Source organism: Erinaceus europaeus, chromosome 13 (assembly GCF_950295315.1).
Source record: "Erinaceus europaeus chromosome 13, mEriEur2.1, whole genome shotgun sequence".
In the NCBI taxonomy this organism is placed as follows: domain Eukaryota; kingdom Metazoa; phylum Chordata; class Mammalia; order Eulipotyphla; family Erinaceidae; genus Erinaceus; species Erinaceus europaeus.
This window is the reverse complement of record NC_080174.1, coordinates 94,795,987-95,042,618: the sequence shown is the minus strand read 5'-3', so window position 1 is coordinate 95,042,618 and position 246,632 is coordinate 94,795,987. Positions and strand designations below refer to the sequence as shown.

The 246,632-nt window shown below is 42.2% G+C and overlaps 3 protein-coding genes, 1 long non-coding RNA gene and 2 pseudogenes across 4 annotated transcripts in view; 2 read left to right on the top strand and 4 right to left on the bottom strand.

The window, feature by feature from the left end:
* Nucleotides 1-22,942: 22,942 nt before the first annotated feature.
* On the bottom strand, nucleotides 22,943-26,514 carry LOC132542399 (heterogeneous nuclear ribonucleoprotein A1-like; annotated as a pseudogene).
* Nucleotides 26,515-26,655: 141 nt separating this feature from the next.
* On the top strand, nucleotides 26,656-140,972 carry LOC107523687 (zinc finger protein 709-like). Its single transcript, XM_060204972.1, has 5 exons — nucleotides 26,656-26,747; nucleotides 27,765-27,805; nucleotides 85,323-85,380; nucleotides 139,089-140,579; nucleotides 140,660-140,972. The coding sequence occupies exons 1-4, from the start codon at nucleotides 26,656-26,658 to the stop codon at nucleotides 140,245-140,247; spliced, it is 1,350 nt and encodes a 449-aa protein (XP_060060955.1). The 3' UTR covers nucleotides 140,248-140,579; nucleotides 140,660-140,972.
* Nucleotides 72,380-73,492, bottom strand: LOC103128266 (heterogeneous nuclear ribonucleoprotein A1-like; annotated as a pseudogene).
* Nucleotides 140,973-207,247: 66,275 nt separating the features above from the next.
* Nucleotides 207,248-209,730, bottom strand: LOC103128091 (zinc finger protein 709-like). Its single transcript, XM_060204971.1, has one exon. The coding sequence runs from the start codon at nucleotides 209,728-209,730 to the stop codon at nucleotides 208,123-208,125; it is 1,608 nt and encodes a 535-aa protein (XP_060060954.1). The 3' UTR covers nucleotides 207,248-208,122.
* Nucleotides 209,731-211,580: 1,850 nt separating this feature from the next.
* LOC132542438 (uncharacterized) lies at nucleotides 211,581-217,233 on the bottom strand. The gene is made up of 4 exons (XR_009553448.1): nucleotides 217,130-217,233; nucleotides 215,828-215,954; nucleotides 212,046-212,172; nucleotides 211,581-211,697 (listed from the first exon to the last, which is right to left on the bottom strand). It is a non-coding gene; the product is annotated as an uncharacterized LOC132542438 (long non-coding RNA).
* Nucleotides 217,234-240,718: 23,485 nt separating this feature from the next.
* Nucleotides 240,719-246,632, top strand: part of LOC132542419 (zinc finger protein 709-like) — a 14,300-nt gene continuing 8,386 nt past the window's right edge. Inside the window, exon 1 of the mRNA XM_060205015.1 lies at nucleotides 240,719-240,879. Coding sequence (XP_060060998.1) covers nucleotides 240,865-240,879 — 15 coding nt within the window. The 5' untranslated portion in view covers nucleotides 240,719-240,864. The remainder of the gene's footprint in view (nucleotides 240,880-246,632) is intronic.

Genomic DNA, 246,632 nt, shown 5'->3' with positions numbered 1-246,632 from the left:
GTAAACAGTGTAGTAAAAGATTCAGTGATTCCCGTAGTTTACGGGTACATGAAAATACACAGTGGAGAGAAACCCTATGAATGCAAACAGTGTAGTAAAAGATTCAGTGTTTACAGTAGTTTTTGGGTTCATGAAAGAATTCACAGTGGAGAGAAACCCTATGAATGCAGACAGTGTAGTAAAACATTCCGGCAATCTGGTAGTCTTCAGCAACATGAAAGAATTCACAGTGGAGAGAAACCCTATGAATGTAAACAGTGTAGTAAAACATTCTGGCAATCTCGTGGTCTTCAGCAACATGAAAGAATTCACAGTGGAGAGAAACCCTATGAATGTAAACAGTGTAGCAAAACATTCAGTTGTTCCAGTCATCTTCGGTCACATGAAAGGATTCACAGTGGTGAGAAACCCTATGAATGTTAACAGTGTAGTAAAACATTCAGTTGTTCCAGTCATCTTCAGTCACATGAAAGAGTTCACAGTGGAAGTGCAGAAGATAGATAGCATAATGGTTATGGACACAGACTCATGCCTGAGACTACAAAGTTCCAGGCTCAATCCCCCGCACCACCATAGGCCAGAGCTGAGCAGTGCTCTGGTTAAAAAAAAAAATGAATTTACAGTGGAGAGAAATACTATGAATGTAAAGAATGTAGTAAATCATTCATTTCATCCAGTTATCTTCAGACACATGAAAGAATTCACAGTGGAGAGAAACATTATGAATGTAAACTTTGTAGTAAAATATTCAGGCTTTCCAGTAATCTTCAGACACATGAAAGAATTCACAGTGCAGAGAAACCCTATGAATATAAACAATGAGGTAAAGCATTCATGGTTTCTAGGTTTCTTCATTACATGAAATTTGAAAGATCTCACAGTGGAAAGAAACCCAGTGGATGTAAACAGCAAAACATTGATTCAAGTCTGTCATCTTTGTCATCAAGAAATAACTCACAATGGAGAGAAATTTGATGAATATAAGCAGTGTTGAAAACATTCTATTATTCTGCTCTTTGTAAACATGAAAGAATTCACAGTGACACAAAACCCCATAAATGTAATAAAGTGTTAGATGTTCCACTAAATTCAAATACATGAAACTATTCACAATGGAAATCAATCTTGAGCATAAACTGTACTAAGAAAGAAAGATGCAACCTGAGATATGATGCAGAGGCTAGTGGTTCAATGTAATAGTTCTCGGGTTTGAGCTGCACTCCGTGGGTAGTTATGTTCTGTTTTATTGTGTCTGTCTCCATCTTGTGATAATATATAAGTAAATATACTTAAATGTAGGGATGACAGTTCCATGATACAAGTGAACGCATACCTCTGATTATTCTATAAATGTAAAGAATGAGTAAGTATTTTGATTCTTTGTCTTAAATTCTAATATATGAGAAATCCATTTGGTACTGAGAACTTACTGATGTCAACAATGCTTAGATGAATTCTAATCAGTAATGGTTTTTGCACATATAAGATCACTGGAATTAGAAAAATAATTCTTGCCCTGGGAGTCAAGTGGTAGCGCATTTGGTTAAGTGCACGTAGCACAAAGCGCAAGGAGAAACATGAGGATCCTGGTTCAAGCCCCCAGCTCCCCACCTGCAGGAGAGTTGCTTCACAAGCATTGAAGCAGGTCTCTCTTTCCCCCTCTCTGTCTTCCGCTCCTCTCTCCATTTCTCTGTCCTATCCAGCGACATCAAAACAACAGTTACAACAATAGAAAATGGGGGGAGAAAAGGGAATAAATGAATAATTTTAAAAAAGACAATTCTTGGGAGTCAGCCAGTTACACCACAGGTTAAGCACACGTGGCATCAAGCCAAGGAGTGGCATAAGCATCCCGGTTTAATCCCTGAGCTCACCACCTGAAATGGAGTTGCTTCACAGGTGTTGAATAAGATCTGCAGATGTCTATCACTCCACCTCTCTGTCTTCTACTCTCTCCATTTCTCTGTCCTAACAATGACAACATCAATAAGAACAGTAATAGTAATTACAACAACAATAAAAAATTTTATTTCCTTTTGTTGTGGTTATTACTGTCATTGGATGGGACAGAGAATTTGAGAGAGGAGAAGATGGGGAGAGAAAGACACCTGCAGACCAGCTTCACCACCTGTGAAGCAACTTAAGCCTATGCCATGTGCGCTTAACCTGATGCGCTACCTCCTAGTCCCCAATCAAAAAAAAATTTTAAAGACAACCCTTTATAAAAATAAATAAATAAACAATTCTTATCAGTGTAGATATTTTAGAATGACTTTACAGACCTAGTAAGTAACTTGTACTGGAGGGCCCAGTGAATGTAAAACAGTGGAATAAGAATGGATGCTACAATATGTGAATCTTAAAACTTTTTTTTATGTATTCTCCCTTTTTTGGTGACCTTGGTTTTTATTGTTGTCATTGTTGTTATTGATGTTAGATAGGACATAGATAACTGGAGAGAGGTGGGTTCCGCCATTAGTGCAGTGGGTTCAGCGCTCGTGGCGGGAAGCTCGAGGACCGCCATAAGGATCAAGGTTCCAGTCCCTGGCTTCCTCCTATAGGTGGTCGCTTCACAGGTGGTGAAGCAGGTCTGCAGGTGTCCATCTTTACTTCTCTCCATTTCTCTCTGTCCTATCCAGCAATTAGAGCAATGGCAATAATGACAACAACAAAAAAACAAATGGGGGAAAATTGAAAAAAGAAAAAGTGATGAATTGTTGGTATGCATGAGACCCCTTCTGTTTCATTTGGTTTAAATCCCCCCTGCTTAACACTATTCTATTTACATAACCACTTCATTCTATTTACATAACCACTGTTAACAAGTTCCACCCTCCCTCCAGGGCATTTGTGGTTCAGTGATAGGATTCTCGCCTGCTCTGCCCCCTCTTTGTCACACTCTGATTTTCACCAGTTACTTTTCTCTCCAACCTCTCTATGTCACATCATGTTTCCACCCTACTTGGCAAGTATATATAAAGACACCATTGTGAGTTTTACAGTACCTTTAGTTTAGCTCAGCTCTGCTTAGATTGCGCTGCGTCCTGTATGAATAAAGAGATACTCAACCATGAGTCCCTGGTCGTCTGTTACCCGCCCGTGAAGCCAGCCCATTGAAAACAACATAACCTGTCGAAAACAACAATGAATGGAACACCCGTGGTGGGACTTTAATTAGCTGTGGTCTATCACAGCTGATCCAGGGACTCAAAGAGGCCAGGTAAGAGGGTCAGAAAGCGGTGAGAACTCAGCGTGGCTCTAGGCTGAGGCGTGCTGACACCAACCTGGGACTCTGGAGCTGCAGAAATGAGAATCTGCAGAACCATTATGCTACCTACCCTCTGCATACAACAGTTTTGTAATTCAATACTCCCTTGATTAAAGGATTTTTTGTTTTGTCGTCCATTCACTTATTTATTCATGTATTTATTTTATTAGTGGTTTATTAATGATTAACAAAATCCTTGATTCCCACCACGAGAGGTCCGTGTCCACCAGAGTGCCCTCCACTGGAAGCTTCCATATTCTTTATCCCTCTGGGAGTGTGTATATTTAAAGTCTAATTTTTTAAAGATTTTTTTTATATTTGTTTATTCTCTTTCATTGCCCCTTGTTCTATTATTGTTGTTGTCATCATTGTTGGATAGGACGGAGAGAAATGGAGGGAGAGAGAAAGATAGACACCTCCAGATCTGCTTCACCCCTTGTGTAGCAACGCCCCTGTAGGTGAGAAGCTAGGTTCTTGAACCAGGATCCTTAAGCCACTCTTTGTGCTTTGCGCCACCAGGAGTGTGTATTTTTATTGTCACCAACGTTATGGTTGGGGCTTAGTTCGATAACTGTGAATCCATTGCTCCTGCTGGCCATTTTTTTTCTATTTAATTTGATAGGACAGAGAGAGAACTTGAGAGGGGAGAAGGAGAGAGAGGGACCAGGTGGTGGCATGCCTAATTTGTGTAGTAGTTGGGTGATCATTTTCTAAGGCTCCGGAATTGTGCTCACAGAAATAAAATGATTACTAGCTGATTTGTGAATAGAGGTAGAAACGCAAAGGGAGTGTCTGGGAGGTGCCTCAGTGATGGGGCTTTGGACTCTCAAGCATGAGGTCCTGTGTTCGATCTCCAGCAACACGTGCCACAGTGTTGTCTGGTTCTTTCTCCTCCTCCTGTCTTTCTCATTAATAAATAAGTTTTTTTTTTTTTTGCCTCCAGGGTTATCTGTGGCTCAGTGCCTGCACTATGAATCCACTGTTCCTGGAGGCCATTTTTTCCCACTTTGTTTCCCTTGTTTTCATTATTATTATTGTTGCCATTAATGTTGTTGTTGGATAGGACAGAGAGAAATGGAGAGAGGAGGGGAAGGCTGAGCGGAGAGAAAGACTGACACCTGCTGACCTGCTACACCGCCTGTGATGCGACTCCCCTGAAGGTGGGGAGCCGGGGGCTTGAAACGGGATCCTCACACAGGTCCTTGCGCCACCTGCTCTTAACCTGCTGTGCTACCACCTGCCATGCAATAAATAAAATATTAAAAATAAAAGGAAGGAAGGTCTACGGGGGGGAGGGGAGCAGGGGAGAGACACTGCAGCCTTGTCTTGGCCTGTGAAGCTTCGGCCTGTGTGCAGATGGGGATGGGGGATGGGAGAAGGAAGGACTGAGACCCAAGGCCCCAGCACTGTGCCATGTCGCTCTCTGCCTGGCCTCACCAATAAAGGATAATATAGCTGTCAGTCCCCGCATGAGTCTAAAGTTTGCTAATGCCCACAGGAAGGAAGTAAAAAAAATTGCTTGAATGAGTTTTAATTTTTTTAAGTATCTTTACTGGGGACTAGTGGTTACAGTCGACAGTAAAGTACAATAGTTTGTACATATGCAACATGCTCAGCTGTCCACATAGCAGTTCGACTCCCACTAAGTCCTCCTCTGTCTCATGTTCCAGGACCTGAGCCCTGCCCTCCACCCCAGAGTCATTTCCTTTGTTGCAAGACACCAATGAATTTTAACTATCGATTCAGCCCACTGTGCCCAGATCTTACCTTCTCAACCTTCAATTTGAGGCTATGGGGCCGATTTTACAGTTTTAGTCATTGAAAAAAATAGCTACATAATTATCAAAGTCTGGCATTTGGTTGACACTTCAGGCAGAAGCATTTGAGCTGATGAGGTTCTGAGAGCTCAGCAGCCACTGCAGTTAGTGACTTTTGTGTCAGACGCACAGAGGCGTGAACACACTGCTGGTGGCCTCATGTTGTCATATGTCATAGAGATGTGGTCGTTGCCATGACCCATTTCACAGACTGTCGCCTTCTTAGAAAGTCAGCTGTGTGCTCTGTCCTCTCAACTTGCTCTCTAGTCCTTTCATAGCTTTAGACATTTTGTACTGTCTCTGGAGGATTTCTTCTGATTAATTTTTCCATACCCCCCCCATCAGCTATGGTCATATTCCCTGACTTAGTGTTCATGTGAACATGGCCCTTTTCTGTGCTAATTTCTTTCTTGCTTGCTTGCTTGCTTGCTTGCTTGCTTTTTTATTACTAGAGCACTGCTCAGCTCTGGCTTATGGTGGTGTAAGGATTGAACCTGGGACTTCAGAGCCTCATGCATGACAGTCTCTTTGCATAACCATTGTGCTATCTACCCCCAGCCTTCTGTATAAGTTTCTATGAATTTTTACAAGCTGCTTTGAAAACAGGCACAACGAATTAGAGATATTTCTTTTTTTAATATTTTATTTATTCCCTTTTGTCACCGTTGTTTTTTTATTGTTGTTGTTATTATTGTTGTTGTCATTGTTGGATAGGACAGAGAGAAGTGGAGAGAGGAGGGAAGACAGAGAGGAGGAGAGAAAGACAGACACCTGCAGACCTGCTTCATCGCCTGTGAAGCGACTCCCCTGCAGGTGGGGAGAGGGGCTCGAACCGTGATCCTTATGCCGGTCCTTGTGCTTTGCGCCACCTGCGCTTAACCCGCTGCGCTACAGCCCGACTCCCCAGAAATATTTATAAGACAGTTTACTCTTGTGTAATACTAATACTAAATGTGGGAGGTCAGCACAGCTTTAGAAATTGTGAGCATAGGCGGAAAAATACCCTACTATTAATTACTTAAATGGGGTAAAGAATTCTGCTGCAGTACTCATTTATTGACTCTAAATGGTGATCTAACACCACGTTACACTCTAACATCACACTCTAACATTAAAATGTTATTGAAATGCAGTTTAGAAATCTTAATATCCTGACGTCAAATTCTTATAATTACAATTATGTATCCAAATACCTCCTCAGTATAAAACAGGTAGGTGCACAGGTAAGGCCAGGACAAATTATGTCCTCAGGTTAACAAAGCTGGTCCAGGCAGAGTTCTGGTCAGGATGGGTCCTGATTCTGGTCTGGATGGGTCCTGGGTCTGGTCCTGATCTTTTCTGGTTCAGCTCCAAGTAGCTGGTTCCTTTGTGGGTCTGGTGGGGAATCTGCAGACACCTCCCTTACCATTGGTGTGTTGATTGTCACAGATATGCCGGATGGGGGCTTCTGAATTTACAGACTAGCAGGCAGTTCAAAAGTTGCCATCCATGTCCGAATGTCCATGGCTTTTATTCCTGAGCTGGGATGGGGTGTGGATTAGGTCATTTCCAGCCAATGAGAATTGGGGTCTTCCTGACATGCAGGTCTAACTTTTATCAGGCGATTCAGATGTAGGGCTTGCCCTGCACAGGACTTTATCTTATTCTGGTGTAAGGGGCATTTTAGAGAACTCAGGGGCCGCATTGAGCTTGCCCTGCACAAGACTTTATCTTATGCTGGCCTGCAGGGGCATTTCAAAGAATTATGGGGGCCACATAAAGTTTGCTCTGCACTGGACTTTATCTTACGCCTGTTGCAGGGCCATTTCAGGGCGTTTATCTTGCATAGGACTTATCTCTGCAGGCCTGCAGGACTTGGGGGCCAAGGTTCTAAGTTTTATCTTTCACTTTCCTTTGTTGCTTAAAAGTCAAGAGTATTTTAGCACTTTACTTTTAACAATGTTTCATCACTCAAATAAGCATTTTAACATTTCAAACTCAAAATAATATTCTCATACTGGAATATTCACTTTAACTCTTACCAAACACTCTAAACTGAAACAGCTTATCCTCATATTTCCAGCTATTTAAACATTTCATACTCAGAGGAATACTTTCACACTTAATATTCTCACACTTCTTATATATGTCTTAAGTACACACTTATTATTTCATGTACATATTGTTTCAAGTACATATTGTTTCATGTACACACTATAGTATTATTCTAAGTTCATACGCTTTATAGATTAATATTATTCTAGTCTAAGTTTGGGCATAAGTCACAGCACTAGGTTCACACTCCTTATACATTAATATTATTCTATTCTAAGTTTGGGCATAAGTTACAACATATTTGTTCAGGAATCCGAGGTCTGAGCCCTTGTGTTGAAGGGGTCGTGTTTTCTTCATCTGGTATATGTAAGGGACACTTAACTGAATGCTTGAATATTCTTGTTGGTGACATTACATCCCCTTGGTCCCGAGGGCCTAGAAGGCCCAAAAGATCCAGTGGTCTAGGGGGAGCTTGAGAGAAAACTGGGCTGTCCCATATACCAGCTCACTGTAACCTGATGTGCAATGTTTTACATCCCCTCCAATAACTCTGAGCTATGTATTGCTGACTACATTCCTTGATACGAGGTTTTAAGATCATACGAGCTGCGTGTGGTTCTAAAGTTTTGGGCTGATAGGCCTTGTCTGGTGGGGGGGTGTCTAGAGTACCAGTCTCCTTCCAGGAATGTAAATGTGCCCTCTGGTTGCCTAATTAACATATATAAAATAAGAAATAATATGTATATGATCCTTTACCTGTGTAACAGGCTGACAATCCTGCCCAGGTAGCTGTCTGTAGTAGAGGGTCCCTGTGTACACGTTCTTAGGATTTAATAGGTTCATTCCCTATCAGATGGTGTGCTAGAGTGACCAACTGGTCTTCATCTTCTGGCCCTGGCTTTGAGTAAGTTTTCCAAAACATAATACTGTATTTATATGTACAAAATTAGCAACAAATTTCCTTAGGAAAAATGTTTCTACAGAGCCTAGATTGGACATTGTATATATGAAACAAAACAGTAAGCCTTCAAGATGCATTTTGTAACAATTATAGAAAATCCAAAATTGATTACTCCGTGTTCCCAAATCTCACTTCTGCCTGGAGTCCCACGGATGTTCCTTCCTGTCGTGTCTTCCCGACCTGATAGACATAGTCACAGCAACAGTGGCACATTGGAATGCAAACTCTGACTGTCAATGCAGAATAACAATTACACAGGTGATCCCAAACATCTCTTTTACTCAATACCACCAATCACAAATAGGTATACACAGAAAATCAAGTTGCACAGCTCAGGCCAGAATATCCGCAAGTGAGCATCTCTTAATAGCTGTACTAGTGGATCTGTGTATAAAGGTGTTGGGTTGTAATACTCCCACAGTTGCATGTGCATCATGGATCTTTGCCTTGAGCAACTCTTCCTGTTTCTCTATTTTCCACTTATGTATACTTTTTAACTGTTTCTCTTTCCTTGTGGCAATACCCCATAATGCATTAGCAGTTTTAATAAAATGGTTGTAATTTTCCCAGTCTAGTTCAAAGTCCAATAGTTTGGTCGTATCAAAATAATGCTTCTCTTCATAGTGTAGAGTGGTGATCAGGGTGGTATTATGCACTGTGAAGAATTGGTCAGTATATAACACCCCTTTGTCAAAGTATAAATAATGCTTGCTTCTTCCAAGGAGGTTTTATTCTAATAAGTGCACACTAGTTGAGTGGGCACAGCTATACATATTAAAAAGGTGCAATCACCCAATTTTGTAAGCATTTTTGGCACTAGTGCCTTTGCTAAATTTGTGGTTGCCAATTTTACCTCGGGGAGGCCTTTATGTGTAAATAAGTTTGGTGTTAATTGCAGGCAGTCCTCCACAGGTATATACATTGATGTGTTAGTAGTATTCAGATCTGTGCACAAGAAATGGTCCACAGGTATAACCCATTCATTACTCCAGGGTTGAGGAACAACCAGGGTGTGATCAGCTACATAAGTATTATTCAAGAATATTTGCAGCAAACTTGGTTTCCATATTCCATCTTCATACCAAGAGTCACCCTCGGAGTTCAGTCTAGTTTGAAATTCTCTAGTCCTTCTCCCAATTCCAGTGGTAAATAAAGTATTTAGTTATCTTTCTAGCTCCTGGAGTGTACAAGTGTACATCTGACACATCACTAGATTGTGATTCCACTATCAATGACAGTGTCCTATTCTTGTTGGTAAGTCTCCTCCAATGCCTACATCTCAGTCTGCATGGGATTGATAATTATATGCATAGAATCCAATGCTTTAGATAATGCATGGAGGCCTCTGACTGTGTCTTTATTCACTGTCTCCAAATTAGCTATGTCTGCTCTAAGGGGCTGCATTAGGGTGGCTGCAATACCACCTCCCAATATGCCTCCAACTATTATTCCAGCTGTAAATGCTCCTGCTGCTAGGAACAGTAAAGGTTTCCTTCCCATCCATTGCAGGAGGAGTGTTGTAAATTATGCCTAGGAATATTTTTGCAATATTTACAAAAATATTTATAATATATTTGTAATATTTATAATATTTTTGTAAAGGCTGTAGGAGGAAAGGAAATCTGTAACTGGCCTAACACGTGGTGTTAATATCATAGTTACAGGTAATTTCAGGTTGGGTATCACCATGAGGGCTCTGGTTATCTTTGGGTTTCCCTTTGCTGGAATTAACCATCCCCTAGGGCAATGAGCAGTCTTGAAATACATATATTCTGTGTCATTTCCTTTCTTTTTTAAAATTTTTTTTAATATTTATTTTATTTATTTATTCCCTTTTGTTGCCCTTGTTGTTTTATTGTTGTAGTTATTATTGTTGTTGTCGTTGTTGGATAGGACAGAGAGAAGTGGAGAGAGGAGGGGAAGATAGAGAGGAGGAGAGAAAGACAGACACCTGCAGACCTGCTTCACCGCCTGTTAAGCGACTGCCCTGCAGGTGGGGAGCCGGGGATCGAACCAGGATCCTTATGCTGGTCCTTGTGTTTTGCGCCACCTGCGCTTAACCCGCTGCGCTACAGCCCTACACCCGTCATTTCCTTTCTTATGGTTAAGAGCTCCTCTATCCATTATGGGTTAAGTTACATGTCTGGAAATTCATTTCTGTATAGTATAGTACATCCCATGGTTGAGTGAATAAATTGGTCATATCCTGTTTGGGTTTCAGTGCTGTCCAGTCAGACATATGCCATATTTGATGTTGCACATTCCGCCACCTCTCCTCTCCTCCATTGCTTGAAGCTGTGTTCTATTTACATAATCATTGTTTTGTCAGAGACCTGCCCTGCCTGCAGGGTATTGATTTAATCCCCACTGGTTAAATGGAAGCTTGCTACATTCATGCTCTTTTTTTCCTCTCCACCCCCTATCCTACACATTTCCTTTTCCAGCCTGGCAATTCCACTCTGGAAGGTATAAAGGCAGTTCTTTTCTGACCAATAATGGCAGAATTACAATGTGTTCCCTCTCAACCAAAAGTTCCTTGTTCCTCTCCCTCTTTGCTGAGTAAGCAGCAGCCTAGGTTGGTTCTGGCCCAGTCCTCTCCAACCCAGAGAGCATGTGCCTCGGAAGAAACACCCTCAGGCTGGTCTGGCAATTTTTCCAACCAAACTCTGCCACTTTAAGAGGTATTACATGTGATATTTGGCGTCCAAAGTCCATCTTAATGAGAGGTAGTATATAACAGAAATAATATAGTAGTCCTGTATGTTGTATCTCATGGACTCTTTTCCTGGTAAGTTTCCATTATTTACACTCTGTGGCCAGCAATTTAAAAGCTGTACCGGTTTCTCTCTCTTGCCTTTATGGTACCCTGGTACAGCATAACAAGTGTGGGAAGCCTCCTGTGGTGAACAATATGACTTAGCTTTCTTAGGGGCATTCGATCGCCATGGTTGTGGCCCAGTATCTGTTAAGACTAATGGCATCTGATAAGGATGTACACTTAGAATCATGATTTTCATCCACTGTTCCCATGAGGGCCAGTTCTCCAGGGAAGTATTCACAGAAGGCTATACCTCATTATTATAATACCATAAGTGTCCAAAAAATGGTAGGTTGGGAAATTCCACTACACACAGCCATAGAGTACTACCACTTGAATTCCTTAAGAACTCATCCTCAATCTGTATGTTGTCCTTTAAAGTCTTGGGGCATAAATTTCCCCATGGAATTGGTAGGGCTGTAACTCATCTTTTAACCAGTTTAGGCTTTACTTATTCCCCTTTATTATATGCAGTCCAACTCATTGGATTGCATGGATCTGCAGATTCAGTGGCAGTGACTGATACACTAAATTCATAATCCTTCCCTTGCATTGCTTCTGCAGACCCATTGTAAGTTATCCTATTGTCATCACCCCAAGCATTTTTGACAACCATGGAGAAGAATGCTCTTCATAGCGTCATGTTCATAGACATTGCCATCAAAAGGATGTAAAGTAAAAACTGCTTGAAACACATTCCCTGTTAGTAGCTTTAATGCCGTCTGATGCATGTAGCTAGGTGTCCTCCAGTGTGTGCAGTATATTACCATGGTATCTGTCTTATTGGTCCAAACTTCTGAGAAATGACATTTCAGTGGCTTTTTCTCAAACCTGTTAGTATTACCTCAGTCATCAGTTATCAGCATATATATCTTATTAGGATGATAAGGGGCTACCCTAACTCTGTACTGATCACATCCTGGATTCCAGACGTATGTGAGACTGTGAATATTTCTGCAAAAATGATTAGAAACAATATTAGTATATAGGGTCTTATCAGTCCAATAGAGAAGGAGATTCCTCTCAGGGTCCACTTCATTGGTGTCCATGCCTTCAGTGGCTCTGTAGTTGGCAGTTCTGGTATAGTGGGTTTGGGTTTTGCAGGAGTGCTGGTTGTACCAGAGACAGTACTGTCATCAATGATAGTAGTGCCATCTGCCTGAGTGCTAGTGATGATGCCAAGAATGTGGTCACTAACAATGCACCTAGTGTCATATTTGGGATGTGTGTCACACTGGGTGTAGTAAGCTCAGGCATTGTAGTGGTAGGGTGTGCGTGGGGGGGGTTAAGGTATCTCACTGGTCCACTAGAGATGACTTTAATTTTCCCAGTGGAATGAGGAGGAGAATCAATAATCCCCACATCAGTCCCTTCAGGCACTGTCTTTGCTCCTCGGAAAAGTGTGCCTCACTCCAGCAGATGGTGTAACTAGCTACCAAGACTCCTAGTCTCCTGTTCCCTGTGATATCACTCTGGTTGCAACTATAAATTGGCACAGGTGCCACCATGCAACCTGCTTGACGTGGTACCAGCTCCAGGCCAAACTGAAACCATCTCGCCTTTTGCCATGATTAAGCTGTGCGTGGTCTTAATAATATTTACCTATGGCCAGGCTCAGAGCCTGACCAAATGACAAAAATAATGACAAAACTTGCACTGCACTCTGTAATATTGATCATAATGGAACAAGCAATAGCAGTAATGCAGAATTTTTCAGGAGGCCCCAATAGGAAAAAATGTTTTCCCCTTTTTATCTACACCACTTCCTTTAGTGTTCCCCCTAAAATACAGAAAAAGATTAGTAGTTCCCACAGTGGAGGGGCCACCTTACATAACATAGTTAATGCAAGGTTATGGTACCTGCCTAGATACAATGGGCCTTTTTTTTAAGTTTTAATATTTAAAATATTCTTTTTTAATTTCTTTATTGGGGAATTAATGTTTTACATTCAACAGTCAATACAATAGTTTGTACATGCATAACATTCCCCAGTTTCCCATATAACAATACAACCCCCACCAGGTCCTCTGTCATCCTTCTTGGACCTGTATTCTCCCCACCCACCCACCCCAGTCTTTTACTTTTGTGTGATTAAAATAGTCTTTATTTAACTTAATTTTCAAAAATTCATTTATTGGCTAGAAACAGAGAGAAACTGAAACGGAAGATGGAGAGGGACAAACAGAGATATCTGCAATGTTTCACTACTTCTGAAGCTCCTCTCCACAGGTGGGGACCAGAGGCTTGAACCCAGGTCCTTGTGCATGGTGAAATACGTACTCAATGGAGTGTGCCTCCACCCAGCCCCAATATTTAAAACTCGCGTAACAGAAATGATTGGAGGATGCCTTTATAGTTCAGTTATCGTTAGGGTCTCTTTGAGTTCCTCAAACTATCGTGTGCTAGACTCAAAACCTCTAGACTTAAGGAAAGTTAGACTAATTAGGATTCATGAACAACTAACTGAAAGTCAGGTGAATCTTACTGCCTTGTTTCCTTCTTCCTGAATCTGCCACCATCAGTAGATTCTCTTTTGTGACCAGCAGACATTTGGCTTCCAAATGGCTGGGCGGACAATAGCCACGTGGGGTTCTGCAATCATAGACTTTGCTTCAAGAAAAGGTCTGACTTAAAGCAAACAAAGGAAAATAGCTCATTTGTGCTTCTTTGCCATGTATGCAGCCCAGGTTTGAGCCCAGTCTTCACTACCTTGAAAGGAAGCTCCTGTTGAAAAATAAAACTAAAAAAGATCAGTACTTTTAGCCACTATGGTGAATCCTTAAAGAAATACAGATAGGAATGTCATGTTATCCAGCAATTCCATTAGGAGGCATAGACCCAAAAGATAGAACAGCACTGATTCAGAGGGATATGCATAACCTCATGGTTACAGTGGTCATATTCATAATATCAAAAACCTAGAAACAAACAAAATGACCTTTCCCAGACAGATGACTGGGAAAAAATGTAATGTGGCACATACTCAATAGAGTATTATTCAACAATAAAACATGATATTGTGTCCACTGGGATGAAGTGGATAGAACTGGAGATTTTATTTAGCAAAGCAGGTAAGGTGAACAACTTCAGAATGGTTTCACTCATATGTGGAATAGAGAGACTTGAGAATACAAATGTGAATAAAAGTCAACCTATATTTGAGAATGGGAGAGCTGTAGTTGTTATCTATGGGTGTGGCAAAGGGGACACCAACCTTTGGTGATGAGAGTGGTGAAAAGAAGTACATAGAGGCCAGAAGGATGCTTATTGAACACACATGTTGCAATGTGCAAGCACCTGGGTTTGGATCCCCGGCCCCCACCTGTTGGGGGACTGTGGTGAAGCAGGGTTGCAGGTGTCTCCCTCTCTATCTCCCCCTCTCCTCTTGATTTCTGGCTGTCTCTAATAAATAATTAAATAAATACAATACAATTAAAATAACTAGGTACATGTAAAGATAATATCAAAAGTAATGTTCCATAATATAATCTTTTTAAAAATTTCTTTAATGGGGAATTAATGTTTTACATTTGACAGTAAGTACAATAGTTCATAAATGCAGAACCTTTCCCAGTTTTCCACATAATGATACAACCCACACTAGGTCCTCTTTCATCCCTTTTGGACTGGTATTCTCCTTTTCACCAAACCCAGAGTCTTACTTTGGTGCAATATGCCAAATATAATCTTTTGGTTTTGGTTGAACATAAAAACACTATAGGTGGGAGTCAGGCGGTAGCACAGTGGGTTAAGCACATGTGGTGCAAAGAGGCAAGGACCAGCATAAGGATCCCAGTTCAATTCCCTGGCCCCCCACCTGCAGGGGAGTTAGCTTTACAGGTGGTGAAGCAGGTCTGCAGGTGACTATCTTTCTCTTCCCCTCTCTGTCTTCCCCTCCTCTCTCCATATCTTTCTCTCCTATCCAACAACGATGACAACTAGAATAACTACAACAATAAAACAAGGGTAACAAAATGGAATGAATAAATAAATAAATATTAAAAAAAAGAAAATACCCTTAAAAAAAAACACTACTGTGCTAGATTAAGTTCCTTCACAATAGTTTATTTAAGGGTCCTATTTTAAATTCTCAATAGAATTTATGTGATTTTCATAAGTTTTTTCCTCATTAGATCATCTGTTATTATTATTTAATTAATTTTATTTATTTACTTAACCAGAGTAATGCCTATCTCTGGTTTATGGTAGGATGGGGGAAACCTAGGACTTTGGAGCCTCAGGCATGAATCTCTTTACATACTCATCATGCTATCTACCCCAGCCAAAAATATCTGGTTTTGATCTGCTGTTAGTTTGTGGGGCTGTTTCTGTGTTGGAGGGATCTGAGTATTATCCAATAAGGAGAGATGGTGTGTTGTTGACAAGTGCTTCATCTAGTCATATATTAAGCTATTGGAAGTGTAAACTCTCATCCCATCTATACTGGTGGTGGTGGTGAAAGAAAACAAGCCAGGAAGTAAAGCACACCAGTGACCCCACTCCTGTGGTCCTCACTTACTTCTCAGCTCACCCTCGCTTTACTGCCATTTGGACTTGGAGAGAGTCTTCAGGGAGCCCCGAGCCTGGACAGCCAATGGTGAGTGCAGTTCACCTGGACCAGATGGGGAGAGCTGTACCTGAGAGCTGCTGCTCTGCTGTGGGAAGCAGCCATGTGGCAGGGCGCTCCTCCCCCCGTCATTCCACCTGGGCTGCAGCCCCCCTGGACCTCAGCCTCCTGGTGCATCACAAGGGTCCTGGGTTCAGTGTACTCCTTGGGCAGGGAATGGGAAGCACCATTCATGTTCCAAAACTTTTCCCTGCTTGGCAGAAGCTGTGGAGTCCCACGTTCAGGTTGTAGTGGGGGACCAAGAGGAAGACGACAGAGGTCCCACCATAAAGTTCCACTGCTGTGGTTATAAGCTGATTTCTACATGAGGAATCACCATAGAATCAGTCATGTTTCAGGGAGGCAAGCACTTACTGAGACAAATCAGAGAGAAAAGACGCAAATAAATACACGATTCAGATATATCCTCCCAAGACAAAGAGAGAGGGGAGTATTGAATTGTCTGGTCTTCTTTCACTGTAGATTCAGTGGCATTCCAAGGGGATTAACTTCAGCCTTTGTCTCCTGGTGTGCACATCTGCATGTCTTTTATTTATTTAATTTCTTTTTTGTCAGAACACTGATCAGCTCTGGCTGATGGTGGTAGGGGAGATTGAACCTAGGACTTTGGAGCCTCAGGCATTAAGAATCTCTTTGCATAACCATTATGCTATCTACCCTCTGCACTTACCTGCACTATGGATCCACTGCTCCTGAAGGCCATTTTTTTTTTTTCATTTTTGTTGCCCTTGTTGTAGTTACCATTGTTATTGTTGTCATAGCTGTTGTTGTTGTTGGATAGGACAGAGAGAAGTCGAGAGAGGGAGGGAAGACAGAGGGGGAGAGAACAATAGACAAGACACCTGCAGACCTGCTTCACCCCCTGAGGAATTGAACTGGGATCCTTCTGTGTGTTCTTGTGCTTTGTGTCATGTGCTCTTAATCTGCTGCACTGCCTGCCAACCCCTCCCTCCCCCCAACTGCTTCCTATGGCTGTAGCAGTCAGGTGGAAAAAGAGATATGGGTTTGGTTATGCAAAAAGACTCTTGTGCCTGAGGATCAGAAATCCCAGGTTCCATCTCCAGCATCACCATAAGCCAGGTGAGAAGTGCTCTGGTCTCTTTCTCTGAGTATCTCTCTCTCTTGTTAATGTGAAAAAGATAGCATGACACAATGCAGGAGTTTCTACATAGCTGGCCTTCCTGCAGGTTTCCTACTAGGTGAGGAAGTAGTTGCTAGTGTCCTTGCAGGGTTTTCCCCTAAATAGCACCATAATACAGCCTCATCTATATTAGTTTGCCAGTAATTTGACAGTGTTTTGCAACATTATATTATTTCAGGGCTACTCTCACCTTCACAGGGTTTGTATGATGCCAGGAGCCAAGGCCTTAGCTAAGACTCTCATATAGCCAGTGAGGGAACATTCCGATCATTGGAACTGCGATTACCATCTAGCTGTTTGGAAAGTTGCTCACCCACCTCCCTCCCCCACTACCTTAGCAGAACTTCCTCATGGTGTGTGCTTAAAATGCGGCTGCAAAATAAAAATTTCAGAGCTTGATCAGATCTCATGACTTGCTCTCATTCTTCGTGTCTCTTGTCTCCTCCATTCTCTCGCCCCCTACCCTAGGTTTCCGTCGATAACCCAGCAGGCTGGGGCAGTATGAGACAAGACACCTACCAGCATCCATCCTGCAACACACAAACAGCATTGTTCTCACAAACTTCAAGAGGCAGCTTGGTTACATTTTTTTGTAAGTGCATTTGATTTGGTCACCTCTATTCTACATCCAACAGGAACCATCTGGTGCTGTCTTCACTGTACTTACTTCGCCTAGTACTCCAGGTAGTGCAAATAAGTACAAATTCTACAGATGAGGAAGTATTAGGAGAGTTAGTATTTAAGTGTAAGAACAATGACTGCAGGCACTGTAATTTTTTTAGATATTTTTATTAAATTGCATTGGTTTAAAACATATGCTTGTTTTTGTTTTTTTTTCCAGAGAAGTTTTTTTTTTTTCCACAGCTCTGGCTGTGGTCTTCTGAGGGACTGAACCTGGTCTTTGAAGCCTCAGGTAAGAAAGTTTATTTGCATAACCATTATGCTATCTACCCCACCCTCTTTTCTTTATTTTTCTTTAATTGCCACCAGAGTAAATGCCACCGATATTACCTATCCACTGCACCAGGCAGCTGTTTTTGTTTCTTTGTCCTCCTCCTGTGAGGACTATGGGGATTTTCAGGTGGAGGACAACAAAACTGGTGCAGAGTGTGGTGATTTATAAACATGTGTGTGCATGTGAAATTACACCCCTGAAATCTTTTTCTTTTTCTCTTAATAAGATAAGATTTTATCTCTTAATAATAAGATTTTATTTATTTATGAGAAAGACAGGAGGAGAGAGAAAGTAAAAAGAAACTACAAAGAGACAAGCTATTTGTGAACCTCATAAAATTATCTAAAAGGCATAATACGAGAGAGTAATGTGATTATGTCAATTATCAGAGATTGCCTTTTGCTAATGACTGCAAGTCAAAGGTTCTCCTTTCATTGGGTGTCTGCATTATATTCACTTTATCTCAGAAAGATTTGGAAAACAGAAGTTGCTCAGCTTCATAGTCTGTCTTAGGTCCATTATCTATCATTGGATTGAATAGACTGCACCCAGAACTAGCAGGGATCTGTCATGATGACTATGTTAATATAAATATACCCATAGTGAAGATAGCAAACAGCATGTAGGGGACTCTCAGGATATGAAATAGTTTCCTTGGCCATAGTCCCCAGTAGAACTTGCAACACCTGTAACCTGGCAATCACTACACAGATATAGTATGTGACATAAAATATGGTCTCCTGGGGCAAGATGTTGGTGAACTTGGTTAACTGCTCCCATTGCAGTGCATAAGGACACAGGTTCAAGCCCCTGGTCCCCACCTGCAGGGTAAAAAAGCTTCATGAGTAGTGAAGCAGGGCTGCAAGTGTCAGTCTGTCTCTCTCCCTCTCTATTTCTTCTTCCCCTCTCAATTTTTCTGTCTCTATCCAATAATAAATAAAAGAGTTTAAGACATAGTTAGAAAAATATGTTCTCCTGACATATCCCAATTTATAGAGTCTCTGTCCTGTCCTGTGGGAACCTCTGTGACAGAGGCTTTCAGATGCTGCACATGTCTGAATCTGGTCATTTGTCACCACATTCCTGGAAGTCTGCTATGATAAAGTGTCTGCAAGGTGAACCATTGTCTCAAGGAAGTTAGACCCTTCTAGGTTAGGCTGCCTTGTGCTCCACCCCCCCCCCCCCCAGCCTCTTCAATGTGAAGGTCCAAGAGAAATCATGGAAGGGATGTCCTGGGAAAGCTCAAATTTCTGGGCTGTTAATAACCTAATGATTCTGTCATCATTCCCCAAGACATCCCGAGGCCTGGCAATGGAGTCACTGATGTGCCCCTTATTTTTCCAGGTGGCTCATAGCCACCAGTGGCCTCTTCTCCATCTGTCATGGAGATCTGTGTAGACATGGTGTGCATGGATCTGCTAGGCCCTGTCTTTACAGATGTTTTACCAAAGATCAGACAGGAGCTCATCAACTAGGTCCCCTGCTCCATCTGCCAACAGAGGGGTCATGTGTCCTCCATCATCAGTGCAGTCAGATACTATTGCAAGTGGAGACTGAAAGTCCAACAGTAGTCAGACTCTGCAGGCCCTAACTTGATATCTACCATGTTTCCTGTCTCTCTAACTTGTTTAAGTTCCATGCTTAGTGTGTGAATAACATAAAGTTTCTTTGTTTTTGCTTTTTTACCAGCGCGCTGCTCCATTCTCAGTTATGGTGCTGAAGATTGAACTTGAGACCAGCATGCCTCTGGTGTGAACATCTCTTATATAAATCACTGTGCCAGGGCCAAGTTGAGCACATATGTTTCATTTTTGAAAACACTAATAATCTATTTTAAGTATATTCCAAGGGCCCATGACATTGCTAATTTTTGCCTGAGCCTGTCAGCTAACAGGCAGGTAGGCTAAAGGTATTGATTGCCTGGGGAGATGCTGTCAGAGTTGGAAAAAGAACTAGAACCATTTATTGAAGAGACCCTCCTTCCTCCATGTAATACTTCGAGTCCCCTTATCAAAAATTAGTATTTGGGGGTTTGTTTCTGGGATTTAAATTCTTTTTCTCTGGTCTTTGTAGGTCTTTTATTCCTTTACCAGTGTGTTTTCATAATGATGACCTTATAATTTAGTTTGAGATCTGGGAATGTTTCCTTTCCTCAAGATTGCTTTGGTGATTCTAGGTGTTTTCCGGTTCCAGATAAATGATTGTAATTTTTGCTCTATTCCCTTCAAGAAGCTTTGTGGAACTTTGATGGGTATCACATTAAATCTGTATATGACTCTGCAGAGAATATTCATTTTGATGGTATTAATTCTTTGAGTCCAAGAGCATGGGATATCTTTCCATTTATTTGGATCATTTTCTACTTCTTTGAATAGCAGCTTATAGTTTTCTGTATATTAGGCTTTAACTTCTTTGGTCCAGTTTATTCCTAGTTAACTGATTGATTTTGCTGTGATAGTGTATGGGAATGATTTTTGGATAGCTTCCTCTTCTCACTTAGTGTGTGTATAAGGAATGCCACTGGTTTTTGTAAAGTGATTGTATAACCTGAACCCTTGCGATATGCCTAGTGATTTCCAGAAGCTGTCTCATGGATTCTTTTTTGTTGTTGTTGTTCTCACGCACCCCAGAGTCTTTTACTTTGATGTGATACACCAATTCCATTTCAGGTTCTACTTCTGTTTTCTTTTCTGATCTTGTTTTTCAACTTCTGCCTGAGAGTGATAGCATCCCATATTCATCCTTCTGTTTCTGACTTATTTCACTCAACATGATTTTTTCAAGGTCCATCCAAGATCGGCTGAAAACGGTGAAGTCACCATTTTTAACAGCTGAGTAGTATTCCATTGTGTATATATACCACAACTTGCTCAGCCACTCATCTGTTGTTGGACACCTGGGTTGCTTCCAGGTTTTGGCTATTACAAATTGTGCTGCCAAGAACATATGTGTACACAGATCTATTTGGATGGATATGTTGTGTTCCTTAGGATATATCGCCAGGAGAGGAATTGCAGGATCATCGGGTAGGTCCATTTCTAGCTTTCTGAGAGTTCTCCAGACTGTTCTCCACAGAGGTTGGACCACTTGACATTCCCACCAGCAGTGAAGGAGGGTTCCTTTGACCCCACACCCTCTCCAGCATTTGCTGCTGCTACCCTTTCTGATGTATGACATTCTCACAGGAGTGAAGTGGTATCTCATTGCTGTCTTGATTTGCATTTCTCTGACAGTCATAGACTTCGAGCATTTTTCATGTGTTTCTCAGCCTTTTGGATCTCTTCTGTGGTGAATATTCTGTCCATGTCCTCCCTCCATTTTTGGATGAGGTTATTTGTTGTCTTGTTGTTGAGTTTGGCAAGCTCTCTATATATGTTGGTTATTAAACTCTCGTCTGATATATGGCATGTAAAGCTCTTCTCCCGTTCTGTGAGGGGTCTCTTGGTTTAGGTAGTGGTTTCTCTTGCTGTGAAAAAGCTTTTTAATTTGATGTAGCCTCATAGGTTTATACTTGCCTTAGTCATCTTTGTAATTGGATTTGTTTCACTGAAGATGTCTTTAAAATTTATGCGGGGTAGTCAGGCTGTATCCCAGCGGGTTAAGCGCAGGTGGTACAAAGCACAAGGACCAGCATAAGGATCCTGGTTCAGGACCCAGCTCCCCACCTGCAGGGGAGTTGCTTTACAGCGTTGAAGCAGGTCTGCAGGTGTCTATCTTTCTCTCCTCCTCTCTGTCTTCCCCTCCTCTCTCCATTTCTCTCTGTCCTATCCAACAACAACAACAACAATAATAACTACAACAATAAAACAGCAAGGGCAACAAAAGGGAATAAATAAAATAAAATAAATATTTAAAAAAGGAAGCTTACAAAATAAAAATTTATGCAGAAAAGAGTTCTGCCAATATTTTCTTCTACGCATCTGATATTTCTGGTCTAACATGCAAGTCCTTGATCCACTTGGAATTTACTTTTGTATTTGGTGAAATACAGTGGTTCAGTTTCATTCTTTTACCTGTTTCAACCCATTGTTTCCAACACCATTTGTTGAAGAGACTTTGTTTTCCCCATTTAATAGTCTGAGCCCCTTTGTCAAAGATTAGATGTCCCAAAAGTCCAGTATCGACACCTTGAGCTATTCCCACCACTTTGACATTTGGAGCGATGTTTGTGCAGTAGACGGCCCAGCAATATGCCATCGGAATCTGGGAGATATTCACGTGCAATACCTACTTCCACACAAGGACAGTGGAAGCCCAGAAAGGTCACGTGACTTCTTCAAGTTCTCTTAAATTGGTCCACACATGCCAGGATTATTATTTTAATTTTTTTATATATTTAACATTTTTCCTTTTGTTGCACTTGCAGTTTTTCACTGTTGTAGTTATTATTATTGATGTTGTCATTGCTAGATAGGACAGAAAGACCTATAGGGAAGAGGGGAGGACAGTGGGGGGGGGGCAGAGGAACCCATCAGTGTGACCTGGAGCCCCACTTCCCCAGATCCCTGCACCACTAGGGGAAGAGAGAGACAGGCTGGGAGTATGGATCCACCTGTCAACGCCCATATTCAGCAGGGAGCAATTCCAGAAACCAGACCTCCACTTTCTGCATCCCACAATGACCCTGGGTCCATACTCCCAGAGGGATAAAGACTAGGAAAGCTGTCAAGGGAGGGGATAGGATACAGAGTTCTGGGGGTGGGAATTGTGTGGAGTTGTTTTTCCTAGGTTTTTTTCAGTGTTTCTTTTTTATAAATAAAAATTTAAAAACAAGTTTCAGGGGGATGATGGTCTCCAGAAAATTGGGACTTGCCTGATCCCAGGACACATGTGTTGAGTTTTTCATTGTTTTTTTGTTTCTGAGAGTTTGAGAGAGGAGGAATTCCACCACACTGTTGCACCCCAAGTGGAACTTTTCCTCTCTCTGGTGCTCCCGTAGGGTGCTCAGACCTGAAATCTCATATACAGTACATAAAATGCTCTCCTGTATGAGCCAGCTCTGTATCCAGTGTTCATATTTATTTATATTCAGTAGCACAGTATTTTGTTTTTTTTAAAAGACATTTATTCAGCATCATGATCAGACCATTAGATTTAGCAATAAACAGCATGGGTTAAAAAAAAGACTACATTAAAACCCATTGTTGGAATGCTTTACACTTTCCACAAAACAGAAACTAAAATAACCTGTTAGACAATTAGTCACAAATAGAGTCCTCCAAAGTTTTTTTCCCCATACACAAGAGTGTTGTCTAACACAAGTCTTCTTTGTAGCAGCTAGGCCCTGCCACCACTGTGATTGGCTGAGTTCACAAATCTGTCGCTTCCCTGTCACTTCTCTGGCTCTGCTCTCCTGCTAACCTTTGTTTCCTGGAGATTAAAACCTCCTGCCACTGCCATAGCTACTGCTGCTCTTGCAGCCACCATATCCACCTTGGTTTTGTGATTTGGCACCATAGGGGCCAGAGCTTCGGCGTCCAAAGTTTTCTCCTTTCATAGGGCCAAAATTAGAGGACTGGTTACTGTGACTGCCAAAAACATTGTAGCTTCTGCCACCTCCAAAATTACTCCCATCCTTGCCAAATCCATTGTAGCCATCCATACTGCCCCCACCTTGGCCACCACCTCAGCTGCCAACAAAGCCACCTTGACCACTAAAGTCTCCTCCTTGGCCAAAGTTGTCACTGCCACCAAAGCCACCTCCACGGCCACCACCAAAGTTTCCAGAACCACTTTGTCCTCTGTGGCTGGACGAGGCTCTAGCCATGTCTTGCTGTGATAAGGATTTCCTTGCTTCACAGGTGTGGCCACTCACTGTATAGTATTTCTGAATGACAGGCTTGTCGACAGAATCATGGTCATCAAAGGTTACAGAAGCAAAGCCTCTCCTTTTGCCACTGCCCCGGTCAGTCATGATTTCAATAACTTCAATTTTCCCATAGTGTTCAAAATAGTCTCTTAGATGGTGTTCTTCAGTGTGTTCTTTTTGCTCCCCACAAAAATCTTTTTCACAGTTCTGTGGGCACCAGGTCATTGAGAATCTTCTCTAGAGACGGCTGTCTTTGGTTCCACAACTCTCCCATCCACTCTGTGTGACCTCACATTCATGGCAGCACCCACCTCCTCCATGGTGGCATATGCGATAAAACTGAAACCCCTGGAGCTCTTGGAGTTTGAGTCTCATAACCACACAGTCTGTGAGAGTTGCCCACTCCTCAGAATGGCTACTAAGACTCTCATCGGTTGTTTCGAAGCTCAAGCCTCCGATGAAGAGCTTCTGTAGCTGTTCTGGCTCCTGGGGAGACTTGTTTCAAAGCTCAAGCCCTGATGAAAAGCTTCCACAACTGTTATGGCTCCTTCAGAGACTCAGATTTCGAAATGATGGCAACAGACAGAGACAATCTCAGGATGCTCACTTGGTGACGTCCACGGACAGAAAGCAGTGATGTAGTTGATGTCTGTAGCTCAGTGTTTATAGGAGCACATCCCTTTGGATGCCAGCTTTCCTCTCTCCAGGAATGCAGACGTCAGCAATCTCAGGATGTCAAAATTTAGACAACTTCCTTCCTCCCCAAGCCTACATTATAGACAGAGGACCCTGCTTACCTGGGGCTTCCAGTGCAGAGCAGCTCACAGGCTCTCTTCAGAGCCTGTTAGAGATGGAAGTCCTGGAGAAGTGCTTCTGCTGATTCTGGGGACAGACCAGTGGCTCTCCACAGTGAGCAGTCATTGACACATCTCTAGATATGTGGGCCAGTGGAATCCACCCAGAAGGTGTGGAGCTGCCCCGAGGGGTGGGTGGGAAGGGTCAGCATAGACGATTGTCATCAAGATATTTCTGGTCCTAGGACCCAGGTTCAAGCCCCAGGTCCCCACCTGCATGGGGAAAACTTTCAAATGGTGAGGCTGTGCTGCAGGTGTCTCTCTGTCTCTCTCCCTCTTTCCCTCTCTATTTATGGCTGTCTCTAGCCAAGAAGTAAAGCTAATAATAATAATTTTTTAATAAAGGAGAAAAAAAAAACATTTCTGCTCCTCCACTGGTCCCTTCATGACACTTTATTCTATTTCCTCCTTTTTCTTCTTTTCATAGGAGCACTTATTGGCTTTCACTTCCAGTGGTGCCAGTGATTGACCTTCAACCCCTGATGTCTCTGGCTTACAGTTTTTTCTTTAACAAGTGTGTTACTTCCAAGTACCAGGCTCTGCATTTAACAAGATGGCTATTAGTTGGGGTTGGGGGGGGGGAGACAGATAGCATAATGGTTACACAAAGAGATTTTCATGCCTGAGGCTCCAAAGTGTGAGGTTCAATCCCAAGTATCACCAGAAGCCAAAGTTGAACAGTGTTCCAGTAAAACAAAGAAATATATAAATAAATACAATGGGAAGGAAAGAGTCCATGATTGTTATTTATGCAAAGAAACTCTAGTGACTTAAATCTCCAAATCTCAGGTTTAATCTTTGCACCAGCATCATTAGAGCTGAGCAGTGCCCTTGTTAAATTGTTTCTGACCATATGCATTACAAAGACAAATTGAGGCCAACCAACTGGAACCCACACAAACTGACATGACTCCAGTATATAAGTGAAGTATAAGGAATTTATTCTTAAGTTTGAAAGAGTGAAAATATGGACAGTCCACATACTTACAAAGAGACATCACCAAAGGACAAAAGACAAAGACAAACCTCAGCTGAGTGATCCCAGGCCGGTACCAAGTCTGGTCCAGTTGCTCTGAGACAAACAGGTTTGAAATTCACCCTCCTTTTTGGGGAAAAGTGAAGGGGCATCTGTATGATTGAGGTGGGTCTACATGTCCTTGCTAATTTATCTTTGGTGTCAAAGTTTCAAGGAGAACATTCCATTCTTATCTTCCAGGGAGGAAGCCAGCAGTGTTTGCAGAAGCCAAATGGACAAGTTAACATAGAGCTGAGAGACCAGGGTCACAGAGTGTGCAGTTTCAAGGCAAACATTTGAATCCACCAGATGTGGAGCTGAAGCAATCAGTGCATTAGTGTAATTTCATCACATCTAGTTTCTAAGACATCTTCTCTACTTCAAGGAACTAGTCCAAATTTGGGAAATTCTATTTTCTCACTCTGGTAAGAAAAAGGAAAAGTGGGGCTGAGTGGTGGTGCACCTAGGTGAGCACATGTCACAGTGGAAGGACCCAGGTTAGAGCTCCCGGGCCCCACCTGCAGGGAGAAAGCTTTGCAAGTGGAGAAGCAGGACTGCAGTTGTCTCTCTGTCTCTCTCCCTCCCTATCTCCCCATCCCTCTTGATTTCTGGATGTCTCTGTTCAATAAATAAATGAAGATAATTTAAGTCTCATGACTGTAACATGTGCTCTCAACCAGGTGCGCCATCACCACGCCCCAACTCTCAATTTCTCTTTCTCGACCGAAAATAAATACAAATCGAATCAATAAAAATGCAAACAACTTAGATTGTTCTCATTAAGTCACCATCGGGGCCAGAGCAGCTCACTCATTCATTATCTAGAGCTTCTGGCTCCTTAAAAACCACAAGAAACCGACCCTCAACCACCAGGCTAGAGAGGCAGCATTGGGCTTCAGGGCAGAGACCTCTGTTTCCGGGAGTGTCAGCTTAGGCCAGCCACACGGGCTGCTGGGACTTGTAGTTCGCACGGCTCTTCTTCTGCGGCTGATGGCGAGGAGGCGGACTACAACTCCCGTCAGGCCAAGTGGCGACAGCGGGGTCCTGCACACAGGCGGCTGGGCGGCAGGTTTGAGTTGTAGCTGCCAGTCGGCTGTTGCATGGCGGGTCAGGTCAGTCGCAGCTGCTGGGTGTCGGGTGGCGGCGTGACCCGGCCTTAAAGACCGGGGGCTCTGCATGTGTCGGGGAGGTGCGCCAGCGTCGCCTCTGGCCATTCTGCGCCGCCTCTCTGCTGGTCTGGGGCCCGCGGAGCTGCGGGGAGGTGCGGGGCCCGCGGGGGCGCAGCGTGAGCCGCTGGGCCTGGCGCAGGGTGTCCCGGGCAGGCTCCGGCCGGGCTCCGGCGGGCGACCGGGGGCATGGACCCGTGGCGGGGAGCGGCGCTGAGCGCGGCGGCCTCTGGCCTTGGCCGCAGGCGGACCAGCGCGTGTGCGAAGGCGCGGTGCTGCAGGTCCGTGTGCGCGCCAGCTGCGTGTCTGCTGCCTGGCGGGACTGGCCTGCTGGAGCTGGTCCCGCTGCAGGATCCTGTGCAGCGACTCTGCTTTCGCCTTACGTGCCACCACGAGGCCGGTCGGGGCAAACCTAGGCATTGGAGGCGCTCAGTCGCTATTATTATTTCAATACTTTATTCTCTCTCTCTCTCTCTTTTCTTGAACTGAGAACTGCTCAGCTCTGGTGATTTATGGTGGTGCAGGGGATTGAATCTGGGACTTTGGAGCCTCAGGCATGGGAGTCTGTTTGCATAACCATTATTTTATCTACCCCTGCCCTATTTATTCCCTTTTGCTTCCCTTGTTTTATTGTTGTAAGTGCTATAGTTTTTATTGATGTTGTTGGATAGGACAGAGAGAAATGGAGAGAGGAGGGGAAGACAGAGAGGGGGAGAGAAAGACAGACACCTGCAGACCTGCTTGGCCCCCTTGTGGATCCTTAGGCTGGTTCCTGAGCTTGGAGCCACTTACAGTTAACCCGCTGCGCTACCGCTTGACTTCCATTTACTAGATTTTTGTGGATGTTTTTGTTGAAGATAAGTTAAAAGGTTGAAAGATGTCAGAGTTTGTTTGCTTTGTCATGGTCCTAATATGCCGCGCCGCGGAGAAGAGAGAGAGGAGATCCGGAGCAAATGGGGTACACAAATCTTTCTTATTGGATCAGGAGGGGTGGCTCAGGCGTGACGTGTTGGGTAGGACTGGTTGAAAAGGGCAGTGTGAGAATATTGCAGGAAGTGGTAAAACCTGGGGGCATAGACTGCATCTGAATAATTCCTCAACATCACTAATAGACAGGATAACTCGCTAAATCTTTCAATAACCTCTTCTGTTTCCATTGCACAGCTAGGGTATTGTACCTTTTGTTCACTACAGTATCTTCCATCTAGGGCCCATACTGTCCAGTGAAGAGGCTGTGCTGCTAGATTTAAACAGAGTCTCAAGCTATTGCTATGATTGATCTTCCCTTTTCTGGCCTGAAAGACATTCAGGGAAAGAGGAAGAGATGGCAGTTTCTTGGGTAAGTGACTTGCCAACATGAATGTCTGTTTCTTTTTCCTCTTGAATAAGTTGAATTTTAATTGTTACATGTTTCATTTACTGTTTCTTTTTTCCCCGTCGTATTTCTTTTTGTATCTCTGTCTTTTTTTTTTTTTTTTTTCCTCCAGGGTTATTGCATGGTGCCTACACCATGAATCCACCGCTCCTGTAGGCCATTTTTTCCCCCTTTTCTGTTGCCCTAGTTGTTGCAGCCTCATTGCGGTTATTATTGCCATTGTTGACGTTGCTTTGTTGTTGGATAGGACAGAGAGAAATGTAGAGAGGAGGGGGAGAGAAAGATAGACACCTGCAGACCTGCTTCACCACCCGTGAAGCGACTCCCCTGCAGGTGGGGAGCCGGGGGCTCAAACCGGGATCCTTACACCGGTCCCTGTGCTTTGCGCCATGTTCCGCTTAACCCACTGTGCCACCGCCTGACCTCCCTCTGTCTCTTTCTACCAGGGCACTGCTCTTTTCTGGCTTATGCTGGGTCAGGGAATAGAGCCTGGAACCTGAGAGATCAGGGAGAAACTTTACATTATCTCACCTCCCTACTATTTATTTTCACATTTTTTATTATGTAATTTTTACGTATACAATTTTAATGCTGTGTTCCGGGAGATATCACAGTGGTTAAGGAACTAGACACTCAAGCATGAGGTCCTGAGTTCTGTCACCGGCAGCACACGTACCAGAGTGATGTCTGGCTCTTTCTCTTCTTCTATGTTTCTCATGAATAAAATAAATAAAATCTTTAAAAAAAAAAATGGAAATGCTGACCAGACCATAGGATATAGGGTTACAATTCCATACAGTTCCCACCACAAGAATGCCATATCCTATCCCCTCTCCTGATAACTTTCCTATTCTTTATCCCTCTGGTGGTATGGACCCAGGACCATTATGTGGTCCAAAAGGTGGAAGTCTGGCTTCTGTAATGGCTTCCCCACTGCACATGAGCATTAACAGGTCAATCCATACTCCCAGCCTGTCTGCCTCTTTTTGTAGTTGGGCAGAGCTCTGGGGAAGCAGGATACTCTTATTTTATTTTATTTATTTTTTTAAATTATTTCTATGAGAGAGACCAGCATAGTGCTCAGCTCTGGCTTACCTTGATGCTTGGGGTTGAGAGCCTCAAGTATGGAAGTGTTTTGCATAACCACTATGCTATTTCCCCAGCCACTTACTCTTACATCTCTAACTTTCCATTTAGTATTATCACTGAGACCCAGTGTCACCATTGTTGAATGTCATTATATATAGATACAGATATAAATAGATACAAGAAGAGGGGTGGGGGTGAAGACTTCTCTCTACAGCTGTTGGAGAGATGGGTCTTGAACACATCTGAGTTTTCACAGGTGATCATTTGTAGTCTCCACGTGGTATGCCACCATAAAGACCCTGTGAAATAATTGTTGAATACCAAGACATAACTCGTGTTGTAAAGTGCAACTTTGACACACCCAGATACTGAGTTTCAAGCCCTGACAACACAGATAGACATGAAAAGGGAACCTTCATGGGTGTTATTCTGGCGTGTTTTCTGTTTTGTTTTTTTTTTATTTGTTTGTTTTTGTCTAATCTATCTAGAGAAAATGAATAAATAAAATTGTTTGATGAGAAATATTGGAATCATGCACAAGTAAGCTGCAGTAGAATAAATACTTCCTAAGGTTGAGAGTCTTCACTTTTCTCTTTCTTTTTTAATTTAATTTTTTTATTTTATTTATAAAAGGAAACACTGACAAAACCATAGGATAAAAGGGGTACTACTCCACACAGTTCCCAAGCAAGGTCATTGTGAAATGCAGAAGTCTGCCTTCTGGAATTACTTCCCCACTGTACATAGGCATTGACAGGTTGATCCATACTGCCAGCCTGCCTCTCTCTTTCGGTAGTGGGTTGGGGTTCTGTGGAATCCGTGCTCCAGGACACATTGTTGAACTTGTTTATTTTCGTTCTATTTCATAGGGTTTGTGGCTATACTAGTTTTTGTTGTTGTTGTTGTTTTCCTCTGAGCCTGAAATCTGATATGCAGGTGGATCCAAGTTATTGTCTGGGGAGATGATGTCATGGCTGGAAAAAAGGATCATAAAGCTGGATCAGGACAGAGTAGCTCCGAAGTATGAAAAAGGTGTCAGGGAGTCGGGCGGTAGCACAGCAGGTTAAGCGCAGGTGACGCAAATTGCAAGGATGGGCATAAGGATCTCGGTTGGAGCCCCTGGCTCCCCACCTGCAGGGGAGTTGCTTCACAAGCAGTGAAGCAGGTCTGTAGGTATCTATCTTTCTCTCCCCCTCTCTGTCTTACTCTCCTCTATCCAACAACAATGACATCAATCATAACTACAACAGTAAAACAACAAGGGCAACAAAAGGGAATAAATGATAAATAAATATAAAAAAAAAAAAGAAAAAGGTGTCTAAGTATTGTTGACCATAAACCCTATCGATTTGACGTGATGTAGGGCCCACAGTCAGCTTAGGAGCCTATGTGACCTCTGCATGCCTGTAGATCTGAGCTCACATTCTGTGGTCATCAGTAGGAAGGTTCCAAGCTAGCCTAATATCAGGACCCATCTTCCTCAGGTGGTAGATAAGAGTATGTTGTCCAGCCTCCCTTCAGAGGATGAAATATTCTCTACCATCGTTGATCCAAGTTGTGGGTAAGGTCCTGTGGGGGCCCACAGAGGGGTCTCTTTTGTTGTTCCTGACAGAGATGACTGGTACTACTACTACTAGTGTTTGCCCTTCTTCCGTAGCCAGTCAACAGCATCAGGTTGAGCCTGATGTAAAGTTTCGAGACCTCCTTTGAATCTGGAGAGGTGGCAGTCATTGACTATATGGGTCATAATCTGTCTGTAGCTTCAGGGGCAGTGATGACTGGTTTCAGAAGTTCTCACCATAGCAATCAGGCAAGAGAAAGGAATCAAAGGAATACAGATTGGAAGGGAAGAAGTCAACCTTTCACTATTTGCAGTTGATAGGATAGTGTACATAGAAAAACATAAAAAGGAGTCTGGTGGTGGTGCACCTATTGAGCGCACATGTTACAGTGTGCAAGGATCCAGGTTCGAGCCCCCGGTCCCCACCTGCAAGGGGAGAGCTTCACAAGTGGCTTAGCAGAGCTGCAGGTGTCTTTCTGTCTCTCTTCCTTTCTATCAACCCCTTCCTTCTCCATTTCTGTCTCCAATAAACAAATAAAGACAATAAAAAATAATTTTAGTAGTGGTCTGGGAGGTGACGCAGTGGCTAAGGCACTCGACTCTGAAGCATGAGGTCCTGAGTTTGAACCCCAGTAGCACATGTACCAGAGTGATGGCTTGTTGGTATGCTTCTAAATTCTGCTTCTAAACCCCTTCTGTTACATTGCTTGAGACTGTAGTCTATTTATATAATCATTGTTCTCATTGGATTAATCTCCACTGATTAGCTTGCTATTCTCCCCACCACCTATCCTATGCACTTCCTGTTCCTGAAACTTCCACCTCAGGAGATAGATAGGACAGAATTGTGATTAGAGATTAGGTTGTTGAACTGCTTTCCCAGCTCAGCCATGAGTCCCTGGTCATCTGTCTCCTGCCCGGGAAGCTAGCCCGGCAATGGATGGTTCTTTCTCTACTCCTATTTTTCTCATGAATTCATGAATTAATCTTTAAAAAAATAAAAGTCTAAATAATCCAGGAGAAAGTTACTGGAAGTTATTAGGCAATATAGCAAGGAGTCCGGATACAAAATCAAGTGTACAAAAATCAGTGACATTGCTTTATGCAAACACTAAATCCAAAGGAGGATATCCAGAATTCACTCCCATGTAAAAAAATTTGTTTTATTTGTTATTGGATAGAGACAAAGAGAAATTGAGAGAGAATGGGGAGACAGAGAGGAAGAGATACAGAGAGACACCCGCAGACCTGCTTCACTGCTGAGTGACTCCCCTGCAGGTGGGGAGCCAGGACTCGAACCAGGATCCTTACGCAGGTCCTTGCGCTTTGCGCCACATGCGCTTAACCCACTGCACCACCGCCTGACTCCACACTCCCTTTTTCTGTTGCAGCAATATCAATAAAACATTTAGGAATAAATCTGACCAAAGACATGAAAGAGCTGTACACTGAACTGAGTCAGTATTCAAAGAAATAGAAAGTGATAGGGGCTTGGAGGTGGCACACCTGGTTGAGAGCACATGTTACAGTGTGCAAGGACCCAGGTTTGAGTCCCCAGTCCCCACCTTCAGGGGGAAAGCTTCACAAGTGGTGAAGCAGAGCTACAGGTGCCTCTCTATCTCTCTTCTTCTGTAGTCCCCCTTTCCATTCAATTTCTGGCTGTCTGTATCTAACAAATAAATAAAGAATTTTTCTTTAAAAAATAGAAGTAGAGGGGCCAGGCAGTGGCACACCTGGTTAAGAGCATACACTATAGTGCACAGGGATATGGGTTCAATTCCCTGGTCCCCACCTGCAGGGGGAAAGTTTCACGAGTGGTGAAGCAGGGCTGCAGGTTTCTCTCTGTCTCTCTCCATTTCTATCTTCCCTTCCCCTCAATTTCTGTCTTTATCTAATAATAAATATAAAGTTAAAAAAATTTTAAAGTTAGAAAAAAACCTCCAATCTTTAAAAAAAAAAAAAAAGAAGTAGAAAATGATAATAACAAACCAATGGGACTTCATCAAATTGAAAAACTACACAGCCAAAGAAACTATCCCACAAACAAAGGGATCCCTCAGAGAATGGGAGATCTTCAGATGCCATATATCAGACAAGTAATGAATAACCACATATACAAAGAGCTCAGCAAACTTAGCAACAAAAACCCAAATGTCCCCAACCAAAAATGGGCAGAGGATATGAACAGAATATTCACAACAGAAGAAATCCAAAAGGGTGACAAACACATGAAAAATTGCTCCAGGTCACTGATTGTCAAAGAAATGCAAATAAAGACAACTTTGAGCTAGCACCTCACCCCTGTGAGAATGGCAAACATCAAAAAGGACAACAGCAACAAATGCTGGAGAGGCTGTGGGGACAGAGGAACCCTGTGCACTACTGGTGGGAATGTAAATTGGTCCAACCTCTGTGGAGATCTGTCTGGAGAACTCTCACAAAACTAAACATGGACTTTCCATATGACCTAGTAATTCCTCTCCTGGGGATACTCACGGACACCATAACACCCAACCAGAAAGATATGTATACACCTATATTCATAGCAGCATGATTTGTGTTAGTTAAAACCTGGAAGCAACCCAGGTGCTCAACAACAGAGGAGTGGCTGAGAAAGCTGTGGTATATATACATAATGGAATACTACACAGCTATTAAGAACAGTGAACCCACCTTCTCTGACTCATCTTGGATAGAGCTGGAAGGAATTTTCTCTCTTTTTTAAAGTAGCTTTTTAAAATATTTGTGTATTTATTTAATAAAGGATAGAGAAATGGATGGAGCAGAGGAGATAGCAAGGGAGACACAGAAACCTGCAGCCCTGCTTCACATTTCATGAAGCTTTCCTCAAGTATATGGGGACAGGAGGCTTGAACTGGGTATTTGCACATTTTAAAGTGAACACTTAACCAAGTGTGCCACCACTTGACCGCCTAGCCTTCTTTTTCTCTCTACCCAGCATTGTATATGGGATGAACTATTCTTATGTTGATTAGTGACATAGAAGTGTTGAAAATGTTTTAATTTTTGCAGATAAAAGTAATGGCATTAATCTGGTATTCCCACTGAGAAAGATGTCTTTCCTGGGATATCAGAGACCTAACAAAATTCTGCTTAGTTTCTATGTATGCTTTTCTTAATCTTTGTGTAAGATATTATAAAATTCAGTAAGTTTACAAAAGGGTATTAAACCAGAATACTCTTTTAAAAAATGAAACATTATTGTTCTAATATGCAGGTATCTGATACTCAGGGACTGTGAGCGATTTTTAATTGCCCTGTGACTAAACATCTTCTTGGTTAAAGAGATTATAAATGTCTTTCTGTACATTTACTGTGGTTGTTCATGTTACTCTACTGAGTTGTGTGAGTACATATATTGCTGATTAGCGCTTTGATATATAGCATGTAAGTATGCTTTATTTTATTTTACTGCATTTCTTTGTCTTGGTGTTAGGTTTTGTGATTATACCAAATATTTTCAATGTGATGTAGTCTCAGGGGTACATTTTTCCATTAATTTTTTATCATTGATGTTGAGCTCACGTCTCTGAAGACATTTCCAAATCAGATATGTACTGTACTGAGGATGACTTCTATAGATTTTTGGTTACTGTTGTAACATCTATGTGCATCTTAAGGAACAAAATACCTTTTCACTGCTACAGACTTTCCACAATGGTTCCTTCCTACTGATAGCATCTTTTTCTATTTATAAATTATATTCTACTTCCTATGATAGACAGAAATTGAGGAAGATGTATATTACTGGATTACTGTTCTTCTTGGCCTCCCCTTTTTTTTCTGTCACCCGGTTTATTTCTTTTTTCACCCCCTTTTCTTGCCCTTATTGTTGAAACCTTGTTGTAGTTATTATTGTTATTGTTGATGTCGCTCGTTGTTGGATAGGACAGAGAGAAGTGGAGAGAGGAAGGGAAGACAGAGGGAGAGAGAAATTTAAGACTCCTGCAGACCTGCTCTGCCGGTTGTGAAGTGACTCCCCTGCAGCTGGGGAGCTGGGGGCTCGAACCGGGATCCCTACTCTGGTTCTTGTACTTTGCACTGCATGCACTTAATCTGCTGCACTATGGCCGAACCCTAAACCAGGGTTATTTCTTGAGCTCATTGTAAGAACTTTGAATCCACTCCTGCAGAACGCCACTTTTTTCTTTCCATTTTATTTGATAGGAGACACCAGCAGGCCTGTTCACTGCTCATGAATGTCCCCCACTGAAGAGGGAAGCAAGTGTCAAACCTAGGTCTTGTGTCATGGTGATATGTACCCTTAACCGGGTGCACCCTGCCCTGCACCTGTTAATAATAAAGAGCTATGTGGCTTGAGATGTTTCATTTCTTTTTTCTTTTTTAATATTTTATTTATTTATGAGAAAGATAGGAGGAGAGAGAAAGAACCAGATATCACTCTGGCACATGTTATACCAGGGATCAAACTCGGCACCTCATCCTTGAGAGTCTAATGCTTTACCACTGTGTCACCAACCAGACCTCTTCCTGTTTCTTTTCTACGAAATTTATCATAATCATCACATATTTTTTTTATTTATTCCCTTTTGTTGCCCTAGTTGTTTTATTGTTGTAGTTATTATTGTTGTTGTTGTTGTTGGATAGGACAGAGAGAAATGGAGAGAGGAGGGGAAGACAGAGAGGAGGAGAGAAAGATCGACATCTGCAAACCTGCTTCACCGCCTGTGAAGCGACTCCCCTGCAGGTGGGGAGCCGGGTTTCGAACCGGGATCCTTATGCCAGTCCTTGTGCTTTGCGCCACCTGTGCTTAACCCGCTGCGCTATAGCTCAACTCCCCACATGTGTTTTTTTATCCCATCTTTTATTTATTTTTTATCACTGTGGCTTCATTATGAATTCATTACACCCAGTGGCTATTTTATATTTTTGAATTTTATATATGTGAAGAGAATTTAATAAGGATAGTGTGTCGTATGCTTTACATTGGTTTGTTCTAGCCCTCCCCCGCCAAGAGAATTGGATGAGTCCTGTTAATTTCGCGGGCCTGCTTGGCCCCGCCCCAAGGAACCCCGGGAGAGGGTTCCTGAGTTCGAGAGTGAGAGAGTTCCTGAGTTCCTGAGTTCGAGAGTTTCAGAGTTACAGAGTAAGAGAGAGTTCCAGTGTGCCAGAGTTTCAGAGGGTTCCCCAGTACGAGAGTTCCAGAGTAAGAGAGAGTTCCTGAGTTCGAGAGTAAGAGAGAGTGCTTGCGCCGCCGCAAAGAGACAGCAGAGTTCTGTTTGGTGATTAGTTTGTCTTAGTTTATGAATCGTGGTTCCTGAATAAAGAAATACAGCTTCGCTGCCCAGCCGTTGTCTCCGCGTCTCTGTTACCCGCCAGTGAAGCTAGACCGGCCGGCAAGAGCCTTCCCGAAAATTGTAATAACAATAGTGAAGTAGAGATATATCTACCTGTGTGTGTGATGTGAAATTGTTATTCATATATAATAAATGAAATTAATGTTTATTGTCTTTTTATGAGAAGACCTGAAGATAGAAGAAGACACACCAGACTTTGAGCTCTAAGTCCCCAGGGGCTATAGGTTCAATTCCAGTTACCTTCTACTTCACTCTCCCTATCAAATTCTCTTTACCTATATAAACTTTACATTATAAATAAAGGAGAAAATGTCCAAAACTGCTCCACCACTTGTGAAGAGTGCAGTGTCCCTCCTCCCCCATGCATGTGAGAACTAGGATATATAGAATCTTCGTCCATTTATATGGAAATGTGAGCATCCTATCAGTTGTACTCCCACACAACTTTAAGGTTTTATCATTTACTAATTACAAAAGTATAGAGGGGAAGAGTGAGAATAGGGATATTTCTCTGTCACGTGAGATGCCAGGGATTGAACTCGGCCTTGTGAGAGGCCATTGTTATAATCAATGTACCAACTTCTAGACCATAATTAAGAGGTATTTGATTTTCAAGGCACCAAAGACATGTTTGCTGATGAGACAATCCTTCACAGGCTTTCTAAAGTAGAGACTGAATGGCTAATCTACTGTCACTCACATTTTCTCCCATGAACACATTGCACATATTTTAGGGCTCAGTGACCTATGAAGATGTAGCTGTGATATTCACTCAAGAGGAGTGGGCACTATTGAATCCTTCAGAGAAGAAACTCTACAGAGATGTGATGTGTGAAAACTTGAGGAACTTTCTTTCACTAGGTAACTCTGCCTTAATTTACCAACTAGACGACAAATCACTTTTTGTTCACCAGTGTAGAGACGGAGATACTGTTCAGTGAACAAGGGTTGATTGTGACTCATGATGGGTGAAAAGTTCAATCGATTTGTATAATTTCTTTTTGTATTAATTAATTTATTCTTTTTTTTTTTTTTTACCAGAGCACTGTTCAGCTCTGGATTATGGTGGTGCGGGGGATTGAACCTGAGATTTTATAGCCTCAGGCATGAGAGTCTGTTTGCATAACAATTATGCTATCTACCCTCTGCCGCGATTTTTATAATTTCTAATACGTTTTATATTTTGCAATTTTAGAAAAGATACAAGAACATTCCACCAAAGGGCAGCATATCTTGCATGGGAGTAAACAAAGGTGAGAGTCACATTTACAATAAAACGTGATGTACCACCTAAAAAATGACTGTTTTCAAAAGTGTTGTCACTGTAATTTACTGAGATCAGGTGCCTGCATGGTTTTCCTGTATAAGGACACTCATGGGTTCTTAATTGTGTGCTCTCTACTGACCTAACAATTGCATATGACCCCTTTTAATACAGTTAATTCAGAAAATGAAAGTTATAGTCACTGCCACAAATAGATCAATTTTTTAAATAAGAAAATCAAAAATACTTCATGACTAGGTTATAGAATCGTTGGACAAGTGACTCCAATGTGATGTATGTGATGTACAGGACTGAAGTTCCCATCTGAGGCACTGAGTACCATAATGATGTCCTACATTATCTGTTTTTTCTCCACATTACAGGAAAATCTTTCTCACATGTAACAAGTAAATGGAAAATTTTAAATAGGGGCAAAGATGTTAATTATTTATAAAATAGTACACTTGGAAGCAATAAGAATATCTTCAATGTATGAATATCAATCTATATATATATATTTAAATATTTTTTATTTATTTTCTTTTTTGTCCTTATTTTCATTGTTGTAGTTATTGTTATTGATGTTGTCATTGTTAGATAGGAGAGAGAAGGGAGACAGAGGAGGAGAGAAAGATAGATACCTGCAGACCTGCCTCACCACCTGTGAAGCAACCCCCCTGTGCGTGGGGATCTGGGGGCTGGAACCATGATCCTTGCAAATATCTATATTTTTATGATATTTAGATGTAGCCCTTCCAGAAAAGATCAATATTTCTAGTGGAAAATTTCAACACAGATCCAAAACTTGCTATTAACCAATAGAAGTTCAATTAATGCATGTAAAATACCTGTAATGATACCATTATATTTGGCATAATATATTTATGTGAAAGTATTTAGGTATTATGAGTTTTATATTTGGCATAATATATTCATATGAAAGTATTTAGGTATTATGAGTTTTTTTATTTATTTACTTATGTATTGGATAGGGACACACAGAAATCAATAGGAATGGGGACGTAGAGAGTGGAGAGACAAAGACTCCTGCATTCCTATTTGCCACTTGCAAAGATATCCTCCTGCAGGTGGGGACCAGGGCTTGAAGCCTGTTCTTTGCTCATTGTAGCATGTGCGCTCAGCCAGGTACACCACGGCCCAGCTCTTTTTACCATTTTTTTAACTTGAGATCTTTTTATTATTTTTCAATATCTGTGATTTTTTTCATTTTGTTTTCTTTTTTTTATAATTTATTTCTTTATTGAGGAATTAATGTTTTACATTCAACAGTAAATACAATAGTTTGTACATGCATAACATTCCCCAGTTTCCCATTTAACAATACAACCCCCACTATGTCATTAATCATCCTTCATGGACCTGTATTCTCCCCATCCACCCACCCAACCCAGAGTCTTTTACTTTGGTGCAATATACCAATTCCATTTCAGGTTCTACTTGTGTTTTCTTTTCTTTCTTTATTTTTTTTTTACAGTTTATGTACCTTCTATTTAATCTTGCCACATTTTATTTTGACATATGGATTTCCACTTTCCTTTTTTTCTTTTCCCTTTTTCTCTCTTCCTCTCTCTTTTTTTTTTAATTAAGAAAGGATTAATTAACAAAACCATAGGGTAGGAGGGGTACAACTCCACACAATTCCCACCGCCCAATCTCCATATCCCACCCCCTCCCCAGTAGCTTTCCCATTCTCTATCCCTCTGGGAGCATGGACCCAGGGTCATTGTGGGTTGCAGAAGGTAGAAGGTCTGGCTTCTGTAATTGCTTCCCCGCTGAACATGGGCGTTGACTGGTCAGTCCATACTCCCAGTCTGCCTCTCTCTTTCCCTAGTAGGGTGGGTCTCTGGGGAAGCTGAGCTCCAGGACACATTGGTGGGGTCTTCAATCCAGGGAAGCCTGGCTAGCATCCTGATGACACCTGGAACCTGGTGACTGAAAAGAGAGTTAGCATACAAAGCCAAACAAATTGTTGAGCAATCATGGACCCAAAGCTTGGAATAGTGGAGAGGAAGTGTTCGGGAGGTACTCACTGCAAACTCTAGTGCACTTCTGCTTTCTTACTTTGGTGCCATACTCCAAACTCAGTCAATTTCTGCTTTGCGTTTCTACTTCTTTTTTTTTTTTTTTTTTACATGCATAACATTCCCCAGATTCCCATTTAACAATACAACCCCCACTATTTCATTCATCATTTTTCATGGACCTGTATTCTCCCCACCCACCCACCCACCCCAGAGTCTTTTACTTTGGTGTAATACTCCAATTCCAGTTCAGGTTCGATTTGTGTTTTCTTTTCTAATCTTGTTTTTCAAATTCGGCCTGAGAGTGAGATCATCCCATATTCATCCTTCAGTTTCTTTTTTTTTTTTTTTTTAATTTTTTTTTATTAAAGAAAGGATTAATTAACAAAACCATAGGGTAGGAGGGGTACAACTCCACACAATTCCCACCGCCCAATCTCCATATCCCACCCCCTCCCCCGATAGCTTTCCCATTCTCTATCCCTCTGGGAGCATGGACCCAGGGTCATTGAGGGTTGCATTAGGTAGAAGGTCTGGCTTCTGTAATTGCTTCCTCGCTGAACATGGGCGTTGACTGGTCGGTCCATACTCCCAGTCTGCCTCTCTCTTTCCCTAGTAGGATGGGTCTCCGGGGAAGCTGAGCTCCAGGACACATTGGTGGGGTCTTCAATCCAGGGAAGTCTGGCCGGCATCCTGATGACATCTGGAACCTGGTGACTGAAAAGAGAGTTAACATACAAAGCCAAACAAATTGTTGAGCAATCATGGACCCAAAGCTTGGAAAAGTGGAGAGGAAGTATTAGGGAGGTACTCACTGCAAACTCTAATATACTTCTGCTTTCTTACTTTGGTGCCATTCTCCAAACTCAGTCAGTTTCTGCTTTGCGTTTCTACTTCTTTTTTTTTTTTTTTTTTTTACATGCATAACATTCCCCAGATTCCCATTTAGCAATACAACCCCCACTATTTCATTCATCATTTTTCATGGACCTGTATTCTCCCCACCCACCCACCCACCCCAGAGTCTTTTACTTTGGTATAATACTCCAATTCCATATCAGGTTCGACTTGTGTTTTCTTTTCTAATCTTGTTTTTCAACTTCGACCTGAGAGTGAGATCATCCCATATTCATCCTTCTGGTTCTGACTTATTTCACTCAACATGATTTTTTCAAGGCCCATCCAAGATGGTCTGAAAATGGTGAAGTCACCATTTTTTACAGCTGAGTGGTATTCCATTGTGTATATATATCCCAACTTGCTCAGCCACTCATCTGTTGTTGGACACCTGGGTTGCTTCCAGGTTTTGGCTATTACAAATTGTGCAGCCAAGAACATATGTGTACAAAGATCTTTTTGGATGGGTGTGTGGGTTCCTTAGGATATATCCCCAGGAGGGGAATTGCAGGGTCATAGGGTAGGTCCATTTCTAGCCTTCTGAGAGTTCTCCAGACTGTTCTCCACAGAGGTTGGACCAATTGACATTCCCACCAGCAGTGCAGGAGGGTTCCTTTGACCCCACACCCTCTCCAGCATTTGCTGCTGTTACCTTTTCTGATGTGTGACATTCTCACAGGAGTAAAGTGATATCTCATTGTTGTCTTGATTTGCATTTCTCTGACAATCAGAGACTTGGAGCATTTTTTCATGTGTTTCTCGGCCTTTTTGATCTCTTCTGTGGTGAATATTCTGTCCAAGTCCTCCCCCCATTTTTGGATAGGGTTATTTGTTGTTTTATTGTTGAGTCTGGCAAGCTCTTTATATATGTTGGTTATTAAACTCTTATCTGATGTATGGCATGTAAAGATCTTCTCCCATTCTGTGAGGGGTCTCTTGATTTGGGTAGTGGTTTCTTTTGCTGTGAAGAAGCTTTTTAATTTGATGTAGTCCCATAGGTTTATACTTGCCTTAGTCTTCTTTGTAACTGGATTCGTTTTATTGAAAATGCCTTTAAAATTTATGCAGAAAAGAATTCTGCCAATATTTTCCTCTAAGTATTTGATAGTCTGTGGTCTAACATCCAAGTCCTTGATCCACTTGGAATTTACTTTTGTATTTGGTGAAACACAGTGATTCAGTTTCATTCTTCTGCATGTTTCAACCCATTGTTTCCAGCATCATTTGTTGAAGAGACTCAGCTTTCCCCATGTAATAGTCTGGGCCCCTTTGGCAAAGATTAGATGTACATAGGTGTGGGGCCTTCATTTTGTTTTTTTAATATTTAATTATTATATCTTTTGTTCTTGTTTTTTATTATTGTAGTTACTATTTTTATTGTTCTTGATTTCGTTGTTGAATAGGACAGAGAGAAATGGAGAGAGGATGGGAACACAGGGGGAGAGAAAGATAGACACCAGCAGACCTGTTTCATAGCCTGTGAAGCACCTACACTGCAGGTGGGGAGTCAGGGGATCAAAAGACGATCCTTACACTTTGCATTACATGTGCTTAACCCACTGGACTATCACTCGACTCCCTCCCTCAGTATATGTTTTAGTCAAACCTATTTCTAAAGTATGATTTTTGTAGCTTATTAAGTAAAACAATGTCCTGCATTTTGATAATCAATTACAGTACAATGTTACTCACTAAAATGTCATTAATTAATTCTTTGTTATTTTACAGTAATACAACAGTAAAAATCTCTGAGGACCAAGATAGTCATAATGCTAGACTATCTCAAGAATGTGAAGTATATAGCAAATTATTCACTTATCCGATTCATATTCAAAAATATGAAAGAACTCACAGTGGAGAGAAACCCTATGAATGTAAACTATGTAGTAAAACATTCAGTTGTTCCAGTCATCTTTGGGAAGATGAAAGAACTCACAGTGGAGAGAAACCCTCTGAATGTAAACAGTGTAGTAAAACATTCAGTCTAGCTGGTCATCTTCGGAGACATGAAAGAATTCATAGTGGAGAGAAACCCTATGAATGTAAACAGTGTAGTGAAAGATTCAGTGATGCCAGTAGTTTTCAAGTACATGAAAGAATTCACCGTGGAGAGAAACCCTATGAATGTAAACAGTGTAGTAAAACATTCAGTCGTTCCAGTCATCTTCGGACACATGAAAGAATTCATAGTGGAGAGAAACCCTATGAATGTAAACAGTGTAGTAAAAGATTCAGTGATTCCAGTAGTTTTCGAGTACATGAAAGAATTCACAGTGGAGAGAAGCCCTATGAATGTAAACAGTGTAGTAAAACATTCAGTTGTTCCAGTAATCTTCGGATACATGAAAGAATTCATAATGGAAAGAAACCCTATGAATGTAAACAGTGTAGTAAAACATTCCGGCAATCTGGTGCTCTTCAGCAACATGAAAGAATTCACAGTGGAGAGAAACCCTATGAATGTAAACAGTGTAGTAAAACATTCCGGCAATCTGGTAGTCTTCAGCAACATGAAAGAATTCACAGTGGAGAGAAACCCTATGAATGTAAACATTGTAGTAAAACATTCACTTTATCCAGTCAACTTAAGAGACATGTAAGAATTCACAGTGGTGAGAAACCCTATGAATATAAATAGTGTAGTAAAACATTCCGTTGTTCCAGTCATCTTTGGTCACATGAAAGAGTTCACAGTGGAAGGGTAGAAGATAGATAGCATAATAGTTATTCACACAGAATCTCATGCCTGAGGCTACAAAGTCCCAGGGTCAATCCCCCGCACCACCATAAGCCATAGCTGAGCAGTGCTCTGGTTAAAAAAAAAAGCCAAATTCACTGAATTCACAGTGGAGAGAAGCACTATGAATGTAAAGAATGTAGTAAAGCATTCATTTCATGCAGTTATCTTCAGACACAGGAAAGAATTCACAATGGAGAGAAACCCTATCAATGTAAACAGTGTAGTAAAACATTCCGGCAATCTGGAACTCTTCAGCAACATAAAAGAATTCACAGTGGAGAGAAAACCTATGAATGCAAACCGTGTAGTAAAACATACAGTTATGACAATAATCTTAGGGAACATGAAAGAATTCACAGTGGAGAGAAACCCTATGAATGCAAACAGTGTAGTAAAACATTCAGTTGTTCCAGTCATCTTCGGACACATGAAAGAATTCACAGTGGAGAGAAACCCTATCAATGTAAACAGTGTAGTAAAACATCCTGGCAATCTGGAACTCTTCAGCAACATGAAAGAATTCACAATGGAGAGAAACCCTATGAATGTAAACAGTGTAGTAAAACATTCAGTTGTTCCAGTCTTCTTCAGTCACATGAAAGAATTCACAGTGGTGAGAAACCCTATGAATGTAAACAATGTAACAGAACATTCAGGAGATCCAGTCATCTTTGGGAACATGAAAGAATTCACAGTGGTGAGAAACCCTATGAATGTAAACAATCTAGTAAAACATTCACTTGTTCCAGTAGTCTTCGGATACATGTAAGTATTCACAGTGGTGAGAAACTCTATGAATGTAAACTATGCAGTAAAACATTCACTAATTCCAGTAGTCTTCAAACATGAAAGAATTCACAGTGGAAGGGCAGAAGATAGATAGCATAATGGTTATGCACACAGACTCTCATGCCCAAGACTACAAAGTCCCCGGTTCAATCCCCTGAACCACCATAGGCCAGACCTGAGCGGTACTCTGGTTAAAAAAAAAAAAGAATTCACAGTGAAGAGAAACACTATGAATGTAAAGAATGTAGTAAAGCATCTATTTCATCCAGTTATCTTCAGACACATGAAAGAATTCACAGTGGAGAGAAACATGAATGTAAACTTTGTTAAAACATTCAGGCAATCCAGTAATCTTCAGACACATGAAAGAATTCACAGTGCAGAGAAACCCTATGAATATAAACAATGAGGTAAAGGATTCATGGCTTCTAGGTTTCTTCAGTTACTTGAAAGAACTCACAGTGGAGAGAAAGAAACCTCATGAATGTAACCATGTAGTCTAACATTCATTTAAGCCAGTTTTCTTAGATTTGAAAGATCTCACAGTGAAAAGAAACCCAGTGGATGTAAACAGCAAAATAATGATTCAAGTCTGTCATCTTTGTCATCATGAAATAACTCACAATGGAGAGAAATTTGATGAATATAAGCAGTGTTGAAAACATTTTATTATTCTGCTCTTTGTAAACATGAAAGAATTCACAGTGACGCAAAACCCCATGAATGTAATAAAGTATTAGATGTTCCACTAAATTCAAATACATGAAACTATTCACAATGGAAATCAATCTTGAGCATAAACTGTACTAAGAAAGAAAGATGCAACCTGAGATATGATGCAGAGGCTAGTGGTTCAATGTAATAGTTCTCGGGTGTGAGCTTCTGCACTCCGTGGGTAGTTATGTTCTGTTTTATTGTGTCTCTATCTCTCCATCTTGTTACAATATATAAGTAAATATATTTAAATGTAGGGATGACAGTTCCATAATACAAGTGAACGCATACCTCTGATTATTCTATAAATGTAAAGAATGAGTATTTTGATTCTTTTGTCTTAAATTCTAATATATGAAAAATATACTTGGTACTAAGAACTTACTGATGTCAACAATGCTTAGATGTATTCTAATTGATAATGTTTTTTGCACATATAAGATCACTGGAATTAGAAAAACAATTCTTGCCCTGGGAGTCAAGTGGTAGCGCATTTGGTTAAGTGCACGTAGCGCAAAGCGCAAGGACCAACATGAGGATCCTGGTTCAAGCCCCCGGCTCCCCACCTGCAGGGGAGTTGCTTCACAAGCATTGAAGCAGGTCCCTCTTTCCCCCTGTCTTCCGCTCCTCTCTCCATTTCTCTGTCCTATCCAGCGACATCAACAGCAACAGTTACAACAATAGAAAATGGGGGGAGAAAAGGGAATAAATGAATAATTTTAAAAAAGACAATTCTTGGGAGTCAGCCAGTTACACAGCAGGTTAAGCACACGTGGCATCAAGCCAAGGAGTGGCATAAGGATCCTGGTTTAATCCCTGAGCTCACCACCTGAAATGGAGTTGCTTCACAGGTGTTGAATAAGATCTGCAGATGTCTCTATCACTCCACCTCTCTGTTTTCTACTCTCTCCATTTCTCTGTCCTAACAATGACAACATCAATAAGAACAGTAATAGTAATTACAACAACAATCAAAAAATTTTTTATTTCCTTTTGTTGTGGTTATTACTGTCATTGGATGGGACAGAGAATTTGAGAGAGGAGAAGATGGGGAGGGAAAGACACCTCCAGAACAGCTTCACCACCTGTGAAGCAACTTAAGCCTGCACTATGTGCGCTTAACCTGCTGTGCTACCACCTAACCCCCAATCAAAAAATTTTTTAAAAGACAGCCCTTTATAAAAAAAAAGATAATTCTTATCAGTGTAGATATTTTTGAATGACTTTACAGACCTAGTAAGTAACTTGTACTGGAGGGCCCAGTGAATGTAAAACAGTGGAATAAGAATGGATGCTACAATATGAGAATCTTAAAACTTTTTTTTATGTATTTTTTGTTGACCTTGGTATTTATTGTTGTCATTATTGTTGTTATTGATATTAGATAGGACAGAGATAACTGGAGAGAGGAGGGTTCCGCCATTAGCGCAGTGGGTTCAGCGCACGTGGCGGGAAGCTCAAGGACCACCATAAGGATCAAGGTTCCAGTCCCTGGCTCCGCACCTGTAGGGGGTCGCTTCACAAGTGGTGAAGCAGGTCTGCAGGTGTCCATCTTTCCTTCTCTCCATTTCTCTGTGTCCTAACCAGCAATTAGAGCAATGGCAATAATGACAACAACTAAAAAACAAATGGGGGAAAATTGAAAAAAAGAAAAAGTGATGAATGGAACGACCATGGTGGGACTTTAATTAGCTGTGGTCTATCACAGCTGATCGAGGGACTCAAAGGGGCCAGGTAAGAGGGTTGGAAAGCGGTGAGAACTCAGTGAGGCTGGAGGCTTATTCTAGCGTTTGCCCTTCTTTCGTAGCCAGTCAACAGCATCAGGTTGAGCCTGATGTAAAGTTTCGAGACCTCCTTTGAATCTGGAGAGGTGGCAGTCGTTGACTATGTGGGTCATAGTCTGTCTGTAGCCGCAGGGGCAGTTCGGGTCGTCTCTGGCTCCCCAGCGATGGAATATAGCGGCGCACCAGCCATGGCCTTTTCGATAGAGATTGAGGAGAGCCCAATCTAAACGTGCTAGGTCAAAGCCGGGTTGACGCTTGCAGGGGTCTGTGATGAGGTGTTTGATCTTTACCTCAGCTGACTGCCAACTCTGTTTCCAAGAGTCTGGAACAGAGAAGTTCAGTGTAGGCATAGGGGACCAGATTGGGTGACGAGACGTCAAGCGTTGGACAGGGTGGGCGAAGATAATCCGCGTATATTGGCAGGTCCGGTCCAGCGTAGACGCGGGAAATGAACTTAGATGATGCCGCATCCCGACGAATATCCAGCGGGGCGATGTTGCTAAGATCTGGCAGCCATGGAACCGGGGTGGAACGGATGGTTCCAGAAATTTATCCTCATGGAGGAATATAATTTGGAATCGACCAAGTGGACATGGGGGCTATGGAACCATACTGGGGCACAGTATTCTGCAGTGGAATAGCATAATGCCAGAGATGATGATCGTAGTGTGGAAGCGCTCGCGCCCCATGAGGAGCTGGCCAGTCTTGCAATGATGTTATTCCTCGCGCCCACCTTTGCTGCAGTTTTTATGAGATGTTTGTGAAATGACAGAGTACGATCGAGAGTAACGCCAAGATAGACTGGCTGGGCTTCATGCCGGATTTTCGTATCGCCAAGCTGCACATTAAGCTTAATGTGTGGCTGGAGGCTGAGGCATGCTGACACCAACCTGGGATTCTGGAGCTGCAGAAATGAGAATCTGGTTGTTGTATGCTACCTACCATCTGTAAACAACAGTTCTGTAATTCAATACTCCCTTGATTAAAGGATTTTTTGTTTTGTCCATTCACTTATTTACTCATGTATTTATTTTATTAGTGGTTTAATAATGATTAACAAGATCCTTGATTCCCACCACCAGAGTTCCATGTCCACCAGAGTGCCCTCTACTGGAAGCTTCCATATTCTTTATCCCTCTGGGAGTGTGTATATTTAAAGTCTAATTTTTTAAAAGATATTTTTACATTTGTTTATTCTCTTTCATTGCCCTTTGTTTTATTATTGTTTTTGTCATCATTGTTGGATAGGGCGGAGAGTAATGAAGGGGGAGAGAAAGACACCTCCAGATCTGCTTCACCCCTTGTGTAGCAACGCCCCTGTAGGTGAGAAGCTAGGTGCTCGAACCAGGATCCTTAAGCCACTCTTTGTGCTTTGCGCCACCAGGAGTGTGTATTTTTATTGTCACCAAGGTTATGGGTGGGGCTTAGTTCCATAACTGTGAATCCACTGCTCCTGCTGGCCATTTTTTTTCTATTTAAGTTGATAGGACAGAGAGAGAAATTGAGAGGGGAGAAGGAGAGAGAGGGACTAGGTGGTGGCATGCATAATTTGTGGAGTAGTTGTGATCATTTTCTAAGGCTCCGGAGTTGTGCTCGCAGAAATAAAATGATTAGTAGCTGATAGTAGTGAATAGAGGTAGAAACGCAAAGGGAGTGTCTGGGAGGTGCCTCAGTGATGGGGCTTTGGACTCAAGCATGAGGTCCTGTGTTTGATCCCCAGTAACAGATGTGCCACAGTTTTGTCTGGTTCTTTCTCCTCCTGTCTTTTCATTAATAAATAGGCTTTTTTTTTGCCCCCAGGGTTATCAGTGTGTCTCAGTGCCTGCACTACGAATCCACTGCTCCTGGAGGCCATTTTTTCCCACTTTGTTGCCCTAGTTTTCATTATTATTGTTGTCATTAACGTTGGATAGGACAGAGAGAAATGGGGAGAGAAAGACACCTGCTGACCTGCTTCACCGGCTGTGATGCGACTCCCCTGCAGGTGGGGAGCCAGGGGCTTGAACCGGAATCCACACGCTGGTCTTTGTGCCACCTGGTCTTAACCTGCTGTGCTACCGCCTGCCGTGCAATAAATAAAATATTAAAAATAAAAGGAAGGAAGATCTATGGAGGTGGCAGAGAGACACTGCAGCCTTGTCTCTGCCCGTGAAGCTTCTGCTGCAGACTGGGATGGGAGAAGGAAGGACTGAGACCCAAGGCCCCAGCAATGTGCCATGTCACTCAGCTTGGAGCGCCACTGCCCAGCCTCACCAATAAAGGATAATATAGCTGTCACTCCCCGCAGGAGTCTAAAGTTTGCTAATGCCCACAGGAAGGAAGTAAAAAAAATTGCTTGAATGAGTTTTAATTTTTTTAAGTATCTTTACTGGGGTACTAGTGGTTACAGTCGACAGTAAAGTACAATAGTTTGTACATATGCAACATGCTCAGCTGTCCACATAGCAGTTCGACTCCCACCAAGTCCTCTTCTACCTCATGTTCCAGGACCAGAGCCCTGCCCTCCACCCCAGAGTCATTTCCTTTGTTGCAAAACACCAATGAATTTTAACTATCGATTCAACCCACTGTGCCCAGATCTTGCCATCTCAACCTGTCAATTTGAAGGTATGGGGCCGATTTTACAGCTTTAGTCACTGAAAAAAATAGCTAGCATAATTGTCAAAGTCTGGCATTTGGTTGACACTTCAGGCAGAAGCATTTGAGCTGATGAGGTTCTGAGAGCTCAGCAGCCACTGCAGTTAGTGACTGTTGTGTCAGATGCACAGAGGCACAAACACACTGCTGGCGGCCTCACGTTGTCACAGAGATGTGGTTGTTGCCATGACCCATCTTGCAGACTGTCACATTCTTAGAAAAGTCAGCTGTAAGTAGAAAAAATCAGTAGCGAAAACACTGAACTGGAATTAGTGTATTGCACCAAAGTAAAAGACTCTGAGGTGGGTGGGAGAGTACAGGTCCTGGAAAAAGATGACAGAGGACCTAGTGGGGGTGGTATTATTACGTGGAAAACTGAGAAACGTTATGCATGTACAAACTATTGTATTTGCTGTTGAATGTAAAACAATCCCCCAATAAAGAAATTTTAAAAGTAAAAAAAAAAGTCAGCTGCGTGCTCTGTCCTCTCAACTTGCTCTCTAGTCCTTTCATAGCTTTGGACAGTTTGAACTGTCTCTGGACGTTATCTTCTGATTAATTTTTCCAGATTCCTCCCCCCCCCCTCCGTCAGCTATGGTCATATACTCTATTATACTTTTTTTTTTTTTCCAGAATCCACCCCATCAGCTATGGTCATATACTTAGTGTTCATGTGAACATGGCCCTTTTCTGTACTAATTTCTTTTTGCTTGCTTGCTTTTTTATTACTAGAGCACTGCTCAGCTCTGGCTTGTGGTGTAAAAATTGAACCTGGGACTTCAGAGCCCCAGGCATGAGAGTCTCTTTGCATAACCATTGTGCTACCTACCCCCACCCTTCTGTGCAAGTTGCTATGAATTTTTACAAACTGCTTTGAAAACAGGCACAAAGAACTAGAAATATTTCTAAGACAGTTTACTCTTGTGTAATACTAGTAGTACTAAATGTGGGAGGTCTGCACAGCTTTAGAAATTGTGAGCATAGGGAGATGACACAGTGGATAAAGCGTTGGATTCTCAAGCATGAGGTCCTGAGTTCAATCCCATGCAGCACATGTACCAGAGTGATGTCTGGTTCTTTCTCTCTCTCCTATCTTCAAGAATAAATAAATTAAATATTAAAAAAAAAGAAATTGTCAGCATAGATGGAAAAATGTCCTACTATTAATTACTTAAATGGGGTAAAGAATTCTGCTGCAGTACTCATCTATTGAATCTAGATGGTGATCTAACACCACGTTATACTCTAACATCACATTCTAACATTAAAATGTTATTGAAATGCAGTTTAGAAATCTTAATATCCTTACGTCAAATTCTTATAATTACAATTATGTATCCAAAAACCTCAGTATAAAACAGGTAGGTGCACAGGTCAGGTCAGGACAAATTATGTCCTCAGGTTAACAAAGCTGGTCCAGGCAGAGTTCTGGTCAGGATGGGTCCTGGGTCTGGTCCTGATATTTTCTGTTTCTGTTCCAAGTAGCTGGTTCCTTTCTGGGTCTGGTGGGGAATCTGCAGACACCTTCCTGACCTTTGGTTTGCTGATTGCCACAGGATATACCGGATGGGAGCTTCTGAATTTAGACAAGCAGGCAGTTCAAAAGCTGCCATCCATGTCTGAATGTCCGTGGCTTTGATCTCTGAGCTAGGCTGGAGCTAGCTGGAGCTAGCTAGGCTGGAGCTAGCTGGAGCTAGGTCCTTTCCAGCCAATGAGAATTGGGGTCTTCCTGACATGTGGGTCTAACTTTATCAGGTGATACAGATGTAGGGCCTGCCCTCCACAGGACTTTATCTTATGCTGGTGTAAGGGGCATTTCAGAGAACTCAGGGGCCGCATTGAGCTTGCCCTGCACAAGACTTTATCTTATGCTGGCCTGCAGGGGCATTTCAAAGAACTACGGGGGTTGCATAAAGCTTGCTCTGACCTGGACTTTATCTTATGCCTGTGCAGGGCCATTTCAGGGCGTTTATCCTGCATAGGACTTATCTCTGCAGGTGTTGTTAAAATTTCGCCTGGCTCTAGATGGCTTCACGGGTGGGTAACAGAGACGACCAGAGACATACGGCTGGGCAGGGAAGCTGTATTTCTTTATTCAGGAACAATGATTCATAAACTAAGACAAACTAATCACCAAACAGAACTCTGCTGTCTCTTTGCGGCGGCGCAAGCACTCTCTCTTACTCTGTACTTAGGAACCCTCTCCAACTCTGGAACTCTCGAACTCTCCAACTCTGGCACTCTCGAACTCAGGAACCCTCTCCCGGGGTTCCTTCGGGATGGGGCCAAGCGGGCCCGCAAAATTAGCAGGCCTGATCCAATTCTCTTGGCGGGGGGAGGGCTAGAACAAACCAATGTAAAGCATACGACATGCAGGACTTGGGGGCCAAGGTTCTAAGGTTTATCTTTTACTTTCCTTTGTCACTTATAACTCAAGAGTATTTTAGCACTTAATTTTAACAATGTTACATCACTCAAATAAGCATTTTAACATTTCAAACTCAAAATAATATTCTCACACTGGAATATTCACTTTAACTCTTACCAAACACTCTAAACTGAAACAACTTATCCTCATATTTCCAGCCTATTTAAACATTTCACACTCAGAGGAATACTTTCACACTTAATATTCTCACACTTCTTATATATGTCTTAAGTAAACACTTATTGTTTCATGTACATATTATTATTTCAAGTACATGTTGTTTCACGTACACACTTTAGTATTATTCTAAATTCATATACCTTATAATTTAATATTCTAGTCTTAACTTTGGGCATAAGTCACAACACTAGGTTCACACTACTTATACATTAATATTTTTCTATTCTAAGTTTGGGCATAAGTTACAACATATTTGTTCAGGAATCTGAGGTCTCAGCCCTTGTGTTGAAGGGGTCGTGTTTTCTTCATCTGGTATATGTAAGGGACACTTAACTGAATGCTTGAATATTCTTGTTTGTGACATTCCATCCCCTTGGTCCCGAATGCCTACTAGGCCTGAAAGGTCCAGTGGTCTAGGGGGAACTTGAGAGAAAACTGGGCCGTACCATATACCAGCTGACTGTGCCTGCACTTACGTGAGGTGGAACGTTTTACGTCCCCTCCAATAACTCTGAGCTATATATTGGTGAATACATTCTTCGATACGAGGTTATAAGATCATACGAGCTGCGTGTGGTTCTAAAGTTTTGGGCTGATAGGCCTTGTCTGGTGAGGGGTGTATAGAGTATCAGTCTCCTTCCAGGAATGTGAATGTGCACACTGGTTGCCTAATTAACATGTATAAAATAAGAAATACTGTGTATATCATCCTTTACCTGTGTAACAGGCTCCCAATCCTGCTGCCCAGGTTGCTGTCTGTAGTAGAGAGTCCCTGTACACATTTCTTAGGATTTAATGGGTCATGCCATATCAGATGGTGTGCTAGAGTGACAAACTGGTCTTCATCTTCTTGCCCTGGCTTTGAGTAAGTTTTCCAAAACATAATACTGTATATATATGTACAAAATTGGCAATGAATTTCCTTAGGAAAAATGTTTCTACAGTCTCGATTGGACATTGTATATATGAAACAAAACAGTAAGCCTTCAAGATGCATTTTGTAACAATTATAGAAAAACCAAAATTGATTACTCTGTGTTCCCAGATCACACTTCCACCCGGAGTCCCACGGATGTTCCTTCCTGCCGTGTCTTCAAGACCTAATAGGCATAGTCACAGCAACTGTGGCACACTGGAATGCAAACTCTGACTGTCAGTGCTAGAATATCAATTACACAAGTGATCCAAAACATCTCTTTCACCCAGTACCACCAATCACAAATATGTATACACAGAAAATCAAGTTGCAAAGCTTGGGCCAGAATATCCACAAGTGAGCATCTCTTAATAGCTGTACTAGTGGATCTGTGTATAAAGGTGTTGGGTTGTAATACTCGCACAGTTTCATGTGCATCATGGATCTTTGCCTTGAGCAACTGTTCCTGTTTCTCTATTTTCCATATATGTATACTTTTTAACTGTTTCTCTTTCCTTGTGGCAATACCCCATAATTCATTAGCAGTTTTAATAAAATGGTTGTAATTTTCCCAGTCTAGTTCAAAGTCAAATGGTTTGCTCGTATCAAAATAATGCTTCTCTTCATAGTGTAGAATGGTGATCAGGGTGGTATAATGCACTGTGGCCTCTGAAGAATTGGTCAGTATATAACACCCCTTTGTCAAAGTATAAATAATGCTTACTTCTTCCAAGGAGGTTTTATTCTAATAAGTGCACACTAGTTGAGTGGGCACAGCTGTACATATCAAAAAGGTGCAATCACCCAATTTTGTAAGCATTTTTGGCACTAGTGCCTTTGCTAAATTTGTGGTTGCCAATTTTACCTCGGGGAGGCCTTTATGTGTAAATAAGTTTGGTGTTAATTGCAGGCACTCCTCCACAGGTATATACATTGATGTGTTAGTAGTATTCAGATCTGTGCACAAGAAATGGTCCACAGGTATAACCCATTCATTACTCCAGGGTTGAGGAACAACCAGGGTGTGATCAGCTACATAATTATTATCCAAGAATATTTGCAGCAAACTTGGTTTCCATATTCCATCTTCACACCAAGATTCACCCTCAGAGTTCAGTCTAGTTTGAAATTCTCTAGTTCTCCCAATTCCAGTGGTAAAGAAAGTATTCAGTTGTCTTTCTAGCTCCTGGAGTGTAGAAGTGTACATCTGACACATCACTAGATTGTGATTCTCCACTATCAGTGACAATGTCCTATTGTATTCTTTTTGGTAAGTCTCCTCCAATGCCTTCATCTCAGTCTGCATGGAATTGATAATTATATGCATAGAATCCAATGCTTTAGATAATGCATGGATGCCTCTGACTGAGTCCTTATTCAGTCTCTCCAAATTAGCTATGTTCGCTCTAAGAGGCTGCATTAGGGTGGCTGCAATACCACTTCCCAATATGCCTCCAACTATTGTTACAGCCATAAATGCTCCTGCTGCTAGAACAGTAAATATTTCCTTCCCATCCATTGCGGGGAGGAGTATTGTAAGTTACGCCTAGGAATATATTTGCAACATTTACAAAAATATTTATAATGTATTTGTAATATTTATAATATTTTTGTAAAGGCTGTAAGAGGAAAGGAAATCTGTATTGGCCTGACACATAGTGTTAGTATCATAGTTACAGGTAATTTCAGGTTGGGTACTGCCATGGGGGCTCTGGTTATCTTTGGGTTTCCCTTTGGTGGAATTAACCATCCCCTAGCGTAATGAGCAGTCTTGAAATACATAAATTCTGTGTCATTTACTTTCTTATGGTTAAGAGCTCCTCTATCCACTGTACATGCTCTGTGGGTTAAGTTACAATTCAGGACATTCATTGGTGTATAGTATAGTACATCCCATGGTTGAGCGAAGAAATTGGTCATATCCTGTTTGGGTTTCAGTGCTGTCCAGGCAGACATATGCCATATTTGATGTTGCGCATTCCGCCACCTCCCCCCTGCTCCATTGCTTGAAGCTGTGGTCTATTTACATAATCATTGTTTTGTCTGAGAGCTGCCGGGCCTGCAGGGTATTGATTTAATCCCCACTGGTTAGATGGAAGCTTGCTACATTCATGCTCTTTTTTTCCTCTCCACCCCCTATCCTACACATTTCCTTTTCTGGCCTGGCAATTCCATTCTGGAAGGTATAAAGGCAGTTCTTTTCTGACCAATAATGGCAGAATTACATTGCATTCCCTCTCAACCAAAAGTTCCTGGTTCCTCTCCCTCTTTGCTGAGTAAGCAGCAGCCTAGGTTGGTTCTGGCCCAGTTCTCTCCAACCCAGAGAGCATGTGCCTGGCAATTTGAGGTCCAAACTCTGCCTTTTAAGAGGTATTACATGTGATATATGGTGTCCAAAGTCCATCTTAATGAGAGGTAGTATATGATAGAAATAATATGGTAGTCCTGTATGTTGTATCTCATGAACTCCTTTCATGGTAAGTTTCCATGATTTACACCTTGTGGCCACCAATTTAAGAGCTGTACGGGTTCCTCTCTCTTGCCTTTATGGTACCCTGGTACAACATAAGAAGTGTGGGTAGCTCCCTGTGGTGAACAATACAACTTAGCTTTCTTAGGGGCATTGGATTGCCATGGTTGTGGCCCAATATCTGTTAAGACCAATGGCATCTGATAAGGATGTACACCTAGAGTCATGATTTTCTTTTTTTTTTTTTTTAGTTGTTATTTTGTTTTTCCTCCAGGGTTATTGCTGGGCTCGGTCCCTGCGCCATGAATCCACTGCTCCTGGAGGACATTTTTTCCACCTTTTGTTGCCCTTGTTGTTGTAGCCTTGTTATGGTTATTATTATTACCATTGTTGATGTTGTCTGTTGTTGGATAGGATGGAGGGAAATGGAGAAAGGAGGGGAAGACATTGAGGGGAAGAGAAAGATAGACACCTGCAGACCTGCTTCACCGCCTGTGAAGCGACTCCCCTGCAGGTGGGGAGCCGGGGTCTCAAACCGGGATCCTTATGCCGGTCCTTGCGCTTTGCGCCACGTGCGCTTAACCCACTGCACCACCGCCCAACCCCCTAGAGTCATGATTTTTATCCACTGTTCCCATGAGGGCCAGTTGTCCAGGGAAGTACTCACAGAAAGCTATTCCTCATCATTATAACTCTCTATGTTGTCCTTTAAATCTTGGGGCATAAATTTCCCCATGGAATTGGTAGGGCTGTAACTCATCTTTTAACCAGTTAGGCTTTACTTGTTGTAGTGCCAGGTGTTGTAGTGCGCGGGCCGCAGAGAAGAGAGAGAGAGGGTCCAGAGCGAAGAGGAAACACAAATCTTTATTCACGCTGGCACCTCAGAGTTGGGTGTTAGAGAAGCAGGTTGGGCCACGTGGAGATAGAGAAAATGGCCGCCTCACACGGTAACCTTTCCTGCGTCTGAACACCAGAGTGGAGCTCCGGCAAGAGAACGAGGTGCGGTAAACGAAGGGTTTTTATAGGAGTAGCTTTCACGAGAATGGGAAGGGGGAGGAGTAACGATAGCACTCCAGGATAGGATGATAACTCTCGTGAGAATGGGAGGAGGGAGAAGTAACCAGAGCACTCCAGATATCGCGGGGATATAGACAATGTCCTGAGGGCACAACATGGCTGAACAGGCAATCCGAGAATGTCCCAACTCTCCAGGGAACTAGCAGTAGCCTGAGGGGACAACATGGCAGATGTGACTGCACTGGCACAATTTCCCAGCATTTACTTATTCCCCTTTATTACATGCAGTCCCACTCCTTGGATTGCATGGATCTGCAGATTCAGTGTCAATGACTGATTCACTAAATTCCTCATCCTTCCCTTGCATTGCTTCTGCAGACCCATTGTAAATTATCCTGTTGTCATCATCCCAAGCATTTTTGACAACCATGGAGAAGAATCCTCTTCATAGCATCATGTTCATAGACATATCAAAAGGATGTAAAGTAAAAACTGCTTGAACCACATCCCCTGTTAGTAGCTTTAATGCCATCTGATGTATGTAGCTAGGTGTCCTCCAGTGTGTGGAGTATATTACCATGGTATCTCTCTTATTGGTCCATACTTCTGAGAAATGATATTTCAGTGTATTTTTCTCAGACCTGTTAGTATTACCTGAGTCATTAGTTACCAGCATATATATCTTATTAGGATGATAAGGGGCTACCCTAGCTCTGTACTGATCACATCCTGGATTCCAGACATATGTGAGACTGTGAATATTTCTGCCAAAATGATTGTATAATAGGAACAACATTAGTACATAGGGTAAATGTTCCACAAAGCAGGAGGTGTTCCCTACCTGTGCTGTTGTTACTTGGTGATTTTTGTTTCAATAATCAAAGCCTTGGTGATTTTTGTTTTAATAATCAATAACTTGGTGGTTTTTATTTGAATGATCTAAGCCTTATGAGACTATAAAAATAAGGTTCTGCTTAAGTAAGACAGAGATGTCTTCTTGAGCTTGATTCAGCATCAACTCACTCTTCTCTCATTCTTCATTCTTCACCGATGCCCCTCCTCCTTCAGGCTAACCCTCATAACCTGTTCCCACCACCAGAGTTTTCCATTGGGATCTTCCCTATTCTTTACCCCCCTGAGAGTATGGACTAAAGATATTTCTGGAGTGCAGAAGGTGGAAGGTCTGGCTCCTGTAATTGCTTCTCCACTGGACATGGGTGTTGGTAGGTGCACCCACACCCCCAGCCTGTTTCTGTCTTTCCCTAGTGGGGCACCTTCCCTGTGGGGAGGTGAGACTTTGGGACACATTGTGAGGTCCTCTGCCCAGGGAAGTCAGGATGCTGTCATAGTAGCATCTGCATAGCAACTTGGTGACTGAAAGTTGTGAAGATAGAAAGCAGGACAAGTTGTTTAATAAACAGGATCCAAAAGTAGAAATAGAGCAGATGAAATTAGGGGTCTTCCTGTGGGAAGAAGCTAGAAAGTCTATTTTAGGTATGTTTTCAGTGGCCCATGACTTTAATAATTTTTACCTAAGACAGACAGCTAAGCTGCAGGTGGACAAAATCATAGTCTGCTGTGATGGTGTCAGACTTGAGAATAAGACCAGAAAGCTGGGTTAGAACAGAGAGTATTTCTCAAATATTTGAAAGGTATATAAATACCATTAGATTTAAACTTCTTCCACCTGTCTAGGACCCATATTAGCATTCGGTTTTTTAAAAATATTTATTTAGTTAGTTATTTATTCCCCTTTGTTGCCCTTGTTGTTTTATTGTTGATCTCGTTCTTGTTGGATAGGACAGAGAGAAATGGAGAGAGGAGGGGAAGACAAAGAAGGGGAGAGAAAGATAGACACCTGCAGTCCTGTTTCACCACTTGTGAAGCGATTCTCCTGCAGGTGGGGAGCCAGGGGCTCGAACCGGGATCCTTACACTGGTCCTTGTGCTTAGCGCCACCTACGCTTAACCCGCTGTGCTACCGCCCGACTCCCGCATTCTGTTTTTTTTTAATATCCTTACTAATTTATTATTTTTATTTTTTTATAATTCTTTTAAAAAATTATTCCCTTTTATTGCCCTTGTTGATTTTTATTGTTGTATTTGTTATTGTTGTTGATGTTGTTGTTGGATATGTCAGAGAGAACTGGAGAGAGGAGGGGAAGACAGAGAGGTGGAGAGAAAGATAGACACCTGCAGACCTGCTTCACCACATGTGAAGCGACTCCCCTGTAGGTGGGGAGCCAGGGGCTCAAACCAGGATCCTTACATCTGTCCTTGTGCTTTGTGCTACCTGCGCTTAACCCACTGCGCTACTGCCCGACTCCCACAAATTTATTTTTTGACAGAGATATTTGGAGAGAAGATAGAGTGGCAGAGAGACACCTGAAGCCCTGATTCACCATTCATGATGCTTTCCCTCTGCAGGTGTAGAGCAGGGTCTTGAGCCAAAGTCCTTAGCTCTGTAATTTGCTTAACTAGGTGTGCCACCACCTGGTCCCACATTCTGTTTTTAATGAGATGCCTGCACATTAAAAAGAGAGAGAGAAGTTAATTGATCCCAGCTTCTGTGTCTCAAAAAGAATTTTGGTCTATGTTTCTCAAAGGTCCATGATAGAGAGAAGATGACCAGAGGCCTTGGATTCCAACTCCATCAGGACCAAGAGAGATAAAAGCAATAAAGGAGGAGCATTTGGATATAGTCATAGGTGTAGGTGTGGCTTGGAGAGAAAGAGAAGGGCTGGGGAGACAGCATAATGGTTATGGAAAAATACCTTCACGCCTGAGGCACCAGAGGTCCCAGGTTCAATCCCCAGCCCAACTATAAGGCTAAGCTGAGCAGTGCTCTGGAGATAAAAAAAAAAAAAAAAAGAAAAGAAAAAGAGTGATTCAGGAGGTAGCATAGTGGATAAGCATTGACTCTCAAGTATGAGGTCCTGAGTTCAATCCCTGGCAGCATATGTACCAGAGTGATGTGTGTTTCTCTCTCCTGTCTTCTTCATGAATGAATTTTAAAAAAAGAAATAAGAAAAAAATAGGATTTCTTGTGGAATGGAAAATAAGATGAGACCATGAGGGAAAAAATGGACTAATATAGACAGTTAGTTGTAGAAATAATAATTAACTCATCTGTAACCCTGTGAGAACTGCTGTCAATTCCAGTGGAGGGAATGGGGGGACAACTCAGGGAACAACGAGAAATACCCTATTATAATTTTATAAATCAATATTAAAATTGAAAAAATACTAGATAAGTAATAAAATTGAAAAATATTTCAGGAGAAAAATGAAAAGAGAGGGAAGTTATAGATACATATCTTTGGAGTGGGAGGAGGGGTGATATAGAAATAAACATTTGTGGGAGTCATGTGGTAGCACACCGTGTTAAGTGCACCTGGCGCAAAGCGAATCATTGGAGTAAGGATCCTAGTTTGAGCCCCCAGCTCCACACCTGCAAGGAGGAGTCAAAAGAATTGAAGCAGTTCTATAGGTGTCTATCTTTCTCTCCCCTCTCTGCCTTCCACTCCTCGCCATTTCTCTCTGTCCTATCCAACAACAATGACATTCTTGTCACACATTTCTGTCTAAGTATCTGCCACATTATTGAGAAGCACACTCAAATCATATTTAAAATCAAAATCATATTTAAAACATTAAAATGATAGGGCAGAAGGTAGATAGCATAAAGGTTGTGCAAAGACACTCATGCCTGAGGGTCCAAAGCCTCAGGTTCAATCCCCCCCACCACCAGAAACCAGAGATAAACAGTGCACTTGTTGAAAAATAAAACAAAAAAGATCAGTACTTTTAGCCATTATGGTGAATCCTTAAAGAAATACAGATTGGAATGTCATGTTATCCAGCAATTCCACTAGGAGGCATAGACCCAATAGATGGAACAGCACTGATTCAGAGGGATATGCATAACCCCAGGGTCATAGTGGTCATATTCACAATATCAAAAACCTAGAAACAAACTAAATGCCCTTTGACAGATGACTGGGAAAAAATGTAATGGGGCACATACTCAATAAAGTATTATTCAGCAATAAAACATGATATTGTGTCCACTGGGATGAAGTGGATAGAACTGGAGGTTTTATTTAGCGAAGCAAGTAAGGTGAACAACTTCAGAATGGTTTCACTCATATGTGGAATAGAGAGACTAGAGAATACAAATGTAAATAAAAGTCAACCTATATTTAAGAATGGGAGAACTGTAGTTGTTATCTATGGGCGTGGCAATAGGGACACCAACCTTTGGTGATGAGAGTGGTGAAAAAGAAGTAAATAGAGGGGTTTGACTTACGGAGGTGGAGCTACGAGCAGCAGATCGCTTTCTATCCTCTCCTCTCCTCACCTCTCCTCTCCTCTCCCGGATCAACTAGAAATACCAAAGGAGACCATCCGGACCGAAACAAGACAGGACTAGAATGACCACAGGAACCCAGTAAATCACCCGTGAGTACAAACACGCATGGTTGGTGACAGAGAGGAGAGAGGGGCCTAAGGAGAGATTAAGTGACTGCTAACAGTTCAACACTTTATCAGTGGAGACACCACCTCCAGTCTGCTCCACAACAAGGGGACAGCTGAAGGGAGGAAAGGACTCCCCAGAGACTCACCAAGTGCAGCTCTGAGTCTCCATTGCTACTACTCTCAGAATCTGGAGCAGCAGCAGGGAGGGACACCAGGGGACAGAGATATAGCCAGTAAACTCAGGAGAAGACCTATACCTCCCTGGCATAGCTGAGGGGCTGTGAAAGTCTCTTTGCATAACCACTGGATTATCTCTGCCACACCCTGCTTTATCTCTTGGTCAGGAGTCAGTGATTAAGCTAAGAAGCCTATTGATAGTTTAAAAGCCCTCAGTCTCCCATAGCCTACAGGGAAGAAAAAAAAGAGGCTTTTACACCACTGAGCTCCAACTCAGGGATTGAAAAAACTGTTAACTTCCACCAAGGTAAAACCTTTAATTAAATTACTTAGACACAAGTCAATCCAGGAAATATTGATCAATAATTTGAAAAGTACTGATAAAGGGAACTCATAACATAATATATAAAATGGTTAAAACAACAAGAAAAAATATTGGAGACTCGAACCAGGACAAGAATCCAGCTAAAAGTCCTCCAGAGGGTGAAGCACAAAACAATGAGTTCAACATCCAAACATTACCTAAGGAAATAATAACAGGAGTGAGTAAAGAATTTGAAAAAATTGTAATCAGAAATGCAGGAACAACAAATGAGAATATGGAAGAAAATTCTAATAATCTCATGGTTATTAGAGAGCTGAAAGCTGAAATCGCTGAGCTAAGAAGGCAACTAGCTGAACAAGCTAAAACAGTATCAGAGCAGGGCAACAAAATAGATGAACTCCAGAAAGCAGTAGAGGGCAGAGAGAATAGAATCTATGAGGCTGAAGACAGAATGAGCAAGATTGAGGATGAATTAGAGACAACTAAAAAAGAAGTAAGAGATCTCAAAAAGAGATTAAGAGATGCTGAAAACAACAACAAAGTCCTATGGGATGACTTCAAAAGAAACAATATACGCATTATTGGCTTACCAGAGGAAGAAAGAGAAGGAGAGGAAGAAAGCATTCTCCAGGCCATAATAGCTGAAAATTTCTCCAGTCTAGACAACACCAAAGACATAAAGATTCAAGAAGCCCAGAGGGTCCCAAACAGAATTAACCCAGACCTAAAGACACCAAGACATGTCATACTTAGAATGGAAAGGAATAAGGATAAAGAAAGGATCCTCAAGGCTGCAAGAGAAAAACAAAGAGTCACCTACAAAGGAAAACCCATAAGATTAGCAGCAGACTTCTCCATACAAACACTACAGGCCAGAAGAGAATGGCAAGATATCTATCGAGTGCTCAATGAGAAAGGCTTTCAGCCAAGAATACTATATCCTGCTAGATTGTCATTCACACTAGATGGAAGCATCAAAACCTTCTCAGATAAGCAACAGTTGAAGGAAGCAACCATCACCAAGCCTGCCCTGAAAGAAGTTCTGAAAGGTCTCCTATAAACAACCAGACCACCACAAATAGGATATATATCAAAACACTCTAAAACTCTACAAGAATGGCATTAAATTATCTTCAATATTTGATATCAATAAATGTCAATGGCCTGAATTCACCTATTAAAAGACACAGAGTAGGAAGATGGATCAGAAAACACAACCCAACAATATGTTGTCTACAGGAAACTCACCTAACGCAACAAGACAAACACAGACTTAAAGTGAAAGGATGGAAAACTATCATTCAAGCCAATGGCCCACAAAAAAGGGCAGGAACAGCTATTCTCATATCTGACATGATAGACTTTAAAATAGATAAGATTAAAAAAGATAGGAATGGACACTACTTAATGCTCAGAGGATCAGTCAATCAAGAGGACTTAACAATTATTAATATCTATGCACCCAATGAGAAGCCATCTAAATACATCAAACTTCTACTGAAAGAGCTACAGCAATATATTAACAGTAACACAATCATAGTAGGGGACTTCAACACCCCACTCTCTCAACTTGACAGATCATCCAGGAAGAAAATCAGTAAAGACATAAGGGAGCTAAATGAACAGATAGATAAACTAGAACTATTGGACATTTTCAGAGTCATTCATCCCAAGAAACTGGAATACACATTTTACTCAAATCCCATGGATCATTCTCAAGGATAGACCATATGTTAGGCCACAAAGACAGCATCAGCCAATTCAAGAGCACTGAAATCATCCCAAGCATCTTCTCAGACCACAGTGGAATTAAACTAACACTTAACAATCAACAAAAGATTAGTAACAGTGCCAAAATGTGGAAGCTCAACAGTACACTTCTTAATAACTTCTGGGTCAAAGAGGAAATCAAGGAAGAAATCAAAATGTTTCGAGAGTTCAATGAAAATGAAGATGCAAGCTATCAAAATATTTGGGACACAGCTAAAGCAGTCCTAAGAGGGAAGTTCATAGCTATACAAGCACACATTAAGAAACAAGAAAAGGCACAAATAAACAGCCTGATTGCACATCTTAAAGACCTAGAAGAAGAACAACAAAGAAATCCTAAAGCAACCAGAAGGACAGAAATTACTAAATTTAGGGCAGAAATAAATAATATTGAGAATAGGAAAACCATACAAAAGATGAATGAAAGTAAATGTTGGTTCTTCGAAAGAGTAAACAAAATCGACAAACCTTTAGCCAGACTCACAAAACAAAAAAGGGAGAAGACCCAAATAAATCGGATAGTAAATGAAAGAGGAGAAATCACAACAGACACTGCAGAAATTCAACATATCATGCAAGGCTTCTATGAACAACTATATGCCACCAAGCATATAGAGAACCTGGAAGAAATGAATGATTTCCTAGATACCTACCAACTTCCAAAACTAAGTAAAGAGGAAGTGGATAACATGAACAGGCCCATCACAGCTAATGAAATTGAAACAGTTATCAAAAATCTTCCCAAAAATAAAAGTCCTGGACCAGATGGTTTTACAAATGAATTCTACAAAACCTTCAAAGAAGAACTAATACCTCTACTTTTAAAAGTCTTCCAGAAGATTGAAGACACTGGAATACTCCCTGCCAGCTTCTATGAAGCCAACATCACCCTGATACCAAAAGCAGAAAGGGACACAACCAAAAAAGAAAACTACAGACCAATATCTCTGATGAACATAGATGTGAAAATATTGAACAAAATTCTAGCCAACTGGATACAGCAGTATATCAAAAAGATTGTTCATCATGACCAAGTGGGGTTTATCCCAGGCATGCAAGGTTGGTTTAATATACGTAAATCAATCAATGTGATCCACCACATCAACAAAAGCAAGACCAAAAACCACATGGTCATATCAATAGATGCAGAGAAAGCCTTTGACAAAATACAACATCCCTTTATGATCAAAACACTACAAAAAATAGGAATAGATGGAAAATTCCTGAAGATAGTGGAGTCTATATATAGCAAACCTACAGCCAATATCATACTCAATGGTGAAAAACTGGAAGCATTTCCCCTCAGATCAGGTACTAGAAAGGGCTGCCCACTAACACCATTACTATTCAACATAGTGTTGGAAGTTCTTGCCATAGCAATCAGGCAGGAGCAAGGAATTCAAGGCATACAGATTGGAAGAGAAGAAGTCAAACTCTCCTTATTTGCAGATGACATGATAGTATACATGGAAAAACCTAAGGAATCCAGCAAGAAGCTTTTGGAAATCATCAGGCAATACAGTAATGTATCAGGCTATAAAATTAACATTCAAAAGTCAGTGGCATTCCTCTATGCAAACACTAAGTTAGAAGAAATTGAAATCCAGAAATCAATTCCTTTTTCTATAGCAACAAAAACAATAAAATATCTAGGAGTAAACCTAACCAAAGAAGTGAAAGACTTGTATACTGAAAATTATGAGTCACTACTCAAAGAAATTGAAAAAGACAAAAAGAAGTGGAAAGATATTCCATGTTCATGGGTTGGAAGAATTAACATCATCAAAATGAATATTACCCAGAGCCATCTACAAATTTAATGCTATCCCCATCAAGATCCCAAGCACATTTTTTAGGAGAATAGAAAAAATGCTACAAATGTTTAGCTGGAACCAGAAAAGACCTAGAATTGCCAAAATAATCTTGAGAAAAAAGAACAGAACCGCAGGCATCACACTGCCAGATCTCAAACTGTATTATAGGGCCATTGTCATCAAAACTGCTTGGTACTTGAACATGAACAGACACACTGACCAGTGGAATAGAATTGAGAGCCCAGAAATGAGGCCCCACACCTATGGACACCTATCTAATCTTTGACAAAGGGGCCCAGACTATTCAATGGGGAAAGCAGAGTCTCTTCAACAAATGGTGTTAGAAACAATGGGTTGAAACATGCAGAAGAATGAAACTGAATCACTGTATTTCACCAAATACAAAAGTAAATTCCAAGTGGATCAAGGACTTGGATGTTAGACCAGAAACTATCAGATACTTAGAGGAAAATATTGGAAGAACTTTTTTCCGCATAAATTTTAAAGACATTTTCAATGAAACGAATCCAATTACAAGGAAGACTAAGGCAAGTATAAACCTATGGGACTACATCAAATTAAAAAGCTTCACAACAAAAGAAACTACTACCCAAACCAAGAGACCCCTCACAGAATGGGAGAAGATCTTTACATGCCATACATCAGATAAGAGTTTAATAACCAACATATATAAAGAGCTTGCCAGACTCAACAACACGACAACAAATAACCCCATCCAAAAATGGGGGGAGGACTTGGACAGAATATTCACCACAGAAGAGATCCACAAGGCTGAGAAACACATGAAAAAATTCTCCAAGTCTCTGTCAGAGAAATGCAAATCATGACAACAATGAGATATCACTTCACTCCTGTGAGAATGTCATACATCAGAAAAGGGAACAGCAACAAATGCTGGAGAGGGTGTGGGGTCAAAGGAACCCTCCTGCACTGCTGGTGGGAATGTCAATTGGTCCAACCTCTGTGGAGAACTGTCTGGAGAACTCTCAGAAGGCTAGAAATGGACCTACCCTATGACCCTTCAATTCCCCTCCTGGGGATATATTCTAAGGAACCCAACACATCCATCCAAAAAGATCTGTGTACACATATGTTCTTGGCAGCACAATTTGTAATAGCCAAAACCTGGAAGCAACCCAGGTGTCCAACAACAGATGAGTGACTGAGCAAATTGTGGTATATATACACAACGGAATACTACTCAGCTGTCAAAAATGGTGACTTCACCGTTTTCAGCCGATCTTGGATGGACCTTGAAAAAATCATGTTGAGTGAAATAAGTCAGAAACAGAAGGATGAATATGGATGATCTCACTCTCAGGCAGAAGTTGAAAAACAAGATTAGAAAAGAAAACACAAGTGGAACCTGAAATGGAATTGGAGTATTACACCAAAGTAAAAGACTCTGGGGTGTGTGGGTGGGGAGAATACAGGTCCATTAAGGATGATAAATGACATAGTGGGGGTTGTATTGTTAAATGGGAATTTGGGGAATGTTATGCATGTACAAACTATTGTATTTACTGTTGAATGTAAAACATTAATTCCCCAATAAAGAAATAAATTATTTAAAAAAAAGAAGAAGAACTGAAGGACTGCATTTCTACAGCCAAAAAAAAAAAAAAAAAGTAAATAGAGGCCAGAAGGATGCTTATTGAACACACATGTTGCAATGTGCAAGCACCTGGGTTTGGATCCCTGGCCCCCACCTGTTGGGGGACTGTGGTGAAGCAGGTGCAGGTGTCTCTCTCTCTGTCTCCCCCTTTCCTCTTGATTTCTGGCTGTCTCTAATAAATAATTAAATAAATACAATACAATTAAAATAAGTAAATACATTTAAAGATATATCAAACGTAATGCTCCACAATATAATCTTTTTTAAATTTCTTTAGTGGGGAATTAATGTTTTACATTCGACAGTAAGTACAATAGTTCATAAATGCAGAACCTTTCCCAGTTTTCCACATAATGATACAACCCCCACTAGGTCCTCTTTCATCCCTTTTGGACTGGTATTCTCCTTTTCACCAAACCCAGAGTCTTTTACTTTGGTGCATTATGCCAAATATAATCTTTTGGTTTTGGTTGAACATAAAAACACTATAGTTGAGAGTCGGGCGGTAGCACAGTGGATTAAGCACATGTGGTGCAAAGAGTCAAGGACCAGCATAAGGATCCCGGTTCGATCCCCTGGCTCCCCACCTGCAGGGGAGTTAGCTTTAAAGGTAGGTGGTAAAGCAGGTCTGCAGGTGTCTATCTTTCTCTTCCCCTCTGTCTTCCCCTTCTCTCTCCATATCTCTCTCCCCTATCCAACAATGATGACAACTAGAATAACTACAACAATAAAACAACAAGGGTAACAAAAGGGAATAAATAAATAAATAAATATTAAAAAAAGAAAATGCCCTTAGAAAACACTACTGTGCTAGATTAAGTTCCTTCACAATAGTTTAAGGGTCCTATTTTTAATTCTCAATAGAATTTATGTGATTTTCATAAGTTTTTTCCTCATTAGATCATCTGTTATTATTATTTAGTTAATTTTATTTATTTACTTAACCAGAGTAATGCCTATCTCTGGCTTATGGTAGGGTGGGGGAAACCTAGGACTTCGGAGCCTCAGGAATGAATCTCTTTACATACTCATCATGCTATCTACCCCAGCCAAAAATATCTGGTTTTGATCTGCTGTTAGTTTGTGGGGCTGTTTCTGTGTTGGAGGGATCTGAGTATTATCCAATCAGGAGAGGAGGCGTGTTGTTGACAAGTGCTTCATCTACTCATATATTAAGCTATTGGAAATGTAAACTCCATTCCCATCTATACTGGTGGTGGTGGTGAAAGAAAACAAGCCAGGAAGTAAAGCACACCAGTGACCCCACTCCTGTGGTCCTCACTTACTTCTCAGCTCACCCTCGCTTTACTGCCATTTGGACTTGGAGAGAGTCTTCAGGGAGCCCCGAGCCTGGACAGCCAATGGTGAGTGCAGTTCACCTGGACCGAGATGGGGAGAACTGTACCTGAGAGCTGCTGCTCTGCTGTGGGAAGCAGCCACGTGGCAGGGCGCTCCTCCCCCAGCATTCCACCTGGGCTGCAGTCCCCCTGGACCTCAGCCTCCTGGTGCATCACAAGGGTCCTGGGTTCAGTGTACTCCTTGGGCAGGGAGTGGGAAGCACCATTCATGTTCCAAAACTTTTCCCTGCCTGGCAGAAGCTGTGGAGTCCCACGTTCAGGTTGTAGTGGGGGACCAAGAGGAAGACGACAGAGGTCCCACCATAAAGTTCCACTGCTGTGGTTATAAGCTGATTTCTACATGAGGAATCACCATAGAATCAGTCATGTTTCAGGGAGGCAAGCACTTACTGAGACAAATCAGAGAGAAAAGACGCAAATAAATACACGATTCAGATATATCCTCCCAAGACAAAGAGAGAGGGGAGTATTGAATTGTCTGGTCTTCTTTCACTGTAGATTCAGTGGCATTCCAAGGGGATTAACTTCAGCCTTTGTCTCCTGGTGTGCACATCTGCATGTCTTTTATTTATTTAATTTCTTTTTTGTCAGAACACTGATCACCTTTGGCTGACAGTGGTAGGGGAGATTGGAACCTAGGACTTTGGAGCCTCAGGCATTAAGAATCTCTTTGCATAACCATTATGCTATCTACCCTCTGCACTTACCTCCACTATGGATCCACTGCACCTGAAAGCCATTTTTTTCATTTTTGTTGCCCTTGTTGCAGTTACCATTGTTATTGTTGTCATAGCTGTTGTTGTTGTTGGATAGGACAGAGAGAAATTGAGAGAGGGAGGGAAGACAGAGTGGGAGAGAACAATAGACAAGACACCTTCAGACCTGCTTCACCCCCTGAGGAATCGAACTGGGATCCTTCTGTGTGTTCTTGTGCTTTGTGTCATGTGCTCTTAATCTGCTGCACTGCCTGCCAACCCCTCCCACCCCCCAACTGCTTCTTATGGCTGTAGCAGTCAGGTGGAAAAAGAGATATGGGTTTGGTTATGCAAAAAGACTCTTGTGCCTGAGGATCAAAAATCCCAGGTTCCATCTCCAGCATCACCATAAGCCACAGGTGAGAAGTGCTCTGGTCTCATTCTCTGAGTATCTCTCTCTTGTTAATGTGAAAAAGATAGCATGACACAATGCAGGAGTTTGTACATAGCTGGCCTTCCTGCAGACTTCCTACTAGGTGAGGTAGTAGTTGCTAGTGTTCTTGAAGGGTTTTTCCCTAAATAGCACCATAATACAGCCTCATCTATATTAGTTTGCCAGTAATTTGACAGTGTTTTGCATTATTATATTATTTCAGACTCTGCAGGCCCTAACTTCATACCTACCATGTTTCCTATCTCTCTAACTTGTTTAAATTCCATGCTTAGTGTGTGAATAACATAGTTTCTTTGCTTTTGCTTTTTTACCAGAGCACTGCTCCATTCTCAGTTATGGTGCTGAAGATTGAACTTGAGACCAGCATGCCTCTGGTGTGAACACCTCTTATATAAATCACTGTGCCAGGGTCAGGTTGAGCACATATGTTTCATTTTTGAAAATGCTAGTAATTTTTTTAAAGTATATTCCAAGGGACCATGACATTGCTAATTTTTGCCTGAGCCTGTCAGCTAATAGGCAGGTAGGCTAAAGGTATTGATTGTCTGGGGAGATGCTGTCAGAGTTGGAAAAAGAACTAGAACCATTTACTGAAGACACCCTCCTTCTTCCGTGGAATACTTTGAGTCCCCTTATCAAAAATTAGGATTTGGGGGTTTATTCCTGTGATTTCAATTTTTTTTCACTGGCCTTTGTACCTATTTTTATTCCTTTACCAGTGTGTTTTCATAATGATGGCCTTATAATTTAGTTTGAGATCTGGGAATGTTTCCTTTCCTCAAGATTGCTTTGGTGATTCTAGGTGTTTTCCGGTTCCAGATAAATGATTGTAATTTTTGCTCTATTCCCTTCAAGAAGCTTTGTGGAATTTTGATGGGTATCACATTAAATCTGTATATGACTCTGCAGAGAATATTCATTTTGATGGTATTAATTCTTTGAGTCCAAGAGCATGGGATATCTTTCCATTTATTTGGATCATTTTCTACTTCTTTGAATAACAGCTTATAGTTTTCTGTATATTAGTCTTTAACTTCTTTGGTCAGGTTTATTCCTAGTTAACTGATTGATTTTGCTGTGATAGTGTATGGGAGTGATTTTTGGATAGCTTCCTCTTCTCAGTGTGTGTATAAGGAATGCCACTGGTTTTTGTAAAGTGATTATGTAACCTGAACCCTTGCTATATTGCCTAGTGATTTCCTGAAGCTGTCTCATGGATTCCTTTTTTTTTTTTTTCTCACCCACCCACCCCAGAGTCTTTTACTTTGGTGTGATATGCCAATTCCATTTCAGGTTCTACTTGTGTTTTCTTTTCTGATCTTGTTTTTCAACTTCGGCCTGAAAGTGAGATCATCCCATATTCATCCTTCTGTTTATGACTTATTTCACTCAACATGATGTTTTCAAGGTCCATCCAAGATCAGCTGAAAATGGTGAAGTCACAGCTGAGTAGTATTCCATTGTGTATATATACCACAACTTGCTCAGCCACTCATCTGTTGTTGGACACCTGGGTTGCTTCCAGGTTTTGCCTATTACAAATTGTGCTGCCAAGAACATATGTGTACACAGATCTTTTTGGATGGATATGTTGGGTTCCTTAGGATATATCCCCAGGAGAGGAATTGAAGGATCATAGGGTAGGTCCATTTCTAGCCTTGTGAGAGTTCTCCAGACTGTTCTCCACAGAGGTTGGACCAATTCCCACCAGCAGTGCAGGAGGGTTCCTTTGACCCCACATCCTCTCCAGCATTTGCTGCAGTTACCTTTTCTGATGTGTGACATTCTCACAGGAGTGAAGTGATATCTCATTGTTGTCTTTATTTGCATTTCTCTGACAATCAGAGACTTGGAGCATTTTTTCATGTGTTTCTCAGCCTTTTGGATCTCTTCTATGGTGACTATTCTGTCCATGTCCTCCTCCCCCCATTTTTGGATGGGGTTATTTGTCTTGTTGTTGAGTTTGGCAAGCTCTCTATATATTGTTGGTTATTAAACTCTTGTCTGATATATGGCATGTAAAAATCTCCCGTTCTGTGAGGGGTCTCTTGATTTGGGTAGTGGTTTCTTTTGCTGTGAAGCAGCTTTTTAATTTGATGTAGTCCCATAGGTTTATATTTGCCTTAGTATTCTTTGCAATTGGATTTGTTTCACTGAAGATGTCTTTAAAATTTATGTGGAAAAGCGTTCTGCCAATATTTTCCTCTAAGTATCTGATATTTCTGGTCTAACATCCAAGTCCTTGATCCACTTGGAATTTACTTTTGTATTTGGTGAAATACACTGATTCAGTTTCATTCTTCTGCATGTTTCAACCCACTGTTTCCAACACCATTTGTTGAAGAGACTCTGCTTTCCCCTATAATAGTCTGAGGCCTTTTGTCAAAGATTAGATGTCCCAAAAGTCCAGTATCCACACCTTGAGCTGTTTCCACCACTTTGACACTTGGAGCGATGTTTGTGCAGTAGAGGGCCCAGCAATATGTCATCGGAATCTGGGAGAAATTCAGGTGCAATACCTACTTCCACACAAGGACAGTGGAAGCCCAGAAAGGTCACGTGACTTCAAGTTCTCCTAAATTGGTCCACACATGCCAGGATTGTTATTTTATTTTTTTATATATTTAACATTTTTCCTTTTGTTGCACTTGTAGTTTTTCACTATTGTAGTTATTATTATTGATGTTGTCATTGCTAGATAGGACAGAAAGACCTGAAGGGAAAAGGGGATGACAGTGGGGGGGCAGTGCAACCCATCAGTGTTTTCTGGAGTCCCTCCTTGCCAGATCCCTGCCCCACTAGGGAAAGAGATACAGGCTGGGAGTATGGATTCACCTGTCTGCTGGGAAATTGTGCAGACACAGTCACATCTGCCATGTTGTCCCCTCAGGCTATTGCTAGTTCCACGAGAGTTGGGATATTCTCGGAGCACCTGTTCCTCCATGTTGTGCCCTCAGGGCATTGTCTATTCCCCACAATTGTTGTGGTGCTCTGGTTGATCCTCCCCCTTCCCATTCTCAGGAGAGTTGTTATCCTACCTTGGAGTGCTGTGGTTACTCCTCCCCTTCCCATTCTCGGGAGAGCTACTCCCATAAAAGCCCTTCTTCTGCACCTCGCTCTCTTGCTGGCTTCTTCACTTCGGTGTTTAGACACAGGAAAGGCTACTGAGTGAGGCGGCCATTTTTGCTACCTCCACGTGGCCCAACCTGTTTCTCTCTGACCCAACTCTGAGGTGCCAGCACAAATAAAGATTTCTGTTTCCTCTTCGCTCTGGATCTCCTGTCTCTCTTCTCCGTGGTGCAGCCTGACACCTGTCAACGCCCATATTCAGCAGGGAGCAATTCCAGAAACCAGACCTCCACTTTCTGCATCCCACAATGACCCTGGGTCCATACTCCCAGAGGGATAAAGACTAGGAAAGCTGTCAAGGGAGGGGATAGGATATAAAGTTCTGGGGGTGGGAATTGTGTGGAGTTGTTTTTCCTATGCTTTTTTCAGTGTTTCTTTTTTGAAAATAAAAATTTAAAAACAAGTTTTAGGGGGATGATGGTCTCCAGAAAATTGGGGCTTGCCTGATCCCAGGACACATGTGTTGAGTTTTTCATTGTTTTTTGTTTCTGAGATTTTGAGAGAGGAGGGATTCCACCACACTGCTCCACTCCAAGTGGAACTTTTCCTCCCTGTGGTGCTCCCGTGGGGTGCTCAGACCTGAAATCTCATATACAGTACAGCAAATGCTCTCCTGTGTGAGCCAGCTCTGTGTCTAGTGTTCATATTTATTTATATTCAGACAGTGTTTTTTTTTTATAAAGACACATTTATTCAGCCTCATGATCAGACCATTAGATTTACCAATAAACAGCATGGGTGAAAAAAAAAACTAAATTAAAACCCGTTGTTGGAATGCTTTACACTTTCCACAAAACAGAAACCAAAAATAACCTGCTAGACAATTAGTCACAAATACAGTCCTCCAAAGTTTTTTTCCCCATACACAAGAGTGTTGTCTAACACAAGTCTTCTTTGTAGCAGCTAGGCCCCACAACCACTGTGCTTGGCTGAGTTCACAAATCTGTCGCTTCTCTGGCTCTGCTCTCCTGCTAACCTTTGTTTCCTGGAGATTAAAACCTTCTGCCACTGCCATAGCTATTGCTGCTCTTGCAGCCACCGTATCCACATTGGTTTCATGATTTGGCAAAATACTGGCCTCCACCACCATAGGGAACAGAGCTTCGGCCTCCAAAGTTTCCTCCTTTCATAGGGCCAGTTTGAGGACTGGTTATTGTAATTGCCAAAAACATTGTAGCTTCTGCCACCTCCAAAATTACTTCCATCATTGCCAAATCCATTGTAGCCATCCCCACTGCCCCCACCTCGGCCACCACCTCAGCTGCCAACAAAGCAACCTTGACCACTAAAGTCTCCTCCTTGGCCAAAGTTGTCACTGCCACCAAAGCCACCTCCACGGCCACCACCAATTTTCCAGAACCACTTTGTCCTCTGTGGCTGGACGAGGCTCTAGCCATGTCTTGCTGTGATAAGGCTTTCCTTGCTTCACAGGTGTGGCCACTCACTGTATGGTATTTCTGAATGACAGACTTGTTGAAAGAATCATGGTCATCAAAGGTTACAGAAGCAAAGCCTCTCCTTTTGCCACTGCCCCGGTCAGTCATGATTTCAGTAACTTCAATTTTCCCATAGTGTTCAAAATAGTCTCTTAGATGGTGTTCTTCAGTGTGTTCTTTTTCCTCCCCACAAAAATCTTTTTCACAGTTTTGTGGGCACCAGGTCATTGAGAATCTTCTCTGGAGATGGCTGTCTTTGCTTCCACGACTCTCCCATCCACCCTGTGTGTCCTCGCATTCATGGAAGCAACCATCTCCTCCATGGTGGCATATGTGACAAAACTAAAACCCCTGGAGTGCTTGGTGTTTGAGTCTCATAACCACACAGTCTGTGAGAGCTCCCCACTGCTCAGAATGGCCTCTCCGACTGTCATCGGTTGTTTCAAAGCTCAAGTCCCAATGAAGAGCTTCCACAGCTGTTCTGGCTCTTTGGGAGAATCAGATTTCGACATGGTGGCAACAGAGACAAGCTCAGGATGCTCACTCGGTAACATCCACAAGCAGAAAGCAGTGATGTAGCCGAAGTCTGTATCTCAGTGTTTATAGGAGCATATCCCTTTGGATGCCAGATTTCCTCTCTCTGGGAATGCAGATGTCAGCAATCTCAGGATGTCAAAATTTAGACAACCTCCTGCCTCCCCAAGCCCACATTATTGTCAGAGGGCCCTGCTTACCTGAGGCTTCCAGTGCAGAGCAGCTCACAGGCTCTCTTCAGAGCCTGTTAGAGATGGAAGTCCTGGAGAAGTGCTTCTGCTGATTCTGGGGACAGACCAGCGGCTCTCCACAGTGAGCAGCCATTGACACAGCTCTAGATATGTGGGCCAGTGGACTCCACCCAGAAGGCGTGGAGCTGCCCCAGGGGTGGGTGGGCAGGGTCAGCATAAATTATTGGCATCAAGAAATTTCTGGCGCAAGGACCCAGGTTCAAGCCCCTGGTTCCCACCTGCATGGGTAAAACTTTCAAGTGGTGAAGCTGTTCTGCAGGTGTCTCTCTGTCTCTCTCCCTCTCTCTCTCACCCTTTCCCTCTCTATTTCTGGCTGTCTCTAGCGAAGAAGTAAAGCTAATAATAATAATTTTTAAAAAAGGAAAACAAAACATTTCTGCTCCTCCACTGGTCCCTTTATGACACTTTATTCTATGTTGTTCTTTTTTTTTTTTATAGGAGCACTTATTGGCTTTCACTTGGAGTGGTACAAGTGATTGACCTTCAACCCGTGATGTCTCTGGCTTACAATTTTTTCTTTAACAAGTGTGTTACTTCCAAGCACCAGGCTCTGCATTTAACAAGAGGGCTATTAGCTGGGGTGGGGGGTGGTAAGACAGCATAATTGTTAAGCAAAAAGACTCTCATGCCTGAGGCTCCAAAGTGCCAGGTTCAGGGGGTTGGGCAGTGGTGGTGTTGTTTTCGACAGGCTTGCTTCACGGGCAGGTAACAAACAACCAGGGACTCATGGTTGAGCTGTACACAGTATCTCTTTATTCATGCAGGATGCAGCGCAATCTATACCAAGCTAAAACTAAAAACTACAATCTTGTCCTTATAAATATACTAGCCCAGTAGGGTGGGAACAGGATGCGATGCAGAAAGGGTGGAGAGAAAAGTGACTGGTGAAAATGAGGGTATGACAAGGAGAGGGGGCAGATCAGGCAAGAATTCTACCACTGAACCACCAATGCCCTGGAGGGAGGGTAGTGCTTGTTAACAGAGGTTATGTAAATAGAATACAGTGTTATGTAAATAGAATGCAGGGGGAATTAAACCAAATGAAACAGAAGGGTTTTTATTTTATTTTATTCCCTTTTGTTGCCCTTGTTGTTTTATTGTTGTAGTTATTATTGTTGTTGTCGTTGTTGGATAGGACAGAGAGAAATGGAGACAGGAGGGGAAGACAGAGAGGAGGAGAGAAAGATAGACACCTGCAGACCTGCTTGACCACCTGTGAAGTGACTGCCCTGCAGGTGGGGAGCCGGGGTTTGAACCAGGATCCTTATGTCGGTCCTTGTGCTTTGCGCCACCAGCGCTTAACCCGCTGCACTACAGCCCGACTCCCAGAAGGGGTTTTTAAAAGCAGAATTAGAAGCATACCAACACGGTGGTGCAGTGGGTTAAGCGCATGTGGTGCAAAGCGCAGGGACCAGCGTAAGGATCCCAGTTCGAGCCCCCGGCTCCCCACCTGCAGGGGGGGGTCGCTTCACAGGCGGTGAAGCAGGTCTGCAGGTGTCTATCTTTCTCTCCCCCTCTCTGTCTTCCCTTTCTCTCTCCATTTCTCTCTGTCCTATCCAACAACAAACGAAATCAACAATGGCAATGATAGCCACAGCTATCAAGGGCAACAAAAGGGGGAAAAAATGGCCTCCAGGAGCAGTGGATTCATGGTGCAGGCACCTAGCCCAGCAATAACCCTGGAGGAAGAGGAAAAAAAGTGCCAGGTTCAATCTCCTGTACCACCAGAAGCCAAAGATGAGCAGTGTTTTAGTAAAACAAAGAAATATATAAATACAATGGGAAGGGAAGAGACCATGATTGTTATTTATGCAAAGAAACTCTAATGACTTAATCTCCAAATCTCAGGTTTAATCCTTTGCTCCAGCATCATCAAGCTGAGCAGTGCTCTTGTTAAGTTTTTTTTCTGACTGTACCATTACAAAGACAAACTGAGGCCAACTAACTTGTACCCACACAGACTGACAGGACTCCTGTATATAAGTGAAGTATAAAGAATTTATTCATAAGTTTGAAAGAGTGAAAATATGGCCAGTCCACATACTTACAAAGAGACATCACCAAAAGACAAATACAAACCTCAGCTGATCCCAGGCGGGTACCAAATCTGGTCCAGTTGCTCTGAGACAAACAGGCTTGAAATTCACCCTCCTTTTTGGGGAAAAGTGACTGCATGACTAAGGGGGGTCTGCATGTCCTTGCTAATTTATCTTTGGGGTAAAAGTTTCAAGGAGAACATTCCATTCTTATCTTCCAGGAAGGAAGCCAGCAGTGTTTGCAGAAGCCCAATGGACAAGTTAACATAGAACTAAGAGAGCAGGGTCAAAGGGTGCGCAGTTTCAAGGCAAACATTCGTATCCACCAGGTGCAGCGCAGAAGCAATTAGTGCATTAGTGTAATTTCATCTTATCTGGTTTCTAAGACATCTTCTCTACTTCAATGAACTAGTCCAAATTTGGGGAATTCCATTTTCTCACTCTGGTAAGAAAAAGAAAAAGTGGGGCTGTGTGGTGGTGCACCTAGTTGAGCACATGTCATGTCACCGCGCAAGGACCCAGGTTTGAGCTCCAGGGCCCCACCTGCAAGGAGAAAGCTTTGCAAGTGGAGAAGCAGGGCTGCAGGTGCCTCTCTCCCTCCCTGCATCCCTTCCCTCCTGATTTCTGGCTGTCTCTGTTCAATAAATAGATCAAGATAAATTAAGTCCCATGCCTGTAACATGTGCTCTCAACCAGATGCGCCATCACCGGGCCCCCACTCTCAATTTCTCTTTTTCCACCGAAAATAAATACAAATAAAATCAATAAAAAAGGCACACAGCTTCGATTGTTCTCGTTAAGTCACCATCGGGCCCAGAGCAACTCATTCAGTCATTATCCAGAGCTTCCGGCTCCTTAAAAACCACAAGAAGCCGACCCTGAACCACCAGGCTAGAGAGGCAGCACTGGGCTCCAGGTCAGAGATCTCTTGTTTCCTGGAGCCTCAGTTTAGGCCAGCAGCTTAGACTGCTGGGACTTGTAGTTTGCACCGCTCTTCTCCCGAGGCTGACAGCGAGGAGTCGGACTACAGCTCCTGTCAGGCCAAGCGGCGCCAGCTGGGTCTTGCACACCCGCTGCCGGGCGGCAGGTTCGAGTTGCTGTAGCTGCCAGTCAGCTGTGCAGAGTCCGTTGAACGGTGTCAGGTCAGTCGCAGCTGGTGAGTCTTGGGTGGCGACGGGAGACGGGCGAGGCCTCGGCGTGACCCGTCCTTAAAGACCTGGGACTCTGCGTGTGTCAGGGAGGTGTGCCAGCCTCACCTAGACGGAAAAATGCCCTACTATTAATTACTTAAATGGGGTAAAGAATTCTGCTGCAGTACTCATTTATGGATTCTAGATGGCGATCTAACACCACGTTACACTCTAACATTAAAATGTTATTGAAATGCAGTTTAGAAATCTTAATATCCTGACGTCAAATTCTTATAATTACAATTATGTATCCAAATACCTCCTCAGTATAAAACAGGTAGGTACACAGGTAAGGTCAGGACAAATTATGTCCTCAGGTTAACAAAGCTGGTCCAGGCAGAGTTCTGGTCAGGATGGGTCCTGATTCTAATCTGGATGGGTCCTGGGTCTGGTCCTGATCTGTTCCAGTTCTGTTCCAAGTAGCTGGTTCCTTTCTGCGTCTGGTGGGGAATCTGCAGACACCTCCCTGACCGTTGGTGTGTTGACTGCCACGGGATATGCCGGATGGGGGCTTCTGAACTTACAGACTAGCAGGCACTTCAAAAGTTGCCATCCATGTCCGAATGTCTGGGGCTTTTATCCCTGAGCTAGGCTGGGGAAGACAGAGAGGGAGAGAGAAACTTAGATTCCTGCAGACTTGCTCCAGTGGTTGTGAAGTGACTCCCCTGCAGCTGGGGAGCTGGGGGCTCGAACCGGGATCCCTACTCTGGTTCTTGTACTTTGCACCACATGGACAGAACCCACTGCACTATGGCCCAACCCTAAACCAGGGTTATTTCCTGAGCTCATTGTGAGAACTTTGAATCCACTCCTGCAGAACGCCAGTTTTTTCTTTCCATTTTATTTGATAGGAGACACCAGCAGGCCTGTTCACTGCTCATGAAGTGTCCCCCACTCAAGAGGGAAGCAAGTCTCAAACCTAGGTCTTGTGTCATGGTGATATGTACCCTTAACCAGGTGCACCCTGCCCTGCACCTGTTAATAATAAAGAGCTGTGTGGCTTGAGATGATTAATTTCTTTTTTTCTTTTTTAATGTTTTATTTATTTATGAGAAAGATAGCAGGAGAGAGAAAGAACCAGACATCACTCTGGCACATGTGCTGCTAGGGATCAAACTCGGCACCTCATGATTGAGAGTCCAATGCTTTATCACTGTGTCACCTCCCGGACCTCTTCCTGTTTCATTTCTAACAAACTTATCATAATCATCACATGTGTTCTTTTTTATCCAAACTTTTATTTATTTATCACTGTGGCTTCATTATGAATTCATTTCACACAGTGGCTATTTTCTTATTTATATTTTTGAGTTTTATATAGGTGAAGAGAATTTAATAAGGAAAGTGAAGTAGAGATATATCTATCTGTGTGTGTGTGTGTGTGTGAGAGATGTGAAATTGTTATTCATATATAATAAATGAAATTAATGTTTATTTTCTTTTTATGAGAAGAACTGAAGATAGAAGAAGACACACTAACTTTGAGCTCTAAGTTCCCAGAGGCTAGAGGTTCAATTCCAGTTACCTTCTACTTCACTCTCCCTATCAAATTCTCTTTACCTATATAAACTTTACATTATAAATAATGAAGGAAATGTCCAAAACTGCTCCACAACTTGTAAAAAGTCCCATGCTACCCCTCCCCCCGTGCATGTGAGAATTAGGATATATAGAATCTTGGTCCCTTTATATGGCAGCGTGAGCATCCTGTAAGTTGTACTCACACACAGCCCTAAGGTTTTATTATTTACTAATTACAAAAGTATAGAGGGGAAGAGTAGGGATATTTCTTTTTTTTTAATTAATGTTTTACATTCAACAGTAAATACAATAGTTTGTACATGCATGACATTCCCCAGATTCCCATTTAACAATACAACCCCCACTATGTCATTCATCATCTTTCATGGACCTGTATTCTCCCCACCCACCCACCCACCGCAGAGTCTTTTACTTTGGTGTAATACTCCAATTTCATTTCAGGTTCGACTTGTGTTTTCTTTTCTAATCTTGTTTTTCAACTTCGGCCTGAGAGTGAGATCATCCCATATTCATCCTTCTGTTTCTGACTTATTTCACTCAACATGATTTTTTCAAGGTCCATCCAAGATCGGCTGAAAATGGTGAAGTCACCATTTTTGACAGCTGAGCAGTATTCCGTTGTGTATATATACCACAACTTGCTCAGCCACTCATCTGTTGTTGGACACCTGGGTTGCTTCCAGGTTTTGGCTATTACAAATTGTGCTGCCAAGAACATATGTGTACACAGATCTTTTTGGATGGATGTGTTGGGTTCCTTAGAATATATCCCCAGGAGAGGAATTGCAGGGTCATAGGGTAGGTCCATTTCTAGCATTCTGAGAATTCTCCAGACTGTTCTCCACAGAGGTTGGACCAATTGACATTGCCACCAGCAGTGAAGGAGGGTTCCTTTGACCCCACACCCTTTCCAGCATTTGCTGCTGTTACCTTTTCTGATGTATGACATTCTCACAGGAGTGAAGTGATATCTCATTGTTGTTTTGATTTGCATTTCTCTGACAATCAGAGACTTCCAGCATTTTTTCATGTGTTTCTCGGCCTTTTGGATCTCTTCTGTGGTGAATATTCTGTCCAAGTCCTCCCCCCATTTTTGGATGGGGTTATTTGTTGTCTTATTGTTGAGTCTGGAAAGCTCTTTATATATGTTGGTTATTAAACTCTTATCTGATGTATGGCATGTAAAGATCTTCTCCCATTCTGTGAGGGGTCTCTTGGTTTGGGTAGTGGTTTCTTTTGCTGTGAAGAAGCTTTTTAATTTGATGTAGTCCCATAGGTTTATACTTGCCTTAGTCTTCCTTGTAATTGGATTCGTTTCATTGAAAATGTCTTTAAAATTTATGCGGAAAAGAGTTCTGCAAATATTTTCCTCTAAGTATCTGATAGTTTCTGGTCTAACATCCAAGTCCTTGATCCACTTGGAATTTACTTTTGTATTTGGTGAAATACAGTGATTCAGTTTCATTCTTCTGCATGTTTCAACCCATTGTTTCCAACACCATTTGTTGAAGAGACTCTGCTTTCCCCATTGAATAGTCTGGGCCCCTTTGTCAAAGATTAGATGTCCATAGGTATGGGGCCTCATTTCTGGGCTCTCAATTCTATTCCACTGGTCAGTGTGTCTGTTCATGTTCCAGTACCAAGCAGTTTTGATGACAATGGCCCTATAATACAGTTTGAAATCTGGGAGTGTGATGCCTGCGGTTCTGTTCTTTTTTTCTCAAGATTGTTGGCAATTCTAGGTCTTTTCTGGTTCCAGATAAACATTTGTAGCATTTTTTCTATTCTCCTAAAAAATGTGCTTGGGATCTTGATGGGGATAGCATTAAATTTGTAGATGGCTCTGGGTAATATATTCATTTTGATGATGTTAATTCTTCCAACCCATGAACATGGAATATCTTTCCACTTCTTTTTGTCTTTTTCAATTTCTTTGAGTAGTGACTCATAATTTTCAGTATACAAGTCTTTCACTTCTTTGGTTAGGTTTACTACTAGATATTTTATTGTTTTTGTTGCTGTAGAAAAAGGAATTGATTTCTGGATTTCAATTTCTTCTAACTTAGTGTTTGCATAGAGGAATGCCACTGACTTTTGAATGTTAATTTTATAGCCTGACACCTTACTATATTGCCAGATGATTTCCAAAAGCTTCTTGCTGGATTCCTTAGGTTTTTCCATGTATACTATCATGTCATCTGCAAATAAGGAGAGTTTGACTTCTCTTCTAATCTGTATGCCTTTAATTCCTTGCTCCTGCCTGATTGCTATGGCAAGAACTTCCAACACTATGTTGAATAGTAATGGTGATAGTGGGCAGCCCTGTCTAGTACCTGATCTGAGGGGAAATGCTTCCAGTTTTTCACCATTGAGTATGATGTTGGCCGTAGGTCTGCTATATATAGACTCCACTATCTTCAGGAATTTTCCATCTATTCCCATTTTTTGTAGTGTTTTGATCATAAAGGGATGTTGTATTTTGTCAAAGGCTTTCTCTGCATCTATTGATATAACCATGTGGTTTTTGGTCTTGCTTTTGTTGATGTGGTGGATCACATTGATTGACTTACGTATATTAAACCAACCTTGCATGCCTGGGATAAACCCCACTTGGTCATGATGAACAATCTTTTTGATATACTGCTGTATCCGGTGGCTAGAATTTTGTTCAATATTTTTGCATCTATGTTAATCAGAGATATTGGTCTGTAGTTTTTTTTTTTTTTTGGTTGTGTCCCTGTCTGCTTTTGGTATCAGGGTGATATTGGCTTCATAGAAGCTGGCAGGGAGTATTCCAGTGTCTTCAATCTTCTGGAAGACTTTTAAAAGTAGAGGTATTAGTTCTTCTTTGAAGGTTTTGTAGAATTCATTTGTAAAACCATCTGGTCCAGGACTTTTATTTTTGGGAAGATTTTTGATAACTGTTTCAATTTCATTAGCTGTGATGGACCTGTTCATGTTATCCACTTCCTCTTGACTTAGTTTTGGAAGTTGGTAGGTATCTAGGAAATCATTCATTTCTTCCAGGTTCTCTAGCTTGGTGGCATATAGTTGTTCATAGAAGCCTCGCATGATATGTTGAATTTCTGTGGTGTCTGTTGTGATATCTCCTCTTTCATTTACTATCCGATTTATTTGGGTCTTCTCCCTTTTTTGTTTTGTGAGTCTGGCTAAAGGTTTGTCGATTTTGTTTACTCTTTCGAAGAACCAACATTTACTTTCATTCATCTTTTGTATGGTTTTCCTATTCTCAATGTTATTTATTTCTGCCCTAAATTTAGTAATTTCTGTCCTTCTGGTTGCTTTAGGATTTCTTTGTTGTTCTTCTTCTAGGTCTTTAAGATGTGCAATCAGGCTGTTTATTTGTGCCTTTTCTTGTTTCTTAATGTGTGCTTGTATAGCTATGAACTTCCCTCTTAGGACTGCTTTAGCTGTGTCCCAAATATTTTGATAGCTTGCATCTTCATTTTCATTGAACTCTCGAAACATTTTGATTTCTTCCTTGATTTCCTCTTTGACCCAGAAGTTGTTCAGAAGTGTGCTGTTGAGCTTCCACATTTTGGGACTGTTACTAATCTTTTGTTGATTGTTAAGTGTTAGTTTAATTCCACTGTGGTCTGAGAAGATGCTTGGGATGATTTCAGTGCTCTTGAATTGGCTGATGCTGTCTTTGTGGCCTAACATATGGTCTATCCTTGAGAATGATCCATGTGGATTTGAATAAAATGTGTATTCCAGTTTCTTGGGATGAATGACTCTGAAAATGTCCAATAGTTCTAGTTTATCTATCTGTTCATTTAGCTCCCTTATGTCTTTACTGATTTTCTTCCTGGATGATCTGTCAAGTTGAGAGAGTGGGGTGTTGAAGTCCCCTACTATGATTGTGTTACTGTTAATATATTGCTGTAGCTCTTTCAGTAGAAGTTTGATGTATTTAGATGGCTTCTCATTGGGTGCATAGATATTAATAATTGTTAAGTCCTCTTGATTGACTGATCCTCTGAGCATTAAGTAGTGTCCATTCCTATCTTTTATAATCTTATCTATTTTAAAGTCTATTGTGTCAGATATGAGAATAGCTGTTCCTGCCCTTTTTTGTGGGCCATTGGCTTGAATGATAGTTTTCCATCCTTTCACTTTAAGTCTGTGTTTGTCTTGTTGCGTTAGGTGAGTTTCCTGTAGACAACATATTGTTGGGTTGTGTTTTCTGATCCATCTTCCTACTCTGTGTCTTTTAATAGGTGAATTCAGGCCATTGACATTTATTGATATCAAAGATTGAAGACATTTCAACGCCATTTTTGAAGAGTTTTAGAGTGTTTTGATATATGTTCTATTTGTGGTGGTCTGGTTGTTTATAGGAGACCTTTCAGAACTTCTTTCAGGGCAGGCTTGGTGATGGTTGCTTCCTTCAACTGTTGCTTGTCTGAGAAGGTTTTGATGCTTCCATCTAGTCTGAATGACAGTCTAGCAGGATATAGTATTCTTGGCTGAAAGCCTTTCTCATTGAGCACTCGATAGATATCTAGCCATTCTCTTCTGGCCTGTAGTGTTTGTATGGAGAAGTCTGCTGCTAATCTTATGGGTTTTCCTTTGTAGGTGACTCTTTGTTTTTCTCTTGCAGCCTTGAGGATCCTTTCTTTATCCTTATTCCTTTCCATTCTAAGTATGACATGTCTTGGTGTCTTTAGGTCTGGGTTAATTCTGTTTGGGACCCTCTGGGCTTCTTGAATCTTTATGTCTTTGGTGTTGTCTAGACTAGAGAAATTTTCAGCTATTATGGCCTGGAGAATGCTTTCTTCCTCTCCTTCTCTTTCTTCCTCTGGTAAGCCAATAATGCGTATATTGTTTCTTTTGAAGTCATCCCATAGGACTCTGTTGTTGTTTTCAGCATCTCTTAATCTCTTTTTGAGATCTCTTACTTCTTTTTTAGTTGTCTCTAATTCATCCTCAATCTTGCTCATTCTGTCTTCAGCCTCATAGATTCTATTCTCTCTGCCCTCTACTGCTTTCTGGAGTTTATCTATTTTGTTGCCCTGCTCTGATACTGTTTTAGCTTGTTCAGCTAGTTGCCTTCTTAGCTCAGCGATTTCAGCTTTCAGCTCTCTAATAACCATGAGATTATTAGAATTTTCTTCCATATTCTCATTTGTTGTTCCTGCATTTCTGATTACAATTTTTTCAAATTCTTTACTCACTCCTGTTATTATTTCCTTAGCTAATGTTTGGATGTTGAACTCGTTGTTTTGTGCTTCACCTTCTGGAGGACTTTTAACTGGACTCTTGTCCTGGTTCACGTCTCCAATATTTTTTCTTGTTCTTTTAACCATTTTATATATTATGTTATGAGTTCCCTTTATCAGTACTTTTCAAATTATTGATCACTGTTGCCTGGATTGACTTGTGTCTAAGTAATTTAATTAAAGGTTTTACTGTGGTGGAAGTTAACAGTTTTTTCAATCCCTGAGTTGCAGCTCAGTGGTGTAAAAGCCTCTTTTTTTTCTTCCCTGTAGGCTATGGGAGCCTGAGGGCTTTTAAACTGTCAATAGGCTTCTTAGCTTAATAACTGACTCCTGACCAAGAGATAAAGCAGGGTGTGGCAGAGATAATCCAGTGGTTATGCAAAGAGACTTTCACAGCCCCTCAGCTATGCCATGGAGGTTTAGGTCTTCTCCTGAGTTTCCCGGTTATATCTCTGTCCCCTGGTGTCCCTCCCTGTTGCTGCTCCAGATTCTGAGGGTAGTAGCAATGGAGACTCAGAGTTGCACTTGGTGAGTCTCTGGGGAATCCTTTCCTCCCTTCAGATGTCCCCTTGTTGTGGAGCAGACTGGAGGTGGTGTCTGCACTGATAAACTGTTGAACTGTTAGCAGTCACTTAATCTCTCCTTAGGCCCCTCTCTCCTCTCTGTCACCAGCTACGCGTGTTTGTACTCACGGGTGATTTACTGGGTTCCTGTGGTCATTCTAGTCCTGTCTTGTTTCGGTCCGGTTGGTCTCCTTTGGTATTCCTAGTTGATCCGGGAGAGGAGAGGAGAGGAGAGGAGAGGAGAGGAGAGAAAGCGATCTGCTGCTTGTAGCTCCACCTCCGGACCAGAATAGGGATATTTCTCTGTCACGTGAGATGCCAGGGATTGAACTCGGTCTTGTGAGAGGCCATTGTTATAATCAATGTACCAACTTCTAGACCATAATTAAGAGGTATTTGATTTTCAAGTCACCAAAGACATGTTTGCTGATGAGACAGTCCTTCACAGGCTTCCTAAAGTAGAAACTGAATGGCTAATCTGCTGTCACTCACATTTTCTCCCATGAACACATTGCACATATTTTAGGGCTCAGAGACCTATGAAGATGTAACTGTGATATTCACTCAAGAGGAGTGGGCACTATTGAATCCTTCAGAGAAGAAACTCTACAGAGATGTGATGTGTGAAAACTTGAGGAACTTTCTTTCACTAGGTAACTCTAACTGCCTTAATTTTCAACTAGAGGAGAAATCACTTTTTGTTCACCAGTGTAGAGACAGAGATACTGTTCAGTGAACAGGGTTTGATTGTGACTCATGATGGATGAAAAGTTCAATCAATTTGTATAATTTATTTTGTATTAATTAATTAATATATATATTTTACCAGAGCACTCTTCAGCTCTGGCTTATGATGGTGTGGGGGGTTGAACCTGAGACTTTGTAGGCTCAGGCATGAGAGTCTGTTTGCATAACCATTATGCTATCTACCCTCTGCCTCGATTTTTATAATTTCTAATACGTTTTATATTTTGCAATTTTAGAAAAGATACAAGAACATTCCACCAAAGGGCAGCATATTTTGCATGGGAGTATACAAAGGTGAGAGTCACATTTGGGGTTACCCTTTCCCATGCTTGTGTTGCGCAGATGCGTACCTGTTCAAAATAACCATTTGGAAACCTGGCTTCTGCCTCCTGAGTTCCAGATTCAAACTCTCCTGCTCCAAACAAAGCATCAAAATTCCATTCTATCTGTTTGTTACTATTTTCCTGTGATTGTCTAGAGTATTCATCATGGAAGCATGCCTTCCATTGCAGGTAGAGGGGGTCTGGGAATGCAGCACAATCCAGGTCTTTCCAGTCCTGGGGGGTGTTAAGGTGCTGGTAAAAACTCCCTAAAATAGCCTTGGTCCTAGGAGCATGAATCACCGTCCTCCTTCACGGCTTGCCTGAGGTCTCTGAGCTCTTTAAAGGAGTATGGATGCCACACCTGAGGGTTTTGTCTATTGGGGGCCACATTTACCGGGAAGGTGTGGACTTGGTTTGATGATGCAGGGGAGAGAGTCACAGAGGTGGAAGCTGCTGTAGTGGCCGCAGGGGAAATTGAACACGTATCTACAGGGACAGAGCTATACGGGCGGACTGCAAATGGTTTAAGGACTCTAAATGCTGAAAAGATATCCTTTAACTCTCGTATCTCAGCCACAAGGCCTCTTAATGACGAGGGAGAGGAGCAAAGAAATGGAAGCCGAATCCGTGTCTGCAGGGGCAGTGGGAGGAGGAGTCAGAGAAGTGGCCAAACACGTGTCTGTGGGGACAGCTGGGGGAGGGGTCAAAGGAGTGGCCGAACACGTGTCTGCAGGGATGGAAGTTTTGAGGCTAACTGCAGATCACTTAGGGCATTTAATCCTTGAGCACATATGCTTTAACTCTCATATCTCTGCCTCAATGTGGCAGAACCTTGTGGCAGAACACCTTGTACATATCTTGTAAGTAGCAAATATAGCCATGAGAACCCACAGTATAGCGAAAATTAATGTGTTCTGAGATAGAGAACCTGTCCCAGGAGAGAAGGATATAATGTCTGGGACACCTCCTCATAAAATGGAAAAGAACCCATGGTGGGGGGAAATGCGGGGCCACAGAGGTGGGTGGATGCCACTTACCTGTGTCTGGGCCACTTTTGGGGACCTCAGGCTGGGCCACCCAGCGGGGCATGAGTGCAGGACAAGATGGGTGCCAGGTATCATTTTGCGCCATAGGGAAGAGAGAGAGGAGGTCTGGGGTGAAGAGGAAACACAAATCTTTATTTGCACTGGCACCTCAGAGTTGGGTGTGAGAGAAGCAGGTTGGGCCACGTGGAGATAGCAAAAAGGGCTGCCTCACACAGTAACCTTTCCTGCGTCTAAACACCGAAGGGAAGTGCCGGCAGAGAGCGAGGTGCGGAAGAAGAAGGGCGTTTATAGGAGCAGCTTTTGTGAGAATGGGAAGGGGGAGGAGTAACCATAGCACTCCAGGATAGGATAATAAGTCTCGTGAGAATGAGAGGGGGGTGGAGTAACCAAAGCACTCCAAATATCTCGGGGAAATAGACAATGCCCTGAGGGCACAACATGGCAAAACAGGCACCCCGAGAATGTCCCAACTCTTGTGGGAACTAGCAGTAGCCTGAGGGGACAACATGGCAGATGTGACTGCATCTGCAAAGTTTCCCAGCAATCTGTCTCCCAATATGGTGTAGTTCCTTCCATGCTTTCTTACTCCAAATGAACCTAGTCTCAAGAAACCCAAGAGTTAAGTAGGCAATTATAAGACAGGCCTGTCCCTGAGGAAGAAAGCAATTCTCAGGGGTTAAGGCTATAAACAGAGACAAGCCTGGGAATCTGCAAGGCAGGAGATAAATCCAAGGACAGACTCTGAGAAAACAGTCTGAGAGCCTTGGGTCAGGAAAAGGAAATAACCTCGAGGCCCAAAAAAACCCCCTCCCGTCCCCTGCACCTGGAGGCTATAGATAACTATTGTTGTGAAACTGTCATGTAACCATACTGTGCAGCTGAACCTTGTCATGTAGCCATGTAATGTAAAAGGTATATAAAACCTAATAAGACTTGGGTACGGGGTCGATTGCCAGAAGGCTGTTACACCAGCCCCTCGGTAATTCATCCCTAACCGGCTAGAATAAAGCTCTTTGTCTTTACATCAGCCTGGTCTCTTGGTGATTTTATTGTATTACCAAACCTAACATTTGGGGGCATCATCCTGGATCCTTGGAATTCATCAATAAGACTATGGTGCTGAGCTTTTAATATTAGGAACTCCAGAGTACTAGGGTACCCATGGGGTGTTGGATGTCCAGGGCATTGGGACGCCGGTATAGGCCTATGTTTTGGGGTTTGGTGTTGTTAAAATTCGTAGGCTCTTGCCGGGCGGGGCTAGCTTCACGGGCGGGTAACAGAGATGCGGAGACAACGGCTGGGCAGGGAAGCTGTATTTCTTTATTCAGGAACAACGATTCATAATCTAAACCAAACTAATCACCAAACAGAACTCCGCTGTCTCTTTGCGGCGGCACAAGCACTCTCTCTAACTCTGTAACTCGGGAACTCTGGAACTCTCTCCAACTCTCTCTTGGGAACTCAGGAACTCTTCAACTCTGGAACTCTGAAACTCTTCAACTGTCGAACTCTCTCTTACTCTGGAACTCTGGAACTCTCGTACTCGGGAACCCTCTGAAACTCTCCCACTCTCGAACTCAGGAACCCTCTCTTGGGGTTCCTTGGGGCGGGGCCAAGAGGGCCCGCAAAATTAACTGGACTGATCCAATTCTCTTGGCGGGGGAGGGCTAGAACAAACCAATGTAAAGCATACAATTCCCCCTTTTCTTTTTAACTAAATGACTATAGTATCAAGGGTGTGGAGTGAACAGAAACATATATAACAAGAACCAGCATGTTGCCAAGGGAAGGCCTGAGGGGGCCATATCTGCCTCTGTGGGCTAAACTTTATCAGCTTAAAAAAAACATTTTTTGCCTCTGGGGGGCGTACTTGCCTTGACGGGCATTTGCATGGGGGTGGAGAACAGCCTAGAGTCCCAAGGGCTGCTGGCTGCAATTTACTTACTATGAAACAAAACTTGTTATTAGCATATTTCTAAAAGAGATGGAATTTGAGACTTTTACATATCAACAACGTCTTTTAACCTTTTGTTACACCCATTCAAGATGGAGACACACCCTAGTTGTGGGCAGGAGAGGAAACCTCAGGCATGAGAATAATTAGCATAGCCATTGTGCGATCTACCATTTCTAATAGAGAAGGTAATGGAGAGTTTTACATATCAACAAGTCTATTTAACCTTTTGTTTAGACCAACTTAGTTAAAATATATTGATTGTTAACTAATTTTTACCTCAGACTTTAAATGTAAGTTAATTTTATCTTTATGAGAATTACGTTGAAAACCTTTTTCATTTAACTTTGACTACTAAGAATTTAGCCTTAAAGTTACTGTTTACCAAACTTTAAACATACACATAAACATGGTCATTAATACACAAGGAGAGAAACCTTTGTTACGAAGACATGTCATTTTAAACACGAATTTAAATCTGTACTCTCTTAGTTGTTGGGGGGGGGTTCACCATCCGAAGGTGGCTTCCCACGCAGCTTCACTTCTAGGAATTGCAGGTTGCGATCTCTGCACAAATCTCTGCGTACTCCAGCTTGTCTGTCTTCAGATCGGACCGGCGGCTGGAGATCTCGTGTGCCCAGTTTTGGCAGGGAGCCTGGGGGTCTGGGAGGCCCGGGATCGTTCCAGAATTTATAGCAAGAGGGCAGGCAGGCCAGTTTTGTAGAAGGCGTGGGCCTAGGTGCCCAGGGGTGGCGGCCATGATAGGCCGCCACGGCCCTGCCCCATGGCCCTGTCATGTCTGATGCCCTGCTCGCAGAGGCCGAGCAGCATGGAGGGATCACGCGTCCAGTGCCCTGTTCCACGCAGTGGAGAGCCAGCTCCTGTGGGTTGGCCTGTGTGTTGGCATCGGGCTCTTGCGCAGTGGCATCGGGCTCCAGCGTGTTGGCATCGGGCTCTTGTGTGGTGGCATCGGGCTCCTGTGGGCTGTGGGGCTGCGGGCGTGGTGCGCGGGGTTGTCTGGGCGCAGCCGGCTGGCTGGCTGTTTAACCAGGTGGAAACAGCAGCTCCGCGCCTCGCCTCCCGCCCGCTGGCTCTTCCCGCTGGCTGTTCTGAGTTCGCCCGAGCGAGTGGAAACCACAGAGTGGTCCAGAGATAAATGTTCCAGAAACAGCAAAACAGTCTCATGAAGAAAGAGCAGAGGCCTTTGGAGATCTCTTCACAAGCAGAAGAGAAGGCCATAGTGCATAGGTAGCCAAATTGTCTTTACTTATCTGAGAGATGCGCAGGTCAGCCCCGCGTTGGGCACCATTTGTTGTTAAAATTCGTAGGCTCTTGCCGGGCGGGGCTAGCTTCACGGGCAGGTAACAGAGACGAGGAGACAACAGCTGGGCAGGGAAGCTGTATTTCTTTATTCAGGAACAACGATTCATAAACTAAACCAAACTAATCACCAAACAGAACTCCGCTGTCTCTTTGCAGCGGCGCAAGCACTCTCTCTAACTCTGTAACTCGGGAACTCTGGAACTCTCTCCAACTCTCTCTCGGGAACTCAGGAACTCTTCAACTCTGGAACTCTGAAACTCTTCAACTGTCGAACTCTCTCTTACTCTGGAACTCTGGAACTCTCGTACTCGGGAACCCTCTGAAACTCTCCCACTCTCGAACTCAGGAACCCTCTCTCGGGGTTCCTTGGGGCGGGACCAAGCAGGCCCTCGAAATTAACTGGACTGATCCAATTCTCTTGGCGCAGGAGGGCTAGAACAAACCAATGTAAAGCATACAACAGTTCGGCAAAAGCCTAGGGGGACGCCCTGCATATGGCAGCTGACAGGAAGGTGAAGAAGTTCTCACCTTCCCACTGGCACCCCCAGTGCATTGTAGTTAATAGTCTGAGGTAGAATCCAGATAAGCTAAACTGAGGGCCAAAATGAGCCCATGAAATCAGGGCAACCCTGGACGTGGAATCCTGGGAGAGGTAATGTCTAGACATTTTTGGCAAGCCAGCCAGGAGAATTTGTCTAAGTGCGCTTGTCTGTTCATTAGCCCGTCTGTGTTTCTGTGATTTTTTTTGTGTCCCTGTGTCTTTTTGGTCAACATTAGAAAATTATCTCAGAGTGACAGGACCAGATTTGTTTCCGGCCTGAAGTTACCAGCTGAATTTTGCCTTTTCTTTGTCTCTCTATTAAGCCTGAGTAGCAGAAGCATGTCCTCAGGCCGGCCCAGGCAGGAGTCCAGTGGGCTGGTCACAGATGGGGATGGGAGCCGGGCCAGGCAGCAGCTCCTGTGCAGGGGTGACTCTCCACCCTCCCTCAGCGCGGCTGTCACCTGGGACAGGCCCTTGGTGCAGATGGGCACTTGTGCTAGCGTGCGTGTGACTTTATGCACTCCAGTGAAGGTGTGTAGAAGGGGGGTGGCCCCCTAGTCAAACCGGGCCCCGGCAACCTTCGGGCCATCTGTTTGTCAGTCTGTCCGGTTCCCTCCCCGCCCGCTGTTTGGGTCCCAGCCACAGGGGCACGCCTGGCCAGCTCACGAGCTCACCAACATTTAAAGCTTTCTGACCACTCATAGCAGCTGAGTTTCCCTGTTGTCTGTTATCCTAATCATTGTTGTACTAGATATTCTCGTTGCTCTCCTATTCCACTAGAGTTTGGTTTCTGATACTCCCAAGCCAGGAGAAGAGGCTCCTGGTAATTTTAGCTTTTATCTTTGGAGTACCTAATTCCTGGCCTTTTACTGTTTTGGTCTGGATCTAGCCTGATCTTCAGCACTGACTGACAAGCTATGTTTTGTGGGTGAGTATTTCGAATGATTGAATTCTTTGGTGTGTGACCCATTTTGGAGGGAACTTGGTCAAGGTAACTCTTAAGATGGGCACAGCAAGAGTTTTGTGAAGATGAGCTGACTGGAGATGTCCGGAAACAGTCCTTGAGCCTGTTGGGCTTCTTGTGGAGAGAATCTAAAGGAATTTGTTTCTTCCTCCTTGTTTTTGCTAGGGCTAGTTAAAGTTGTCCTAGGAGCTGTTAGTTAAAAGAAAAATCTTAGTGTATAAATGTGAGATGTTTCATCTTGAAAACAGTGTGAGTGCAGATCTGCATTTGTGTTCTACCAGATATGTTGCTAAAATGTGTCTGTACTGGTTAAAAGCTGTTCTTTTCCCCTAAGCAATCATCTCCAGATATCTAAATGATAAAAAAGGTGACTATGATATGTCTTGATAATAAAGGTTTTCTCCTCTTGTGTGTTATAGACTACACGTTTATATGCATGTTTTAGGTGTTTTTTTATGGCCTGAGAAACGTTAATCTTAAGGTTAAAAGTGTAAGTAACTTTAAAGCTGCATTCTCATCAAAGTTTTTTTTTAAGAAAGAAAGAGTTTTCAACACAGTTCTTATGTGGTAATATAAAGATAAAAATTAGTTTGCTAAGGCAGCTAAAGATTTAAAGTAAAAGTCTTAAGTATTTAACGTGGCAATTCTTCATCTCCAAATTGAATTGCAAATTATCTATATTTAACTGAAAGAGTTCTGGTGCATTTTGGAGGGCCCCCAAAATGCCCTGTGAACTGTTTTGTGGATATTGGTCCACTGCAAATTTGGCATTTGTCTGACACTGGAGATGTTTTAAGAAGCATTGTCACTAATGTGTGTTAACTCTCTAAGTAATTAGAGTTTGTTTAAAGTTTAAAAAATTTAGTTAAACTGAATTTGGTTTAGAGATCATAGTTATAGAAATTGCTACAGGAGGTTAAAAGGATAACTTATAAGTTTATGCTCTTTAAAATTCAAACAAAGCCTCTTTAAATTAGGTGTCTTCTGTGTGGCAAATGGCAGAAAGGCTATTGATATGTTAAAGTTTTCAAATACCTTCTCAACTAAAGAGGCGAAACCAGCTTGAGTGAGAGAAAGATAACACAATGGTTATGTTTATGCCTGAGGATGTTGCTCTGATAAATGAGGTATAATATAAATGAGATGTATAGAATTTTTAAATAAAACTTATCAAATATATATGGAGCTGTCTAGCTGTAGAGCCATATACCTAACCTTTTATTACATTTTATTCAAAAAGTGTGTCCCTGGTTTCCCTGAGAAAGAACTCTAGATATTGAAACATAAGAGAGACTAGGTAAAAAGTTGAGAGAGCTTTATGTCTGACATAGACAAAAATGTTCCAGTTGAAACTTTTTACTTTGTAACTTGTTAAGAGATTTTTTATCTTACTCATGAGTTAGTTACTGTTGCTTTCACAGTGACTTGCTCCTTCTGATAAAGTTGTTACTGAGATTTAGAAACACTACAAAAATTATCAAATAATTGGCTTTTGAGAGTATAGATTCTACTTGTCAAATTTGAATTAGTTCTTTTTTTTAAATAATTTATTTCTTTATTGGGGAATTAATGTTTTACATTCAACAGTAAATACAATACTTTGTACATGCATAACATTCCCCAGATTCCCATTTAACAATACAACCCCCACTATGTCATTCATCATCTTTCATGGACCTGTATTCTCCCCACCCAACCACCCCAGAGTCTTTTACTTTGGTACAACACTCCAATTCCATTTCAGGTTCGAATTGTGTTTTCTTTTCTAATCTTGTTTTTCAACTTCGGCCTGAGAGTGAGATCATCCCATATTCATCCTTCAGTTTCTGACTTATTTCACTCAACATGATTTTTTCAAGGTTCATCCAAGATCGGCTGAAAAAGGTGAAATCCCCATTTTTGACAGCTGAGTAGTATCCATTGTGTATATATACCACAACTTGCTCAGCCACTCATCTGTTGTTGGACACCTGGGTTGCTTCCAGGTTTTGGCTATTACAAATTGTGCTGCCAAGAACATATGTGTACACAGATCTTTTTGGATGGATGTGTTGGGTTCCTTAGAATATATCCCCAGGGAGGGAATTGCAGGGTAGGTCCATTTTTAGCCTTCTGAGAGTTCTCCAGACTGTTCTCCACAGAGGTTGGACAAATTGACATTCCCACCAGCAGTGTAGGAGGGTTCCTTTGACCCCACACCCTTTCCAGCATTTGCTGCTGTTACCTTTTCTGATGTATGACATTCTCACAGGAGTGAAGTGATATCTCATTGTTGTCTTTATTTGCATTTCTCTAACAATCAGAGACTTCCAGCATTTTTTCATGTGTTTCTCGGCCTTTTGGATCTCTTCTGTGGTGAATATTCTGTCCAAGTCTTCCCCCCCATTTTTGGATGGGGTTATTTGTTGTCTTATTGTTGAGTCTGGAAAGCTCTTTATATATGTTGGTTATTAAACTCTTATCTGATGTATGGCATGTAAAGATCTTCTCCCATTCTGTGAGGGGGTCTCTTGGTTTGGGTAGTGGTTTCTTTTGCTGTGAAAAAGCTTTTTAATTTGATGTAGTCCCGTAGGTTTATACTTGCCTTAGTCTTCCTTGTAATTGGATTCGTTACATTGAAAATGTCTTTAAAATTTATGCAGAAAAAAGTTCTGCCAATATTTTCCTCTAAGTATCTGATAGTTTGTGGTCTAACATCCAAGTTCTTGATCCACTTGGAATTTACTTTTGTATTTGGTGAAATACAGTGATTCATTTTCATTCTTCTGCATGTTTCAACCCATTGTTTCCAACACCATTTGTTGAAGAGACTGCTTTCCCCATGTAATAGTCTGGGCCCCTTTGTCAAAGATTAGATGTCCATACATGTGGGGCCTCATTTCTGGGCTCTCAGTTCTATTCCACTAGTCAGTGTGTCTGTTCATGTTCCAGTACCAAGCAGTTTTGATGACAATGGCCCTATAATACAGTTTGAGATCTGGCAATGTGATGCCTCTGGTTCTGTTCTTTTTTCTCAAGATTGTTTTGGCAATTCTAGGTCTTTTCTGGTTCCAGATAAACATTTGTAGCATTTTTTCTATTCTCTTAAAAAATGTTCTTGGGATCTTGATGGGGATAGCATTCAATTTGTAGATGGCTCTGGGTAATATATTCATTTTGATGATGTTAATTCTTCCAACTCATGAACATGGAATATCTTTCCACTTCTTTGTGTCTTTTTCAATTTCTTTGAGTAGTGACTCATAATTTTCAGTATACAAGTCTTTCACTTCTTTGGTTAGGTTTACTACTAGATATTTTATTGTTTTTGTTGCTGTAGAAAAAGGAACTGATTTCTGGATTTCAATTTCTTCTACCTTAGTGTTTGCATAGAGGAATGCCACTGACTTTTGAATGTTAATTTTATAGCCTGACACATTACTGTATTGCCTGATGATTTCCAAAAGCTTCTTGCTGGAGTCCTTAGGTTTTTCCATGTATACTATCATATCATCTGCAAATAAGGAGAGTTTGACTTCTTCTCTTCCAATCTGTATGCCTTGAATTCCTTGCTCCTGCCTGATTGCTATGGCAAGAACTTCCAACACTATGTTGAATAGTAATGGTGATAGTGGGCAGCCCTGTCTAGTACCTGATCTGAGGGGAAATGCTTCCAGTTTTTCACCATTGAGTATGATGTTGGCTGTAGGTTTGCTATATAAAGACTCCACTATCTTCAGGAATTTTCCATCTATTCCCATTTTTTGTAGTGTTTTGATCATAAAGGGATGTTGTATTTTGTCAAAGGCTTTCTCTGCATCTATTGATATAACCATGTGGTTTTTGGTCTTGCTTTTGTTGATGTGGTGGATCACATTGATTGATTTACGTATATTAAACCAACCTTGCATGCCTGGGATAAACCCCACTTGGTCATGATGAACAATCTTTTTGATATACTGCTGTATCCGGTTGGCTAGAATTTTGTTCAATATTATCGCATCTATGTTCATCAGAGATATTGGTCTGTAGTTTTCTTTTTTAGTTGTGTCCCTGTCTGCTTTTGGTATCAGGGTGATGTTGGCTTCATAGAAGCTGGCAGGGAGTATTCCAGTGTCTTCAATCTTCTGAAAGACTTTTAAAAGTAGAGGTATCAGTTCTTCTTTGAAAGTTTTGTAGAATTCATTTGTAAAACCATCTGGTCCAGGACTTTTATTTTTGGGGAGATTTTTGATAACTGTTTCAATTTCATTAGCTGTGATGGGCCTGTTCATGTTATCCACTTCCTCTTAGTTTTGGAAGTTGGTAGGTATCTAGGAAATCATTCATTTCTTCCAGGTTCTCTAGCTTGGTCGCATATAGTTGTTCATAGAAGCCTCGCATGATATGTTGAATTTCCGCAGTGTCTGTTGTGATATCTCCTCTTTCATTTACTATCTGATTTATTTGGGTCTTCTCCCTTTTTTGTTTTGTGAGTCTGGCTAAAGGCTTGTCGATTTTGTTTACTCTTTTGAAGAACCAACATTTACTTTCATTAATCTTTTGTATGGTTTTCCTATTCTCAATGTTATTTATTTCTGCCCTAACTTTAGTGATTTCTGTCCTTCTGGTTGCTTTAGGATTCCTTTTTTGTTCTTCTTCTAGGTCTTTAAGATGTGCAATCAGGCTGTTGGTTTGTGCCTTTTCTTGTTTCCTAATGTGTGCTTGTATAGCTATGAACATCCTCTCAGTACTGCCTTAGCTGTGTCCCAAATATTTTGATAGCTTGTATCTTCATTTTCTTTGAACTCTCGAAACATTTTGACTTCTTCCTTGATTTCCTCTTTGACCCAGAAGTTGTTAAGAAGTGTACTGTTGAGCTTCCACATTTTGGCACTGTTACTAATCTTTTGTTGATTGTTAAGTGTTAGTTTAATTCCACTGTGGTCTGAGAAGATGCTTGGGATGATTTCAGTGCTCTTGAATTGGCTGATGCTGTCTTTGTGGCCTAACATATGGTCTATCCTTAAGAATGACCCATGTGGATTTGAGTAAAATGTGTATTCCAGTTTCTTGGGATGAATGACTCTGAAAATGTCCAATAGTTCCAGTTTATCTATCTCTTCATTTAGCTCCCTTATGTCTTTACTGATTTTCTGCCTGGATGATCTGTCAAGTTGAGAGAGTGGGGTGTTGAAGTCCCCTACTATGATTTTGTTACTGTTAATATATTGCTGTAGCTCTTTCAGTAGAAGTTTGATGTATTTAGATGGCTTTTCATTGGGTGCATAGATATTAATAATTGTTAAGTCCTCTTGATTGACTGATCCTCTGAGCATTAAGTAGTGTCCATTCCTATCTTTTTTAATCTTATCTATTTTAAAGTCTATCATGTCAGATATGAGAATAGCTGTTCCTGCCCTTTTTTGTGGGCCATTGGCTTGTATGATAGTTTTCCATCCTTTCACTTTAAGTCTGTGTTTGTCTTGTTGAGTTAGGTGGGTTTCCTGTAGACAACATATTGTTGGGTTGTGTTTTCTGATCCATCTTCCTACTTTGTGTCTTCTAATAGGTGAATTCAGGCCATTGACATTTATTGATATCAAAGATTGAAGATATTTTAACGCCATTCTTGTAGAGTTTTAGAGTGTTTTGATATATGTCCTATTTGTGGTGTTCTGGTTGTTTATAGGAGACCTTTCAGAACTTCTTTCAGGTCAGGCTTGGTGATGGTTGCTTCCTTCAACTGTTGCTTGTCTGAGAAGGTTTTGATGCCTCCATCTAGTCTGAATGACAGTCTAGCAGGATGTAGTATTCTTGGCTGAAAGCCTTTCTCATTGAGCACTCGATAGATATCTTGCCATTCTCTTCTGGCCTGTAGTGTTTGTATGGAGAATCTCTTTTTGAGATCTCTTACTTCTCTTTTAGTTGTCTCTAATTCATCCTCAATATTGCTAATTCTGTCTTCAGCTTCATAGATTCTATTCTCTCTGCCCTCTACTGCTTTCTGGAGTTCATCTATTTTGTTGCCCTGCTCTGATACTGTTTTAGCTTGTTCAGCTAGTTGCCTTCTTAGCTCAGCGATTTCAGCTTTCAGCTCTCTAATAACCATGAGATTATTAGAATTTTCTTCCATATTCTCATCTGTTGTTCCTGCATTTCTGATTACAATTTTTTCAAATTCTTTACTCACTCCTATCATTATTTCCTTATCTAATGTTTGGATGTTGAACTCATTGTTTTGTGCTTCACCCTCTGGAGGACTTTTAGCTGGACTCTTGTCCTGTTTCGAGTCTCCAATATTTTTTCTTGTTGTTTTAACCATTTTATATATTATGTTATGAATTCCCTTTATCATTACTTTTCAAATTATTGATCACTATTGCCTGGATTGTCTTGTGTCTAAGTAATTTAATTAAAGGTTTTACCGTGGTGGAAGTTAACAGTTTTTTTCAATCCCTGAGTTGGAGCTCAGTGGTGTAAAAGCTCCTTTTTTTTTTTTCTTCCCTGTAGGCTATGGGAGCCTGAGGGCTTTTAAACTGTCAATAGGCTTCTTAGCTTAATCACTGACTCCTGACCAAGAGATAAAGCAGGGTGTGGCAGAGATAATCCCCTGGTTATGCAAAGAGACTTTCACAGCCCCTCAGCTATGCCACCGAGGTATAGGTCTTCTCCTGAGTTTCCCGATTAGCTCTCTGTCCCCTGGTGTCCCTCCCTGTTGCTGCTCCAGATTCTGAGGGTAGTAGCAATGGAGACTCAGAGCTGCACTTGGTGAGTCTCTGGGGAGTCCTTTCCTCCCTTCAGCTGTCCCCTTTTTTTGGAGCAATCTGGAGGTGGTGTCTCCACTGATAAACTTTTGAACTGTTAGCAGTCACTTAATCTCTCCTTAGGCTCCTCTCTCCTCTCTGTCACCAGCCATGCGTGTTTGTACTCATGGGTGATTTACTGGGTTCCTGTGGTCATTCCAGTCCTGTCTTGTTTCGGTCCGGGTGATCTCCTTTGGTATTCCTAGTTGATCCAGGAGAGGAGAGGAGAGAAAGCGATCTGCTGCTCATAGCTCTGCCTCCGGAAGTCGACAATTAGTTCTTTTAGATAGTAAAAAAATTATCTGGTTTATTTCAGGACATGACACTGTCAGAGATTTACTCTTGATAAATTAAGTTGATACATGGTCTTTCTGGTCTGATAGAAGTTTTGTTTTTGCAAATCCTGATTTAAAAAAATTATTATTTTGAATATTTAAGCTATGAGGTTTATTTTACCCCTTTTAAGTTGACATATTAGAGTTCTAAAGGGCAAAATCTATTGTTTTATATGTACACTTACTCATGATAGCTTTTAGAGGGGTAAAAATCTTAAAAAACTGAGTTATAATAGTGAACTTAAACTGTCTAAGTAGTTTAAAATAATGATAAAAAATTATAGTCATTTTATGATGTCAACACATTGGGTATTGACTTTATATACCATACTGGTATATCTGTTTGTTTAAAAGGACTTCTAAAATTATATAGAGATGTATAGGCCAATTCTGGTTACCAGACTGTCAATTGTGGTAAACTCCTAATTTGTTTTTGTGCATGTCTTACTGGTTACAAATGTATGAGTACAGCAGTGATACCCCTTCAATCATACTGCCAGTTCTCTTAGGGGGTTTCCAAGGGGCAGTAAAATGGCCCAAAAATCTCTCTAAGATAAACAGCATGGCACTAAATTTGGCCTTTTGTTGCTCAAATCTGCCCCAGATAGTAGAAGAAAGTTACAGAAGACAGAAAAAAAAAAAAAAAAAAGCTGAGAGATTGCTCAGAGTTTTTTTTTAAAAAAGTTGACAAATGTTTTGACATTACACTTTAAAAAGAAAGAAAGAGAAAGTTGGGGCAGTGTCCAGAGAGAAGAGAAAAGTAAAAAAGATGGGGCTAAGGGTAGAGAAAGATCAGTGGTGTTACTGAAAAGAGAAAGGACACTAGAAGAAAGGCTGTTTTATAAACAAGCCATTCAGACTGCTGGTGGATGAACTTAAAGGCATAAGCCAGGGAGTGTTGACCCAACAACTTGGGCCATGGCACAGACCCGTCACCTATTTGTCAAATATTGGACCCAGTGACTGCTGGATGAACAAAAATGCTTGAGGACAATAGCACCTGTGGCACAGCTGGTAAGGAAAGCAGACAAGCCATCACTGGGGCAAGTCCAGTGCCTACCTAACCTGTACCAAGCTCTGCTCTGTTCCTAGACCAGCCATGAGTGAAAGTCGGCACTGCCACCAGCCTGAACCCTGCCACCCTGATGTTGGAGATGGACCCTGAGGCTCCCGCCTAAAAAAAAAAAAAAAGCTGCAAAGAGGTATGCCTTTGCTACATGGTGTGTGCATGGAGCATGTGGGTAGAGAAGATTCCTGACTCCCACCAGGAAGATGATCCAGCACAAAGAACCTACTGGAGGATGCATAAACCCTGCAAGAAGTACCTGTGACCCATTGTTATGAACATCAGGAAAGAAACTGGAGGACAGATGAAGCCACTTATGCAGCTACACAGCAAGCAGGGCCAGCCTTGGCATTGATTCTACTAGACTCCCTGCTTCCAAAGGACCCTGGATACAGTAAAGAGAAAGATAAGATGGGCGAGAGATTAGGATTAGAGACTAAATAGATTTTACAGAAGTAAAATCAGAGACTTTTGGGTATAAGTACTTGCTGATATTTATAGACACATTTTCAGGTTGGGTAGAAGTTTACCAAATAAAGTCTGAGGGGGCATAGGTGGTGAGCAAGAAGATTTTTAGATAAAATATTGCCCAGGTGGAGAGTTTCCTCTCACCATTGATTCTGGGAATGAGCTGGCATTCACTGCTACATTGCCTCAATTGGTGGCCGGAGCAATGAGAGAAAATTGAAAATTCCATTGTGCTAATGGACCCCATAGCTCTGGGCAGGAAGAGAGGTAAATTAGACCCTGAAGGAGACTTTAACTAAATTAACCCTTAAAACTGGTGGGGGATGGGTACCACTGCTGCCCCTGGCCCTTCTGAGAGTGTGCTGCTCCCCATTTGTAAACAAACTGTCTCCCTTTGAAATTGCTTTTGGTAGACTGCTCTGTTGCCCTTGTCACTTATCCCACCAATGTTACCAAGTTCTTACAGAATCCCCAGCCAATATATATTGCAGGACAATTGAAATGTTCTTCAACAAGCCTGGGGAAGGACCAATCACAGGCTCTCAACAGATGTCACCAGTGGTTCCCCTTAAAGAGAAAATATGTTTTTCTTACAAAATCAGAGAGGGTTGGGCCTGTTATCTCTGAGACAAAATAAGAAGGTTGCTTCTATGCAGGACTACAGGGACAAAGCTGGTTTGAGTTATGGTTTAACTCCTGCCCCCTGGTTAACTACACTGATTAGTACCCTTGTAGAACCTCTAGCCATGCTATTACTGGTATTAACCTTTGGGCCTTATGTTCTAAATAAGTTCATGGCTATTGTTAAAAATCGACTAGATATGATGCAGCTGTTAGATTTAATGTTGCTTAGAGTCAATTTCCTGTTATTCCCTTTCCTCCTTGTACTAATTTTTTAAGAGACATAATCATACTTGAGAGTATATAAATAAAAAAATGTTACAGTAAAGTTGTGATAAAATAAGTGATTGTGTAGATAAGAATAAATAAACTTTCATTGGCTAGGGGTTGATATACTTTCATATGTGTGGGAGTTGGCCAGGGAAGAGTCCCCATGCTGTTTAGCAAAATATTTCTTTAGATGGGTTAACAAAAAAAGCTAAGATTAGCTATAAGAAACATAGTGAAGGGGGGGAATGTAAGAACTGAACAAAAAGAAATTAATGTAAGATGGTAAATAATGAGACAAATGAACCTAGTATCAAGAAACCCAAGGGTTAAGCAGGCAATTATAAGACAGGCCTGTCCCTGAGGAAGAAAGCAATTCTCAGGGGTTAAGGCTATAAACAGAGACAAGCCTGGGAATCTGCAAGGCAGGAGATAAATCCAAGGACAGACTCTGAGAAAACAGTCTGAGAGCCTTGGGTCAGGAAAAGGAAATAACCTCGAGGCCCAAAAAAACCCCCTCCCATCCCCTGCACCTGGAGGCTATAGATAACTATTGTTGTGAAACTGTCATGTAACCATACTGTGCAGCTGAACCTTGTCATGTAGCCATGTAATGTAAAAGGTATATAAAACCTAATAAGACTTGGGTACAGGGTCGATTGCCAGAAGGCTGTTACACCAGCCCCTCGGTAATTCAGCCCTAGCCGGCTAGAATAAAGCTCTTTGTCTTTACATCAGCCTGGTCTCTTGGTGATTTTCTTGGATTACGGAACCTAACACCAGGAGAAGCAGCACGGTGGTCAGGGAGGAGAGCTCGCAGGAGCAGCTACTGCAGCTGAGTTTGCAGGAACAGAGAGTGTGTTTCCAGCAGACACACACTAAGTCACTTCTGACACACCACACCCTTGTGGGTTCGCATGAGCCTTTGTATACTTCCAGTCTGACATCAGCCCTATGTGGATTATGTCCCAAAGTCCAGTATCCACACTGAGCTGTTCCCACCACTTTGACACTTGGAACGATGTGTGTACAGTAGACAGCCCAGCAATATACCATTGGAATCTGGGAGAAATTCAGGTGCAATACCTACTTCCACACAAGGACAGTGGAAGCCCAGAAAGGTCACGTGACTTCTTCAAGTTCTCCTAAATTGTTCCACACACGCCAGGATTATCATATATATATATATATATATATATATATATATATATATATATATATATATATTTAACATTGTTTTTCCTTTTGTTGCACTTGTTGCACAGAGCAGCTCACTAATTCATTCTCTAGAGCATCTGGCTCCCTAAAAACCACAAGAAGGTCTCCTCTCCCAGATCAACTAGGAATACCAAAGAAGACCACCTGGGACTGAAACATGACAGGACTAGAACGACTACAGGAACCCACCAAATCACCGGTGAGTGCAAACAAGTGGCTGGTGACAGAGAGGAGCCTAGGGAGAGACTAAGTGGCAGGTAACAGATGCTCTATCAGTTGAGACACCACCTCTAGTCTGTCCCACCAACAAGGGGACAGCTGAAGGGAGGAGAGGACTCCCCAGAGACTAAGTGTAACTCTGAATCTCCATTGCTACTGCCCTGAGAGTCTGGAGCAGCGACAGAGAGGGACACTAGGGGATAGAGATCTAATCAGCAAATTCAGGAGAAGACCTATATCTTGGTGGCATAGCTGGAGGGCTGTGAAAGTCTCTTTGCATAACCACCGAACTATCTCTGCCACACCCTGCCTTCACTCTAGGACAGGAGTCAGTGATTAAGTTAAGAAGCCTACTTATAGTTAGAAGCCCTCAGACTCCCATAGCCTACAGAGAAGAAAAAAAAAAAGAGCCTTTTAAATCACTGAGCTCCAACTCAGGGATTGAAATACTATTGAAACAACTGTTAACTTCCACCACTGTGAACACTTTAAGTACCTTACTTAGACACAAGTCAATCCAGAAAATAGTGATCAGTAATTTGAAAAGTACTAAGAGAGGGAACTCATAACGTAATATATAAAGTGGGTAAACCAAAAAGTAGAAATATTGGAGAAACTAACCAGGACAACAGTCCAGCTAAAAGCCCTCCAAAGGGTGAATCACAAAATAACGAGTTCAACATTCAAACATAAGCTAAGGAAATAATCACAGGAGCGAGTAAAGAGTTTGAAAGAATTGTAATCAGAAATACAGGAACAACAAATGAAACTCCGGAAGAAAACACTAACTATCTCAAAGTTATTAGAGAGCTGAAAGCTGAAATAGCTGAGCAACGAACACAACTAGCTGAACAAGCTATAATAGTATCAGAATAAGGAAACAAAATAGATGAACTCCAGAAAACAGTAGAAGGCAGAGAGAATAGAATCTATGAGGCGTAAGACAGAATTAGCAAGATTGAGGACAAATTAGAGACAACTAAAAAAGAAGTAAGAGATCTCAAAAAGAGATTAAGAGATGCTGAAAATAACAACAGAGACCTATGGGATGACTTCAAAAGAAACAATATACACATTATTGGCTTACCAGAGGAAGAAAGAGAGGGAGAAGAAGAAAGCCATCAAAATACACCAAACGTCTACTGAAAGAGTTACAGCAATATAAACAGCAACACAGTCATAGTAGGGGACTTCAACACCCCACTCTCTCAACTTGACAGATCATCCAGGAAGAAAATCAATAAAGACATAAGGGAGCTAAATGAAGAGATAGATAAACTAGAACTATTGGACGTTTTCAGAGTCATTCATCCCAAGAAACTGGAATACACATTTTACTCAAATCCACATGGGTCATTCTCAAGGATAGACCATATGTTAGGCCACAAAGACAGCATCAGCCAATTCAACAGCATTGAAATCATCCCAAGCATCTTCTCAGACCACAGTGGAATTAAACTAACACTTAACTATAAACAAAAGATTAGTAATAGTCACAAGTTGTGGAAGCTCAACAGTACACTTCATAACAACTTCTGGGTCAAAGAGGAAATCAAGGAAGAAATAAAAATGTTTCGAGACTTCAATGAAAATGAAGACACAAGCTATCAAAATATTTGGGACACAGCTAAAGCTGTCCTAATAGGGAAGTTCATAGCTATACAAGCACACATTAGGAAACAAGAAAAAGCACAAATAAACAGCCTGATTGCACATCTTAAAGACCTAGAAGAAGAACAACAAAGGAACCCTAAAGCAACCAGAAGGAAAGAAATCACTAAAGTTAGGGCATAAATAAATAACATTGAGAATAAGAAAACCATACAAAAGATCAATGAAAGTAAATGTTGGTTCTTCAAGAGTGAACAAAATCGACAAACCTTTAGCCAGACTCACAAAACAAAAAAGGGAGAAGACCCAAATAAATCGGATAGTAAATGAAAGAGGAGATATCACAACAGATACCACAGAAATTCAACATATCATGCGAGGTTTCTATGAACAACTATATGCCACCAAGCTAGAGAACCTGGAAGAAATGGACGATTTCCTAGACCCTACCAACTTCCTAAACTAAGTCAAGAGCAAGTGGATAACATGAACAGGCCATCACAGCCAATGAAATTAAAGCAGTTATCCAAAACCTCCCCCAAAATAAAAGTCCTGGGCCAGATGGTTTTACAAATGAATTCTACAAAACCTTCAAAGAAGAACTAATACCTCTACTTTTAAAAGTCTTTCAGAAGATTGAAGACACTGGAATACTCCCTGCCAGCTTCTATGAAGCTAACATGACTCTGATACCAAAAACAGACAGGGACACAACTAAAAAAGAAAACTACAGACCAATATCTCTGATGAACATAGATGCGATAATATTGAACAAAATTCTAGCCAACCGGATACAGCAGTATATTAAAAAGATTGTTCATCATGACCAAGTGAGGTTTATCCCAGGCATGCAAGGTTGGTTTAATATACGTAAATCAATCAATGTGATCCACCACATCAACAAAAGCAGAACCAAAAAACACATGGTTATATCAATAGATGCAGAGAAAACCTTTGACAAAATACAACATCCCTTTATGATCAAAACACTACAAAAAATGGGAATAGATGGAAAATTCCTGAAGACAGTGGAGTCTATATATAGCAAACCAACAGCCAACATCATACTCAATGGTGAAAATCTGGAAGCATTTCTACTCAGATCAAGTAATAGACTGGGCTGCCCACTATCACCATTACTATTCAACATAGTGTTGGAAGTTCTTGCCATAGCAATCAGGCAGGAGCAAGGAATTAAAGGCATACAGATTGGAAGAGAAGAAGTCAAACTCTCCTTATTTGCAGATGATATGATAGTATACATGGAAAAACCTAAGGACTCCAGCAAGAAGCTTTTGGAAATCATCAGGCAATACAGTAAGGTGTCAGGCTATAAAATTAACATTCAAAAGTCAGTGGCATTCCTCTATGCAAACACTAAGCTAGAAGAAATAGAAATCCAGACCCCAATTGTTTTTACTATAGCAACAAAAACAATAAAATATCTAGGAGTACACCTAACCAAAGAAGTGAAAGACTTGTATACTGAAAATTAGGAGTCACTACTCAAGGAAATTGAAAAAGACACAAAGAAGTGGAAAGATATTCCATGTTCATGGGTTGGAAGAATTAACATCATCAAAATGCATATATTACCCAGAGCCATCTACAAATTTAATGCTATCCCCATCAAGATCCCAAGCACATTTTTTAGGAGAATAGAAAAAATGCCACAAATGTTTATCTGGAACCAGAAAAGAGCTAGAATTGCCAAAACAATCTTGAGGAAAAAAGAACAGAATCGGTGGCATCACACTCCCAGATCTCAAACTGTATTATAGGGCGATTGTCATCAAAACTGCTTGGTACTGGAACATGAACAGACACACTGACCAGTGGAATAGAATTGAGAGCCCTGACGTGAGCCCCCACACCTACGGACATCTAATATTTGACAAAGGGGCTCAGACTATTACATAGGGAAAGCAGAGTCTCTTCAGCAAATGGTGTTGGAAACAATGGGTTGAAACATGCAGAAGAATGAAACTGAACCACTGTATTTCACCAAATACAAAATTAAATTCCAAGTAGATCAAGGTCTTGGATGTTTGACCACAAACTATCAAATACTTAGAAGAAAATATTGGCAGAAATCTTTTCTGCATCAATTTTAAAGACATCTTCAATGAAACAAATCCAATTACAAAGAAGACTAAGGCAAGTATAAACCTATGGGATTACATCAAATTAAAAAGCTTCTTCACAGCAAAAGAAACCACTACCCAAATCAAGAGACCCCTCACAGAATGGGAGAAGATCTTTACATGCCATACATCAGACAAGAGTTTAATAACCAACATATATTATTAGCTTGCCAAACTCAATAACAAGACAACAAATAACCGCATCTAAAAATGGGGGAGGACATGGATGGAATATTCACCACAGAAGAGATCCAAAATGCCGAGAAACACATGAAAAAATGCTCCAAGTCTCTGATTGTCAGAGAAATGCAAATAAAGACAACAATGAGATATCACTTCACTCCTGTGAGAATGTCATACATCAGAAAGGTAACCGCAGCAAATGCTGGAGAGGGTGTGGGGTCAAAGGAACCCTCCTGCATTGCTGGTGGGAATGTCAATTGGTCCAACCTCTATGGAGAACAGTCCGGAGAACTCTCACAAGGCTAAAAATGGACCTACCCTATGATCCTTCAATTCCTCTCCTGGGGATATATCCTAAGGAACCCAATATATCCTGCCAGGAGCCATTTCTCTGCTTTATAGATGATAAGCTTTGAGACAACAGAACCCCTCAAGACAAATGTTAATTCCCCCCTGGGCAGGCCATTTCTCCTTAGGTAAAGCATTTATCAGTAATCAAGTGAGTCAACACAAGTGAGTCAACACACAGTTTGGTTCCTGCCATTTGTTGCAAGGATCATTCCTCTTTGAAGTTTGCTCCCCCTTCCCCTCCTCCAGCATTCCCTCTCCTTCCCCAAAGCCTTATAATGCCTGTGTTCTCAATAAAATTTACAGCTTGATCAGAAACTTGACTTGCTGTCATTCTCTCGTGTCTCATGTCCCTCTCATTCAGGTTTCATTGGGTTCCTAGCCCCTGTTCACCGCCCTGCTGGTCGGGGCATTCTGGCTCCTGGAACGTGGGGCGAAGAAGCCTTCTGGACCTAGAAACTCCGCTGATCGAGAGGGTAGGCCTACCCAAATTCACTGAGTCACCGCGGCCCGAGGGGGTAACGCAAAGACTCGCAGAGATCGCCACGGAGATACCCGACCATGAGTCGCATCTGGAGGATTGTGTCACAGTGGCTGAGGTAAGCAATACCATGGGACATGAATTTAGCAAACAAGATTTATTTATTAAAGGACTCAAGGAGTCACTCAAGACACGAGGAACTAGGGTTAAAAAGAATTAAAGAAGTTTTTAGATTATATTGGAAATATTTGCCCCTGGTTCCCCCAGGAAGGCACTATAGATGAAAAGCGTTGGAGGAGAATTGGTGACTGTCTTAATGATCACTATCAGTCTTTTGGTCCTGAACGTGTACCTGTTTCTGCCTTTTGTTACTGGAATTTAATTAATGATATCTTAAAAATCTATAATTATCACCCTGATATTAAAAACCTTATTACAGAGGGTGAAAAGGTCCTACGGCAACTTTCTAGTCCGCCGTCCAGGACAAAGTCCCCATCCCCATGCCCTTCTGTGATTATTGATCTTGGTCCCCCAGTACCCAGTCAAAATAAAAGCCTCCCAGCACCCATTGAAAGTAAAAGCCCTGTTCCCCTCCCTACAGGTCCCTCCTCACTTACTAAAGTTCCCTTTATTGACCCTCCTATTGCTAATTCACATGAGAATGAAACCCAGCATTCTTTCCCCTGCCTCTATCCAGTTTTACAAAACCTCCCACACACACCCCCCCCCCCGAAGCACTTCCCGTGGAGAATGAGGCTTTGCTAGAAAAAGAGGCTGCCAGATACAATCCCGATTGGTGTCCTCCTCCCTTTAATTTCCCTCCCTATATCCATGCCCCTGCTCTCCAGCCTGACCCTCTCCTTGACAATCCTTCTGTCAGGTGGGCACGCTCAGGAGCCCTTACAGGAATTTCCACCCTCCGCAAGGTCCTTGCTGACCGGAGAGAGCAGCTTCAATTAATGAAAGAAATAGCTGCAGTTACAGAAGAGCTTACATTTTTAGCCTCACCAAAAAATCTAAGCCCAAAAACCCTAAACCCAATCCCTAAAACTAAAGCTAAAACTAAACCATCCAAATCAAAACCCGTCTTAGCTTTCCCTGTTACTCGGAGCCAGGCTCAAACTGATCCTGCACATGAGGACTCTACACAAATAGAAAATCCTGAAGACCCTCCAGACTCAGATGTTGATAATAATAATCTCCTAGAACCTCCCGCCCCCTCTAAAACTGAAGATGACAAAGCCCAATCAAGTTCAGACGATGATAATGATGATAACTGCTCTCAAAAGCATAAAAATCTAAATAATTATAATGATTCTCAAAAATATAAAAGTCTAAATCTTAAATACTTAGAAAAACTAAAAGCGACAGTTGCTAATTATGGTCCAACCGCTCCCTTTACCATAACCTTGTTAGAAGGATTTAGTGATAAATGGCTTACTCCCAATGACTGGAATCGGTTGGCTCGTGCTGCTCTTAGTGGAGGAGACTATGTCTCATGGAGAATTGAATTCATAGAAAATTGTAGAGACATGGCCCAGCGCAATGAGAAAAAAGACTCCTCAAAAACATGGACCCTTAAAAAACTTGTTGGTGAGAGCCCTTATAATTCCAATGAGGCTCAAGCCCATTTCCCACCCGGCTTGCTCACCCAGATACAGCAGGCTGGCCTAAAAGCATGGAAACGTCTTCCCCCTAAGGGATCGACCACCACTTCTCTGGACAAGGCCCAGAAGAGCCCTATAGTGATTTTATCAGCCGCTTAATTGAGGCAGCAGAAAGGCTTTTCGGAGGTGAGGAAACTGATAATCCTTTTGTTAAACATTTGGCTTTTGAAAATGCTAACCCCGCTTGTCAAGATGCCATCCGTCCTCACAGGCGTGGCACTCTTGCTGATTATATTAAACTTTGCTCCGGCATCGGCACTACACATGCTCTTGGGCTCGCCATCGGGGTCGCCCTCCGTAATAATAATTTTGCTGCAGGTGTCAGCCAACATAATAGGACTTGTTTTAACTGCAAACAGCCTGGCCATTTTATGAGAGAATGTACGGCTACTGCCCAAATTCAATCTCTTGTGTCAGAGCGCCCTCTACCGGCAACAGTTTGTCCGCGCTGCCAAAAGGGCAGACACTGGGCCTCTGAATGCAAATCGAAAACTAACATCCAGGGCCAATTCTTAAACCCCCCCCCCCCCCCCCCCCCCCCGACCATCGGGAAACTTCCTGCGGGGCCGGCCCCTGGCCCCCACACAAGGGACAAACCCTGGGGCTATCAGGTTTGTCTCTCGGGCTCCAGCCCAACCACTTCAGCAGCCATCCCAGCTGCTTCCCCCTCCCCAGCCAATTCCCAATGCCTCCGCAGATCGGTCCCTAGTCTCTGGAGAGCCACCGCTCGCAGTGCAGGACTGGACCTCTGTGCCACCTCCCGCGCAATATTAACCCCCGATACAGGCCCTCAGACCATAAATACTGGAGTTTTCGGGCCTCTCCCTCCAAATTTATTTGGCCTTATACTAGGAAGAGCTAGTTCCACCCTCCAAGGTCTGCATGTGGTCCCTGGAGTTGTTGATAATGACTTCACTGGAGAAATTAAAGTTATTGCCTCCACTCAAGGAGGCACACAGGTTATTCCACCTGGTGAGCATTTAGCACAGTTAATATTATTTCCCTTACAACATCTTAATAATAATTTCCATAAACAGTCCCGTCTCAATGACCCTCCTGGGTCTTCAGACGCATATTGGGTCCAACAGGTCTCCCTCGACCGCCCCTCCTTAAAATTATTTTTAAATGGCAAACCTTTTACTGGTATTATAGACACAGGGGCTGATGCCACAGTCATTTCTGAAAAAGACTGGCCACACACTTGGCCCTTAACGGCCTCTCACACCCATTTAAAAGGCATAGGCCAGTCCACTGACCCCAAAGTCAGCTCCCAGGCTCTTACTTGGTCAGATGAAGAAGGCAATACTGGCTCTGTTACTCCATTTGTTATCCCTGGGCTGCCAGTTAATCTCTGGGGCCGTGATATTCTCTCTCAAATGAATGTTATTATGTGCAGTCCCAATGAAAAAGTTACCCAGCAGATGTTAAATCAAGGTTTTCTCCCGGGAAGAGGACTAGAAAAAAACTCTCAAGGAATTAAAGATCCCCTTACCCAAAGAACAGATCGGTCGGGGCTGGGTATCCCTCTCCCTCCGCCTTTTTCCTAATGGCTGTTGACATACCTGCACCACATGCAGAAAAAATTGCCTGGAAAACAAATGTCCCCATATGGGTTGATCAATGGCCTTTAACACAAGAAAAAGCCAAAGCAGCACTGACGCTAGTGCAGGAGCAGCTTGCTACAGGTCACATAGAGCCAACCTCCTCTCCATGGAATACCCCAATTTTTGTCATCAAAAAGAAATCAGGAAAATGGCGATTATTACAAGATTTAAGAGCTATTAACAAAGTAATGTTCCCCATGGGGGCCCTTCAACCGGGTCTACCCTCCCCTGTAGCAATTCCCTCTGGCTATTTTAAAATAGTTATTGATCTCAAAGATTGTTTCTTCACTATTCCCTTACATCCTGATGATAGGCCTCATTTTGCCTTCAGCATACCCCAAATAAATTTTCAGGGCCCTATGCCCCGTTATCAATGGAAAGTATTACCACAAGGCATGGCCAATAGCCCCACCTTTTGTCAAAAATTTGTCGATCAAGCTGTTGCTCCAATTAGACAAAAATGGCCTTCCATATACATCCTACATTATACAGACGACATGCTTTTGGCTGCCCCCCAAAAAGACAGCCTGTTCCTATGCTTAGAAGACCTGACAGCCAGCCTTTCAAATAAAGGACTTCAAGTTGCCCCCGAAAAAGTACAAATAGCTGACCCTTATACTTACTTAGGATATGAATTGCTTCACCACCGTGTGCTAACCCCACGGATTCAACTACGCACCTCCCATTTACAGACCTTAAATGACTTCCAAAAACTTCTAGGTGACATTTAGGGGGTCGGGCGGTGGCGCAGTGGGTTAAGCACATGTGGCGCAAAGCGCAGGGACCGGTGTAAGGATCCCGGTTCGAGCCCCCGGCTCCCCACCTGCAGGGGAGTCGCTTCACAGGTGGTGAAGCAGGTCTGCAGGTGTCTATCTTTCTCTCCCCTTCTCTGTCTTCCCCTCCTCTCTCCATTTCTCTCTGTCCTATCCAACAACGAATTGCGTCAACAAGGGCAATAATAATAACCACAATGAAGCTACAACAAGGGCAACAAAAGGGGGGAAAAAATGGCCTCCAGGAGCGGTGGATTCATGGTGCAGGCACCGAGCCCAGCAATAACCCTGGAGGAGGAAGAAAAAAAAAAAACTTCTAGGTGACATTCAATGGCTTAGACCATATTTAAAATTGCCCACTCATGCCCTGCTCCCCCTAAATGAAATCCTCATCTCCCAGAAAACTTTCCCCTGAAGCCCAAGCTTCCTTAACCTTTATAAACCACTCCATACAAGAACAGACTGTTTTTCAAATTGACTATAATACACCCCTGTTGTTTGTTATCTGTTCCACTTCTCATATGCCCACCGGTGTTTTCTGGCAAAACTCACTTATGGCCAAAGATAAGGGGCACCCCCTACTATGGGTTCATCTGCCCGCTTCCCCTCAGAAGGTGCTTGCTACATATCCATTCCTGATTGCACAGCTGATTATAAAAGCACGTAAATTGAGCCGTCAATATTTTGGGAAAGACCCTGATTCTCTTATCTTACCCTACACTAAAGATCAGCTTGACTGGTTGCTCCAAGCCTCTGATGACTGGCCTATTGCATGTGCCTCCTTCTCAGGCACCATTGATAATCATTACCCCAACAGTCCCCTGCTACAATTTGCTGCTGTACATCCCTTTGTGTTCCCCAAAGTAACAGCCACCCAGCCTCTTGATAAGGCCTCCTTGGTATTTACTGACTCTGCTAATGGAATTGCAGCCTACGTGATTGATGGGAACCCCGCCTCTTGCCTCTCCCCTTACACTTCAGCCCAGCTTGTTGAACTTTATGCTATCATCAAAGTGTTTCAGGAATTGCATTCCCAGCCATTTAACCTCTATACAGTGCCTAAGCTGCTCATTTGGTGCCCTTGTTAGAGACTGTTCCTTTTATCAAATCTTCCACCAATGCTTCTCCCTTATTTCTGACATTGCGCTCCTTAATTGTTGCTCGAACCTGCCCTTTTTTCATAGGCCATTTATGTGCTCACACACTGTTACCTGGTCCCCTCTCTGAAGGAAATGCACTGGCAGATGCTGCCACTCAGTTAACTTTCCCTGTACTTATAGATCCCGTTTCCCTAGCACAACAGGCCCATTCCCTCCACCACCTTAACTCTCAGACCCTTCGCCTTGCGTACAAGGTTACCCGTGACCAAGCTCGTGAAATTGTTAAAAATTGCCCTGACTGTTCTATCTCACTACCAGTCCCTCATACTGGAGTTAATACACGTGGACTGGTCCCGAGCGAAATTTGGCAAATGGATGTTACTCATTTTAATGAATTTGGAAAACTTAAATACATTCATGTTACTGTTGATACTTTTAGTGGCTTTATCTTTGCCTCCCTCCATGTTGTTGCGGCGGTCTGGTGTCAGGCTGCACCGCGGAGAAGAGAGCGGACGTCCAGAGCAAAGGGGTACACAAATCTTTATAATAGGATGGGGGGGGAGGTTTGGTTCAGACCACGTGGAGCCAGCCGGCAATGGCCGACCACGGGGGGGAGAGCAGGGAGCGAGACCTCAGAGAGGGAGAGCCGAGAGCCCAGAGAGGGGGGGGGGTGAGGGGGCTTTTTATTGGGCGATAACCAGGGGTGACGTGTAGGGCCAGGATTGGTTGAAAGGGGGCACTCTAGGATTTAGCGGGGCATAGAAAAACCTGGGGGCGGAGACTGCATCAGACTAAGTCCTCAGCAACATCTCCTATCCCTTTATATCTAAATGGACACAGTAAAGAAAAATGGAATGGAGCAGGCTTAAATGTTTTAGAGGAATGCCATGCTCAGGTGGGAAGATGTAGGACTTTCTGTGGAGGAGGGAAGGCTTAAATGGCTGCCAGCCTTGTGAGATTTATGCGTCCTCCTGTGCTCAACCCCTCTTTAGAGAGAGAGACTTACCTGGAGAGACTCATCTCATAGGTTTAAGCACAGCCTGCTCAACCATCTCTTCACAATATCTCTACATCTTTTCTATCTTTCTACCTAGTAATAGCATAAGATGTACAAAGTCTATAAAAGACTATCATGGGGCAGAAACCTTTTGGGCATAAGCCTAAATGATATAACAAAATAGGAAGAGACAAGTAGGGGAGAAGTAAAAGCCAGTGTGGTGTGAAGGGAAGGATTGGTGTGTAAAGGAACATTCCCCGCTTGGGTGGGGAAAGGGGCAAGGGTACATAATGAGGGGGAGGCGGGAGGCATGACCCACCAGAGGGGCTATTTGGCATTGTATAGTCCTCAAGGCAACAGTCTGTAAAGTCTATAAATTACTCAGGATCAGTCTATGAAAAACCAGCAGCGTGAAGGGAAATAAGCTGCTTCAAAATTGTGTAAAATGTATATAGGGTATGTCAGAAAGTCCGATACAAGTCTCAGTCCGAAGTAGATGGCTAGGGGGAGAATTGGCAGGGGATGCAACGCTGCATGAGGGAGGTCAGCCGCTGTAATGTTGTTCTTTTGTAGATAGCTAGCTGGAACTGCCAACACGTAACAAGCAGGTCAGAAGCAGGAACGGTAACCAGGCATGAAGAAAGTTCTGTCCTTGGAGTTTGTGTATCAGGTTCTTCAGATCGCGTTGAGTGACATCTAGGATTTCAGGGGGTGTGCCACGGTAGTCGTGCCATCTAGTGAGTGACGTCAGGGTGTGCAGGGGTTCAGATGGTTTTTCTGGGATTCCTGTGAAAGAAACATAAACAATCTGCTTCTCGTGGTTAGCAGGGCATCTGATTTGAATGCTTTATAGAAAAAGAGGTTTGGTGCCTTGACCAACTGAGTATTGGGGGATGTATCTTTCCTATTCATTTATGATTATATTTTATATTATTTGTCATGGTAGTCAGCCGTTTATCTGGAAGATCCTGGGTGATTCATGGGGAAAAAGACCTTATCTTTTAACAAAGACTCTAAGGTGTAGGGAAGCGGGAACTATCTTATCCCTTTTTTTTTTTTTTGTATCTTGCCTTTTGTTGCCCTAGTTGTTCTTGTTGTAATTATATTGTTATTGTTGCTGATATTGTGGTTGTTGGATAGAACAGAGAGAAATGGAGAGAGGAGGGAAAGACAGAGGGAGAGAAAGATACCTGTAGACCTGCTTCACCGCCTGTGAAGTGATTCCCCTGCAGGTGAGGAGCCGGGGGCTCAAACTGGGATCCTCAAGCCAGTTCTTGCTAAACCCGCTGCACCACCACCCGATTCCCAGGAACTATCTTTTAACATAAACTCTATGGCCATGCCAATAGCAACCTTGAGGGCACATGTGGCTCCCCACATGTCCCCCTGTCTTATATCATGTTTTGATGTTTGGCGGACTTTGTTTTGTGGCAGGGTGGACTGTGCCTGTCTTAGGTTGGGGATCAGCCTTCCGTCTTACCCGTCATTGGAACACCTGGTCATTTTTGCCCAGTAGTACCAGATGCCCTGTCTTAGGTTGACTGGATAGCGCTAGTTTCCTCTTACCCGTCATTGGCTAGCCAGCCCTCTACATGGTGGACGTTCTGATGGAGGGGGGCAAATCCTCCACAGCAACTCAATATTCTGCCATGTCCAGCCTATGATAGTGACTTTGTATAGGTTGCATCTTTATGGCATCAATCTGTTGCCGCAAAAGGCCATGAGCTTGTTAAGAATTATAGGACTGTGGTCCGGGAGGTGATGCAGTGACTAAAGCCTTGGACTCTTAAGCATGAGGTCCTGAGTTCGATCCCTGGCAGCACATGTACCAGAGTGAGTCTGGTTCTTTCTCTCTTTCTCATTAATAAATAAATTTAAAATGTTGAAAAAAATAATTATAGGACCTATTGTGAGCAGAAGAAGTAAAACAAGCTAAGGTCCCACAACTAAGGGTATACAGGTAAGGAAGGGGGAATGTATCCATTGATATGAAGAGGTAGGATCATATCTCAAGTCTAAGGGAATCAGTCAGTGAATGTGATGTCCAGGGGAACAGCCATTTGTCTTTGGGGGTAGTAAAGGATGTCCGTGGCATGGGTGATGTTATAAAGAGAAACATCTTTAAATTGTTGGCTGACAAAGGCAGGCCTATGGTGGCAAGACAAGATACACCAGTTAAGTTTACAAGAATATGTGAATGTTGCTAATTCACATAGGTTGGATATGGAGGAACTTCTTACAGTTTAATACCTTACCGTATGAACAGATGATTCCTCATATGAAGGCTTGATAGCTGTAATCACTTACTTGTGAAAAACAATAAAACTTGTAACAAGTTAGAGGTTTACTATAATTGACTTTGGACTATAAGCAGACTCAGGTTACTTAGAGAGTTAATGCATGTTAGTAACAATGGTTTTAACATTTAGAGTACTTCTGAGCAGATAGGTCATACAAAAATTTTTGGTCATTCAGCACACTCACTCACAAAACACAACTGGCCATTCATAACATATGACATTCAGGGAAGGGGTAGGAGAGAGGGCTCTGTGAGCCAACTTTTGTAGGTTCTGCCATGCCATATTATGGATCCTGGGATGTATCCTGCATCTGGTCCTCTTGTGTTATTTCTTGTTCTTCAGGAATAACAGCGCCATCCTGCGGGTATTGTCGGACATGGCGGGCAGGAACCCAGACAGGTTTAGAGAAATTTTGAGGGAAAATGCATGCGAAACCCCTTCCCATGGTCAATAATGGGTCATGCCCTTTCCAAACTTTATCGAGTGGGTCTCTCTATTTGACCTTAATAGATGGGAGGATAGATGGTGTTTGCCAGTGAAGAATAATAGGGGGTAAGGCCGAGTTATTGTAAATATTAAAGAGATTTAATGTAGTTAAGGGTTTTGCTAGCTGGATATTTGGGGGATATGTTCTTTTTTTATCTTTATTTAGTTGAGCCTTCAGAGTTTGATGGGCCCTCTCGACAATGCCTTGTCCCTGTGGATTGTAGGGAATGCCCGCGGTATGAGTAATATTCCAGAGGGAACAAAAATCTTTAAATTGTTTGCTTGTAAACATAGGTGCATTGTCTGTTTTCAAAAATAATGGGACCCCCATAACGGCAAAACAAGAGAGCATATGGCTTACAAGCTTTTTAGCACTTTCTCCTGTCTGAGCTGTAGCCCACATAAATTGAGAAAAGGTATCAATTGAGACAAACACATATTTTTGTTTGCCAAAGTTTGGTATGTGGGTGACATCAATTTGCCAAATAGCATTAGCTTTTAAACCTCGGGGGTTAACCCCAAGGGTCTGGATAGCAGGTGTCTTTATGAGACTTGCACAAGAAGAGCATGTAGCGAGGATATGTTTTAACTGTGGTACAGGAACATCAGGGAATTGAGCTCGCAGGCCTTTAAGATTAACATGGGTTAGAGAATGAAAATTAGCAGGATCAGAGACAGAGACTGGGAAAGTTCCTGTGGAGGAAAGGCGGTCAACTGCGGCATTCCCTTCGGACAGGGAACCAGGAAGAGGGCTGTGGGAACAAAGGTGTTGAATATACAGTGGTTGGGTTCGAGAACAGAGCATAGAGGCAATTTGAATCAAGAGAGGCGAAAGTGGGTTGTCATCAATTTTCACATAAGAACGAGCAAGACATGGAAGTAAGTTAACAGTATACACACTGTCAGAAAAAAGGTTGAAGGATTCTGGTACAGCTTTTAGTGCAAGAAAAACAGCATAAAGTTCTTTGTACTGAGGGGAATTATCAGGAAGCTCAGTAAAGAGAGGTTTAGGAGATTGTTTGTCTGGGTAATATATAAGGGCAGTAGCTCCCCTTTTTCCGCCATCAGTAAAGATTGTAGGAGCAGAGGGAATGGGATCCCGAGAGAAAAGTTTAGGTGCAAGTAGAGGCAAAAGAGGTAAAGAAGCTATCAATTTATTAGAAGGAAAATGGTTATCTATTTGTCCTGGAAACCCCACGAAGCTTATGGCAAAGCGGGAATGATGGCGTATAAGCCACTCTGTATCTGTGAGAGAAAAGGGCAGAATGATTAAATCTGGTTCTTTCCCTAAGACCTGCACAGACCTATTTCTCCCTTGGCGAACCATGAATGCCAACGCGTCTATCTCAGTGAGGAGTCTTGGAGCTCCTCCTACTGGCGTGTGAAGCCATTCGAGAACCCCATGGTCTTGCCACAGTGCCCCTACTACTGTGGGGGTGGAGTTGAAGATTAGAAGGTTTACCAGAGAGGAGGGGGAGAATTGAACAAGGTGCATGTCCTGGAGGGCCTGGTTAACCCTTTCCAGTGCCAAGGAGGCCTCAGGAGTTAACTTACGTTTTGAAGAGGGCTGTTTGTTTCCTTTCAACAGGTCAAACAGTGGTTGGAGGCAGCTTGTGGGCAGATAGAGATACTGCCTAAGCCAATTTAAATTTCCTAGAAAACTTTGTAAAGAAGCAAGAGTAAGGTTAGAAGGGAAGGTAACATTAGATTTTAAGGGACTAATTTGTGTTAGAGAAATCTCTGAACCTAGGAAGGATATTGGAGGGATTAGCTGTATCTTCTCAGGGGCTACATTAAGGCCGCTTTTCTTTAATGCAGGAATGAGAAAATCACGTAACGCATAGAGATCTGTATCTGATTTTCCCCATATTAAAATATCATCTGTATAATGAAAAATATTAAGGCCCTCATGAATATATGGGACAAGGGCAGATTTAACAGCCTCCTGACAAATTGTAGGACTATTGGCCATACCCAGGGGCAGCACCACCCATTCAAATATATCAGCGGGGCTGGCATTATTAATAGACGGAACAGAGAAGGCAAAATGTTTACAATCTCGCGGATGCAAGGGGATAGAGAAAAAACAATCTTGTATATCAATAGCTATGATTGGAATTCCCGTGGGAATTGCAGAAGCAAGAGGCAAACCCCTTTGGGGGGAGCCCCAGATCTGCATGGTGTTATTTACTGCACGGAGATCTTGAAGGAGGCGCCATTTTCCCAAGCGCTTTTTAATCACAAAGACAGGAGTATTCCATGGGCTTCGAGAATGACGAATGTGTCCCAAGGACAACTGCTCTCGGACGAGCTCTTTTAAAATTTTTAGCTTATCCCTAGGTAAAGGCCACTGTTCCACCCAGACAGGCTCATTAGAAAGCCACCTTAAGCTGGGTGTTTGGCTACGAACAGTGGCATTTAGTATTGGGGGTGCTGAATAGACCTGGTATCGCGGGAATGAGTTTTACGCTCTGCAGAGGCATCTGTGGATATCCTAACATCAAGACATTCCAGAAGATCCCTGCCCAGTAAGTTGGTGCTAATATTAGCTACCAAAGGGCGGAAGTGTCTGGTAAAACCTTCTGGGTCTTCCCACATAAGCGAGTCTTGTGTGCAAAATGCTCTGGTCATCCCTCCTATTCCATGTAAACTGGGTCCAGGGATGAGTTCCCAATCTTGGGGAACCTCTTCTTGCCTTAAAATCGTCTTTGCTGCCCCCGTGTCAATCAAAAATTTAAAAGGAATATTGCCAATCTTTACTGTCATAGAAGGGTGACCTTGTTCTAAAACAGGAGTGGTCCACAAAATCTCAGGCCCCGAATTTGTACCATTCAGGGGCGAACCATCTTTATGAAATTGGGACCGACAATCTCTCTTCCAATGAAACCCCTTACGACATTTTGGACAAACAGTACATGGTCTCTGGCTCCCTGACTGAAAGCGGGGTTGCTCTGGCTGGAGGCGTGGTTTCCCTGACTGGAGGCGTGGTTGCAACTTATCAGGACATTGGTTACGCCAATGTCCTTGGCGACCGCACTGAAAGCAGGCCCCGTTTTGCTTACGTGGGGCAACTGCATAGACCTGCGTCATAGCGGGTGTCCCATAATTGCCTGATGTAAGTTCCTGTGTCACTAGAATCCAATTATCTGGGTATAGGTGTTTAAGATTAAGGCATACCTGACGGAATTGTGGTGTCATGCCTTCCCAGACAATAGAGCGCAGGAGTAGTTTGTGGACGTCAGGATTATAAACCTTTCTCTCTAAGCTTCTCTTCACCCTTGAGATGAAGCTCGCCAATGACTCATCAGAGCCTTGGTGAAAAGAGTTAATGGGAGCTGATGGATCTACATCAGGTGTGGTCACCCTTTCCCATGCTTGTGTTGCACAGATGCGTACCTGTTCAAAATAACCGGTTGGAAACCTGGCTTCTTCCTGCTGAGCTCCAGATTCATAAGCTCCTGCTCCAAACAAAGCACCAAAATTCCATTCTACCTGTTTGTTACTATTTTCCTGCGATTGCCTAGAGCACTCATCGCGGAAACATGCCTGCCACTGAAGATAGAGTGGGTCTGGGAGTGCAGCATGAGCCAGATCTTTCCAGTCTTGTGGTGTATTTAAATGCTGGTAAAAGCTTCTCAAGACGGACTTGGTCCATGGAGAGTGCATCCCGTCCTCCCTGACTGCTTGTCTGAGCGTTCCAAGTTCTTTCAAGGAATATGGCTGCCACGGCTGAGGGTTTTGTTTAGAAGGGGCCAAGTTTACCGGGAATGTGTGGATTTGGTCCGATGGCATGGGAGAGGGAGCTACAGAAGTGGAAAGTCCAGTAGAAACTGCTGTAGTGGCTGCAGGGGAGACTAAACGCATATCTACGGGGACGGAGCTCCCGGGGTGGACTGCACATGGTTTAAAATCCTTAAATGCTGAAAAAATATCCTTTAGCTCTCGTATCTCTGCCACTAGGTCCCTTAATGGTGACATATCAGCAGGGGGCGGGGTCAGGGACGAGGAAGCCTCAGGCAGAGCTGAAACCGCGGCAGCAGGGGCCGGGGTCAGGAAAACGGAAGCTGCAGTCGGAGCTGAAACCGGAATGGCAGGGGGAGTGGCTAGAGAACCGGAAGCCTCAGGGGAAGCAGGGGGCGGGGCCAGAGAACCAGAAGGAACTGAACACGTGTCTGCCACAGAAGGGACCGAACACTTGTCTGCAGAAGGAGCCGAACACGTGTCTGTGGGGACAGCTGGGGGAGGGGTCAAAGGAGCGGCCAAACACGTGTCTTCAGGGGCAGTGGGGGGAGGGGTCGTGGAAGCGGAAGCTGCCGCAGGAGAAACCGAACACGTGTCTCCGGAGGCAGCGGTTTGGGGGCTGACTGCAGATTCCTTAGGGTGTTTAAGTCCTAAGCAAATATCCTTTAACTCCTGTATCTCAGCCTCAAGGTCACTTAACCTTTTGGCAGGAGGCCTTGTACATATCCTGAAAATAGTAAATATAGCCATGAGAACCCATGGTATAGCAAAAATTAAAGCGTCTCTGAGATCGAAAGCCTGTCCCAGGAGAGAAGGATAGAATGTCTGGGACACCTCCTCATAAAACGGAAAAAATCCCATGGTGGAGGGAAACGCGGGGCCACAGAAGTGGGCGGATGCCACTTACCTGTGTCTGGGCGGTTTCGGAGACCTCAGGCCAGGCGTGGTGTGGGTACGGAACACGATGGGTGCCAGATGTTGTTAAAATTTCGGAGGGTCTTGCTGGCCTGGCTTGCTTCACGGCGGGTAACAGAGACTCGGCGACAACGGCTGGGCAGGGAAGTTGTATTTCTTTATTCAGGAACAACGATACATAAACAAAGACAAACTAATCACCAAACAGAACTCTGCTGTCTCTTTGCGGCGGCACAAGCACTCCCTCTTACTCTTGAACTCAGTAACTCTCCAACTCTAGAACTCTCCGAACTCAGGAACCCAGGAACTCTCCGACTCAGGAACCCTCTCTCGGGGTTCCTTGGGGCGGGGCCAAGCAGGCCCGCCGAATTAACTAGACTAATCCAATTCTCTTGGCAGGGGAGGGTTAGAACAAACCAATGTAAAGCATACGACAATTCCCCCTTTTCTTTTTAACTAAATGACTATAGTATCAAGGGTGTGGGGTGAACAGAAACATATATAACAAAAACCAGCATGTTGCCAAGGGAAGGCCTGAGGGGGCCATATCTGAAAAAAAAAAATTTCTTGCCTCTGGGGGGCTACTTGCCTCGACGGGCAATTGCATGGGGGCGGGGAACGGCCTAGAGTCCCACAGGCAGCTGGCTGCAACTTACTTACTATGAAACAAAACTTGTTATTAGCATATCTACTGCACGATCCAACGTTTCTAATAGAGAAGGAATTTGAGACTTTTACATATCAACAACGTCTTTTAACCTTTTGTTACACCCATTCAAGATGGAGACACACCCTAGGTGTGGGCTGGAGAGGAAACCTCAGGCATGAGAATAATTAGCATAGCCATTGTGCGATCTACCATTTCTAATAGAGAAGGTAGTGTTTTACATATCAACAAGTCTATTTAACCTTTTGTTTAGACCAACTTAGTTAAAATATATTGATTGTTAACTAATTTTTACCTCAGACTTTAAATGTAAGTTAATTTTTATCTTTATGAGAATTACGTTGAAAACCTTTTTCATTTAACTTTGACTACTAAGAATTTAGCCTTAAAGCTACTGTTTACCAAACTTTAAACATACACATAAACATGGTCATTAATACACAAGGAGAGAAACCTTTGTTACGAAGACATGTCATTTTAAACACGAATTTAAATCTGTACTGTCTTAGTTGTTGGGGGGGGTTCACCATCCGGAGTTGGCTTCCCGCGCAGCTTCACTTTTAGGAATTGCAGGTTGCGATCTCTGCACAAGTCTCTGCGTACTCCAGCTTGTCTGCCTTCAGACCGGACCGGCGGCTGGAGATCTCGTTTTCCCAGTTTCAGCAGGGAGCCCGGGGGTCCGGGAGTCCCGGGATGGTTCCAGAATTCATAGAAAGAGGGCAGGCAGGCCATCTTTGTAGAAGGCGTGAGCCTAGGTGCCAAGGGGTGGCGGCCATGATAGGCCGCGGCCCTGCCCCATGGCCCTGCCATGTCTGCTGCCCTGCTCGCAGTGGCCGAGCAGCGTGGAGGGATCACACGTCCAGTGCCCTGCTCCACGCGGTGGAGAGCCGGCTCCTGTGGGCTGGCCTGCGTGCTGGCATTGGGCTCCTGCGTGGTGGCATCGGGCTCCTGCGTGTTGGCATCGGGCTCCTGCGTGGTGGCATCGGGCTCCAGCGTGTTGGCATCGGGCTCCTGCGTGCTGGCGTCGGGCTCCTGCAGGCTGGCGTCAGTCTCCTGCAGGCTGCGGGGCTGCGGGGCTGCGGGCGTGGTGCGCGGGGTTGTCTGGGCACAGCCGGCTGGCTGGCTGTTTAACCAGGTGGAAACAGCAGCTCCGCGCCTCGCCTCCCGCCCGCTGGCTCTTCCCGCTGGCTCTTCCCGCTGGCTGTTCTGAGTTCGCCCGAGCGAGTGGAAACCACAGAGTGGTCCAGAGATAAATTGCTGTTTCCAGAAACAGCAAAACAGTCTCGTGAAGAAAGAGCAGAGGCCTTTGGAGATCTCTTCACAAGCAGAAGAGAAGGCCATAGTGCATAGGTAGCCAAATTGTCTTTACTTATCTGAGAGATGTGCAGGTCAGGTCCACGTGGGCACCATTTGTTGTTGCGGCGGTCTGGTGTCGGGCTGCACCACGGAGAAGAGAGCGGACGTCCAGAGCAAAGGGGTACACAAATCTTTATAGTAGGATGGGGGGGAGGTTTGGTTCAGACCACGTGGAGCCAGCCGGCAATGGCTGACCACGGGGGGAGAGCAGGGAGCGAGAGCTCAGAGAGGGAGAGCCGAGAGCCCAGAGAGAGCGAGGGGAGGGGTGAGGGGGCTTTTTATTGGGCGACAACCAGGGGTGACGTGTAGGGCCAGGATTGGTTGAAAGAGGGCACTCTAGGATTTAGCGGGGCATAGAAAAACCTGGGGGCGGAGCCAGGATTGGTTGAAAGGGGGCACTCTAGGATTTAGCGGGGCATAGAAAAACCTGGGGGCGGAGACTGCATCAGAATAAGTCCTCAGCAACACCTCCATACTGGAGAGGCATCAAAAAATGTTATTGCTCATGTCTTTCAATGCCTTTCAGTCATTGGTAAACCCAAGGTGGTCAAGACAGACAATGGTATGGGATACGTGGGGAAAATTTTTCAGGCCTTCTGCCAGAAACTCTGTATTAAACATATCACTGGCATCCCCTATAACCCTCAGGGCCAAGGCATTGTAGAGCGAGCTCACCAAACGCTTAAGGCAACCTTGCATAAACTCAAAAAGACTTCCCTGTATGAAACTCGTGGAGCGCCACGTAATATCCTTAACCATGCTCTTTTTGTTCTTAATTTTCTCAATCTCGATGCACAAGGAAAATCTGCTGCTGACTGTCTCTGGCACCCAGAGACCCATGATAGACAAGCAATGGTCAGGTGGCGTGATCCCCTGACCTCACGATGGAAGGGTCCTGACCCTGTCCTTATATGGGGACGTGGTTCAGCCTGCATATATGATCAAAATGAAGGAGCTCCTAGGTGGCTTCCTGAAAGATTTGTTAAACAAGCCAATGGAATCTCACCCTCAAGGGGAGATTGCCCTGATCTTCCTAAGAACAGTGTTGATATACTTCCCTAAAGCCCCAAGAGTTACTAATGCATTCCGTGCCCAAGAACGCAAGTTCCTGAGGCCTTTCTTTCCTCTTGTTTTTTTTTTCAGGAAAACAGCTCAACAATATGAAGATGGCTCCAAAGAAGTCCAGCCGCGTGATGCTTCCTTGTCTTCTCTACCTGCCCCTATTATTGGCTGTTCCCACCTGTGCAGCTCTTGTTTTTCAATGGGAATTCCAGGTTAGAGAGACACAAACTAAGGACTCACACACCATAGTCCAAAACATTGGCACGGCACGCTGTCCTCCTAAAGGTTGCCGGGAGACTGTTGTTATTAAGATTTCTCCCAAAACTATATCTAGCACCTATCGGCCTTATGCCTGCTTTCCCTTTGATAATAAAGACAGGAGCGGATGCCTCACTGATGTTTCCACTTATGGAGGCTGCCGCTATTGGTCCTGCATTATTCATGATGCCCACTTGCCAAAAACCCGCACCGGAAATCCCAGTATTCTCAGATTACAAGGGTCCCAGTTTACTATTCCGATTTCTGATCCTTGGGATACCCGCTGGCAAGAGGGAGTTATAGGTAAATTATATAATGATGGATATTCCAGATATCCTACTGGAACTATACATATCTCCCAACAATTGGCTTTGGCCGAGCACAGAGAGCAAGTAAATCAAGTCATTATAGAAACAGAAAATAAGCTCCATTCGACTTTCCAAATAAATTCGGCTATGGAAGTCACTAAAAAATGGGCTACCTGGCCCCTTTATCTCCAATACGCAATTGATCTTTTAAATCTTTCTCAGATTGCGCTCAACACTTCCCGTTGCTTGCTGTGTGCATCCCTTTCACAACCCATTCTTGCAGCAGCACCTTTAAACAACACACCTCCAGTTTCCCTGGAGGCCACCACAGAAAACCCCCCTATGGGGCCCCAGCCCTCCGTCCCCTCAGTCCCACTTTTTCTAGAACACATAGGCAGTTCATTCATACTAGTGTGCCTTTATACCAGCAACTCGGGCTCTGTTAATTTCACTTGCACCCGTAATGTCTCTGTAAGTGCTGTCCATACAGCCCCCCCATTAGCTTACTTCTGGTGCTGTGGGACACTTCTGACTAGCATAAATACCACTACCCCTGGACCCTGCCTTATAGTGGCTATAGTCCCCCAACTCACTTTATATGAACCTGATGAGTTTGCATGGCTCTTACACTCCACTCACAAAAGAGCTGTTTTCCTTCCATTGATAATTGGCATAGGCCTAGCTACCTCTACCGGCATAGCTGGTGGGGCACTAGGACATTCTATCTACTCCTCCCATGATTTTTCTAACAAATTACAGCAAGTCATAGATTCCACCACGAATAGCCTAGAGTCATTACAGAGACAGATCACGTCACTGGCAAAGGTCACTTTACAGAACAGGCGAGCTCTTGACCTTTTGACGGCAGAAAAGGGAGGAACCTGCCTAGCTTTACAAGAAGAATGTTGTTTTTACATTAATGAATCAGGAGTTATAGAAGAAAATGTCAGAAACCTACAAACACTTAGTCGAGATTTGAGAAATAGATATGACCCTTCATTTGCACAATCATGGATGAATTCCCCCTTTTTCACTTGGCTGCCCTCAATAGTAGGACCCTTGATTAGTCTTTTGTTAATGGTTACCTTAGGACCCTTTATTTTTAATAAGATTACTGATTTTATAAAATGGCAGATTGACTCCTTGGCATCAAAACCTTTGCAAATACATTATCACAGACTTGATTTGGCTGACAGAGGCCTGGCTGAACCTGAGGATGACAGACCCCCTTTTCGGATGGCATAAAACTCAGAATTATGCATCAAGACATCCAATCGTGGCAGGGCAAGGACACCAGTAAGGGGTGCAAGGCAAAGCACTGCAGGGGGAGGACCCTATAGTCCGCCTCTGAGTCCCCCGTGAAGCAAACCTGATTTGCATGGAGGTTGGTGTCAGCAACAAAAATTGTTTCCCTAGAAACTGTGGCTCTGCCTCCCCTCCCCAAAAAGACACTGAGAGCCTTATAAGATGCGGGAAGGTTGGTTTTGCACCCACCCCGCGGGAGGAATCAGGTCAATACTTCCCTCCTCTGGTTACGCCCACCAAACCTGCTGTTAGGGTCTCTGCTCCTCACCCACATTGCCTGCCTCAATTTTAAATTATAACAAAGGGAGGATATGCCAGGAGCCATTTCTCTGCTTTATAGATGATAAGCTTTGAGACAACGGAACCCCTCAAGACAAATGTTAATTCCCCCCTGGGCAGGCCATTTCCCCTTAGGTAAACCATTTATCAGTAATCAAGTGAGTCAACACAAGTGAGTCAACACACAGTTTGGTTCCTGCCATTTGTTGCAAGGAACATTCCTCTTTGAAGTTTGCTCCCCCTTCCCCTCCTCCAGCATTCCCTCTCCTTCCCCAAAGCCTTATAATGCCTGTGTTCTCAATAAAATTTACAGCTTGATCAGAAACTTGACTTGCTGTCATTCTCTCGTGTCTCGTGTCCCTATCATTTCAGGTTTCATTGGGTTCCTAGCCCCTGTTCACTGCCCTGCTGGTCGGGGCAATATCCATCCAAAAAGATCTGTGTACACATATGTTCTTGGCAGCACAATTTATAATAGGCAAAACCTGGAAGCAACCCAGGTGTCCAACAACAGATGAGTGGCTGAGCAAGTTGTGGTATATATACACAATGGAATACTACTCAGTTGTAAAAAATGGTGACTTCACCGTTTTCAGCCCATCTTGGATGAACCTTGAAAAAATCATTTTGAATGAAATAAGTCAGAAACAGAAGGATGAATATGGGATGATCTCACTCTCAGGCAGAAGTTGGAAAACAAGATCAGAAAAGAAAACACAAGTCGAACCTGAAATGGAATTGGCATATTTCACCAAAGTAAAAGACTCTGGGGTGGGTGGGTGGGGAGAATATAAGTCCAAGGATTCAGAGGACCAGAAGGGGTTGTAATGTTAAATGGGAAACTGGGGAATGTTATGCATGTACAAACTATTGTACTTACTGTTGAATGTAAAACATTAATTCCCCATTAAAAAAAAAAAAAAAAGAGCAGAAAAAAAAAAAAACACTAAAAGCCGACCCTGAACCACCAGGCTAGAGATGCAGCATTGGGCTCCAGGGCAGAGACATTTCTGTTTCCCGGTGCGTCAGCTTAGGCCAGCTGCAGGGGATTTTGGAACTTGTAGTTCGGACAGATCTACTCCCATGGCTGACTGCGAGGAGTCGGACTACAATTCCCATCAGGCCTTGCGGCATCACCTGGGTCCTGCACAAGCGGCTGGGCGGCAGGTTTGAGTTTCTGTAGCTGCGAGTCAGACATGCAGAGTCTATTGCATGCAGCCTCAGGTCGGTCAGTCACGGCTGGTGGGTCTTGGGTGGCGGCGGAAGCCGGGGAAAGGCCTCAGCGTGACTGGACTTAAAGACCTGGGGCTCTGCGTGTGTCGCGGAGGTGCGCCGGCCTCGCCTCTGGCCATTCTGCGCCGCCTCCCTGCTGGTCTGAGTCCCGCTTCCCCTCGCCCCGATTAGGGACCGGAGGTTTGGGGCCGGAGGAGCTGCGGGGCCTGCGGGGGCGCGGTGTGAGCCGCTGGGGCGGGCGCAGGGTGTCCAGGGCAGGCTCTGGCCGGGCTCCGGTGGGCGACCTGGGGCGCGGACCTGCAGCGGGGAGCTGCGCTGAGCGCTGAGGCCTCTAGCTTTGGCTGCGGGCTGATGGGGCGTCTGCACAGGCGCGGAGCTGCGGTTCCGGAGTGCACCTGGCGCTTGCGCGGTTGTGCGGCTGCATGTGGCCGCCAGCTGCGTGTCTGCAGCCGGGCAGGACTGGCCTGCTGGGCTGGTCCCGCTGCAGGATCTGTGCAGCGACTCTGCTGTTGAGTCACGTGCTGCCGCGAGGCAGGTCGGGGCAAACCTAGGCATTGGAGACACTCAGTCGCTATTATTATTTCGATACTTTATTCTCTCTTTTTTTGAACTGAGAACTGCTCAGCTCTGGTTTATGGTTGTGCAGGGGATTGAACCTGGGACTTTGGAGCCTCAGGCATGGAGTCTGTTTGCAAAACCATTATGTTATCTACCCCTGCCCTATTTATTCCTTTTGCTCCCCTTGTTGTTTTATTGTTGTAGTTGCTGTTGTTGCTATTGATGTTGTTGGATTGGACAGAGAGACATGGAGAGAGAGGGGAAGACAGAAAGGGGAAGAGAAAGACAGACACCTGCAGACCTGCTTCGCCCCCTTGAAGCAACTCCCCTGCAGGTGGGAGCTCAAACTGGACTCCTTAGGCTGGTTGCTGAGCTTTGCACCACTTGCAGTTAACCCGCTGCGCTACCGCTTGACTTCCATTTACTAGATTTTTGTGGATGTTTTTATTGTGAAAAGTTAAAATGTTGAAAGAGATATCAGTAGAATTTGTGGGCTTTGTAATGGTCCTAATAAACAGGATAACTGGCTAAATCTTTCCATAACCTCTTCTGTTTCCATTGCACAGCTAGGGTATTATACCTTTTATTCACTACAGTATCTTCCATCTAGGGCCCATACTGTCCAGTGAAGAGGCTGTGCTGCTAGATTTAAACAGAGTCTCAAGCTATTGCTGTGATTGATCTTCCCTTTTCTGGCCTGAAAGACATTCAGGGAAAGAGATGGCAGTGTCTTGGGTAAGTGACTTGCCAACATCAATGTCTGTTTCTTTTTCCTCTTGAATTTTATTTTATTTTTATTTATTTATTTTTTTATAATTTATTTCTTTATTGGAGAATTAATGTTTTACATTGAACAGTAAATACAATAGTTTGTACATGCATAACATTCCCCAGATTCCCATTAAAAATACAACCCCCACTATGTCATTCATCATCCTTCATGGACCTGTATTCTCCTCTCCCACCCACCCACCCAGGAGTCTTTTACTTTGGTGCAATACGCCAATTCCAGTTCAGGTTCTACTTGTGTTTTCTTTTCTAATCTTGTTTTTCAACTTCGGCCTGAGAGTGAAATCATCCCATATTCATCCTTCTGTTTCTGACTTATTTCACTCAACATGATTTTTTCAAGGTCCATCCAAGATCAGCTGAAAACGGTGAAGTCACCATTTTTGACAGCTGAGTAGTATTCCATTGTGTATATATACACCACAACTTGCTCAGCCACTCATCTATTGTTGGACACCTGGGTTGCTTCCAGGTTTTGGCTATTACAAATTGTGCTGCCAAGAACATATGTGTACACAGATCTTTTTGGATGGATGTGTTGGGTTTCTTAGGATATATCCCCAGGAGACGAATTGCAGGGTCATAGGGTAGGTCCATTTCTAGCCTTCTGAGAGTTCTCCAGACTGTTCTCCAAAGAGGTTGGATCAATTGACATTCCCACCAGCAATGTAGGAGGGTTCCTTTGACCCCACAACCTTTCCAGCATTTGCTGCTGTTACCTTTTCTGATGTATGACATTCTCACAGGTGTGAAGTAATATCTCATTGTTGTCTTTATTTGCATTTCTCTGAAAATCAGAGACTTCCAGCATTTTTTCATGTATTTCTCGGCCTTTTGGATCTCTTCTGTGGTGAATATTCTGTCCATGTCCTCCCCCCATTTTTGGATGGGGTTATTTGTTGTCTTGTTGTTGAGTCTGGCAAGCTCTTTATATATGTTGGTTATTAAACTCTTATCTGATATATGGCATTAAAGATCTTCTCCCATTCTGTGAGGGGTCTCTTGATTTGGGTAGTGGTTTCTTTTGCTGTGAAGAAGCTTTTTAATTTGATGTAGTCCCATAGGTTTATACTTGCCTTAGTCTTCTTTGTAATTGGATTTGTTTCATTGAATATGTATTTAAAATTTATGCGGATAAGAGTTCTGCCAATATTTTCCTCTAAGTATTTGATAGTTTGTGGTCTAACATCCAAGTCCTAGATCTACTTGGAATTTACTTTTGTATTTGGTGAAATACAGTGATTCAGTTTCATTCTTCTAAATGTTTCAACCCATTGTTTCCAACACCATTTATTGAAGAGACTCTGCTTTCCCCATGTAATAGTCTGAGCCCCTTTGTCAAAGATTAGATGTCCATAGGTGTGGGGCCTCATTTCTGGGCTCTCAATTCTATTCCACTGGTCAGTGTGTCTGTTCATGTTCCAGTACCAAGCAGTTTTGATGACAATGGTCCTATAATACAGTTTGAGATCTGGGAGTGTGATGCCACCGATTCTGTTCTTTTTTTCTCAAGATTGTTTTGGCAATTCTAGCTCTTTTCTGGTTCAGATAAACATTTGTGGCATTTTTTCTATTCTCCTAAAAAATGTGCTTGGGATCTTGATGGGGATAGCATTAAATTTGTAGATGGCTCTGGGTAATATATTAATTTTGATGATGTTAATTCTTCCAACCCATGAACATGGAATATCTTTCCACTTCTTTGTGTCTTTTTCAATTTCCTTGAGTAGTGACTCCTAATTTTCAGTATACAAGTCTTTCACTTCTTTGGTTAGGTTTACTCCTAGATATTTTATTGTTTTTGTTGCTATAGTAAAAACAATTGGGGTCTGGATTTCAATTTCTTCTAACTTAGTGTTTGCATAGAGGAATGCCACTGACTTTTGAATGTTAATTTTATAGCCTGACACCTTACTGTATTGCCTGATGATTTCCAAAAGCTTCTTGCTGGAGTCCTTAGGTTTTTCCATGTATACTATCATATCATCTGCAAATAAGGAGAGTTTGACTTCTTCTCTTCCAATCTGTATGCCTTGAATTCCTTGCTCCTGCCTGATTGCTATGGCAAGAACTTCCAACACTATGTTGAATAGTAATGGTGATAGTGGGCAGCCCAGTCTATTACTTGATCTGAGGGAAAATGCTTCCAGTTTTTCACCAAAAACTGTTGGCTGTAGGTTTGCTATATATAGACTCCACTATCTTCAGGAATTTTCCATCTATTCCCATTTTTTGTAGTGTTTTGATCATAAAGGGATGTTGTATTTTGTCAAAGGCTTTCTCTGCATCTATTGATATGACCATGTGGTTTTTGGTCTTGCTTTTGTTGATGTGGTGGATCACATTGATTGATTTACGTATATTAAACCAACCTTGCATGCCTGGGATAAACCCCACTTGGTCATGATGACAATCTTTTTGATACACTGCTGTATCCGGTTGGCTAGAATTTTGTTCAATATTTTCGCATCTGTGTTCATCAGAGATATTGGTCTGTAGTTTTCTTTTTTGGTTTTGTTCCTGTCTGCTTTTGGTATCAGGGTGATGTTGGCTTCATAGAAGCTGGCAGGGAGTATTCCAGTGTCTTCAATCTTCTGGAAGACTTTTAAAAGTAGAGGTATTAGTTCTTCTTTGAAGGTTTTGTAGAATTCATTTGTAAAACCATCTGGGACTTTTATTCTTGGGAAGGTTTTTGATAACTGTTTCAATTTCATTAGGTGTGATGGGCCTGTTCATGTTATCCACTTCCTCTTTACTTAGATTTGGAAGTTGGTAGGTATCTAGGAAATCGTCCATTTCTTCCAGGTTCTCTAACTTGGTGGCATATAGTTGTTCATAGACACCTCGCATGATATGTTGAATTTCTGTGGTGTCTGTTGTGATACCTCCTCTTTCATTTACTATCCGATTTATTTGGGTCTTCTTCCTTTTTTGTTTTGTGAGTCTGGCTAAAGGTTTGTCGATTTTGTTCACTCTTTTGAAGAACCAACATTTACTTTCATTGATCTTTTGTATGGTTTTCCTATTCTCAATGTTATTTATTTCTGCCCTAACTTTAGTGATTTCTGTCCTTCTGGTTGCTTTAGGATTCCTTTGTTCTTCTTCTCGGTCTTTAAGATGTGCAATCAAGCTGTTTATTTGTGCTTTTTCTTCTTTCCTAATGTGTGCTTGTATAGCTATGAACTTCCCTATTAAGACACCTTTAGCTGTGTCCCAAATATTTTGATAGCTTGTGTCTTCATTTTCATTGAACTCTCAAAATATTTTGATTTCTTCCTTGATTTCCTCTTTGACCCAGAAGTTGTTAAGAAATGTACTGTTGAGCTTCCACATTTTGGGACTGTTACTAGTCTTTTGTTGATTGTTAACTGTTAGTTTCATTGCACTGTGGTCTGAGAAGATGCTTGGGATGATTTCAATGCTCTTGAATTGGTTGATGCTGTCTTTGTGGCCTAACATACAGTCTATCCTTAAGAATGACCCATGTGGATTTGAGTAAAATGTGTATTCCAGTTTCTTGGGATGAATGACTCTGAAAATGTCCAATAGTTCCAGTTTATCTATCTCTTCATTTAGCTCCCTTATGTCTTTACTGATTTTCTGCCTGGATGATCTGTCAAATTGAGAGAGTGGGGTGTTGAAGTCCCCTACTATGATTGTGTTACTGTTAATATATTGCTGTAGCTCTTTCAGTAGAAGTTCGATGTACTTAGATGGCTTCTCATTGGGTGCATAGATGTTAATAATTGTTAAGTCCTCTTGATTGACTGATCCTCTGAGCATTAAGTAGTGTCCATTCCTGTCTTTTTTAATCTTATCTATTTTAAAGTCTATCATGTCAGATATGAGAATAGCTGTCCCTGACCTTTTTTGTGGGCCATTGGCTTATATGATAGTTTTCCATCCTTTCACTTTAAGTCTGTGTTTGTCTTGTTGAGTTAGGTGGGTTTCCTGTAGACAACATATTGTTGGGTTGTGTTTTCTGATCCATCTTCCTACTCTGTGTCTTTTAATAGGTGAATTTAGGCCATTGACATTTATTGATATCAAAGATTGAAGATATTTTAACGCCATTCTTATAGAGTTTTAGAGTGTTTTGATATATGTTCTATTTGTGGTGGTCTGGTTGTTTATAGGAGACCTTTCAGAACTTCTTTCAGGGCAGGCTTGGTGATGGTTGCTTCCTTCAACTGTTGCTTGTCTGAGGTTTTGATGCCTCCATCTAGTCTGAATGACAGTCTAGCAGGATGTAGTATTCTTGGCTGAAAGCCTTTCTCATTGAGTACTCGATAGATATCTTGCCATTCTCTTCTGGCCTGTAGTGTTTGTATGGAAAAGTCTGCTGCTAATCTTATGGGTTTTCCTTTGTAGGTGACTCTTTGTTTTTCTCTTGCAGCCTTGGGGATCCTTTCTTTATCCTTATTCCTTTCCATTCCAAGTATGACATGTCTTGGTGCCTTTAGGTCTGGGTTAATTCTGTTTGGGACCCTCTGGGATTCTTGAATCTTTATGTCTTTGATGTTGTCTAGACTAGAGAAATTTTCAGCTATTATGGCCTGGAGAATGCTTTCTTCCTCTCCTTCTCTTTCTTTCTCTGGTAAGTCAATAATGCGTATATTGTTTCTTTTGAAGTCATCCCATAGGACTCTGTTGTTGTTTTCAGCATCTCTTAATCTCTTTTTGAGATCTCTTACTTCTCTTTTAGTTGTCTCTAATTCATCCTCAATATTGCTAATTCTGTCTTCAGCCTCATAGATTCTATTCTCTCTGCCCTCTACTGTTTTCTGGAGTTCATCTATTTTGTTGCCCTGCTCTGATACTGTTTTAGCTTGTTCAGCTAGTTGCCTTCTTAGCTCAGCGATTTCAGCTTTCAGCTCTCTAATAACCATGATATAATTAGAATTTTCTTCCATATTCTCATTTGTTGTTCCTGCATTTCTGATTATAATTTTTTCAAATTCTTTACTCACTCCTATTATTATTTCCTTAGCTAATGTTTGGATGTTGAACTCGTTGTTTTGTGCTTCACCCTCTGGAGGACTTTTAGCTGGACACTTGTCCTGGTTCGAGTCTCCAATATTTTTTCTTTTTGTTTTATCCATTTTATTTATATATGTTAACAGTTTTTTCAATCCCTGAGTTGGAGCTCAGTGGTGTAAAAGCCTTTTTTTTTTCTTCCCTGTGGGCTATGGGAGCCTGAGAGCTTTTAAACTATCAATAGGCTTCTTAGCTTAATCACTGACTCCTGACCAAGAGATAAAGCAGGGTGTGGCAGAGATAATCCAGTGGTTATGCAAAGAGACTTTCACAGCCCCTCAGCTATGCCACCGAGGTATAGGTCTTCTCCTGAGTTTCCCGGTTAGATCTCTGTACCCTGGTGCCCTCCCTGTTGCTGCTCCAGATTCTGAGGGTAGTAGCAGTGGAGACTCAGAGTTGCACTTGATGAGTCTCTGGGGAGTCCTTTCCTCCCTTCAGCTGTCCCCTTGTTGGTGGAGCAGACTGAGTGGCTGAGAAAGCTGTGGTATATATACACAATGGAATACTACGCAGCTATTAAGAACAGTGAACACACCTTCTCTGACTCATCTTGGATGGAGCTGAAAGGAATTTTCTCTCTTTTTTAAAGTAGATTTTTAAAATATTTAATAAAGGATTGAGAAATGGATGGGGCAGAGGAGATAGCAAGGGAGACACAGAGAGAAACCTGCAGCCCTGCTTCAAATTTCATGAAGCTTTCCTTCTGTATATGGGGACAGGAGGCTTGAACTGGGTATTTGCACATTTTAAAATGAACACTTAACCAAGTGTGCCACCACTTGACCCCAAGCCTTCTTTTTCTCTCTACCCAGCATTGTATACGGGATGAACTATTCTTATGTTGATTAGTGACATAGAACTGTTGAAAATGTTTTAATTTTTGCAGATAAAAGTAATGGCATTAATCCGGTATTCCCACTGAGAAACATGTCTTTCTTGGGATATCAGAGACCTAACAAAATTTTGCTTAGTTTCTATGTATGCTTTTCTTAATCTTTGTGTAAGATATTATAAAATTCAGTAAATTTACAAAAGGGTATTAAACCAGAATTACTCTTTTTTTAAAAATGAAACATTATTGTTCTAATATGCAGGTATCTGACACTGAGGGACTGTGAGCGATTTTTAATTGCCCTGTGACTAAACATTTTCTTGGTTAAGGATATTATAAATGTCTTTCTGTACATTTACTGTGGTTGTTCATGTTACTCTACTGAGTCTTGTGAGTACATATATTGCTGATTAGCGCTGTGATGTATAGCATGTAAATATGCTTTATTTTATTTTACTGCATTTCTTGTCTTGGTGTTAGGTTTTGGGATTATACCAAATATTTTCAATGTGATGTAGTCTAAGGAGTACATTTTTCCATTAATTTTTTTATCATTGATGTTGAGCTCAGGTCTCTGAAGACATTTCCAAATCAGATATTATGTACTGTACTGAGGATGACTTCTATAGGTTTTTGGTTACTGTTGTAACATCCATGTGCATCTTAAGGACCATAATACCCTTTCACTGCTACAGACTTTCCACAATGGTTCCTTCCTCCTGATAGCATCTTTTTCTATTTATAAATTATATTTTACTTCCTATGAGAGACAGAAATTGAGGAGTATGTATATTACTGGATTACTGTTCTTCTTGGCCTCCCTTTTTTTCTGTCACCCGGTTTATTTCCTTTTTCCCCCCTTTTCTTGCCCTTGTGGTTATTATTGTTATTGTTGATGTTGCTCGTTGTTGGATAGGACAGAGAGAAATGGAGAGAGGAGGGGAAGACAGAGGGAGAGAGAAACTTAAGACTCCTGCAGACTTCCTCTGCTGATTGTGAATGACTCCCCTGCAGCTGGGGAGCTGGGGGCTCGAACCAGGATCCCCATTCTGGTTCTTGTACTTTGCACCGCATGCACTTAACCCGCTGCACTATGGCCCAACCCTAAACCAGAGTTATTTCCTGAGCTCATTGTGAGAACTTTGAATCCACTCCTGCAGAACGCCATTTTTTTCTTTCCATTTTATTTGATAGGAGACACTTGCAGGCCTGTTCACTGCTCATGAAGTGTCCTCCACTCAGGAGGGAAGGAAGTCTCAAACCTAGGTCTTGTGTCATGGTGATATGTTCCCTTAACCAGGTGTTAATAATAAAGTGCTGTGTGGCTTGAGATGTTTCATATCTTTTTTTCTTTTTTAATATTTTATTTATTTATGAGAAAGTTAGGAGGAGGGAGAAATAACCAGATATCACTCTGGCACATGTTATACCGGGGATCAAACTCGGCACCTCATGCTTGAGAGTCCAAAGCTTTACCACTGTGTCACCTTCCGGACCTCTTCCTGTTTCATTTCTAACAAACTTACCATAATCATCACATGTGTTCTTTTTTTATCCCATATTTTATTTATTTTATCACTGTGGTTTCATTATGAATTCATTACACCCAGTGGCTCTTTTCTTTTTTATATTTTTGAGTTTTATATAGGTGAAGAGAATTTTTTTTTAATATTTATTTTATTTATTCCCTTTTGTTACCCTTGTTGCTTTATTGTTGTAGTTATTATTGTTGTTGTCATTGTTGGATAGGACAGAGAGAGATGGAGAGAGGAGGGGAAGACAGACAGGAGGAGAGAAAGATAGACACCTGCAGACCTGCTTTACCGCTTGTGAAGCGACTCCCCTGCAGGTGGGGAGCCAGGGTTTGAACTGGGATCCTTATGCCGGTCCTTGTGCTTTGCGCCACCTGCGCTTAACCCGCTGCGCTACAGCCCGACTCCCAGGTGAAGAGAATTTAATAAGTAAAGTGAAGTAGATATATATCTATCTGTGTGTATGTGATGTGAAATTGTTATTCATATATAATAAATGAAATTAATGTTTATTTTCTTTTTATGAGAAGAACTGAAGGTAGAAGAAGACACACCAACTTTGAGCTCTAAGTCCCCAGGGGATATAGGTTCAATTCCAGTTATCTTCTACTTCACTCTCCCTATCAAATTCTCTTTACCTATATAAAGTTTACATTATAAATAAGGAAGGAAATGTCCACAACTTCTCCACCACTTGTGAAGAGTGCAGTGCCACTCCCTCCTCCGTGCATGTGAGAACTAGGATATATAGAATCTTGGTCCTTTTATATAGTAACATGAGCATTCTATCAGTTGTACTCCCACACAACTTTAAGGTTTTATCATTTACTAATTACAAAAGTATAGAGGGGAAGAGTGAGAATAGGGATATTTCTCTGTCACGTGAGATGCCAGGGATTGAACTCTGCCTTGTGAGAGGCCATTGTTATAATCAATGTACAAACTTCTAGACCATAATTAAGAGGTATCTGATTTTCAAGTCACCAAAGACATGTTTTCAATGAGACAATCCTTCACAGGCTTCCTAAAGTAGAGACTGAATGGCTAATCTGCTGTCACTCACATTTTCTCCCATGAACACATTGCACATATTTTAGGGCTCAGTGACCTATGAAGATGTAGCTGTGATATTCACTCAAGAGGAGTGGGCACTATTGAATTCTTCAGAGAAGAAACTCTACAGAGATGTGATGTGTGAAAACCTGAGGAACTTTCTTTCACTAGGTAACTAACTGCCTTAATTTTTCAACTAGAAGACAATTCACTTTTTGTTCACCAGTGTAGAGACAGAGATACTGTTCAGTGAACAAAGTTTGATTGTGACTCATGATTGATGAAAAGTTCAATCGATTTGTATAATTTCTTTTTGTATTAATTAATTTTTTCTTTTTTTTTTTACCAGAGCACTGTTCAGCTCTGGCTTATGGTGGTGTGGGGATTGAACCTGAGACTTTGTAACCTCAGGCATGAGAGTCTATTTGCATAACCATTATGCTATCTACCCTTTGCCTTGATTTTTATAATTTCTAATATGTTTTATATTTTGCAATTTTAGAAAAGATACAAGAACATTCCACCAAAGGGCAGCATATCTTGCATGGTAATAAACAAAGGTGAGAGTCACATTTACAATAAAACATGATGTACCACCTAATAAATGACTGTGTTTTCTAAAGTTTTCTCTGTAATTTACTGAGATCAGGTGCCTCCATGGTTTCCCTGTATAAGGAGACTCATGGGTTCTTAATTGTGTGCTCTCTACTGACCTAAGAATCGCATATGACCCCTTTTAATACAGTTCATTCAGAAAATGAAAGTTATAGTCACTGCCACAAATAGATCAATTTTTTAAATAAGCAAATCAAAAATACTTCATGACTAGGTTATAGAATTGTTGGACAAATTACTCCAATGTGATGTATGTGATGTACATGACTGAAGTTCCCATATGAGGCTCTGAGTACCATAAATATGTCCTACATTATCTGTCTTTTCTCTTCTTTTTACAGGAAAATCTTTCTCACATGTAACAAGTAAATGGAAAATTTTAAATAGGGGCAAACATGTTAAGTATTAATAAAATAGTACACTTGTAAGCAATAAGAATATCTTCAATGTATGAGTATCTATCTATATATATATTTAAATATTTTTTATTTATTTTCTTTTTTGTCCTTGTTTTTCATTGTTATTGTAGTTATTGTTATTGTCACTGATAGATAGGACAGAGAGAAATGGATAGAGAAGGGAGAGACAGAGGGGGAGAGAAAGATAGATACCTGCAGACCTGCCTCACTACCTGTGAAGCAACCCCCCGTGCCTGCGTAGCCGGTGGCTGGAACCATGATCCTTGCAAATATCTATATTTTTATGATACTTAGACGTAACCCTTCCAGAAGAGATCAATATTTCTAGTGGAAAATTTCAACACAGATCCAAAACTTAGCAGGGTTTCCGTAGTGTTGTGGTTATCACGTTCACCTCACACAGATCCAAAACTTGCTATTAACTAATAGAAGTTCAATTAATGCATGTAAAATACGTGTAATGATACCATTATATTTGTCATAATATATTTATGTGAAAGTATTTAGGTATTATGAGTTTTATATTTGTCATAATATATTTATATGAAAGTATTTAGGTATTATGAGTTTGCTTATTTACTTATTTATTGGATAGGGACACACAGAAATCAATAGGAATGGGGACGTAGAGAGGGGAGAGACAGACTCCTGCATTCCTATTTTGCTACTTGCAAAGCTATCCTCCTGCAGGTAGGGACCAGGGCTTGAAGCCTGCTCTTTGCTGATTGTAGCATGTGCGCTCAGCTAGGTACACCACTGCCCATCCGTTTTTACCATTTTTTAACTTTACTTTTGAGATCTTTTTATTATTTTTCAATATCAGTGATTTTTTTCATTTTGTTTTTTTTAATATTTAATTATTATCCCTTTTGCTCTTGTTTTCTATTGTTGTAGTTACTATTTTTATTATTCTTGATTTTGTTGTTGGATAGGATGGAGAGAGGATGGGAACACAGGGGGAGAGAAAGATAGACACCGGCAGACCAGTTTCATAGCCTGTGAAACACCTCCCCTGCAGGTGGGGAGTAGGGGGCTCAAAAGAGGATCCTTACGCTTTGCACCACAAGTGCTTAACCCACTGAACTATCACTTGACTCCCTCCCTCAGTATGTTTTAGTCAAATCTATTTCTAAAGTCTGATTTTTGTGGCTTATTAAGTAAAACAATGTCCTGCATTTTGATAATCAATTACAGTGTTATTCATTAAAATGTCATTAATTAATTCTTTGTTATTTTACAGTAATACAACAGTAAAAATCTCTGAGGGCAAAGATAGTCATAATGCTAGACTATCTCAAGAATGTGAAGTATACAACAAATTATTCACTTATCCTATTCATCTTCAAAAACATGAAAGAACTCACAGTGGAGAGAAACCCTATGAATGTAAACTATGTAGTAAAACATTCAGTTGTTCCAGTCATCTTTGGGCACATGAAAGAACTCACAGTGGAGAGAAACCCTATGAATGTAAACAATGTACTAAAACATTCAGTCAAGCTGGTCATCTTCGGGCACATGAAAGAACTCACAGTGGGGAGAAACGCTATGAATGTAAACTATGTATTAAAACATTCAGTTGTTCCAGTAGTCTTCTGGCACATGAAAGAATTCACAGTGGAGAGAAGCCCTATGAATGTAAACTATGTAGTAAAACATTCCGTTGTTCCAGTAATCTTCGGTCACATGAAAGAATTCACAGTGGAGAGAAGCCCTATGAATGTAAACAGTGTAGTAAAACATTCAGTTGTTCCAGTAATCTTCAGAGACATGAAAGAATTCACAGTGGAGAGAAACCCTATGAATGTAAACAGTGTAGTAAAACATTCAGTTGTTCCAGTCTTCTTCGGTCACATGAAAGACTTCATAGTGGAGAGAAACTATATGAATGTAAACAGTGTAGTAAAACATTCATGCAATCCAGTAGTCTTCGAACACATGAAAGAATTCACAGTGGAGAGAAACCCTATGAATGCAAACAGTGTAGTAAAAGATTCAGTGATTCCAGTAGTTTTCGGGTACATGAAAGAATTCACAGCGGAGAGAAACCCTATGAATGTAAACAGTGTAGTAAAACATTCCGGAAATCCGGTGGTCTTCAGCAACATGAAAGAATTCACAGTGGAGAGAAACCCTATGAATGTAAACAGTGTAGTAAAACATTCCGTTGTTCCAGTAATCTTCGGTCACATGAAAGAATTCACAGTGGAGAGAAGCCCTATGAATGTAAACTATGTAGTAAAATATTTAGGCGATCCAGTCATCTTCAGAGTCATGAACAAACTCACAGTGGAGGGAAACCCTATGAATGTAAACAATGTAGTAAAACATTCAATCATTCCAGTAGTCTTCAGAGACATGTAAGAATTCACAGTGGTGAGAAACCCTATGAATGTTAACAGTGTAGTAAAACATTCAGTTGTTTCAGTCATCTTCGGTCACATGAAAGAGTTCACAGTGGAAGTGCAGAAGATAGATAGCATAATGGTTATGCACACAGACTCTCATACCTGAGGCTACAAAGTCCCAGGTTCAATCCCCTGCACCACCATATGCCAGAGCTGAGCAGTGCTCTGGTTAAAAAAAAAAAACAAGTTCACAGAATTCATTCACAGTGGAGAGAAATACTGTGAATGTAAAGAATGTAGTAAAGCATTCATTTCATCCAGTTATCTTCAGACACATGAAAGAATTCACAGTGTATAGAAACAGTATGAATGTAAAGAATGTAGTAAAGCATTTCATCCAGTAATCTTCAGACACATGAAAGAATTCACATTGCAGAGAAACCCTATGAATATAAACAATGAGGTAAAGTATTCATGGTTTCTAGGTTTCTTCAGTTACATGAAAGAAATCAGTTGAGAGAAAGAAACCTCATGAATGTAACCATGTAGTCTTAACATTCATTTAAGCCAGTTTTCTTAGATTTGAAAGATCTCACAGTGGAAAGAAACCCAGTGGGTGTAAACAGCAAAATACTGGTTCAAGTCTGTCATCTTTGTCATTATGAAATAACTCACAATGGAGAGAAATTTGATGAATATAAGCAGTGTTGAAAACATTCTATTATTCTGCTCTTTGTAAACATGAAAGAATTCACAGTAACGCAAAACCCCATGAATGTAATAAAAGTGTTAGATGTTTTACTAAATTCAAATACATGAAAGTATTCACAATGGAAATCAATCTTGAGCATAAACTGTACTAAGATTAGAAAGAAAGATGCAACCTGAGATATGATGCAGAGGCTAGTGGTTCAATGTAATAGTTCTCGGGTGTGAGCTTCTGCACTCCGTGGGTAGTTATGTTCTGTTTTATTGTGTATCTCTCCATTTTGTGACAATATATAAGTTAATATATTTAAATGTAGGAATGACAGTTCCATTATACAAGTGAATGCATACCTCTGATTATTCTATAAATGTAAAGAATAAGTATTTTGATTCTTTGTCCTAAATTCTAATATATGAAAAATCCACTTGGTACTGAGAACTTACTGATGTCAACAATGCTTAGATGTATTCTAATTGATAATGATTTTTGCACATATAAGATCACTGGAGTTAGAAAAACAATTCTTGCCCTGGGAGTCGAGTAGTAGCGCATTGGGTTAAGTGCACGTAGCGCAAAGCACAAGGACCAACATGAGTATCCTGGTTCAAGCCCCTGGCTCCCCACCTGCAGGGGATTAGCTTCACAAGCATTGAAGCAGGTCTCTCCCCCTCTCTGTCTTCTGCTCCTCTCTCCATTTCTCTGTCCTATCCAGCGACATCAACAACAGTTACAACAATAGAAAAAGGGGACAAAAGGGAATATATAAATGAATAATTAAAAAAAGACAATTCTTGGGAGTCAGCCAGTTACACAGCAGGTGAAGCACACGTGGCATCAAGCCAAGGAGTGGCATAAGGATCCTGGTTTAATCCTTGAGCTCACCACCTGAAATGGAGTTGTTTCACCGGTGTTGAAGAAGATCTGCAGATGTCTCTATCACTCCACCTCTCTGTCTTCTACTCTCTCCATTTCTCTGTCCTAACAATGACAACATCAATAAGAACAGTAATAGTAATTACAACAATAAAAAAATTTATTTCCTTTTGTTGTGGTTATTACTGTCATTGGATGAGACAGAGAATTTGAGAGAAGACGGGGAGAGAAAGACACCTGCAGACCAGCTTCACCACCTGTGAAGCAACTTAAGCCTACGCCATGTGCGCTTAACCTGATGCGCTACCACCTAGTCTCCAATCAAAAAAATTTTTAAAAGACTACCCTTTATAAAAAAAAAAAAAAGAAACAATTCTTAACAGTGTAGATATTTTAGAATGACTTTACAGACCTAAAAGTAGCTTGTACTGGAGAGCCCAGTGAATGTAAAACAGTGGAATAAGAATGGATGCTACAATATGTGAATCTTAAAACTTTTTTTTACATACTTATTCTCCCCTTTTTGGTGACCTTGGCTTTTATTGTTGTCATTATTGTTGCTATTGATGTTAGATAGGACAGAGATAACTGGAGAGAGGAGGGTTTTGCCGTTAGCACAGTGGCTTCAGTGCACTTGGCGGGAAGCTCAAGGACCGCCATAAGGATCAAGGTTCCAGTCCCTGGCTCCGCACCTGTAGGGGGTCACTTCACAGGTGGTGAAGCAGGTCTGTAGGTGTCCATCTTTCCTTCTCTCCATTTCTCTCTGTCCTATCCAGCAATTAGAGCAGTGGCAATAATGACAACAACTAAAAAACAAATGGGGGGAAAATGAAAAAACAAAAAGTGATGAATGGAACACCCATGGTGGGACTTTTTTTTTTGTTATTTAATTTTTTATTGGGGAATTAATGGTTTACAGTCAACAATAAAATAAAATACAATAGTCAGTTTCCACATAACAACTCAACCCCCACTAAGTCCTCCTCAGAGAAGACTCTTTCTTACAGAAAAATTGCTATCGGTCATAGCACATGGTCAACTCTCAAATTTTTTTTTTTTTTTTTTTTTTTTTGCTTCCAGGGTTATTGCTGGAGCTCGGTGCCTGCACTATGAATGCACTGCTCCTGGAGGCTATTTTTTTCCTTTTGTTGCTTATCATTGTTGTAGTTATTATTATTGTTGTTGTTCCTGTTCTTGTTGTATAGAACAGAAAGAAATCGAGAGAAGATGGGAAGACAGAGGGGGAGAAAGACAGACACCTGCAGACCTGCTTCACTGCCTGTGAAGTGACTCCCCCTGAAGGTGGGGAGCCAGGGGCTTGAACCGGGATCCTTATTCAGTCCTTGCACTTTGCTCCATGTACGCTTAACCCACTGTGCTACCACCCAGTCCCCTTTCTAGAAGCCTTACCAGTTAATTGGGAGTCAAACTGCCAGGGTCAGGTCATTGGAACCTTGGTGGTCAGTTCTGCTAATCTGGAGGCTGGTATCTTAGTGTCCTGGGCAGACTGGATGAGCTCAGGATGTCTGTTTCCTGTTCTTCTCAGTTAACTGGCTCACTCAAGTTTCTATTTGTTTGTACTTACAGGTGGTTAACTCCAAGAGTAGGCATTTCATAAATGCAAATTGTGAAAAAGAAGGTGAGAGCAATCACTCTTTTTTATTTTTAAACATTTTTATTATTGGATAGGACAGAGAGAAATTGAGAGGGAGAGATAGAGAAGGAGACAGAAAAACACATGCAGCCTTGCTTCACCGCTTGTGAAGCGACCCCCTTGCAGGTGGGGAGCAATCACTCTTAACTTGTTAGGGAGTCGTGCAGCAGGTTAACCAGGTTAAGCACAGGTTGCGAAAAGCACAGGACTGCTCTCTAGTTCACAGTTTCCTCAGCTGTAGGTGTGTTTGTTATATTTGTTTTGTGCTTTTAAAAAAAATATTTATTGATTTCCCTTTGTTGCCCTTGTTGTTTTATTGCTGTGGTTATTATTGTTGTAGTTATTGATGTTGTTGTTGGATAGGACAGAGAGATGGAAAGAAGAGGGGAGACAGAGAGGGGGAGAGAAAGACAGACACCTGCAGACCTGCTTCACCACCTGTGAAGCGACTCCCCTGCAGGTAGGGAGCTGGAGGGGGGGGGGGCGGGGCTCGAACCGAGATCGTTTGTGTCATCTGCGCTTAACTTGCTGCGCTACCACTTGATTCCCCTGTTTGCTTGTTTTTATAACAAAATATTGCTCTAGCCTCTGGCCAGTCAGACATTGGGCCTGGGACCTCTGAGCCTCAGGCATGACGGCTTGTTGCATAAACCCTGGTGCTGTTTACTATGGCCTAGAATTGGATAATAATCGAGCCTTCCCACTGGCTCCTTAAGGGGATGAACAGGTGATCTGAGTCAGTGCTTCATACCTAGTAAGTGGTCAGCAAAAGGGAGATGTGGGACTGAGGAGTCATCCTAATGCTTTTAAGTGTGAGGTTTTGTTTAAAAATTATTTCAATGAGAAAGAGTATATACAGAGAGAGAGAGAGAGATAACACTGCTCAGTTCTGGTTTATGGTGGTGCTAGGGATTGAACCGGGAATCTCAGAGCCTTAGGCTTGAAAGGCTTTTTTTTTGCATAACCATTATGCAGTCTCTCCACCCACTAAACCTGAGTTTCTAAACTCACAAATTCAATCCCCAGCACCACCATAAATCAAAGTCGAACAATGCTTTGGGAGGAAAAAATGTCAATATGGCTCTCTCTCTATCTCTCTCTTTGTGAAATAGAGAGCTAAATAAGAAAGAGAAATAAAACTAACCTAGGCTCACCTGGACAGTGTACTTGACCCAGATTGAAGCCCATCCTCCGCTAAAGTGGGGAAAGCTTCAGTGCTGTGCTGTCTTTCTGTCTTTCTCTGTGTGTGTCTCTTTTTTTTTCATCATTTTTTTAATGTTTTACATTCAACAGTAAATACAATAGTTTGTACATGCATAACATTCCCCAGTTTCCCATTTAACAATACAACCCCCACTAAGTCATTTATCATCCTTCATGGACCTATATTCTCCCCACCCACCCCAGAGTCTTTTACTTTGGTGCAATACGCCAATTCCATTTCAGGTTCTACTTGTGTTTTCTTTTCTGATCTTGTTTTTCAACTTTTTTTTTAAATAATTTATTTCTTTATTGGGGAATTAATGCTTTACATTCAACAGTAAATACAATAGTTTGAACATGCATAACATTCCCCAGATTCCCATTTAACAATACAACCCCCCATTTCATTCATCATTTTTCATGGACCTGTATTCTCCCCACCTACCCACCCACCCCAGAGGCTTTTACTTTGGTGTAATACTCCAATTTCATTTCAGGTTTGACTTGTGTTTTCTTTTCTGGTCTTGTTTTTCAACTTCTGCCTGAGAGTGAGATCATCCCATATTCATCCTTCTGTTTCTGACTTATTTCACTCAACATGATTTTTTCAAGGTCCATCCAAGATCAGCTGAAAATGGTGAAGTCATCATTTTTTACAGCTGAATTGTATTCCATTGTGTATATATACCACAACTTGCTCAGCCACTCATCTGTTGTTGGACACCTGGGTTGCTTCCATAATTTTTTCAAATTCTTTACTCACTCCTGTTATTTCCTTAGCTAATGTTTGGATGTTGAACTCATTATTTTGTGCTTCACCCTCTGGAGGACTTTTAGCTGGACTCTTGTCCTGGTTCGATTCTCCAATATTTCTTCTTGTTGTTTTAACCATTTTATATATTATGTTATGAGTTCTCTTTATCAGTACTTTTCAAATTACTGAACACTATTGCTTGAAATGACTTGTGTCTTAAGTTAATTAAAGGGTTCACAGTGGTGGAAGTTAACAGTTTTTTTCAATAGTATTTTAATCCCTGAGTTGGAGCTCAGTGGTTTAAAAACCTCTTTTTTTTTTTCTTCCCTGTAGGCTATGGGAGGCTGAGGGCTTTTAAACTATCAGTAGGCTTCAGCTTAATCGCTGACTCCAGACCAAGAGATAAAGCAGGGTGTGGCAGAGATAATCCAGTGGTTATGCAAAGAGACTTTTACAACCCCTCAGCTATGCCACCGAGGTATAGGTCTTCTCCTGAGTTTCCTGGTTAGATCTCTGTCCCCTGGTGTCCCTCCCTGTCAATGCTCCAGATTCTAAGGGTAGTAGCAATGCAGACTCAGTCGCCTGAAGAAACAATGAGAGACAACACTCACTTATCTTTACTGTCGTTGTAAATAAAGCCATTCTGGGGGGATCTTACAAAGGTTTTCTTACTTGTCAGTATTAGTTTGGTACAAGATTCTAAGATGACACTGTACAGTCCACACCACACCCAGCACCAAAGTTCCGTATCCCACCCTCCAAACTATCACCACCAGAGTTCTCACAATTCTTATAGTTGGCTCGATTCTCTTTTTGTTTGGATTTTTTCCCACAAATTCACGTGAGTCAGCTCTCTACATTCCACGTATGAGAGAAACCACAAGACAGCTATCTTTCATCTCTTATTTTACTAAGCATCACCTCCAGTTCCATCCATTTTGTTTCAAAGGAGACAATCTCATCTTTTTTGCTTGCACAATAGTATTCCATGGAGTATATATCCCATAACCTTGTCAGCCAGTCATCAGATGATGGGCATCTAGGTTGCTTCAATCTTTGGCTGCTTTGAATAATGCATCTGTGAATACAGGACTGCATGTGTCCCTTCTAAAGGGCTTGAATGCCCTTTGGGTAAATGTCCAAGAGGGATTTTGCTGGATCATAAGTTGATTTCTGGGGGATTTATTATGCAGTAATGGATGACCAGCACTGGTAGGAGATGGAGCCTCTCATGCTGATGGGTGAAGCTGATGGTGTCTTCCCTACACTTCCACACTGACTTTCCATTGAGTGAAGTCTACTTCAGTGTTTTGTAACTTCCCAAAATACCACACCTCTCTCATCTCTGTGCCTTGACTGTGCTGTTTTCTTCCCTTGTTCCCTCCTTTCTTTTTTCTTCTTCCCTCTCTCTTTCCCTCTTTTCCCAGAGATCTGCTCTGGATTATGGTGGGTCTGGGGATTAAACCTGGGCCCTCCAGTGTCCCAGTCTTGCACTACAATGGTGCCACCTTCTGTCCTGCATTTGTTCTGCTGGGAATAGCCCTCCCCAGTTCTCCTCTTCCGTCTTCTCTTTTATCTCAACATGAACTCAGTTCAAATGTGCCCTCCTCAGTGAAGGCTTTCTCAGATTTTCTTCTTTTTCTCCTTCTCCTTTTTATTTATTTAAAGAAATTGGTATTTATTTATTTATTTATTTCATTTTGTTGCCCTTGTTGTTTTATTGTTATTGTTATTAATGTTGTTGTTGTTGGATAGGACAGAGAGAAATGGAGAGAGGAGGGGAAGACAGAGAGGGAGAGAAAAAGACAGACACCTGCAGACCTGCTTCACTGCCTGTGAAGGGACTCGGCTACAGGTGGGGAGCCGGAGGCTTGAACCAGGATCCTTATCCAGGTCTTTGTGCTTTGTGCCATGTGCACTTAACCCGCTGTGCTACCACCCAATTCCCTTCCTTCTTCTTCCCCTGCCTCCTCTTTTCCTTCATGTTTTAAATAAATATATTATGTTGGGAAGTATGCCAGCTCCCCCCAGCTTAACACTATGATCTATTTACATAATCACTGTTTTACCTAAGAACCACCCTGCCTGCAGGGCACTAGTTTAATCCCCACTGGTTCACACTCTCTTTTCACTGGCTGCTCCCTCTCCTAGTCACACCCTGTTTTCCACCACTAGTTTGCATTCTCTTTTCATCCACCCTCTCTATGTCACATCCTGTTTTCCACCCTACTATTTCCTTCTTGGCGAGTATAAATATTGTTGCTCTTCTGATTAACATTGGGTTGCCTTCGGGCTCCAAGAGTCCCAGAGCCTCTCTTCTGTGACTCTAGACTGACATGGATTCCTGATCCCTCTCCAACACAGCAGCCTAGGTTGGCTCCAGTCAAGTTCTCTCCAACCCAGAGAGCACTTGCTTGAGAAGAAGCACCCTCAGGGTATCCCAGCCATATTATTTAATTTTTTGTACTATCTTTATTTTTATATTGGTTAGAGACAGCCAGAAACAAAGAGGTAAGGGAAAGATAGGGAGGAAGAGAGACAGAGGGACACCTGCAGTCCTGCTTCACCACTTGCAAAGCTTGCCTAAGGCTTTCAATTCTAATCCCATCAGGACCTGCAGAGAGAAAAGGGGAAAAAGGTGGGTGGGGGGGACACATTTATAAGTAGTAATTTTGTGGTCCAGGAGGTGGCACAGTGGACAAAGCATTAGACTCTAATGCTTGAGGTCCTGAGTTCAATCCGTGGCAGCACATGTACCACAGTGATATCTGGTTCTTTCTCTCTCTATTACTGTATTTATAATTAATAAATAAATAAAATCTTTAAAAAAAGAAGTGGTAATTGTGACTTTAAAAGGAGGAGAAGGCAGGACCACAGGAGAAAAAAGGGGCAATTATATGTAAATGTAGTTATGGAAATAATACTGAACCCAAATCTGTGATCTTGGGAGAACTAATGAAATTTCCAGAATAGGGAATATGGACACAGAGCTCTGTTGGTGGGAAAGGTGTGGAATTGTACCCCTGTTATTTTATAATTTTGTAAATTAATATTAAATTAGTAATAAAAATGTGAAAAGAATGATGAATTTCTCTTCTTTACCCCATCTTGGATGGGGCTTGAAGGAATCATAATTTAGTAAGTTGAATAGTAAAATAATTGAGATCAGTCAGAAAGAGAAGGAAGAATAGAGGATGATGTCACTCATGGACAGAGATAGAAGCTGAGAAATGATAGCAGAAGGGGAAACACAAAGAAGATCTTGGGCTAGTCTGGTGTTGCCCCAAGTAAAGGCCTACAGTGCTTGAGGAACTTCAGGTCCTGCTGCACGAGGTGGAGGAGGCCTGGGTAGAGGCTCAGAGTATTCTGCAGAAACCTGACACATTTACACATGTACCAGCAACTGCATTTACTACTGACTGCAAAATTTCTTATTTATTGTGGGATTAATGATTTATAGTCAACAGTAGAATGTCGTGCTGCGCCGCGGAGAAGAGAAGATCCAGAGCAAAGAGGGAACACAAATCTTTATTTGCACTGGCACCTCAGAGATGGGTGCAAGAGAAGCAGGTTGGGCCATGTGGAGGTAGCAAAAATGGCCACCTCATGCAAGAGCAGTAACATTTCCTGCATCTTAAACACCTAAGTGAAGGGCCAGCAAGAGAGCAAGGTGTGGAAAGAAGAAGGGCTTTTATAGGAGTAGCTTTCGATAGAATGGGAAGGGGGAGGAGTAACCATAGCACTCCAGGATAGGATAATAACTCTCATGAGAATGGGAGGGGGGAGGAGTAACCAAAGCACTCCAAATATCACGGGGAAATAGACAATGCCCTGAGGGCACAACATGGCAGAACAGGCACTCCGAGAATGTCTCAACTCTTGCAGGAGCTAGCAGTAGCTTGAGGGGACAACATGGCAGATGTGACTGCATCTGCACAATTTCCCAGCATCTCCCCCTTTCCTTTTATCTAATGCCCAGGGCAACAGTCTGTAAAGTCTATGAACTACTCAGAGTCAGTCTATGAAAATTCAGCAACGTGAAGGGAAGGAAGCTGCTGTAAAATTGTCTAGAGTGTCCAAAGGGTATACCAGCGAGTCCGATAGAAGTCTCAGTCCAAGGTAGGCGACTAGGGGGAGAAATGGCAGGGGATGAAACACTGCATGAGGAAGGTCAGCCTCTGGAATTCTGCTTTTCTGTAGAGAGCGAGCTGGAACTGCCAAAACTTGACAGACAAAGCAGAAGCAAGAAAGGCAGACAGGCAGTAAAAAAGTTCTGTCCTTGGAGTCTGTGAATCAGGTTCTTCAGATCATGTCAGGTGACATCTAGGGTTTCAGGGGGTGTGCCACTCTAGTCGTGCCATCTAGTGGGTGATGTCAGGGTGTGCAGGGGTTCAGATGTTTTTTCCCGGGATTCCTGTGGAAGAAACACAAAGAATCTGCTTCTTGTGGTTAGCAGGGCATCTGATTTTAATTTTTTTTAAAAAATTTTTTTCCTCCAGGGTTATTGCTGGGCTCGGTGCCTGCACCATGAATCCACCACTCCTGGAGGCCATTTTTCCCCCTTTTTGTTGCCCTAGTTGTTGCAGCCTCATTGCGGTTATTATTGCCATTGTTGATGTTGCTTTGTTGTTGGACAGGACAGAGAGAAATGGAGAGAGGAGGGGAAGACAGAGAGAGAAGGGGAGAGAAAGATAGACACCTGCAGACCCGCCTCACCACCCGTGAAGCGACTCCCCTGCAGGTGGGGAGCCGGGGGCTTGAACCAGGATCCTTATGCGGTCCCTGCACTTTGTGCCACGTGCGCTTAACCCACTGTGCCACCACCCAACCCCCCTGATTTGAATCTTTATAGAAAAAGAGGTTTGGTGCCTTAGCCAACTGAGTATTGGGGATGTATCTTTCCTATTTATTTATTATTATTATATTATATTATTTATCATGGTAATCAGCCATTATCTGGAAGGTCCTGGGTGATTCATGGGGAAAAAGAACTTATCTTTTAACAAAGACTCTAAGGTGTAGGGAAGCGGGAACTTATCTTTTTTTTTTTTTAGTATTTGTTGCCCTTGTTGTTTTATTGTTGTAATTATTATTGTTGTTGTTTTTGAGGTTGTTGGATAGGACAGAGAGAAATGGAGAGAGGAAGGGAAGACAGAGAGGAGGAGAGAAAAAGACATCTGCAGACCTGCTTCACCGATTGTGAAGAAATCCCCTGCAGGTGGGGAGCCAGGGGCCTGAACTAGGACCTTTATGCCAGTCCTTGTACTTTGCACCATGTGTACTTAACCTGCTGTGCTACCGCCTGACTCCCAGGAACTTATCTTATAACAAAGACTCTATCTATAGCCATGCCAATAGCAACCTTGAGGGCACATGTGGCTCCCCACATGTCCCCCTTTCTTATATCATGTTTTGATGTTTGGTGGACTTTGTTTTGTGGCAGGGTGGACTGTTTCTGTCTTAGGTTGGGGATCAGCCTTCCATCTTACCCGTCATTGGAACACTTGGTCATTTTTACCCAGCTGCCCACACACAGGGGATGGGTGGTATGGGGATAGGGTCCCAGTCATCAAGGAGAGCTGGGTAACTTACCTGTTGTGATGAGGTTTGCTGGCTCCTCTCAACTGGAGGGGCTGGAGCAGCAGGCAGGAGACTTCCCAGAGCTAGGAGACTGTCTCTGGAGACAGAAGCCCGAGACTTTAAACTTGTCTCCAACCACCTCCCCACCCTTTGAATTCTGACTCCTGATAGGAGAGCAGTACAGCTGAGTGGATTAAGGAGGGTCGATGGATTTATCTGGATCAGACTTTTCCCTGGATGACTTGAATGAAGACTTGATCCACTCAGACCAGAGGAGGGATGAGGGTGAGGCCAATTCAGACTCACAGTTTCATTCTCAGGCAGTGTGGAGTTTCCCAGAGGCAGGCAGGCAGTCCTGGCTCTGGAGGTCACCCATGCAAGAGTCTGAGCTTTCACACTGACACAGAAAACACCTGAGATGACCACATGTGGGCACCACTTTGACCACATAGTATACACATTTTCACACTTAAAGAGGTCCTGGTGAGGTATTCTGAGGGGCAGTGAATGGGCTGTTGGGCTCTCAGCAAGGGATCCCAAATTTTTACCACAAGCATTTTCAGCCAATTTTATAGCTTTAAACATTGAAAAAAAAAATACCTGGCATAATTGTTTAAAGTCTGGCATTTGGTTGACACTTCAGGCAGAAGTAATTTGAGGTGATAAGTTTCTGAGAACTTGGCCGGCACTGCAGTTAGTGACTGTTGTGTCAGACAACACAGAGAGGCAGTGAACAAGCTTTTGGTGGCTTCACATTGTCACAGAGATGTGGTTGTTTCCATGACCCATCTAGCAGACTGTTGCATTCTTAGAAAAGTCAAGTGTGTGCTCTGTCCTCTCAACTTGTTCTTTTGTCATTTCATAGCTCTGGACACTTTGAACTGACTCTGGATGTTTTCTTCTAATTAATTTTTCCAGAATTACCACCCCCATCAGCTATGGTCATATTCCCATTCTTACTGTTCATGTGAACATGGCCTATTTCTGCAGAAGTTTCTCTTTCTTTCTTCCTTTATTCTCTTTCTCTTGTTTCTTTCTTTCTTCCTTCCTTCCTTTCTACCTTCTTTCTTTCTTTCTTATTACTAGAGCACTGCTCAGCTCTGGCTTATGGTGGTGTACAGATTGCACCTGGGACTTCAGAGCCTCAGGCATGAGAGTCTCTTTGCATAACTGTTATGCTGTCCACCCCCACCCTTCTGTGCAACTTTCTATAAATTTTTCCAAGATGCTTTGAAAACAGGCACAAATAATTAGAAATATTTCTAAGACATTTTACTCTCATTTAATACTAGTACTAAATGTGGGAGGTCTGCACTGCTCTAGAAATATTCCTATAAGAAGTGTTAGCTGGGGAGAGGCAGGCACCTGGGTTAAAATATTCCTATTGAAGTATTAGCTGGGGGGCAGACACACTGGGTTAAAATATTTCTATTGAAGTGTTAGCTGTGGGGCATGCACCCCTGGTTAAAATATTCCGATAAGAATTGTTAGGTTTTATCTGGTAGGATTAATAATACCCCGAAGGCAGGGAGGGTCTTGAGGGTAGAAAGAAGATAGATCAAAGGAATGGAATGGGTGGGGAGATCTTTCGAGCAAAACAGTGATTATGTAGATAGGCCATAGTATAAGAAATGCAGGGTGGAGCAGGGAGAGCTGGATTAATGTTAAGGAATGCCTGGCTCCTGGAGGCAGAAAAATGCAGGTTGCTTTGTGAGGCTCCTCACAATTTCCCGACATGCTCCAACTCTTTTGTCCACTCAGCCACCCTGTCCTTGTTATATGCTTTACATTGGGTTGTTCTAGTTCTCCCCCGCCAAGAGAATTGGATCAGTCCAGTTAGTTTCGTGGGCCGCTTAGCCCCGCCCCAAGGAACCCCGCCAGAGTTTGAGAGTTCCAGAGGGGCAGAGTAAGGGAGAGTGCTTGCGCCGCCGCAAAGAGACAGCAGAGTTCTGTTTGGTGATTAGTTTGGTTTAGTTTATGAATTGTTGTTCCTGAATAAAGAAATACAGCTTCCCTGCCCAGCTGTTGTCTCCGCGTCTCTGTTACCCGCGCGTGAAGCTAGCCTGGCCAGCTAGAGCTTCCGAATTTTAACAACAAATGGCGCCCACGTGGACCTGACCTGTGCATCTCTCAGATAAGTAAAGACAATTTGGCTACCTATGTACTATGGCCTTCTCTTCTGCTTGTGAAGAGATCTCCAAAGGCCTCTGCTCTTTCTTCGTGAGACTGTTTTGCTGTTTCTGGAACATTTATCTCTGGACCACTCTGTGGTTTCCACTTGCTCAGGCGAACTCAGAACAGCCAGCGGGAATAGCCAGCGGGCGGGAGGCGAGGCGCAGAGCTGCTGTTTCCACCTGGTTAAACAGCCAGCCAGCCGGCTGCGCCCAGACAACCCCGTGCACTGCACCCGCAGCCCCGCAACCCGCAGGAGGCTGACGCCAGCACGCAGGAGCCCGATGCCACCACACAAGAACGCAATGCCAGCACACAGGCCAGCCCACAGGAGCCGGCTCTCCACCGCGTGGTGCAGGGCACTGGATGCGTGATCCCTCCACGCTGCTTAGCCACTCCGAGCAGGGCAGCAGACATGGCAGGGCCATGGGGCAGGGCCAAGGCAGCCTATCATGGTTGCCACCCCTGGGCACCTTGGCCCGCGCCTTTTACAATGCTGGCCCGCCCACCCTCTTGCTATGAATTCTGGAACAATCCCGGACCTCCCGGACCCCAGGGCTCCCTGCCGAAACTGGGCACACAAGATCTCCAGCCACCGGTCCAGTCTGAAGGCAGACAAGTTGGAGTACGCAGAGATTTGTGCAGAGATCGCAACCTGCAATTCCTTGAAGTGAAGCTGCCCAAGAGACCATCACTGGATAACGCACCCTCCCAACAACTAAGACAGTACAGATTTAAATTTGTGTTTAAAATGACGTCTTCGTAACAAAGGTTTCTCTCCTTGTGTATTAATGACCATGTTTATGTGTATGTTTAAAGTTTGGTAAACAGTAACTTTAAGGCTAAATTCTTACTAGTCAAAGTTAAATGAAAAAGGTTTTCAACGTAATTCTCATAAAGATAAAATTAACTTCCATTTAAAGTCTGAGGTAAAAATTAGTTAACAATCAATATATTTTAACTAAGTTGGTCTAAACAAAAGGTTAAATAGACTTGTTGATGTGTAAAACTCTCCATTACCTTCTCTATTAGAAATGGTAGATCGCACAATGGCTATGCTAATTATTCTCATGCCTGAGGTTTCCTTTCCTGCAAAACTAGGGTGTGACTCCATTTGAATGGGTGTAACAAAAGGTTAAAAAGACGTTGTTACTATGTAAAAGTCTCAAATTCCTTCTCTATTAGAAATATGCTAATAACAAGTTTTGTTTCATAGTAAGTAAATTGCAGCCAGCTGCCTTTGGGACTCTAGGCTGTTCCCCGCCCCCATGCAAATGTCCGTGGAGACAAGTACGCCCCCCAGAGGAAGAAATGTTTTTTTTAAGCTGATAAAGTTTTGCCCACAGAGGCAAAAAAGGCCCCCTCAGGCCTTCCCTTGGCAGCACACTGGTTCTTGTTACTTGCTTACATGTTTCTCCATGTTTGTGCCAGTTTCTTTTTTAAAAATGCCTGTACGATATAGGTTTCTGTTCACCCCACACCCTTGATACTGTAGTCATTTAGTTAAAAAGAAAAGGGGGAATTGTTGTATGCTTTACATTGGGTTGTTCTAGTTCTCCCCCACCAAGAGAATTGGATCAGTCCAGTTAGTTTCGCGGGCCCGCTTGGCCCCGCCCCAAGGAACCCTGCCAGAGTTTGAGAGTTCCAGAGGGGCAGAGTAAGGGAGAGTGCTTGTGCCACCGCAAAGAGACAGCAGAGTTCTGTTTGGTGATTAGTTTGGTTTAATTTATGAATTGTTGTTCCTGAATAAAGAAATACAGCTTCCCTGCCCAGCCGTTGTCTCCGCGTCTCTGTTACCCGCGCGTGAAGCTAGCCCGGCCAGCTAGAGCTTCCGAATTTTAACAACAGTCCTGCAAATGTCTTTGTGACACTGGACCTGCTGGACTCAAGCTCCTTCACCTCATCACATCAGCAAATGGCTTGTTGAGTACAAACTCATAGATTCATTGGCTTCGAGTGGATAAAGGCATGGACTTTCAGGAACAGCATTAAGACAAAGCCCAGATGTGAGGCAGATGTTCTGAGTCCAGAATTCATCCCCAAGTTCACATCTTGTCCTTTTGAAGCAGTGAGGGTGGAAGTGGGTGGACAGGACAAAGTTCGCATTAGCCCTCCCTGGCCTTCCTGGTGACATTCTCACTGCAACAGGAAATACTTGAGCTCATTTATCAGGTGCAGAAAAGTCAAACTGAAACATTCTGAACAGCTCAACAGGCTGGGGTGCACAAGGAGTGGCAGCTCCTCTCCTCCCACCACCCTACCCCTGCCCCATGGGATCAGCACAGAGGTAGGGAGGATTTTTATATATATAATTATATGATTTTATTATATTATATATTTACATTTGTTTAAATTTCTTTATTGGGGAATTAATGTTTTACATTTGACAGTAAATATAATAGTTTGTACATGCATAACATTTCCCAGCTTTCCATATAACAATACAACCCCCACTTGGTCCTCTGTTATCCTTTTTGGACTTGTATTCTCCCCCCACCCCAGAGTCTTTTATTTTGGGGCAATACACCAATTCCAGTTCAGGTTCTACTTGTATTTGTGGGAGGGTATTTATCACAGACCCATTCAACTCAATACTCAAACACTCCCACCAGGGGAGCAGTGTGTTGTGTTCATGAGCACAGTAGGTACGAGACAGCTGTAAGAAACAATGAAACGGGGTGAGGGGAAAAGCCTGGGAGGTATTGCAGTGGATGAAGTCCTGGGCTCAGACAGACAGTGGTGCACCTGGGTACTGGCACACATTACAGTGCACAGGGACCCAGGTTCAAGTCCTTGGTCCCCACCTGCAGGGGAAAAACCTTGTGATTGGTGAAGCAGGGCTGCAGGTGTCTCTCTGTCTCTCTCCCTCCTTATCTCTGCCTCCACTCTCAGTTTCTCTCTGTCTCTATCCAATAATAAACAAATAATTTTTTAATTTCTTTAAACTATGGTCTATGCATCAAAACGTTGAGACATCTGATCCATTTTCCCCTCTCATATTAGTTAAATAGTGATTTGTGAGACTATAAGTTAATAGGAGTATATATTAACACCATTCCCACTGCTAAAGGTCTGTGTAACTCCCCCTCCCCTGCCCCTGAACAGTGGAACTGAACACCCACCCTCACCCTCCACCCAGAGATTTGTACTTTGGTGCCATTCTCCAAACTCAGTCGGAGTCTGCTTGGAGCTTCTCTTTCTGTTCTTTCTCAACTTCTGTTTATGAGTGGGATCATCCCATACTCGTTTTTGTCTTTCTGACTTATCTCACTTCACATGATTCTCACATTTAACATAACAGAATTATGTTCAGTGAGATAAAAAATATTTTAAAAAGTGCTTGGGGAGAATACAGGTCCATGAAGGATGATGAATGACATAGTGGGGGTTGTATTGTTAAATGGGAAACTGGGGAATGTTATACATATACAAACTATTGTATTTACTGTTGAATGTAAAACATTAATTCCCCAATAAATTATTTTTTTTAAAAAGTGCTGGACTCTCAGCATGAAGTCCTGAGTTCAGTCCCTGAAGCTGCACCTGCTAGAATGATGCTCTGGTTCTCCCTCTCTCTCATAAATAAATAAATACATAAATAAACAAATGTTTTTATAATAGGTCAAGGGAAATAACTTGCTGGTTATGCAAAAGACTTTCATGCCTGAGGCTCAGAGGTTTCAAGTTCAATTCCTGATACTACCATGAACCATAGCTGAATACTGTTCTGGTTTTAAACAAAATAAACAAAAATGAAGAAATAAAAAGGATGAACTCTTTTGTTACAAGTTGGATGTAAATTGAGGGAATCATGCTAAGTGAAATCAGCCAGGAGGAGAAGGAGGAGGATGAAGTCAGACACAGAGCCATCTCAGTCACAGGTGGGCATAAGAAACACAGAGCAGGAGGGCAGTGGTAGATAACACAGTGGTTATGCAAAGACATGCTAGTGCCTGAGGACCCAAAGTCCCAGGTTCAGTCCCCCACACCAGCATAAAGAAACAGTGGGGGGCTGTGTTGGTGTGTAACCATAAAGGTCACAAGTTGCCTAGTGAGAGGACACAGGTTCAAGCCTCCAGGGCCCACCTGCAGGAGGGAAACTTCAGGAGTGGTGAAGCAGGTTGCAGCTTTGCCTCCTTCTCCCTCTTCCTTCCTTTTATGTCTCTCTATCATAATAAAAAATAAAAGGGGGGTCGGACTGTAGTGCAGTGGGTTAAGCACACATTGCGTGAAGTGCAAGGACCCACACAAGTATCCTGGCTTAAGCCCCCGGCTCCCCACCTGCAGGAGTACCTCTTCATAGGCGGTGAAGCAGGTCTACAGGTGTCTGTCTTTCTTTCCCCCTGTCTGTCTTCCCCTCCTCTCTCCATTTCTCTCTTTCCTATCCAACAACAACGATAGCAATGGCAATAATGACAAGAAGGACAACAACAAAATGGGGGGGATATTGAAAAAAAGAAAAAGGAGTAATGTATGGAACACATGAGGTGAGACTTTAATTAGCTGTGGTCTATCACAGCTGATCCAGGGACTCAAAGGGGGCAGGTAAGAGGGTCAAAAAGCAGTGAGGACTTAGCATGGCTTGAGGCTGAGGGTTGCTGACACCAACTTGGGACTATGGAGCCGCAAAAATGAGAATCTCCCTGCCGAACCATTATGCTGCCTACCCTCTGCACACAACAGTTTTGTAAGTCAACACTCCCTTAATTAAATGATTTTTTTTGTTTTGTCATTCATTCACTTGTTTACTCATTTTTTAGGGGTTTAATAAAGTTCAACAAGATTGTTAATTCCCACCACCAGAGTTGCATGTCCACCAGAATGCCCTCCCCTGGAAGCTTCCATAAAAAATTATCCCTCAGGGAATGTGTATTTTTATTCCCAGCAAGGTTATTGCTGGGGCTTAGTGCCAGCTCTGTGAATCCACTGCACCTGATGGCCATTTTTTTCCATTTTTTCCTATTTTATTTGACAGGAGAGATAAATTGAGAGGGGAGGTGGAGATAGAGAAGGAGAGAGAGGGACCAGGAGGTGGCATGCCTATTTAAGTATACAAATTACAGTGTAGAAGGATCTAGGTTCAAGCCCTTGCAGGGGGAAAGCTTCATCAGTGATAAAGCAGGGCTGCAGGTGTCTCTGTCTCTCTCCCTCTCTATCTTCTACCTTCAATTTCTCCCTGTCTCTGTGCACTAATCAATTTAAAAAAGAGTATTTTTTGAAATGAGAAAGGAGAGAGTTGGGCGGTAGTGCAACAGGTTTAGTGTAGGTGGTGCAAAGCACAGGACAGGCTTAAGGATCCCTATTTGAGCCCCAGATCCCCACCTGTAGGGGAGTCACTTCCCAGGTGGTGAACCAGGTCTGTAGGTGTCTATCTTTCTTTCCCCATCTCTGTCTGCCTCTCCTCTCTCCATTTCTCCTGGTCATATTTAACACTGATGACATCAATCACAATAACAATAGTAACTATAACAACAATGAAAAACAAGGGCAACAAAAGGGAAAATAAATAAATGAGGAGAGAGAGGGATAAAGATCTGCAGCCTTGTTTCATGACTCATGAAGTGTCACCTCCTTCAGTTGGGGTGCAGGAGCTTGAACCTGGTTCTTTTTGCATGGTAACATGTGCACTGCACTAAATGTCCCACCACCCAGCTCCCAAATGAAACAGTTTTTTAAATATAGGGTAAGACTTTGCATTATCTAAACTAGAGCAAAAAACAAACAAACAAACAAAAGAAAACAAAAAAAGACCCAGCTAGACCAAATAACAAAAAAAGAAAAATGGAGGAAAAAAAAAAAAGGAATGTTGTAGCCTGGTCTGGAAATGCTGGAATTGGTTCACTGAGTGAAATGTCTGCCTTGCTCCATTTGCATCCAGCTTCTGGCCAGCCCTGGCCTTGTCACGTGGTAAAACAATTGAAGAGCCCCAATTTCTTTGGTTTTGGGGACAATCAGCAAAGTACTGAAGAGTGAAACACACAGGAATTTGAAGCAAAGAAGTTTTCATACAGTATTAGCAAGCAGACATACACTCTGGGGGATTTCTGTAGAGTGGGTCCTGAGTTACAAAGTATTTTAAGGTTTTTATACAAAATATTGAGAGAGGGAAACAGTCTGCATCACTGCTTGAGGGGGAAATGACCTGCCTGACTGACAAGCTGGGTGTCACCCTGTATGTGCTCAGGGCCTGAAATTACAATGCTTACAGAGAAGCTCTAGGGGGCGGTGTGGAGCAAAAACCACAATGGTTATTGTTATGTCCTTTAAAAAATTTGTTTTTGGAGTCAGGTGGCAGTGCAGTGGGTTAAGCGCACATGACACAAAGTCCAAGGACTGGAGTAAGGATCCAGTTCAAGTCCCCTGGCTCCCCACCTGCAAGGGAGTTGCTTCAAAGAGGTGAAGCAGGTTTGCAGGTGTCTGTCTTTCTCTTTGCCTTTCTGTCTTCCCCTCCTCTCTCCATTTCTCTCTGTCCTATCTAACAACAATTACATCAATAAAAAAACAAAAAAACAAGGGCAACAAAAGGGAAAATAAATAAATATAAAAAAATTAAAAATTATTTTTTAAAAATATTATCTTTACTAATTTATTGGATATAGACAGCCACGGATCAAGAGGGAAAGGGGAGATACAGAGGGAAAGAAACAGTGAGACATCTGCAGCCCTGCTTCACCACTTCTGAAGCTTTCCCCCTGCAGGTGGGAATCGGGGTCTCTGTGCACTGTAATGTGCAAACACAGTTCCCACCACCAGAGTTCTCCATTGGAAGCTTCCCTATTCTTTATCCCTCTGAGAGTATGGACCAAAGATCTTTATGGGGTGCAGAAGGTGGAAGGTCTGGCTCCTGTACTTGCATCTCCACTGGACATGGGTGTTGGTAGGTGGATCCACACTCCCAGCCTGTTTCTGTCTTTCTTTAGTGGTGCAGGGCTCTGGGGAGGTGAGACTTTGGGACACATTGGTGAGGTCGTCTGTCCAGGGAAGTCAGGATGGCATCATGGTAGCATCTGCATAGCAACTTTTTGACAGAAAGGTGGTAAGATATAAAGCAGCACAAATTATTTAATAAACAGGATTCAAAAGTAGAAATAGAGCAGATGAAATTAGGGGTCTTCATGTGGGAAGAAGCTAGCAAGTCTATTTTAGGTATGTTCTGAGGGGCCCATGACTTTAGTAATTTTTATCTGAGCCTGACAGCTAACATGCAGGTGGACTAAAAACATAGTCTTGTTACATGGTGTCAGAGTTGAGAATAGAACTAGAAAGCTAGATTAGAGCAGAGTAGCTCTCAAATATGGCAAAGTATATAAATACCATTAAATGTAAACTCCATCCACCTGACTAGGGCCCATATTAGCATTCTGGTGTTTTTTTTTAATATTCTTACTTATTTTTTTTGATAAATTAGGATAGAAGGAGAAGATGGAGTGAAAGAGAGACAGGGAGACAACTGAAGCCCTGATTCACCATTCATGAGCTTTCCCTCTTCCCTCCCTTGTGTGGAGCAGCATCTTGAACCCAAGTCCATGAGCACTGTAATTTGAGTGCTTAACCAGGTGTGCCCCACATTCTGTTTTTGATGAGAAATTAACAGTGTTTTGCACTGCTCAGGACATGTTTGACCACACTGTTTTGTATCCTAGAGCCTGGCCTTTAAAGAGAGAGAAAGAAAGAAGTTATTGATCCCAGCTTCTGCACCCCAAAAAGAATTTTGGTCCATTCTCCCAGAGGTCCATGATAGAGGGAAGATGACCAGAGGGCTCTGGACTCCAACTCCATCAGGACCCAGAGAGAGAAAAGGAAGAAAGGAAGAACATTTGGATATAGTTACAGGTGTAGGTGTGACTTGGAGAGAAAGAGAAGGGCTGGGGAGACAGCATAACGGTTATGGAAAAGACCTTCCGGAGTTGGGCGGTTAAGCACACGTGGTGCAAAGCGCAAGGACCGGCATAAGGATCCTGGTTCAAACTCCTGGCTCCCAACCTGTAAGGTAGTTCCTTCACTGGCGGTGAAGCAGGTCTGCAGGTGTCTATCTTTCCCTCCCCTTCTCTGTCTTCCCCTCCTCTCTCCATTTCTCTCTGTCTTGTACAGTAACAACAACAATAATAACTACAACAGTAATGAAAAACAAGTGCAACAAAAGGGAAAATGAATAAATATTAAAAAATCAAAAAAAAAAAAGGAAAAGACCTTCACGCTTGAGGCACCAGAGGTCTCAGGTTCAACTCCCAGCCCAATGATAAGCCAGAGCTGAGCAGTGCTCTGGAGATGAAGAAAAAAAAAAAAAAGAAAAAAAAAAAAAGGGAGTCGAGAGGTAGCACAGTGGGTTAAGCACCGGTGGGGCAAAGCCCAAGGACCAGCAGAAGGATCCCAGTTGGAGCCCCTGGCTCCCCACCTGCAGGGGAGTGTCTTCACAGATGGTGAAGCAGGTTGGCAGGTTCTCTCCCCTTCTCTGTCTTCCCCTCCTCTCTCCATTTCTCTCTGTCCTATCCAACAACAACATCAATCATAACTACAACAATAAAACAACAAGGGCAACAAAAGGGAATAAATAATAAATAAATACTTAAAAGAAAAAGAAAAGAAAAAGAGTGGTCCAGGAGGTGGCATAGTGGATAAACCATTGGACTCTCAGGCATGAGGTCCTGAGTTCAATCCCTGGCAGCAGCACATGTACCAGAGTGATGTCTGGTTCTTTCTCTCTCCTATCTTCTTCATGAATAAAGAAAAAAAAGAAAGAGAAGAAATAAGAAAAAGAAACAAAAATATAGGATTTCCTGTGGAATGGAAGTGAAGATCAGACCATGAGAAAAAAAAAAAGGACAAATATAGACAGTTAGCTGTAGAAATAATAATTAACCCATATCTGCAACCTTGTGAGAACTCCTGTCGATTCTACTGGAGGGAATGGGGACACAGAACTCAGGGAACAATGTGAAATCATACCCTGTTACCTTATAATTTTGTAAATCAATATTAAAATTGAAAAGTAATAAAAGAATAATAAATAATAAAAAAATTGAAAAATATTTCAAGAGAATAAAGAAAAGAGACAGGGAAGTTACTGATACATATCTTGGGAGTGGGAGGAGGGGGGATGTAGAAATAAACATTTGTGGGAGTCAGGCTGTAGTGCAGCGGGTTAAGCACAGGTGGCACAAAGCACAAGGACCGGCATAAGGATCCCGGTTCAAGTCCCGGCTCCCCACCTGCAGGGGAGTCACTTCACAGGCGGTGAAGCAGGTCTGCAGGTGTCTATCTTTCTCTCCTCCTCTCTATCTTCCCCTCCTGTCTCCATTTCTCTCTGTCCTATCCAACAACAACGACAACAACAATAATAACTACAACAATAAAACAACAAGGGCAACAAAAGGTAATAAATAAAATAAAAATAAATGCATCCTCCAAACTAAAAAAAACCAATTAAAAAAAAAAGAAAGAAACATTTGTGGGAGTCAGGCAGTAGCACAGTGGATTAAGTGCACATGGCACAAAGCACACCGACCAGAGTAAGGATCCTGGTTCAAGCCCCCAGTTCCCCCCTGCTGGGGAGTTGCTTCACAAGTGGTGAAGCAGGTCTGCAGGTGTCTATCTTTCTCTCCCCATCTCTGTCTTCCCCTCCTCTCTCCATTTCTCTGTCCTATCCAAAAACAACAACAACAATAATAACTACAACAATGAAAAACAACAAGGGCAACAAAAGAGAAAATAAATAAATATAAAAATTTAAAAAAGAAATAAACATTTGTGGGGTCAGGTGGTAGTGCACAGTGAACAAGGACCCAAGTTTGAGCCCCTGGTCCCTAACTAAAATGGAAAAGGTTTGCAAATAGTGAAGCAGATCTGCAGGTGTCTCTCTGTCTTCTTCTCTGTCTCTGGAAAAAATATATATATTGAGAGACAGAGAAAGATATAGACAGAGAGAGACTAAAATAAAACCCAAAACTATACCAGAAACTTCTGGGCCTGGGTTACATCCTTGGAGCTCAGCCCATTGATGGTTCAAGCCTGGGCCCTAGTGGTTATTCCATCAATTGGCAGGAGGCTTTGGGTTTTGCTGCTTTTTTTGTTTTGTTTTGTTTTGTTTTGTTTTGTTTTTTACCAGAGCACTGTTCAGCTCTGTGTAACAGTTGTGCTTATGGTGTTGTGTGGGGGTTGAACCTGCAACTTTGGAGCCTCAGGCATGAGAATCTGTTTGCATAACCATTATGCTATCTACCCTCCACCCTTTCCTCCATTTTTTTAGTGTGTTATTAGTAGTGGTTCAAGAGGCTGTAAGACTAGGGGCCAGGTGGTGACACACTTGGTTAAGCACACATGTCCTCATGTGCATGGAATCACGCTAAGGGAAGCAAGCCAGAGAAAAATGGATACAGAGTGATCTCATTCACAGGTAGGCACGAAGAAACAATGAAGGGCTGGATGGAGCAGAACCATAAAGTGGACCTGTTACCATAGGAGACGGCCCAGGTTTAAGCCCTCCTCTCCCCACCTGCAAGGGGGGGGGCTTCACAGTGTCTGCAGGTAGCTCTTTTTTTCCCCTCCCCTCTCCATTTCTCTCCTCTCCAGTAAAATCGGGAAAAAATGCTGAGACTGGGCAGTATCGCAGAGGGTTAAGTGCATGAGGTGTAAAGCACAAGGACCAGCTTAAGGATTGAGGTTCAAGCCCTGGCTCCCCACCTGAAGGGGGTCACTTTACAAGCAATGAAGCAGGTCTGCAGGTGTCTACGTTAGCTTCACGTTAGCTTGAAGGCCTGTTGATGACTATCTGTGTTTACCCTGATGTAGTCAAAACATCTCCTTGAAACTGCATACAGCACAACAGAAAATAAAAATAATTTGACATGTTTGCTATAATGCATAGCTGTTAGTAATTTTTTAAAAAAGTTCATTGTGGTCAGGGAGCTGGCACAGTGGATAAGGCACTGGATTCTCAACCATGAGGTCCTGAGTTCGACCCCCGGCAGCACATGTACCAGAGTGATGTCTGATTATTTCTCTGTTCCTATCTCTCTCATGAATAAATAAATAATTTTTAAAAATAGTTCACCAGAGAAATAACAAGCATTATAGTTAGGGATTCTCCAACAATCATGTGATCTTGTAAGCCATTATTAAACCACTAATGCAAAATTTATTGTATTGTCCTACGGGGGAAGCTTATCAAGCAGTGAAACTGTGCTAATGATGTTCTTTCCTTCTCTCATTTCCTCTCTCTCTCTCTCTTCCTCTGTCTTCTAATATCCTCCCTGTCCTAGCAAAGTAAATAAATCATAATAAAAAGTTTGCAGTTTGCACCAAAGTAAAAGACTGTGTGGTGTGTGTGGGGTAGAATACAGGTCCTGGAAAAGGTTGAGAGGACATAGTAGGGGTTGTGCTGTTATGTAGAAAATTGAGAAATATGATGCGTGTACAAACTATTGTATTTACTGTTTCATGTAAAACATTAATCCCCCAATAATGGAAAACATTTTTTAAAAAAGTGTGCAGTGGAGAGACCATCCAGGATCTGTGCACTGTACCCATTACAAAAGTTCTGTCCTCCTTGAAGGAAATATGCTGAGACCTGACCACCTACTTTCACAGAAATAACTTATCTTGCTGAAACAGACTGAAGGGGGCATTCCAAGAATAAGCAGACCCCTCATCCTCACAAGAAGATTTACTCCTGTCTGCACTGAACACATCCGATCAAAAACACCTCTAAATGGGTCATAAATCCTCTGCCCATGCCAGAAATAGCCAACACACTATATATATATAACTTTATTTGGATTTATTATTCAATAGAGACAGAGACAGTGAGAGGAGGGGAAGCTAGTAAGGGAGAGAGGCAGAAAGACACCTGCAGCACTGCTTCACCACTAGTGAAGCTTTCTCCCTGCATGTGGGGACAAGGCGCTTGAACCTGGGTCCTTGTGCAGTGTAGTGTGTGTACATAACCAGGTGCACCACCACCTGCCCCCCCCCCCCACATGTTGTTAATGTTCGGGGCTCTAGTAGGCCAGGCTGGCTTTGTGGCAGTAGACAGAGACTCAGGGGCACACGGCTGGGCATAGAAGCTGTATTTATTTACTAGCGAGCAAGTAGTCCAGCACCTAATCACCACACAGATCTGTCCTCCATCTCTCTCCTCCACGGCTGCCGCTGGGGACTCAGGAAGTACATAGAAATAGGGGGCTGGGAGAAGGGGAGGTGCGAATCTAGCAGGGGCTAACCCACAATCTCTCAGAGGCAAGGGAATGGGACCAAACCAATCTGAAGCATAGCAACACCCAAAGACTACATAAGACCCTGTCACCTTGGGCTTCTCAGCTCCCCCTCCCCAGGTTGGGTCTTCTTCAGTCCTGGAAGGGCCTTCTAAGCTCTCCTGACGACTATATCTGGGCTTCTCAAGCTCTCCCCTGGCTACTACTAAACTTTCCTGTGTCTACATTTCTGACTCTACTTGCACCACTTAGTGTCTCATATTTGTAACACTTGGTGCTAAAACCTATGGAGCTAGCCCCTCTATTGCCATTATTGTCACACATTTCTCTCCAAGAGTCTGCCACAGTGTTGAGAAACATACTCAGAAATTGAAATCACTGGTCCAGGAGGTGGCACAGTGCTAAAGCTTTGGACTCTCAAGCCTGAGGTCCCGAGTTTGATCCCCAGCAGCACATGTGCCAGAGGGATGTCTGGTACTTTCTCTCTCCTCCTATCTTTCTCATAAATAAACTCTAAAAAAAAGTTGAAATCATATTTAAAATGCTAAAAAAGATAGGGCAGAGGGTAGATAGCATAATGGTATGCAAAGACTCTCATACCTGAGGCTCCGAAGCCCCAAGTTTTCCCCCCAGCCACCAGAAGCCAGAGCTGAACAGTGCTCTGGTTGAAAAATCAACTAAAAAGATCAGTACTGCCAGCCATAATGGTGAATCCTTACACAAATACAGATGGAAATATCATATTATCCAGCCACTCCACTACTAGGCATAGACCCAAAAGATAGAACAGCACTGATTCAAAGGGATATGCATAACCCCATGGTCATAGTGGTCATATTCACAATATCAAAAACCTGGAAACAATCAAAATGCCCTTTGACAGATCACTGGATAAAAATGTTATGGGACACATACTCATTAGAGTATTATTCAGCAATAAAACATGATACTGTGTCCACTGGGATAAAGTGGATAGAATTGGAGATTGTGCTTAGTGAAGCAAGTAAGGTGAACAACAACTCCAGAATGGTTTCACTCATATGTGGAATAGAGAGACTTGAGAATACAAATGTGAATAAACGTCAAACTATACTTAAGAATGGGAGAGCTGTGGTTGTTATCTATGGACGTGGTGATGGGAACACCAAACTTTGGTGATGATAGTGGTGAAAAAGAAGTAAATAGAGGCCAGAGGGCTGCTTATTGAACAAACATGCTGCAATGTGCAAGGACCTGGGTTTGAATCCCCAGCCCCCACCTGCAGCGGTACTGTTGTGAAGCAGGGTTGCAGATGTCTCTTTGTCTCTCTCCCTCTCTGTTTACTCCCTCCCCTTTCTTCTCGATTTCTGGCTGTCTCTTTCCAATAAACAAATACATAAATACAATAAAATTAAAACAAGTAGATACATTTTAAAAATATATCAAAAGTAAAGTTCCATAATAGAATCTTTTTTAAAATTTCTTTATTGGGGAATTAATGGTTTACATTTGACAGTAAGTATAATAGTTTGTACATGCATATCATTTCCCAGTTTTCCATATAACAATACAACCACCACTAGGTCCTCTGTCATCCCTTTTGGACCTGTATTCTCCCCCCCCCCCACCCAGAGTCTTTTACTTTAGTGCAATACGTCAAATACAATATTTTTGATTGAACATAAAACAGTGCAGTCACCACTAATTTAAGACAACTGTGCTAGATTAAGTTTCTTCACACTAGTTTATTTAAGGATCCTATTTTTAATTCTCAATAGAACTTGTGTGTTTTTCATAAGCTTTTCCCTCATTAGATCATTCAGCTATTATTCTTTAATTTATTATTTTTATTTATTTATTTACTTATTTTACAAGAGAAATGGTCAGCTCTGGCTTATGGTGGTTTGGGGGAACCTAGGACTTTGGAGCCTCAGGCATGTGAGTCTTTTCACGTAATCATCATGCTATATATCCCAACCAAAAAAATTCTATTTTTATTTTTCCTTTACACCAGTCCATGCACTTTGCGCCAATGTGAGTTTAACCCACTGAGCTACCACCCAACTCCCTATCTTTACTTTTTCTTAGAACTTTTATTTAAAGAGCTAGGCTGTGGCACACCTGGTTAAGAACTCACATTACAGTGTGCAAGGACCCAGATTCATGTCCCTGGTTCCTACCTGCAAAGGGAAAACATCACAAGTGATGAAGCAGAGCTGCAGGTGTCTCTCTGTCTCTCTTCCTCTCTATCTCCTCTTTCCCTCTCAATTTCTCTCTGTCCCTATCCAATAATAAAAATAAATAAAAATGTATTTTAAAAAGAATCTCTTTTTTATCACTGGGTAGAGAAAGAAAGTGAGAGGGGGAGATAGAGAGGGAATGAGGCTGAAAGACACCTGGAGCCCTGCTTCATCACTCATGAAGCTTTCCCCCTGCAGGTGGGGACCAGGATCACCTAGTTCTGAAGGATCACTCACTGTCACTCACTGTCATGTTGATCAGTCACCCATATGTATGACAAGACTTATTGATGAGTCCAGGATTTCTGCAAGAACTTCTTTAATTTTAATTCCTTCTCCTGACAGAGGAGAGTAAAGGTCACTAGCAGCTCTTCCTATTTCCAAAGCAGCAAATTCATCTCATTTGTCCAAGTTTACAGCAGCTTTATGTAGAATATAGAAAACAGTATCTCCCATAGCCTGTGCAAAATAGCCAATTTCCACTCTTGCATTTTCTTTTTTTTTAATTTTTATTTATTTTCCCTTTTTGTTGCCCTTGTTGCTGTAGTTATTATTGTTATTGTTGATGATGTCATCGTTGTTGAATAGGACAGAGAGAAATGGAGAGAGGGGAGGAAGATAGAGAGGGGGAGAGAAAGACACCTGCAGATCTGCTTCACTGCCTGTGAAGCGATTCCCCTGGAGGGGGGGATCCGGGGGCTCCGCACGCTGGTCCTTGCGCTTTGCGCCATCTGCGCTTCACCCGCTGTGCTACCGACCGACTCCCTGTTCCATTTTAAGCCATCCATATTGAGTAAGTCTGTGAACTTACTCAATGATAGCAAAACGGGACCCATGCTCAGTGTCCCATGCTCACTGCCATGTTCCCCTGTCCCCTGCCTCAGGGCTGTGGAGAGCACTGTGCATCCCGGTCAACGCTGCAGGCAACAACAATGTGTCCGGAACACACCAAAAAGCATCGTGATGGCAGCGTCTGTGGTCTCAAGACTGTGGCCCAAATACCCTAGTGTGTGTTGGGTGGGGATAGGGCAGGGGTAAATGTGGATCTGAGTGAGCTGGAGCCATCCAGCTTGAAGTACTCTCAGTGACATTGTAGCTCAGTTTCTTGCTTGGCTAGTTCCCCAGTCACAGCATGTCTGGGAAGCCAATTGGACACTGTTTCTGCCATTCAGAAATCTCCGGTTTTGATAGGCTGCTTGTTTGGGGGCGTGTTTCTTTGTTGGGCGGGTCTAAGTGTTATCCAGTCAGGAGATGAGGTGTGTTGTCAACAAGCGCTTCACCCAATCATTTTTTAAGCTATTGGAAGTGTAAACTCCCCTTCCATCTATACTGTAGGTGGTAGTGAAAGAAGACAAGCCAGGAAGTAAAGCGCACTAATGATCCCACTCCTGGGGTCCTCACTGACTTCTCACCTCACCCTCGCTTTCCTGTGATTTGGACTTGGAGAGGAGTCTTCAGGGAGCCCCGAGCCTGGACAGCCAATGGTGAGTGCAGTTCACCTGGACCGAGATGGGGAGAGCTGTGCCTGAGAGCTGCTGCGATGCTGTGGGAAGCAGCCATGTGGCCAGGGTGCTCCTCCCTAGTCATTCTACCATGTCCATATTGCACCTGGGCTGCAGCCCCCTGGACCTCAGCCTCCTGGTCCATCGCAAAGGTCCCGGATTCAGTGTGTTCTTTGGGCAGGGTGTGGGAAACACCATTCATGTTCCAAAACTTTTCTCTTCTTGGCTGAAGCTGTGGAGTCCCGCGTTGAGGTTGTGCTGGGGAACAAGAGGAAGATGACAGAGGTCCCACCCTAAAGTTCTGCTGGTGTGGTTATAAGCTGATTTATATATGAGGAGTCACCAGAGAGTCAGTCATGTTTCAGGGAGGCAAGCACTTACGGAGACAATACAGAGAAACAGGCAAATACACGATTCAGACATATATCTTCCCAAGACAAAGAGGGGGGGTATTGAATTGTCTGGTCTTCTAACTTTTGTTGTGGATTCAGGGAATGTTGAAGTGGAATTCAAAGGGGATTAACTTCAGCCATTGTATCCTGGTGTGCACATCTGCATGTCTTTAATTTCTTTTTTGTCAGAACACTGATCAGCTCTGGCTGATGGTGGTAGGGGAGATTGAACCTAGGACTTTGGAGCCTTAGGCAGTAAGAGTCTCTTTGCATAACTATTATGCTACCCACCCTCTGTTCTGAACTGCTTTTTTTTTTTTTTTTTTTTGCCTCCAGGGTTATTGCTGGGACTGGGTGCCTGCACTAGGAATCCACTGCTCCTGAAGGCTATTTTTTCAATTTTTGTTGCCCTTGTTGTAGTTAGTATTGTTACTGTTGTCATAGCTGTTGTTGTTGTTGGATAAGACAGAGATAAATCGAGAGAGTGAGAGAAGACAGAGGGGGACAGAAAGATAGACAAGACACCTGCAGATCTGCTTCACCACCTGTGAAGCGATCCCCTGCAGGTTGAGAGCAGAGGAATCGAACTGGGATCCTTCTGTGGGTTCTTGTACTTTGTGTCATGTGCTCTTAACCTGCTGCACTGCCTGCCAGCCCCACCCCCCAACTGCTTTTTTTGGCAATAACAGTCTGGTGGAAAAAGAGATATAGGTTTGGTTATGCAAAAAGACTCTTGTGCTTGAGGGTCCAAAATCCCAGGTTAGATCTCCAGCACCACGATAAGCAGGAAGTGAGAAGTGCTCTGGTCTCTGTCTCTGAGTATCTCTCTCTTTTTAATGTAAAAAGGTACTATGAAACAATGCAGGATTCTGTGCACACCTGGCCTTCCTGCAGGCTTCCGACAGAGTGAGGAAGTAGTTGCTAATGTCCTTGCAGAGTTTTTCCCTAAACAGCACCTTAATACAGCCTCACCTATATTAGTTTGCCAGTAATTTGACAATTTTGCAATTTTATATTATTTCAGGGCTACTCTCACCTTGACTGTAGGCACTGTAATTTTTTTTAGATATTTTTATCAAGTTGTATTGATTTAAAACATATGCTTGTTTTTTTTTTTTTCCAGAGAAGTGCTCAGCTCTGGCTGTGGTCTTGTGAGGAACTGAACCTGGTCTTTGCATAACCTTTGTGCTACCTACCTACACCCACCCTTCTGTGCAACTTTCTATGAATTTTTACAAACTGCTTTGAAAACAGACACAAAGAATTAGAAATATTTCTAAGACATTTTATTCTTGTTTAATATTAGTACTAAAAGTGGGAGGTCTGCACAGCTTTAGAAATTGTGAGCATAGACTGAAAAATGCCCCTGATATTAATTACTTAAATAGGGTAAAGAATTCTGCTGCAGTGCTCATATATTGACTCTAGATGGCAATCTAACACCACGTTGCATGCTAACATCACACTCTAACATTAAAATAAATTATTGAAATGCAATTTAGAAATCTGAATATGCTGACGTCAAGTTCTTATAATTCCAATTATGTATCCCAAATACCTCCTCAGCATAAGACAGGTAGGTTCACAGGTAACGTCAGGACAAATAATGTCCTTGGGTTGATGAAGCTGGTGCAGGAAGAGTTCTGGTCAGGATGGGTCCTGGGTCTGGTCCAGATATGTGCTGGTTCTGTTCCAAGTAGCTGGTTCCTTCCTGGGTCTGGTGGGAAATCTGCAGACACCTTGGTGACCATTGGTGTGTGTTGGGTAGTATGCCACCTCCCCCTGGCTTCTGCTTAACCATATGCCTATATAGGGATTTACTGATCCCATCCAAAGCTTTGGTCTATTTACATAAATCACTTTTACATTTACATAAAGCACTCTCTCCAGGGCATTGGTGGTTCAGTGATAGGATTCTCGCCTGCTCCGCCCCCTCCTTGTCACACTCTGATTTTCACCAGTCACTTTTCTCTCCACCCTCTCTATATCACATCCTGTTTCCACCCTACTTGGAGAGTATAAAAACAGCTGCTCTTCTGATTAAAGACACTTGGAAATTGCTTTCCGGCTCCGAGAGTTCCAGAGTGTATCTCCTGCGGAAGTTAGTGCGGCACAAGTTCCTGATCCCTCTCCCACGCAGCAGCCTAGATCGGCTCCAGTTGAGTTCTCTCCAAGCCAGAGAGCACTAGCTCGGGAAGAAGTACCCTCAGGCTATCCCAGCAGGTGTGTCGATTGCCATGGTATATGCCGGATGGGGGCTTCTGAACTTACAGACTAGCAGGCAGTTCAAAAGTTGCCACCCATGTCCAAAATCCGGGGCTTTTGTCCCTGAGCTAGGCTGGGGTGGGGCTTAGGTCATTTCCAGCCAATGAGAATTGGGGTCTTCCTGACATGTAGGTCTAACTTTATCAGGTGATACAGATGTAGGGCCTGCCCTACACAGGACTTTATCTTATGCTGGTGTAAGGGGCATTTCAGAGAACTCAGGGGCTGCATTGAGCTTGCCCTGCACAAGACTTTATCTTATGCTGTCCTGCAGGGGCATTTCAAAGAACTACGGGAGCTGCATAAGGCTTGCTCTGCACTGGACTTTATCTTATGCCTGTGCAGGGCCATTTCAGGGCGTTTATCTTGCATAGGACTTATCTATGCAGGCCTGCAGGACTTGGGGGCCAAGGTTCTAAGCTTTATCTTTCACTTTCCTTTGTCACTTAAAACTCAAGAGTATTTTAGCACTTTACTGTTAACAATGTTTCATCACTCAAGCATTCTAACATTTCAAACTCAAAATAATATTCTCACACGGGAATATTCACTTTCACAAACACTATAAACTGAAACAACTTATTCTCATATTTCCAGCCTATTTAAACATTTCACACTCAGAGGAATACTTTCACACTTAATATTCTCATACTTCTTATATATTGTTGGTATGCATGAGACCCCTTCTGTTTCATTTGGTTTAAATCCCCCCTGCTTAACACTATTCTATTTACATAACCACTTCATTCTATTTACATAACCACTGTTAACAAGCACTACCCTCCCTCCATGGCATTGGTTCAATCCCCACTGTTTCATGATATGTTTTTGCTCCACCTCCTCTCCTTGTCACACCCTGATCCTCTCCTTGTCACACTCTGATTGTCACCAGTCACTTTTCTCTCCACCCTCTCTATGTCACATCCTGTTTCCACCCTACTTGGCAAGTATATATAAAGACAGCATTGTGAGTTTTACTGTACCTTGAGTTTAGCTTAGCTCGTCTTAGATTGTGCTGCGTCCTGCATGAATAAAGAGATACTGCGTACAACCCAGCCATGAGTCCCTGGTTGTCTGTTACCCGCCCATGAAGCCAGCCCGGCAAAAACAACCTAACCCGTCGAAAACAACATATGGCGCCTACAAAGTGGGACCGGACCTGCGCAACTCCCAGATAAGTGAAGACTTTGCCTACCTATGCACTATGGTCTTCTCTTCTACTTATGAAGGGGTTTGCCAAAGCCTCTACTGTTTCATTGTGAGACAGTTTCTCTGTCTCTGGAACATTTTACTCTGGGCCACACTTCGGTTCCCTGACCGGGAACTTTGGTTTCTTATGACTGGGATCATAGAGCTTGGGAGATGCACGGAGATTTCTCCTTGGACTTTCTGGATTCCCTCTCCCATGTTTCCTGAGTAAAAGGACTACATTTTGCGCCGGATTGGATTCTTTCTTCGATGGGAAGACGCTTTTAAAAATGGGTGCCTGAAGCAATCCAGCAGGAACAGTCAGAAACACCCTAAATGGAATTTTGAGGAGCTTTTTGGACTAGGACGCCCTCTGGGGATTCTTAATCCTACCTGTTGAGATCTTGATAATCTGGTTCAAGTTGCGTTTCATAAGAGAATGATTTGAATGACTGAATTTTTGTTTGACATTGACTTTAAAAAAAAATGCTGGACGCAGCCATGATTTCTAGAGACATCCAGAAACAATGCAAAAAATTGTTTTTTCCTCCTTTGATTTCTTTTTTTATCTTGGCATAAATCTGAAATGTTTAATCCTCAAAACAGTATGAGTTATGGGTGGGGCAGATAGTGCAATGATTATGTTAATTATTCTCATGCCTGAGGCTTTTAACCGTGGTTCTTCTGTTTACCTTTCCACATTTTATCGAGTTTAAACTGTTTAAACAACCTTAAAATCATACTAGAAAGGACTTCCAATTATAATGGAGTTATCAATTATAGTAAACTTCTAATCTGCTACAAGTTTTGTTTGACAAGTAAGTGAATTTCAGCTGTCAAGTCTTCACTTGAAAAAGCATCTACTCAAATGGAATTCCTGGAAATCCATTTGGATCCTGTTCTCTGACATCGCCCACAAGATGGAATGACTACAACACACCCCCGGAAACCAATGAGGAGACCTGGCACGACCTGAAGAAACAGATTCACAGACTCCAAAGATCACTCTCTACAGAAAAGCAGAATTCTGGTGGCCGACATTCCCCATCAAGACAGACGTGCAGCGTTTCATCCTCTGGCATTTTCTTCTGTGGTCATCTACTTTGGACTGACACCTCCATCAGACTTACTGGTACACACTGCTGTGTTTCTCAAAGACTAACTTCAGCCAATTGCCTTGAGACTTTATAGACCATGTCCCCTCGCCTGCAGGCTCTGTCCCAGAGGCAGAAAACTCCCCCTCCTTATTAGGTTATGCCCACAGAGGCATGAAGCACCCCAAGAGGCAAGAGATGCCCAAGAGGCAGGAAACGCCCTTTGAGGCAAGAGATGCCCCCAGAGGCATGAAGCGTTCCCAGAGGCAAGAAATGTCCTTTTGCCTGCTAGGCCTTGCCCTTTGAGGCAAGAAACGTTCCCCTTGGCATCACACTGGTTATTGCTGCTCGCCTATTTTGTTTTCCATGTCTTATGCCAGTTCTTTTGAAAATGCCTGTACGATATAGGTTTCTGTTCACCCCACAATGGCCATTAGTTAAAAAGAAAGGGGGAATTGTTGGTATGCATGAGACCCCTTCTGTTTCATTTGGTTTAAATCCCCCCTGCTTAACACTATTCTATTTACATAACCACTTCATTCTATTTACATAACCACTGTTAACAAGCACTACCCTCCCTCCAGGGCATTGGTTCAATCCCCACTGTTTCATGATATGTTTTTGCTCCACCTCCTCTCCTTGTCACACCCTGATCCTCTCCTTGATTGTCACCAGTCACTTTTCTCTCCGCCCTCTCTATGTCACATCCTGTTTCCACCCTACTTGGCAAGTATATATAAAGACAGCATTGTGAGTTTTACTGTACCTTGAGTTTAGCTTAGCTCGTCTTAGATTGTGCTGCGTCCTGCATGAATAAAGAGATACTGCGTACAACCCAGCCATGAGTCCCTGGTCGTCTGTTACCCGCCCATGAAGCCAGCCTGTCGAAAACAACAATATATGTCTTATGTACACACTTATTGTTTCATGTACATATTATTTCAAGTACATATTGTTTCAAGTACTTATAGTTTCACATACACACTTTAGTATTACTCTAAGTTCATATGCCTTATAGATTAATATTATTCTACTCTAAGTTTGGACATAAGTCACAGCACTAGGCTCACATTCCTTATACATTAATATTTTTCTATTCTAAGTTTGGGCATAAGTTACAAAACATTTGTTCAGGAATCCGAGGTCTCAGACCTTGTGTTGAAGGAGTCGTGTTTTCTTCATCTGGTATATGTAAGGGACACTTAACTGAATGCTTGAATATTCTTGTTTGTGACATTCCATCCCCTTGGTCCCGAGGGCCTTGAAGGCCTGAAAGGTCCAGTGGTCTAGGGGAGCTTGAGAGAAAACTGGGCTGTCCCATATACCAGCTCACTGTGCCTGCACTTACGTGAGGTGCAACGTTTTACATCCCCTCCAATAACTCTCAGCTATGTATTGGTGAATACATTCCTCGATACGAGGTTTTAAGATCATACAAGCTGTGTGTGGTTCTAAAGTTTTGGGTTCATAGGTCTTGTCTGGTGGGGGTGTCAAGAGTACCAGTCTCCTTCCAGGAATGTGAATGTGCCCTCTGGATGCCTAACTAACATGTATAAAATAAGAAATACTGTGTATATAATCCTTTATTTGTGTAACAGGCTCACAATCCTGCTGCCCAGGATGCTGTCTGTAGTAGAGGGTCCCTGTGTACACATTTCTTAGGATTTAATGGGTCATGCCCTATCAGATGGTGTGCTAGAGTGACCAACTTGTCTTCATCTTCTGGCCCTGGCTTTGAGTAAGTTTTCCAAAACATAATATTGTATATATATATATATGTGTGTGTGTGTGTGTGTGTGTGTGTGTGTGTGCGCGTGCGCGTGTGTGTGTATATGTACAAAATTGGCAACGAATTTCCTTGTTGGTTATTAAACTCTTATCTGATGTATGGCATATAAAGATCTTCTCCCATTCTGTGAGGGGTCTCTTGGTTTGGGTAATGGTTTCTTTTGCTGTGAAGAAGCTTTTTAAATTTGATGTAGTCCCATAGGTTTATACTTGCCTTAGTCTTCTTTTTAATTGGATTCGTTTCATTGAAAATGTCTTTAAAATTTATGCGGAAAAGAGTTCTGCAAATATTTTCCTCTAAGTATCTGATAGTTTGTGGTCTAACATCCAAGTCCTTGATCCACTTGGAATTTACTTTTGTATTTGGTGAAATACAGTGATTTAGTCATTCTTCTGCATGTTTCAACCCATTGTTTCCAACACCATTTGTTGAAAAGACTGCTTTTCCCATGTAATAGTCTGGGCCCCTTTGTCAAAGATTAGATGTCCATACGTGTAGGGCCTCATTTCTGGGCTCTCAATTCTATTCCACTGGTCAGTGTGTCTGTTCATGTTCCAGTACCAAGCAGTTTTGATGACAATGGCCCTATAATACAGTTTGAGATCTGGGAGTGTGACAGATGGACAGATGACTCCAATGTGATGTACATGACTGAAGTTTCCATCTGAGGCACTGAGTACCATATGATGTCCTACATTATCTGTCTTTTCTCCACTTTACAGGAAAATCTTTCTCACATGTAACAAGTAAATGGAAAATTTGAAAATAGGGGCAAACATGTTAAGTATTTATGAAATAATACACTTGGAATCAATAAGAATATCTTCAGTGTATGAATATCTATCTTTATATATATTTAAATATTTTTTATTTGTTTTATTTTTTGTCCTTTTTTTCATTGTTGTAGTTATTGTTATTGATGTTGTTGTTAGATAGGACAGAGAGAAATGGAGAGAGAAGGGGGAGACAGAGGAGGAGAGAAAGATAGATAACCTCAGACCTGCCTCACCACCTGTGAAGCAACCCACTTGCGCATGGGGAGCCGGGAGCTGGAACCATGATCCTTGCAAATATCTATATTTTTATGATACTTAGACGTAGCCCTTCCAGAAGAGATCAATATTTCTAGTGGAAAATTTCAACACAGATCCAAAACTCGCTATTAACCAATAGAAGTTCAATTAATGGATGTAAAATACCTGTAATGATACCATTATGTTTGGCATAATATATTTATATGAAAGTATTTAGGTATTATGAGTTTTATATTTGGCATAATGTATTTATATGAATGTATACAGGTATTATGAGTTTTTGTTTTTATTTATTTACTTATGTATTGGACAGGGACACAGAGATCAATAGGAATGGGGAGGTAGAGAGGGGAGAGACAGAGACTCCTGCATTCCTACTTTGCCACTTGCAAAGCTGTCCTCCTGCAGGTGGGGACCATGGCTTGAAGCCTGTTCTTTGCTCATTGTAGTATGTGCGCTCAGCCAGGTACACCACTGCCGATCTTTTTTTTTACCATTTTTTAACTTTACTTTTAACTTGAGATCTTTTTATTATTTCCAATATCTGTGATTTTTTTCATTTTTTTTAATATTTAATTATCCCTTTTGTTCTTGTTTTTTATTGTTGTAGTTACTATTTTTATTGTTCTTGATTTTGTTGTTGGATAGGACAGAGAGAAATGGAGAGAGGATGTGAAGACGGGGAGAGAAAGACACCAGCAGACCTGTTTCATAGCCTGTGAAGCACCTCCCCTGCAGGTGGAGAGTTGGGGGCTCAAACAAGGATCCTTACGCTTTGTACCACATGTGCTTAACCCACTGCACTACCACTCGACTCCCTCCCTCAGTATGTTTTAGTCAAATCTATTACTAAAGTCTGATTTTTGTGGCTTATTAAGTAAAACAATGTCCTGCATTTTGATAATCAATTACAGTGTTATTCATTACAATGTCATTAATTAATTCTTTTTTTTAAATATTTATTTATTTATTCCCTTTTGTTGCTCTTGTTGTTGTATTGTTGTAGTTATTATTGAAGTCGTCATTGTTGGATAGGCCAGAGAGAAATGGGGAGAGGAGGAGAAGACAGAGAGGGGGAGAGAAAGGAAGACACCTGCAGACCTGCTTCACCGCCTGTGAAGCGACTCCCCTGCAGGTGGAGAGCCGGGGGCTCGAACCAGGATCCTGATGCAGGTCCTTGCGCTTTGCGCCACCTGCGCTTAACCCACTGCGCCACCGCCCGACTCCCTAATTAATTCTTTGTTATTTTACAGTAATACAACAGTAAAAATCTCTGAGGGCAAAGATAGTCATAATGCTAGACTATCTCAAGAATGCGAAGTATACAACAAATTATTCACTTATCCTATTCATCTTCAAAAACATGAAAGAACTCACAGTGGAGAGAAACCCTATGAATGTAAACTATGTAGTAAAACATTCAGTTGTTCCAGTCATCTTTGGGCACATGAAAGAACTCACAGTAGAGAGATACCCTATGAATGTAAACAGTGTACTAAAACATTCAGTCAAGCTGGTCATCTTCGGGCACATGAAAGAACTCACAGTGGGGAGAAACCCTATGAATGTAAACTATGTAGTAAAACAATAAGTTGTTCCAGTGGTCTTCTGGAACATGAAAGAATTCACAGTGGAGAGAAGTCCTATGAATGTAAACTATGTAGTAAAACATTCAGACAATCCAAGGATCTTCAGTAACATGAAAGAATTCACAGTGGAGAGAAGCCCTATGAATGCAGTGTAGTAAAAGATTCAGTGATTCCAGTAGTCTTCGGACACATGAAAGAATTCACAGTGGAAAGAAACCTTGTGAATGTAAACAGTGTAGTAAAACATTCAGTTGTTCCGGTAGTCTTCGGACACATGAAAGAATTCACAGTGGAGAGAAACCCTATGAATGTAAACACTGTACTAAAACATTCCGGAAATCTGGTGGTTCTCAACAACATGAAAGATTTCACAGTGGAGAGAAGCCCTATGAATATAAACAGTGTAGTAAAGCATTCAGTTGTTCCACTCATCTTCGGTCACATGAAAGAATTCACAGTGGTGAGAAACCGTATGAATGTAAACAATGTAGTAAAACATTCACTTATTCCAGTAGTCTTCAGAGACATGTAAGAATTCACAATGGAGAGAAACCCTATGAATGTAAACAGTGTAGTAAAACATTTCATTGTTCCAGTCATCTTTGGTTGCATGAAAGAGTTCACAGTGGATGGGCAGAAGATAGGTAGCAAAATAGTTTTGCACACAGAGTCTCAAGCCTAAGGCTACAAAGTCCCAGGTTAAATCCCCCGCACCACCATAGGCCACAGCTGTGCAGTGCTCTGGTTAAAAAAAATGAATTCACAGTGGAGAGAAACACTATGAATCTAAAGAATGTAGTAAAGCATTCATTTCATCCAGTTATCTTCAGACACATGAAATAATTCACAGTGGAGAGAAACATTAATGTAAACTTTGTAGTAAAACATTCGGGCAATCCAGTCATTTTCAGACACATGAAAGAATTCACAGTGCAGAGAAACCCTATGAATATAAACAATGAGGTAAAGCATTCATGGTTTCTAGGTTTCTTCAGTCACATGAAAGAACTCATAGTGGAGAGAAAGAAAGTTCATGAATGTAACCATGTAGTCTAACATTCAGTTAAGCCAGCTTTCTTAGATTTGAAATTTCTCACAGTGGAAAGAAACCCAGTGGATGTAAACAGCAAAATATTGATTCAAGTCTGTCATCTTTGTCATCATGAAATAACTCACAATGGAGAGAAATGAGGAATATAAGCAGTGTTGAAAACATTCTATTATTCTGCTCTTTGTAAACATGAAAGAAATCACAGTGACACAAAAACCCATGAGTGTAATAAAGTGTGAGATGTTCCACTAAATTCAAATACATGAAAATATTCACAATGGAAATCAATCTTGAGCATAAACTGTACTAACATTAGAAAGAAAGATGCAACCTGAGATATGATGCAGAGGCTAATGGTTCAATGTAATAGTTCTCGGGTGTGAGCTTCTGCACTCCGTGGGTAGTTATGTTCTGTTTTATTGTCTCTCTTCATCTTGTGATAATATATAAGTAAATATCTTTAAATGTAGGGATGACAGTTCCATGATACAAGTGAAGGCATACCTCTGATTATTCTATAAATGTAGAGTAAGTATTTTGATTCTTTGTCTTAAATTCTAATATATGAAAAATCCACTTGGTACTGAGAACTTACTGATGTCAACAATGCTTAGATGTATTCTAATCAATAATGGTTTTGCCCATATAAGATCACTGGAGTTAGAAAAACAATTCTTACCCTAGGAGTCGAGTGGTAACGTATTGGGTTAAGTGCACGTAGCGCAAAGCACAAGGACCAATATGAGGATCCTGGTTCAAGCCCCCAGCTCCCCACCTGCAGGGGAGTTGCTTGACAAGCATTGAAGCAGGTCTGCAGGTCTCTCCCCCTCTCTGTCTTCTGCTCCTCTCTCCAATTCTCTGTCCTATCCAGCGACATCAACAACAACAGTTACAACAATAGAAAAAGGGGGGACAAAAGGGAATAAATAAATGAATAATTAAAAAAACACAATTCTTGGGAGTCAGCCAGTTACACAGCAGGTTAAGCACACATGGCATCAAGCCATGGAGTGGCATAAGGATCCTGGTTTAATCATTGAGCTCACCACCTGAAATGGAGTTGCTTCACAGGTGTTGAAGATCTGCAGATGTCTCTATCACTCCACCTCTCTGTCTTCTACTCTCTCCATATCTGTGTCCTATCTAACAATGACAACATCAATAAGAACAATAATAGTAATTACAACAACAATCAATTTTTTTTATTTCCTTCTGTTGTGGTTATTACTGTCATTGCATGGGATAGAGAATTTGAGAGAGGAGAAGACGGGGAGAGAAAAACACCTGCAGACCAGCTTTACCACCTGTGAAGCAACTTAAGCCTGCACTATGTGTGCTTAACCTGATGTGCTACCACCTAGGCCACAATCAAAAAATTTTGTAAAAGACAACCCTTTATAAAAAAAAAAAAGATAAACAATTCTTATGAGTGTAGATATTTTAGAATGACTAATGTCATTCTAAATGTAAAAAAGTAATGTAAAATGAATGTAATGTAAAATTACAGTGACTGTAAAAAAGTGGAATAAGAATGGATGCTACAATATGTGAATCTTAAAACTTTTTTTTACGTATTTAGTCTCCTTTTTTGGTGACCTTGGTTTTTATTGTTGTCACTATTGTTGTTATTGATGTTAGATAGGACAGAGATAACTGGAGAGAGGAGGGTTCCACCGTTAGTGCAAGTGGGGAGCCAGGGACTTGAACCGGGATCCACACGCCAGTCCTTGTACCACCTGCTCTTAACCTGCTGTGCTACCACCTGCTGCACAATAAATAAAATATTAAAAATAAAATAAAGGAAGATCTACGTGGGGGCGGGAGCAGGACAGAGACACTGTAACCTTGTCTCGGTCCGTGAAGCTTCCGCTGCAGACGGGGTTGGGAGAAGGAAGGACTGAGACCCAAGGCCCCAGCAATGTGCCATGTCGCTCAGCTTGGAGCGCCACTGCCCAGCCTCACCAATAAAGGATAATATAGCTGTCAGTCCCCGCATGAGTCTAAAGTATGCTAGTGCCCACAGGAAGGAAGTAAAAAAATTGCTTGAATGAGTTTTAATTTTTTTAAGTATCTTTACTGGGGTACTAGTGGTTACAGTCGACAGTAAAATACAATAGTTTGTACATATGCAACATGCTCAGCTGTCCACATAGCAGTTCGACTCCCAGTAAGTCCTCCTCTGCCTCATGTTCCAGGATCAGAGCCCTGCCCTCCACCCCAGAGTCATTTCCTTTGTTGCAAAACACCAATGAATTTTAACTATCGATTCAGCCCACTGCACCCAGATCTTACCATCTCAACCTGTCAATTTGAAGCTATGGGGCTGATTTTACAGCTTTAGTTATTGAAAAAAAAATAGCTAGCATAATTGTCAAAGTCTGTCATTTGGTTGACACTTCAGGCAGAAGCATTTGAGCTGATGAGATTCTGAGAGCTCAGCAGCCACTGCAGTTAGTGACTGTTGTGTCAGATGCACAGAGGCGTGAACACGCTGCTGGTGGCCTCACGTTGTCACAGAGATGTGGTCATTGCCATGACCCATCTCGCAGACTGTCGCGTTCTTAGAAAAGTCAGCTGTAAGTAGAAAAAATCATTAGCGAATACACTGAACTGGAATTGGTATATTGCACCAAAGTAAAAGACTGAGGTGGGTGGGATAGTATAGGTCCTGGAAAAAGATGACAGAGGACCTAGTGGGGGTGGTATTATGTGGAAAACTGAGAAACGTTATGCATGTACAAACTATTTTATTTGCTTTTGAATGTAAAACATTAATCCCCCAATAAAGAAATTTTAAAAGTCAAAAAAAAAAAAGTCAGCTGTGTGCTCTGTCCTCTCAACTTGCTCTCTAGTCCTTTCATAGCTTTGGACAGTTTGAACTGTCTCTGGACGTTTTCTTCTGATTAATTTTTCCAGAATCCACCCCCATCAGCTATGGTCATATACTTAGTGTTCATGTGAACATGGCCCTTTTCTGTGCTAATTTCTTTCTTGCTTGCTTGCTTTTTTATTACTAGAGCACTGCTCAGCTCTGGCTTATGGTGGTGTAAAGATTGAACCTGGGACTTCAGAGCCTCATGCATGAGAGTCTCTTTGCATAACCATTGTGCTATCTACCCCCACCCGTCTGTGCAAGTTTCTGTGAATTTTTACAAACTGCTTTGAAAATAGGCACAAAGAACTAGAAATATTTCTAAGACAGTTTACTCTTGTGTAATGCTACTACTAAATGTGGGAGGTCTGCACAGCTTTAGAAATTGTGAGCATAGTGGTCCGGGAGATGACGCAGTGGATAAAGCGTTGGATTCTCAAGCATGAGGTCCTGAGTTCAATCCCTGGCAGCACATTACCAGAGTGATGTCTGGTTCTTTCTCTTTCTCTTCTTCTATCTTCAAGAATAAATTAATTAAATATTAAAAAAAAGAAATTGTGAGCATAGACGGAAAAATGTCCTACTATTAATTACTTAAATGGGGTAAAGAATTCTGATGCAGTACTTATTTGTTGACTTTAGATGGCGATCTAATGCCACGTTACACTCTAACATCACATTCTAACATTAAAATGTTATTGAAATGCAGTCTAGAAATCTTAATATCCTGACGTCAAATTCTTATAATTACAATTATGTATCCAAATACCTCCTCAGTATAAAACAGGTAGGTGCACAGGTAAGGTCAGGACAAATTATGTCTTCAGTTTAACAAAGCTGGTCCAAGCAGAACTCTGGTCAGGATGGGTCCTGATTCTGGTCTGGATGGGTCCTGGGTCTGGTCCTGCTCTGTTCCAGTTCTGTTCTAAGTAGCTGGTTGCTGGGAAATTGTGCAGATGCAGTCACATCTGCTATGTTGTCCCCTCAGGCTACTGCTAGTTCCCGCAAGAGTTGGGAAATTCTCAGAGTGCCTGTTTCGCCATGTTGTGCCCTCAGGGCATTGTCTATTTCCCCACAATATTTGGAGTGCTTTGGTTACTCCTTCCCCTTCCAATTCTCTCCCATAAAAGCCCTTCTTCTTCCACACCTCGCTCTCTTGCCAGTGCTCCACTTCAGTGTTCAGACGCGGGAAAGGTTATTGCATGAGGTGGCCATTTTTGCTACCTCCATGTGGCCCAACCTGCTTCTCTAGCACCCAACTCTGAGGTGCCAGTGCAAAATAAAGATTTGTGTTCCCTCTTTGCTCCAAACCTCCTCTCTCTCATCTCTGCGGCCCGCACAACAACATCTGGCGCCCAACGTGTCCCGCACTCACGCCCAGCCTGAGGTCCAGAAAAGCCGCCCAAACACAGGTAAGTGGCAGCCACCTGACTCTGTGGCCCTGCGTCTCCCCTCACCATGGGATTTTTTTAGTTTTTGAGGAGGTGTCCCAGACGTCATCTCCTCTCCTGGGACAGGTTCTCGCTCTCAGAGACACTTTAATTTTTGCTACACCATGGGTTCTCATAACTATAATCACTACTTACAAGATATGTACAGTGTGGTCTGCCATGAGGATAAGTGCCCTTGAGGCTGAGATACAAGAGTTAACGCATATGTACTTAAGACTTAGACGCCCTAAGCAATCAGCAGCTAGTCCCGAAACTTCCATCCCCACAGACACGTACAGGTACTTGGATGCTCCTCCTTTGACCCTGCCCCCAGCTGCCACGGTTTCGGCTTCCCCTGAGGCTTCCAGTTCTCTAACCCCACCCCCTGCTGATACCTCATCATTAAGAGACCCTGAGGTTTCCTCTTCGACCCCTCCCCCCACTGATACCTCATCATTAAGAGACTTTGTGGCAGAGATACAGCAGTTAAATGATAGGTTTTCAGTGTTTAGAGACCTTAAACCTTTTGCAGTCTGTCCCAAGAGCTCTGTCCCCGTAGATACGCACTCAGTTTCCCCTATAGCCACTATGGCAGCTTCCACTTCTGTAACTCTTTCCCCCGTGTCATCAGACCAAGTCCAGACCTTCCTGGTAAATGTGGCCCCAATAGACAAAACCCTCAGGTGTGGCACCCTTACTCTTCTAAAGAGCTCAAAGAACTCATGCAGGTCTGGGGCTCCCCCCAAAGGGGTTTGCGTATTGCTTCTGCAATTCCCACAGGAATTCCAATCATAGCTATTGATATACAAGATTGTTTTTTCTCTATTTCCTTGCATCTGCAAGATTGTAAACGTTTTGCCTTCTCTGTTCCTTCTATTAATAATGCCAGTTCTGCTGATAGATTTGAATGGGTGGTGCTGCCCCAAGGCATGGCCAATTGTCCTACAATTTGTCAAGAGGCTGTTAAATCTGCCCTTTTTCCATATATCCATAAGGGACTTAATGTGTTTCACTACATGGATGACATTTTAATATGGGGAAAATTAGATACAGATCTCTGTGCCCCACGTGATTTTCTCATTCTTGCATTAAAGAAAAGTGGCCTTAATGTAGCTCCTGAGAAGATACAGCTAATTCCTCCAATATCTTTCTTAGGTTCATATTGGTATGCTTCTAATTGTGCTTCTGAAAAGCCCTTCTGTTTCATTTGGTTTAATCCCCCCAGTTTAACACTGCATTCTATTTACATAATCACTGTATTCTATTTACATAACCACTGCATGGCATTGGTTTAATCCCCATTGGTTCATGATATCTTTTTGCTCTGCCCCCTCTCCTTGTCACACCCTGATTTTCACCAGTCACTTTTTTCTCCACCCTCTCTACGTCACATCCTGTTCACACCCTACTTGGAAAGTATATAAGGACAGCATGTTCATTTTAGTTTTAGTTTAGCTTGGCTTAGATTGTGCTTCGTTCAGCATGAATAAAGAGATACTGCGTACAACCCAGCCATGAGTCCTGGGTCGTCTGTCTCCACCCACAAAGCCAGGCAGACAGGTTCAGAGATTTCGTCTGAATGAAATCTGAATTTCGTCTGAATGCAAATTCGTCTCTTAAAACCTAGTGTTACTTTTCCTTCTAACCTTACTCTTGCTTCTTTACAAAGTTTTCTTGGAAATTTAAATTGGCTTAGGCAGTATCTTTATCTGCCTACAAGCTGCCTCCAACCACTGTTTGACCTGTTAAAAGGAAACAAACAGCCCTCCTCAAAACGTAGGTTAACTCCCAAGGCCTCCTTAGCACTGGAAAGGGTTAACCAGGCCCTCCAGGACATGCACCTTGTTTGATTCTCCCTCTCCTCTCCGGTAAACCTTCTAATCTTTAACTCCACCCCCACAGTAGTAGGGGCATTGTGGCAGAACCATGGGGTTCTCGAGTGGCTTCACACACCAGTAGGTGGAGCTCCACTGAGATAGACGTGTTAGCATTCATGGTTCGCCAAGGAAGAAATATGTCTGTGCAGGTCTTAGGGAAAGAAGCGGATTTAATTATTCTGCCCTTTTCTCTCACAGATACAGAGTGGCTCATACAACATCATTCCCGCTTTGCCATAAGCTTCATGGGGTTTCCAGGACAAATAGATAACCATTTTCCTTCTAATAAATTGATAGCTTCTTTACCTCTTTTGCCTCTACTAGCACCTAAAGTTTTCTCTTGGGATCCCATTCCCTCTGCTCCTACAGTCTTCACTGATGGTGGAAAATGGGAGCTCCTGCCCTTATATATTATCCAGACCAGCAATACCCCAAACCTCTCTTTACTGAACTTCCTGATAATTCCCCTCAGTACAAAGAACTTTATGCTGTGTTCCTTGCATTAAAAGCTGTACCAGACTCCTTCAACCTTTTTTCTGACAGTGTGTATACTGTTAACTTACTTCCATGGCTTGCTTGTTCTTATGTGAAAATTGATGACAAACCACTTTCCCCTCTCTTGATTCAAATCGCCTCTATGCTGCTCTCGAACCCAACCACTGTATATTCAACACCTTCATTCCCACAGCCCTCTTCCTGGTTCCCTGTCTGAAGGTAATGCTGCAGCTGACCACCTTGCCTCCACAGGAACTCTCCTAGTCTCTGTCTCTGATCCTGCTGACTTTCATTCCCTAACCCATGTTAATCTTAAAGGCCTTCAAGCTCGATTTCCTGATGTTCCTTTATCACAGTTGAAACATATGCTTGCTACATGTTCTTCCTGTGCAAGTCTCATAAAAACACCTGCTATTCAAACTCTTGGGGTTAACCCCCGAGGCATAAAAGCTAATGCTCTTTGGCAAATTGATGTCACCCACATACCAAACTTTGGCAAACAAAAATATGTGTTTGCCTCAATTGATACCTTTTCTAAATTTATGTGGGCAACAGCTCAGACAGGAGAAAGCTCTAAAACGCTTATAAGCCAAATGCTCTCCTGTTTTTCTGTGATGGGCTTACCTTTTCAACTGAAAACTGACAATTAGACGGTGTTTACCAGCAAATAATTTAAAGATTTTTGTTCCCTCTGGAACATTACTCATACCACAGGCATTCCCTATAATCCACAGGGACAAGGCATTGTCGAAAGGGCCCATCAAACCCTTAAGGCTCAATTAAATAAAGATAAAGGAGGAATTTACCCCCCCCCCAATATCCAGCTAGCAAAAGCCTTAACTACATTAAATCTCTTTAATATTTACAATAATTCGGACTTACCTCCTATTATTCTTCACTGGCAAACACCATCTACTCTTCCAGCTATTAAGGTCAAGTGGAAAGACCCACTCGATAAAATTTGGAAAGGGATTGACCCTCTACTGACCACGGGAAGAGGTTTTGCAGGCATTTCCCACATAATTACTCTAAACCTGTCTGGGTTCCTGCCCGCCATGTCTAACAATTCCCTCATGAAATACAAGAGGACTAGATTCAGGATACATCCCAGGATCCATAATATGACATGGCAGAACCTAGGAAATCTGGCTCACAGAGCCCTTTCTCCTACCCCTTCCCTGAATGTCTCATGTTATGACTGGCCAGTTGTGTTTTGTGAGTGAGTGTGTTGAATGACCAAAAATTTTTGCATGACCCATCTGCACAGAGTACTCTACAAGGTAATTGACTTTATATAAAAATGCTGAATGCAGCCAAAGTTTCTGGAGATGTCCAGAAACATTCCAAATGTGTTTTCTCTTTTGATTTTTATATATAAGTCTTGGTATATATGTAAAGTGCTTAGTCTTAAACTGTGTGAGCAAAGACATATATAAATTCATTTTTAAATGATATGTTTTTATAACAAAAGTTTTTTTCCTCCTGTGTGTTATAATTAAATGTTTATATGTATGTTTTAAGTTTGGTAAAACATTAAATTAATGGTTAAAAGTGTAACCTTGAAACTATATCACTACTAGGCAAAGTAAAGTTAATTTGCTAAAGTTACTAACTATTTAAGGTAAAGTCTAAATATTTAACATGACAATATATCCCCAAAACTAAAATGCAAATTCTGTATACAGGACGCTTTTGGAGGGCCCCCAAAAGTGCCCTGTAAACTATCTTGTGGAAATTAATCCACAACAGATCTGGCATCAATCTGGCACTGCAAATGTTAAAAAAATTGTCACTAACATGCGTTAACTCTAAGTAACCTGAGTCTGTTTATACTCCAAAGTAAAAATGGCTAAAAATCAATATATCTTTTAACTATAATTGGTCTAAAGATCCTGCTGTAGAGACTGCTACAGGAGGTCACATAGATGACCTTTTAACAAAATTATAAATATATTTAAACCAATTATAATCATCGAGGTATCAAGTAAACCTCTAACTTGTTATAAGTTTTTTTCACAAGTGATTACAAGACAGCACACCTGTTACTACTGGGCAAAAATTACCAGGTGTTCCAATGACGGGTAAGATGGAAGGCTGATCCCCAACCTAAGACAGGCACAGTCCACCATGCCACAAAACAAAGTCTGCCAAACATCAAAACATGATATAAGAAAGGGGGACATGTGGGGAGCCACATGTGCCCTCAAGGTTGCTATTGGTATGGCCATAGAGTCTTTGTTAAAACATAAGTTCCTGGGAGTTGGGCGGTAGCATAGCAGGTTAAGCACACATGGTGCTAAGTGCAAGGACTAGGATAAAGATCCCAGTTTGAACCCCTGGCTCCCCACCTGCAGGGGGTTTCTTCACAATCGGTGAAGCATGTCTGCAGGTGTCTCTCTTTCTTTCCCTCCTCTCTGTCTTCCCCTCCTCTCTCTGTCTTGTCCAACAACCACAATATCAATAACAACAATAATAATTACAACAATAAAACAATAAGGGCAACAAAAGGCAATAAAAATAAATAAATATTCAAAAAAAGATAAGCTCCCACTTCCCTATACCTTAGAGTGTTTGTTAAAAGATAAGTTCTTTTTCCCCATGAATCACTCAGGAAATAATAAATAAATCGGAAAGATACATCCCCCAATACTCAGTTGGCTAAGGCACCAAACCTCTTTTTCTATAAACAATTTAAGTCAGATGCCCTGTACTGTTATATGGGAAACTGGGGAATGTTATGCATGTAAAAACTATTGTATTTATTGTTGAATGTAAAACATTAATTCCCCAATAAAGAAAGAAAAAAGACATGAAAAAATAAATAAATAAATAAAATGCCCTGCTAACCACGAGAAGCTGATTGTTTGTGTTTCTTCCACAGGAATCCCAGAAAAAAACATCTGGCCCCCTGAACACCCTGACACCACCCACTAGATGGCACGACTACAGTGGCACACCCCCCAAAACCCTAGATGTCACCTGACACGATCTGAAGAACCTGATTCACAGAACTTTTTTACTGCCTGCCTGCCTTTCCTGCTTCTGCTTTGTCTGTCACGTTTTGGTGGTTCCAGCTCACTCGCTACAGAAAAGCAGCTTTCCAGAGGCTGACCTTCCTCTTGCAGCATTTCATCCCCTGCCATTTCTCCCTCTAGTCACCTACTTTGGACTGAGACTTCTATCAGACTTGCTTGCATACCCTTTGGACACTTTAGACAATTTTACAGCAACTTCCTTCCCTTCACGTTGCTGGTTTTTCATAGACTGACCCTGAGTAGTTCATAGACTTTACACACTGTTGCCCTGGGCATTAGATAAGAGGAAAGGGGGAGATGCTGGGGAATTGTGCAGATGCAGTCACATCTCCCATGTTGTCCCCTCAGGCTACTGCTAGTTCCCATGAGAGTTGGGACATTCTTGGAGTGCCAGTTCCACCATGTTGTGCCCTCAGGGCATTATCTATTTCCCCTCGATATTTGGAGTGCTTTGGTTACTCCTCCCCTTCCCATTTTCTCGAAAGCTACTTCTATAAAAGCCCTTCTTCCACACCTTTCTGAAGATGACTTGAACAACTGAATGTTTTACTAAACTGTTTACATTCATAGGGTTTCTCTCTACTATGAATTCTTTCATGTTTTTGAAGACTACTGGAACAACTGAATGTTTTACTACATAGTTTACATTAATAGGGTTTCTCTCCACTATGAGTTTGTTCATGACTCTGAAGATGATTGTATTGCCTGAATGTTTTACTACATAGTTTACATTCATAGGGTTTCTCTCTATGGTGAATTCTTTCATGTTTTTGAAGACTACTAGAATGACTGAATGTTTTACTACATTCTTTACATTCATAGGGTTTCTCTCCACTGTGAATTCTTTCATGTTCCCGAAGATTACTGGACAGTCTGAATGTTTTACTACATAGTTTACATTCATAGGGCTTCTCTCTGCTGTGAATACTTTCATGTTTCTGAAGACTACCAGAACAACCAAATGTTTTTCTACACTGTTTACATTCATAGGGTTTCTCTCCACTGTGAATTCTTTGATGTGCCTGAAGACTAGCGGAACAATGGAATGTTTTACTACACTGTTTACATTCATATGGTTTCTCTCCACTGTGAGTTTGTTCATGATTCTGAAGATGACTGGATCGCCTGAATGTTTTACTACATAGTTTATATTCATAGGGTTTCTCTCCACTGTGAATTCTTTTGTGTGTCCAAAGATAAGTGGAAGAACTGAATGTTTTACTACACTGTTTACATTCATAAGGTTTCTCTCCACTGTCAGTTTATTCATGACTCTGAAGATGACTGTACTGCCTGAATGACTTACTACATAGTTTACATTCATAGGGTTTCTCTCCACTGTGAGTTTATTCATGACTCTGAAGATGACTGTACTGCCTGAATGACCTACTACATAGTTTACATTCATAGGGTTTCTCTCCACTGTGAGTTCTTTCATGTACCCAAAGATGAGTGTATTGCCTGAATATTTTACTACACTGTTTACATTCATAGGGTTTCTCTCTACTGTGAATTCTTTCATGTTGTTGAATATGAATAGAATAAGTGAATAATTTGTTGTATATGTCACATTCTTGAGATTTTCTACCATTCTGACCTTTTTTGCACTCAGAGATTTTCACTGCTGTATTACTGTAAAAATAATGAACAATTAATTAATGACATTTTAGTACATAAAACTGTAATTGATTCTATTATCAAGATGCATGAAATTATTTTACATAATGAGCCACAAAATCAGACATTAACAATAGATTTCACTAAAAACATATACTGAAAAAAATCACAAATATTCAAAATTATAGAAAGCTCTTAAGGGAGTCAGGTAGTAGCATAGCAGTTTAAGCACAAGTGGTACAAAAAGCAAGGACCGGTTAGGATCCCGGTTCAAGCTCCTGGCTCTCCACCTGCAGGGTAGTCACTCTACAGGTGTTAAAGTAGTTCTGCAGGTGTCTCTCTGTCTCTCTTCCTCTCTAACTCCCCCTTCTCTCTCAATTTCTCTGTCTCTATCAATTAAAAAATGAAAAAAAATTTAAAAGATCTCAAATTAAAAGTAAAGTTAAAAAATTGGTAAAAAGTGGCTGTGCTTGGGAGTCAGGAGGTAGCACAATGGGTTAAGCACACTTGGCCCAAAGCATAAAGACAGGTTTAAGGATCACTGGGTGGGGAGAATACAGGTCCATGAAAGATGATGAATGACATAGTGGGGGTTGTATTGTTAAATGGGAATCTGGGGAATGTTATGCATGTGCAAAGTATTGTATTTACTGTTGAATGTAAAACATTAATTCCCCAATAAAGAAATAAATTATTAAAAAAAAAGAACTAATTAAAATTTGACAAGTAGAATCTATACTCTCAAAAGCCAATTATTTGATAATTTTTGTAGTCTTTCTAAATCTCAGTAACAACTTTATCAGAAGGAGCAAGTCACTGTGAAAGCAACAGTAACTAACTCATGAGTAAGATAAAAAAAAATCTCTTAACAAGATACAAAGTAAAAAGTTTCAACTGGAACATTTTTGTCTATGTCAGACATAAAGCTCTCTCAACTTTTTACCTAGTCTCTCTTATGTTTCAATATCTAGAGTTCTTTCTCAGGGAAACCAGGGACACACTTTTTGAATAAAATGTAATAAAAGGTTAGCTATATAGCTCTACAGCTAGACAGCTCCATATATATTTGATAAGTTTTATTTAAAAATTCTACACATCTCATTTATATTATACCTCATTTATCAGAGCAACATCCTCAGGCATAAACATAACCATTGTGTTATCTTTCTCTCACTCAAGCCGGTTTCGCCTCTTTAGTTGAGAAGGTATTTGAAAACTTTAACATATCAATAGCCTTTCTGCCATTTGCCACACAGAAGACACCTAATTTATTTATTTATTTATTTATTTTTTACACATTTCACATTTTACAGAATAAAGTACAGCGGCCTTCTGAAGAAGCCTTCATAAGATTCTTGTGAGTTTTATCCTGAGGGTCAAACACTGATCTTTTCCAAAACTAAGAGTCAACACAAGAGAAGACACCTAATTTAAAGAGGCTTTGTTTGAATTTTAAAGAGCATAAACTTATAAGTTATCCTTTTAACCTCCTGTAGCAATTTCTATAACTATGATCTCTAAACCAAATTCAGTTTAACTAAATTTTTTAAACTTTAAACAAACTCTAATTACTTAGAGAGTTAACACACATTAGTGACAGTGCTTCTTAAAACATCTCCAGTGTCAGACAAATGCCAAATTTGCTGTGGACCAATATCCACAAAACAGTTCACAGGGCATTTTGGGGGCCCTCCAAAATGCACCAGAACTCTTTCAGTTAAATATAGATAATTTGCAATTCAATTTGGAGATGAAGAATTGCCACGTTAAATACTTAAGACTTTTACTTTAAATCTTTAGCTGCCTTAGCAAATTAATTTTTATCTTTATATTACCACATAAGAACTGTGTTGAAAACTCTTTCTTTCTTAAAAAAAACCTTTGATGAGAATGCAGCTTTAAAGTTACTTACACTTTTAACCTTAAGATTAACGTTTCTCAGGCCATAAAAAACACCTAAAACATGCATATAAACGTGTAGTCTATAACACACAAGAGGAGAAAACCTTTATTATCAAGACATATCATAGTCACCTTTTTATCATTTAGATATCTGGGGCTGATTGCTTAGGGGAAAAGAACAGCTTTTAACCAGTACAGACACATTTTAGCAACATATCTGGTAGAACACAAATTCAGATCATTCAAGATGAAACATCTCACATTTATACACTAAGATTTTTCTTTTAACTAACAGCTCCTAGGACAACTTTAACTAGCCCTAGCAAAAACAAGGAGGAAGAAACAAATTCCTTTAGATTCTCTCCACAAGAAGCCCAACAGGCTCAAGGACTGTTTCCGGACATCTCCAGTCAGCTCATCTTCACAAAACTCTTGCTGTGCCCATGTTAAGAGTTACCTTGACCAAGTTCCCTCCAAAATGGGTCACACACCAAAGAATTCAATCATTCGAAATACTCACCCACAAAACATAGCTTGTCAGTCAGTGCTGAAGATCAGGCTAGATCCAGACCAAAACAGTAAAAGGCCAGGAATTAGGTACTCCAAAGATAAAAGCTAAAATTACCAGGAGCCTCTTCTCCTGGCTTGGGGGTATCAGAAACCAAACCATAGTGGAATAGGAGAGCAACGAGAATATCTAGTACAACAATGATTAGGATAACAGACAACAGGGAAAGACTTGTATACTGAAAATTATGAGTCACTACTCAAAGAAATTGAAAAAGACACAAAGAAGTGGAAAGATATTCCATGTTCATGAGTTGGAAGAATTAACATCATCAAAATGAATATATTACCCAGAGCCATCTACAAATTTAATGCTATCCCCATCAAGATCCCAAGCACATTTTTTAGGAGAATAGAAAAAATGCTACAAATGTTTATCTGGAACCAGAAAAGACCTAGAATTGCCAAAACAATCTTGAGAAAAAAGAACAGAACCGCAGGCATCACACTCCCAGATCTCAAACTGTATTATAGGGCCATTGTCATCAAAACTGCTTGGTACTGGAACATGAACAGACACACTGACCAGTGGAATAGCGGTGAAGCAGGTGTGTGTCTTTCTCTCCCCATCCTCTGTCAATTTCTCTCTGTCCTATTCAACAACAACAACATCAATAACTACAGCAAAAAAACAAAGGCAACAAAAGGGAATGGATAAAAAAAAGTAAGTCTGCAACAGGGAAACCATGCAGGCACCAGATCTTGGTAAATTACACAGAGACCAAATATTTGAAAACACAGCAGCTTTCTGGGTGGTACATCATGCTTTACAGTAAATGTAACTCTCACCTTTGTTTACTCCCATACAAGTTATGCTGCTCTTTGCTGGAATGTTCTTGTACTTTTTCTAAAATTACAAAATATATAAAGTATTAGAAATGATACAAATAGTGGTCTGGGAGGTGGCACAACGGATAAGGCACTAAACTCTCAAGGATGAGGTCCCGAGTCTGATCCCCGGCAGCACATGTAGCAGAGTGATGGCTGGTTGTTTTTCTCCTATCTTGCACATGAATAAATTAATTAATTTAAAAAGGAAAGAAATAATACAAATAGATTGAATTATTTTTATTTTCTTTACCAGAGCACTACTCAGCTCTGGTTTATGATGTTGCAGGGGACTGAACCTGAGACTTGACAGAGCCTCAGGCATGAGAGTCTGTTTGCATAACCATTGTGCTGTCTACCCCCACCCTGAAATTTTTCTTAAGAATTTATTTCTTGAGGAGTCAGGCAGTAGTGCAGCGGGTTAAGTGCACCTGGTGCAAAGCTCAAGGATAGGCCTAAGAATCCCAGTTCAAGCCCCTGGCTCTCCATCTGCAGGAGAGTCACTTCACAAGCGGTGAAGCAGGTCTGCAGATGTCTGTCTTTCTCTCCCCCTCTGTTGTCTTCCTCTCCTCTTTCCATTTCTTTCTGTCTTATCCAACAACAACATCAATAACAACAATAAAACAAGGGCAACAAATGGGAATAAAAAATATTTCTTTACTCAGGAGAAAAATAGAGAGAGAAAGACCCAGACACCAATCTAGTACATGTGTTGCCAAAGACCAAACTCAGGACTTCATGGTCGAGAAATTCAGTGCTTTATCCACTGCGCCACCTCCTGGACCACAAGACTGAATTTGTGGTCCATTATGAGTCGCAATCAAACCCTGCTCACTTAACACTGTCTCCATTTACACAGTGGTGAACAAAAAGCGATTTGTCTTCTAGTTGAAAAATTAAGATGATTAGAGTTACCTAGTGAAAGAAAGTTCCTCATGTTTTCACACATCACATCTCTGTAGAGTTTCTTCTCTGAAGGATTCAATAGTGCCCACTCCTCTTGAGTGAATATCACAGCTACATCTTCATAGGTCACTGAGCCCTAAAATATGTGCAATGTGTTCATGTGAGAAAATGCGAGTGACAGCAGATTACCTATCCAGTCTCTACTTTAGGAAGCCTGTGAAGGATTGTCTCATCTGCAACCATGTCTTTGGTGACTTGAAAATTAAATACCTCTTAATTATGGTCTAGAAGTTGGTACATTGATTAGAACACAGGTCTCACTTTCACGAGGCCCTGAGTAAAATCCCTGCCATCTCACATGACAGAGATATCCCTATTCTCACTTTTCCACACTATACTTTTGTAATTAGTAAATGTCCTGGTCATCTACTTGGGATCCCCTGTCATTCCACAGCCACTCACCAGAAGAGCTCCCATCCTCAAGTTTCTCCAAAGATTCATTAGTCTAAGGTGGAGAGGTCTGTGTGTCCTTCCTCCTTGAGCTCAGGACACTGCTCACTAGGTTAATAGTGACACTGACCCCCCACTGCTCCTGCAGTGCTGCTCACCCCCCAACACACAAACACACACACACACTATATCCTAGAGATTAAATTTTGGTCTTCTGGAGGGACCAATCCATCTCACTGTATAAAATAATCCTGAAATGTGGGGGGGGGCTGGGTGGTGCAGTACCTGGTTGAACACAAACACTGTAGTGCACAAGGACCAGGCTTTGAGTCCCTGGTCCCCGTATGCAGGAAGAAAGCTTCAGGAGTGGTGAAGTAGTGCTGCAGGTCTCTCTCTTCCTCTCTCTTTTTCCCACCCTCTCACTTTCTGGAGGCTCTATGCAATAAAGATAATTATATATAAACAAATAATCCTGTGGGAGTTGGGCAGAAGCACAACAGGTTAAGTGAACGTGGCAAAAAGTGCAAGGACCAGCATAAAAATACCCGTTCAAGCCCCTGATACCCACCTGCAGGGGAGTTGCTACACAGGCTGTGAATCAGGTTGCGAGGGTCTATCTTTCAATTAGTCTATCTTTCAATTAGTTAAAGAACTGTGGGCTCTTGATTTGACATTATCTTAAAATTAGCCAGCCAAAAAGATCCAGCTTTTTTCCCTCTACTCTCAGAAAGTGCTAAACCAATTCTGAGTGAGATCTTATCTGGCTAGCAAGTTATTCTTTAGAGAAAGAATGAAATCAGTCAAACAAGATGTTCTCTTTAACTTAAAAGCTATTAATCAGAGAACCAGTACACACTTTTGATAGAAATTTAATGATTTGTTTCTTTAAAACTGTAAAGTGTACCTTAGCCCAGAAAAAGAACTTTCAAAGATTTTTCTCTGTGCTTCTCCATGCGTGGTGGTAAACTAAGTCCACCTGTTCCACCCACACAGCCAATCACGGCACAGAAATCCTGCTCCACAGATTGGCAAAGACTTAAGTCAATCATTCTTAGCCACAAACGCCCATCCTGGGAGGCTGTTAGAAATCCAAAAGCCGCTTTTCATAGGGAAAATTTTTCTTTTCACCAAGAATGTCTGTTTTAAGTCTATACCTTGTTTTCATTAATGTGTGTTAACCCCTAAGTAACTAAAGTTTGTTTTAAGTTTTAAATAAGATTTAGTTAAGGTAAATGTGGTTTTAAAGATCCCGACTCATAGAGTTGGCACACTTTTACCAGAGTAAAATATAGGACAGTTTTGTCTTTCTGATAGCTAATATCAGCATCAATTCATTAGTTAAAATATTTTCTGAGGTCTCTAGGCGTGGTAAAACGCCTCTGCAGTCTCTCTCACTCTTGTAAAAATTCTAAATATTACCAGTATCCCAATACCAACTGCCACTGTTGTTAATTTGTTAATTTGTTAATTCCATGCTTGAATTGGCTTTCTTTCTTTCTTTCTTTCTTTTATTTTTTATTTATTTAATTTATTTATTCCCTTTTGTTGCCCTTGTTGTTTTATTGTTGTAGTTATTATTGTTGTTGTCATTGTTGGATAGGACAGAGAGAAATGGAGAGAGGAGGGGAAGACAGAGAGGGAGAGAGAAAGATAGACACCTGCAGACCTGCTTCACCACCTGTGAAGCGACTCCCCTGCAGGTGGGGAGCCGGGGTTCGAACCGGGATCCTTATGCGGGTCCTTGTGCTTAGCGCCACCTGCGCTTAACCCGCTGCGCTACAGCCCGACTCCCTTGAATTGGCTTTCTAATAATCCAGTCAGTGTAGAGCAGTGGCCTTGCCAGGAAAAATGGGTTAAACATGATATTCCTGGCCTGATAAAATTTTTATTCGGCAGATGTGATTCAACAAAATTATTTAGTGTAAAAAGGTCATCTAAAAGAAATGTTAACAGTAAAAATTTATTTTAAACATTTCAGCTATAAGGTTTATTTTAGCTTTTTAAGTTACCTATCCAAATCAAAGTGAAAGATCAATTAAGTTGTGTACCCACCCTTGTTGATAGCTGCCCTAAGGGTGTGATAGCTTTGTGATAAACAAAGGTCCTAACAAACAAAGTTTAACATTTTACTTAAAATTGTTTAAGTGACTCAAAAAAAAAGGTTTTAAAATACTTTCTCAACTAAACAGGCAAAAGTGGCTTGGGTTAGTAAAAGATAACACAATGGTTATGTTAATTATTTACATGCCAGAGGCTTTTGCTCTGGTTTTCCTCTTTATATCTTTCTGCTTTTAAAAATTATCTGGTTTGTTTTAAGATGCTGTCAGAGATTTATTCTTGGCAAATGGTGTTTTTGGTCTGATAGAAGATTTGTTTTGGCATGTCCTGATGTAACAAAATTATTATTTTGAACATTTAAGCTATGAGGTTTTATTTTAGCCTTTTAAGTTGCCATATGAGTTCTAAGGAGCAAAATCTATTAAGAGTTTTATATCTATGCTTACTCATGATAGCCTTGTGATGAGTAAAGATCTTAGTAAACTAAAGTTATAATAGTGTGCTTAAACTGTCTAATCAGTTTAAAATAATGCTAAAAAATGGTAAACCTTTTATCATGTCAACACATTAGGTATTGACTTTCTATAACATATTGGTATATTTTAATAAAGAGCCTTCTAAAATCATAAAAATCAAGCCAATTCTAACCATTGGATCATCAATTAAGTTGGTACAAGTTTTCTCCCTAAGTAAATAATTATAGGTACATCTGCACATGAAGAACTGACTGCTCATATGGTAAAGATTTAAAACTAAACATTTTGCTTTTTTATTTATGGGTGTGTGATGACTCCTAAAGTCACTCATATCCTAAAATTTTTCTCATTTTTTTACAAGCCTCTTAAAATTGTAATGCTTGACCTGCCTGCCATAGTGAGAGCACTTTACTGGCTCCTGCATTGTTTAATTAAGATAATGCTATTAAGACTTTTAAGATTAATCCCCATTGATAAAAGCCAATGCTCTCTGGCAGATTGATGTAATTCACCTGCCCATGTTTAGTAAACAAAAACATTTTTTTTATCAGTTGGTATTTTTTCCAAATTTATGTGGGCTACGGCTCAAACAAGAAAAACCAAAACCCTTAAGCTTAGTTAATAAAAAAAGAAGGGGAATGCACCACCCAGTATTCAGTTGGCTAAAGTGTCAATGACGTAATTATACTAAACCTTTTTAATATTTACAAAAATTCGAATTTTCCATTTATTATCTCATTGGCAAAGCCATCCACCCTTCCAGCCATACATATTCTTTTTCCTTTTTCAACACTGGATGTCCATGTTTGTTTTCCTTTTATTATGGTGGATGACATTATTGCTCTTGCAAAATCCACAGAGTCCCTGTTGGCAAGTCCTTACCACAAAGGACGCCATGGCAGTATATACTCCAGCTAACCGCACCAGCCTATCCAAGTCTCTTTCTGCTGACCTACCACTGCTGACTTCATCTTTGCATGTTTATTGACTGCTCACTTTTCTCAAAATATTCCTCATGTTCAAGGAACCTCACCTAATGTGTATGCACCTCCTCTGTGTTTTGGTACAACACCATCCTATATTTTCATGTCAATTCTCCTCTATCTGGTCCTTGCCTCCTAGTTTTGCTTGTTTCACAGCTGACCCTCTATGAAGAAGAAAAATTTCATAAGTTGGTGCTGACAACCACCAGAGGACCAGACGTGCTGTGTTTCTTCCCCTGGACATAACATCCACTGACTGCTTCCCTTAGACCTGCTGGTGGCACGCTAGGACACTCTATATATTCCTCCCATGAATTTTCTGACAAATTACAACAGGTTATAGACTCCACCACAAATAGTCTTGAGTCACTACAGAGCCCCTTATGGGACCCTTGATTAGTCTTTTGTTAATGATTACCTTAGGACCCTTTATTTTAAATAAGATTACTGATTTTATAAAACAGCAGATTGATTCCTTGGCATCAAAATCTTTGCAAATACATTATCACAGACTTGATTTGGCTGATAGAGGCCTGGCTGAACCTGAGGATGACAGACCTCCCTTTTGGATGGCATAAAACTCAAAATTATGCACTGAGACATCCAACCTTGGCAGGGCAAGGACACCAGTAAGGGGTGCAAGGCAAAGCACTGCAGGGGGAGGACCCTATAGTCCGCCTCTGAGTCCCCCGTGAAGCAAACCTGATTTGCATGGAGGTTGGTGTCAGCAACAAAAATTGTTTCCCTGGAAACCAAGAGCCTTATAAGATGCGGGAAGATTGGTTTTACATTCACCCCGCGGGAGGAATCGGGTCAATACTTCTCCCCTCTGATTAATGCCCACCAAAAAAATGCTGTTAAGGTCTCTACCCCACACCCCCGATTGCCTGCCTCAGTTAAATTATAACGAAAGGAGGAGATGCCAGGAGCCATTTCTCTGCTTGATAAGCTTTGAAACATTGGAATCCCTTGAGACAAGTTTTCATTTCCCCCTGGGCAGACCATTTCCCCTCAGGTAGACCATTTATCAGAAATCAAGTGACACAACACATAGTTGTGGTAACAAACATGGTTTCGGCCATTGTATGTTACAAGGAACATTCCACTTTGAAGATTGCTCCCCCTCCTCCTCCAGCACTTCCCCCCCTTCCCCAAAGCCTTATAATGCCTGTGAACCCAATAAAATTTTGCAGCTTGATCAGAATCCTGTCTTGCTGTCATTCTTTCGCGTCTCTTGTCCCTGTCATTCCAGGTCCTGAGGTTCCTAGCCCCTGTTCACCGCCCCGCTGACCGGGGCAGGTCTCAAAGTAGAAAGAAGATAGATCAAAGGAATGCAATGGGTGGGGATATTTCAGGCAAAACAATGATTATGTAGATAGGCAATATTATCAGGAATGCAGGGTGCTTTGTGAGGTTCCTCACAATTACCCGACATCTCCCCTTCCATTTTATGTAATGGCCATACTATCCCGAATGTGAGGTGCTTTGTGAGGCAGGGAGTCTGATAGTATAAGTCACACCTTTAGGGTTACTCCTGTCCCTCCTTGTTCAACCTCTCAGTAGAGAGAGAGAGACTGACAGGAAAGACGTACTACTCAGGTCAAGCTCTGCCAAGCTCAACCACATCCTCACAATTTCCCAACAGGAGTACAACTGATAGGGTAATCATGTTGCCATATAAAAGGCCTGAGATTCAATATCCTGGTTCTCACATGTACAAGAGGAGGGAGGGCAGGGGGGCAGCACTCTTCACAAGTGGTGGAGCAGTTTCCGACATTTCTTTTCTTATTTATAATGTAAAGTTTATAAAGGTAAAGGGAATTTGATAGGGAGAGTGAAGTAGAAGGTAACTGGAATTGAACCTATAGCCCCTGGGGACTTAGAGCTCAAAGTTAGTGTGTCTTCAGTTCTTCTCATAAAAAGGAAATACACATTAAGTTCATTTATTATATATGAATAACAATTTCATATGACACACACAGAGATAGATATATCTATACTTCACTTTCTACCTCACTTTCCTTATTAAATTCTCTTCACCTATATAAAACTCAAAAATATAAGTAAGAAATAAAAAGACTGTTGAGTGTAAAGAATTCATAATGAAGCCACAGTGATAATAAAGATGGGATAAAAAAGAACACATATGATGATTATGTTTGTTAGAAATGAAACATCTCTAGACACACATAGCTCTTTATAAAATTAACATCATTATGGAAGCATGGAAATTATACTGTTTAGAGTGACTATACCACACTAGGCCTCTCTGTAGTGTCATTGTCCAAAAAAAGTAAAAAATGCAAGAATGTTGTACAAATAAAATAAGTATTATCAGGTGAAGTGCATTTCTCTCAGTCTCAATCCTTTATCTAATAAATAAAAAAATATTTTGAAAATCTACTTTAAAAAAGAGAGAGAAAACTCCTTCCAGTTCCAACCAAGAGAAGTCAGAGAAGGTGGGTTCACTGTTCTAAATAGCTGCATTGTATCCCATTGTGTATATATACCACAGATTTCTCAACCACGCATCTGTTGTTGGGCACCTGGGTTGCTTCCAAGTTTTAGCTAATACAGATTGTGCTGCTATGAACATAGGTGTACACATATCTTTTGGGGTGGGTTTTATGGTGTCCTTGGGGTATATCCCTAGGAGAGGAATTACTGGGTCATATGGAAGGTCCATGCCTAGACTTGTGAGAATTCTTCAGACAGATCTTCACAGAGATTGGACCAATTTACATTCTCACCAGCAGTGCAGAAGGGTTCCTTTGTCCCCACAGCCTCTCAAGCATTTGTTGCTGCTGTCCTTTGTGATGTTTGACATTCTCACAGGGGTGAGGTGCTATCTCAAAATTGTCTTTATTTGCATTTCTTTGACAATCAGTGGCCTGGAGCAATTTTTCATGTGTTTGTCAGCCTTTTGGATTTCTTCTGTTGTGAATATTCTTTTCCTATCATCTGCCCATTTTTGGATGGGGACATTTCCTTTTTTTTTTTTTTTTTTTTGATAAGTTTGCTGAGCTCTTTGTATATTTTGGTTATTCTTTTTTTGTCTGATGTATGTCATGTGAAGATCTCCCATTCGGTGAATGGTCTACTTGTGTGATAGTTTCTTTGGCTGTACAGCTTTTCAATTTGATGTAGTCGCATTGATTTGTTATCATTCTCTATTTCTTTTAAAAAATGTTTTATTTATTTATTGGATAGAGACAGCCAGAGATTGAGAGGGAAGGGGGGCTAGAGAGGAAGAGAGACAGAGAGGCACCTGAAACTCTGCTTCCCCACTTGTACAACTTTCCCCCTGCAGGAGGGAACTGGGGACTCAATCCTGGGTCTTTGCACACTGTAATATGTGCACTCTACCAGGTGTGTCACCACCCAGCCCTTATTACTTTCTATTTCTTTGAATATTGATTCAGTTCAGTGTACACTTCAGTTTCACTTCTTTGGTCAGGTTTATTCCTAGATATTTTATTGAAATTCCTGCAATAATGAATGGCAGTAAATTCTGGATATACGCTTCTTTGGATTTAGGGTTTGCATAAAGAAATGCCACTGATTTTTGTACATTGACTTTGTAGCCTGACACCTTGCTACATTGCCTAATAACTTCCAGTAACTTTCTTCTGGATTCTATGTGAACTATCATATCAACTTCAAATAGTGAGAGCTTGACTTTGTGGCCCTCCATAGGACCTTACCCTCAACTTGGATCAACAATGATAATGTTCCATCCTCTGAAGGGAGGGTGGACAACATACTCTATCTACCACCTGAGGAAGATGAGTCCTGATATTAGGCTAGCTTGGAACCTTGCTACTCATGACCACAGAATGTGAGCTCAGATCTACAGGCATGCAGAGGTCACAGAGGCTCCTAAGCTGAATTCAAGCCCCAGATCATGTCAAATTGATGGGGTTGTGGGAGTTCTGGCTTCTGGAATAGCTTCCCTGGTGAACATGGGTGTTGACAGGTCAGTCTGTACTGCAGCCTTTCTCTCTTTCCCTAGTGGGGAAGGGATCTGGGGAACAATGATTGAAAACTTGTTTGCTTCAAACTCCTGAATTTCAGTCTTCAGTTCTCTGATTGTCCGAAGAACCAAAGAAACTGGGGCTCTTCAATTGTTCTACCACGTGACAGGGCCAGAGCTGGCCTAAATCTGGCTGCACATGAAGCAAGGCAGCAACATTTCACTCAGCGACCCAACCCCAGACCTGGCTACATTCCTTTTTAAAATATTTCACTTTTTGTTGGCCTTTTTTTTTTTAAGAAAGGAGACATTAACAAAATCATAGGATGGGGGGTACAACTCCACACAATTCCCACCACCCAATCTCCATATGCCATTCCCTCCCCAATAGCTTTCCCATTCTCTATCCCTCTGGGAGTATGGACCCAGGGTCATTATGGGTTGCAGGAGGTGAAAGGTCTGGCATCTGTAATTGCTTCCCCGCTGAACATGGGCATTGACTGGTTGATTTATACTCCCAGTCTGACTCTCTCTTTTCCTACTGGGGTTTCTTGGGTAAGCAGAGATCCAGGACATATTGGTAGGGTTGTTGGCCTTTTTTATTGTTGTCTTTATTGATGTTGTCAATGTTGGATATGAGAAATGGAGAGGAGGGGAAGATGGACAGGTAGACACGGACCTGCTTAACTGCTTGTGAAGCAACCCCCCTGTAGGTGAGGAGCTGGGGGATCCAACCATTATTCTTATGCTGGTCCTTGGGCTTTGTGCCACCTGCACTTAAGCCACTGTGCTACAGCCTGATTCCCAAAATTCCCTTTATTTTCTTCATTTTTCTTTTTTGTCTATTTTAGATTATGCAAAACTTTACCTTGTATTAAAATTTTTTTTTCATTGGGGGTTGGGTGGTAGGGCTTTAGTGCAGTGCACATACTACAATGCAAAAGGAACCAGATTCAAGCCCCTGCTCCCCAACTGCAGGAGGGAAAACTTCATGAGTGACGAACCAAGGCTGAAGGCTTTTTAAAAAAAATTTTTTTGTAATTTTATTTTCCCTTTTGTTGCCCTTGTTCTTGTTGTAATTATTATTGTTGTTGTTACTGATGTTGTCGTTGTTGGATAGGACAGAGAGAAATGGAGAGAGGAGGGGAAGAGAGAGGAAGAGAAAGACACCTGCAGACCTGCTTCACTGCTTGGCTACTACTACTACTACTACTACTACTAGCATTTGCCCTTCTTCCATAGCCAGTCAACAGCATCAGGCTGAGCCTGATGTAAAGTTTCGAGACCTCCTTTGAATCTGGAGAGGTGGCAGTCGTTGACTATGTGGGCTTTTGTCTCTCCATTATTTTTTTTTATTTGTTAAGTTTTTATTATTCATTTTCCCTTTTGTTGCCCGTTTTCCATTTTTGTTATAGGTATTATTGTTGTTGTTACTGATGTTCTTATTGTTAGATAGGACAGAGAGAAATGGAGAGGAGGGGAAGAAAAAGGGGGAAAGACAGAAACCGGTAGCACAGCAAGTTAAGTGCAGGTGGCGTAAAGCACAAGAACTGGCGAAAAGATCCCAGTTTAAGCCCCGGCTCCCCACTCGCAGGGGAGTCACTTCACAAGCAGTGAAGCAGGTCTGCAGGTAGCTATCTTTCTCTCCATCTTCCCCTACTCTCTCAATTTCACTGTCCTATCCAACAACGACATTAATAATAATTACAACAGTAAAACAAAGGCAACAAAAGGGAATGAATAAATAATAATTCAATAATATAAAAAACAGAAACTTGCAGACATGTTTCACCACAAGTGAAGCAACTCCACTGCAGATGAGGAGTCAGGGGATCAAACTGGGATCCTAATGCTGTCCTTGCATTTTGCACCACCTGCACTGATCCTGCTGCTCTACCACCAGATTCTGTCTCTCAGTTTTGAAAAAATACTTTATATTTATTAGTGAACACAGGGAAAAACTGAAGGTAGAGGAGATAAAGAGGAAGAGACAGAGACACCTGCAGCCTGCTTTACCCTCTATGAAGCTTTCCACCTGCAGGGACTTGACACTAAATCCTTGTACACTATAATGTGTATACTTAATTAGGCATGCCACCACCTGGTCCCTCTCTCTCTCCTTCTCCCCTATCAATTTCTCTCTGTCCTATCAATTAAATAGAAAAAAAATGGCCAGCAGGAGCAGTGGATTCACAGTGATGGAACTAAGCCCCAGCCATAACCTTGGTGACAATAAAAAAACACACTCCTGGTGGCGCAAAGCACAAACAGTGGCTTAAGGATCCTGGTTCAAGCACCTAGCTTTTCACTTACAGGGGCGTTGCTTCACAAGGGGTGAAGCAGATCTGGAGGTGTCTATCTTTCTCTCCACCTCCATTTCTCTCCATACTATCCAACAATGATGACAACAACAATAATAAAACAAGGGGCAATGAAAAAGAATAAACAAATACTTTAAAAATCTTTTAAAAATAGACTTTAAATATACACACTCCCAGAGGGATAAAGAATATGGAAGCTTCCAGTGGAGGGCACTCTGCTGGACATTGAACTCTGGTGGTGGGAATCAATGATCTTGTTAGTCATTATTAAACCACTAATAAAATAAATACATGAGTAAATAAGTGAATGGACGACAGAACAAGAAATCCTTTAATCAAGGGAGTATTGAATTACAAAACTGTTGTATGCAGAGGGTAGGTAGCATAATGGTTCTGGAGATTCTCATTTGTGCAGCTCCAGAGTCCCAGGTTGGTGTCAGCACGCCTCAGCCTCCAGCCACGCTGAGTTCTCACCACTTTCTGACCCTCTTACCTGGCCCCTTTGAGTCCCTGGATCAGCTGTGATAAACCACAGCTAATTAAAGTCCCAACACAGGTGTTCCATTCATCACTTTTTCTTTTTTCAATTTCCCCCATTTGTTTTGTTGTTGTCATTATTACCACTGCTCTAATTGCTGAATAGGACAGAGAGAAATGGAGAAAAGGAAAGACGGACACCTGCAGACCTGCTTCACCACCTGTGAAGCGACCCCCTACAGGGTGCGGAGCCAGGGGCTGGAACCTTGATCCTTATGGCAGTCCTTGAGCTTCCCGCCATGTGTGCTGAACCCACTGCGCTAACGGCAGAACCCTCCTCTCTCCAGTTATCTCTGTCCTATCCAACATCAATAACAACAATAACGACAACAATAAAAAACCAAGGCCACCAAAAAAGGGAGAATACATTAAAAAAAAGGTTTAAGATTCACATATTGTAGCATCCATTCTTATTCCACTGTTTTACATTCACTGGGCTCTCCAGTACAAGTTACTTACTAGTTCTGTAAAGTCTAAAATATCTACACTCATAAGAATTGTTTATCTTTTTTTTTATAAACGGTTGTCTTTTAAAAATCTTTCTGATGGGGGCTAGGTGGTAGCGCATCGGGTTAAGAACACGTGGCGCAGGCTTAAGTTGCTTCCAGGTGAAGCTGGTCTGCAGCTTTCTCTCCCCATCTTCTCCTCTCTCAAATTCTCTGTCCCATCCAACGACAGTAATAACCACTACAAAAGGAATTATTAAAAATTTTTTGATTGTTGTTGTAATTATTATTACTGTTCTTATTGATGTTGTCATTGTTAGATAGGACACAGAAATGGAGAGAGTAGAAGACAGAGAGGTGGAGTGATAGAGACATCTGCAGATCTTCAACACCTGTGAAGCAACTCCATTTCAGGTGGTGAGCTCAATGATTAAACCAGGATCCTTATGCCACTCCTTGGCTTGATGCCATGTGTGGTTAACGTGCTGTGTAACTGGCTGACTCCCAAGAATTGTTTTTTTTTCATTTATTCCCTTTTGTCCCCCCTTTTTCTATTGTTGTAACTGTTGTTGATGTCGCTGGATAGGACAGAGAAATGGAGAGAGGAGTGGAAGACAGAGAGGGGGAGAGACCTGCAGACCTGCTTCAATGCTTGTCAAGCAACTCCCCTGCAGGTGGGGAGCCGGGGGCTTGAACCAGGATCCTCATATTGGTCCTTGTGCTTTGCGCTACGTGCACTTAACCCAATACGCTACCACTCGACTCCTAGGGCAAGAATTGTTTTTCTTTTTCTTGTTTTTCTAATTCCAGTGATCTTATATATGTGCAAAAACCATTGATTACAATACATCTAAGCATTGTTGACATCAGTAAGTTCTCAGTACCAAGTGGATTTTTCATATATTGGAATTTAAGACAAAGAATCAAAATACTTACTCTTTACATTTATAGAATAATCAGAGGTATGTGTTCACTTGTATCATAGAACTGTCATCCCTACATTTAAAGATATTTACTTATATATTATCACAAGATGGAGAGAGAGAGACAATAAAACAGAACATAACTACCCACGGAGTGCAGAAGCTCACACCAAAAACTATTACATTGAACCACTAGCCTCTGCATCATATCTCAGGTTGCATCTTTCTTTCTTAGTACAGTTTATGCTCAAGATTGATTTCCATTGTGAATATTTTCATGTATTTGAATTTAGTGGAACATCTAACACTTTATTACATTCAGGGGGTTTTGCGTCACTGTGAATTCTTTCATGTTTACAAAGAGCAGAATAATAGAATGTTTTCAACACTGCTTATATCCATCAAATTTCTCTCCATGGTGAGTTATTTCATGATGACAAAGATGACAGACTTGAATCAATGTTTTTCTGTTTACATCCACTGGGTTTCTTTCCACTGTGAGATCCTTTCAATCTAAGAAAACTGGCTTAAATGAATATTAGACTACATGGTTACATTCAGGTTTCTTTCTCTCCACTGTGAGTTCTTTCATGTAACTGAAGAAACCTAGAAACCAAGAATCCATTACCTCATTGTTTATATTCATAGGGTTTCTCTGCACTGTGAATTCTTTCATGTCTGAAGATTACTGGATTGCCTGAATGTTTTACTACAAAGTTTACATTCATAATGTTTCTCTCCACTGTGAATATTTTCATGTGTCTGAAGATAACTGGATGAAATTAATGCTTTACTACATTCTTTACATTCATAGTATTTCTCTCCACTGTGAATTCTGTGAATTCGTTTTTTTTAAATAGAGCACTGCTCAGCTGTGGCCTATGGTGGTGCAGGGGATTGAACCTGGGAATTTGGAGCCTCAGGCATGAGAGTCTGTGTGCATAACCATTATGCTATCTATCTTCTGCCCTTCCACTGTGAATTTTTTCATGTTTCCGAAGACTACTGGAACTAGTGAATGTTTTAATGCATAGTTTACATTCATAGGGTTTCTCACCACTGTGAATTCTTACATGTATCCAATGACTACTGGAACAAGTGAATGCTTTACCACATTGTTTACATTCATAGGGTTTCTCACCACTGTGAATTCTTTCATGGTTCCGAAGACTACTGGAACTAGTGAATGTTTTACTGCATAGTTTACATTCATAGGGTTTCTCTCCACTGTGAATTCTTTCATGGTTCCGAAGACTACTGGAACTAGTGAATGTTTTACTGCATAGTTTACATTCATAGGGTTTCTCACCACTGTGAATTCTTACATGTATCCGAAGATTACTGGAACAACTGAATGTTTTACCACATTGTTTACATTCATAGGGTTTCTCACCATTGTGAATTCTTTTATGTTCCCAAAGATGACAGGATCTCCTGAATGTTCTGTTACATTGTTTACATTCATAGGGTTTCTCACCACTGTGAATTCTTTCATGTAACCGAAGATGACTGGAACAACTGAATGTTTTACTACACTGTTTACATTCATAGGGTTTCTCTCCACTGTGAATTCTTTCATGTTGCTGAAGACGACAAGATTGCCGGAATGTTTTACTACACTGTTTACATTCATAGGGTTTCTCTCCATTATGAATTCTTTCATGTGTCCGAAGATGACTGGAACAACTGAATTTTTTACTACACTGTTTGCATTCATAGGTTTTCTCTCCACTGTGAATTCTTTCATGTGCCTGAAGACTACTGTCATAACTGAATGTTTTACTACACTGTTTGCATTCATAGGTTTTCTCTCCACTGTGAATTCTTTCATGTTTGTGAAGAGTTCCAGATTGCCGGAACGTTTTACTACACTGTTTACATTGATAGGGTTTCTCTCCACTGTGAATTCTTTCATGTTGCTGAAGAGCTGCAGATTGCCGGAATGTTTTACTACACTGTTTACATTCATAGGGTTTCTCTCCACTGTGAATTCTTTCATGTTTCTGAAGATTACTGGAACAACTGAATTTTTTACTACACTGTTTGCATTCATAGATTTTCTCTCCACTGTGAGTTCTTTTATGTGCCCGAAGACTACTGGAATCACTGAATGTTTTACTACACTGTTTGCATTCATAGGTTTTCTCTTCACTGTGAATTCTTTCATGTTTCTGAAGAGTTCCAGATTGCCGGAATGTTTTACTACACTGTTTACATTCATAGGGTTTCTCTCCACTGTGAATTCTTTCATGTTTCTGAAGAGTTCCAGATTGCCGGAATGTTTTACTACACTGTTTACATTCATAGGGTTTCTCTCCACTGTGAATTCTTTCGTGTGCCCGAAGATGACTGGAACAATTGAATGTTTTACTACATAGTTTACATTCATAGGGTTTCTCTCCACTGTGAATCCTTTTATGTTTTTGAAGATGAATAGGATAAGTGAATAATTTGTTGTATACTTCGCATTCTTGAGATAGTCTAGCATTATGACTATCTTTGCCCTCAGAGATGGTTACTGTTGTACTACTGTAAAATAATGAAGACTTAATTAATGACATTGTAATGAATAACACTGTAATTGATTATCAAAATGCAGGACATTGTTTTACTTAATTAGCCACAAAATCAGACTTTAGAAATAGATTTGACTAAAACATATACTAAAGGAGGGAGTCGAGTGGTAGTGCAGTGGGTTAAGCACATGTGGTGCAATGCATAAGGATCCTCTTTTGAGCCCCCAACTCCCCACCTGCAGGGGAGGTGCTTCACAGTCTATGAAACAGGTCTTCCAGTGTCTATCCTTCTCTCCCCATGTTCCCATCCTCTATTTCTGTCTGTCCTATACAACACTAAATCAAGAACAATAAAAATAGTAACTACGGAAGTTGGGCGGTAGCACAGTGCTTAAGCGCAGGTGGTGCAAAGCACTAGCGTTGGCATAAGGATCCCGGTTCAAGCCCCCGGCTCCCCACCTGCAGAGAAATTGCTTCACAGGCAGTGAAGCAGGTTTGCAGGTGCCTATCTTTCTCTCCCATCCTCTGTATCCCCCTCCACTCTCCATTTCTCTCTGTCCTATCCAACAATGAAAACATCAATAAGTACAACAATAAAACAACAAGGGCAACACAAAGAGAAAATGAATAAATATTAAAAGAAATGGCTAAAAAAATTCTTTAAAAATACTAACTACAACAATAAAAACAAGGACAACAAAAGGGATAATTAAATATTAAAAAAACAAAATGAAAAAAATCACAGATATTGAAAAATAATAAAAAGATGTCAAGTTAAAAGTAAAGTTTAAAAAAATGGTAAAAACGGCTGGGCAGTGGTGTACCTGGCTGAGTGCACATGCTGCAGTGAGCAAAGGACAGGCTTCAAGCCCTCATCCCCACCTGCAGGAGGAAAGCTTTGCAAGTGGTGAAGTAGGAATGCAGGATTCTTTGTCTCTACCCTCTCTACCTCCCCATTCCTATTGATTTCTGTGTGTCCCTATCCAATACAAAAGTAAATTAAAAAATTCATAATATCTAAATACTTTCAAATAAATATATTATGCCAAATATAATGGTATCATTACAAGTATTTTGCATGCATTAATTGAACTTCTATTGGTTAATAGCAAGTTTTCGCTCTGTGTTGAAATTTTGCACTAGAAATATTGATCTTTTCTGGAAGGGCTACCTCTAAGTATCATAAAAATATAGATATTTGCAAGGATAATGGTTCCAGCCCACAGCTCCCCACACGCAGGGGGTTTTCTTCACAGGTGGTGAGGCAGTTCTGCAGGTATCTATCTTTCTCTCCCCCCGTCTTCCCCTTCTCTCTCCATTTCTCTCTGTCCGATCTAACAATGACAACATCAATAACAATAACTACAACAATGAAAAACAAGGACAACAAAAAAGAAAATAAAAAATATTTAAATATATATATAGATATTCATACATTGAAGATATTCTTATTGCTTCCAAGTGTATTATTTTATAAATACTTAACATCTTTGCCCCTATTTAAAATTTTCCACTTGTTACATGTGAGAAAGATTTTCCTGTAAAGTGGAGAAAAGACAGATAATGTAGGACATCATTATGGTACTCAGTGCCTCAGATGTATTACTATAAAATAACGTAAGGGAACTTCAGTCATGTACACACATACATCACACTGGAGTCACTTATCCAACAATTCTATAACCTAGTCATGAAGTATTTTTGATTTGCTTATTTAAAAAATTGATCTATTTGTGGCAGTGACTATAATTTTCATTTTCTGAATGAACTGTATTAAAAGGGGTCATATGCAATTGTTAGGTCAGTAGAGAGCACACAATTAAGAACCCATGAGGCTACTTATTCACGGAAACCATGCAGGCACCTGATCTCAGTAAATTACAGAGGAAAACTTTTGAAAACACAGTAGTTTTTTAGGTGTTACATCATGCTTTATTGTAAATGTGACTCTTACCTTTGTTTACTCCCATGCAAGATATGCTGGCGTTCGGTGGAATGTCCTTGTATCTTTTCTAAAATTTCAGAATATAAAACATATTAGAAATTATAAAAATCGTGGCAGAGGGTAGATAGCATAATGGTTATGCAAACAGACTCTCATGCCTGAGTCTCCAAAGTCCCAGGTTCAATCCCCCACACTACCATAAGCCAGAGCTGAACAGTGCTCTGGTAAAAAAAAAAAAAAGAAAAAAAGAAAAATTAATTAATTAATTAATACAAAAAGAAATTATACAAATTGAACTTTTCATCCATCATGCGTCACAATCAATCCTTGTTCACTGAACAGTATCTCTGTCTCTACACTGGTGAACAAAAAGTGATTTTTCTTCCAGTTGAAAAACTAAGGCTATTAGAGTTACCTAGTGAAAGAAAGTTCGTCAAGTTTTCACACATCACATCTCTGTAGAGTTTCTTCTCTGAAGGATTCAATAGTGCCCACTCCTCTTGAGTGAATATCACAGCTACATCTTCATAGGTCACTGAGCCCTAAAATATGTGCAATGTATTCATGGGAGAAAATGTGAATGACAGCAGATTAGCCATTCAGTCTCTACTTTAGGAAACCTGTGAAGGATTGTCTCATCATAAAATATGTCTTTGGTTCCCTTGAAAATCAAATACCTCTTAATTATGGTCTAGAAGTTGGTACATTGATTATAACAATGGCTTCTCACAAGGCCGAGTTCAATCCCTGGCATCTCACGTGACAGAGAAATATCCCTATTCTCACTCTTCCCCTCTATACTTTTGTAATTAGTAAATGATAAAACCTTAAATTTGTGTGGAGTACAACTGAAATGATGCTCACGTTACCATATAAAAGGACCAAGATTCTATATATCCTAGTTCTCACATGCACAGGGGGAGGCGGTGGACCTGCACTCTTCACAAGTGGTGAAGTTTTGGACATTTCCTTCCTTATTTATAATGAAAATTTTATATAGGTAAAGAGAATTTGATAGGGAGAGTGACGTAGAAGGTAACTGGAATTGAACATATAGCACCTGGGGACTTAAGAGCTCAAAATTGGTGTTTCTTCTATCTTCAGTTCTTCTCATAAAAAGAAAATAAACATTAATTTCATTTATTATATATGAATAACAATTTCACATCACACACACACAGATAGATATATCTCTACTTCACTTTCCTTATTAAATTCTCTTCACCTATAGAAAACTCAAAAATATAAATAAGAAAATAGACACTGGGTGTAATGAATTCATAATGAAGCCACAGTGATAAAAAAAATAAATAAAAGATGGGATAAAAAAAGAACACATGTGATGATTATGATAAGTTTGTTAGAAAATGAAACAGGAAGAGGTCTGGGAGGTGATGCAGTGGTGAAGTTTTGGACTCTCAAGCATGAGGTGCTGAGTTTGATCCCCGGCATCAAATGTGCCAGTGATGTCTGGTTCTTTCTCTCTCCTCCTATCTTTCTCATAAATAAATAAAATATTAAAGAAGAAAAAAAGAAATGAAGCATCTCAAGCCACACAGCTTTTTATTATTAACAGGTGCAGGGCAGGGTGCACCTGGTTAAGGGTACATATCACCATGACACAAGACCTAGGTTTGACACTTGCTTCCCTCCTGAGTGGGGGCCACTTCATGAGCAGTGAACAGGCCTGCGGGTGTCTCCTATCAAATAAAATGGAAAGGAAAAAAAGGAAGAACCACTGTGGAAAGTCTGTAGCAGTGAAAGGGTATTTTGGTCCTTAAGATGCACATGCATGTTACAACAGTAACCAAAAACCTATAGAAGTCATCCTCAGTACAGTACATAATAACTGATTTGGAAATGTCTTCAGAGACTTGAGCTCAACATCAATGATAAAAAAATAAATGGAAAAATGTACCACTGAGACTACATCACATTTAAAATATTTGGTATAATCACAAAACCTAACAGCAACACAAAAAAATGCAGTAAAATAAAATAAAGCATATTTACATGCTATACATCAAAGCGCTAATCAGCAATATATGTACTCACACAACTCAGTAGAGTAACATGAACAACCACAGTAAATGTACAGAAAGACATTTATAATCTCTTTAACGAAGAAGATGTTTAGTCACAGGGCAATTAAAAATCGCTCACAGTCCCTGAGTGTCAGATACCTGCATATTAGAACAATAATGTTTCATTTTTAAAAAAAGAGTAATTCTGGTTTAATACCCTTTTGTAGATTTACTGAATTTTATAGTATCTTACACAAAGATTAAGAAAAGCATACATAGAAACTAAGGAGAATTTTGTTAGGTCTCTGATATCCCAGGAAAGACATCTTTCTCAGTGGGAATACCAGAGTAATGCCATTACTTTTATCAAAAATTAAAACATTTTCAACAGTTCTATGTCATTAATCAACATAAGAATAGTTCATCCCCATATACAATGCTGGGTTGAGAAAAAGATGGCTAGGCGGTCAAGTGGTGGCACACTTGGTTAAGTGTTCATTTTAAAATGTGCAAATACCCAGTTCAAGCCTCCTGTCCCCATCTACAGGAGGAAAGCTTCATGAAATGTGAAGCAGGGCTGCAGGTTTCTCTCTGTGTCTCCCTTGCTATCTCCTCTGCCCCATCCATTTCTCAATTTTATTAAATAAATACACAAATATTTTTAAAATCTACTTTAAAAAAGAGAGAAAATTCCTTCCAGCTCCATCCAAGATGAGTCAGAGAAGGTGTGTTCACTGTTCTTAATAGCTGCATAGTATTCCATTGTGTATATATACCACAACTTTATATATACCAGCCACTCATCTGTTGTTGAGTACCTGGGTTGCTTCCAGGTTTTTAACTAATACAAATTGTGCTGCTATGAACATAGGTGTACACATATCTTTTGGTAGGGTGTTATGGTGTCTGTGAGTATATCCCCAGGAGAGGAATTACTAGGTCATATGGAAAGTCCATGTCTAGCTTTCTGAGAGTTCTCCAGACAGTTCTCCACAAAGGTTGGACCAATTTACATTCCCACCAGCAGTGCAGAAGGGTTCCTCTGTCCCCACAGCCTCTCCAGCATTTGTTGCTGCTGTCCTTTTTGATGTTTGCCATTCTCACAGGGGTGAGGTGGTAGCTTAAAGTTGTCTTTATTTGCATTTTTTTGACAATCAGTGACCTGGAGCAATTTTTCATGTCTGTTAGCCTTTTTGCTTTCTTCTGTGAATATTCTGTTCATATCCTCTGCCCATTTTTGGGTGGGGACATGTTGTTAAAATTCGGCGGCTCCAGCAGGGCAGGTTGGCTTCACGGGCGGGTAACAGAGACACGGAGTCAACGGCTGGGCAGGGAAGCTGTATTTCTTTATTCAGGAACAACGATTCATAAACTAAGACAAACTAATCACCAAACAGAACTCGGCTGTCTCTTTGCGGCGGCGCAGACACTCTCTCGAACTCTGGAACTCAGCAACTCCGGAACCCTCCAAACTCTGGAACTCAGGAGCTCTCTCCAACTCCGTCACTCTGGAACTCTGGCGGGGTTCCTTGGGGCGGGGCCAAGCGGGCCCGCGAAATTAACTGGACTGATCTAATTCTCTTGGCAGGGGGAGAACTACCCAATGTAAAGCATACAACAGGGACATTTGGTTTTTTGTTAGTAAGTTTGCTGAGCTCTTTGTATATGTGGTTATTCATTTCTTGACTGATAGATGGCATCTGAAGATCTTCTCCCATTCTCGGAGGGATCCCTTTGTTTGTGTGATAGTTTCTTTGGCTGTGCAGTTTTTCAATTTGATGAAGTCCCATTGATTTGCTATTATCATTTTCTACTTCTTTTTTTTTTAAAGAATGGAGGTTGTTTTTCTAACTTAAAAAAAATTTTTTTAACTTTATTTATATTATAAAGACAGACAGAAATTGAGGGGAAGGGAAGATAGAAATGGAGAGAGACAGAGAGACACCTGCAGACATGCTGCACCACTCGTGAAACTATCCCCCTGCAGGGGCTTGAACCCACGTCCCTGTGCACTATAGTGTATGCTCTTAACCAGGTGTGCCACTGCCTGGCAAATAAGAATACAAAAAGAAATATGATAGGAAAAAGAACAGTAAATGAAACATGTAACCATTAAAATTCAGCTTATTCAAGAGGAAAAAGAAACAGACATTGATGTTGGCAAGTCACTTACCCAAGAAACTGCCATCTCTTCCTCTTTCCCTGAATGTCAGGCCAGAAAAGGGAAGATCAGTCACAGCAATAGCTTGAGACTCTGTTTAAATCTAGCAGCACAGCCTCTTCACTGGACAGTATGGGCCCTAGATGGAAGATACCGTAGTGAATAAAAGGTACAATACCCTAGCTGTGCAATGGAAACAGAAGAGGTTATTGAAAGATTTAAGTGATCCTGACTATTAGGACCATGACAAAGCCCACAAACTCTACTGACATGTCTTTTAACTTTTTAACTTTTCTTCAACAAAAACATCTACAAAAATCTAGTAAATGGAAGTCAAGCGGTAGCGCAGTGGGTTAACTGCAAGTGGCGCGAAGCTCAGGAATCAGCCTAAGAGTCCCAGTTTGAGCCCCCGGCTCCCCACCTACAGGGGAGTCACTTCAAGGGGGCGAAGCACATCTGCAGGTGTCTGTCTTTCTCTCCCCCTTTCTGTTTTCCCCTCTTCTCTCCATTTCTCTCTGTCCTATCCAACAACATCAATAACAACAACAGCATCTACAACAATAAAACAAGGGAAGCAAAAGGGAATAAATAGGGCAGGGGTAGGTAACAAAATGGTTATGCAGACTCCCATGCCTGAGGCACCAAAGTCCAGGTTCAAACTCATGCACCACCATAAACCAGAGTTGAGCAGTCCTCAGTTCTCAGTTAAAAAAAAAAAAGAGAGAATAAAACAATAATAGTGACCAAGCATCTACAATGCCAAGGCCTGGCCCAGACCGCGCACGGCAGCAAGTGAGGCGGCCGCAGAGTCGCTGCACAGGATCCTGCAGCAGGACCAGCTCCAGCAGGCCAGTCCCGCCGGGCCCCAGACATGCAGCTGGCGGCCCCCTGCAGTCACACAACTGCGCAGGCGCCGCGCGCACTCGGGAACCGCAGCCCCGCGCCTGCGCAGACGCGCCAGTCCGCCCGTGGCCAAGGCCAGAGGCCACCGAGCTCAGCGCCGCTCCCGGCCGCGGGTCTGCGCCCCCGGTCGCCCGTCGGAGCCCTGCCGGAGCCTGCCAGAGACACCCTGCGCCCGCCCCAGCGGCTCACGCCGCGGCCCTGCGGGCCCCACACCTCCCCGCAGTTTCGAGGGCCCCAAAGCCGGGCGAGGGGAAGCGGGACCCAGACCAGGAGGGAAGCGGCGCAGAATGACCAGAGGCGAGGCTGGCGCACCTTCCCGACACACGCAGAGCCCCAGGTCTTTAAGGCCGGGTCACTCCGATGCCTCAGCCGGCTCCCGCCCCCACCCGACACCCACCAGCTGCGACTGACCTGACCGCGTTGTGAAACAGACTCTGCATGGCCTACTCCAGCTACAGCAAGGCGAACCTGCCGCCCAGCGGTGCGTGTCCAGGACCCCGGTGGCATCGCTTGGCCTGACGGGAGCTGTAGTCCGCCATCTCGCCGTCAGGGGAGAAGATCCGAGCGAACTACAGGTCCCAGCATCCCGTGCGGCTGGCCTAAACTGACGCTCCTGGAAACAGAGATGTCTCTGCCCTGGAGCCCAGTGCTGCCTCTCTAGCTTGGTGGTTCAGGGTTGGCTTCTTGTGGTTTTTAAGGAGCCGGAAGCTCTGGATAATGAATGAGTGAGCTGCTCTGGGCCCGATGGTGACTTAACGAGAACAATCGAAGCTGTGTGCCGTTTTTATTGATTTGATTTTCCTTTATTTTGAATGGAGAAAGTGAAATTGACAGTGGGGGCCCAGTGATGGCGCACCTGGTTGAGAACACATGTTATAGGCACGAGACTTAATTTATCTTCATTTATTTATTGAACAGATACAGCCAGAAATCAAGAGGGGTGTAGAGATAGGGAGGGAGAGAGAGACAGACAGACACCTGCAGCCCTGCTTCTCCACTTGCAAAGCTTTCTCCCTGCAGGTGGGGCCCGGGTGCTCGGAATTGGGTCCTTGTGCTGTCACGAGTGTGTTCAGCTAGGTGCATCACAACCCAGACAAGCTTTATTACTTGCCAGTAATAACAACAATAAAATAACTAGGGCAACAAAAGACAAAATATAAAAAAAAAAGATCCCACTTCCCTACACCTGAGAGTCCTTGTTAAAAGATAAGTTCTTTTTCCCCATGAATCACCCAGGACCTTCCAGATAACAGCTGATTACCATGACAAATAATAATATTAATTAATAATAATAACTAAATAGGAAAGATACATCCCCCAATACTCAGTTGGCTAAGGCACCAAACCTCTTTTTCTATAAAAAATTCAAATCAGATGCCCTGCTAACCACAAGAAGCAGATTGTTTGTGTTTCTTCCACAGGAATCCCGGGAAAAAAAAATCTGGACACCTGCACACCCTGACATCACCCACTAGATGGCACGACTACAGTGGCACACACCCCCAACCCTAGCTGTCACCTGACACGATCTGAAGAACCTGATTCACAGACTCCAAAGACAGAACTTTTTTTACTCCCTGTCTGCCTTTCCTGCTTCTGCTTTGACCTGTCATGTTTTGGCGGTTCCAGCTCACTCTACAGAAAAGCAGAATTCCAAAGGCTGACCTTCCTCTTGCAGCATTTCATCCCCTGCCATTTCTCCCCCTAGTCACCTACTTTGGACTGAGACATCTATCGGACTCGCTGGTATACCCTTTGGACACTTTAGACAATTTTACAGCAGCTTCCTTCCCTTCACGTTGCTGGTTTTTCATAGACTGACCCTGAGTAATTCATAGATTTTATACACTCTTGCCCTGGGCATTAGATAAAAGGAAAGGGGGAGATGCTGGGAAATTGTGCAGATGCAATCACATCTGCCATGTTGTCCCCTCAGGCTACTGCTAGTTCCCACAAGAGTTGGGACATTCTCAGAGTGCCAGTTCCACCATGTTGTGCCCTCAGGGCATTGTCTATTTCCCTATGATATTTGGAGTGCTTTGGTTAATCCTCCCCCCTCCCATTCTCACGAGAGTTATTATCCTATCCTGGAGTGCTATGGTTACTCCTCCCCCTTCATATTCTCGCGAAAGCTGCTCCTATAAAACACCTTCTTCTGCATCTTGCTCTCTTGACAGCGCTCCACTTCAATGTTCAGACGCAGGAAAGGTTACTGTGTGAGGCAGCCATTTTCGCTACCTCCACATGGCCCAACCTGCTTCTCTAGCACTCAACTCTGAGGTGCCAGCACAAATAAATATTTGTGTTCCCTCTTCGCTCAGACGTCCTCTCTCTCATCTCTGCGGCCCGCACAACAACAGCTGTTTCTTTTCTGGGTCTGGTGGGATATCTGCCAACACCTCCCTGACCTTTGGTGTGCTAAATGCCACTGAATAAGCCAGATGGGGGCTTCTGAACTTACAGACTAGCAGGCAGTTCAAAAGTTGCCATCCATCTTCGAATGTCCGTGGCTTTTATCCCTTTTATCCCTGAGCTGGGCTGGGATGTGGATTCTCATTTCCAACCAATGAGAATTGGGGTCTTCCTGACATGTAGGTCTAACTTTATCAGGTGATACAGATGTAGGGCTTTCCCTCCACAAGACTTTATCTTATGCAGGTGTAAGGGGCATTTCAGAGAACTCAGGGGCCGCATTGAGCTTGCCCTGCACAAGACTTTATCTTATGCTGGCCTGCAGGGGCATTTCAAAGAACTACGGGGGCCGCATAGGCTTGCTCTGCACTGGACTTTATCTTACGCCTGTGCAGGGCCATTTCAGGGCGTTTATCCTGCATAGGACTTATCTATGCAGGCCTGCAGGACTTGGGGGCCAAGGTTCTAAGTTTTATCTTTCACTTTCCTTTGTCACTTAAAACTCAAGAGTATTTTAGCACTTAATTTTAACAATGTTCCATCACTCAAATAAGCATTTTAACATTTCAAAATCAAAATAATATCCTCACACTGGAATATTCACTTTAACTCTAACAAACACTCTAAACTGAAACAACTTATCCTCATATTTCCAGCCTATTTAAATATTTCACACTCAGAGGAATACTTTCACACTTAATATTCTCACACTTCTTATATATGTCTTAAGTAAACACTGTTTCATGTACATATTATTTCAAGTACATATTGTTTCACGTACACACTTTAATATTATTCTAAGTTCATATACCTTATAGATTAATATTATTCTAGTCTAAGTTTGGGCATAAGTCACAGCACTAGGTTCACCCTCCTTATACATTTATATTATTCTATTCTAAGTTTGGGCATAAGTTACAACATATTTGTTCAGGAATCCGAGGTCTCAGCCCTTGTGTTGAAGGGGTCGTGTTGTCTTCATCTGGTATATGTAAGGGACACTTAACTGAATGCTTGAATATTCTTGTTTGTGACATTCCACCCCCTTGGTCCTAGGGGCCTAGAAGGCCCGAAAGGTCCAGTGGTCTAGGGGCAGCTTGAGAGAAAACTGGGCGGTCCCATATACCAGCTCACTGTGCCGGCACTTACCTGAGGTGCAACATTCTACGTCCCCTCCAATAACTCAATAACTCAATAACTGAGCTATGTATTGGTGAATACATTCCTCAATACGAGGTTTTAAGATCATATGAGCTGCGTGTGCTTCTAAAGTTTGGGGCTGATAGGCCTTGTCTGGTGGGGGGTGTCTAGAGTACCAGTCTCCTTCCAGGAATGGGAATGTGCCCTCTGGTTGCCTAATTAACATATATAAAATAAGAAATACTGTGTATATGATCCTGTACTGTTAGCGAGCATAAATCAAACCACCATCCACTGTAAGGAAACAAAGATGTTTATTGACGAATTGCAATCCGGGCCGAGATGGTGACTGGTGTTAGTCTACCAAGCTCGACCCCGAACAGGGCTCAAGCCACACAATTTATAGGAATTCAGACTACACTCAGGGAGGGGGAGCACATCACCTTATCAACCTACATCCAATAACAGGCTATAGCAAACACAAAATCCAATCACTTCAAACTTAGCAAAAAGCGGGGTCCATACAAAGCAAAGTGCGGGCTAATTTCAAATATTGCAAGGTCACACAACCAATAGAATTCAGCCAGGTAGGGTCACCACATCCCCCCACCATCAGCTATGACCACCCATCTGGTAAACAGCATGCCACTAACTCTGTGCAAAGGTCCTGATAAGGCTTGTCCCCATGCAGGGTCCTTTGAACAACTTATAAAACAATGGGTGGCCTTCACTGATTAGGTCCTGTTTATTCAAGGGGGAAGGGGCAAGGAATTTTCCACCTCATACTACAAGCAACTCATACTAAAAGCACTTAACAAACAACTGCATAAAAAGGGAATTTCAAGGCTACTGTCTTTTACATTTACCTGTGTAACAGGCTCACAATCCTGCTGCCCAGGTTGCTGTCTGTAGTAGAGGGTCCCTGTGTACACGTTTCTTAGGATTTAATGGGTCATGCTCTATCAGATGGTGTGCTAGAGTGACCAACTGGTCTTCCTTCATCTTCTGGCCCTGGCTTTGAGTAAGTTTTCCAAAACATAATACTGTATTTGTATGTACAAAATTGGCAACGAATTTCCTTAGGAAAAATGTTTCTACAGAGGCTAGATTGGACATTGTATATGAAACAAAGCAGAAAGCCTTCAAAACACGTTTTGTAACAATTATAGAAAAACAAGAATGTAAAACATTAATTCACCAATAAAGAAATAAATTATTTTAAAAAAATTGATTCCTCCGTGTTCCCAGATTACACTTCCACCCGGAGTTCCACGGATGTTCCTTCCTTCCGTGTCTTCCAGACCTGATAGACATAGTCACAGCAACAGTGGCACACTGGAATGCAAACTCTTGACTGTCAATGCAGAATAACAATTACACAGGTGATCCAAAAGATCTGTTTCATCCAATACCACCAATCACAAATAGGTATACACAGAAAATCAAGTTGCACAGCTCGGGCCAGAATATCCCCAAATGAGCATATCAATAGCTGTACTAGTGGATCAGTGTATAAAGGTGTTCGGTTGTAATACTCCCACAGTTGCGTGTGCATCATGGATCTTTGCCTTGAGCAACTGTCCCTGTTTCTCTATTTTCCATTTATGTATACTTTTTAACTGTTTCTCTTTCCTTGTGGCAATACCCCATATTTCATTAGCAGTTTTAATAAAATGGTTGTAATTTTCCCAGTCTAATTCAAAGTCAAATAGTTTGGGCGTATCAAAATAATGCTTCTCTTCATAGTGTAGAGTGGTGATCAGGGTGGTATTATGCATTGTGGATTCTGAAGAATTGGTCGGTATATAACACCCCTTTCTCAAAGTATAAATAATGTTTACTTCTTCCAAGGAGGTTTTATTCAAATAAGTGCACACTAGTTGAGTGGGCACAGCTGTACATATTAAAAAGGTGCAATCACCCAATTTTGTAAGCTTTTTTGGCACTAGTGCCTTTACTAAATTTGTGGTTGCCAATTTTACTCGGGGAGGCCTTTATGTGTAAATAAGTTTGCTCTTAATTGCAGGTACTTCTCCAGAGGTATATACATTGATGTGTTAGTAGTATTCAGATCTGTGCACAAGAAATAGTCCACAGGTATAACCCATTCATTACTCCAGTGTTGACGAACAACCTGGGTGTGATCGGCTACATAAGTATTATTCAAGAATATTTGCATCAAACTTGGTTTACATATTCCATCTTCACACCAAGATTCACCCTTGGGGTTCAGTCTAGTTTGAAATTCTCTAGTCCTCCGAATTCCAGTGGTAAAGAAAGTATTTAGTTGTCTTTCTAGCTCCTGGAGTGTAGAAGTGTACATCTGACACATCACTACATTGTGATTCTCCACTATCAATGACAATGTCATATTGTATTCTTGTTGGTATGTCTCCTCCACTGCCTTCATCTCAGTCTGCATGGTATTGATAATTATATGCATAGAATCCAATGCTTTAGATAATGCATGGATGCCTCTGACTGAGTCCTTATTCAGTCTATCCAAATTAGCTATGTCTGCTCTAAGGGGCTGCATTAGGGTGGCTGCAATACCACCTCCCAATATGCCTCCAACTATTGTTCCAGCCATAAAGGCTCCTGCTGCTAGGAATAGTAAAGGTTTCCTTTGCATCCATTGTGGAGAGGAGTATTTGTTGTTGAGGTGGTCTGGTGTCGGGCTGCACCGTGGAGAAGAGAACGGACGTCCAGAGCAAAGGGGTACACAGATCTTTATTATAGGATGGGGGGGAGGTTTGGTTCAGACCACGTGGAGCCAGCCAGCAATGGCCGACCACGGGGGGAGAGCAGGGAGGGAGACCTCAGAGAGGGAGAGCCGAGAGCCCAGAGAGAGAGAGCCGAGAGCCCAGAGAGGGAGAGCTGAGAGCCCAGAGAGCGAGAGCCGAGAGAGAGAGGGGAGGGGTGAGGGGGCTTTTTATTGGGCGACAACCAGGGGTGACGTGTAGGGCCAGGATTGGTTGAAAGGGGGCACTCTAGGATTTAGCGGGGCATAGAAAAACCTGGGGGTGGAGCCAGGATTGGTTGAAAGGGGGCACTCTAGGATTTAGCAGAGCATAGAAAAACCTGGGGGCGGAGACTGCATCAGAATAAGTCCTCAGCAACATCTCCTCCTATCCCTTTATATCTAAATGGACACAGTAAAGAAAAATGGAATGGAGCAGGCTTAAATGTTTTAGAGGAATGCCATGCTAGGGTGGGAAGATGTAGGACTTTCTGTGGAGGATGGAAGGCTTAAATGGCTGCCAACCTTATGAGATTTATGCGTCCTCCTGTGCTCAACCCCTCTTTATAGAGACTTACCTGGAGAGACTCATCTTACAGGTTTAAGCGCAGCCTGCTCAACCATCTCTTCACAATATGTCTACATCTTTTCTATCTTTCTACCTAGTAATAGCATAAGATGTACAAAGTCTATAAAAGACTATCATGGGGCAGAAACCTTTTGGGCATAAGCCTAAATGACATAACAAAATAGGAAGTGATAAGTAGGGGAGAAGTAAAAGCCAGTGTGGTGTGAAGGGAAGGATTGGTGTGTAAAGGAGCATTCCCTGTTTGGGTGGGGAAAGGGGCAAGGGTACATAATGAGGGGGAGGCGGGAGGCATGACCCACCAAACAGAGGGGCTATTTGGCATTGTATAGTCCTCAAGGCAACAGTCTGTAAAGTCTATGAATTACTCAGGATCAGTCTATGAAAAACCAGCAACGTGAAGGGAAGGAAGCTGCTGTAAAATTGTCTAAAGTGTCCAAAGGGTATACCAGCAAGTCCGATAGAAGTCTCAGTCCAAAGTAGGCGACTAGGGGGAGAAATGGCAGGGGATGAAATGCTGCATGAGGAAGGTCAGCCTCTGGAATTCTGCTTTTCTGTATATTGTGAGCTGGAACCGCCAAAACGTGACAGGTCAAAGCAAAAGCAGGAAAGGCAGACAGGCAGTAAAAAGGTTCTGTCCTTGGAGTCTGCGAATCAGATTCTTCAGATCGCGTTGAGTGACATCTAGGGTTTCGGGGGGGTGTGCCACGGTAGTCGTGCCATCTAGTGAGTGACGTCAGGGTGTGCAGGGGTTCAGATGGTTTTTCCGGGATTCCTGTGAAAGAAACACAAACAATCTGCTTCTCGTGGTTAGCAGGGCATCTGATTTGCATGCTTTATAGAAGAAGAGGTTTGGTACCTTGACCAACTGAGTATTGGGGGATGTATCTTTCCTATTCATTTATGATTATATTTTATATTATTTGTCATGGTAATCAGCCGTTTATCTGGAAGGTCCTGGGTGATTCATGGGGAAAAAGACCTTATCTTTTAACAAAGACTCTAAGGTGTAGGGAAGCGGGAACTATCTTATCCCCCCCCCCCCTTTTTTTTTTTTTGTATCTTGTATCTTGCCTTTTGTTGCCCTAGTTTTTCTTGTTATAATTATATTGTTGTTATTGCTGATATTGTGGTTGTTGGATAGAACAGAGAGAAATGGAGAGAGGAGGGAAAGACAGAGGGAGAGAAAGATACCTGTAGACCTGCTTCACCGCCTGTGAAGTGATTCCCCTGCAGGTGAGGAGCCGGGGGCTCAAACTGGGATCCTCAAGCCAGTTCTTGCTAAACCCGCTGCGCCACCACCCGATTCCCAGGAACTATCTTTTAACATAAACTCTATGGCCATGCCAATAGCAACCTTGAGGGCACATGTGGCTCCCCACATGTCCCCCTGTCTTATATCATGTTTTGATGTTTGGCGGACTTTGTTTTGTGGCAGGGTGGACTGTGCCTGTCTTAGGTTGGGGATCAGCCTTCCGTCTTACCCGTCATTGGAACACCTGGTCATTTTTGCCCAGTAGTACCAGATGCCCTGTCTTAGGTTGACTGGATAGCGCTAGTTTCCTCTTACCCGTCATTGGCTAGCCAGCCCTCTACATGGTGGACGTTCTGATGGAGGGGGGCAAATCCTCCACAGCAACTCAATATTTTGCCATGTCCAGCCTATGATAGTGACTTTGTATAGGTTGCATCTTTATGGCATCAATCTGTTGCTGCAAAAGGCCATGAGCTTGTTAAGAATTATAGGACTGTGGTCCGGGAGGTGATGCAGTGACTAAAGCCTTGGACTCTTAAGCATGAGGTCCTGAGTTCGATCCCTGGCAGCACATGTACCAGAGTGAGTCTGGTTCTTTCTCTCTTTCTCATTAATAAATAAATTTAAAATGTTGAAAAAAAAAAGAATTATAGGACCTATTGTGAGCAGAAGAAGTAAAACAAGCTAGGGTCTCACAACTAAGGGTATACAGGTAAGGAAGGGGGAATGTATCCATTGATATGAAGAGGTAGGATCATATCTCAAGTCTAAGGGAAGCAGTCAGTGAATGTGATGTCCAGGGGAACAGCCATTTGTCTTTGGGGGTAGTAAAGGATGTCCGTGGCATGGGTGATGTTATAAAGAGAAACATCTTTAAATTGTTGGCTGACAAAGGCAGGCCTATGGTGGCAAGACAAGATACACCAGTTAAGTTTACAAGAATATGTGAATGTTGCTAATTCACATAGGTTGGATATGGAGGAACTTCTTACAGTTTAATACCTTACCGTATGAACAGATGATTCCTCATATGAAGGCTTGATAGCTGTAATCACTTACTTGTGAAAAACAATAAAACTTGTAACAAGTTAGAGGTTTACTATAATTGACTTTGGACTATAAGCAGACTCAGGTTACTTAGAGAGTTAATGCATGTTAGTAACAATGGTTTTAACATTTAGAGTACTTCTGAGCAGATGGGTCATACAAAAAATTTTTGGTCATTCAGCACACTCACTCACAAAACACAACTGGCCATTCATAACATAAGACATTCAGGGAAGGGGTAGGAGAGAGGGCTCTGTGAGCCAACTTTTGTAGGTTCTGCCATGCCATATTATGGATCCTGGGATGTATCCTGCATCTGGTCCTCTTGTGTTATTTCTTGTTCTTCAGGAATAACAGCGCCATCCTGCGGGTATTGTCGGACATGGCGGGCAGGAACCCAGACAGGTTTAGAGAAATTTTGAGGGAAAATGCATGCGAAACCCCTTCCCATGGTCAATAATGGGTCAAGCCCTTTCCAAACTTTATCGAGTGGGTCTCTCCATTTGACCTTAATAGATGGGAGGGTAGATGGTGTTTGCCAGTGAAGAATAATAGGGGGTAAGGCTGAGTTATTGTAAATATTAAAGAGATTTAAAGTAGTTAAGGCTTTTGCTAGCTGGATATTTGGGGGATATGTTCCTCCTTTATCTTTATTTAGTTGAGCCTTCAGAGTTTGATGGGCCCTCTCGACAATGCCTTGTCCCTGTGGATTGTAGGGAATGCCTGTGGTATGAGTAATATTCCAGAGGGAACAAAAATCTTTAAATTGTTTACTTGTAAACATATGTGCATTGTCTGTTTTAAAAAATAATGGGACCCCCATAACGGCAAAACAAGAGAGCATATGGCTTACAAGCTTTTTAGCACTTTCTCCTGTCTGAGCTGTAGCCCACATAAATTTAGAAAAGGTATCAATTGAGACAAACACATATTTTTGTTTGCCAAAGTTTGGTATGTGGGTGACATCAATTTGCCAAATAGCATTAGCTTTTAAACCTCGGGGATTAACCCCAAGGGTCTGGATAGCAGGTGTCTTTATGAGACTTGCACAAGAAGAGCATGTAGCGAGGATATGTTTTAACTGTGATACAGGAACATCAGGGAATCGAGCTTGAAGGCCTTTAAGATTAACATGGGTTAGAGAGTGAAAATTAGCAGGATCAGAGACAGAGACTGGGAAAGTTCCTGTGGAGGCAAGGCGGTCAACTGCGGCATTCCCTTCGGACAGGAACCAGGAAGAGGGCTGTGGGAGCGAAGGTGTTGAATATACAGTGGTTGGGTTCAAGAACAGAGCATAGAGGCGATTTGAATCAAGAGAGGGGAAAGTGGGTTGTCATCAATTTTCACATACAAACGAGCAAGCCATGGAAGTAAGTTAACAGTATACACACTGTCAGAAAAAAGGTTGAAGGATTCTGGTACAGCTTTTAGTGCAAGAAAAACAGCATAAAGTTCTTTGTACTGAGGGGAATTATCAGGAAGCTCAGTAAAGAGAGGTTTAGGAGATTGTTTGTCTGGGTAATATATAAGGGCAGCAGCTCCCCTTTTTCCGCCATCAGTAAAGATTGTAGGAGCAGAGGGAATGGGATCCCAAGAGAAAAGTTTAGGTGCTAGTAGAGGCAGAAGAGGTAAAGAAGCTATCAATTTATTAGAAGGATAATGGTTATCTATTTGTCCTGGAAACCCCACGAAGCTTATGGCAAAGCGGGAATGATGGCGTATAAGCCACTCTGTATCTGTGAGAGAAAAGGGCAGAATGATTAAATCCGGTTCTTTCCCTAAGACCTGCACAGACCTATTTCTTCCTTGGCGAACCATGAATGCTAACGCATCTATCTCAGAGAGGAGTCTTGGAGCTCCTCCTACTGGCGTGTGAAGCCATTCGAGAACCCCATGGTCTTGCCACAGTGCCCCTACTACTGTGGGGGTGGAGTTGAAGATTAGAAGGTTTACCGGAGAGGAGGGGGAGAATCGAACAAGGTGCATGTCCTGGAGGGCCTGGTTAACCCTTTCCAGTGCCAAGGAGGCCTCAGGAGTTAATTTACGTTTTGAAGAGGGCTGTTTGTTTCCTTTCAACAGGTCAAACAGTGGTTGGAGGCAGCTTGTGGGCAGATAGAGATACTGCCTAAGCCAATTTAAATTTCCTAGAAAACTTTGTAAAGAAGCAAGAGTAAGGTTAGAAGGGAAGGTAACATTAGGTTTTAAGGGACGAATTTGCGTTAGAGAAATCTCTGAACCTAGGAAGGATATTGGAGGGATTAGCTGTATCTTCTCAGGGGCTACATTAAGGCCGCTTTTCTTTAATGCAGGAATGAGAAAATCACGTAAGGCATAGAGATCTGTATCTGATTTTCCCCATATTAAAATATCATCTGTATAATGAAAAATATTAAGGCCCTTATGAATATATGGGACAAGGGCAGATTTAACAGCCTCCTGACAAATTGTAGGACTATTGGCCATACCCTGGGGCAGCACCACCCATTCAAATCTATCAGCGGGGCTGGCATTATTAATAGACGGAACAGAGAAGGCAAAACGTTTACAATCTCGCGGATGCAAGGGGATAGAGAAAAAACAATCTTGTATATCAATAGCTATGATTGGAATTCCCGTGGGAATTGCAGAAGCAAGAGGCAAACCCCTTTGGGGGGAGCCCCAGACCTGCATGGTTTTATTTACTGCACGGAGATCTTGAAGGAGGCGCCATTTTCCCGAGCGCTTTTTAATCACAAAGACAGGAGTATTCCATGGGCTTCGAGAATGACGAATGTGTCCCAAGGACAACTGCTCTCGGACGAGCTCTTTTAAAATTTTTAGCTTATCCCTAGGTAAAGGCCACTGTTCCACCCAGACAGGCTCATTAGAAAGCCACCTTAAGCGGGGTGTTTGGCTACGAACAGTGGCATTTAGTATTGGGGGTGCTGAATAGACCTGGTATCGCGGGAATGAGTTTTACGCTCTGCAGAGGCGTCTGTGGATATCCTAACATTAAGACATTCCAGAAGATCCCTGCCCAGTAAGTTGGTGCTAATATTAGCTACCAAAGGGCGGAAGTGTCCAGTAGAACCTTCTGGGTCTTCCCACATAAGTGAGTCTCGTGTGTAAAATGCTCTGGTCATCCCTCCTATTCCATGTAAACTGGGTCCAGGGATGAGTTCCCAATCTTGGGGAACCTCTTCTTGCCTTAAAATCGTCTTTGCTGCCCCCGTGTCAATCAAAAATTTAAAAGGAATGTTGCCTATCTTTACTGTCATAGAAGGGTGACCTTGTTCTAAAACAGGAGTGGTCCACAAAATCTCAGGCCCCAAATTTGTACTATTCAGGGGCGAACCATCTTTATGAAATTGGGACCAACAATCTCTCTTCCAATGAAACCCCTTACGACATTTTGGAAAAACAGTACGTGGTCTCTGGCTCCCTGACTGAAAGTGGGGTTGCTCTGGCTGGAGGCGTGGTTTCCCTGACTGGAGGCGTGGTTGCAATTTATCAGGACATTGGTTACGCCAATGTCCTTGGCGACCGCACTGAAAGCAGGCCCCGTTTTGCTTACGTGGGGCAACTGCATAGACCTGCGTCATAGCGGGTGCCCCATAATTGCCTGATGTAAGTTCCTGTGTCGCTAGAATCCAATTATCTGGGTGTAGGTGTTTAAGATTAAGGCATACCTGACGGAATTGTGGTGTCATGCCTTCCCAGACAATAGAGCGCAGGAGTAGTGTGCGGACGTCAGGATTATAAACCTTTCTCTCTAAGCTTCTATTCACCCTTGAGATGAAGCTCGCCAATGACTCATCAGAGCCTTGGTGAAAAGAGTTAATGGGAGCTGATGGATCTACGTCAGGTGTGGTCACCCTTTCCCATGCTTGTGTTGCACAGATGCGTACCTGTTCAAAATAACCAGTTGGAAACCTGGCTTCTGCCTGCTGAGCTCCAGATTCATAAGCTCCTGCTCCAAACAAAGCATCAAAATTCCATTCTACCTGTTTGTTACTATTTTCCTGCGATTGCCTAGAGCACTCATCGCGGAAACATGCCTGCCACTGAAGATAGAGTGGGTCTGGGAGTGCAGCACGAGCCAGTTCTTTCCAGTCTTGTGGTATATTTAAATGATGGTAAAAGCTTCTCAAAACGGACTTGGTCCATGGAGAGTGCATACCATCCTCCCTGACTGCTTCCCTGAGCGTTCCAAGTTCTTTTGAGGAATATGGCTGCCACGGCTGAGGGTTTTGTTTAGAAGGGGCCAAGTTTACCGGGAATGTGTGGATTTGGTCCGGTGGCGTGGGAGAGGGAGCTACAGAAGTGGAAAGTTCAGTAGAAACTGCTGTAGTGGCTGCAGGGGAGACTAAATGCATATCTACGGGGACGGAGCTCCCGGGGTGGACTGCACATGGTTTAAAATCCTTAAATGCTGAAAAAATATCCTTTAGCTCTCGTATCTCAGCCACTAGGTCCCTTAATGGTGACGTATCAGCAGGGGGCGGGGTCAGGGACGAGGAAGCCTCAGGCGGAGCTGAAACCGCGGCGGCAGGGGCCAGGGGCGGAGCTGAAACCGGAACGGCAGGGGGAGGGGCTAGAGAACCGGAAGCCTCACGGGAAGCGGGGGGCGGGGCCAGAGAAGCAGAAGGAACTGAACACGTGTCTGCCACAGAAGGGACCGAACTCTTGTCTGCAGAAGGAGCCGAACACGTGTCTGTAGGGACAGCTGGGGGAGGGGTCAAAGGAGCGGCAAAACACGTGTCTTCAGGGGCAGTGGGGGGAGGGGTCGTGGAAGCGGAAGCTGCCGCAGGAGAAACCGAACACGTGTGCCCAGAGGCAGTGGTTTGGGGGCTGACTGCAGATTGCTTAGGGTGTTTAAGTCCTAAGCAAATATCCTTTAACTCCTGTATCTCAGCCTCAAGGTCACTTAACCTTTTGGCAGGAGGCCTTGTACATATCCTGAAAATAGTAAATATAGCCATGAGAACCCATGGTGTAGCAAAAATTAAAGCATCTCTGAGATCGAAAGCCTGTCCCAGGAGAGAAGAATAGAATGTCTGGGACACCTCCTCATAAAACGGAAAAAATCCCATGGTGGAGGGAAACGCGGGGCCACAGAAGCGGGCGGATTCCACTTACCTGTGTCTGGGCGGTTTCGGAGACCTCAGGCCGGGCGTGGTGTGGGTACGGAACACGATGGGCGCCAGATGTTGTTGAGGTGGTCTGGTGTCGGGCTGCACCGCGGAGAAGAGAGCGGACGTCCAGAGCAAAGGGGTACACAGATCTTTATTATAGGATGGGGGGGAGGTTTGGTTCAGACCACGTGGAGCCAGCCAGCAATGGCCGACCACGGGGGGAGAGCAGAGAGGGAGACCTCAGAGAGGGAGAGCCGAGAGCCCAGAGAGAGAGAGCCGAGAGCCCAGAGAGGGAGAGCCGAGAGCCCAGAGAGCGAGAGCCGAGAGAGAGAGGGGAGGGGTGAGGGGGCTTTTTATTGGGCGACAACCAGGGGTGACGTGTAGGGCCAGGATTGGTTGAAAGGGGGCACTCTAGGATTTAGCGGGGCATAGAAAAACCTGGGGGTGGAGCCAGGATTGGTTGAAAGGGGGCACTCTAGGATTTAGCGGAGCATAGAAAAACCTGGGGGCGGAGACTGCATCAGAATAAGTCCTCAGCAACAAGTATTGTAAGCTACTCCTAGGAATATTTTTACAATATTTACAAAAATATTTATAATATATTTGTAATATTTATAATATTTTTGTAAAGACTGTAAGAGGAAAGGAAATATGTATTGGCTTGACACGTGATGTTGGTATCATAGTTACAGGTAATTTCAGGTTGAGTACCGCCATGGGGGCTCTGGTAATATTTGGGTTTCCCTTTGGTGGAATTAACCATCCCCTAGGGTAATGAGCAGTCTTGAAATACATAAATTCTGTGTCATTTCCTTTCTTATGGTTAAGAGCTCCTCTATCCACTATACATGCTCTGTGGGTTAAGTTACAAGTCAGGAAATTCATTGGTGTATAGTATAGTACATCCCATGGTTGAGTGAATAAATTGGTCATATCCTGTTTGGGTTTCAGTGCTGTCTAGTCAGACATATGCCATATTTGATGTTGCACATTCTGCCACCTCCCTCCTTCTCCATTGCTTGAAGCGGTGGTCTATTTACATAATCATTGTTTTTTCTGAGACCTGCCCTGCCTGCAGGGTATTGATTTAATCCCCACTGGTTAGATGGAAGCTTGCTACATTAATGCTCTTTTTTTCCTCTCCACCCCCTTTCCTACACATTTCTTTTTCCGGCCTGGCAATTCCACTCTGGAAGGTATAAAGGCAGTTCTTTACTGACCAATAATGGCAGAATTACATTGCTGATAGTAGTGCCATCTGCCTGAGTGCTAGTGATGATGCCACGAATGAGGTCACTAACATTGCACGGAGTGTCATATTTGGGGTGTGTGTAACACTGGGTGTAGTAAGCTCAGGCATTGTGAGGGGTAGTGTGTGAGTGGGGGGTTTAAGGTATCTCACTGACCCACTAGAGATGACTTTCATTTTCCCAGTGCAATGAGGAGGAGTGTCAATAGTCCCCACATCAGTCCCTTCAGGCAGTGTCTTTGCTCCTCAGAAAAGTGTGCCTCAGTCCATCAGATGGTGTAATTATCTAGCAGGACACCTAGTCTCCTGTTCCCTGTGATATCACTCTGGTTCCAACTACAAATTGGTGCAGGCACCACCATGTGAACTGCTTGACACTGTGCCAGCTTCACAGGAAGTTCAGCACTGCTGGACTCTCCAGGCCAAACTGAAACTATCTCACCTTTTGCCATGTTTAAGCTCTGTGTGGTCCTAATATTTACCTATGGCCAAACTCAGAGCCTGACCAAATGAAAAAATAATGACAAAACCTGCACTGCACTCTGTAAGATTGATCATAATGGAACAATAGCAGTAATGAAGTATTTTTCAGGAGGCCTCAATAGGAAAAAATATTTTCCCCTTTATCTATATCACTTCCTTTAGTGTTCCCCCTACAATATAGAAAAAGATTGGTGGTTCCCACAGTGGAGGGGGCCACCTTAGGTAACATAGTTAATGCAAAGTTATGGTACCTGCCTAGATACAATGGGCCTTTTAATGTACCATCCACCACTATGCTCCCACCTCCTTATACAAGAATAGTACACAGAACCTAGGTTACACAGTGATCATACACAGAAGATGGATTCTAGCTAGAGAGTTTAACTTGGAACAAAACAAAACAAAACTCCTTGATCAAACAATGGAACAGATTTTGTGAAAAAGGGCTGCTCAATTTGTTTAAGGCTCCTAGAAACATAACAAGCTTGAACTTTCTATAAACCATTGTCTTCTGATGTATAGGGCCAAGAGAATGGCATAAAAGGTAGAATATTAAACTTAACCGATAGGACATTTGCCTAGCACACAGGCACAGGAAAAACAAAAGACATAGAAATGGTGATGTGATCTCTAGGGCAGAAAGTGCCCCTGGAATGTAAATGTTCCACAAAGCAGGAAGTGTTCCCTACCTGTGCTGTTCTTACTTGGTGATTTTTGTTTCAATAATCAAAGCCTTGGTGGTTTTTGTTTTATTTTTATTTATTTATTTATTTTTAATAATTTATTTCTTTATTGGGGAATTAATGTTTTACATTTAACAGTAAATACAATAGTACATGCATAACATTCCCCAGATTCCCATTTAACAATACAACCCCCACTATGTCCTTCATCATCTTTCATGGACCTGTATTCTCCCCACCCACCCATCCACCCCAGAGTCTTTTACTTTGGTGTAATACTCCAATTCCATTTCAGTTTCTACTTGTGTTTTCTTTTCTAATCTTGTTTTTCAACTTCGGCCTGAGAGTGAGATCATCCCATATTCATCCTTCAGTTTCTGACTTATTTCACTCAACATGATTTTTTCAAGGTCCATCCAAGATCGTCCATCCAACACTTGACTCTTGTCACCCAATCTGGTCCCCTACGCCTACACTGAACTTCTCTGTTACAGTCTCTTGGAAACAGAGTTGGCAGTCAGCTGAGGTAAAGAACAAACACATCATCACAGACCCCTGCAAGCGTCAACCCGGCTTTGACCTAGCACATTATGATAGGGCCCTCCTCAATCGCTATCGAACAGGCCATGGCCGGTGCGCCGCTATGTTCCATCACTGGGGAGCCAGAGACGACCCGAACTGCCCCTGCGGCTACAGACAGACTATGACCCACATAGTCAACGACTGCCACCTCTCCAGATTCAAAGGAGGTCTCGAAACTTTACATCAGGCTCAGCTGTTGACTGGCTACGGAAGAAGGGCAAACGTTAGAAGAAGTATCAGGCAAAGGTAGATAGCATAATGGTTATGCAAAGAGACTGTCTTTGCCTGAGGCTCAAAGTCCCAGGTTCAATCTCCCTTACCACCATAAGCCAGAGCTGAATAATACTCTGAAAAAAAATAATAGTAATATCTTTCTCCGAGTATCTCTCTCTTGTTAATGTGAAAAAGATAGCATGACATAATGCAGGAGTTTGTACATAGCTGGCCGTCCTGCAGGCTTCCTACTGGGTGAGGAAGTAGTTGCTTATGTCCTTGCAGGGTTTTTCCCTAAACAGCTCCATAACAGAGCCTAATCTATATTAGTTTGCCAGTAATTTGACAGTGTTTTGCAGTATTATATTATTTCAGGGCTACTTTCACCTTCACAGGGTTTGTATGAGACAAAACACCCACCAGTATCCATCCTGCAACACACAAACAGCATTGTTCTCACAAACTTCAAGAGGAAGCTTGGTTACATTTTTTTTGTAAGTGCATTTGATTTGGTCAACTCTATTCTACATCCAACAGGAACCATCTGGTGTTGTCTTCACTGTACTTACTTCGCCTAGTGCACCAGGTAGTGCAAATAAGTACAAATTCTTCAGATGAGGAAGTATTAGGAGAGTTAGTATTTAAGTGTAAGAACAATGACTGCAGGCACTATAATTTTTAAATATATTTTTATTAAATTGCATTGGTTTAAAACATATGCTTTTTTTTTTCCAGAGAAGTGCTCAGCTCTGGCTGTGGTCTTGTGAGGGACTGAAACTGGTCTTTGAAGCCTCAGGTAAGGAAGTTTATTTGCATAACAATTATGCTATCTACCCCACCCTCTTTTCTTTATTTTTCTTTAATTGCTACCAGAGTAAATGCCACCAATATTACCTATCCACTGCACCAGGCAGCTGTTTTTGTTTCTTTGTCCTCCTCCTGAGAGGACTATGGGGATTTTCAGGTGGAGGACAATGAAACTGGTGAGTGTGGTGATTTATAAACATGTGTGTGCATGTGAAATTACACCCTTGAAATCTTTTTCTCTTTTCTTTAGATTTTATTTATGAGAAAGATAGGAGAAAGAAAGTAAAAGAAACTACAAAGAGACAAGCTATTTGTGAACCTCATAAAATTATCTAAAAGGTTTAAGAGACTAATGTGATTATGTAAATTATCAGAGATTGCCTTTTGCTAATGACTGCAAGTCAAAGGTTCTCCTTTCATTGGGTGTCTGCATTACATTCACTTTATCTCAGAAAGATTTGGACAACAGAAGTTGCTCAGAGTCATAGTCAGTCTTAGGTCCATTATCTATCATTGGATTGAACAGGCTGCATCCAGAACTAGCAGGGAGCTCTCATTATGACTATGTTGATATAAATATACCCATAGTGAAGATTGCAAACAGTTAGCATGTAGGGGACTCTCAGGAAATGAAATAGCTTTCTTTTTTTAAAAAAATATTTATTTTATTTTATTTATTTATTCCCTTTTTTGCCATTGTTGTTTTATTGTTGTAGTTATTATTGTTGTTGTCATTGTTGGATAGGACAGAGAGAAATGGAGAGAGGAGGGGAAGACAGAGAGGGGGAGAGAAAGACAGACATCTGCAGACCTGCTTCACCGCCTGTGAAGCGACTCCCCTGCAGGTGGGGAGCCGGGGTTCGATGAAATAGCTTTCTTGGCCATAGTCCGCAGTAGAACTTGCAACAACTGTAACACTATTCTATTTCCTTCTTTTTCTTCTTTTCATAGGAGCACTTATTGGCTTTCACTTCCAGTGGTGCCAGTGAATAACCTTCAAACCATGATGTCTCTGGCTTACAGTTTTTTCTTTAACAAGTGTGTTACTTCCATGCACCAGGCTCTGCATTTAACAAGATGGCTATTAGTTGGGATAGGGGGGTAAATAAGACAGATAGCATAATGGTTACGGAAAGAGACTCTCATAACTGAGGCTCCAAAGTGCCAGGTTCAATCCCCTGTACCACCAGAAGCCAAAGTTGATCAGTGTTCTAGTAAAACAAAGAAATATATAAATAAATACAATGAAGGGAAGAGACCATGATTGTTATTTATGCAAAGAAACTCTAGTGACTTAATCTTCAAATCTCAGGTTTAATCCTTTGCACCAGCATCATTAGAGCTGAGCAGTGCTCTTGTTAAATTGTTTCTGACCATACGCATTACAAAGTAAGACAAACTGAGGCCAACTACTTGGAACCCACACAAACTGACATGACTCCAGTAGATAAGTGAAGTATAAGGAATTTATTCTTAAGTTTGAAAGAGTGAAAATATGGCCAGTCCACATACTTACAAAGAGACATAACCAAAGGACAAAAGACAAAGACAAACCTCAGCTGAGTGATCCCAGTCCGGTACCAAATCTGGTCCAGTTGCTCTGAGACAACCAGGCTTGAAATTCACCCTCCTTTAAAGGGAAAAGTGAAGGGGAATCTGCATGATTGAGGGGGTCTGCATGTCCTTGCTAATTTATCTTTGGGGTAAAAGTTTCAAGGAGAACATTCCATTCTTATCTTCCAGGGAGGAAGCCAGCAGTTTGCAGAAGCCAAATGGACAAGTTAACATAGAGCTGAGAGACCAGGGTCACAGAGTGTGTAGTTTCAAGGCAAACATTCGTATCCACCAGGTGCAGAGCTGAAGCAATTAGTGCATTAGTGTAATTTCATCTGATCTCGTTTCTAAGACATCTTCTCTACTTCAGTGAACTAGTCCAAATTTGGTAAATTCCATTTTCTCACACTCTGCTAATAAAAAGAAAAAGTGGGGCTGAGTGGTGGTGCCCCTAGCTGAGCACACACGTCACAGCACTAGGACCTAGCTTCAAGCTCTGGGGCCTCACCTGCAGGGAGAAAGCTTTGCAAGTGGAGAAGCAGGACTGCAGGTGCCTCTCTCCCTCCCTGCATCCCTTCCCTCTTGATTTCTGACTGTCTCTGTTCAATAAATAAATGAAGATAATTCAAGTCTCATGCCTATAACATACATGTGCTCTCAACCAGGTGCGCCATCACCCCGCCCCGACTCTCAATTTCTCTTTCTCCATCCAAAATTAATACAAATCAAATAAAAAAACAAACAGCTTAGATTGTTCTCATTATGTAACCATCGGGGCCAGAGCAGCTCACTAATTCATTAGCTAGAGCTTCTGGCTCCTTAAAAACCACAAGAAGCCGACCCTGAACCACCAGGATAGAGAGGCAGCACTGGGCTCCAGGGCAGAGACATCTCTGTTTCCGGAGCATCAGCTTAGGCCAGCCGCACGGGCTGCTGGGACTTGTAGTTCACACGGCTCTTCTCCCGCTGCTTACAGCTAGGATGCGGACTACAACTCCCGTCAGGCCAGGCGGCACCATCAGGGTCCTGCACACGCTGCTGGGCGGCAGGTTTGAGTTGTAGCTGCCAGTCCGCCGTGCAGAGTGTTGCATGGCGGCGTCAGGTCAGTCGCAGCTGGTGGGTGTCAGGTGGCTGCGGGAGCCGGACGAAACCTCGGCGTGACTGGTCTTAAAGGTCTGGGGCTCTGCGTGTGCCGGGGAGGTGCGCCAGCCTCGCCTCTGGCCATTCTGCGCCGCTTCCCTACTGGTCTGGGTCCCGCTTCCCCTCGCCCCGCTTTGGGCCCCGCAGAGGTGCGGGAGTCGCGGGGGCGCGGCGTGAGCCGCTGGGGCGGGTGCAGGGTGTCCCGGGCAAGCTCCGGCCAGGCTCCGGCGGGCGACCGGGGGCGCGAACCCGTGGCGGGGAGCAGCGCTGAGCGCGGTGGCCTCTGGCCTTGGCCGCGAGCGTACCGGCGCCTTTGCGCAGGCGCGGGGCTGCGGTTCCCGAGTGCGCGCGGCGCCTGCGCGATTGTGCGGCTGCAGGTGGCCGCCAGCTGCGTGTCTGCGGCTGGGCGGGACTGGCCTGCTGGAGCCGGTCCCGCTGCAGGATCCTGACTCTGCAGCCGCCTCACGTGCTGCCGTGCCCCTGTCTGGGCCAGGTCGCGGCATTGGAGACGCTCGGTCGCTATTATTATTTCAATACTTTATTCTCTCTCTTTTTTTAAATTTATTTTCGCTATCTAGTTTAGTCAGAGGAGAGGAAATAAAATGATTAATATTAATTCATATCAGTTTATTCATACCAACTGTTATATATTTTTTGCCTCCAGGGTCATTGCTTGGGCTCAGTGCCTGCACCAAGAATCCACTGCTCCTGGAGGCCATTTTTTCCCCTTTTGTTGGTCTTGCTGTGGTTATTATTGTTGTTGGTCATGTTGATGTCATTCGTTGTTGGATAGGACAGAGAGAGGAGGGGAAGACAGAGAAGGGGAGAGAAAAATGGACACCTACAGACCTGCTTCACCACCTGTGAAGCGACTCCCCTGCAGGTGGGGAGCCGGGGGCTCAAATCTAGATTCTTATGCTGGTCCTTACGCTCCTCCAGTCCACGTGCGCTTAACCCGTTGCTACCTCCCGACCCCCCTATAATTTTTTAATATATTTTTTAATGTTTATTTTCCGTTTTGTTGCCCTTGTTTGTTTTTTTATTGTTGTTGTAGTTGTTGTTGTTATTCATATTGTTGTTGGATAGGGCAGAGAGAAATGGAGAGAGGAGGGGAAGACAGAGAGGCGGAAAGACACCTGTAGCCCTGCTTCACTGCCTATGAAGCGACTCCCCTGCAGGTGGGGAGCCAGCTCAAACCAAGATCCTTACAGTGGTCCTTCCGCTTTGTGCCACGTGTGCATAACTTGCTGCGCTACCGCCCGACTCCCTATAATTTTTAAAAAGTACATTATTTTATTTTTTAATTTTAAAAATATTCTATTTATTAATGAGAAAGAGGAGGAGGAGAGAGAAAGAACCAGACATCACTCTGGAACATGTGCTGCTGCTGATTGAATGTGGGACCTAATGCCTGAGAGTCCAGTGCTTTATCCACTGAGCCACCTCCTAGACCACTATAATTTTATTTATTTTACTTTTATTTTATTTTATTTTACCAGAGCTCTGCTTAGCTCTGGCTTATGGTGGTGCTGGGAATTGAACCTGGTATTTTGAAGCCTCAAGCATGAAAGTCAATTGCATAAACATTATGCTGTCTCCCCATTCCTTCAAATTTTTTTCAAGTCCACCAGAGTTCCTGTATTTGCGGGATTCCACCACTTCCACCACTTCCAGTGGATTCTCCCCCCCGTTTTGTTGCCCTTGTTGTTTATTGTTGTTGTTATTATTATTATTGCTGTTGTTGTTAGATATATATATATTTTTTTAACTGAGAATTGAGCACTGCACAGCTCTGGTTTATGGTGATGCAGGGGAATGAACCTGGGATTTTGGAACCTCAGGCATGGGAGTCTGTTTTCATAATGATTATGTTATCCACCCTTGCCCTATTTATTCCCTTTTGCTTCCCTTGTTTTATTGTTGTAGATGCTGTTTTTTTTTTTTTTTTTTTTTTTTTTTTTTTTGATCAGTGCCTTAGATTTACATCAGTAGAATGGATTTCTGGAGGCTTCCTATCAGACCAAGTCATCCTCCACCTCCTGCAGGTCCATAAAGATAAAGGATATGATTTAGTAAGTTCCAGCTCTACATATAAGGGGTTAGGGGAGTAGATGAATTATGATGCCAGAAAGAGTCTGTATGAAGATGCCCAAGGTTGAAGTAAGCTGTCATGAGTTAGGGTGGAAAGGGTGACTCTATTGTACTGTACTAATGCCAGGTTGCAATGATGGCACCTTAAAAAAAAAAAGCGCTTCTTGTTTCAAAGAAGACACTGAGCTCACTGATAATGTGGTCCTACTACCCTATCCTACCCTACCCTACAAGGAATGCACCTTAGGCACTCCGTGATTTCCGGATGGATGCCCCAGACCAAGATCTCTTAATTTTTGTTAGGATGATAAAATGTCCAATGGCATCTGATTCATGCTTTGCACCCACAGGCCAACTCCATGCAAGGGGTGACCAGGGAAGAGCAGTGGTCACCAGCCTTCTTTTTTTTTCCTCCAGGGTTATTGCTGGGGCTTGGTGCCTGCACCACGAATCCACTGCTCCTGGAGACCGTTTTCCCCTTTTGTTGCCCTTGTTGTTTTATCATTGTTGTGGTTATTATTATTGTTGTTGTTCTTGCTGTCATTGGATAGGACAGAGAGAAATGGAGAAAGGAGGGGAAGACAGAGGGGGAGAGAAAGACAGACACCTGCAGATCTGCTTCCGCCCCCTTGAAGCCACTCCCCTGCAGGTGGGGAGCCGGGGGCTCAAACTGGGATCCTTAGGCTGGTTCCTGAGCTTCGCACCACTTGCAGTTAACTCGCAGCACTACCGCTTGACTTCCATTTACTAGAATTTTGTGTATGTTTTTGTTGAAGAAAAATTAAAATGTTGAAAGAGATGTCAGTAGAATTTGTGGGCTTTGTCATGGTCCTAATAGACAGGATAACTCGCTAAATGTTTCCAGAACCTCTTCTGTTTCCATTGCACAGATAGTGTATTGTACCTTGTATTCACTACAGTATCTTCCATCTAGGGCCCATACTGTCCAGTGAAGAGGCTGTGCTGCTAGGTTTAAACAGAGTCTGAAGCTATTGCTGTGATTGATCTTCCCTTTTCTGGCCTGAAAGACATTCAGGGAAAGAGGAAGAGATGGCAGTTTCTTGGGTAAGTGACTTGCCCACATCAAAGTCTGTTTCTTTTTCCTCTTGAATAAGTTGAATTTTAATTGATACATGTTTCATTTATAGTTTCTTTTTTTCCCCATCATATTTCTTTTTGTAATTCTGTCTCTTTTCTGCCATGGCACTGCTCTTTTCTGGCTTATGGTGGGTCAGGGAATAGACCTGGAACCTGAGAGATCAGGCAGAAACTTTACATTATCTCCCCTGCCCTACTATTTACTTTTACATTTTTTATTATGTAAGTTTTATTTATAAAATTTCAATGCTGTGGTCTGGTAGGTGACACAGTGGTTAAGGAACTAGACACTCAAGCATGAAGTCCGGAGTTCAGTCACTGGCAGCACATGTACCAGAGTGATGTCTAGCTCTTTCTCTCTCCTATGTTTCTCATGAATAATTAAATAAAATCTTAGAAAAAAGGAAATCCTGACCAGAACATAGGATAAGAGGATTACAATTCCATACAGTTACCACGACCAGAATGCCATATCCTATCCCCTCTCCTGATAACTTTCCTATTCTTTATCCCTCTGGTGGTATGGACCCAGGACCATTATGTGGTCCAAAAGGTGGATGTCTGGCTTCTGTAATGGCTTCCCCACTGCACATGAGCATTAACATTTCAATCAATACTCCCAACCTGTCTGACTCTTTTTGTAGTGGGGCAGAGCTCTGGGGAAGCAGGACTCTCTTATTTTATTTTATTTTTTTAAAAGTATTTCAATGAGAGAGACCAGCATAGTGCTCAAATCTGTCCTACCTTGATGCTTGGGGTTGAGAGCCTCAAGTATGGAAGTATTTTGCATAACCACTATGCTATCTCCCCAGCCACTTACTCTTAAATCTCTAACTTTCCATTTAGTATTATCACTGAGACCCAGTGTCACCATTGTTGAATGTCATTATATATAGATACAGATATAAATAGAAACAAGAAAAGGGGAGGGGGTGAAGACTTCTCTCTACAGCTGTTGGAGAGATGGGTCTTGAACACATCTGAGTTCTCACAGGTGATCATTTGTGGTCTCCACTTGGTATGCCACCATAAAGACCATGTGAAATAATCGTTGAATACCAACACATAACTTGTGTTGTAAGTGCAACTTTGTCAGAGCCAGATATTGAGTTTCAAGCCCTGACAACACAGATAGACATGAAAAGGGAACCTTCATGGGCTGGTGTCTTCTCTGTTTTTTTTTTTTTTTTTTTTGTCTACTATCTAGAGAAAATAAATAAAATTGTTCCACCAGGAATATTGGGATCATGCACAAATAATCTGCAATAGAATAAATACTTCCTAAGGTTGAAAGTCTTCACTTTTCTCTCTCTCTTTTAATTTATTTTTTAATTTTATTTATAAAAAGGAAACCCTGACAAAACCATAGATTAAAAGGGGTACAACTCCACACAGTTCCCACTCAAGGTCATTGTAAGATGCAGAAGTCTGCCTTCTAGAATTACTTCCCCACTGTACATAGGCATTGACAGGTTGATCCACACTCCCAGCCTGCTTCTTCCCCTAGTGGGTTGGGGTTCTGTGGAATCCGTGCTCCAGGACACATTGGTGAACTTGTTTATTTTCGTTATATTTCATAGGGTTTGTGGCTATACTAGTTTTTTTTTTTTTTTTCCCTCTGAGCCTGAAATCTGATATGCAGGAGGATCCAAGTTATTGTCTGGGGAGATGATGTCATGGCTAGAAAAAAGGATCATAAAGCTGGATCAGGTGGGAGCTGGGTGGTAGCGCGGCGGGTTAAGCGCAGGTGGCGTAAAGCGCAAGGACCGGGTGAGGATCCTGGTTCGAGCCCCTGGCTCCCCACCTGCAGGGGAGTTGCTTCACAGGCGGTGAAGCAGGTCTGCAGGTGTCTGTCTTTCTCTCCCCCTTCTCTGTCTTCCCCTCCTCTCTCCATTTCTCTCTGTCCTATCCAACAATGACAACATCAGTAACAACAACAATAATAACTACAACAACAATAAAAAGACAAGGGCAACAAAAGGGAAAATAAATAAATAAAATTACAAAAAAAAAAAAAAGAAAAGCTGGATCAGGACAGAGAGTAGCTCCGAAGAATGAAAAAGGTGTCCTGGAGTTGGGCGGTAGTGAAGCAGGTTAAGCACAGGTGATGCAAAGCGCAAGGATCAGCATAAGGTAACCGGTTTGAGCCCCTGGTTCCCCACCTGCAGGGGAGTCACTTCACAAGCGGTGAAGCAGGTCTGCAGGTGTCTATCTTTCTCTCTCCCTCTGTCTTCCCCTCCTCTCTCCATTTCTCTCTGTCCTATCCAACAACCACGACATCAATCATAGCTACAACAATAAAACAATAAGGGCAACAAAAGGGAATAAATAATAAATATTTTAAAAAAAGAAAAAGTCTTCTAAGTATTGTTGGCTATAAACCCCATTGATTTGATGTGATGTAGGCCCCGCAGTCAGCTTAGGAGCCTGTGTGACCTCTTCATGCCTGTAGATCTGAGCTCACATTCTGTGGTCATGAGTAGGAAGGTTCCAAGCTAGCTTAATATCAGGACCCATCTTCCTTAGGTGGTAGATAGAGTATGTTGTCCAGCCTCCCTTCAGAGGGTGAAACATTCTCTACCATTGATGATCCAAGTTGAGGGCAAGGTCCTATAGGGACCAACAAAGGGGTCTATTTTGTTGTTCCTGACAGAGATGACTGGTATCAGAAGTTCTCACCATAGCAATCAGGCAAGAGTAAGGAACCAAAGGAATACAGATTGGAAGGGAAGAAGTCAAACTCTTCACTATTTGCAGTTTATAGGATACTGTACATAGAAAAACATAAAAAGGAGTCTGGTGGTGGTGCACCTGGTTGAGCCCACATGTTACAGTGCGCAAGGATCCAGGTTCGAGCCCCTGGTCCCCACCTGCAAGGGGAGAGCTTCACAAGTGGCCTAGCAGAACTGCAGGTGTCTTTCTGTCTCTCTCCCTTTCTATCAACCCTTTCCTTCTCAATTTCTGTCTCCAATAAACAAATAAAAACAATAAAAAATACTTTTAGAAGGGGTCTGGGAGGTGACACAGTGGCTAAGGCACTAGGCTCTGAAGCATGAGGTCCTGAGTTTGAACCCCAGTAGCACATGTACCAGAGTGATGGCTTGTTGCTATGCTTTTAAATTCTGCTTCTAAGACGCCTTCTGTTACTTTGCTTGAGGCTGTAGTCTATTTACATAACCATTGTTCTCGCTGGTTTAATCCTCACTAGTTCTCCTGCTGTTCTCCTTCTCCCCAACCCCTATCCTATGCACTTCCTGTTCCTGAAACTTCCACCTCAGGAGATAGATAGGACAAAACTGTGATTAGAGATTAGGTTGTTGAACTGCATCCCCGCTCGTGAATAAATATTGAACTACATTCCTAGCTCAGCCAGGAGTCCCTGTTCGTCTGTCTCCAGCCTGGGAAGCTAGCCTGGCAATGGATGGTTCTTTCTCTACTCCTTTCTCATGAATTCATAAATCAATTCTTTAAAAAACAACAATACTCTAAGTGATCCAGGAGAAGGTTACTGGAAATTATTGGGCAATATATCAAGGAGTCATGCTACACAATAAAGTGTACAAAAGTCAGTGACATTTCTTTATGCAAACACTAAATCCAAAGAAGAGGATATCCAGAATTCACTCCCATACTCTGTTGCAGCAATTAAATAAATACCTAGGAATAAACCTGAGAAAACATGAAAGACATGTACACTAAACTGAGTCAGTATTCAAAGAAAAAGAAAATGATAGGGCCTGGGAGGTGGCATACTGGTTGTTTGCACATGTTACAGTGTGTAAGGACCCAGGTTTGAGTCCCCAGACCCCACCTGCAGGGGGAAAGCTTCACAAGTGGTGAAGCAGAGCTACAGGTGCCTCTCTGTCTCTCTTCTTCTCTAGTCCCCTTGCCTTTCAATATCTGGCTGTCTCTAATAAATAAATAAATAAATAAATAAATAAATAAATAAATTTTTAAAAGTAAAAATAGTAGAGGGCAAGGCAGTGGCACACCTGGTTAAGAGTATACACTATAGTGCACAGGGACGTGGGTTCAAGCCCCTGGTCCCCACCTGCAGGGCGAAATCTTCACGAGTGGTGAAGCAGGGCTGCAGGTGTCTCTCTCTCTCTCTCTCTCCATTTATATCTTCCCTTTATCTCAATTTCTGTCTTTAATAATAAAAATAAAGTTTTAAAAAAAGTTTTAAAAAACTTAGAAAAAAAATCTCCATTCTTTAAAAAAAAAGTAGAAAATGTAGATAAGTAGAAAAGTAGATAATAACAAATCAGTGGGAGTACATCAAATTGAAAAACTGCACAGCCAAAGAAACTATCACACAAACAAAGGGACACCTCAGAGAATGGGAGAAGATCTTCAGATGCCATATATCAGACAAGAAATGAATAACCACATATACAAAGAGCTCAGCAAACTTAGCAACAAAAAACCAAATGTCCCTAACCAAAAATCGGCAGAGTTTATGAACAGAATATTCACAACAGAAGAAATCCAAAAGGGTGGCAAACACATGAAAAATGGCTCCAGGCCACTGATTGTCAAAGAAATGCAAATAAAGACAACTTTGAGATAGCACCTCACTCCTGTGAGAATGGGAAACATCAAAAAGGACAGCAGCAACAAATGCTGGAGAGGCTGTGGGGACAGAGGAACCCTTCTGCACTGCTGGTGGGAATGTAAATTGGTCCAACCTCTGTGGAGATCTGGAGAACTCTCACAAAACTAAACATGGACTTTCCATATGACCTAGTAATTCCTCTCCTGGGGATATACCCCAAGGACACCATAACACCCAGCCAGAAAGATATGTATACACTTATGTTCATAGCAGCACAATTTGTATTAGTTAAAACCTGGAAGCAACCCAGGTGCTCAACAACAGATGAGTGGCTGAGAAAGCTGTAGTGTATATATATACACAATGGAATACTACACTACTACTACTACTACTACTACTAGCGTTTGCCCTTCTTCCGTAGCCAGTCAACAGCGTCAGGTTGAGCCTGATGTAAAGTTTCTTTTTTTTTTGTTTTCTTTTCTTTTCTTTTTTTTTTTTCTTTTTTATTTAAGAAAGGATTAATTAACAAAACCATAGGGTAGGAGGGGTACAACCCCACACAATTCCCACCGCCCAATCTCCATATCCCACCCCCTCCCCCGATAGCTTTCCCATTCTCTATCCCTCTGGGAGCATGGACCCAGGGTCATTGTGGGTTGCAGAAGGTAGAAGGTCTGGCTTCTGTAATTGTTTCCCCGCTGAACATGGGCGTTGACTGGTCGGTCCATACTCCCAGTCTGCCTCTCTCTTTCCCTAGCTGATGTAAAGTTTCGAGACCTCCTTTGAATCTGGAGAGGTGGCAGTCGTTGACTATGTGGGTCGTAGTCTGTCTGTAGCCACAGGGGCAGTTTGGGTCGTCTCTGGCTCCCCAGCGGTGGAACATAGCGGCGCACCTGCCATGGCCTGTTCGATAGCGATTGAGGAGGGCCCAATCATAACGTGCTAATACTACACAGCTATTAAGAACAGTGAATACACCTTTTCTGACTCACCTTGGATGGAGCTGGAAGGAATTTTCTCTCTTTTTTAAAGTAGATTTTAAAAATGTGTATTTATTTAATAAAGGATTGAGAAATGGATGAGACAGCGGAGATAGCAAGGGAGACACAGAGAGACAAATGCAGCCCTGCTTCACATTTCATGAAGCTTTCCTCCTATATATGGG

What these genes read in the sequence shown, in the direction of transcription:
- LOC107523687 (XM_060204972.1), top strand. Translation starts at nt 26,656, where the DNA reads ATGGACCCGTGGCGGGGAGCGGCGCTGAGCGCGGCGGCCTCTGGCCTT. An exon ending in AAGAGATGGCAGTTTCTTGG is followed by an intron (nt 27,806 to 85,322) that starts GTAAGTGACTTG and finishes TTGCAATTTTAG; the next exon opens with AAAAGATACAAGAACATTCC. An exon ending in TTGCATGGGAGTATACAAAG is followed by an intron (nt 85,381 to 139,088) that starts GTGAGAGTCACA and finishes GTTATTTTACAG; the next exon opens with TAATACAACAGTAAAAATCT.
- LOC103128091 (XM_060204971.1), bottom strand. Translation starts at nt 209,730, where the DNA reads ATGTCATTAATTAAGTCTTCATTATTTTACAGTAGTACAACAGTAACC.